General features: G+C 39.4%; 14 protein-coding genes, 1 long non-coding RNA gene and 1 other non-coding gene across 20 annotated transcripts; 4 read left to right on the forward strand and 12 right to left on the reverse strand.

The window, feature by feature from the left end:
• Positions 1–575: 575 nt before the first annotated feature.
• On the reverse strand, positions 576–7,666 carry ppp1r8b (protein phosphatase 1, regulatory subunit 8b). The gene is made up of 7 exons (XM_085423453.1): positions 7,571–7,666; positions 7,025–7,085; positions 6,576–6,729; positions 5,094–5,311; positions 3,195–3,339; positions 2,848–2,912; positions 576–2,609 (listed from the first exon to the last, which is right to left on the reverse strand). The coding sequence occupies exons 1-7, from the start codon at positions 7,621–7,623 to the stop codon at positions 2,256–2,258; spliced, it is 1,050 nt and encodes a 349-aa protein (XP_085279579.1). The 5' UTR covers positions 7,624–7,666; the 3' UTR covers positions 576–2,255.
• On the reverse strand, positions 6,798–6,928 carry LOC146659417 (small Cajal body-specific RNA 1). The gene has a single exon (XR_014913877.1).
• Positions 7,667–8,847: 1,181 nt separating the features above from the next.
• themis2 (thymocyte selection associated family member 2) lies at positions 8,848–14,881 on the forward strand. Its single transcript, XM_085423447.1, has 6 exons — positions 8,848–8,977; positions 9,319–9,459; positions 9,536–9,961; positions 10,459–11,666; positions 11,927–12,041; positions 13,613–14,881. Exons 1-6 carry the CDS (start codon positions 8,875–8,877, stop codon positions 13,720–13,722), a joined length of 2,103 nt encoding a protein of 700 aa, XP_085279573.1. The 5' UTR covers positions 8,848–8,874; the 3' UTR covers positions 13,723–14,881.
• A 143-nt stretch (positions 14,882–15,024) lies between these two features.
• rpa2 (replication protein A2) lies at positions 15,025–21,055 on the reverse strand. Its single transcript, XM_085423449.1, has 9 exons — positions 20,898–21,055; positions 20,603–20,697; positions 20,162–20,263; positions 19,700–19,813; positions 19,389–19,463; positions 18,187–18,303; positions 17,135–17,272; positions 16,725–16,819; positions 15,025–15,539 (listed from the first exon to the last, which is right to left on the reverse strand). The coding sequence occupies exons 1-9, from the start codon at positions 20,908–20,910 to the stop codon at positions 15,452–15,454; spliced, it is 837 nt and encodes a 278-aa protein (XP_085279575.1). The 5' UTR covers positions 20,911–21,055; the 3' UTR covers positions 15,025–15,451.
• Positions 21,056–21,148: 93 nt separating this feature from the next.
• On the forward strand, positions 21,149–25,447 carry smpdl3b (sphingomyelin phosphodiesterase acid like 3B). The gene is made up of 8 exons (XM_085423448.1): positions 21,149–22,246; positions 22,326–22,542; positions 22,715–22,812; positions 22,921–23,064; positions 23,191–23,360; positions 23,527–23,707; positions 23,860–23,993; positions 24,356–25,447. The coding sequence occupies exons 1-8, from the start codon at positions 22,159–22,161 to the stop codon at positions 24,716–24,718; spliced, it is 1,395 nt and encodes a 464-aa protein (XP_085279574.1). The 5' UTR covers positions 21,149–22,158; the 3' UTR covers positions 24,719–25,447.
• A 381-nt stretch (positions 25,448–25,828) lies between these two features.
• On the reverse strand, positions 25,829–30,634 carry mecr (mitochondrial trans-2-enoyl-CoA reductase). Its single transcript, XM_085423450.1, has 10 exons — positions 30,325–30,634; positions 28,028–28,125; positions 27,805–27,936; positions 27,419–27,562; positions 27,077–27,179; positions 26,838–26,940; positions 26,689–26,762; positions 26,519–26,579; positions 26,228–26,300; positions 25,829–26,147 (listed from the first exon to the last, which is right to left on the reverse strand). The coding sequence occupies exons 1-10, from the start codon at positions 30,516–30,518 to the stop codon at positions 25,984–25,986; spliced, it is 1,146 nt and encodes a 381-aa protein (XP_085279576.1). The 5' UTR covers positions 30,519–30,634; the 3' UTR covers positions 25,829–25,983.
• Positions 30,635–31,741: 1,107 nt separating this feature from the next.
• Positions 31,742–43,319, reverse strand: lin28aa (lin-28 homolog Aa). 2 transcript variants are annotated; one of them, XM_085423452.1, is made up of 4 exons: positions 43,168–43,319; positions 42,089–42,261; positions 38,107–38,291; positions 31,742–35,786 (listed from the first exon to the last, which is right to left on the reverse strand). In XM_085423452.1, exons 1-4 carry the CDS (start codon positions 43,175–43,177, stop codon positions 35,567–35,569), a joined length of 588 nt encoding a protein of 195 aa, XP_085279578.1. In that variant the 5' UTR covers positions 43,178–43,319; the 3' UTR covers positions 31,742–35,566. The 2 variants fall into 2 exon arrangements, with proteins under 2 accessions (XP_085279578.1, XP_085279577.1); XM_085423451.1 differs by lacking the exon at positions 43,168–43,319 and adding an exon at positions 42,774–42,945.
• Positions 43,320–47,275: 3,956 nt separating this feature from the next.
• On the reverse strand, positions 47,276–50,168 carry LOC146659423 (uncharacterized). Its single transcript, XR_014913797.1, has 2 exons — positions 49,567–50,168; positions 47,276–47,830 (listed from the first exon to the last, which is right to left on the reverse strand). It is a non-coding gene; the product is annotated as an uncharacterized LOC146659423 (long non-coding RNA).
• Positions 50,169–51,049: 881 nt separating this feature from the next.
• On the forward strand, positions 51,050–61,549 carry LOC146659424 (glycoprotein endo-alpha-1,2-mannosidase-like protein). Its single transcript, XM_085421873.1, has 4 exons — positions 51,050–51,575; positions 52,843–52,952; positions 59,730–59,806; positions 60,185–61,549. Exons 1-4 carry the CDS (start codon positions 51,065–51,067, stop codon positions 60,819–60,821), a joined length of 1,335 nt encoding a protein of 444 aa, XP_085277999.1. The 5' UTR covers positions 51,050–51,064; the 3' UTR covers positions 60,822–61,549.
• Positions 61,550–62,902: 1,353 nt separating this feature from the next.
• On the reverse strand, positions 62,903–69,545 carry yrdc (yrdC N(6)-threonylcarbamoyltransferase domain containing). Its single transcript, XM_085423454.1, has 6 exons — positions 69,293–69,545; positions 65,682–65,877; positions 64,907–65,021; positions 64,695–64,814; positions 63,845–63,975; positions 62,903–63,218 (listed from the first exon to the last, which is right to left on the reverse strand). The coding sequence occupies exons 1-6, from the start codon at positions 69,462–69,464 to the stop codon at positions 63,149–63,151; spliced, it is 804 nt and encodes a 267-aa protein (XP_085279580.1). The 5' UTR covers positions 69,465–69,545; the 3' UTR covers positions 62,903–63,148.
• Positions 69,546–70,788: 1,243 nt separating this feature from the next.
• Positions 70,789–86,876, reverse strand: mtf1 (metal-regulatory transcription factor 1). Its single transcript, XM_085423456.1, has 11 exons — positions 86,782–86,876; positions 85,035–85,562; positions 81,711–81,949; positions 80,219–80,350; positions 79,890–79,963; positions 76,788–76,921; positions 76,224–76,301; positions 75,922–76,024; positions 75,200–75,837; positions 74,885–74,954; positions 70,789–74,223 (listed from the first exon to the last, which is right to left on the reverse strand). The coding sequence occupies exons 2-11, from the start codon at positions 85,497–85,499 to the stop codon at positions 73,748–73,750; spliced, it is 2,409 nt and encodes an 802-aa protein (XP_085279582.1). The 5' UTR covers positions 85,500–85,562; positions 86,782–86,876; the 3' UTR covers positions 70,789–73,747.
• A 159-nt stretch (positions 86,877–87,035) lies between these two features.
• inpp5b (inositol polyphosphate-5-phosphatase B) lies at positions 87,036–107,197 on the reverse strand. Of its 2 annotated transcripts, XM_085423457.1 has the most exons (23): positions 106,801–107,197; positions 104,998–105,076; positions 104,616–104,713; positions 104,452–104,481; positions 104,229–104,339; positions 103,101–103,244; positions 99,529–99,619; positions 98,826–98,996; positions 95,662–95,763; positions 95,255–95,369; positions 94,282–94,398; positions 92,185–92,372; positions 91,966–92,077; positions 91,770–91,879; positions 90,282–90,417; positions 90,058–90,168; positions 89,684–89,849; positions 89,188–89,423; positions 88,944–89,051; positions 88,585–88,669; positions 88,021–88,148; positions 87,818–87,929; positions 87,036–87,473 (listed from the first exon to the last, which is right to left on the reverse strand). In XM_085423457.1, exons 1-23 carry the CDS (start codon positions 106,856–106,858, stop codon positions 87,364–87,366), a joined length of 2,718 nt encoding a protein of 905 aa, XP_085279583.1. In that variant the 5' UTR covers positions 106,859–107,197; the 3' UTR covers positions 87,036–87,363. The 2 variants fall into 2 exon arrangements, with proteins under 2 accessions (XP_085279583.1, XP_085279584.1); XM_085423458.1 differs by lacking the exons at positions 103,101–103,244; positions 104,229–104,339; positions 104,452–104,481; ... (1 more) ...; positions 104,998–105,076; positions 106,801–107,197 and adding an exon at positions 102,132–103,068.
• A 1,971-nt stretch (positions 107,198–109,168) lies between these two features.
• On the forward strand, positions 109,169–127,459 carry LOC146659428 (uncharacterized). Its single transcript, XM_085421874.1, has 8 exons — positions 109,169–109,406; positions 124,371–124,471; positions 124,587–124,671; positions 124,867–125,051; positions 125,124–125,214; positions 125,317–125,452; positions 125,781–126,020; positions 127,096–127,459. The coding sequence occupies exons 2-8, from the start codon at positions 124,403–124,405 to the stop codon at positions 127,151–127,153; spliced, it is 864 nt and encodes a 287-aa protein (XP_085278000.1). The 5' UTR covers positions 109,169–109,406; positions 124,371–124,402; the 3' UTR covers positions 127,154–127,459.
• LOC146659429 (uncharacterized) lies at positions 110,035–120,261 on the reverse strand. Of its 3 annotated transcripts, XM_085423460.1 has the most exons (11): positions 119,816–120,261; positions 118,652–119,102; positions 118,327–118,396; positions 114,174–116,216; positions 113,239–113,337; positions 112,909–112,937; positions 112,714–112,809; positions 112,337–112,496; positions 111,906–111,979; positions 111,462–111,557; positions 110,035–111,019 (listed from the first exon to the last, which is right to left on the reverse strand). In XM_085423460.1, the coding sequence occupies exons 3-11, from the start codon at positions 118,355–118,357 to the stop codon at positions 110,771–110,773; spliced, it is 2,877 nt and encodes a 958-aa protein (XP_085279586.1). In that variant the 5' UTR covers positions 118,358–118,396; positions 118,652–119,102; positions 119,816–120,261; the 3' UTR covers positions 110,035–110,770. The 3 variants fall into 3 exon arrangements, with proteins under 3 accessions (XP_085279586.1, XP_085279585.1, XP_085279587.1); XM_085423459.1 differs by lacking the exon at positions 118,652–119,102; XM_085423461.1 differs by lacking the exon at positions 118,652–119,102 and having other exon boundaries at positions 115,050–116,216; positions 119,816–120,259.
• Positions 113,353–114,168, reverse strand: LOC146659430 (uncharacterized; the record flags this gene model as incomplete). The annotated part of the gene is made up of 1 exon (XM_085424132.1): positions 113,353–114,168. A coding segment is annotated over one exon (648 nt), but the record flags the coding sequence as incomplete, so codon positions are not given.
• A 2,497-nt stretch (positions 127,460–129,956) lies between the features above and the next one.
• On the reverse strand, positions 129,957–141,810 carry zc3h12aa (zinc finger CCCH-type containing 12Aa). Its single transcript, XM_085423462.1, has 6 exons — positions 141,371–141,810; positions 139,976–140,409; positions 139,377–139,516; positions 136,053–136,287; positions 134,538–134,644; positions 129,957–132,937 (listed from the first exon to the last, which is right to left on the reverse strand). The coding sequence occupies exons 2-6, from the start codon at positions 140,347–140,349 to the stop codon at positions 131,895–131,897; spliced, it is 1,899 nt and encodes a 632-aa protein (XP_085279588.1). The 5' UTR covers positions 140,350–140,409; positions 141,371–141,810; the 3' UTR covers positions 129,957–131,894.
• Between the last annotated feature and the right edge of the window lie 129,388 nt (positions 141,811–271,198).

Below are 271,198 nucleotides of genomic sequence, written 5' to 3' on the forward strand. Positions count from 1 at the left end.
CACAACCATCTGATAAGTTTTTAAGCAAGCACCTATAAGACAACATTTGAAGTAAAGAAGTCTCAGAATTTGTTGAAGTCTATCTGCAACAGATAATATAATATATAAAATTGCTTTATGTCAAAAAGGTGCGAAATTAAGCAATGGCGCCCTTAAAGTGTCAAAAACACATGATGAAGCCAGAGAATTAACCTGTTCTAGCAACGAGCGGAGCACACTTATCATTCCGTACAAGTGAAAAGGTTTCTGTTTTCATTTACACCTTTTTTTAGTCTCCTGCAGCACTGTTAGACAGCATGCGTACATGCTTCTGCAAACCAGAAACCCGGTTCATCATCTCGCTTCAGGTAGGCAGAGATAGAAGTGAATATGTGTGGCGAGACAGCTGCACTTAAGTCCCGACTTCAGTTTCACTGCCTATCTCTGCTGTTAGACAGGCCAGGTGCTGGAGCAATTTCACAACAAGAGTCGTTAAAGCGTGTGCAGAAGTGTCACAAAGACACGCTATAATCCCCTTCTGCAATGTGCAGGTTCATACACAACTGGGTGAAAGTATCAAGAAGGGCCAGAAAGGCTCATGAGTCAAAAGTACTCTTTTATTTACAGTCATATTACAAAATCCACACACCCACAAGGACAAAAAGTCACCAGTACAGGTTGTATAAAAATGAAATGACGTCCTCTTTCTTTTATCTCAGATTGCCAACCTTTCGCTGATTTAAGATCCTAATAACTGATCACTTGAATTTCCTGTGAAAACTCCCAAAATGCATTGCATCTTCTGTCGCTGCCTCATGCAGAAATAACCTCAAGCCGACTTGACTTGACTTTTTGGCCGATGTCAGACCAGGCACCACATCAAAAAGAAACAACAATGTTATGTGGCAGCCTTGTGGTCAGAATGCATGTTGCACTGAGACCACAGCATTTAATCTGCGATTCCAGCTAGGAACCTTTGCTACAAATCACTTACCCTCTCCTCTCAATTACTACTACGGCTGTTCTGTCCACATTTGAAAGAGAAAAATCCAAACCACTATACTATATAAGATATAACACAATTTAATGGTGGACTTAATCATGGCCACAGTCTTTAACCAGCTACAGCCAGCTGATTACCTGTTTGACACAGAGAACTTTTAACCGTTTGTTCAAAACAGTAATACGTTGTATAAACTGCACTGTACTGTTTCATGTGAGAGATGCTAACATGCTACGTGACATTTAGAATAGTTTAAATCCTAATTCTCTTTTTACTAACCTTTTATTTTGCCTTTCAAGTTGGTATTTGTTCTTGTGCTAGTGTCTACTCAGCTGTATTCTGTTAGTGCTTAGCAAAAGTTCACTTAAATGCCGAGCAGAACAAAAGTGTGAGAGTACACCTGTGGTGGAAAAGTGGGCAACAAACCATTTAAAAGTAATATACTTGAAAAAGCCAAAGAACAAATATGTTCGGAATACTGTTTGGACAGGGCAAATAGCTTATCAGCGACATGTGAACGTTTAGAAGCTTGAAGCTCCACTTTCATGTGATGCCACATATATAACGATGATTTCTGTAACTGTGTAGCCAGTGTCACTGAAAATGCACAAGCCACCACCTAGTGGGTTGTTGGAAAAAACGCAGGACACTTTGGTTCATATGATGCTGGTCTAATATATGGAATGAAAAGCTTGCAGTCAATAATACACTTGTATTATATGTTTTCATGATAAAAATCAGCCCTGTGTTTTGACAGAAATTCAGTTCATAGCTGCAATCTCTGGCCCCCCTGACTCATCACAGTAAAATCTGATAGAAAAGTACGTTTTGCTTTCCTTTAATAGTATTTTCAACATTCTAAAGAAGTGAAAAAAATATTGAAATTGTAGAAAAAATACAACCTTACATCAAATTCGTCAAAAACATAACTCGATGACCCACCATATCTTCGTAAAGAATCACTCAGATAACCATACCTGCCACTTTGAGCCTCAGATGTGAAGTCCTGTAAATGTATTTTAAATTTCGTTGCAATCAATAAGCTTCTACTTATCAGCTACCAGTTTAACAGATGCAGACACATCTTGTGACAGACCAAAACAGAACTTGTGTGATGACTTCTTGTAATGACAACGAGTACACGACAAATTAAAAGAAAAAAACAAAATAGAAAACAACAAAAAAAATGGAAGTGAATGGCTCCATCTCGTCCAGGTCACAGTCCCTGATGTTTCTGCTGGTAACCTGAGAGTCAGCAGCTTTGAGAAACTGGTTAGATGAGTAGTGAAGGGGTGGGTTTCTTGCCTGGCCAAGTTTCTTTGGCATACTTCTTTTTTCGTGGCTCGTTGTGGGTCTCCGGTAGGTAAGGAGCTGTAACAGGTGTGGGGTTGAGAGTGACAGGTGGCTGTGGAGCCTCAGGGGCCAGGTCTACCTCTGGTGCTGGGTTAGGGAAAGGGAGAGGAAGCCCTCCCTGCATGGCAACACCTCCTGGAGCTCCTATCGGCTGGTTCTCATGACTGGTGGGAGGCAAGTCCCCATAGAGACCACCACCAAAGCCGTAGCCGTGCATGCGTTTTGAAGTCAAGTCATCAAAACCCAAAGTGTTCTGGCCCTCTAATCTCCGTTTCTACAGCAGGGATAGCAGAGCATCAGCTTCACAGTTCATACACTTAATACATGTTTACCTTTCCAAGTCATACAGCTAGACCACTGCAAATGGTAGTGTTACACTGGGCATACTGGGGCCACCCAGTGAGCTACACAGGACAACTTTTTATTTTTGCAAAAAATGCACATTTATCACCTTAAAAATTACATTTCTTTAACCATCCTGTCAGCTAAATGTATCTGACATCAAAACTCACCTTTATAGGGATGACAGCAGTCTGCACCATATTTCTGAAGCGCCCAACAGAGGGGTCTATATCCTCTGTAAAGATTTAAAGAACAGTTGGTATACATTAGCGCTGGGGGCATTTCTTCTCATTAGAATTCACAATCAACATATTTGATCAGTGACATATCAGCCATAAGCCACCTCACTGCAAACCCACATTAATTAATGCGTTTCTAGCCTGGAATGAAAAGTATCCAAATTTAGTTTATTTGGCTTAATCTTAACTAATCTAATCATCAAAGCTCATTTTCTTCTCATGTACATGCTGTAAATAAAATAACAATCCACTAGTTTTTGGGTAACTAACTTGAGTACCTGGATTAATGATGGAATCTTCTTCACTGAAGGTAACTCTGGAATTTTTTCGTTTCCTCTTGGGCCTCTGGATTTCCAGGTTGCCTTCCTCAATGGTGAGGAGGGAGATGCGCTTGTTGTGAGCTGTGTTGAACTCTGTCAGGTTCTGGCAGGTTAAAAACATTACATATGAGCAAAATAGCTGCATGAATGTCAAAATATCCCAACATAACAACACGATATACCGGAACAAACTTGATAGAAAAAAACAGTATTATAAATAGGGATGGGTATCGTTTAGGTTTTATCCGATACCGGTGCCAAATCGGTACTTTTGAAACGGTGCCGGTGCTCAAACGGTGCTCAAACCGGTGCTTAAAGAATGGAGAACACAAAATTGGTCCAAAAACCTCTCATGTTCAGCTGTTTTTTGTAAAAATATAACAATGTTAGCCTTTTCTGCAGCTATGGGGCATATATGGTATCACTCTTGGCTGGAAGCAGTGCTTAAACAATGGAAAAAACACAAACTTTGTCCTAAACCTCTCATGTTTAACTGTTTTCCACTTTTTCTTTGGTCATTTTAGCCTTTTTAGCCAGGGTGAAGGGAGTATCTGCCATCAAACAAGAAGACAGCAGCATGTAGCTATGATGATGTTTGCTAGTTCACCTTACATGCATTAATGTAATAACGTGGTTAGCCTACTCACGCAGAGAAGAACGGCTGCTGCTGCATCATCATCCGTCATCATTTCTGCTACACTGGCAGGGCTAGGGGCCAGGACTCTCCTCTTCGTGTTTTTGGGGGATGTTGCATAACAGGCAACCCACCCGCAGTAGATGTGCTCGGTGTGAGGTCTCGCAGCAAGCTATCAAATACGGCGCATTTCTGGGCTTTTAAAAAAAACGCTATGCGTCGCCAGGTGTTTCATCGGATTTGAGGTGTTACCTCCTTTGACAGTATCACAGTATCAGCTTAAAGCACTTGTTGCAGGCTGCTGAGTTTGCATATTTTGCTATGAAGTACAGCCAGACTTTTAACCGCTTCGCCTTGGGCATTTTTAATCTGTAGCTCTGCTTTAACAGAACGTACGTACGTACCTGGCCCCGCCTACTATCCTCGGAAACGTAAAATGATTGGCTAGAATCTAAAGTGTATCACAGCTCAGGGAAAAAAAGCACCGAAATAAAGCACCGAAATGTGCGCTGCTTTTCGGTCTGGTTACTACCGTTTATGTCAGAACCGGTGCCATCATGGCACCGGACACCGGTACCCATCCCTAATTATAAAGTGTCATATCGTGATAATTTTGTGAGGCCACATCGAAAAGGCTCGGATGAGCTTTCCAAAGTTCTACAAGTTGTGCCTCCATCCCTTGTGTCCAGATCACACGCTGCACTGCCGCGCTACTCCGTCTTTTTCACCGACATTTATGCGTTTGCGCATGCGCAGTGTGAGCGGCTGCGGTGACACCCTCACGACGGTCGTGAGGATTTCAAACCTGTTTGAAATCCTCCCGACCAAGCGATTGATGATCGGGAGCTGGTCGGGAGGTGTTAATCACTTCTCGTTCCCCACGTATACTACACGATGCACGATGAAGGCCAAACTCGGGCCGATCACCAAAACGGTCGCACGACTCAACAATCGGCTCAAAATGGGCCAAAAATCGCACAGTGTAAGCCCAGCTTAACTTATAAAAATAACACGTGGAGTTTTCTAGTCAGAAGACGTATCGCAGTATCATGTGCATTATGAGTGAAGGGGTTACAAATTGAAGAGCTTAGCCTATTTAAACAGACCTAATTTAGTGTTTTTTAGTGCACCAAAATACATACTGTGGACCTGAGAGGTATTCACATCAGCCATGATATTCCTTTCCCGTGCAGTTCATGTTTCAGAATATAAACTAACTGTACCTCCAGTTCTGTCTCTTCTTCTGGAAGCCCAAGCAGTCCTTTCAGCTCCTCATCATCTCCTGTCTTGCTGTCCCCTGTGCCAGCACTGCCTTGGGTTTGAGGTTTCTCTCTGATGGTGTAAGTCCGTGTTGAGGCCCCAAAAGATATTGTAGAGTCTATGGGAACCTGCTGAGGCTTGTGGGCCTCCAGCCGAATGTGTCCAAGGAAAGTACCGTGTGCTAAATGATGACATCAAGCACAGTTTTAGGACTGATGTGTGTAGCTAAGCCTGATGTAATAATGAAACAACAATAATTCAAGGTAGTCAAACAATACATTTTGTCAATATTTGGTAACTTTTCTGACTTGCCTGACCCAGCAATATTAAATACTAATATAACAATGACCTCTGCATTAACAGAGGCCATGTTTAAGCACATAATGTCTGGTGTGATCAAACTGCAATTTTTCTTTATATCCAGTTATTCTCATAAATGTGATTTTTAGTCCATTCTTAATTTTATCATCTATAACATCATTTTCATTAATACGTTTTTGCTAATATTTTTAAAAAGGTCCAATGCGTGCCACTTTCTTGCCAAAACTCAGTTGCCAGCTGGCATATCATGTTTCTATTTATTTTTTGCAGCTGGTTATAACAAACGAGAAAGAGAGAATGCATAACTGCTACACAAGACAACTACTTCTTTTGAGTGCTCCCCTTAGCAGCCACCACCCACTCTTTCCCTTTCACTGCCATAGCCAACTGATATGTCATCTGCTCCATCCTTAGTCTCCAGCCTTACCTACATCTCACTCGCTCCTAGTGTGCTGTATTCCTAGCCAACCAGTAATCCTGTCTAATTCCTTCATCTCCCTGACTACTGAATATTTGAATACTTTCTTGTACTGTGTTATTCCATGACAAAGTCTCCTTGTTTGCTCTGTCCAGACGATGCACCAAACAGCTTTGCCTGAGCACTTCAGCTGTATTTTCCCAGTCATCTGGTAAATTTCCCCTAAGACCCAGAGCCTGTCTCCTCAACTCCTCCCTAAATTCCACGCCAGCATTCTTCCTCCATAAACTTCCACCATGGAATCTTTGGCTCTGCCATCACTCTGCTCTTCTGCTAGATTTCCAAAGTCATCCTACAGACGACCATCCAGTGCAGCTTAGCTACCACCTCACCACCACCTTGCAGTCTCCTGTCTGTTTATATAGTCCGAATTACACATTTATTACAAAAACAGGACCTTAAATAAACAATAAGGTTTCCAATTACAATCTGACCCTGATGCTTAGCATCATTGCTTTAAAAACTAGCTGATTATCAAAACAATTAGAATATTGTTGTGGATTATTTTTGTCTATCCAACAAATTATTCGAGCGATTATGAGCACTACTGGCTGCACGTAATAGATTAATTTTATTCCTTTTTAGCCCTTAGCTTTTTCAGACAGTAACGTAGAGTGTACAAGTATGACTGAAGATCATGTCTTACTGCTGTTGAGGTCTATGAGGAAGACCCTTTTCAGGTGTTTGTGATAGACTAGTGCAGCGTGAACACGAGAGCACGACTGATGGTCAATGGTGAAGTCGCACCAGTCGGGGTTCCTCCCAAATAGGTAGTACTTCTTTTCATCTATGATCAGTTTCTAGAAGGAGAGACACGAGTTAGTGACTTGGCTTTGAAAACAAGCCAGTGAAGAAGGCTGAATAACATTTCTGTGCCTCTGAGCCATAACTCCACAGTGTTGCTTCCACTGAAAAGCTTAAAACTCAGGGCTGATTCTACTGTCGCACCGTTTGAAGCCCTGCAGCCAAAGCAGACTGTCAGGCTCGTATCTGGTGCATTCAATTAACCCTACTACCAGCATTATTCTTGCAGTTCACAAGTATGCAATACTATAAATTGTTGGTCTAGTGTAACATCTCCAAACTTCCAGTTACCTCTATCAGTTTGTCCCCCTTCATCACGTCCAGGTGGAGCCCAGGGGGCGGTTTGCCTGCCCTAAGAGAAAACATTTTTAAACATTAAAACTGTCTAAGTTAATGTTATACGTGGACAGTGGATCATTATTCTAAATAAATGGCTACACTCCATTGTCTCCCCTTGCTGCAGTTAAGGATTTGTTCATAGAAACGACTCACTCACCTCTGCACTCATAGAAACGTGTTCAAGATTGATACTTTTACATACAGAAAAACTTATTAAATTATATCCTGCGTATACATGTGATTTATTTCTTCTTTTCATGATCAGAATTAAAACTGCACATAAACGATGGGTCTTAATAAGAAAAAAAGAGGCAACGCCATTTGTAGATACACACCAGCGTTAGCCTGCTCAGATGCTAACATTAGCCACTGTGAAAACCAGCTATTCTCCTCTGTAGAAAGTTACATTGATAATTAAGTGAATGCTAATCTGCTCATTTGCACCTGATATCACATAACAAGCTAACGGCTACAACTTTAGCACGTGCATTTTCTCACCATGATGGACAATCAAAAGGAGGGGGACTGTCTTTGCTTATTTTAGTCGCCATCTTGCCTCAGCTTCTCAAAGCAGAGCTGCATGCTGGGTAAACGTCACTTCGGATTACTGGGAAATGTAGTCCTGTAGTACTGCCAAACATTGAATAGAATATTAGACTACGTTTTCTCATTTACTCCGACTTTTACTTAAAATAAGTGGTAATACAAAATAATACATGAATTTTCTAAGAATGTTTAAACCCATGAGGGGGGGGATTAAACTAAGACCAACTTTGAGTTACCACAAGAACCAGCAGGGGTCCCTATCCCCCAAATTTCTAAGTTAACACTGTTAAAAGGTCAAATCAGATAAAATAACTGATATTTGTTTCGTGAGCAGCTGGTGGTTTGAATGAAGCTAGGACTGTGGGTCTATCTATTTGGGGCAACGGTACTAATAGCTGGTGTGGGCGGACTCTGTGTCAAGCACTGATCTTTAGAGCTTTTTGTGGTTCTTGGAAACTGTGAGTTGAGTCAAACGCTAAAAACCACTGCCTGCCTTCCTTGATATGTCAAGGTGGGAGGATATCTAGCCTCTCCTTGCTGCAGATAGAAGTGTCATAGGCTTAGAAAAGCACTAAGAGCAGGAAGTGCTGAGAGAGAAAGATGACACATGGCTAAAACGAATATCACAAAGAGCCTGAAATATTAGTGAAGAAAAGCTATCAGTGTGTCCTCGCATCTGTGCTCTGAGAGTTGCTCTTTTGCATTTTTAAAGGTTATCATAGTGCATGTATTTATTTAAACCTTGCGCAATGTGTACACACTGATTTTGGCCACACCGTTAAGTAGAGCAGCTTGACTATCAAACAAGAAAAAAGAAATATAACACGTTCACACTGCAAAATTGCAATTGCGATTTGCTCCTTTTAAAGTCTGTCATCCTCTCCCCCTTTCTCTCCCTCTCTCTCTTTCACTCTTACACACACACACCCACACACACCCAAAAAATTAAGACATATAAAAAGCTCAAAGTTAGAGTGTGGATGTTTTCTTTTATTCTTCATAGCAGGCTTTATGCTGTAATCCCCCAAAATTTAATAAAACATTCTTTTGGATACTTATTCACCATCTTCACAGCAATGAGGCTTTGCCAGATTGCTTTGTCCCCGTATGTGAATGCACAAGTTGTGCAAAGAGATCCTGTAACTTCCTCATTCACTTTTGTGGTTTTTAACTGAGAAAGCACCCCCGTTTTGTGCTGCGCTTGTCATTTGCTGCCTGCCTTCATTTTTGGTTGCACACACTCAGAGGCAGCAGTGATGGCAGGCGCCACTGCTTTGCCACTTCAGGAATTCATCGCGTCATTGGACGATACCTGTCTGCCAAAACTTTTGCAAGTTTGCTCTGGAGTATATTTCCAAGGTAGTTTTTTATTATTATTATTATTACTTTTCCTCAGTGAGATGGCGTATACAGAAGGACAGCACTTACGAGATTATAGATTACTTCATTGCTGTGCGCTTCTCTGTGTTGTGTCTGTCTTTCATAAATTCAAAGTTACAATCTAGTGTACATTCCTTTTACATTTTGTACATTTTTAACCCTAAATTAGACGTTATTATATATAAAAAGAACAGTGAGCATTTGTTGTATTGCTCATGGCTCGCAACTGGAAACAATTCCCATTAGAGTGTATGCGTTCATGTGCTAGTTAAGAAATCATAATCATTTTTGTTCCTTCAGTTTCTTGTTTTCCATTCCAGGTTCTATATATGAAATTTCTGGGAGTGAAGTGTGCTTTTCCACTGGGGATCTAATAAAGGTCACTAAAATTGAGCTCCTATCAGTTTCCTGTCAAGACGTAGCAAACAATGAAACATTTGAGCTGCCTATCAGCCACACAGGTTGGTCTAGAGAAATTCTTGTAAGAATGGTTAAATCTATTTTGTAGAACTACAATGACTTTTCTTTTCTTCTCAGGCTTGTTCAGGGTCGTGCCAGAGGAGATGCCATACAGTACGGTAGAGGAGATGGTCAGCATGAGGCCGGTAGGCCTCGACTCCTCTCTTCCCTTCACTTTCTCCAGCCACTCCAAGATGACCATTGGCAATTTAGCACTGGGAGCTGGGACAGCTTTGACTGTGCTCTCTGTTGAGAAGCACAAGGATCAAGAGGATCAAGTCCGCTGCCTTATTCGAGGACAACAAGAAGCCTCAGCTGAAGTGTGCATCCCTGTTTCTTTCCGAGGGGAGTTCTATGAGTGTGAGAGTGAGGAGCGCTTTACCCTGCGGGAGATCATGTCCTCGTCGTCCCTGCGTAGCCGAAGGTTTCGCTTTGTCAATGCTACCAAGTGTGATCGGCCTCTTATGCTCAGTCCAGTATACCATGTCCAGGCCGTCATGAACTGTAAGAATAACCTACTTTTTAACTATTTAACTACTATTTAACATAATGTTGATCTGGATTTGTTATTTGTGTGTGAACCCCACCGTGTGTTATGTTAATGCAAAGTTTGTGAACTTCCACTTTAACTTCCACCTTAATTGTGAAATACTTGGTTCATGACATTTTATTGTTCCTCTAAATCTGTGCACATTTATGCACTACATAAACAACATTTGTGCATATTAAAATTTTACACTTGAAGCCAATGACATATAGTACATACCATGCTATAAAACAGTTAAAGTTAATGCCACCTTGAAAAACATCAGCATATCATTAAAAGCAATTAATCTATATGATGCACTGTTATGATTGCTTATGATTATATGATTGCTTATATTTGTAACCTCAATAATTTAAATTCAGAACAAAAAAAAGCATAGTTCACCTGTACTGCACTCATACCAAAGTTAAATATACCTAATATGCATGACTGCCTTCCTCTCTTTTGTCTACAGTGAGGAAGAATGTGGTGAAGTTTCCATCCAGCTTAGAAGTGGATGTGGTCGATGTCACCGAGCTGTGTAAAGATGTGCATTTTATTGTACCCCTTTCTCTGAGTGAAGTCCACTCTGAGCCGAATAAATCATTCCCTGGAGTGGTGGAGATCATCGAAGACCCAGAGACGCGCTCCCTGTTCAAGTGCAGCTGGCTACCGGAGCTTCGCAAGAATGAGCACCTGATTTTTCACAAAAAAGGAACCTCGCCCATGATTTTATTATCCACTTTGAAAAGCAGGAAAACACCGCAGTACTTCCTGGTGTCTCAGCAATATGGTGGACGTTTCCGGAGACGGCCAAGAGAGTTTAATTCAGTATACGAGCTGTACGTTGCTTCAATCCACGCACCAGGTCTGAAGGTCAGCGTAACAAGGAACTGTGAGGAAGTGGAAGAGGAGGGACTCCCTGCCCTCAGTGTGGGGGAACAGCTTGAGGTTGTGCGCTGCGATAGGATGGTTTTACCCTGTGAAGGCAAAGCAGGACAGAAGCAGTCGGTAGAGGCTCTTTTGTGTTATCGCCTTCAAGAGTCGGACGATGATGATGATGATGATGATGAGGATGAGGATCAGGTGAAAAGGGAGGATGAAAAGGAAGAGATTATTATGCCTCTTTACATGGAGGGTCACTTTGTGGAAGTACTCAGTGACAACAGGAAGTACAAACTCAGTGACTTGGGGAAGGAGTTTAGCTTGCCTCTGGATGTTAAAGTGGTGGGCCGTGATACAGAACTCGAGAAGGATCCCCTCTATGGGTTCTCATGTCTCAGAATAGAGGCAGCTATGTTGGAACCCACCATTCAGGCAAGCTTTGTACACAAGCCAGAGTACTGTTTCGAGATCCCAACGCAGTGGCTCTCAATGTCTGTCTATTTTACTACAGACCCCCTCCCATGGCCCAAAGATCAACCCCCCACGTGTCAAGTGGAAAGAGTTACCGAAGTTGCAGACACATTCTTTTATGAGTTTCGCAAACGTGGTAACTCAGATGCGGAGCCGCCACCTCGACCACCAAAGCGAAACATGTCATTTTCGGCACCTCCCAAAAAAACAAAGAAATCAAAGAAGGCAAACAAATCCAAACATCAAGGAGACAAAAGCGTCCCAACCAAACAGTTCAGCGACTTGACTTTGAATAACAAAAAGAGGCCCCCCGCCCCACCACCTCCCGTGAGTGACTCTTTTCATGCTTGTATAACATTTTCGAAAGCTATTATTATAAAGGCTAAAGCTCAGCTTAGGTTGTCTAGATTTTCTTGTCACGTCAGGTTTCTCTTGAAACCCCACTACGGTGAAACTAATATACAGATTCTCATAATGTGACTTTCAGGAAATGAACTAAGCAAAAATAACAAATTGGTGCTTCCACTTTTTTCCTGTGGTAAATACGCCATGCATGTAATAAAACAGAAGTTTCCTCTTTTGTGCAGGCTAATGAAGATGAGCCCCCACCACTTGTGCCCCGAAAGTTCTCAGCGGCTGACCAAACCATAGGCAAGGCTCTGCCAAACACTTATGTACAAATGAAGGAGTCTGCTAAAACAGGTGGGGCTCTGTCTGATATAATGTTTTAAGAGAGCCACCGATTTGTCTCTTGCAAAACTTATAGTGCAGCTGCTGGACTAGTAAAGCATTCTCTATGTTTATATTAAAGCAGTGTTTGCAGGACAACCTCTAAATTTGAGACATTTTCACCATGGGAAAGAGTTTATATACTGTAGGGTTTATATAAAGACCCCAAAAAGTTGAGAATACTGGCAGACTTTGGCTTCCCTCTACATCTCTAAGACAAATGTGAGCGTGACTGTTCACAGAGCCACAGAGAATTCACAAAGTCATCAAGACCACTAAAAGCACATAGAGTAACATTTTTTCTGCCATAACGCACAGAACTAAACTTAAAGTAAATGAATATGAAGAAGGGTTCAAAATCAGCTTCACCTGCACTATATACACAAAAGTACTGGTCAATACATTTTTCATATTTGAATTCAAAGGGTTTTAGTCCCATTTCAGCAGCTGTATAAAATCAAGCATCTTGCCATGCAGTCTGCCTTTGCAAACATCTGATAAAGGATGGTTTGTTCTAAAGAGCTCGTGTCAATAGATAGATAGTCCACCATCCGCTGTAACATATAGCTGAAAAGTGGAAGCGTCTTAGAACCACAACAGCTCAGCCATGAAGTAGCAGACCGTGTAAAGTTACAGAGCGGGGTTGCCAAGTGCCGAGGTGCACAGTGCGTAAAAGTTGCCAAACATCTGTAACGTCAGTAACTGCAGCGTTCCAAACCTCCTTTGGCATTAACATCAGCACAAAAACTGTGTGCGTGGAGCTTCAAGGCATGGGTTTTCATGGCTGAGCAGCTCCTGTAGCTGTAATGTGCAGGTGACCCAGTACTTGTATCCACGTAGTCTACAAATACACAAAACCAAACAGTGAACATGAACTGAATAGTAATGAAAAACATATCAATGTCTTATTGTCTCAGTAATGTGTAATTTATATGTAAAAAACACATACGTAAGTATATTCAATTAAAAGTATGTGCATATGCATATGTAAATATACAAATTACCTAATGTATTAATAATGCATTAGATGCATTAAATGCAAATAATAAGAATTTAGCCGTGTTTATCACACCATGTTTATCGTCCATTAACCATAGACGCAAACTTACACAATAACCACAGACCGTAAACAGCATGTGCAGATTGAGAAAGTCTATGGTTTTGGGAGACTTCATCATTTCTAATATATTCATGCTTTTATTTACTTACTATTACTCTTCGTCACTTAACAAAATCCACAATGACGCCTTAATTCCAAGTGTGTTCCTGTATAAGATTCAACCCATCACCCAATAGTATCTCAGGAGACATTCTTCCTATAGAAGCGAAATGTGTTTAGTCATTTCGATTGGCTGCATCAGGAAGTGAAGTGAAAACCTGTGATAGGTGGTGTATGTGATGGGTGGTGCATAAATGTTTGGTGGTGCATAAATCGCATGTTTTCTGAAAGGAAGACATTCGGCGGCACATTTGATAAATGACAGTTAGGATGAATATAAGAATATTGTGAAATATAGTATTACTAACAATAATCTTTCCACCAGGGAGTGTGCCTGACGATGAAAATGGGGACAGTGACCATGACTATGAAACTGTGGATGACACTTTGGCTGTTATGATGAAGAAAGCACAAGAAAATGTTATGTACTACTAAAGGAAATATCTTCTACATCTTCTGCAACAGAGAAAAATCCTGCTCGAGCAGTGAGAACTGAACTGTTCCCTATCCTACAAGTGCTGTGCAGGGTTGGTTGACATGACATCATTCAGCTTAGCCCAGAATAAATACAAACTTGGTGGTGTTTTCACATCTGTTTTCTCACGTGGTCAGCAAAATTTCTTTTTACCTCATAACTTTATACCCAGAACTATACTTCACTGTTTTCAGTAATCGTGTATTCAAACTTTGAACACATACCACTCTTGTAGTTCAAACACTTTTTATTGTACACAAACTTGTTTAGAAATTGTTGATTTAACCATGTAGTAATTGAGGCTATGTCTTTCAGCTTTGTGTACAGGTCCGTATTTATATTGTGAGGTACTAAGTAGCTAGTTACTGTATATAATGCCTTCTTTTGCATAGTTACAGCAACAAACTATAGGATAATATGCAGTCGAACATAACACCATAAATTACAGCCTTTAAAATTACCAGTGTTAAATCAATAACTTCTCTCAAAAATGCATATTAATAAGCTTCAAACTGGCTTCAATGGATTGTATTCTGTTGCACAAGTATACAACATATGTGTATGTCAAACTCCTACTGCATAGATGCAAACTCTAAAGAGAAATAGCTCACCCCACTCATTGATGGAAGGCATTTGTCTAAACCGCAACATTGTAACGCTGCAGCACCGGTAGCAGAAGCCGTCCCTCTAACCACATCAAACTATTTATCTGTGAACAGAAATGTATTTGCCTTTTTTTTTTTTTTTTTTGCAAATTAACTCCAAGGAGGAGTAGAAACATTTTCACTGAAAATGAAAGTATGTTTTGCATCTTTGTTAACCGATGGACAATCCATTTTGTGCCATTTTTCTTTGAAAGATTATTTCCACTGCATGTAAATGTGTGGTTGATTTCAATTTTCTATTAGACATTATCATAAAGTATGATTTCTATATGAAACTGGACCTATGTGGTTTATTCCAACTTTGTAAAACTTTAAATAAGATCTTATATTATCTATAAGAATGTGTGTGAAACTCTAAGATAAGTGTTAAAGTCAGCTTGTGGTTTTACAGCTAGATGTGTGAAAGCAAATGTGAATTACGCATGTTAGTTTTTCTAAAATGCAAAAAAACAAAATCTCCACCCTGATAGACACAGAATAATATATAGATATATATACACACGTGTGTGTATACTAATGTATCATATATTTACACACACGCCTATACCAGAAAAAGGGGCTTATACAACTTGATAAACTGAACCAACAGAACAAAAATACATTTTGAATAATCAATTTATTTTGGCAAAACTAAATTACATAGACAAAAAAAAAGTTGGATTACTTATGTTCCAAATCTTTAAAAAGAAAGAAAGAAAGATGTTTTACAGAAGAAGAAAGATACATAAACAGAAAGAAAGTAGTAACTGCCAACAATAATCTGAGTGACAGAAACTTTTTCGGGCGAAATGGCTGAAGCAACATCAGGAATACAGGATGTGTAAACCTTGAGTTTCACCATTTGTAAACCACGTGTTCTTCAACAAACATAGACCACAGTGCCGACAGACTTGCAGCATTTCGCACAGCTCTGTGGCATTATAGACTCAGGGAGGTTGTTACTTATGTGATAGCTTTCGGTAATAAATGATGTACCAATTATTTCAAATACGTAACCCCACTGATGGTAACAAGATGAATTAGTCTAGTCATCACTGTCAGTTGATTTGTAGTGATCTTCGTCGATGGTGGAAAAGATATGACCTTCGTTGCTAAGGAACTCCACAGCTTGTCTGTTAAAGCAAAAGGAAACAGCATTTTAGAAGTGCTAAAAATCAAATTAAAAAAAATCCGAAGGGTTACCATAATAATTTCATGGTATTATTATTAATAATAATACCATGAAATAAAATATTTGTGAACTGAGTACCAAGTAGACAAATCATTTCCTGTACACTAAAGGAAAATCTCTTTAAAAAAATACAATAAAAGCATAAAATCTAATATAAAATTATATATTAGATTTTTTTCTTTTATTGTATCTTTTTCACTCTGGTACAGTTTCAGAAAACAAAGCAAAACTACCAAATTAGCATGCAGTGGGTGTTTCACTCGGGTCATTCTAAAGTCTTGGACATACACTTCCTGTAGTTTGCATAACGTATGTACTGCTAACACCAAAAGGGTGTAACTGCATTTTTCTATTATTATTATTATTTTTTAAACTGAGGTTGTACTGTCCCTGCTCAAATTTTGCATAGTGGGATGCACCAAAAGAAAGTAACTGAGAGCAAAGTTTTTATAAACTGACCCAAACAAAGTCCTTCAAGACCACATTGTCTTGAAGGACAAAGACAATGTGGTCTTGATCCGTAATAAGATAAGAAGGAAACTTTGTTATCTTGACATTCACCATCCCTTAATAAAGCTACCGTACTTTTATCAAGAAGTCAAACTAAAGCATTCAGCTTGTCCTTTAAAGCTGAATGCTTTAATGCTCTAATGTTTTAGAGCATTAAAGCAGCTTGCTAGAACACATCTAAAGTTAACTCTCCATCACAAATAATGTGTTAACTCTTGACTTGTAAAAAACAACAACAAAAAAGAACACTTTAGCCACTACAGGCCTTCTCTCTTGGTTTCAGTTTGTTTAACAGCACTGTACCTCCAGTGACTGTGTTGTTCAGACCAAGTCCATTTTGCAGATAAAGGGTTGAGAGTTTAAATTGTGGGAATTCATTCTTTGCTATTTGGAAAAAATGTATGTTGTAATTTTGTGTGAGCTTCTCTCTCTTTGAAACCATCCTTTTTATGACGGTACAAACCCAACGTAAAAAGTAAAATAATAATTTGAACGTCATTTAAGTGGATGCAGCTTAGTTTGCCTCTTGGTCTGTTTCAGTGTATGTAAGGGCTTTTCTACTTTTCCAACAGTCAAAAAGTAACATTTTATATTGTTTTATCACTTTAAAACTTACTTGATCACAGCAATACTCATGCTGCCGAGTCTCTTCTTTAGTTCTTGAATGCTAATACCCTGCGGTTCTGGACAGCTTCTTATCAAACACAGCACCTTGAGAGAGAAAAGTCGACAGGGTAAGCAAGCTGACACACACTGCTAAAAGAAGCTATGTTCCAGTCTACTGACTTCTTTTTCTGAAAATGTTTTTTATAAAACAACAAATCTTTGATGCAGTTCACACAAAGAAGTCGAAGACAGGATGTAAGAGTCAACGATCACTGTTTGGGTTTACATAAATAAACGGGTGTAATAGCTGTTCTTTTCAGCATTCAGATACAGTGCCCCTTCATTTCTCACCACAGCTTATCTATGATAGTTAAGAACTGTGAATTTCTTGTTACCGCTGTCTGATTTATTTAGGCTCACCTGATTCTGGTTTGCACTTAACCCATTGTTGGTCATGTCGTTGGCACCTGCATAGCCTCCTGCATTCCCATCCATGCCTCCCATGGTGGGTCGTGACATGGGCATGGCACTACTGCTCATTCCTCCTCCGGCAGCCGACTGAAAGAGAATGAAATTGCACGTTTTCAACATTATACATAGATTTGATAAAGGATACAGAACAACCTTCAGAGACAGATATGTAAAAGTATGACACTGAAAATGTGATTACGACCGCCTGATACACATTCATCAAAAAAAAAAAAAAACAAACCATGCATCTCAAACGGAAAGGTACCCCTGGCTATTATTAGCCAATCCATTTATAACAGGCTGTTGGTCAATTTCATAAATAAATATAGAGCACTTAAAACAAGTGAGTGTTAAGCCTATTTGGTGGCAGTAACAGTCTGAGTTTGACCTCACGGGTTCCGGCAGTCTACAGAGTATTAGAGGGATTGATGAGCGTTAAAGCCATGTATACTGAAGCAGACTATGCCCTTTATGGAACATAGGATACAAAAAGTAAATTTGCAGCGCTGCAGAAGCAATAGTTATCTAGAAAGCTTAATTTTTATTATGTCATTACTCAGTTTCACTTCTAATGTGTTTCTATATTGACTGCAAATCATTTTTTAAGCCATTTAAAACAAAACAATCATTCTGTACGACCTCTAATGTGTTTAAAATCATCTCTCAAAGCTTTTAGAATTATGGTTTTAATACATAAAACAAAAAGAAAAAAAATAGCCAGGCTGTAGAAGTCAGATAAGGTGTTGACTGGGCTTGGATATTTATACCCATTCACTGAAATCATGTGTGTCTGTGACCATTTATCTGTAGGAGCTCACTCTCACACTTAGCACAAACACAACTAAAAGATGTGACAACGCTGTACTGTTTCTTAGGAATCTGGCAAACAAACTAAGCAATCTTTAACAGAAGTGGTATTCATAGAACCGATCTCAACTTCCCTTTTTCACTTGTTTAGCCACCATTAAAGGCTGTGAAGGTATAAGCACAAGATTTCTCACCATAGTTTGAGGCTTGCTGAGTGCCATGTGTGCTTGGACAACCTCTAACATATGAGAGGTGATTTCATTCATATCCTCCAGGGGCCTGACGCTGAATGCCACAACAGACCTGTGGTTCTAAGAAAGGAAGGCACAAAAAAATAGACACGCCATCATGAATTCAGAGAGGAATTAAAGCGAGCAACATCCACTTCAAGTATTTCAAGTGATGAAACAAATCTATGTTGGTAAAGGTGTAAAAGCCTTCTTAAGTGGAGCTCAAGTGTAATTTAGACACATGTTAGACACATGTCTCACACACACACACACACACACACACAAAGGTTAATAAATGTTTAAATGTGAACAAGATTAAATATGACATTGTCAGAAATGTTTGTGCATTGAGAAATCATACAGCCGCTTGAAAATTTTACAGTCATGTTGCCTTTCAATGAAATCATGATGCAAGTCATAAGTTCCTACTTGATTCTGGGTACTGTGCAAATGTTGTTAGCATTTACTTTAAATGAACCATTTCCAATTGATTCACAGTCTGTTTGTGTGTGTGTGTGTGTGTGTGTGTGTGTGTGTGTGTGTGTGTGTGTGTGTGTGCGCGCGCGCGCGGTTATCCGCACGCAAATATATTCTTTTTTTTTTTAATTTAATTTTACAATAAACCTCACTGATAAATAACTAACTCAGCAATATCAGCTGCTGGCGAGTCTCATCCAGTTGTTGGAACTCCAGCTGGCTGTTAGGTCTCGTTCTGCTCTTTAGGTCTCACTGGAGCAGCACATGAGCCATTACTCCACCAGCTGCAGTTAACAATGGGGCAGGAATCAGTCTGGCTGCGGGAAGCAGCTGATTGACTTTGAAGAACGCCACAACACCAACCACCAAGTAAGCTAGTAGAGCAGGGCCTCAAGTGCCGGTGTCCTGCAGGTTTTAGATATGACCCTGGGTCAACACACCTGAATCAAATGATTAGTTCATTACCAGGCCTCTGGAGAACTTCAAGACATGTTGAGGAGGCAATTTAACCATTTAAATCAGCTGTGTTGGATCAAGGACACATCTAAAACCTGCAGGATGTGTCCTCTCTGGAGGACATATCCTGGGGCCTGGAGTTGGACACCCCTGTAGTAGACGGTGGATGGGGTTTGATAGCAACCACACTTTTAAACTAATAAGCGGTCATAGGTGGCAGATATTAAACTCACCTGAAAAGAGCGCAGATTTCCAGATACTTTGACATATGTTCCTGGGGGAAGGACAGTGCTGTCCACACTTTGGTCCTGTATAAATAAAAAGCACATACTTGATCCTTTTCATCCAATTCCAGTTAATTTTCCTTAGGATTTGTGTTACTACTGCCCTTTCCTCTTGGCCTTCTACTTAAAGAAATGTAATGCTAAACAGATATTATAGTATAGTAGCTTTCTCACTATGTAATGGAGTTTATATACACATAATTACCTCATGTTTCAATACAGACTGAGCTTGCAGCAGAGCTGTGATGGTGGATACTTACCTCTGTGTCTACCCATTGCTTCACATCCATGGGAGCGCCTGTCATGTCATCAACCTTGTACTGGATGTTGGTCATGGATTTATCTGTGCTTCTGATGACCCCCACAATGGTGACCTATGACACAGAACACAATTATTATGAAATCTGGAAATATTAGAATAGTTATTACGTCCATGTTGCAAAATGTTGTAACATAAAATGATTTAAAATTCTGCATTTGGTCTGACTGTTAGATAGATGTTTATTTATTTAAAAGGATTTTTTAAAAAGTACAATCAACATAGATGGATATCCAACATAATTTCTGTAAACAAAAGTAACTTGTATTTAAAAGGGAGTGTAAAGTTGCTGTTGTTCAACTGCAGAAGTAAAAAAAAAACCTGTATTACAGAGTACCAAACTAATGCTATTAAGAGATGAAAAAGTAACTGGTTAGTGAACTAACTGAATGGTTTGGCTCACCTGGGCAACATCCACATCTCCTACTCTGAATGACTCATCGGCTTGGGAAGCAGACATTAGCTGAGACACTGCGCAGGGGATTATTTGGTTGGCACGTGTTCTCTGCAAAGACCCAAACACAAATGGGTTGACCTGTCAATTTGTGCTTCCATCACTATACAGAAGTCAACATGTGTACAAAGAGGGGATATCTCACTTGGCAAATGAAGGTATAAGATAAGACTTTATTGATCCCACAACGGGGAAATATTTGCGTCACCTCAGCTCAGGTACAGATATCAGAAGGAAATACAAATAAGTACAATCAATGAAAAAAAGTAAGATAATAAAAGTAATAAAAGTATGGTGTTGCTGGTTTTCAGCACAATTTTTACAGATTTATGTCTGTGTCAAGTCTTTAGTGAATTATTCCGACTTTTAAGTGTAGATATAAGTACAGACCCCCTTTTTCTCTCCCCCCTGGGATAAAGCAGGTGATGCAAATCCTCCTGGAGACTGAGTGTAGCCCCCAGCCATACTGGACTCACTGTACCCTCCTGAAAATGTATAAAGAGGTAAACAACTGTGTCACCGAAATCGTTTATTAAACATGATCTTCATTTGACCCACCTTCACTCACATTCAGCACACAATAACAAAGACGTCTGTAGTCAAGCTAACGTGGACCGAAACAACACAGCGACACCGAGTCCATATGGCTGCTTTATAAACACAACGGTGTCGAAATACAACTCACCCTGATTCCACATGCTTCCGCTGTTTGTTTAACTTATTAAAGTAAGGCGTAAAATGTTACGTGCAGTAATGTATGTAGCCAAACGTATTTCTCTGGTCCTCTTCCTCGTTTAATCCCGCGCGCAACCTTCAATGTACAGCGCAGGCGCACAGTGGAACTCCCGCGAAATCTATGATGACGCAGATCTTCTACGTCAGGTAATTCAGCCCTAATTTTTGCTTGTCAGGCTATCGTTCCCCTTCCAGCGCCAAGACTGACCAATGCAAAAGCACAAACTCTGGTCCCAAACCACTGTTTAACATGTACTAACATTATTATTATCATTATTATTATTATTATTATTTGCTATATTACTTAATGAAGCTGTCCATGGCCTGGGAGTTACGTCTGCCTGAAAGAGAAACATCAGGGAATGATTTTGAAAGAGTCCTAAGGTTGCTTTCATGAACTTCCCGAAGCACTACGTGCTCACGCGCGGTTTTGCGGCTTTGCAATTGCCATAATAAATCATTTCCAAAGAACATTTGCAAACCCATAGCTGTGTTTATCAAAAACAGACAGATATTGCAAAATTTCCAACGATAATTAAAAACGCCCCTTTACCGTGAAAAGAAATAAGCGAAACAAATAATAACAAAACCAAAACAAAGCAAAACATTTTTTATTTGCATCATCAGCTTGAGAAACAGATTCTCCACAGTTATAACAGCGTCGATTTGGGGAAACACGAGTATCACGCGAGGGCACCATGAATAAAATCCTTTTGTATTTAGTAAAATATTACAGTGTAACAGCGAAAACATTCGCACGTAGATGTGTTTTAATATACTGTGTCTATATACTCCTGCTATGAATGTATGTATATTTATTGGATTCTTAAACAGCGCATGCCCAAATAAGGTAACTGTAAAAGGTGGTCTACTAAATTTAAATTTAGTCCACATAAAAATAGTCTAGGCGTAGTCTACAAGCAGGAATTCGACTCTCAAATAGCTTCACAGATATATGGATATATATAGAGAGCTTTTTTCAGCCGAAGCTTTTTATTGTCTTTAGATTTATTTTGATACTTATTTTTATTTATTTAATTGTATGCAGGCTAAAATGTAGTCTTGCATCATTACTGATAGCGAAGTATCCCCTGCACATAGGGATCCAAACACCTTTAAGCCTCAGATGCGTCATGACCAGTCATCTTATCATGATTTCGCCTTTATAGACTTACGGCATACCTTTTAAACCAGGTCTTGATTTTTGTCGGATGTTTCTTCCTCTCAAAGGCTTCGACATGTCGGCAGTAAGGCTGCTTCTGTCTTGCTTTCTTTTTAAAGAGGCTTTTGCGCTCTCGGGTAAGCATCAGATAAATCAAGTGTATATCTTAATCTCGGGATAACTTACTGGATGCCATTACGCATCGTTCTTACACAGGGAACTTTTGGCACATCACGGATCTCCACTGGGACCCAACGTACAAACTGAGCAACAACAATCCTGCACTGGTGTGCGCATCCAGTGGCAAACGACCTGCAGCCAATGCTGGTAAATTTGGAGACTATGTTTGTGACTCGCCATGGCACCTGATCAACTCTTCTGTTTATGCAATGAAGAGTATTCTACCAAACCCGGACTTCATCGTATGGACTGGGTATGTTACTTTTTTTTAAATGAATATTGCAGGACAGTGCTAGTCTTAAGACTATATCTGGGGAAATAAATGCTTGTTTGCCTTTACAGTCATGATATTTTCAGATTAGTATTTGGTATTGACATGTTTGACTGCAATTAATCCTGAAACAATCTGCTGTGTTACTTCTCAGTGATGACACTCCACATGTTGATAATAAAGATCTGGGAGAAGACGCAGTGCTCAACATTATCAACAACCTCACTGACATCATAAATCGAGTGTTTCCAAGTAATTACAAAATCAGGCGGAAACATGCAAGGTCAACACATATGATAGTGTTTTAGCGTTGGCTGCTTCTAATAAATAATGTCTTTTATACATTATTGTCTTGTTTAGACACTAAAGTGTACTCAGCCCTGGGGAACCATGATTACCACCCGAAGAGTCAGCTTCCTGCAGCCCCAAGCTCTATGTATGACCGAATAGCAGAAATGTGGCAAGGCTGGTTGGATCCAAAGTCAAAAGAAACATTTAAAAAAGGTGAAGAAGGCTTTCTCTAATAGTTACAAATATATGTGCAATTACTTTCCAAAGAATGAATACATCAGCTTATGATGCACAGGAAAAATTTAAACACACATTATCTGGGATGTTCCTCTTGCACAGGTGGATACTACACAGAAAAGCTCATGAATCAGACTGGTTTCAGGATGCTGGTCCTTAACACCAATCTCTACTATGATCAGAACAAGCTGACCACGAACATGGATGACCCAGCGGACCAGTTTAGTTGGTCAGATCAGATTCTTACAGAGGCAACCAACAACAAAGAGAAGGCAAAGCATCTCATCTTGTTCATGGATGTTTGGATGTTAGGGACTAGAGCTCAGTAAAAGATGGAGTTTGTAATGAATACAATCCCTGTATAAGCAATTGCCCCTCCAAAAAAGAGATTTGGTCCTGATTGGATTTTAGTTAACTCTGTATTGTTTGGTTTATCAGGTTTACATCATTGGCCACGTTCCTCCAGGTTTCTTCGAGAAGAAAAGAAGTAAACCATGGTTTACACCAAAGTTCAACCGGCGATATTTGGATTTAATTGAGAAGCATCATTCTGTCATTAAAGGCCAGTTCTTTGGCCATCATCACACTGATAGCTTCCGTATGTTCTACAACACAGAGGGTAAGCCACACTGCAGTAATAGTACTCATTTCACCTTGTATTAGTATTACCTGTTTATCACTTAGCCGGAATGCGTCTCCGATATCCAGCATTAACATTAACACACACTAATACTGTTGTTATCAGAGCTGATATCTTGTCCATTTCTACAGGTTCTCCCATTAGTACCATGTTCCTCAGCCCTGGTGTCACACCGTGGGAAACAACACTTCCTGGAGTTAAGGATGGAGCGAACAATCCTGGGATTCGTGTCTTTGAATATGACACAGAAACACTGCTAGTCAAGGCAAGTTTTGGCCTTTACAATTTTCATTAGACATTTATGTTCCTCTAGGGGTGTAGTGGTCAACACATTTGCTTGGCAAGTGAACAGTTGCTAGTTCATTATCAGCCAGATACAAAAATCCCCTTGTATTGTAGCTCCAGAAAGACCATCCGGTGTAAAACGCTGCCAAATCAAACATGTGAAACGCTCCTTGTGGCAACGGGGCAGTCAAAAGTAGCAATCAAGAGCCTAAAAATAGGCTCTTATGCAACTTATATGAATATATATTTGTATTTTAAAAGATTGTAAAACCTTCAGAAATATCTTGTAATGCTTCTATTGTTCGCTTTCTGTGTTTAAACCACATGCTTTCTTTCATGCAGGATGTGGTGACCTATTACCTGAACCTTACTCATGCTAATGTAGCCACAGGACGCTGGGAGAAAGAGTATCGCCTCACAGAGAGTTTCAGAGTACCAGATGCCTCTCCAGCCTCCATGCACGAGGTTCTAAAGCGTGTAGCTGATGACCCCCGCTACCTGCAGAAGTACTATGATTTCAACTCTGTGAACTATGACCTGAGGGATTGTGACAGCGACTGTCGTGTTGACCACGTGTGCGCAGCACGAGAGGTAGACTTTGACAGGTATGAACACTGCCTCGTTAAGGAGGGGGCAGTTTTCATCTATGGTGGCCTCCTGCCACTCATCTCCGTGGCTTTAAGTCTGGTGGTGGCCCATGAGTAATTAATTCAATACTATTTTGAACTATAACTAACTCTGAACTCAGTATGGGCTTATTGTTTCCCTAAACCAACATATAAGCTTTCTCCCTCAGAATTTATAAATATGCAATAATCTTTTGTTTCAAAAGTATAAAAATCATGTCCACACGTGTATCACTGACCCATTCAGCAATGCAAACTCCCCCTCTGACTTTCTGACTGGCTGTATGACGTTCCACCTTAAAAACTGCACACTTTTAGCAGAGGAATCTGAGAATAGCTTTCTGGTGTCAACATTTGTAATGAATTTCATTCTTTAAATTATAATTCAAGAGAGACATCAAGAAGCAGGAAGTATTTGTTTTAAATGTCACTATTTAACATGTAGCGCTATAATAATGCATTTTCATACTTTCAGTTATATTACAGCTATAAATGAAATGAGTCATGCTCCAGTGTGTAATTAAACTATGGAAAAATGCAACCTTTGTCTTCAGTAATCTTTGGTGTGCCCCTTGACCTTGATTTATGGGTACTGGCTGAATACTTTGTTTCAAAACTACACAGTATTCTTGTGCCTCTAAAGGTCAGCTACCATAGTTTTATTTGTGTAAACTCTACTGTATCTTGTTGTCAATCCAAAACTCAATCTTATGAATTTCATGTACATTAGCTAAAAAAATCGATTATATCAGGATTTTATATATAATAAATGTCATAACATTACTTCTATTGTCCATGCAACTTCAAAGCAAAGCAATCAGTTTTGGAAATATTATAAGATAAAGTTGTATTATCTGTGTTCTGTGATAACGCCTGGCATTTCATATCTTCCCATATGGAAAAGATATATATAAATCTTATAAAGTTTTTATCTGTCTTGTATGAAACTTGTATGAAAAGCATACAAGAGTGAAAACACATATAAGATCCCTTGAAAAATTATATAATGAAACTTGTATGTTTTGTATACCTACTAAAAAAAATATATGAAAGTAATGAGAAAGTGGCCACTTTCATGAGTAAATCATATATGTTTTTACTATTTCTTTTCCATATGGGTTGTTATAATGACTTAATAATCTTTTGATAGCTGCCTGTAAACGCTGTAAAGTGTCACTACAGAACATGACAGACGCTGGACTTTGAGCCTCATGTGAATACACTTTTATTGAGAATGTGGATTTGTTTGACATATCAGCAAGAATGTCACAGTTCTCTGGTTTCACCCAAATATGCATGCAGTGTTCTCAAGCATCCGGTGGTTAGTTGACACACTCAGCTAGTTCACATGACCAAAATCTGTTTAGTTGATATGAAAGGCTGCATAGCAGTATCCAGAGCTGCGTGATACTGCTGCAGACCCACCTCAGTGCAGGCGGGAGCTGTCAGCTTTCCCTGCTTGATGAGGGAGCACAGTTCATCCAGCATGGCTCTAAATGCCCTTCCATCTAGGAAAAACAATATCCCAGGGAAATGTTTATCTTTTTTAGATTAATTTCAAACAATCTGAAACTCCATGCCTACTTACCATGAGAGTGATCTCTCTTCCACTGTGTTACCCAAAACCCTCGAACCTTCACATCTTTGAAAATAAGAGCACTCTAGAAAGAGCAGCAACAACAGCAAAAAAATACATCAACATACAATATTTCACATTTGTGAAAGGGAACTTTAAAATTACTGTTCATGATTTTGGGAACCTCTTAGCTGCATCTAAGAGGTTGAAAAGTGTCAGTACCACCCTCACACTTATGATGCATGCACCTCTTCTGTCTAGTGTGAAACTGTGTAAAAACGGCAAATGCAGTTTTCCTCTTACCACAGGAACAGTGACTGGCTGTTTGGACATTCCCCCATATGTCACCATTGACCCTCCGATTCTGAAATAAATGGAAGAAATCTGGCAAATACAAAGAGTTGGGGTTTTCCCTGCTCTCTACAGTGCAACTACATTGTATAATACTAATAGAGATTATTAAGTATGCTCACTGTAGATGACGGAGAAGTTCTGTTGCACTCTTGCCTCCAACTCCATTTAATGCTAGTTTGGGCTTCGGACAAGTCTATAAAATATATTCATAAATTAGATACGTTCGTTCACCAGCAGGGACAAACTACAAGATCATATCTCTACAGACCTTAAAGAGTTCTTTAATCTCATGCTTCCTCAAGGCCTCTTCTTTGATTACATGACTAGCTCCAATAGCCTTCAGCTTATCACTGAGCTCTGTGAACTCTGGCCTGAAAGTGAAGGCACATTGAAGAATTTTATTACAAAGATGGAAAATCCCCATGGGGTTCAAGAAATTTGCTCTAGTCTTCAAAAAAGAAAATCGATATTTTAAAAAAAGCATTAATATGAAAGAATTAAGTTCACCTGTCTCTTATAACATTAATAGTGTTTATTCCCCTTGCAGCAGCAATCTGTATGACAGCCTGTCCAACTCCGCTGTTGGCAGCGTTCTGGATCACAGAATCACCTAAAAGGACATCAGAAATGATTGGACAAATGGTTACATGCTGGCCACAAATACGTAGAATGGAATAATGCACCCTCTAATCTTATTTATTTTTTACTTCTAAAATTGGTTCGTCTGTCTTGCTGTAAAAGCAAAAATAATTTAAGCTGTGGGAATATAGTACCTCTACACCGCTATGAATAATCCAAGATTTGAAATTTGGTGAGAAGGAAATAATCCACTGTGAGTGGATTAGTTACCTGGCTTGAGGTCTTCAAAGTCGGAGAGCATCCTGAAAGCGGTGCAGGGATTCACCCCGAGTGTGGCAGCAGACACCAGGGGAATGTCATTTGGTACAGAGATAACATCTTCCTCAGGTAGCACTGCCTGTGTCCTCCATGTGCCTGATCACAGGAAGGAAACAGTCTACAAAGCACTATAAAATATTTTTTTATTTTCCAATTCACACACCATGCAAGGTGCTGTCCCAGCACTTAGAGCTCCGTGTTTACCAGAGATAGATTTTAGCATGCAGTGGGGGCCAGAGATTGTGATTAGTTAAAGGCTCAGAGGCGGAGGTCCACCTTCAGCTGGGAGCTAAAGTGGCACTCTGAAGATTTCATTTTGAGAACTGTGGAGTCCTTACCTAAACCAGCATCTTTTGGGATCACCCAGTCTCCTGTCTTGAGGGACTTCACCTGGCTGCCCACCTCTACGACCTGGGCCACACCTTCATTGCCACCAACAGCTGGGAGATCCGGCAGGATAGCATAAGTACCTGAAAAAAACCCCATCAGATTATGACCTGATCATGATGCCACACATTAAACTGCCCTGATGAATGACTGTTACTACCTGCTTACAAGTACCTTGAATCATGTTTATGTCTGATGGGTTGATTGGGGCAGCCAGCACTTTAACCAAGACATCCTTTGCACCTAAGGAAGGAAGCTCTACACCCTCCAACCTGCCAAAAATACATTTTGCACAATCAGTCACTATTCATGTAAGCTTGCATGACATGTTGTCTTATGTTAGGTGGCAGGCTTTATAAATACAGATAGACTAAAAGCCCTACATGCTTGGGAGGAAATGTACGTGCTTGCATCAATATAGAAACAAACACACCATGAAAAAGAAATAAACATTAAGCACGATCGTGGCTCAAGAGTTGGGAGTTCGCCTTGTAATCGGAAGGTTGCCGGTTCGAGCCCCGGCTTGGACAGTCTCGGTTGTTGTGTCCTTGGGCAAGACACTTCACCCGTTGCCTACTGGTGCTGGTCAGAGGGCCCGGTGGCGCCAGTGTCCGGCAGCCTCGCCTCTGTCAGTGCGCCCCAGGGTGGCTGTGGCTACAATGTAGCTTGCCATCACCAGTGTGTGAATGTGTGTGTGAATGGGTGGATGACTGGATATGTAAAGCGCTTTGGGGTCCTTAGGGACTAGTAAAGCGCTATATAAATACAGGCCATTTACACTAGGGGTGGGTTTTTATAATCGATTCATCGATTAAAATCGATTCTGGCTTGGATGACGTAAAATCGATTCATTAAAATCCTGAATCGATTTTTTAATATAAATTTATTTTGCCCAAAATGCCAGAATCTCTGGTGACATCTCACAAAATTTCAAGAACCACCAAACAGTTAAGACAGTAAATGAGAGCAGGTACACGGATTCTGCACATAGACTTAAACACACAGCGGGACCCGCGGATCAGAATCAGTTAGATGTCGCCTTTCTCACGGTCGGGGCTGAAAGCCGACAGCTCGCTGATTCTGATCTGTCGGCGGGTCCGCGCTTTGTGTTCACGCCCTTTATGCGCCGATTCTAAAGCTGTTAGTTTGATCTCTCTCCAAACAATACTGACCGAACCAGCAGCAAAAGAAGATCCAAACGCTTCACATAAAATCGTCATGAATTCACTCAGACTTTTACTGTTTTGCTTCCACCGCGATGCACAGCTCTCTCTCTCTCTCTCTCTCCCTCTCTCTCTCTCTGTACTTCAAGAACAGTTTCCCTTTCTTCATTATTCGCTTGCTTGTTACGCACAAGTCTACTGTTGTTTACAGCGCTGTCGCACACTGTTTTTTTCCCTTTTACATTCTTCCGAAAAGAAAACCTCATTTCTGCTGTTCAATACTGAACAAATTTAAACTTTTTAAAATTATTCAAAATGCAAAACGCTTAACGTGTCTCTAATAAAACTGCTGTAACGTCAGAGGTAATGTTCATATGTTGATTAATGGTTTTCTTTCGTTTTTGATGTACTGCAGAATATTTTTATAAATCCCAGGCCAGGAAAACCTTCATGTTTTTCTGTTTTATCTTCAGCTACTTTGACACAAAGGCATCTGCTGTGACGCTCACACCTTTGATAAAGTCTTGCGTGTGTCAGCTTCCTTTTTATTGATACAAAAATATGTAAATGTACTGATCTGAATTATAATATTTCTGACTGTCAAAATTTCCCAGATTTAAATCGAATCGAATTAAATCGAATCGTGGATCGAATCGATTCGGGACCTTGTGAATCGGAATTGAATCGATTCTAGAAATCAGTGACGATACCCAGCCCTAATTTACACCACACAGAGCCACTTATAGACCATATAAAATAGACAGCTGGATCATAAAGCTTGGAGATAGGAGTGAGCAGGCACTGCACAGGAAGATAGACTTCTTAAAGACTGTGAGACCCAAGGGCCCTACATTTTTCTGCCAAGTCAAAAGTGTTAGAAAGACAGGGAAGACAGATGATTACAAATCCTCAGGAGAAGAAAAGGGGAAATTAGGCTCTAGATATTCTAGAAGTGAAATCAGGAATGCATTGCTATCGAGCCACGTTTAACATCTTTACGTAGAGACATAAATGTTTTCCTCCTGTTTTTGTCACTCCATACCGGTGAGCGGCGGTAACGCAGCGACTCGTTGTTTGCTTCCCGCCACAAATTTCAAAAAAGAAGAAGAGGAGTCGAGGGCTCACAAAGGTGAGACTGAGGTTTACAATAATAGGTTGTATATCTTTTATAAGACAAAACACCTGAGCTTTACACCGGAACTGTGGGAGCATGTCCTGAGCGAGGCTAGTCACATTTTAACCGTAACCGTTTCACTCCCACAGTCACAGAAACATACGCACACTTATTGTTTAGCCAGATATTCTTACTGAACGACTCGGGAAGGGTCTCCGTGGGTTCTGTACACAAGTGCCTTGCATGTTTGTGCGGAGAGTCCGGCTGAATGGCTGAAGTGGGAAACGCTAGCGTCTCTGTGCCTGAAACACTGTGAAACAGCCGCAGCGACGCTTCGTCTGCAAACTCTCTGGCTTCTTAGACAGACTGCGTGGAGTGGCACCCACATTTCTACTCGGGACAAAGCTGTAAAGTATTAAAACAACCCGACTATTTAATAATATTTGTAGTTTAAAGCCAGACTTGAGCTGGCACTCTTCATACTACGGCCATATTGGACTGTAGTCGTCAGGTTGTGTCATTGAAAATGTAAACACAGAGCTGCCCCCTGCTGGATGAGAGATGAACTCCGCGTTTCTACACACCGTCAGAAGGTCCTTTTTTGGATGAAATAAATATGAGGAACTGGTTGGTTTTTTTTTCAGTATTTCGCTTCAGGGAAGGGAAATGTCGAAAATAGATTATTGGAACGGATTACTCAGTTTTCTCTTTTTTATTTTCCTTTACTGAGTCATACTTAAGAACATCACGAGACATGGGTGGGTTACGACAATACTGCGATGTAACATGCTCAAGTTCCACAGAATTTCTTAGCCTACTTAAATATATTTACTGGGCTCTCTATTAGGTACACTTTGCTTGTACTGAGTTTGACTCTCTTTTCCCTTAGGAACATCCACCCATCTTCTGATTGCTGCTTCAGGCAAGATAATGCACAATGTGATAAAGCTCAAATCATCTCAGACTGCTTTCCTCCACTTGGCCTCCACACTCACAAGGTTTCAGTTCCATAAAGCACTTTTGGGATGTGGTTGAATGGAAAGGTTGAGTCATGGATGTGCAATATCTCTGTGGTGCTATGATGTCATTGTGATGTCAGTAAAATATCTGAGGAATGTTTTCACCACCTTGTTGAATCAGTGCCACAAAGAATTAAGGTAGTTCTGAAGTTCTTGTATTCCAAGGTGCAATTAACGAATGCTCAAGGTTGCTTCAGGATTCAGCATTGCATCTTCTAGTATGTGCTTTTTTACCCCACTACCAATGGGAATCTGTGGACCATTTACCAATCAGAATATTGTGGATTCCTCCAGTGCTGAAGCATCTTCATCAGGCAAGTGTGTGTGAATCTGAGCAAACACCTAGGCATAGATAAAACTGAATACATGTGAGAATAAGACTTGTAGTAGAAAGCACTTTAAGCACTCTACTGAGTAGAAAGGTGATATTTAAGTACCAGCTAATTTAATTCTGTCAATGGAAAACTCTTTCATGTATTGGAAAACCTTTAGACTGTGCTTCTGGTACTTTTTCTAAGTTTTGTTAATACTTTAGTGAGTGTGATAAGTCTTGTGACTGGGTGATTGGAGTAAGAAGGCATTAAAAAAATCATGAATATTAACATATTTATTAGGAAACGGAGCAGATCTTTACATATAATGTATAAAACATAATCACAGTAATACTTTGAAAATCCTACATGCTGCTCATCGTTGACAGACTTGCCATTAAATTGCCTGAGATCAAGTTAAGTGTAGTTCTATGGAAACAAACACTGATACATTCATCACTTTCTAAAAGTAGCTGTAGCCATTACCTGATAAAATACAGCACCACAAATTAAATGGCTGACGGTCACAAGTAAGATGTACCATTAAAAGCACAAGTTAACACTACTGTATTACAGGATGCCTTGATGAGCTTCAAAAGTTACTCTGAGCACACAGTCTCATGGGTGGGTCCTTGGATTTTAAAGCCTATCTAACCCAACACCTGACAATAAAATCACAACAGCACACCACTGAGGGGCCAAAGAGGTTTGTTACAATCAGAAGTCTGAAATGACCTTCCTTAGTTTCCAAGTGATATTTTGAAAACAAATACTTTCAGTTACCCTTATTGGTCAGTGTTGAAATTCCCGTAAACCAGTTAGAGTGTGAGTGATTACAGTGCGACACTTTGATGACATACTGGCGCTGCAGTTGTGGTAAATTCAAAAATCAAAGTGTGCAGAAAAATAAACTCTCAGCACGCCACCTTTTCCATCCTTTTAAAAAAATGTTTATCAAAACAATTTAGCAACCGTCAAACTTTGAAGACTAACAGCAGAGTATGAAGCAATCCGTGACACACATTCTTTTTGTCATGAGCATTGATAGTCTGAAACACCAAAGATCGATGTGTTGAGATGAGACAACACCGGATTATACACTACTAACCCCAGCCCCTTTACAATATTCTACTATATACCCATCTACAACGATTATAGAGGAAAAAAAATACAATAATAGTGGAACATTTTCTTCATATCGTATATCATTGGCAAGTTATTTGAAAGAGGAAAAAAATATAAAGAACATCATCACACTGGGTGCATGGACATATGAAAGAGTCAAAAAGCAACAATCATTTCACATCATCATCATGTAGTCATTGTTTTCATAATCAAAACTGTATTATAGTAAAAAACTGAAACTGTTGCACCAAGACATTCACTTTGGCTTCCTCGTCACACACCTCACATCATGCGAATGAGCATTTAATCCCTGCTTTTTCTTGAACACCCCATGACTCCTTCCAATCAATCTGAAGCATTCCCTGAGATTTCAGATTGGTAATTCCTGAGATGAGCCTAAAGAGCGGAGGTATCTTTTTTTCCCAACCAGCAACCAACTGAACTGTGTGTAGTTTGTGAAAATTCAAAATATATATAAAATAGGAAACATATATTCAAAAGTGATTAAACTGAATAGAACAAATATTAATGCATTTTACGATTAGTGCAGAGTAATATTGCATTGGTTTTGGCATTAACAACAATGGGCTTCTCCTCTGAAAAGGTTAATTGTGCACCAAAGAAAAAAACAAAACCCTCACAAGAAAATCATACAAAAAAAAACCCCTCACATTTAACATCGGTTCCTATATTGTGTACCTGTACAGTATGCACTGTATATTGTTTGTTTTTGGTTGCAATATTTCTGTAGCATTGCATCCATATTAAATTACATTACAATGAATTATCAAGCACATATGTACAAAGTATTATGAGTACCTTGATGTTAAAAATGTATTACCCCAATGTATTCTCAAGTCATATGTAGCTTTTAATGATATTTGCCAATTTTCTGCTGTCTACTAGAACATTCAGTGCTGCGAGGCTTCAATCGGAGCGGAAGGAGAAGCTGCAGCACTTTTGGATGAAAATAAATAAGTATGATAGTTTTAAAAAAGTTTTAGAATAATTTTACATATATATTAATTGGGTGTAAAAGACTCAGTCAGCTTCTCCTGTAAAACGGGAGTAAAATGCTGATTAGCTAGCTAGACCTACATGCTCCTCCGTGCAGGCTTGGTGTTCCTGAACTACTACCCTACTAAGGGTTATAGGGAGGTAATGTCTTAAATAACTACCTACTAGTGGATATAAACAAAAACACCAGGCTTCCCACTGTCTGATTCTGCCTCAGTTTTACTCAAGCAAGAGGAGAGCTAGCCAGACCCTTTACTAACTTAAGTCCAGATCAAATATCTTACCAGAAGTGACATAGATGTAACGGGGTTTGTGTCGCATTGGTTTAAATTCTTTCAAATCCAAATTGAGGTGATTATAAAACAGCGCTCTTATACACAGCAGCCACTGCAGTTAGAAGATACTTCACATGGAAAGTTGACAATGGTTCAAACTCCCATGAAAACAACTTAAAATGAAGAGAAACCTTTTTTTTTTTTTGCTGCCCCCTTTGGGTCAATATTTTGATTGCTATGTTTTATCCCAAGGTAGTGCAACACATGACAGCTGGTATGGTGTAGTATGTGTGCCCAAAGAAAACTTCCTGTCAGAAAATGGGCAGGGTTTGTAAAATAGTCCCCCAACCTCTTTCTTCCTGTTAATTACCGAAACCCTATACCAGTTTTTCAGAAAGACACACTAGGCTATGGTTGGCACACTAGACCGAGCTCTCAGCCTCAAGCATATATGGTAAACAGACTACAGAGATCTGTTAACTTCACTTCTCTAACGCTCTACCGAGTTTGCTTTCACTTTCATAAGCTGTTTTAATGTGTTACAGCCCTGACATAATCGCCAACCTCAACTCAAGATAACCCCACAAACTCCCCCCATTCTGAGACTATATGAAAGGCTGAGAGCCTGGCTTGGATGTGGTCTGATGTATGCTCACCAGAGACTGATTTCACAAAGTGTTTGGTAAACCTATCCATCGACGTGTGAAGTGACAAGTCAATCCGCTAGAGGTCAGTAAAGTCAGGGAACTGTTGAGTTACTCTTTAAGGAAGTATGGCGGTGTGGTGTAAATACTGTAGTGCAAAGAGGATTTGACTTAACCCCAGTTCAAATCACAATCTCTGAAGCTGTATTCTGAGAATAGTTGGTTTGTCATCGGCTTTTAGGATGATAGATTTACTAGCAGACCAAACATGGACCAGTGAGGTAAACCATGTACTTTTAGATAGCCAGCCAAATACTGGATGAACAAAAAATGAAATGAAAAAACAAAAAACAAATTTAAAAAAACAAACCTGACCAAAAGCTGGAAAGCACCTCTGGTCTAACATTCATTTGGCCCCAGGAAAACTGGATGGTCAATTGCAATATTGGCAGCTGCCAATTCATTGCTAACATACCCTTAACCCCCCCCCCCCCCCCCCCCCCCCCCCAATGTTATTTCACAAACCCCTCCCCCATCCCCGTATGATATGCAAACTCTAACATTCATTACAGATGTACTAACTGTTACATCTACGCCCTGTCGGATAGTGAGGTGTAACAGTCGGGAAGGAAACAAAATGGTAAGGCAGCAAAAGTGTAGCTATACTAAACACACTGAGTATTACTCAAAGAAGAAGAGGTATAATGCCCACAGCAGAGGCACATTATTATATAACAGAAATCTACGTAAACTCCTGAAGATCATCCATTACATAGCATTGCTCACTACAATCTCCAATCCCCAATACCAGTGATTCATACATTAAGCAAGCGTCCTGAGTGCAATAGTACAGCAGTATTCCTGAGTGTTACACCAAATAAAAACCAAATAAAAAAAAAAGACTTCAGCAACATTCTTCATGAGTATTTTTAACCTGAGGTAGTTCCAAAAGCAGCTTCAACAGGTGGAAGGGGATTGAGTCTCCCTCCACTCCATCAAAGCAGTTTGATTGGCCTCTGTGCTTCCCCAGAGTCGGATCCTGTGTTTAATCAGAGGTCTCGGTAGGTGGTGCCTGCTGGCTGTGCTCCTCCTCGTCTCCTTTGGAGGAGAACAGTTTTCCCTGAGAACCCGGTGAAGACTGTTGTGCTTTGATTGGGCAGCTGGCAACCATGTGGTCAATGCTTTGGCAGAAGTGGCACTTCTTTGGCTGGGGAGGTAACTTACACTCTTTGGCATGGTGGTCTAAGCCTCCACAGTTGTAGCATCTGAAAGAATAGAAAGACGTCTATTGAACCTGCAGTGGTCTCAAGAAAACAAGCAGGAAACACAAGTATATCTCTGTATTTGGATATGATATAGCTTCCATATCCAGAAGAGATGAAGCAACCTATTATGTGGTATTATTGTATTATTGTATCACAATGTTGTGATACAATAATACTCTGCTTGTGATTAAACATCTGAAAACAACATTTTAAGGTCAGATAATGTTCCAGCTTGATATCAAACTCTATACCAACCAAAAAGTAGTAACTAATGTGACAACTAAGAGACATTTTTGCATGTTGAGGTTTTCAAGCTGCAGCAAGTTACAACGTAAAGCCCTCAACTTAAAGCTTTTAAGTTACCACTAGATGGCAACATGTCACCTAAAATGAATGAGTTTGCATTTGGTCATACTTTAAGTCTTTAGGGAAACAGTAGAAGGAAATGTTTTTAAAAGTTTTCTATTTGACCAAAAATACCATTAAATTTCAGTAGCGTCTGTTTTGATTAGGAGGGTTTTTAGAAGACATAAATTGGGTGGCAAACCTGGTATTTTTATGCGGACCTTGTTACCATGGATCTTTAAGTTTTGTGAACCGCTTGAGATGCTTTTGTATCAAAGGTAGGACCATAAGGTGCCCACTGTCCACCGTTTGTAATCTATAGCATGGCCACGCGTACAGGGGCAGAAGACAGATGGGTTGTGGGCGTGGGGCGGTCAGTATGTGGCTCTGTGGACCCTCTGCTACCTTTGTAGCACCAGATAAGGTTGGATAAGGGCGGCTGCCAAAGGGTCAGTGTGGCTTTGTAGCTGTGGTCGTTGGGGGTGGTGTCAAGGTCTATACCATCACATCACAGAAGCTCCCTACATCAGCATCCATCAGAAGGCAAGTGGAAGGAAGGGGAAGTGGTCCCTTTGTCTAAAAAAGCTGCAGTAATGACCTCTGAACTCTGACCCCCAACCCCTCCCCAATCCCATCCCAGCCCCCCAGCTCTCTTGCTTTTACTCATACACCGTTGCCATGACAACAGTGACCCTTCACCCCCTTGGCAGGGCTCTTACATCTGTTATCAATTAAATGGACAGGAGGGCTTTTTCCCCTTGTTTCAGTCATATAAATATATAGATGTATATGTACAAATACCCTCAAAAAGGTGCCGTGTTTTACCCCGGTGAAGCGAAAATTGATATAATTATCTCCATATAGGTAATAAATATGATCAATTATTCACACGCATACATCCATGAAACCCAATCCAGTGTTGCATAATGAAATACACTGAAGGGGAATGATATCTTTGGATCAGCACAGTCTAGGGAGAGGTATTGAACACAGCAGCCCTCCCAGGACTCTTTGAGGCAGTAATGATCTGTTTTCACACTCACTACTCTCTGGCTGTAATCACAACTGACAGAGGGGGTAAAGTTGATACACCTCTAACCCTGCATTAAATGAATATTCAAAGACTATCCCGAGTATCAAGGCCCCCTTAGTTCTTTTTTCTTCTGCTGGGAGGGGTATTGTTGCCTTTGCCTTTTGATCTTCATGAGAATTTTTTTCCCCTTCTGAACAGAAGCTGATGTTTTCTCCGTTTATAACATATTAATCATTAGTACTGACATATTAAATTTATCACTTTTTAAATTTCTTTTAGAAACGCCTTTAAAAAAAATCGACATATTTTATTTTGATAACATCAAACTAGCACCTTGATTTTTAAAACAGGATTTTAAAGTTATTTTGAAGTCAACGCTTTTATCAAATGAGGTTGGTAGAGGAGGTTTTGGAGGAGATGGAGAGTGGGTCGGTTTGAATTCACCAGGGGCCAGCAGATTTAAACAGTTATTGATCCAGGTCACACGTCAAGCCTGCTGATGTGACCCTTACTAGGGCTAGATGTGGGGGTTGGGGTCAAGGGAGAGGAAGCAAAATAGGGAGAAACTACAACATCATTGTGTATCTACTTCAAACTCAACAAAAAAAGTGCAGGATTTTTTTTTTTTAATTATTTAATTTATTTTTTGCTGTTGTTAAAGAAGTAAAAAGTAAAACTGAAATATTTTATTCCTGTGTTACTGTGTAAAGTTTATGAGTGTTGAAGTTTTACTGCTAATTTTAATTAGCTTTAGAGCTATTTTTATTGGGTTAGTGATGTTTTTTCTGCTGTTATTAGTACAGTTTGCATATAGTGTACCATAGAAGTATTTCACAAATTTTATTTTTTAATCTGACACCAAGATGCTTCAAATAATTGAACATGGAACTGAAAGAAATTAAAGATATTTCTCTTGTCGTGTCCCAGTTCATCCATGCGTACCTGTCCCCCTTTGAACGCCGCTTTTGGACCTTCTTGCCTTTGGGTCTCCGCTCACTGCCCACGCAGTGGATGCCACCTGGTCCGGTCACTCTCTGTGACTCCAGACCTTTGGATGACTTTTTGAAGGTAAACTCGACCGCCTCGCCCTCCTTCAGGCTGCGGAAGCCTTCCATGTGCAACTTACTCTGAAAAGGGAACATAGGGAGATTTTCCATCGTGAGCGTAACTGTTTCATGAATTTGAGTTTTCTGGCCATTCAAGTGTATAAAGCATTTGCAACATGGGAGAGTGCTGATTGATAAACGATGTGTTTCTCCATCACATGTAGATATCTTGTATGATATATAGAGTGATAATTGGATGTTTTACAACTCCTAATATCACACCAAATCACCTCCACGTTGAGCCTGTGGAGACTTTGACCCTTGAGATCAACCCCCACTCATTCCTCACGGTGTGATATCATCAGAGGCCAACTGCGCTTATCAGGCATTTAGTATTTTAAGGTGATTGCCAGGCCTCACCTGATGATGAGCAAACAAGCACCAAAGCTTGCTGTTCCCACTCTACTCAGCAGTATGCACACACCGATTTGCAATTCAAAGCACTGTTTCCCTAACGCTGCATTGTCTATTTGGTGTTGTCTGAGTAGTAAACCTGGTGGGGATAACCTTCAACCCATCCCCCCCTTTAAAAGAAATTCCAAACTGCTGCCCCCACCCTGATCCCTCTTCCCACCCACATCACAAAGCTCTTCTAACACACTGACCACCACCACTAACCCTAAACTGCAGGATGCAGGGGTTGGTGTTCGAGTTGGGGGTGGGGTGAAGCTTCTCTGTGAGGTTGGGGGTCAGGGTGACATTCCATGAATAGTTGCTTGGCAGAAAGAGGTGGAAGATAAAAGTTTCGGGAATGCAAAAATGATTGATAGCTCTCTTTCATATCGGTACTTGGATATAATGATGATTTTGATCTTACGAGTTCTTGGCTTAATCAGTCATTTTATCCACTGTATTTTAACTGATACTGCCTTCACCTGAAGTGACCTTTGAATAGGATCATCTTCTAGATACTAGTGTCCTTATAGAAACATTTTGGACTCCCAAAGAAAGGAAAGAGATGAAGGAAAGGGGAAGGTGTGGTGCAGTTTTGAGGATAAATCCCATAGACTGGCTAACACAACATGGGAAACCCCTCTCTAAAATTCCCGTAGTGCGACTATATGATTAAATAGTCACTCATACCGCAGACTGCTGGCAAAGGAAAACCAATCCATTAATTATGGGGTTGTTTTGATAGGCATTAATCCCATTTTCTTTTATTTATTTTTTTTTGGAGTGAGTTATCATCCATCTATTACGTGCGACCATCGGCCTGCATTCTTTCTTTGCCCAAACCACAGGGAATCATATTCCACGACAGGTTATAATTTAAAAGGAGACAAGTAGTTAATCTCCAAAACGCAGATTTATATTAAACAACAATTAGGACACACCAGTGGTTAAAACTGAGGTTTAAATCGTTACAAACACAGGCGGGGGTCCAAGTGAGCCAACTAGCAACACCCCCATCAGTGAGAAACAAAACAAACAAAAGTGATGTGTTCTAATCCTCCAACACTGAGTCACAGCTGAGCATCTGCTGCAACGTCCTGAGCAGCGAGGAAACATGATTGGTGAGCCATGACAATTGAGTGGCATTGCGTGGACGTCCATAGAGCCCCAGTCCCATCAGGCCTCTCTGTGCTGCTTACTGTTAACCATTTCCTCTTCAACGTGTGACCTTCCTTACCCCAGTAACGGACCCTCAACACACCAGGTTAGTCTCACATGCAGGTACAGAATCAGGATGGGGCCATTTAAAAGTGAAGGACCTGTAAACAGAAGATGACTGGAAGCCAACTGAGTCAGAGAAAGACATCAGAGCAGTGAGGGACTATAAAGGGACTACCGCTGAGACAAACAGGGGCTCGGTCACGGCCACAGGGTGCTTCATTCGAATGCATGGCCCCATTGTTCACCTGCACAAAGGCCAGAGGACCCTGGGAGTTAATTTTCCTTGACACACGGCCACTAATTTTAGGACTGAGGCCTTTTCTTTTGCAATAACCCCTGTACATTAATCACTGATGTGTCCAGGTTTTCTAAAAGACAGTAAGAGAAATAACTGGCTAAAATGACACCAGTGATATTATAGTAATGCAAATGGAAGCTCAAACTAAAAGACAAACATGTGGCCATTTGTAAAAAGCATTCAGTTCAATAACTCTGAACAGTGATTTTAATGTTTTTAAGTAGCATATGACCGTTTGTATGAATCTATACTGATGGCACCTGCGCTGGTTCTAATTTCATTTGAGTCCCTGCGACTGCTGGAGCACTAATCTACATTTCTGCCAACTGAACTGATGTTTTTGGTTTGCAATATGAGTAATCAAATACCAGCTTCCTGTGTATAGTCAAAAAACATATCAGAGCTGTTCCACAGAACAATTAAATGTTTCTATATGCATCATCATCAGTAGGCAACAGGAAGACAGAAACGAGCAAGACCTGCTTGAGAGGACATGCAAACTTATTATAATGAAATGTGGATGGCAGACCTGTGTTATAGCTGTGTATATTATGTAGGTGCATTTATTTATTATGCATTATTTAATCTTAGCATAAGTCTAAATGATGCAAAAAGCAGATCAAAACTAAGTGTTACAATGTAGGAACACATCTTCCCATGATGCTTTGAGAACAATTTTGAGAAATTTACCAGGGTGTTCGTTAAATTGGTGTGTTACACTGACTTACAGATCTAGTGTACCTCTGCCACACACACAGAGGGGGTTGAGCAGACGGCAAAGAGCCTTTAATCACTTTATGGTGAGAACTTTGAGGTGAATGGGCAGCTAGTGAGAATGCCTCTCATTCACATGCGAAACCTTTATCTTATCAGATAGAAATGGAGAAGCTCACTGAGATGAAAAAGGAGGAGAAGGGACCTCCCCACACCCACACACAAACAAAAACTCAAACACTTAACTTTAAGGTGAATAAAAGTGTTGGAATGAGCCTTCAAGCTCTACTTTAAAACTAAAAGTAGGAACAGCAGCACCAGGTGGGGGGGAAAAGTGTGTGAGGTGACTGTGTTGTATTTAGCCACCTCAAGTTTGACTGTTTAAAATGTGTTTAATCTGAAAAGCAGTGATCAGGATCAGTAACCCTTTTTAGATACCACCCCAATAGGTTGCTCAAATGATGTGTTAAAGAATTCTGTTCGCAGGTGGAAAATAAATGGTTAAAAAAATCTAAACAAACACCCACACACAAAAACAATGCACACTGATTGTTCACGTCTCCAGATGGAGATCAATTAAACGTTTCCTCCTCCTTAATGGCTCAGTTTTCATGCAGCTCAGGAGGCTTATGGATGTAAGCCTGTTAAAAGTGCGCTGGCTTCAATGAACAACAAAAACCGCACATTCATCTCTCCATCACATTGTGTCAGCGTCCTGAAAACCACGAGGGAGGCCCGCTGCTCCCCTCTGGCTGCAACACGTGTTCCCCTAAAGGAGAAACACCCACCGCGCAGCAAAAGCATCAATTTAACAGTTAGACGTTTCCGGCGTTGTAGCAATTTTTTATCTTTAAATGTCTTTCAGTGCCCTCCCTGTTGAAGGACTGGATTTCTGATTAACCTCGCTTTCTTTAAGTTTTTGTTTGTTGTAATGTTTTAACTTGTGCCCACAATCCTTTGCTGCTGGGACTAGGTCTAAAAGCACAGAAAGTGAAGACTGGAAGAAGATAAGATTGATCTCTGATCTCCTGGTGTGGAGAGATTTTACTTGCTTAGATGGAAAACATATTTTTACCTTTACATTTTAGATATCTTTATTGGGATGCAAAGGAGCTGGTCCACACACCGCCACCACCAGTGCTGCGTTTCACATAATAAACAAACACCACGTCGGAGCAAAAGCAGATCATACCTGATGGACGAACACATCCACCGGCTCGTCCAGCGGCTCTCCCTCCCGGCTGGTCATGGACAGGAACCCGAAACCCATGCGGACGTTGAACCATTTACACACACCGACCCCGTGGAAAGACTCTGAATTCTCCTCGGGACTCGGTCCTTCATCCTCCTCGGTTTTACACACTCCTACGATGAAACAATTTAGCAATTACTACAGAAAAGCTTTAAACCTGCGAAGGTGACGATGCTTAAAAACGCAAAAGGTTTTTTTTGAAATTGAAAGGTTTTAAAAAACGGAAATACAAAATTTCCTTTAGGCTAGGCTACCCAATCAATAATCAATACGAATCAATACAATGAACAAGATTAGGCTGTATTTCTCGCAAAATTTGAAATAAATTATAGCCAACTTTTTAAGGGGAATAAACATGCGACTTTTTTCAGCGAATGCACAACGAACTGGTGCATTAGCGCAAAAAGGAAACAAAAATATTCTCCCTTCCCGTAAGATGCACAAAATTTTAAAGACAATGCAAAGCACTGATAGACACACGGACTGCACATTTTAACGTTCAAGTGTGTGAACAATGCGTTAAAACGTTCGGCTGCAATCGAGCACACAGTCCACAGGTACAACGACTCAATTAACTTGCAAAAACTAGTAAATGTAACTCAAAATGTAGCTCAAGTTACCCAACCTCGGAGCTGCTTCTTAGAAACGGAACCCATGTCTTCAGTTCTGCCTTGAGTCAAAATCAGCACCCAAGCTACAGTATCCAGTGTACAAGCCCTCAAACTGGGTAATCCTCGCAGATTGCCACTTTCATGCAAAATGCTGTGAAACGCAGAAGCTGCGCAGCGAGAGGGAAAGCGTGAGAGGGAGGTAAACAAAAGGGGGCTGGCAACCTATCCCCCTTAAACAATGAGGGGTGGGGGGTCACCGGGAGAAATTTCTTTTTCTGTGAAGACCCCGACCCCCCCCCCGTTCGCTAAACAAAAAAAAAACATCTTAGACAATACATCGAATTCCTGCCCCACCAGAAAGCGCTCTAACCGTTCCCAGAGATAACTCCCTAAAACCTGCCAGCATACCTTCTGCCATGTTCGGGAGCTATGGTTTAATCTCAGTGTCCACTGCTGCCGTTTCTCCCCTTTCTTTGGACGCCTTTTAGCGCTCCTGCAGTGGCCAGCTCTGTTGGTCAATACAAATGACCATTTCCCACCCAACAAAACCCCCAAACACTCGGTCACGTCCACGTGATTCACAATTACAGTCCCCAGGGATACACCGCATATTGCGTGATGGACGAGCCCAAACATGGGAAGTGGCCAATCACTATAATACGCATAATATTCTTATACCACCTTTGTTGTTGTGATTGACCACTACTTCTGTAACCAGTGTAACATCCTTATATTGCAACCTAAGCATCTGTTCTAGTAGTGAGTTTACACTTACTGTAAATTTATCTGTAATGTATTTTATAGGCAGGGTGAGGCATTTATCTGCCTAAAATGCAACTTTTATTTAAATAAAACCGGATACTAGAACAAACATTTTCGTGTAAGACTTGAAGCTTTTAAGCATTTCATTTAAATATAAATAGTGAGGTGAAGCTGCATGTAATAGATGAAAAGGCCAGAAGTAAATGGTGTATAACACTCTACTTGAAGCAATTAGTTTGAGATGTTCTTTTAAAAAAATAATAATAATGGATTTGAATATCTACATTTTATATCTATGTCATATTACTTCTCACGTGTGTTGGTTTCCTTATAATCAGAGATTCCTGTAACTGCTCTCCTAGGAGGGTTTAATGGTAATCCAGATGAAATTGTGAGTGGGGGACGGTTTTTTTCCACATGCAGCAGAGGAGGAAGAGCTCAAAGGAGTCAAACAAGCAAGATGAAGGCGTGAAGAAGAAAACGGGAGAGAGAGAGAACAACAACAACTCGGATTTAACAAAAGCATGCAAAGCAGTTTATGCAAAAAAGAAAGAAAAAAAGAAGGCGACCTCACGAAAATAAAACGAAATCATGGCTCAATAGTGATCGATCACATCACGTTAAGTGTGTTGTTGAATTGCGTCCTTGTGAAATGAGTGATGCTTTAAAGACAGGAGGGGGGATAAGCAAATTTATCTCAGCCTAAATTAAAAAAACAAAATAAAAAAAAAAGATTGAAAAGGTGCTATTAACGTATTACTGGTGATGTTTATGTGTTGTTACATTTATAAAGGTTTTGGAAATGACAGATAAGATTGCAGAAAAGGGAAAAAATACGCAAAGTTCGTTTACATGTATTATACTGTTGTCTATAAAACACGGACACATGGATGTATTTGAAATTGTAATTCGTTTGCTTTATGCTACACCAACAAATATAAAAGATAGGGTTTTGCATTTGCTAATTTATTTGTGTGTTTGCTAAATAAAAACGATTTATTACTGTCACTGATTTGGCCTAAATTGGTAATACTAAATAATATTGAATATACCCGTTTTCTGTTGTATTTTACTTACTTATTTGTTGAAATGGAAATATGTGATTGATGACTGAGAGGAGGCTGTGGCTCCCAGTTTATCACAATTACCACAACGACCTCTTGTGGACCCACAAAACGCGTGTTTGTGGCCCCAGGATAATATATTTTAATTTAATATGGAAGCTGCACTTCATGCTCAAAGAAAGAAAGAGAAGAAAATGATTAATCAGTGGTTACGTTTATTTTCTTTATTTTCTTTTTTTCTTTTTTTTTTTAAAATCAACAGTATTTTAGTATTTATTTTAGTTTTTACTTTTAGTTTTGTAATTTCGTTTGAAAAATGTGTTTTTAGTGGTATAAGTCGAAGGCACGAGTTGTATGTTTTTGCATAATTTACTAACTAGTTCACTAACTGACTACATTTATCTTTACAGAGGTTTGGCTAATGATCACAGAGGCCGTGAATATTTTTATTGCCACTTCATGTTGGAGTTCTTGTGCAAAGAAAACAATCTAATAAAGTGTCAGGACGTCAGAACTTCCAATAGTGGGGTGAGAGAGCCGTAAGTGCTACCTAATAGCATGACCGAAAGACACTGCTTTTGGACAATATAGCTGAATGCCAAAAGCCTAACAGAGCGCAAAGATACCTTGTTCTGACGACAGGAGGCGCTTTATTATATTTGCGACAAGGTTTATTTACAATCCCCCCCCCCCCCAAAAAAAGAAGCTCTACACAACAACAACAACAGCTAATACTGTTATACTACTTACATTATTAATTTAAAAAATGGAAAACAAGCCACATTTATGTAATGAGTTCCCTATCCGTCTTTTACAAGCACATCAAAACATACTTTTTTGCTATTTCTCGTCTGCCAAAAACGGATTTCCGGTATTTGCCAGAAAATGACTGCGGGAATTCAAACTGTTATTAACAACGTGTTAGTCTATAATTTGTCCAAAAAAAAGAAAGTCCAACATACCTCTCGTGAATGATAGCAAGTCTTTTTGAGGTAGGAAGAACATTCCTATCACAAGGTAAAAGCCATGAATCTTTTTGACTGTTTTATCCTTTATTTATCCTGTAAAAAGAAAATAAAGAAAGAGTGAAAGACTAATCTCACTGGAATTACAGATGTCTTTTTCTTGAGAGATCAGTCCTTCATAAATCCTATTTACGACAGTCTATTTGTCAATATAAATAAAGGTATTTACGGTGGCTGGGAAGTGCAAATCGCAACAAATTAAAAAACCGCAACAAATAAAAAACAAACCACAACAAAATACAAAAAGCCCACAACAAATTACAAAAAGCCCACAACAAAATACAAAAAGCCCACAACAAATTACAAAAAGCCCACAACAAATTACAAAAAGCCCACAACAAAATACAAAAAGCCCCCAACAAATTACAAAAAGCCCACAACAAAATACAAAAAGCCCACAACAAAATACAAAAAGCCCACAACAAATTACAAAAAGCCCACAACAAATTACAAAAAGCCCACAACAAAATACAAAAAGCCCACAACAAATTACAAAAAGCCCACAACAAATTACAAAAAGCCCACAACAAAATACAAAAAGCCCACAACAAAATACAAAAAGCCCACAACAAATTACAAAAAGCCCACAACAAATTACAAAAAGCCCACAACAAAATACAAAAAGCCCACAACAAATTACAAAAAGCCCACAACAAAATACAAAAAGCCCACAACAAATTAAAAATCCTTGACGGAAAGGGATTGTCTGAAATACCGGAAGTGACACAAGCGTGATGTCACGAGAGGGGGCGTGGTCAGGGTTTTTGGTTGAGGCGCCACATTTCTGGGCCGAACAAAGCGCTAGCGAAAGAGCGAAAGTACACGGATAACACCAGCTATGGTTCGTACTTGCTGTGCGGTCGGTTGTAAAGTTAGATCGCACGACCGGCAAGGGAATAAGGTTGAAAATGGTTTATCTTTTCATTCTTTCCCCACCTGGAAGCAACATGAGGCAGCTCATGTATCGGATGTTACCAAACGAAGGCGTCTAGCCTGGATAGCAGCTGTGAGACGAGCTGATATCCAGTTCTCTTCCATCTCCAAATATCTGTTGGTGCTCCAGACATTTTCATTCCGGTAAGTTCTAAATATGTTCATATCTTTATAGCCTATTAGTTTTATTTTCGATGCACTCTGAGGTCATAGAAAATTAGAAAAAAACATCCTACTGAGTGATTTTGCAGAACTACCTTCTATTTATAGAGTTACTAATTATTTGGCATTATTGCAGCAAACCAGCCTATGAAATGGATGAAACATCGTGACTGAGTTCCAGCGCTACACAAGGGACCTGCTTCAAACATACCACCATGCCAATCAGATTTCTTCCATGTGAGGGTGAAGAGGTGACCCTTCTGGATAAGATGGTGAAGGTTTGCTGCCGTTTTGGTGAACAGTGTGGTAGTAAAACCAGGGGAAAATGAAACTTGCTCCTGTTAAATATTCTTTAGTCTTGTGCTGTATAAATAGCGGTAATTTTTCAGAACATAAATTGAAGTAATTGATAGTAAATAAAGTAACGTTAGTAGTGGGTGATATCGTGTAAATGCTGTCATGATTTTGTGTAAACATTTTGTCCTTTATAAACTATGACATGGATTCTACATTGTAACTGATGTGATGTTCTGTAAGGTGGCTTTAATAAAATAAAAAAAAGAGCAAAACTTAGTTTGTTTCTTTATTCAACTTTTGAACAGTGGTACTCAGTCAGTACATATTCAGTAAATGCAAATTATTTACACGGCAGTGCACTTCAGGCATAAATCTAGACCCTTATATAAAACATTATGGGTCATTCCCACAACCCACAGCTTTACTGTGTTCCAGCAAAGATTCCAATAGCAGTGACAACTCCTCCACAGTAGCAGGTGGGATTTTTCTTTTTTGAGGACGGCTCCTTTTACCTGTCACTACAGATGGTCTGTTTATGTTTTGATTGAGAGCAGTTTTTGGTCAGCTGAAGAGGAGAAGTCCATCTTATGGCCAACCTCTGGCTGTATCTTGGTCATATTACCCAGAAAACCCCAGTATGCAGGTTCATCTGTAACAGTCCTTGTGCCACAGATCTGCACTGTTGCTTCTACATTAAACAGAAGAGCAGCGCCATGGATGCAGGTCTCCAGGACTCCGGCCATACAGGTGCAGTGGGCGGCTTCAACCTTCCCTGTGATGCTCACAATGACCCAATGCTGGTTCATTCAGTCTTTGAGAGTGCAGTACCTGAAACATACAAAGTTAATTTAAAGACAAGGACTCTAATGAGCCAAGGCCGACATAAATTTGTTTTATCTACTTTCAAATCCATTTTATCATAAATGTAACAAAGTATTTAGAAAGTTAGCACATACATGTAATTTTCCATTTTTTTATGTATCCATCTATAGAACGCTGCATGTTATATTCCAAATCTGCCTGTTCTCTTTCAGAAACCTGCCTTCAGAAAATGAACCTAAAGTATGTAATGCAAGGATGTCATCACTTTCAAGATGGAGAAAGCATAAAGTTTGACTTTAGGTGACAATTATGGACACGTAATATGATAAGGAGATTCTGCAGGTCATTAATCAATGTATTATAGTAAAAAATTTATTTTTTGTGACACAGGACACAAACATGGAAGCAAGATATATAATTAGGATTATTTATAATAAATATGAATAAATAATTGCAATTTCTTTAACCATTGAGAATAACTAAATCCTTCAGGACAATGTCACATCAATGCACTGAACTCACTATGGCTACGTTCACACTGCAGGTCTTAATGCTCAATTCCGATTTTTTTTTTATTTTATTTAAATCTGATTTTGTGTCTGCTTGTTCACACTACAAATAAAATGTGACAGCAAACGCAGTCCTTTGTGAACCCTCAAAGTGGCCCGCATGCGCAAAAGAAGACGTCACACACAACGCGCTCTGTTTAGACCAAACAGCATTGTTTGACTGATGGCCCTTAATATAAAGACTTGTTTCAGACTTTACGTTGTCCAATTTTGCTTTAAGTTATTTTGTTATTTACATATGGCCTAATAATGATCCTTATTGTTGTTTTAGAGAGGAGCGGTGCTTCAAAGGATAGTTGCAGATTTATGTCAGAATCTGCAGATTATACAGTACAAATAAAATGTTCACGTTATCTTCCCAACAGTTTCACTAACATCTGCACGGGATGCACACGAAGCGCTCATGTGTTCTCAATGTCTTCTCCAGCGCTGATAATTGGCATATGTTTTGTGTCAGTGAAATAAAAGACGGATTTAATGCGTCATGACCATTCAAACAGCAGTTGCTTCCTAAAACATCAGATATGTATCGGATTAAGTACCACATACGAAAGTGACCCAGATCGGATTTGAAAATATCGGATTTGTGCTGTTTTTACACCGTCATACCATGATTGGATATGGGTCGCATACGGTCAAAAAAGTCGGATTTGATGCGTTTTCGCGTGCAGTGTGAACGTAGCCAGAGCCTCCACGTGTTCTCACTCTAATTTGCACCTCATGAATGAATTTATGATTGCACTAATTTGAATGTTCGGGAGGAAATCAAACGCATTTTACTCACAGTGCCCTACAAACGTCACTGCTGTTTAGTTTTCTGTCTTCATTTATGTTGGAAGTGATAGCAGAGTTGTACGTTTGAATTTGTTTCCAAAATCCCTCATTTAGATGGAAGCTAGCGAGCTAACTTCCTGCTAATTTCTAACTCTGTTAAATGTCATATATTCCGTTTCGTTTTCATGGATGCCTGGATGTTAAACTCAATTGTTACACATGGTAGAGCAGAACGCTGATAATTTTATTACAGATGAAAGACTTTAGACAGTTTTTCAACTCTCAGTAATGCCACAGTGATCCTGTGATTTATGGACCTGCAGCAGCGTTTGAGCCCATGCTAGTGACGTCAGACTTAAAGACCGGATAAAGAGTGATATGAACATATCTATAACTTACGGGAATGAAAATGTCTGGAGCACCAACAGATATTTGGAGATGGAAGAGAACTGGATATCAGCTCGTCTCACAGCTGCTATCCAGACTAGACGCATTCGTTTGGTAACATCCGATACATGAGCTGCCTCATGTTGCTTCCAGGTGGGGAAAGAATGAAAAGATAAACCATTTTCAACCTTATTCCCTTGCCGGCCGTGCGATCTAACTTTACAACCGACCGCACAGCAAGTACGAACCATAGCTGGTGTTATCCGTGTACTTTCGCTCTTTCGCTAGCGCTTTGTTCGGCCCAGAAATGTGGCGCCTCAACCAAAAACCCTGACCACGCCCCCTCTCATGACATCACGCTTGTGTCACTTCCGGTATTTCAGACAATCCCTTTCCGTCAAGGATTTTTAATTTGTTGTGGGCTTTTTGTAATTTGTTGTGGGCTTTTTGTAATTTGTTGTGGGCTTTTTGTATTTTGTTGTGGGCTTTTTGTAATTTGTTGTGGGCTTTTTGTAATTTGTTGTGGGCTTTTTGTAATTTGTTGTGGTTTGTTTTTTATTTGTTGCGGTTTTTTAATTTGTTGCGATTTGCACTTCCCAGCCACCGTAGGTATTCGATATAACAACAACAACAAACAAACATAAGAAATCACTTTTTAGCACAACACAAAGTGTTCTATAAAATGACCGCTAGATGTCAGTATAAGTCTCAGTACAAAGTGCCGACTAAAATAAATAAAAATCTAATAGCCTACCTTAGGTTTAACTGTGAAAACAACTTTATGAGAAAATAGTAGTTAATGTCACCTTTAAGAGATGAGTCATAGTCTTGTGGCCTCAGACCTGTTGATAAGAACAGTAGGCTATATAACGGGTATAACCATGTTGCTTTTTAGTCTTTTCTTTTTGAGTAAACTTTAGAAACGGTGAACGAGAAGGGTCCCGCCTCTTTGGCATCCATAAGGAAACACCAGCCAACCAAGCACGGAGGCTTTAAAGCCTCTCCGGGCATGACCAACAGAGAGCATCACCCCTGCGTTTAGACACCGTTTTTTGTCGGAAGTCAGGTGGATGGAGCAGCTGATGGGCGGGGGCGGTCCACGGGAGCGGTGAAGCGTCTTAGTGAGTGACAGCGTGGAAAAGAAATATGAGAGGAGAGTCTTAAGTTAGGAATAACTGGCCTGTGGCATTTAAAACAAAAAAATTGTAGCTCGGGCTTATCTTAGAGGTATAGATCCGCGTTGCAGTGATAAAAAAAAAAAAATCCGCAGCTCATCGAAATGCGGAACAGAAGAAAGTTAAAAATTCCTTAATCAACTACGTAGGGTAGTCCTCCCTGGTTTGAGTGCAATCATGTAGACTCGTCTTTTAGCCGATGCGACGAGAAACACTTCGGAGAGTAGTTCGTAGTTTGTGGTGAACTCCATCTGGCCGCAGAAGCAGGACGCAGGTTTAATTTGCGCTCTTGGTTCCGTCCGTGCCGTATGCAGCTCCTGCCACTCTAGCCAACCATGGCACGACTGAGGAGGAAAGCGTGCATAGCTCTGTTTCTTTTCACGCTGTTCATCTTTGGGACCATGATGGGACTGAGGACCCTGAAGCCCAGTGACGGTTTCTCGGACTTGGCTCCGGGCTTGGAGCTCCTGCCGATGATCGGAGGAAAGATGGACCGGCGCTCAGTGTCCCGTGATGGGACCGCTTCCCCGGGTCAAGCCCGTCCGCCTGGCAGCAACGCCAAAGCCGTGTTGTCTAACACCGGCCCCGAGGGGACCATATTTTATGATGTTCATATTTTCTACTATATGTGGTACGGCAACCAACATATGGACGGTAAATACATTCACTGGGATCACATCCTAGTCCCGCACTGGGACCCTAAGATCGCATCCAGCTACCCGAGAGGGAAACACATGCCGCCCGAGGATATCGGCTCCAGTTTCTACCCCGAACTCAATTCGTACAGCTCGCGGGATCCGGATGTGTTGGAGTCCCACATGGAGCAGATCGGAGCATCCGCAGCAGGTACTGTAAAAAATGCAAACCGGCACCCTGAAATTCTTAGAGAGACGCACAAAAAAGAGCTGAGTGTTGTTATTTGTGCACAGCAGCTTTACAGAAATGTGGCTTCTGTAAGCACAAAGCTGCCTCCCTTTAGCTGAAGGGGCTCGACACATTTTTCAGCACCACACATATACTGGACAGCTCCCCACATGCTTGGTTCCCATATATCTGCTGCTGCGCTTTCATCCTTCATTGAGGTGTACATCAGAAGCAAACTAATGTTTTTAAAGATGTTTAGCTATCTATATTAAAACTGAACCTTATACTACTTTAGTATTAAAGCATCACCAAGCCCCAAAGTATCTCTGCAAGTACCTTTGTCTCTTTTAAATGTCATGAACTGATAATAGTTGTGTTGCAGTCTCATCAAAGACTTGTATGGCTCCCTTAAATTCAGTACAAGTTTGTTCCCTGGTGTCAAGTAACAGCGCAGTGTGTCAGCCATCAGCAGCCAACACATGATAGGCCCTGATGTGTCTGTCCTGCGGTGCAGTAGGTTACTGTACACCGGCTTGAGTGATGAGAAGGTCATCTAACCCTGAAACCTGGGAATCATGGGAGGTCCAGCTCAAAGTTGCTTAATTAAAACCTTCCATTTAATGAGAGACCTCATACTCAACTGTAAATAGATCTGCTTGACTTGGTGACTGATTTCCTGCCACTGAAATGAATAGCAGTAGCCGTCTTCTTGATACACAAAGACATGTTTGGCTATTGTAATCTAATAGTCTCCACAGCTCCACAGCAAGTGGACATGAGTTTAATAAATTAGTTGTGAGTGCATATACAGTGTGCCAGTTCCTACCTCTTGCCAGGCACTGCTGTGGCTGATAGAAAACCATTTTTCAGCCAGCGTGAGTTTATGAATTTATGAGCTGTCACACACTCAAACTGTTGCCACTAAAACAAGGCATAATAAATAGTCCTAAAATGACAAGTACATATTCATTTAAAAAATTGACTGTCCTCCATAGATCAGCAGATGTACTGTATTGCTGTGAACCGCAAAGAGACACTAAAGGATGATCGCAGAGAAAGCAACATTACTCCAAGACAACAATAACTGCACATAAACACAGTTAGCTTGAAATCGATGCATCATTTCAGCAATCCATACAATAATATTGTTAGAGCTTCATATACATTTTGTTTGTATGTTCCCATCAGAAGGTGATGGTGCTCTGAGGTGTTAATTCGTATCTTTGATCAAGTGCTTATCTCCCTCCAGGTGTTCTGGTCCTGTCCTGGTATCCTCCTGGAGTAGCTGATGACAATGGGGAACCTGCTGAGGATTTGGTACCAGCTGTACTGGATGCAGCATATAGACACAACCTCAAGGTAAGCAGTGTCAGCACATTTTACGTGTGTGTGTGTGTGTGTGTGTGTGCATGTGTGCGTGTGTGTGTGTGCGTGTGTGTGTGAGAGAGAGATGTTTCTTAGATGAATCATCTATTTTAAACATTAACTTTTTTTCTCTTTCCTCTTCATTGACCTTCATTGAAACTCTAAAAGACAGACCAATAAAAAGGAAATCAGATAGCACACTATATAACAATACTGCCAAAGTATAACTAAAGTAAGCTCAGATCATATAGAAATACAACAGAGTTTACAGTAGCTTTGAACTCTGTTAGAGAAATTAGATTTTGTGAAATTCATTTTAACTTTAGGACTATAACTTCCTGGAAAACAAACCAGTGACTTTGTCATTTCTGTCACTCAGCAGCTATTCTGCATGTCCTTTAAGAAATACAGGAGATGCATCTCTAGAGATTTGTGTTTAGATAAAGACTATAACAAAAAGAATATATATATATGGCTATACTGCCTCTCAAAAGGAAAGCATAGTGTCAATTTAGTACTACTACACAACAGTAGCTACTGCCCAACACGCATGGATACTGTGCTGATGGATTAATGTACAGCAAATCACCACGATATAGAATCTAGGCCAGATGGAAGCAGCTAGGCTTCTCCTAATTCCTAACAGCTGTAACAGTGTCCAAAGTATCTTAAGAATTCCTCATATCTGTCATTTACACTTAGAAATAGTTGAGCTGATGGTTGCAAAGTGTATATGGCAGAATATGTCCATAATTACACAACACTTTATCACATTTGTATTAGTTCTGAATGCGCTACACTTGAATTATTTGCATAAGAGGACCAAACTCAGATCCCTGAAGTACTCCACTGAGAACAATGAGCCATATTGAATTGTGTCTGTGGAGTTTCACTCTGCAGTATGGATTAAACACCCAAAATTATCTACATGACATTAAGTGCTACGTAGACAGTCATTAATATGTGCAGGCTTGCTTACAGTCTTTCATAGTGGCTCATTGTGTTGGCTTTTGTGGGTTCAAAAGAGAAGTCTTTACAATTGATGATTTCTATGAGCAAAACAGACCTAAAGTAACTCAGCGATTGTTTATTTTGCTATTTTTATTTTGAACTGTTGCAAGAGCCAAAGTTGAGGCTCAAATGTGAAAAAAATTGGAATTTCTGTCCACTACCCTTTCTAAAACCTCAGTGACACGGGACCAAAAGAAGGATTACTGGTCTTTCACGGAGGCATATGAAGAGCTTAACACTGCATAGGATAGTAATCTCGAACCAGTGTTATATGTGGAATTTGTGGGTGCTAAGGCCTTCTCAACTTGCTGTGCTGCATCCTGTAAAGCTGCTCACTGCTACTCAGGATTTGACTCGGAATACTTGCGGCTGCAGTGACTTCGTCTCTAGCATTAAAGCATAAAATGTGTCAAAGAGCTGCTGCTGTTGCCGCTGGATTAGTTGTTGAATGAACTCTTGAACACATTAGTGGGGTGGAGAGCCGTGGGAGGCGGTGCAGAATGTGGGTAAAACCACATGACCAATTGCCAATTAGGTTGGAAAATGACAGCGGACATAGCTGAGTCTGTGTTGGTGCCCCTGCTGCACTGTATTGAAGGCTTATTAAAGCCAGTGTTTGCTTGTAATCAGATATGATTCGTGTCAGATGCTTACCAAATACGAATGGAGGGATTGGGCGAAGAAAGACAATGAAGGGGAACAAGAGTGAGGTGCTAGCAGTACGGGATTTTCAGCAGCACTGTGGATCGGAACAAGGAACTAGAAATAAATTAAGAAAGTTCTCAGGTCTGTATGCTCTAATTTGAAGAATAAAAATGACTTAAGGGCCAAGATCTGAGGACTTTTCCCATGTTAAAGCAGGTGCCATTAATAATACACCACTGCATTTGTACATCTAATTCATTAATTTAATCATCTTAATAATTACCGAACATTTTCTAATATCAGCTTCTAAATATGACATTTTGTTGCTCTTTTTTAATATATGTAATTTATAATCGAATATTTTTATAATTGAAAAATTTTATAGTTTAAAAATGACAAATATGTACACACGTAATAATATTTCCGTGAGCCTCTTGAAGTATATTTACCTTTTAATGCACAAGACCAAAAATCATTATTCACAAGTTGTATTTACAATTTGCAAAAGTTATCACCGAGGTTAATTACAAATCAGTATTGCAACACAAGTCATTATCATGCTGGTGTTTGTATTCTGTTGTGCAGATAACATAATTTGATTTCAGCAGAGATGCGGCCACAAACTGGCCTCATTCTCACTATAAACAACTCCGATGAGAGGCAGAAGAGTTGTCGGGCTAGCCTGTCAGATTTAATATCATACTGGGGAGTTTTTTCTGTTTGGTTGAAGGCAACGAAATAATGCATCTCTACAAGGGCAAGACAAGAATGCAGGGATTAGACATGCATGGCTGAGTTGATGAGGTTTTACACATAATGCTGTCAGTAGAGAAGCTAATAGACAGAATTTAATGCCACGCTTTATTGTCATCATCCACCCAGCAAGCATGGCATTTTCATAAAAGCACGTGAGGAAAAACAGATTGTGACACGTTTTCTTCAAACTGCATATTGGAGTATCTTACTGAAATAAGAACGAGCTGCTTATCCTTGTGTTTAATGAAAACGCGCAGAAGGTCACAATCAGAGCAGTCTCCAGAAAGCGCTGGAATGAAATTATTCAGAGTTGAGTGGAGTCTTTCCAAGCATCCTCTTCCAATTCTCTTTGTTTTTCTTGAACTGTTATGTCTGCACAGAGCTACATTTATCTTTGGATTGCATCCTCTTGCATAATGTTTAGCAAAATGCTGACAAGGTAAAGAACTTTGGCTCTGATCATTTGGAACTCTGATGAAAAACAACCTTAAAACATTTCTGTGCTCTTTTCCACTGAAAGGCCGGACAAAAGGTGGGAGGGAAGCCCAAGTGAGGAGGATCGATGGTCCCACAGAGGGCAGTGGCAGCAGCCAAAAATGTATCAGATCAGGATACAAGAAGCTCACATAAAGTGGCTGCTTGCTTATCTGAGAAATGCATGAGCGAATTAGCAGTTTTGTTTTGAGTCCTCACCACCTTGGATAGTCTACTGTATGATATCAGAAAAATACATTCATAAAAAAAGACAAAGAAAATATCACAAAGGGAGGAACCTCCAGGAGTAATGAGCTATCAGTATTTATGATACGTACCTTGGTTTCCAGCTTTGTCCTTTCTTGACCTGAGCTGTCTTGCATGTTGCAGCAGCAATCCTCCAAACTGAGGAGGAGTCTGGCACTCGTAACTGATGAATATGAAATTAACTTTCCAAGATTTTCATGGACAGACTAACCCATTAGGGGACACTTACTCATAACCTTTAAGTATTCAATAGCAAAGAATAAACAAAAAAGAAAATGTAAAATCAGAGAAGCTGGAACCATTTTTGCCTGAAAAATAATATGACACATACATTTTAAAATTAAGAAATTATTGGAAAAAACATGCTTTTTTTAATCAAAGAAGTGTTTGCATTCAGACATTTAAACATGCAGTAAAATTATCAATAAAAATAAAAAAACAAGGAAAATGCTACAAATGACCAGTGACATGATCTGTCTCCATGACAGCAGGATGTAATGCTGAGCTGACAACGCATTTATATGAACCCAAAGCGATAGATGGAGGTTTAGATAAGAGGAATACAGTGAATTGCATACAGCTTTTGACCTAATTGAACATGTACAAGTTAGACTGAAGGTGAATGGAAACTGGAGACGAGCAAGCTCACTAAAAACAAATCCAGCTTCCATCCTGGTAGCGATCCCACGCCACATTGCTAAAAACACACTGACCCCTCTTCGGGTAATGCTGCAAAAGAAAGCAATGTACTTTTTATTATATAAGTTGAATAGCATCTCAGTAACACCCACACATGGCTCATGTTGGAGAGCACATCACATGAGCCTCCACAGCAGTGCTGCTGCTTGACCTCAGCTCGAAGTGGAGCTGAAATAGTCCCTTTGCCCAGGGCAGGGTGGGGGCGGCTTGGTGGGGACAGGGTAGGGGGGTTATTGGAAACTGGAGGTAGGAGAAAAAGAGCAGAGGGGATATGTGCATCATGGGTCCCATGACTCAGTTTGAGCCTGTGAACAATCTGCACCCTGAGGGGGTGCAAAAGTTCTATCTCCTAAGTAGGCCATGAAGCTACACAGGGGAATATGGCCCATGGGTGCCCTATGATGGCATCAGCCACACTTCCTTATTTCCCGATGCACTCAGTAGCTACATTTTTTCGTACATGAAACCTGTACAACCTCGGTGTATATCCACCGACTTCATTCACTGTAGAATGAAAGTGATATTAAATTGATCTAACTGTCAGAAAAGGTCTGAATCTATATTTTTGTGTTGGTGCATATCCTTCCCTTTGCGCTTTCTGCATGACATGCCACTAAATTCACTCTGCTCAGCACAAATCACACCGGGGCTGTTCCAGACTGCACTGTCAATGTTTATGAGGTATTAAAATGTGTTGACTATGTCTCATTTACTTCTAAATTACCAAAAATGTAATCAGCCAGCGCGTTGGGGAAAATGAGTTTTCTAGTAGCCTGCACTCTGATGTAGTATCTATTTTCCTCTGTTATAATCATGTTATAATCATGCAGCTTCACGAGCTGTAATATCTCATAGATTTTTTTGTGGCTTTATCTTACTGTACTATCTTATTGTCTCCGTCATTTTCTCTCACTGTTACTGCCAGAGAGTTAGCTTCATAAATATTGATTTTAGAATATGATTTACTCATATGCCCAAGACCTTCCTTCCTCAATCTCTTTTCAAATTACTCTTTTGCAAAACAAAGTGCCTCTTACACTGTTAAAATTGACATTTTTTTGTACATAAAAGCACTTAGTATCATTATTAGTAGCAGAAGTGATCCAGTTATTTGGATCCATCCCGACCGTCCAGAACACATCTCCATTAATTCGTTAATACTCTACACTTAACTCCATAACGACAATATGGATCTTACAGAAAAACTACAAAATACATCTATTTCCAATAACAAGTAGGTGAAATGCCATTCTATATTTTAGTGGAGCTTTGCAAGCATTGGATTTTTAACAAAGATAAGACTTGGATCATGTAAAGTGGGCTAAGGCATCTTTGTTTAGCTTACTCAATGGCAGCCTACATCCCTTTAGATGCTTCCATCATCTCAAAAAGGACATTTTCCTTTCACATTGTTCCTCTCAAGTGTCCAGTGCTGGAAAAGTGGTGTTTCTCTTTGATCATGCATTATTCAAAGTCACTGAATTCTCCAGGTGCACCTTAAAATATTCAACTTAAGCACTTTTTGTGTACATGTCACTTCATATCCCTTGTTCCTCTGCTGCGTTTGTTCATGAACTGTAAACGGCCAATTCTAACAGACGCATTAACTGTGAGTGTTACAATAGTCTCCAGAGGCAGACCACTCAGGCTGAAAAACAATTATAGTGTAGCACATTTTGTCGTGAACACGGAGCAGTGAGGAAACATGGTGCTTTGATGTCCGTGTAAGTGGGTAACATTTGTGTTGGTGAGCCTTCGTAGTGTTATAGCCTTATTAAAGGGTTTTTAGAAAACTGCAGTGAGTCTGTAATAAGGTACAAGGGTAAAGGCACCAGACTCCTGATGCCACGCATTGCTTTGGGGCTGCACAAGGTCAAAATGGTGCATGACTAACATGTTTTGCTGAATTATAACCGTGAGACTCATTTTCCTGAAAAGGGGCTCAGAGGTCTGATGAGCTGTGATACCATCTGACTACAAAAACAGGGGTTGGTAATTGCGGTGTGACCAACATTGTTGCATCCGTGCCCAATCAAATTGTGATCTCTTTGTTTTTAATATGGTTACTTCAAAGATAGGGACCAGGTCTGAGACCGCTCAGTCACCATCTTCAAACCCATGTTGGTGCATCAAAACAGTGATAAAACGGGGATAAAACAGCAACAATCTCATTGAGATAATAATGTGATTAATGATGATAAAGCTCAAATCTTTTGTCTGCTGCAAATATGTTGCTATCCACACTTGACCTGTAGTGGTGTACTGGAACCAGACATGGAATCCATGCATTAAATGCAACACTGTCAGCCACAGACTGGGTCAGACTGAAATGTGGAAAATGTATTGCTTATACAGTTATAAGCAAACTGGCACCGCTAGTTCTTTTCAATAACAACAAGCATTTTACCAAGATCATCAGATTATCATACCCTGATGAAGATAAGAGAATGAATGGATTCATGGATGGATGGATGGAAAAATAAGAAGCAAGTAACACAATAATACAGTGTAAGTTCAGGTTTTATGCATGTTTCTCTCTGAAAACACTTAATGGTTCGTCTCTCCAACTACTTTGAACTAGATAGCAAAAAAAAAAAAAAAAATCAATCCAATCATTCGCCAACCACCTTTCCCTGGTTGCATGGAGGTTGTGGTCCTATTTTTCCTCTTGTGTGACTGAGGCCTTATTGAATTATTTTTGTCTTAGAAACATGTCAGACTTTGATTGATTACAAGCCAGGAGAAGTTACTGTCACTCTTGTCAACTTTCTATGAGGAATCTCCCCCTGGGAACGCCTGACTTTTAGTCAATACTTCTCGAGGTCATCTGTAAATGCTGACCTTGAATGATACATAAATTAATAATGTAGTTATATAATGAATGAAAATGAACATGCATATTGCTTTATCATCTCCCAGGTTGCATTCCACATCCAACCATACAGAGGACGAAACGATCAGAGTGTGCATGACAACATCAAGTACATCATTGACAGGTGGGTGCATGTCTGGCTGTGCTTCATCGCTGAGCTTCATCGCTGAGTCAACTCAAATAGAAAGCCATTAAGATTGCATGCATAGCAAGAAAAACAGCAGTTACGACACTGAAATACTTTTAGGGTGCATTTCAGCTTATATAAAGCCAGTTTCATGACTTATGGATGAGTTCTTCAAGCAAAAGCCATTTTAACTTTTAACTTTAACATGTGGGGTTGCTCTGAAAAAGAGGACCTTTCAGAGATTTACTCAGAAGTCCCAAACCTTGAAAAGATATTCAGTTTAAGTAAGAAATGGTATACAATATTTTATTCTTTGTCTCAGTGGTAGGGTTTATTGTTGTGTTGTTAAATGTTCTGTATTATATTCTTTTTAAGGTATGGCGACCACGGAGCGTTCTACAAGTTCACTACCAGCACAGGGAAGAGTCTTCCTCTGTTTTACATTTATGACTCCTACCTAACTCCACCCGAGTCCTGGTCTGAGTTTTTGACACCGACTGGCTCCCACAGCGTGCGTGGGTCAGCTTACGACTCCGTCTTTATAGCCCTGATTGTGGAGGAGCGTCATAAGCACGACATCCTGGCAGGCGGCTTCGATGGCATGTACACTTACTTTGCCTCCAACGGCTTCTCCTTTGGCTCTTCTCACCAGAACTGGAAAGCCATCAAAGCTTTCTGCGATGGGAACAACCTCCTTTTTATCCCCAGCGTGGGGCCTGGTTACATTGACACCAGCATTCGGCCATGGAACAACCACAACACACGCAACAGGGTGAACGGACGTTACTACGAGACAGCCCTGCAGGCGGCACTCAACGTGCGCCCAGAGATTGTCACCATAACATCTTTTAATGAATGGCACGAGGGGACGCAGATAGAAAGGGCTGTGCCTAAAAAAACTGTGACACGGGTTTACTTGGACTATCAGCCACATGGGCCTGATCACTACCTGGAGCTGACCCGCCGCTGGGCCGAGCAGTTCAATAAAGAAAAGGAGCAGTGGCTCATGTGAGCTTTCATCAAACTGACTTGAAACGGCACGCTGTAGTGGAAGTGTGTGCACACATGAAAGAGGAGGCAAGAGAGCGATTGATTGATATAGTTTTGAGTGCAGAAGGACATGCTGTTACCTTTTTTAAACATGCTGGATGCGAGAGGTCCTATAGATGTGTGTGCAAATTCAAAGATAGGATACAAAGCGTATCAAAAACCCAGACTTGTAAAATGCTCTGTGGGTCTGTCTCTAATCTCTAATCTCCCCCACACAATTGGTACGTTGAAATGTCTGCCCGATAATTTATTGTATTTCTAAATACAGTAAGCCACCATCTCATGCCCCTTTATATGGTGAAATAATAGAACTGAAGACACTGTAGTTTTCATTTATCCATAACATACAATTTGACCCTTTACCCAGGTTCAGAGAGCTTTTTAAAATGGGGATGATGTGGTGTTTTACAACTTGTCACTGTCACACAACATCATAATTTGTAAAGGTAAATTTGGAACATTATAGCATGTTAGCTCAACTTGTAAAAACACAGAACATGACAGTTTCTCACAGCAGATCCCCTGCATCCATTTCACTCTATCTCTAACATCTTCCTCTGTCACGCCAACCATCTGCACGTCCTCCTGCCTGAAAGCATCAATCTTCAGCATCCTTCGTCCAGCACATCCACCATCGCCTCTCTAACCTTGCCTCCAAACTGAGAGTCACCCTGATATCCTCATTTCCAATCCTGTCCATTCTGCCAGTAAAATCTTAACATCTTTTACTCCACCTCCAGCGTGACAACTTGCCCTTTCGTTATTGCCGCTGTCTCTAAACCATATATCACAACAGGTCTCACTACCATCTCATAAACTCTTTTACTCTTGCCATCCTTCACCAACAAACTAACTTACCAAGAATACTCATTTCTGATCTACCCAAATAAAATTGGGTAATTTCAACCGCTCCTTTATTTCCTGAGGCCTCTGACACAGATTTTACTCTAGGTACTATTGACACAACCCTCCCATTCATCAGCACAAGCTTGTGAGTCCCCGAGGCTGGGATTGTGTCTCCTCTTTGTCTCAAGCTGGGGATCTTTCCCATATAACGTGTCAAGTACTACACCACAGACCCGATATCTACTCAAATACAATTGGAGATTGAGTAATTCCTATATGAAAAGACTTCACTGTAAGCATATGGGACATATGCTTTTTTTTCTCCACTGAAGCAAGAAGTCAGGACATGAAAGTCTATGGCTCAAAGTGATTGAACGCATTAATGAATATAAACCTGCCCACTGACTGGGGCACCCTGGGGCACACTCTGTATAGACTTGATTAAGATTCTGATAGCTTTTAAAATGAAAGGTTTCGCAGAGACAGGCGTTTTTGAGAATAAAAGTGCGTTCTCTGAATGATCCGAAGTTGATTTCCCTGTCCAGGTTGCCAGTAAGTGGTTTCTGCTCCTTTTTAAACACTTAACATTGCTCTATTGATTTCACCCTCCATTAAGAAGCTGTTTTGAGTGAAAATCCAGACACCAGTGGATAAAGACAGAAATAAATCTCAGATAGCTTCTTGTGCATGGAGAAAACTGTGAGACTGGGAAAAAAATATGTAATTTTATTGTGGATTTGCCAATGTTGTACCATCTGTTAATCAAGGTCCAATCAGACACTGAAGATTTAATCATGTACTCCAATTATTAACATTCAAATGAGAGGAATTCTACAAATTATATCCATGTGCCAACCGAAACAACCCAAATGTGCCAGTATTAGTAGTCTACACTGTAAAACAGGATTTACTGCAAGTGTTGATGCTAACAATTGAAGTGCAATCTTCACGCTGCCAGAAAAAAAATGATTAAAAAACAAACCAACAAACAAACAAACAAACAAACAAACAGAAAACAGTTTACAGCCCCCTTAAATAAAGTTGATTTATTATATCACACAGATTCAATCAGACCATTAAAATGTGTTCACTACAGTTCTGATCGTGTTGCGAAAAGGCTGGCTCAAACCATTCTTTCTCCCATGACCACATTACTTAAAGTACTATACAGCTGACCTATTTCTGTATAAATGATAGTTTAAAGCTTAAACTCCCAAATAATGTAATGACAGAAACATATACAAAATATGCTAATCTAAGACATAAGGAAAGATACCCAAGACTTTGAAGCTGCCACTGGAACAAAATCGTCCATCAGCAGTTTCAGTCCTCCTGAGATACAGTCTTCCCCGGCAAAGGCTGATTCATGGATTCATCTTCTCCCAAGTAGCCCCGGGTCAGAGCTGGTTGTGCGTGATTTTTGGAGTGTGGAGAGCTCAAAGGTCATTCTTCCCCAGAGAGCTCTGACAGTCCATATTTGCGCTCGAGCACATCAACCGTAGAAGAAAGGGCACTGAAATCAAAATTGAAGTCATTTCTTGTTTAATGTACCAAGTCTACTTCAGAGGAAACATGGGTGGTTTGGGGGCAGAGGGGGTGTAAGGGTCAGAGTGAGAAAGAAGAGTGTTAACACGATGCGACAGACTGACTCCAAATATGGTTTTTTAATGAAACTAAGACTTGTTCTTGCAAAATGCCTCCTTATTTTTTGTGGTGGGTATTTCAATATTTAAGTTTTGTTTTAGGAGATTCATACTATAGCTGGTGCTGTAACACTGGGAGAGGCTGGAAACACCTGGGTATTTCAAAGCAACAGTGAGTCAGTGCGGATGCATTCCCCTTCTTCAAGTCATGGAATAAACTGGTGCTATATGAATAACTTCCAGTTCTAATTCAGGTGACTTGAGCAACGTATGACTGCTTACTTTGGATATTTTAATACATCAGACTCAGTCAGTTTACTTTTGCTCAGTTCTGGTTTGAAAATGTTTTTTTTCCAGTCAATTTTTTTGTCAGTTGTAAAATGTGCCTGAAGTTCTCTGAAGGAGTTTAAATGATATGCTTAAACATTCAGTTACATCAGATAGTTTTATCTCACTTGGAGAGAAACTATTGGAAAAAGCATCTGGATGAACTTACCACCCTGGTCTGATGATGCTGTATTTGCCGAGTACTGACAGGTCGACTACTGTTGATCCGAGGCGGCTCTGGTCTCCTATCGGTCCACCATCAACAACCACAGCTAGTTTGGGCCAGAGCTCCTGGAACTCCTTAAGAGGATAAACCCAGCAATATTCAGAGCTACATACACTCACTGACCGCTATGTTAAGTGCGCCTGTTCAACTGCTCAAAAATACAAATAATTAATCAGCCAATCACATGGCACCAAGTCAATGATTTACACATGTAAAGACAACCTGCTGAAGTTCAAACAGAGTATCATAATGGGGAAGAAAGATGAATGAAGTGAAGTGATTTTTTCATCACAGTGAATTCACTTCACTCAAATGGAGCCCACAGTTACCAGATTTCAATGCAATAGAGCACCTTAATAATGTGGTGGAAAAAGAGATTGGGATCGTGGATGTGCAGGTGGCAAATCTGGGGCAACTGTGTCTGTCTGGTAGGTGTACTTGAAATTTAACCTCCTAGGACCTGGCGCCCACATACGCTGACATCACATTTAAGAAATATGTAAAATACAAAATTTTGCTCTACAAGGGCCTGATATCCGCTTACGAGGACATTATACTGCCACTGCTCTGTCGAAATTTAAAGCGAATGTCCTCATATGTGGATCTCATTTTTCTCAGAAACAAAAACAAACAAAAACAAAACATAATTCTTTGTTTTTACACTCATCAGATCCTAATCAGCTCAAATAGCAAAGAGACATTAAAAATGCATGCCATGAAAGAGTTCGGGTCTTAGGAGGTTAACGTACTTGAAACTGAAAGAAACAAAAACATCATTTACTTTAGTACTTACATGTACTTCCACTGTGCTGGTATGTGAGCTGATGTTGGCACTTGTGAGTGCCAGTGGTTCCCCACACATCTGACAAAGTTGCCTCATAAAGGGATGATCTGGGATACGTACACCTACAAGCTGAGGAAGACATGGATGTGTAAACAACAATTCACACTTATGATCAAACAATTTATTGTCAGCACTATTCAATGAAAAAGAAGCAAACTCACTGAGGTAAAGGGGTTCAGGTCTGTGTTCAGTTCTTCAGACCTTTCAAACACCAGGGTGACAGGACCAGGGAGCAGGTCACCTAACAGCTCTTTTTTCACCTTCACCTTGCAGTACCTGCACATGACATCACATTACCATACTTGTGTGTAATCTAGCTCCCAAAACTATAAGGAAAACAACATAAATGACCATTAATGACTGCATCACTGCAAAAAAAAGCAGCTGTGTTTTATTTGATTCTCTGCTCTGATCCTGTTTTGTCTTTTGCAATGAAGTTTTGAACTCATGATGTCACGACACCAATTTGCATTGTGGAAAAATTGCTTTGGGCCATTTCATCATGTTCTGAATTTTAATGAAGCAAATGACTGATAGCCAAAATAACTATCTGATAATAAAATAATTGTTTTTCAGGCCAGAATAGTTTTTGGGAATATCCACTATTCTCTGATTTAATTTGTTTCACTTTAAATCCCACAAAGCTTTAACAAATCTCAAAGAAATGCGACATGCCTGCACAGTGATAGAAAATACAGTCACAGAATAAAGTTGCGAATAATAATTACCGAGGTGTCCTTTGACAGCAGGTGTGCCTGTCACTCAAAATGTAAAATGTGTTATTTGAGTGGAGATGGTATCTGTGCCTCATGCATGTGTGACTCTTCAGGAAATGAGTAATATGTTTGTGCAAAATAGATGGCTTAGAGGAGGACTGCACTTAGAATGAATTACACAACATGTGCCCTGATCAAAGTGAAATAAAAGCACACTTACTTATAGATATCCTGAATTTCCCCTACACAGATGGCCAGCGGCTTCTGTCCGTTTCGTCCTTTAGTGTCATACGTTTTTCTGACGGCGTCGGAGTTTTGGGCCAGACATGCCAGGCCGTAGATGGTATCTGTGGGCACCGCAACAATGTGACCCTCTTTCAGGGCCTTTACTGTGCAACTCAGGATTTCAGCACCATCTGCAGTTCAAAAACAAGGGGTGTTAATGAGACGTCATCCACAGAAGGACACAACAGTATGAATGGATGGTATGAGGAGGTTAGGGCATCTAAATTAAATGTTTACTCTAAACATGTTCCCCCAGCTTTATTACTTTCATTTTCCTTTATGTATAAGGTGCAAATTTAGGCTCATCAGCTATCGTGAATGCAATGTAAATACATTAGGGGGAGCGATAAAACAGGAAGAAATATGTATAGTGTAATATGTTTGTTGACTACCAAAAAAGTACACGCCTGAAGTAGCTAAAAAAAAAAAAAAACCAAAACCAAAAGTACACAACTGAAGTGTGAATAGATAAGCAACCTAATGAAATCCTACTCACACAATTGAACAGGTGATGTAACACCTTTCCAGATGCAATCTCACCTTCTAATCACACTATATACTATAATGCTAAAATATTTGTTGCTTGCCTTCACACACACATCCCATTCTCAGTCCAGAGGATTTAATATGTCAGCCCAGCCTTTGCAGCCATAGAAGCCTCAGCTCAGCTGGGAATTGTGTTTATGGGAATTTTAACCATCCAGAAGTGCATGCATGAGGTCAAACACTGATGTTGGACTCACAGTCTCTGCTCTAATTCAACCCAAAGGTGTCTGTCGGGTTGATGTCAGGACTCTGTGCAGGCCAGTCAAGTTCTTGCACACCAAACTCGCTCATCCATGTCTTTATGGACCTTGCTTTGTGCACTGGTGTGCAGTCCTGTTGGAACAGTAAGGGGCCATCCTAGAGCTGGGCGATATGAGATTTTTTCATATCACGATATGTTCTTTTCATTTCAGGCGATAACGATATCTATCACGATATAAGCCAAATAACTATATTTGTAAGATTTAAATGTGCTGTTGCTCACAAGTAAAATGTGAAATAATCAGCAGCTTGTTTTTATTTAAATATTTATTTCCCATAATAAGTTCAACAGGGTAGATGTACTTAAGGAACATGAGACTTTTTCAGATAAATAAAGGCAAATATTGCAAACTACACAAAAGGCAGCCGCTAAAGCGTTTAAGTTTCAAAATAGAACAAACGAAACAGACTAAATTGTCAATTCCACTTAGAAACAAAATATTAATTCTAAAAATAAATCTTAGTTTGTTTTACAGAAGAACAGACAAAACTGACTAACTTTTGTCAATATCAAATAAACTGAGAACTAAAAGGAAATTCTCAATCTCTCCTTGTTGTATAGCTTAGCTTTTCAAACAGTTTTAACAGTTACTTTAGTCTGACAAAAGCCGAATGACGAATTAGCGCTTCCAGTCAGAGACTGAGGCTACGTCCACACGTACACGGGTATTTTTGAAAACGGAGATTTTCCGTTTTCGTTTTAAAAAATAATCCCGTCCACACATAAAGGCAGAAATGAAGGAAAACGCTGCTATGAACATGCCAAAGCAGCAGGTGGCGCTAGATTCCTAACCGTGCAGAAATGTTGGCCAATCAGAAGTCTAGAAGCCTCGGTGGGAAAAAGTAAACAAAGCTGGGGCATAGAAGCAGAACCGAGTCGTATGTGTGGAGGGACAGTAACTGTGTGTATATGTAAGCATTTAAACACTGCAGAGAGTAGAATTAACAGTAACAGTATTGTAGAAATTCATTTCACCGAAACAATAACGTGGCGCACAGTGTGACGCATGCACCAGTTTATTGTATTTCCAGACTTGCTTTCGGCACATTTACAGTGCACGCTACTCTGTTTTTGTCAGACTTGAAATAGCCGAAATACCTTCACACTACGGAACTTCTATGGCTCTTCCGTTCGACAATCTCTCCGGCATTGGAACCATCATCTGTTTTCTCTTCGGTCACGCTCGGTTGATTTTTCTAGTCGGCACACTCATTTCCTCCATTACGCGCTGGCTCCATTACCCGCTGGCTGTTTCCCAAACAAACACACGTGCGGCTTGGCACTTGTGCTGTACATAACAAGTCACGCGACGTGACGCTGCGGCTGTGATTGGTTCGGCTCTGCGCTGCTTAATTTGGATTGGCTGACCTTTTTTTTTTTTTTTTTTTTTTTTTAAAGAGGACAAGAGCGGCGAGGTCTATCGCGATAGCTTAATTTCTCTATCGAGTAAAAGTTATATCGCGATACATATCGTTATCGTTCTATCGCCCAGCTCTAGGCCATCCCCAAACTATTCCCACAAAGTCAGGAGCATGAAATTGTCCAAATTGTTTTGGTGTGCTGAAGCATTAGGAGTTCCAACCAGACTCATAATTCCCCTCTTCATCAAACGCTACACTTGGCACATTGCACACAAGTTCTGTTCTCCTGGCAACTGATTGCCAGATGTAGAAATGTGATTCATTACTCCCGAGAACACGTCTCCACTGCTCTAGGGTCAAGTAGCAGCGTGCTTTACACCAGTGTATTGCTTTGCATTGCACTTGGTGATGTAAGCCACTCAGTCATGGAAACCTATTCCATGAAGCTCTCTATGAACTGCTTTTGAGCTAATCTGAATGCCATGTGAAGTTTTGGAGGTGCATAGAAACTGACTCTGCAGAAAGTTGGCAAGCTCGGCACACTATACATCTCAGCATCCGCCGAGTCTGCACTGTGATCACACTTCATCAGCCATGAAGTGATAAAATCACACTTCATGGCTGAGTGGGTATAATACCACTCACAGCTGACTGTGGAATATTTAGTAGCAAGGTAATGTGACAACTTGTCTTATTGCACAGGTGGCTTCCTACTCACTCACTGAGCTGCTCAGAGACCCATTCTTTCTCAAATTTTTGTAGAAGCAGTTTCAAAACATTAAGAACACCTGTCAGCATACTCATCGTCTTAGTACATTTCATTCTACACCTGTTTAAATGTTAAACTTGTTAAAGCAGTGATTGTCAAAAGGATCTGCTTAAGTTCAACCCAAGTATCCGAAGAGGCAAAATACGTAATTTAACTCCATTTGGATAGGGCCAGATGAGGACCTGAGGTTTTCACACAGTACAGAGGCATGAACGTTATGGTAGTTTGGGGCTTTTAATAATTTCTTTAACTTTTGTTTTCCTTTTTCTACAGTGGAATACAGCATACATAATGACTACAACAACAAGAATTAGGTGTACAACTTTGAATTTCTGCTACTAATTTCTAGTTTGGGCAAACAGCTACAAAGTAAGCAGTTCATCCTAACTGGCAGTGCTCACTCTACTGTGACTTAACTGGAGCTTAGTTTTGGATGTTAGAATCACATCGGGTTAGCTGTGAGTCACACATAACAGGAAAACCAAGAATCTGATGCAACATGGTGCAGTGTTTACGTTGCTTAGCGCCAATCAGAGCCGGTTGTTTACAAACACACTCTGCTTCACTAAGCGAGACCTACGTCCACTTTGAATGTTAGACACATGTACCTGTCTCGTCCCGATGGACCGTCGGTCCGTTGGAGGTCGGCGGTAACAGACGCAACACTTTTGTCTTGAGCTCTTTAAACATCTCTGCACTGATCCGACGAGCTGCGACTGAACCGTGAACTCCTTTAGATGTATTTACTAATACAGCAGCAATACTACATACCAGCTTCATAAAATCAAGCGTTCATCCGGAGGACTACCCTGTCTCACACGAGCAACGTGTTGTGGTGGGACCAGATGATAGAATTTTTCCGGGTTACGCCCCCAATCTATGACGACAACAATTAAAGAGCCAGCGGCACGGAAAAATGCAGACTAATACCAATGACCGCCATAAAAACGAGTATAATTTCACACTTGACATATACTTATAGCATTTCTAAAGAGATATCTCTCTCTCTATCTTTCTAAACCGAATGCCAACTGCATTCTTTAGCTCATTTTTTTTTACCTTTTGCAAATAAATAAAAATTATGAGCCTGGTTATATCAAAAATAAAAATTTTAAATAAAATGCATCACGTTTACGGAAAAAGAGGAAAAACAGCAGTGAATAAAAATGTTTTAATACGAGACACTTTCATTGGGAAAAAACAAACCTGTCTTTTTTTTTTTTTTTTGCTATTTATAGGGGAAAAAAAACAACAAAAACCCCAAACAGATTATTAACTTCAAGTGAATTTCTCAGAACTTTGAGTAGTTAAGTCAAAAATGGGAAACTATACCCCGAAATATACCCTTTCACTTATTGGTGCCTTTTTTGTCCTCCCCCAGTGGTAGAAACATATGTCCAGAGTGGCCTGGGCAGTTCTTTCCCTCGTCATTCACTAATTAGTAAAATATAAATCACCTGAGCACACCTGCTTAAAAACACCGAATGCCCTTCCTCTATGAAACACGCTGAGCTTGCAAGACAAATGTGTATTTGATCATGGCCTCGGAAACTGGTAAGGTCGCCTGCTGCCCTCCAGCTTTCATGTTATCAGCGGGTTTGTCCAGGTATGTTTTGAACACTTGCAGGTTGCGCAGAGGATTTGCCGTCTGGGTGCGTTGATGAGGCAGGCTCCGAGACTAGACAGGTGAGTCACAGCATGACATTTTAGCCTGATGGTGCTAGGCATTTTAACCAACACGTCCTCCGCAGGCTCTACAGGACATCGAGGACAGACTGTTGGACCTGTCTGAAAAAATAGCCCTGTGCAAAAAGATCAAGAATGACTTGAAGGACTTGCGTCATGCCCTAAAAGTGAGTTTTCTTCTGGTCTTTGAATTCTACTACAAATGGTTATTGGTTTGTTTGTTTTTTTTGGGTTTTTTTTTTAAATGATACTGGTTAAATGTTACAGAGGAAATCCCCCCAGGATGTGTCCGCACCACTCCAGAAATGAAGAGAAGAGGAAGACCCCTCCCACCTGCTGATTGCTATCTAACTAAATGAATGAATTCTATTAAAGTAACACAAAATGCTTCACCAAGCAAACATTTCAGTGACAAGGATAAGGTTTTATTAGTATTATATTGCTCTCAATTCAGAAAGTTACTCATATTTATATGAAACGCATAAGCAAACAGTTTCACATTATACATTCTTTAAAAAATACAAATTCTTAACATTTCCTCACTCTTTGGGTGTCAAGACATTCCTTTGGAAGCATGTCGTTTTCCTCTTTCTCCCTGCCCCAGCTCTTCCTGGAAAATATAGCCTGTTTGGTGGAAAATGTTGATGGCAGAAATTCCAAAGAATCTACACTTGTGAACAATCTGCTTCCAAACAAATGTCGCCACAATTGATTTGCTGACACTACAGACTGATGTAAATATTAGCCACGTGAACTTGGCCGACAAAGGCAAAATTTCTCTGTTTAATGAAAGAAACCAATAATTCACATGTTAAACTGAAGCGTGCGAAATGATGAAACTGGATGGAATTCTAAACATATTTAAGCTTAAAATGGAAAATATCTGATTAAAATAACAAAACTGCCAAATACTTAAACATGCAAATCCAGCTGATATTAAACCAATTACAGAGGCCATAGGGTGGCTGTGAAACAGTACTTCATGGATTCACTACAGTCCAGATTCACACCATTCAATGCAAAATATACAGGAGCACTGTAGCTCAAAGCTATATTGCAGCAAATATTACTTAATGGGAGGCATAAGTAACCATTTAATCTTTGAGTCGGTAACTGAACTTGTAAATACCACACTTAAAATTGCATAGTTGGGTTCACCAATGATCTGTATGAAAATGTATAATGGTGAATAGGTACGACTCCCGGTGGTATTTTTTTTTTCTTTGTGGGAATTATTTTAATATCCACTGGAGTCAATGTCAGATTTGGATGCTCCAGACATCTAATTAATATTGTATTATGGGAGGAAATTTGCCTTGTGGCTCCTATAAATTTCCTAAATCACACCAGAGGAGCCAGATTAAAACTTTACTTTTTTTTTTATTTTTATTTTTTTAAAGATTGATTCTGCAAATTGGAAATTAAAAGCAGAATCATAATGTCTGCATCTGTTATATAGCTGAGTTTAATTTCTTTTTTTAAGTCAATGCTGAAATATTATAGTATTATATTGGTAAAGCCCATTCGACTTTCCCAATATCACAACTGGAAAATCTCCATGCTTTTGCCTTGGTGTGATCTGCTGCTGGAATGGCTGCCTGAGAGTCGGTGAATGTGAAAACAGAGTGTCAACAAGCCGATTACTAAAGCAGAGGCTATCAAGGCAAGGAGGCTTACAGAACAATTAATGTTGTAAGGCCAAGAAGCTCTACTGTCATTTACAGGGCATAATGCCTTTACTCTATCATCATTGCATTGTGTCCCATGCGAAACAATACTGTTAAATTATACTCTGAGCCAGAGGCTATGCATTACATATATTTTCTTACAATGTGGACTATACAGAAACCCAGCGGCTTGTATAACTATTCAACTAAAACACAGCAAAAACATCTTCTGCATAAACGTGACGGGGAGAAGAATGAACAGAGTATACATTAGGTTCAAACTCAGAGTTAGCAATTCAAAAGTCTATACAAAAATACAAATTCTAGAATAATCTACAAGTTTTTCAAAGATGTTTACACTAAAATGTACCATATTTACATTGTCACCAGGACACCATCTTTTAAATGCTACTTTACAGCAGGTTTATACAAAAACTCTGTAGTGGTGCCGCAAATCAGCCTAACCGATATGCAGAACCAACTTTACAAGTTAGTGTGCAATAAACAGGGAAGAGTGCAGCAAAAACGTAGGGCTACTGCGAGTGTGGGCCGTCCGGCAAGGAAAATGCATGTCTGAGAAAATTGTGGGAACCAGGAACAGTTATGACTTGATGCATCCCTGAGAGGGTCACAACCCTAAAGAAGATGGGATGTTGACAGTAGTTCCTTATAGTTTAGTTGTGGGCAAGTTTTTGCAAACAAGCAGATCCTAGAGGATATTTTGCTTGACTGTGCAGTCTACTACACGTGCCTCGTTTTTACAATACTTACGTTCTTATGAAGGTAAAACAATTCAGTAACAAAAAAGCAGCTCAACTTAAAAAAAACATGTGATTGGAATAAATTAATAGATTATTTCTGCTATCTCAAAGATGATAGTATCATTATATTGAAAGAATCAGGCATTTAAATAAATTAACATATACAATTTTAAGTTAGTTTAAGTTATAGGCAACTTATTGACGTTATGTCGCTTAAAGAGACAGGCAGATCTGATCACAGGTTCTCAAAAAAAGTAAAAAAGAATCATCACATTATCTGGACCGCACTAGTCTTCATAGAAAACAAACAAAATACTGAGGAAATCACTTCATATTACAAGACAGCCACGTGGGAAGCTGTGTGACCAAGCTCTTTAAATTTTTGCTGGGAGCAATGCTTGATTAAAATTGTAGCAAAATCCTCTCATATACAGTGCATTATGGTTATTTGCATACCAGCCTAAAGAATTTGTTAGGACCTGTAGTACAGTACGAGGATACAGTACAAGGACAGACGAGTTTTGTTTTCCTGCTAAGGTGTGTGACCTTCAAGCCAGGACAATGAAACTCTAAATTATCAGTGCTTGGACAACACTTGGTCATTTCAATCAATTCAGAGTGAGGATTATTATAAAGAGTTTATCTTTTCAACAAAGGATCTACTGCCTTTTCCCTGCATTAATTAGCGTTTAAGTTGCTAAAACTCAACTACTGCAATGAGACTCAACAGAAAAGTTACACATACTTTGTATATATACCATACCTGTCCCAGTGCCATACAAAGCAGAATGCACTGCAGGTACTGGGGGGGTTTCAATGCACACGCTATATAGGGTGAAAGAAGAGGCATAACTTCGGAGAGTGACTCGAGGTGTGGGTGGAATCGACGCTTGTGGGCGAGTGGGTGCAACAGACAAACATGTGGTGCCAGACTCCAAAGGCAGCTCTTTTAAGGATTGCCATCAGTAGCCATGCTGAAGTCATCTGCGACCAGCAGCAGAGCCTCAATGTTGGCGGCTGTCTCAGGGCTCTGCAGGGACAGGAAGTCTGAGACGTCCATACTGGCTAACCCGTCAGATGAGGGTGGGTTGGCGGCAGTGCCGCTCACTATTGTGGAGAAAGTCTGAGCTGTGGAGGAGGAAGAAGAAGAAGAGGGGGCCTCCAGTGTCACCTCACCCACCTTGGAGGAAGACTTGGGGGGGCAGCATGAGGAAGATGAAGTTGCTGAATGGTGCTGAGGCTCTGATAGTGGCGGGGGAGGGGGCTCTGGTGGCTGCTGCTGTGATGGGGCTGAAACGATGGAGGAGGCACTCTTTGCACTCTTGTCTTTAGCAGAGTCCCTGCAGGCACACTGACACTGGCAGGATTCCTCCTGTTTGATGATGATGACTGGCAGGCTGAGGCCGATCTGCTGGACTGAGTTACCTACAACAGAAACATTACGTTTGATTAGGCCAATGCAAAGAAATTAGTCAAAACCACAGTGGTGTCTGCAAAAGTAGGCTGTCTGATTGTACCCTGTCAATATTTACAGATGGAAACATTACAATAGATTAGGTGACCACATGTTCCTATCAGCAACATGAACTGTAAACGTTGATGAAAACACCATCATCTGGTAGACCTGGCAGTGTTTCTTTTAAGGACCATAAGAGCTGTAAATTCACCAGCAATCACTAACAAATCAAAAATCTTTGACTTCAACTTGCTAATTAGAGCCCCCCCCCCCCCCCCATTTTCTGTTTTGTCAATTTATATTAATATATTTGGGGAATTCTTAATAAAAAAAAAAAAAGAGTTCAGGGAATCTTACTTTTTTCCTCCCCATTTCATAAATGTTACATTTAATTAGGTGGAAAAAAGATTTAGCAAAAATGAAAGATGGTTACTATCAAGCCTCAGCCTGAGATTGCCATTTCCTTCCTCAAACTTCGCGTTTGTATTACCAAATACTTTTCCTAGTAACTATTGCATACTATTTAACTAATCATCATTAACCCAAGTATTTTAGTGGCAAAACAAATGTATGATTTCCTTAGTCTTTGGCCAATGTCAACAGCACAAGATTGGTTTCACGGTGGCTTACCAGCATTACCTCCCACTGGTATGGCTGTAGTGAAGAAAACCTTTTCCACTTTTGGAGCTCCTTGATGTGGCTGTGAATAAACAAAAACACCAAAGTTCAAAAGGGTTAACAATAAATATCAGTATCCTCAAGATGATTACACAATGTTCTTTTTTTGGGTTTTTTTTTTTTTTTTAGACTGTATCAAAAAGGGATGGACTGTGTATGAATTAAAAGCCATACTTTCCCTAATGTTTCATAGTTTGTTTGTGCTACCTTGTTTTCTTGTGAACAAGATGAAGAGGAGAACAGATTATGTGTGGGATCATTACTCACTGCTTGCTCTGGGTTCTGCTGGCTGTTGGTGGCACTGCTAAGGATCCATTGGAGATTCTGGTCAGACATGACCAAGCTGGGCTGCAGCAGGTTCTGTGTGGGTGCTATGGTGATAGTGGCAGGGGTGGTTGCCAGACCAGGGCCAGAGTTTGGACCAGGATTATTGGCCAAAGGCACAGGTTGAGCCACAGGTGCTGGAGCATCTGTTGTGGTAGCTGCAACAACAGCAGGACCTGGTGCTGTGGCAGTCAGTGCAGGGGCAGGAGCAGGCGTAGCAATGGGTGGTGGTAGTGGAGTGGTCTGGGTAGTACTATCTTGCTGTAGAAATGTTGGTGGCAGTGCCACATATTGCTGGGGGGTGACGTGGTTTTGTGGCTGGACAGAAGCCTGTGGCACGTCTGAGATCTGCTGCATGAAAGCAGGAGGCTGTGTTGTGCTAACATTTGCAGTGATGGAGGCAGGGGTGGAGGTCTGGGAGGAAGAGCTCTGATTGAGCTGGGAAGAAGCCTCCATGACTGCAGCGTTTTGTGAACAAGAAGATGAGGAGGTAGGATTGACAGAGAAAGAGATGAGAGAGGAGGCTTCTGTCACTCCCGGTTGGGTGGGAGTGTCCAAGCCGAAGGGCTCAGCAAGGTTCTCTGGTCAAGGGGGAAAAAAAACTTCTCAGAACAAGAACTTTAAGAAAACCCAAACAGGTCGATTTTTAAATGAAATATTCTTACCGCTGGGATGAGCATCATCTTGGCTGATGCTATTTTCAGGACTCTGGAACATAAGCTCAAAGATTTTCACAGGGGTGGCATTGTTGAGGTCCAAATTTTGAGCCTGGAATAAAATTTAAATGAACAAAAGCCTTTAAAAAAGTGCACTCAGTGCACTTTTAACCTTGACATTTTAATACAGTGAATATAAAAACTGAAGACTGAAAATATCTTTTAACTGACATCTCACTGATCATCCTGACAGCTCCTCTACTGTGTCAATACAGTCTGTTTGACAAAGGTGAAATAAAGTTCAAACTCACATTATGGATGTTCTCTCGTAGTTCTGAGTCTGTAGAGATGAGGCTCAAGTCACTGAGGCACAGCGAGTGATTTGCATCCTGCAATTAAGAGATCGAAAGGTCCCTGATTAAAGTAGCCACCCCAAGTGCTGAGTCGTGGAAATGAAAGCTACTGTAAAAAATAGGTAAAAATCTAGGCTTTACCATACAAGGTAGTCCATTACATAATGACATAATTAACAACTATTCCTTTAAAGAAAGAACAATGTAATCTATTTGGTCTATAAACATTTGCCATTAAAAACACAGGCCACTGCACAAGTGGAAAAGTTAAATACTTTACTTTTATGGTGACATGCTCTGTAGAAAGTCAATGTACCATGTAGTAATACCTGTGATATGAGATGTTATAACACAACTGTTTATTATGTGAAAAGCAACAAAAGAGCACTTTACTTCAGAACACAGCATACAGTAAATGGCACGAGGAGCACAGTGTTATGTAGCCCTGAGGCTGTCCATGGAGAACACGATGACTGTGCCAAGTGTGCCCACACTCTGACAAGACGCTGTGCTGTGACTCACTTCAGAGAGTGGATGGGTGAGAGAGACGCTGAAGGACTGTCCTTTGTCGTGGCCCCGAATGTGACTCTTCAAGCTGTACTGGCTGCTAAAAGTCTTCTCACAGCCATCACTAGGACAGTTGAATGGCTTCTCCCCTACAGAATGAGCAGAGACAAAGGCAGAAAATACAGACTGAGACTGATTCGTTTATTTATTATTCTTTACTATTTATATCTTTCCTGGCAGGAAAAAGTAACCTAATTCAAAGTTGCAGCTTTATTAATAAAATGATGACTTTTCAGTGACAAAAAAATGCAGCCGTATGGGTTTTAAAAAGTCAGCTTTACTCTTGTCACAATAATATAAAATTTTCAAGGGACCAGCATTAGGGCTGGGCCATATTATACCGTTCACGGTAATACCGGTATAATGTTAGGCAACGATAGGAAAATGAAATATCGCGATAGAATGGGAGTAAAACGCGCATGCGCAGTGCCTTTGTTTTCATACGCACATGGCCGATTGTTGAGTGAAACAGATGATCCAGAATTGGTTTGTAAAAATGGTGCAACTTCCGTGATGTGGAACTGGTTTGGTGTTTGTCCGTCAGATACACAACAAAGCACATTTTTTTGCAGAACATGCAAGCGGCCGTTGTTATTGTCGTATTTGTCGGACTAAGATGCTCTTAAATCTGGGAGTAATCTGGGTCCTAAACTCCGTATGCTTCAGGTCAAACAACACTGCAGCATCACTTAGAGTTAAAAACTGTCTAAATTCTTTCATCTTTAATAAAACGATCAGCATTGCTGCTTTACCAGGTGTAACTATGAAGTTTAACTTCCAGGCATCCATGAAAACAAAAGTTATTACATTTAACGGAGTTAGAAGTTAGCAGGAAGCTAGCGGAAGTTAGCTCGCTAGTTTCGCTAGTTACCTAAGCATGATATTGCATGTTCTGACTGAGAGATTTCTGAAAAAAATCAAACGTACACCTCTGCTATCACTTGCAACATAAATGAAGACAGGAAACTAAACAGCAGTGACGTTTGTAGGGTTACTGAAGTTGGGCTAGCTGGTATATAATGATGTGCTACGTGATCGCTAGCGACACAGCTATGTTAGCATAACATAAACAGTGAAGCTGGAGGACGAACACTAACACTTTTCCACTTATAAAAGTTAACGTGAAGGTTCTTCATGGTTAGAGACAAATGCAATCGCATGGCAGGATGCTGTAAACGGACCAAACTTCAGTCAGGAGAACAACTGAGATAATCCATCCACAATACGAGGTTAGTCATTAATATACTGCAACAACATGGGAATAGAGCAGCTGCCAGAGAATTCAACATTAAGGAATCAATGGTACAGAAATGGAGGAAGCAAGAAGAATGAGTTTAATAAAGTTTGATTTATCTGACTGCTTTGTTTCGCTTAATGTGCCTTATAATCCCGTGCACCTTATGGTCCGAAAAATGCGTACTGCACACTGCAGTTTAATGTTGCAAAGCACCTCTTTTTAACTTCAGTGGATATTATACATGGTTATGCTCAGGACATGTCAGCCCATTTCTAGTGGAAATGCCTTTTGGTTAAACTTTCAGCAAGGAATTTGCATTTGTACTGTTACATTTTTATAAAGCTTTAATGTACATAAAAACCAGCTTCTTGTTTAAGTGAATATAAATGGAAGGTTGTCTTTTTGCGCTAGTAATGTTGTGGAGTTGTATTTTGTCTCGCATCAATTATATCGTCGGTTATATCGTTATCGCAAATTTTCAAATATATATCGTGATAAATATTTTTGGCCATATCGCCCTGCTCTAACCAGCATGGCTGTTTCCTGCTCCTACTCTAGCGTTGCAGACTTACACACGCTATAGCTATGTACTGTCACCAGGGGGCAGTGTTAGAAATATGTGAAACAACTCTTAATATGAGCTAGTCTTCTTTGTGTTCGCAGAATTCTTGGTTCTTAAGCTAAGTCGCTGCAGAGACAACAGAAGTCAAAACATACAAAACTGTTTGTAGTAAAGCAAAACCAAACGTTAAAAATAATGAAAACTGTCCTGTTTTCAACCTTGAGGCAACTGTGGCTCAGGAGGTAGTAGGGGGCGTCTTTCAAGGGGAAGGTTAGTGGTTTGCTCCCTAGCTTCATTCTAAAGTGTCCTTGGGTAAGATATGGTGTGTGTGATGATTAGAAAAGGTTTAGGTTAGGTATAGAATAAAGCTCTTGTATGTGACTGGGTGAAGGAAGCTTATAGTTAAAAGTGCTTTGAGTGGTCAGTTAAGCAGAATTGATGGGCCAGCAGGGCGAGCACCTTCGTAGTCGGGGTGGCCCGTCTCTCTGCAGAGAGCTCTATTTTTAGATGGACGCAGTGTACAAAGTCTGTGATAAAAATCTGTGGGCTATTCTTGCTTGTGCTGCTGTTGGTGCATCAGCCAGGCATGAAGTTATAACATACGAATAGCTGAAGTGAAACCAAGTACAGAAGAAATGTCTGTGCTTTTCATGGTGTATTTTTGATCTTCGATATTTTTTTTTTTTTGTGGTTCTCTTGTTTCCAGTAAAGTCCCCTTTTCAGCCAATTAGCAAACAGTAGAAGTACTTCCTCTCCACACCCTTTACAAAGTGTTACATTGGTACTTAAATAGCACTTTATGGGGCTACTGATTGGGTAATGGTAAATTACCCAATCAGTATTCTACCTATGCAGTGTCATCACTGTTAAGCTACATGCTTTTGTTTTTTCCTCAGTCTGAATATGCAAAATCCAGCCAAATGGACACAGTACAATGAATCCTGTAGCTGGATTTTAATATCCTGATACAGCTTGTTCTTGTACATGTAATTGTTTCTTTTTCAACAACACAAAGCATAAGCCAGTTCAAGTCATTCCTTGTTCAGCTGAACATGATCTACTATATTGATATATAAGGGGAAAAAACCCCACCAAATACATGGGAAGCTAGTATTTGTCTGTGTGTTTGACAGCTGGCATGTAGGAAAGGTGTTCACCTGCCCTAAACAAGCATGCAATCATTAGAGCAAAGAGCTAAATAAATACATCTTTGTTGAAGCTTCCCTAGATAATTGAGGTGAACCAGAACACTGTATACCTGTGTGAGTCCGTACATGTGTTTTTAGGTGATGACTTGCAGCAAAGGCTTTTCCGCAACCATCATGATCACACCTGAAAGCAAAAACATAAAAAAACAAAAAAACAGTGTGAGATCAAATGTAAACAAAGTGAAAAACATTCAAGGCTGGATTTCATCATCCTTCTAGATTAAAGTCATGACCCATTGCCCCCCTGTGTCGTTATATGAAGAAAAATGGATAGTTGACATGGATAAGTAAAATTTAAATACCCTTAAAGTTTTGTACAGCAGTTCCTTCACCTTAACTGGGAGAAAATTAAACCTGCTGTGAAAAAGGAAATGCTCACCGGAATGGCTTCTCCCCAGTGTGTGTGCGAATGTGCTTCCTCAGGTCACTGAGGGTGGTAAAGTACTTTGTGCATCCCTCTGATTCACAGTTGAAAGTCTTGCCTGTGTGAAGTCTCTGGTGTGCTTTTAGCCTGCAGAGAAAATAGTGTTTCATTAAACCACAATGGGAAAATATGAGCGGGACAAAGTAAACGCAGTGGCATTCAGCAGCATGTGCTATCATTTCATTTAAAAAAATCTTTCAAAAAAAAAGAAAGAGATGAGTCAGACGGGAAATGGGGCTATTAATAGAATTTTAAACTCAATCACGATTTTTGGCTTCTCACATTTAAATGAACATGGTCTAGTGATACTAAAAATGCATGCTCTGCAAACTGAATGGAAAGCAAAAGCAAACCAAGCCCTTCCTAAAAAAAACAGCACCTGACCACGTGCCTGCATCAGTCAATCACAGCTGTGCCCTGGACAACACAGCGTGCAGTGCTGGACTGATCTGGACGAGTAACACCACATCAAAAGACCAGATATACAGCAAAAATCAAAAAATGTCTGGCACAGGAGAACATGAAGAGCTTGTCCCTTAAAGTGAATCATCATCAGTTGTTTGGAAATACTTTGGATTCAGTGCAAGAGATTTTATCCAAGAACAAATCATATACGAAAATTAAGTGTCTAATAAACACATATTTTTGGGTAAACGTTGGAGGGAAAGAGAGAGAATACTTTGAGTGTTTTTGGCATCCATCGTGCTGATACAATAAATGGAACGAAAGATTTTTTTGTTCGAGGAGATGCACTAAGATCAGGTAAATGGTGAATAAACGCTTACTTGTCTGCAAACATGTCTTAATAACCAAGAATGTAGCACAACGTAAAAAGGAAAGCAGTGCTCTGTTAATTCTATTTTCTGTTAAGTTTTGGTGCATTTTTTTTAAATCATACTTCTTATCTTTTCCAAGAAACGCATGGCGTTTCAGTGAATGAGGAAGACCAGTTTTATTTTGCTGCAAAGATTGATTATGCGAAGCAAACCATGACGAACCACTAATGTGATCTACAATGTAAAGTTAGATCAGGAATCTCAACAGCTCTAAGCCCTGTGTAGCTTACGATGATGGCACAGCAGCATCAAGCCACAGACACATGACATTGCTACTGAAACAGTGTAAACTGGATACTTGGATGCCCTTTGATTTGTACATCTGATATATCTTGTGGTCAAACAAGAGACCTGACGGAATGACTGAAATATGTTCCTCTTTTAATCAAGTCCCGAGTCGCTTGAGTCATTTTTTGGTGTCAAAACATCTACTGCATCACGCTTTGTGTACTGCCCCCAACACTTAGGTCTAATTATCTTAACCTACTTTTGATCAAGTCTAACAAAACTGAAATGGAACCTACAGTGATGATAAAGGTGACTTCATATAAACTTCAAGTTTCCACAGCAATGTAAAGACAGCGACATGAAAGACAACAAAAAAGGCTCACCTGTACAACGTGTTGAACGCCTTTTCACAGCCCTGTACGTCACACTCGAATGGCTTCTCCTTGGTGTGAACACGGACGTGGATCTTAAGGCTGTAAGAGGTGAGAAAGGCCTTTCCACAGCCTTGCTGATTACACACAAATGTGTACTCGCCCCGATGCGTTTTCTGGTGTGTCCGCAAGTTTCCTGCTGTGCTGTACGTCCTTGTGCAGCCTTCGAACATGCACTGGTACCGCTTTACCTGAAAGTGAGAGAATAAACATGGTAAGTGGAATTAAAACATAGTGAAATAATGCTGGTGCTAAGAAAAGGATTGCATCAAATCTCTTTAAAAAAATCTGTTAATCTGCGTTTTAACTTTATTTAACAACACCATTTCAACAAGACAGGGAGAAATTAGTAAATCCAGCTCAGAAATAATAATAACCTGCCCTGCCATTGAATGAGGTGACAGTCTGACTCAGGGTGGCCTTTTGGATAGGATTTGAACTTAATGACTCAACCTCCCATCAGTACACAAAGCGGGTGAGCATTAAGGACATCAGTGATGACTAACCCTCAATTCTCTTTCACAGCACCGATGTCCATTGCAGTGGGGCAGTCTCCTGCTCTGCTCTCACACAAATATCCTGGGGGCACTGTGAATAAAAGCAGCCCAGTCTCTATTCTATAGTGTATTGAACACAAAACCAGGAGGAGAAAACTTGTGGCTGGCCTCCTCAACAAGAGACTCTCCTTCCTCTGCTGCTATTACCTCATTTACTAAATTAAATCCTCTTAGTATTCTTGTAAAAACGAATTGTAGCCCAATTTAGATCAAAGCAAGGCAAGTGAGAATATTAGATGCATCAGAGAAAACTCAGCATGAACCTTGCAGTGTTTGCAGAACTCCACGACACCCAGTATCACAACTGTGATACAGTGAAAGTTACACACAGCTGACTTAGCTTTCGGACCTTCTGACAAGCGCTAATCTGAGCAATGGTAGTCTGAAACCATTCAGTCTGGTTATTAGTGTGTGGCAGGGATCATTTGTTAAGCAAATATCTACGCAAACCCACAGCAGAACCCTGCTAAAGCTGGCAGCTCAGATCTGCATTTATCTCCCACACCATTGTGATTCTACCACACTGTGAATATGATCATTGCGAGGGAGCACTTTATGCTCCAGCTTCCCACACGCATAGTGGAAGAGACCACTCCATTACAAATTGGTTTATGAAAGAGGAGTGCTTAGCGTGGCCAACAAATATTGGACAAACCATCCACACCCCAGTGCACGCGTTCCGCGGGGATTCATATTTCATATTTGCTTTGTTTAACATATTACAAAGACCTGCATGCACATGACTATTTATGATTCCAGGCCTGCAGAAGAGTGTGGCACCACTTTATATTGTACTGTTGTGCAATATAAATTTAAATTCATTTCTCAGAAGTGGCTTGAAGTCATACATATACAGACACACACAATAAAAGATCCCGGTATGCTTCTATACTGCTGCAAGAAATATATAGTTGTCTTTTAATTCAGAGGGTTGCTCAAAATCTTTTTCTTTAGATATTTGTTATTATTGCAGTTGGTAAAGGGGTTAAAAACTGAGCGGACACTGCTAACAAATAAAATCAAACCTTGACTTAACTTCACCTTTCAAACCAAAACTGGCTACAAAAGCAGCAAAGTTTCTGCCAATAATATTCAGAAATAATAAGGCATTTGCTCCAGCACCACACCCATCTAATGATAACAAAATCTAAATTTACTAGTATATTAATCTTCAATACATAATATGATTTTAAAATATGAAAATACCATGATCAAGACAATATAGTCATAATGCTTTACTCTGAAAAGTTTGCAGTCAATTTTAAGTGTAATTCTATTGTTCTATAAAACTTTTAAACCCAAAAAAGTCTTGGTGCTGTGTAAAATGAACAAAAACTTTTGTGTAACTTCTATAGAACACAATAAACTTACTAAATGTTTAAGCAGACATTTTACCATTTCATAAAAACATTAGGATGGGGGCAACAAAACCGCTTTCAACACTTTGCAGTGAATCAGATGAACTGTTAAAAAAAGGCCAATACCATGATTGGATATAAGAAGAGGATCGTAGAGAGGCAGTGTTAGAAGTAAGCTGCCTCTCTTTTACGGAAGGGGCTCACCAATTTACAAAAGAATCTACATTTACAACTTGTGGAACAATTTCAGAATATTGTTCCTCAAAAGATTCTGAGAATCTGCAGAAATCTCTGTGTGCAAGGGATAAGGCCAAAAATCATTGGATGGGCTCACTTTTAGAAATCTGTGTCTGTGAACACAGTTAACTGTTCAGGTCGTGTTGCATCCTCATTTTTCCTGCAACCTCTAAAGAGGAAAGGGACCAACGTGCTTGTTATCAGCACTCGGTTCAAAAGCCTGCATCTCTGATTGTGTGGGTCATACATTAGAGCCTATGAAATTAACAGCTTGCACATCTGCAAAGACAATGCTGAAAGGTCTATACAGGCTTTAGAGCAACATATGCTTTACCCAGATGATGTCTTTTTTGTGAAAGTCCTTAAATATTTCAGTAAGACAATGCTACTGCATCTGTTGCATGGCTTTGAAGTGGAAGAGTCCTAGTGGTGAACTGACCTGCCCGGAGTCCAGACCTTTCATCAATTAAAAATATACAGCTGTTGTGAGCTACAATCCTGTATCAGACAAGAATCTGGCAACATTTCTCTCACAAATGTCCCACAACTGTGCTCCTCAGATGTTTATAGACTACTGTTAAAAGAAAGGATCATAATAGTGGTAAAGATGGCTCTGTAGGCTATATATCATCTAAATCAACTGATTAAACACAGGAAAGAGAACCATGTTTTTCCCCAATGTGCCTCCCTACCTTTTATGTTAGGTACCTACTGGTTAACAAGTGCAAACTTCCTATCAGATGGTTTTACTATGCTGCTCATCTCTGCTAATTAAGATAGGTTACTGCTGAAGGCAACAGAATGGCAACTTCTGCATAGTTGCTGAGAAGATCCTTTAAAAGAACTTGAAGCACAGTGACATATTTTCAACTGCACACCATTTTTCACCAGGACAAACTAGATTTAAAAAAAATGATCACTATATTATTAGAGGATAAAATCATAAAATCTTTAAACCATCTGCTCTTCTGCAATTTGTTGTAATAACTGAAACAGCTTAGACAAGCAATCACTGCAATCTGTCATACATGTGCACTACCTTAGAGCCAATCAGAGGAGCCTCTGATGACCAAACAAGCATATGTCTTGTAACAGCTGGACAAGATGCACTTATTTTTGCTCACCTCTCTCTGCTTGGTCTCTGGGCACTCAGAGTGCAAGGTGAGCGTAGCCCCCTCGATGTTGCGTGGCATTGGGGTGGACCCTGGATTTATTGTGAACTGGATCTGGTCAGGAGAAATTGTGTGGTGCACATAACCCTGCGACATCCCATCTGGGTCTGTCATAAAGGCCAGCGATCCCTCCTCCTCATCTCCATCACCTTCTCCCTCTGTTAGGAAGGTGACTCCATCTTCATCCCCTCCACAGTGACCCTCCTCTTCTCCCTCCTCATCCAGTCGTATTGGGTCCCGCTCAATGAGGACCGTGGTGCGGTCATAGACCCGACCAGAGGATGACGAAGGTTCAGCAATTAGGTCACCGTCTTTGCCAAAGTGGATCTTGTCATCTTCTTCGTCATCCCGCTCCAGCTGATCCACCTCCACCTCAAAGTACATAGGCACCTCCGTATGAGGGCCATTCTCACTCATGGTCTCTGATGCCTCTCCTTCCTTGGCAAGAAGGACTGCACTCTCACACGTTAATGTTTCACCCTGAAAAAGAAAGAAGCTACTTCACTTACGCTCTTAGGTTGTATAGCTCAGCTGAATTATTACAAATTGTAATTGGAAAAAAGCAAACACTGTTGAGCAGAAACTCATAGTTTCTCATAGCTGAGCCCAATATAAAGACTGAATATATTTATCAGCGTTTAGTGATTCAGCAGCAGATCTGACTAGGGCTGCCCAGTTAAACTATATCAGCTGTCACTATGTAGCCCCACGCTGACAGACAGGAACATTTGGCAACAAATAACTAGACAGAGCCACAGCTATGTGTGCTTTTGGCAGAATAAGGTTTTTTTTGACTACATTAAATGCCCGTTTTAAACATGTTCACCCCCTAATGTAGCGGACCTGCGGGTGTCAGTCAAAAGCAGCGAATTTTTTTCTTCAACACGTCAGACTGAAATCACCGCAAGTAGTTACTTAGTAAGAGACATAAACACTGTTCACAGAAACTAAAGCTACACATCGCGATCTGGAACTTTCTTACTCCAGTGACAGATGTCATGAGATAGCTGGTGCTTAGCCCTAGCTACTCGGTGACTTCTAATCAATCAAAATTCATCAGGTTACCTCTAAAGGAAAACGTTAAATGCTGCGTATGAAAGCTGTCATTTCAAACCGACGGTGACAGTTAACTTTTACATGGCTGCGCACACAATGCCGCGCAGTTTCCAAACATAAGCGTGACCTTATAGGCACTCAGTGGCTGCAAGGTTAACCTTTAGCTGACTGAACAATATCGTTCTCACAACTTAATGTCACAGTACTGAGGTTGTTAGCTTTACGATGCTAGCATTCTGGTGGATATCTGATCTCATATCATGATTACATCGTCTCCAGCCTGATACGTCGCTGGTTAGCTGCTGTAAATTAATCTTAGGCTGCTTATTTTGCATCTGCCGTTACATATCTTTAGAGTGTTTTTCTCTTCAGCTCGTAAGCCACAGAAAGCTAAATGGGAACTAGTTAGCCAGAGGCTAGGCTAGGTAAGTCAGCTGCCACTTATTTCTCTACACATTCATAGCTTCGCTGGATAGCAACACTTTAGCTCATCGCTAAGCTAAGGGGCTAACGATAAACGTTTATTGTGGAGATTACTTATCGTTCCTGCAAAGATGGTCAGTTTCATTTTACCCGGTGATAAAGTGGCAAACTGAGGTTTAAGTGGATCGACTAGAAGGAAATGACATTAAAATAAATTTACCTCTGAATTTTAATCCTTATTCCGATGCTTTGGATGTTGACCACTTTCTTCCTATCCCCTCCCTAGAAAGCCATACGTCACAGGCTCGCAGCCATTCGTGATGAATTATGGGAAATAATGTATAACTAACGCTAAATAACAATGTTAAAAAATTCCATAAGATGATTGTAGGGAAGGGGTTTCGCTTTTATATTTAGTGTTGATTTATTTTAGCAAATAATACAATTTTCATTAGAAAAAAATTACTACCAACACACAACGTGTTTGCAGACATTTTATATATAAAAACAATACACTTTTTAGATCAGAGACATGAAAATACAAATTGTTCTTTTTAAATAAAATATACATACATTAAAATTTGTTAGGCTTCTACATATGCTCAATGATATACAATAAATTCTGCATCAACTGATCACAAACTTGGTTTTGAAATAAAGTGATTAGAAATAAGAAACATCACTGACAGTAATAACTCTACATAGTTATACAAAGAGGATATCAAATCATTACAGTTATTTCAAATACTGGACGTTTACAGTTTTTAGTGTTCAGCTTCAGCAAGGGGGACAAGCCCTCCATCTAGGAGGAGCTTTGGGTCAGGAAGTGCTGAAAGAACTCCTGAGTCTTCCTCTTCTCAGCAAGATCCTGCTTTGCAGGTGACTTCAGAAGCAAGGAGGCAAAAATGGTGGCTACACATAAAGAAAATATATTGTTCATATTACACAGTATAGAAAAATCATTCATAAAAACATAGTGTCTGTAATAATTTTGACATTTCAAGGAATGTAACACAGCAAATGACAAAATGTTTTAAATAGATACATTTCTTTTAACTGAAGTTCATTTTCCTGCTATACTTTAGTTCACAATCAACCTTTATTTGGTGGAACAGATTAGCACAAAGGACATCTTTACACAAGTCCCCAGCTTTACACTGAGCAATAAAAAAGTCACAAAGTAAAATGTTGCCTAAAGCACAAAGTAGTAATAACACATTTATAAATCAAAGGAACTGCTTGCTTCATGTTCTTACCCAGGATGCTGACATCTAATCGATTGATAGCTGAATTCTTCAAAAGCTCACGGAGAAAGGCAGCTAAATAGTTGAACACGTTTTTATGGCACTGAGGTAGCATGGAAATAACCTAGACAAAAAATACAATACTTTTAACTTTTACAATTTAATGTAGGATTAGTAGAAATGGGTGACTAACTCTGTTCTTTTTTTTTCCTTACTTGCTCACACTGGCTGGCACTGGTGCAGCATTCAAGGCAGCGTTGGTAAAATGAGTAGGGAACCACAGGCTCTGGGAGGGCATCTAGGAACAGAAGCAAGGCCTCTGCTACTGAGTGATTACTACCCGCTGCAGGTCAAGAGTAGCAGGGTCAAGGTAGCAAATTTTAAGAAAAAAAAATTACATATCACATAAAAGTACAACATAAATTATACTTAACCCCCCCCTCCCAAAACAAACAGTATTACATTCTAAGCAACATTCAAAACAACACGTTTGCAATTACATGGATTAAACAGCAATACAGAGTATTCGAAAAATCAAGCTTATTACTTTCTGTAATAAGCTATGGTCATCTAAGGTCCCAACTTTCAGAGCCAATTTATTTGCATTTAAATCCTGAATGTTGATTATTACAGGGCTGCTAAAACCCATCCAATATAGATTTAATGCTCTTAAGATAAAATAAAACATATGTACTGACTGTGCTCTGTGACTTCTTCAAATATTCTACAAGGACAAACAATATTTTTCTGCTAATTTTATTATAGTTTTGAAAGGATACGGAGGGACTCTGGCATCCCCGTGTCAAGGCAATCCCTTATTTCAGCAAATTCAATCCGGAGTCCAGGTTGCTGAAATATGTCTTCCTGCAAATAGAGGACAATACATTCAGACTCGTTCTCTCATTATACACCACAGATTCCCTTCAGCTAAAGAAATTATTTGAAGCGCAGTGGCTAATGCAGCAGAATAAATTCATTGCAAGGATCTTCATTCAGTCTATTTATCCTTAATCACAAAAAGCTGGCAGGAAGCCAAGTGTAGTGCAATTCACATGAAGTGGACACTATAAAACAAAGTAGGAGCATAGTATTGTTTGATTTTATTGCAACACTGTTACATCACCATCAATTTTCTGACCTGTTTGACTGCATTGCGGAATAAGTGATCCACCATCATCCAAAGTTCTTTAGGAATGTCAAGAGGCTTTTCAGTGTTTGCTGCGTTCTCCTTTATAGGCAACTCTGCCTGATATTGGGAAGGAAAAAACAGAATGAAAGGCAGTTTAGTTACAGCTTAATTAGTCTCCAATCCTCAAAACTACTATAATGAAGCCCCTGAGGCAACAATGAATACAATAGAGGTATTTCAAGTGAGCACTAACCAGTTGAAGGAGGGTCTCTTGTGGAATGTCTTGAATGGGCTCCCTCAGCTGACATAGTGCATGGATAGAAGTGCCATAACAGCTTGGCAGGTAGTTTCCTGTCACAGAGATAAAATAGTCCTTGCCCCGCTCTAGATGGAGCACCAGGATGTCTTCAATCTCCTGCTTGCCAGAGTTAAGCTCAGGTGCTGTTGTGCGATTTACGAAAACCTCAAGGTCAATATCCACAGAACCACCTAGATATTTAGAGAGAAGCGCAAATTAAAGAGAAGGCTGCTCCAGTCAGTTGTTATGTTATACTGTGGTCATAACAAGCAATTATGACGTAGTACTCTTTGAGGATTTCAAAGACACTATAATAAGCATAATCTGTCAGTTCAAAGGAGTCTGCCACTTAAATCCAAGTCAGTCTCTTTCTATATGACCAGGCTAATGGATTAATGTTTTATTAAAATTAAATTTGTTGGTTTTTACACAACGATGACGTGTTACTCACCCTGAGCAATAAAGCCTTTGGGGGGGTTGGCTGTGAGCCAGGGCTTGCTGTATGTGAACTCATTCGGCTTTGGAATAAACTCAAACTGACATGGGACCTGCCCGTCATTCAAGAGGCTCAACGTCTCTGCCTGGTGCTGCATGAACTTCACGTCCTTGAAGTGGAACTGAGAAAAAAAAAAACAGAAAAAAAGGGGGGGGGGGGGGGGGGGGGAAGCAGATTTATGAGCAAAGATAAAAAAAAAAGTTTTTTCCTTCAGATCATGTGAAGCTATTGTATCCTTTGAATGTCTGCATAATGCACTCTTTCATTATTTTTTTTATTATTATGTATTTTATTTTAATGCCAGGGAGAATCGTAAGGTGAAGCTTTACCTCTCGCTTGGACAAGGTTACAGATGGAATGCATTCATTCTCCATTTTGTCAATATCACGAACAATTTCTTCAAAGGTCTTCTTATAATCCTCACTATTTATCCTCTTGATCTGCAGGATGAAGAAAAACAGGATTAAGTAAAAGCAAAGAAATAATGTGTACTTAAAAAAAGCCACAGAATAAATAAATAAATAAAAAAAAGCTCTTCAGCTAAATCATTTACCTCAATGATGAGCAGGGAGCTGACAGGTTTGTGGTCACTGGTCTTCAGAGTCATGTGACTCTGGTAATGCCGTTGCTTTATGTTCTTTCCTTTCCACAGGATACGATCGCACCACGCAGGGACACGACATTTTTCACTAAGTTCAAAATAAATGGCAAACATTAGTTCCCAAGTGTCTATTTTATTACAAAGCAATAAAACAATGAAGGCAGGAATTATCTCTGACTCCATTTATCCATTATCAGAATTAATGACACAATCCCTGCAGGGAGATTCTCTTGTGAGGTGTTGCAAGAGTACTGAATATTACACAACAAAGCTCACAGTTCAGGGCCACATCGGATGGCTAAACCAATTTATAAAGGACACTGATGCAAATGAGATGTAGTTTTTTTCCTTACATTGCTCAAGTCAATTCTTAGGCAATGTAGCTCTTGTACACACACTCGCTGGCCACTTTATTAGGTATACATATTCAACTGCTTGTTAATGAAAATATCCATTCAGCCAATTATGTGACAGCAGCTCAATACATTTAGGCATTTACAAGCTTATAACAAGCATCAGAGTATGGGAGAAAAAAGGTCAGAACAGCATGGTCACTGGTGCCAGAAGGTTTATTTGGAATATTCCAGAATTGGGAGCATAGTTTAAACCTCACAACCTACCTGAGTATAATTACTAACACTGTCCATCCCTTTATGACCACAGTCTACCTATCCTCCTATGGCTGCTTCCAGCAGAATAGTGTGTGTAACAAGGAATAACAGCATGTCACTGCATTCAAATGGCCTCTACAGTCACCAGATCTCAATCCAATAAAGCACCCTTGCGATGTGGTGGAACTAATTTGCATCACTGATTTGCAGCCTACAAATCTGCAGCAGTTATGTGAAGCTATCATGTCAATGCATAAAAATCTGTGAGGAATTTTTCCATCACCTTGTTGAAACAATTAATGGATGACACTACTAATGTGTACCTAATAAAGTAGCTGTGAGTGTATTCAACAAACATTTTATCAAAAAACAAAATGGAAAAAAACTTTAAACACAGCAGAGCTTTCTAAACAGTCTTAACGGTCAAAAATCACTCTGCATTGTCTTTGCAATGCTGCAGTCATCAACCTCAAGCCTGACATTTCTATTATAATGCTACTATGGTATTCTCTTGAGGCTATCCTTCAGTAAATACTATAGACAAAAACCAGAGTTAAGCAGCTCTGATTAGAGGGATAATTGTTTGCAGAGCAGGAAGCTCCAACCATTTAACAATTGATGAGACAGAAATGTCTCAACAGAGAAGGAAAAGAAATGTGGGCTGATCTGAATCACTGGTGTGTCACAAAAAATGTGATGATAACACAAGCAGCTATAGTGTTCGAACTACAATGATAGTATGTCTGCTACTTCTTTCTGTTATCAGTTTACCTTTTGCTACGAACACTGACATGGAATGACTTACAATGCCTCCATGTGAGAAGATTACCTTGTATCCCAACTGTCAGAGCCAGTGTCATATTTGTAGGTGGGCTGGAAATCAATCTCCCCCTCCTCAAATCCCACAAACACAGCCTCCTCGTCGATCTGCCTCTTGAGCTGATGACCACACGCAATAGGTAAATATCACTGCTCACAAACACGTTTGAATACAAAACACATCAGGAAACCATAATTAATATTACCTGATCGAAACTGTGCAGAGTTTCAAAGTCCTTCTTGCTGATGAGACCCTTCACGTTGTCAACGTCAAGCTCACTAATTCTGTAGTTGAGGTCCCCGATCCATAAAATAACACTAATTCAGAAACAGAACACAAATTCTAATGAAATAGTCATAAATACGAGAAACTTGTATTTATTTATTTGATTCACAATGTAAATTTTAAAATGACAGCTACTTACTCGTGCTTCATGATAGTGAGTGGCGCCTGGGTGAGGTCAGGTTGGCGAAACTGAAGACGACTGCAAATATCCTTATAGTCCTGATTACGTCTCTCATATTCCTCAACATGAGCAGCAAGGTGGGAATTGACCACGCAGATATCAGAGTTGTGGAAGCGAAAACGGATTGCCACAGCTCCCTTGTTTCCCTGTGAATCAGTAATTGATTAGAATGGACAGAAAACACTGAAATGCCTCCGCAAACACTAAAATAAAATAACTAAATGTTTTTATTTACTATGATTTTACTCATCTGCTAAACAATAAGTCAATATTATGCAAACAATTTCATGCTTGGCATGTTTTGGATATTTCTTGCTGCAATTCATAAACTAGTGTCCCATTACTGCAGGAAAGGATGGAGTGACCTTACATAGCTCTACCCCCCTCCCACTGGTCCCTAGCCAGCCATCTGCTCTACTCTGCAGGGACTGCTAAGTAAGCACGGTTGCATGAGTTAAGAATAACCTTTCCTGCACCAGTGTATGAGAAATAAAGTTGAAGCTACTGTAGGAAGAGCTTCATGGATGAATAAGCACTGAAGTGAATAGTTCACAGGAAGTAGAGATGCCTTTTCATCATCACAGGAGATTGTTTGTGCTTAAAAACTGCCTCATGCATTGCCATCTTGGTAAATGGCAATACATGAGGCAGTTATAAAAAAATAAAAATAAAAATTGTATGGCAGTTGACAGACATCATAGCATAAGCCCAATTTTTGTTTTCTTTCATCATTTCAATTTTCATGTAAATGCTAATACTCAACACTTCCTGTTTATATGTATATGAGGAAAATCATTTCAATGTGGAACTAAAACAATGCTATTGACATAATCTAAAACAGAAAGGCAGAATGTGTACAAGGACCCACACCCAAGCACTGCAGAATATTTGCCAATTTATGCAGTAAAACCAGCCTGTACTAGTTCCTACATCATTTCTAGCTGAATATAAATGCTAATATAATTGTGGAATATGTCAACTGATCTGGGTGGGGGAAATCCCTCAATAATATTAGGGTAAAATTAATTTTTCCTGCTGCTTGCATACCTTGGCTGATAAGCCTACATGGTCACCTGACAGTAAGCTCAACCCAACAAAATATAGGATTTTTTGGGATCCTTAAAGAATGTTTTCCCTGTGCCAGGTCCTTAGCCCACAAAATGTTGAGAACCCCTGACCTAAAGCTCCTGACTCTGTATGGTTTATTTCTAAGAAATTATTTCCAATTCCATCCAATCATTTCTCAGATTCAGGGTCATGGTGGGGCTGGAGCCTATTACTGCTACCATGAGGTAAGAGGTGGGGTACACCCTGGACAGGTCCATTATAAACAGGGGTGCACATAAGTGGTCAGTGGCCAGATAATAAGTTGCAACTTGCATTTGCGTACATAAGATTTTCTGGAGGAGGACATTTGTTTAGAACTCTTAAAGATGTCGAAGAAGCAAGCTCCTTTCAGCAATTACTTTGGTGTTCCTCCACCTCCAAAGAAATGTCAGAAGGAGTCCGAACCTCAAAAGAAGCGCGTATTCTCGGAAAAGTGGTTGCAGGAGGTGAGCTGGCTTCAAACAAATGATGAACACACAGAGATGTGGTGCAGAATATGCCCTGAAAATGCCACTCTAGCGGACAAAAACAGTGCCTTTTATATGTACGCAAACGCGCGTTGCAACTTCTTATCTGGTGTGCGTCTTTTATTTTGACAGCGAATGCGCACCTACGGACCACTTATGTGCACCCCTGATTATAAACCCATAGGCAATATGGAATCATCAATTAACCTAACCCTGACTAAATGCATTGCTTTTGACTGTGTGAGTACCCTGGAGAGAACCCACACATGCATGGGGAGCACATGCATACACCACACAGAAAGGTCTTGGCCAGATGCTGGATTTGAACAAAGCAACTTCTTACTCTGAGGCAACAGTGTTAACCGTCACGCAACCAAATCCCGTGGTCAGACACCACAGACATCAACTTAATGACTTTGCACAATACCAGAAACCTATATGATGACTTGTGCACAAAGAGAGTTTGAAATACTGTCCTTACCATCCTCCCCATGATGCCAGTGCCTACAGTCTCAGCCTCCACGTCTGAGATGAATTCTGCATGCTCCTTCTTCACAAAGAAGATCAACATAATGCCCACCAGGCGCGCCAACTTCACCTGCAGAAACAGACCAACAGTATACAAATGATTTCTTGCGGTTAAATGAAAACAGTTTTGATGTTGCACTGGAACTCAAGAGATTGTGTAGCCACAAGACATGATCAGAGATGCTTTAGTGCAGTTTCTGTTGCTTATATCAGCACTTTGTCAGCGTCAACTACTAGGAACAGTAAAACGGAAGCGGAGAATCACATCTCAGAATAAGACACAGTTGTGTATGAGGAGCGCTAAGTACTTCATAATAGCTTTAACTTATGTAAGAGTTAAAGTGTCAGAAACAGAGCAGCCAAGTGTGCTTTAGTCAGAGAACTCGCAGTGGATGCAGAAAAAAAAAATCCAACAAACTGACAGGATGGTGACCTGGCATATATCATGTGGCGTTTAAGGCGATTTGAATAAAAAAAACAAAAAAACAACAACCAGAGCTATAAAAAGAGGAAGCTAATGTGCTGGTCGGTACTCTAAGAATGAGGAAGAACACAAAAGTGAAGACAAAAGACAAGAAAAAGAGGCAGATCAAAAAAGTAACCTAACTGACTAAGCTTATGAAAGCAACAGGGATATAATAACTCCTATTAGAAATAAACTGAGTAATAATCGATGTAATAAGATTGTATGATAATTATTATTACCACAGAAAGGTGGTGCTAGAAGTTCTTGAAACTGTAACGCATGCATTGTATCAGTTTCAGGAAACTATTTTAAAGTGTGACTGTTGCCCATGTAGAAGAAAACCAAACATGCCCTCTAAAATGAAGATCAGTGGTGTGAATCGTGACATTCGCAAGTCTTCTCAAATATCAACTAATAACAATGAACTGCAAGATGTGAGGGAGAAAAAAAAAATCCTTACTAAGGCATACTTGGCATCTGGATGCAATGCCTCAGACACAGCTTTTGTCCACTCCTGTTCCTTGGGGGTGTCATTGAAGAAGAAAGCCTCTTTACTGAGGTCAAGCTCCTGAAAACTGCAAAAAAAAGGGCAAATGGTGAAACTTTAAGGGTTTGATTTCCACTTCATCCACAAGTGCTATGGTACTGACTAAACTTTTTGGCTCCTTAACACCAAAGCGGTAAACTGAAACAGGCCGGATTAGTGGATACACAGTGCAAAAATCAGTGGGCAGGCGTCTTCAGCACTTAAAACTGGCTCAACGGCTGCATGCATCTGTCAGAGGTTTGAGGAGTAAATGTCTGTCTTTGTAATAGGATTAAGCGGAGCAGTGCACAGCTATTGTTCAGCAGGAGAATATGACTTACCCCACGCAGTACATGTCAGGGGGCTCGGAAGTGCAACTCAGCCAAGGACGGAGGCTTTCCTTTGGTGTCTGTCCGTTCACATTGTATGTGCCAAGAAAAAAGCTGAAACAAAAGAATGATGAAAAGTGAGCACAAAACAAAGGAATAAAATTATAGCTTTGACGGGCTCCTCCTTTGCCCCTCCCCCCCTCAGTGGTTAAATGGTGAAACAATAATGTCAGTCTATATCAAGCTTATGCCCTGCTGCTTTATTGTAGCAGTGACTCATTTCTAGATATTTTAATTCTTTTTTTTGTATGTTTAAGAGCACAACTGCACTTTTGCAGAAGTAACATTTATTAAAATGAATAGGAGAAAAAAAACCTGAAACGAAAGCAATTGCTTTCAAAGGTAAACCAACAAATACTGGAAGAGTCCTACATGTAATCCTCCACCAATCCTTAACCTTTTTGTCACTGATCAGGATTTCTCTCAAACTCCTTTGTCAAGTTTTCTAGGTTGCTTTTGACTTCTTTAGTTTCTGTCTGGACACACAGTATCCTGGGTGGGCAGGTGTCATGAGCTTGGATAACCAATGGTCAGCAACTTTCTGAATGACGGCAAACAGGCAGAAAGTAGTGTCAAGTTTCTACTTGTATCAGACATTAGAGGTTGTGAAATAATCAACACTGTTAAAATAGTGTGTTACAACAATTTGTAACACAACATATACAGATGACTAGTGGGTGCAGCTGTGGAGCTGCGATGCCATATTAGCCAGTTAACTAGATAAGTGCGGCTAAATAATAGTATGTTTCTGTTTGACCGCATCATTGATGCAAGAAGACTGCAATCATGTGGACAAAGAAATTGTCAAAAAAAACAAAAAAACAACAACAACAACAACAAACAACTTTCTTTGTTTGTTTTCATCACAACATGTACAGATATCTCCAATTAAGCTCCTTTTCCATTAGGACCTACTCGGCGCAACTTGCCAAGACTAGACTCGAATCAACTGGTTTTCCATTACAATGGAGTCCAACCTAATGTGCTCGGCTGTTGTTACAACAACGCGTCCGAGCGTCCCTTGATGTAATTGGTATGTGACACAAACGGCAAGAATATACCTGCTGCTCAGTCTGTGGCTTTTCCTCAGACTCGGGAACCAACGTGTTGTTTTTGTAGCAATTTCTTTCTTTTTCTTCTTCTTTAAATGGCGGTTTGAATGTTTGTGAACGAGATGCTCTCATAACTCATCAAATGATGACACTGATCAGCTAATCAGTGGCAAGCAGTCTGACGAAGTCCCATTTTAGTACCTGCTCGGATTGCTTGGAGCCCTGGCCGAGCAGGTCCCATTTTAGTACTTGGTACTATGACCTAATGGAAAACCCTGAAAAACGTCGCGAGTCAATCAGAGTAAGTACTAATGTAGTCATGGAAAAGGGGACTTAGTGTCATGGTTTTGCTTTATTTTATAGCTACAGGCTGGTAACTGCAGATTTATCAGTCGGTCTTCGTCAAAGGTGTTAGCAGATAGTAACACCATCTTAAAAAAAGAACACAAACTAATCAATGACCTAGTTTTTAATCTTAAAAAAACAACTGTAAATACTTTATAAAGAATATGCACATAAACAAAACCATTAACATAAATAGAGCTGCACCACTTTCTGACTCTTGGCCATCACTTGCTAAGCTATCAGCCAATGTGGAGGGCAGAGCTGTAGGGAAAAACGAAATTGAAAACAAAGAAAATGTACTGAAATCAAAACACAGTGTTGAAACAGAAAGAATAAAAAAAAAATGCAAAAGAGAAATCCTCATTTCCTGTATTTAAATAATCAATATTATTGCATAAAATGTACAAAGACAAACACATAAATGTCTTGTGATCACTGAGCAGCCTCACTGCAATTTAAACGGAATACTGAAGGCAACATGCCGTGAGAAATCGTGAGAGGGTCGAGCCCTTGCCATTTACATCCCCACTGAGGTTTATTCTACAGGTCCAGCTCAAAAAAAGGCAACTTCCTTCCATTCAATGTGCCGCGTCTCTGACCTTCAGGCGGCTGCTGTTTTCCAAATGCTCTTTCACAGGAGCAGCATGGGGCTTTTTATTTTGTGCTGACTGCCACTGAACCTTAAAACACTTTCTGCTTTCACAGCCCGAGCCTCAGCTAACCAGAGAAAAGCTGAAACTATATTTACACAAAGGGAGCTTGGGACTGCTGCTTTTCTAAAGCTTTTATTCATAATATTCATATCAGCATGGATTTTTCCCCCCAGCGTGTCCCAACTATACAGTATAAAACGAGACAAAAGCAGACAAATGCATGTGTGCAAGCACGATACTAAATGTCGGCCGTTTTTGACTAAAGGCACAACACTAGCTTACTTCTTGTTAATCATATACGGCTTTTTAAATATGTCCAACATTACATATTTAGCATACCCTTTTACATGTATGTATGGGAAACAAATATTTCCCTTTTGGATCTAACTCACTCATGTTTATCATATTCAAGATTCCTTCCATTATGGTTACAGCTATTTTCAGAGTGTTCAGAACGTCTGAGACAGTGCGGCTTAATTTAGCACGCAGCAAGACAAACCCACAGATGTTGACTCATGCTTTTTACATAACACTTCTATCATCCAAACTGTGTTAACAGTTACACTGCGGGCACAGAGTCTTCATGCATAAACCATCTTTTCCACAGATTTTACAACCTGTTTTCGATTTTCAAACTGAACACCAGAGTACATCGAAATACAACTAGTTTAAAAATATCTGCACTCACCTAAGTTGGAAACTTGGGAGTGGTTTTTTTCCCCCAACTTTTAAAGCTTACAGTGTAGATCTTAAAAACAAATTACTATAATGTACACGTTGTCCGGCTTAAAGTGACTTTTTTTTTACTGCTTTAGACCAAGAAGAACAAACAGGAAAAGATCACATCACTTCTCTTTAGATTAGACTTCCCCACCCAGAATACCAAGGCCTTACCACCATCATCAAGGAAGCATTTTTTGCTACCTTTTTTTTTTTAAATATTGATGATGCTTATGCAATATTCAGGAGTTTTAAGATCACCAACATCTATGTGCCTCTATCAATGAGCCAAACACACTTTTAATCAGGGCCACACTGGCACAAAAAACAATAAACAGCAACATACCTGTGATTTTCCAAGAAAGTGTACAGTTCCTCTTTTTTCATCAGCTCACACTTGATAAGGTTGTCGCGCAGGCCAAACTGCGGCATGGCTAGTATGTGAGCTTTGTTTGATGGGGTGTGGCTGGAGGATCGCACCAGGTCATCCCGGTCCTCTCGAGTGGAGATGCCCAGGCTGCACACCAGAGAAGAAATAACGTGCGTGATTTGAGATGGAAAAACTGAGTCACAGAGGGTTGTTTTCTTTCTTTCTTTCTTTTTTTTTTTTTTTTTTGCAGTGGAGGGTGGTGGTGGGGGGGAATGTTTTAACAATTAGGGAGATGCTAGAAATGCTCATCTCCAGCTGTGTATTAACAGTCAGCATAGTCTTTAGCCTAAATGCATTAAGCCATACTTACTGGAGAGCTACAGTCTTAATGTACAGCAGTTCAACACAACAAAGACAACAATCTCTATTTCCAGGTGGTCAATATGGGATGAGCTAAGTTGAGAGGAGAAAATGTAATATGCCCATATCATACAGTTTTCCAGGAACATCCTGAAACTTAACTCCAGCACAGGGAATAGACATTAACTCAAAGCAAAGCAGGACCGAAAACAGACACCGTCTTTGTCTTTGTATTAAAATATAACTGTATTAGTGTGGGTATAATGCAAGACTTCCCCACCCTTGAAAAATTATGAAAAGATTCTCAAGGCCTCCTCACCTATCTTGGTTGGCAGACGCTCTGGACTTCTGTGTGCCACCGTTGGAACCTTTCTCTTTTTCTGAAGTTACTTTTTTGTCTGATGATTTCTCTGTTTAGGAAAAGATAAAACAGAATGGTTAATTACATGATTGCAGGACAGCTATGCAATCATAACTGCCTGCACAGTGAACCACAAACAAAGTACTATTTTCATTTAGCCGGTTAAGATATTTTATTAATATATTAATAAACTCATATTTCAGCCTTTAAACAACCAAAATGTAAGAATAAAATTAAGCTAAATGTGAATAAATATAAGTCATAAAAATGCCAAGTCAGAGCTTAGTTGTTGGGGGCAATCGACTGAGGCCTCCTCCTGCAGATGGATACGGTTTCTGCATTCCAAGTAGCTGGATTTAATGGCTGAGTGCGAAGTATTAGACAGCATGCCCCTGTCTCCTGAAGCTTGGCAGGCAAGACAGCTGGCTCCAGTGAAAGGGAAAGCCAGGTTCTCTGAGCAGGAAATTAAATTCTACAAAGTTATAATAAGCTACATTAGACAGTACAAAGCAATGACCCAAAAGAGTAGATACAATCTACATAAAAAAAACAACAACACAACAGTGAATTTCTTTTCTCAAAATTTGTTTTAAAATGACAAACTTAAAACCAACTGGTCTCTTACTGTTTTTACAATATGTGTGTAACTCTTTTCTATGTGCAGCATTTGAGACATGAAAAAAAAGAAAAAGGAAATCATATTTATGTAAAACACAAGGTTAAAGAAGTAAGACAACAAAGCAGACAAGGCATAAACCAGTGAAACACAAACAATAATAAGATAGTAATTTTAATAAAGTAAAGCAAAAACACGTGCTAATAAAACTGGTTTTATAGATTATTTTCTTTTTTATTAGACATGTCTTTTGGCAGAACAGCTGCAGCATCAAAGTCTGCTGTTACTTTCACCTCAGCAGGCAGTTGATGTCACTTTTTCTGCATCGTTGTTTTAGGAAATGTCACTCTAATTACCAATAAGACAGGCTGTGACATGTGCACCAAACCCCAAGAAAAGGTCAACATAAAAAAAAGGTGCTAAGAGTTCAAGCCATTTTAAGCCCTATTTAAAAATCCTGACACTAACACTCTGACATTTTAATTAAAAAACAGCAACTCTGTTGTTTCAGTCAGCAAGAAAATCCCTTTGACTGACAGAACTTCCAGCAAACTGTGAAATTGCTCTTGAAAACACTACAAAAGATGCTCTTATTGCACACACAACCCACACGCAGCTGTCAAACAGCACTTACCCAGTGTCACACAAAATGCATCAATAAATAAAAGTCAGTGGATGTGTATGTCCATTCTACTTCACTTTTGAATACCTGCTGCCGTGCAGACAACTTTTGAAACAAATCTCGTGGCATTAAATGCACACATGCTACTGACTGGAGATCTTATCATATTTCTGCATTCTCAAATCAGCAAGGAAATGACTGCAAAACCTTGTGGTGTTATACTGTTGCATGCACGTTATTAAAGACATACAAGTTTTTCTCTCTCTCGCTTAAAGTACAGCTGCTTATCTGTTAGATGAAAAAAAAAAAAAACAATTTACAGTTAAAAACAGTACAACCAGTATGAGGCTATGCGTTTAAAACATTATATGGTACATCCTGCACAGGCTTTAGTATCTTTATCCATACAGCGGAAATCCAGCTGTATGACCTCTTGCTCACTCCATTTGTCACAGGATGCCTCTATAAGTGTGCAGCTACACGTAGCATAAGTGGCAAACTCTTCTATGAGGGCTCTCTTCCGTATTAACGCAGGAATATCTCTACAAAATACAACCGGCCAAAGTTCATCATTACACTGCTTCACAAGCAGAAACACGTCAGATTGCTCATATGAATTATTTTTTTCTTTTAATACTTAACTGTAAATTTACATCTGCTTAATAAACGGTTGGAGCGTCATATATTTTAATTGGATGACATGCAGACTTTTCTTTTTGAAGGCGAAGCAGACAGTAAACGGAGACCTATAATAACAGAGAGAGCCGGTGGGAACAAAGTTTACAGGCAACTGATTGAAGCTAACAAGCTAAATCGGCTAAGAGGATAAGTCGGGAGTGAATGGGTGAACGTGGAAATACCCTGACAACAAGTGCAAATGGCTCAAAATTCAAGACAAAAAAAAAAAAAGAGCCTCTCGGTGAACGACACAACAATGTGTCACTAAAACGTGTTGTTGCAACATTTTTCCTAACAGGTGTTCCACTTCTTTTAAAACCACACAATGACGATGATATCGCGGTGCTGAAGTCTGTGCTAGTGCTAGCTGCTGTTCTCTTTAACCGAGCGCCTATGATTCTATGATTCACGGCGAAAAAACAATGTATCGAACACATTGCTACATGGATGTGAAATTACCCAGTTTCATCGATAAGCACTTAAGCTAATGAGGCTAAAGTTAGCATTTCTTGACAGAAGAACTAGAACTGCACGCTAGCATTAACTAGGAAGCAAGCTTATCCCGGCCGGATGGCAGGGACCCCAGCGTTTCTTTCACCTCCTCAAAATCAACAAATTAAACCAGGAATAGTTTTTTTTCCATACCAAAGTCTCTCATCTCCATAGACATCTCCATTTATTGCTCCCACGCATTCTGTGCAGAAGACCAATGTCCACTCAGTCTCAATCCAAACGCTATAGTAGTGGGAGGAGTTTACACTCCCACCGCTGCAGAGATAAGACACCGAAACAAACCTAATCGACTATGCAGATTGAAATCGGAAGACTCAACAACATTGCATCAGATTAGGAAAATTAAACATATAACGAGAGATACATATTTAAAAATGATTTTTGTTTATTTGTTATGGAGGTAAGTGTGTTTGTGTGGCACTTGACTGACAAAAGATGTTGCACGCAGAGTTTTACACGGTATCACATGCTGTGTGATTTGTATAAGGTCATTCCATGTTTTGCATACTTGTCAGCAGTAGCATGCCAGTAAAACAGAATGCACAAGCATAATGATTGATTAAAATCTGCTTAAAATCACACAGCATGAGGAACGTACACAAGTTGGGAAGCTTTTCTGTTTAAAAGCAATGCACAAAAACACTCAGATATCTCACATGGCTTCTCAATTTGTTATGTTTTTTCTTTCATTGTTAATAGCAGTTAACAATAACTGCACTACATTTTCTGTTAGGCCTGTTGGCCCTGTGAGCTCTCGCTCTCTAGTTTACTGTGGTGCATTGAATGAAAAAAGGACAAATTAAAAATACAGGTTATTCCTGTGGTTTTCATGCTTTGTCACGTCAAGATGTCCTTTCGACTCCTTTCAACTCACGTTCAGATGGAGTCAGTTGAATTCAGAGGAAGTGGCATTTGCAAAATTGGATGTAATTTATGGTGCAATACTGACACGCAAAAACTGCACACACGAAGAGACAAAATGGAGAACACGTCCCAACATCCACTGCACAGATGCTGGTGGACCAATTCTAGTGCAGTTCATTTTATTGCATAGGGAGACGTTGGCAGACGGCACATACAAATTAAAATAAGGTGAAAAACCTGTTTTTCCATGCTGGTTGAGTTTAGTGAGAGTTGTGCCGATGGGTGCGAGGGCTTGTTTGACAACTTCCTGTCCTCTAGTGTCTTTTTGGTACTTGGTAATCCAGTCAAACTTGGGTATCTGTGTGGGAGTCCTGCAAACATCTGTGAAAAAAAGCAGGGAGGAAAAGAATGATAAAAGAACTGTAAACGATTCTTGCCTTAATGAGAAATTCGACAAGAGCCTGGTGTGCACTTTAAGGCAACACGAAAAGTGTTAAGAATGAGAAAAGTTGCATTTTGCAACTTTATTTTAAAGCTACCACCTAAAATTCCTTGTCTTGTTTTCAAAGTAAATTACCCTGTAAGTCAACCTCCATGGTTAAATTCACCTCTATGGGCTCACCGTGAGAATTTTTCTTTTTAACAACAGCCGGCATGCCATTTGTTCTTACCATCACTGGTGTCCCACAGCAAATTAAAAGCCTTTGGGGCTCTACTGGGAATACCGCAAAAAACCCACATCAGTCTTTGCTTGTGTTCATTTGGGACTTCCACCATGAAAACGGCGAACTGGTGGGAAAAGCGGCACATCCATAACAAAGCACACCATCTTTGACCTTTAACGGCCTGATACTTTCAGATGAACAGAAAGCAGGCTGTAAAATTGTGGTGCAAATTAACTAATAAAAAGGAAGTAACTTATCCTGTTAACTGTTGTCATGTCTAATTTTCATGTCCCATTGCTAAAAGCTATGTGCACAAAGATTAAGTAAGAACAGCGTATACTGTCCAAACTCCACCCTTCCCTCTCTGCCTGCTAGCAATTCTCGCACAGGGAAGTGTCACCACCAAAACAGCAATAACCAGGAGTCTTTTTCCAAATAGATATATTATGTGGTTTTCCAGAATAATATAACCTCTAGGTTATTAACTCAATATGTATTGTTTCACATAGGTTACTACAGCAAAATATTTGTGCTTTTTCACACTCTTCTTCACTTAAGATTCAAATGACCTGTCTTAAACAAATAAGATGCTGGTGCTACTGCGAATTAATACTTGATTCCAGTGAACCGACAGCTTTCAAAGGTTATTCTTGTTTCTTGCTGGATGTCATGTAAACACATCATATAGGGGCTAACCTACCACTCCACGCCTTGTTGACTTCGCTGAGGAAGAGACGCGAGTTGGAGCCAAAAGGAAGTTTGAGGTCTAATTCTTCATCTTTGTAGCTTATTCTAACTCTGGTATCAGCGCCTAAAATCAGAAGAAGAATGCAGGGGGCGAAAACAAGATGTTCATTATCGTGTGGTGCACCAGTTATGCAGCTTATTTCTAATTGGGCTGTAATGGAAACTAGCACACTCACCCACAACCACAAGTTCCTCTGGTGAGGAAACTAAAAAGATTGTAGTATGAGAAATATGTTTCAGAGAAATTACCGTCACATTATTTTTGATTAGGTACACTGTTGAAATAGCATAAGGGAATATTTATTTGAGATGAGCTAAAAAATATTTAAACACTATTCACCTGTGACAACTGCAAAGTCGACAGAGATGGGTATTATGGCCTCCAGCAATACATCGTCAGCAGTAATTGCCATTCTTCGATGGGTATAAATGAAGATTCTGTAAAAACATTACATTGTAATTTTAAGATTTGTTTAATGAAGTCTGTATTTCAGTTAGTTCTCTGCCTAACTAGAGCTAACACATGCACACTAAAAAATATCCCATGACTGTGGTACCTTTGTCAGGCAGGTTAGTGTAACTCTGTAGTGTACAGTGTTAAGCAGTGGGTGGTACTGCTGCCACCCACTCTTCTTAGAAAACACTTTTTAGACTGAATTCAAACAAACTGCAAAGAACTCATGTCAGAGATATTTTTTCCCCACCAAGCCACTAAAACTTACGCATGCTCGTTTGCAGACTCCACGAGCCCCAGCAGTCTGCTCTCTGTAGTGTCATCAAAGAGGACATCACATTGGACAGCATGATTACGTTTTAGTTAAGGAGAAAGATGTTGTTTACACTTGATGTTTAATATCATATTTATCTGCCAGAAAAAAAAAAACCTTTCAGCAAAGTCTACTACAGTGGGAACGTGAAACTGGATTTCTATTCCTTACAAGTAACTATTGCACTTTTTACAGTATTTCTTAATTTCACAGAGTAATATCAAAAGTATAAACCAGTACATCTATATGTCAGCATATAAATAAGGCTAATAAACATATTTATAGAGCAAATTTCCTCTCCCCGTTTACATGCAACAATTCACGTTCTTCTCCTCCTCCTTCTCCTTTAGGGGTTGCCACAGCAGATCATCTGCCTCCATATCATCTTATTCCTAGCATCCTGTTTTGTCACACCAACCCTCTGCATGTCCTCCTTCACAACATCCATGAATCTTGTGGTCTTCACCTGGAGGGAGCCTCGCAGCGCCATCTTCAAGACCCTTTCCCCTTTTGCTCCAAACCAGTCAAACTGAGCTGTGCCTCTGATATACTCATTTCTAATCCTGTCCTGGTCGTTCGCAACAAAAATCTTTCCAGCTCTCAGCTCTGTCTCCTGACTTTTTTTTAAATTTTTTTATCAGTGCCACTGTCTCAAAACCATATGTCACTTTGGATGGTTTATCCTATGTATTTAAACTACCTCACTCCCTCACACCTTGCATCTTAGACCTGGCCCTCTCTCATTCTCACAAATGTATTTGGTCTCACTTCTACTAACTTTTATTCCTCTTTTCCCAAAAGCATACCTCCACCTGCTCCTTACTCTTACTGCAGATCACAACGTCTGCAGTAACTGTTAACTTGTCTATTTCCACTGCAAACAAGAAGGGGCTGAGAGCCGATCCATGATGCAATCTTACCCCCGCTTTGAACCCATCTGTTACTCCTACCGCACACCTCACCTCTGTCTTGCTGTCCTCATACATGTCCTGTATCACCCTCACATACTTCTCTGCCACTTCTGACTTCCTCATACAGCACCAAAGTTTCTCTCTTAGTACCGTATCATATGATTTTTCTAGACCCACAAAGACTCAGCACAACTCCTCCTGATCGTCTCTGTACTTCTCTATCAGCACTCTTAAAGCAAAAATCGTGTCTGCGGGGCACTTCCTTGGCATGAAGCCATACTGCTGCTAGCTCAAATCCTCTTCTTAACTTGGCTTCAGTATCTCTACCCAAACTCCTTATGGTATTATGCAACACTTCATGTTATTACCATATTATTAAAAGAGGAATGACAGTAACAGTAACTACTCTCTGCACCTTGTTTTGAAAACATATTTTTATGCACATCTTACTTTAATAAGACAATGACAGTGAAGTTATAGGATCACCAGCACTGACAACAAAGACAAAGCACACAGCTGCCACCTTGTGGACAACGTGTCTCACTACAGTATTGAGTACATGTTACCTATTTGAAGGAACTGCTGACTAGACTAGTTTTTAATCTAAAAACAAAAGCACCAATAAACTCCATGTGCACTCAACTGCAATGCCCGGATAGAAGCCTAAGTAAAGCTACTCTTTAGTCAGAAAGATGACAGCCAAGTGGCACAACCCAACAGGCCCCATTTCGAGCTCAGCAGACAGAAAAGCTGTTGCGCCAGTCAAACGCGGTTTTTTGGAAGCATGTAATCTATAGTTTGATTCGCTGGTCAACCAAGAACCAATGCGTGTGAGTCGGGAAGGATACCATGATGCAGTTTTCTTCCCTTTCTAAAGTTTCTTGAATTGCGACGGACTGATCCATAGTGTTGACATTCAAGCTTGCTGGGCGACAACTTTGGCACCACGCACTCCAAACGAAAACCCACTCCGTGGAAACTCGAGCAGCTCAGTTATTTCTCTCTGAAGTGGAAGCGCAGCGCAATGAAAGGGAGCGCAGAAGCTCCGCGGAATCCCACATCATTCCTTTTCGACCCAGAAGTTTTCTTCTTTTTCCACCTTCCTTCGCTGCTGGCCCAGCCCGACCCAGTCTGCCACGCACTGATTTAGGATCGCGTTGTACACCCAGTGTGACGTCACTCTGTTTGGTTTGCAAAGGCCCGAAGCCGCCAGCTCAAGGACGGTTATGTCTTGCAACACCTCGCACTCCTCAGAAGTTGCATCAAAGCTTTTTGAGGAAGTGTTGATGACACCCCGGTCAATCAAGCGGAAGTGGTCGATTGCGTATTTTTTTTCTTCAAAAAATATTGTATTGCATTTACATCTTACGTTGTCAAAATGGACTACTGTATTACTGTCATTAATATTATTTGATTTCTATTGATCTTGGAGAGTTAAAATTGAAAAACTGTTCAGGATGTGTGTAACGCTGATTTTTTTTAATTATTTTTTTAAAAGCTGCTATCACAATACATGATAATATACTGTGATAACTGTACTGTATGTGCTTTTGCACAGTTGGCACAGGACATACACCTTTGTGCAAAGTACAGTGCTCTGTGTGCAAAATACATAGAGCGCATAATGTGTAATCACCTCTCATTTATGTATACTTTGCTAGGACAAAGGGAAAAGGGTTCAGTGATTTCTTGAATCATCATACTGTACTGCAAATAAAGCAAAAACTCAGAGTTTGTACAGTTCTAATGGGCTCTAAAGTCATTAATTGGTATTACTACCTTTATTCTTCAACACAGCCTGAACTCTCTTGTGCAGGTTTTCTTGTTATTTCTTTAAGCAGTCTTCAGGAATAGTTCCCAGGCTCATTGAAGGACATTCAAAGCTCTTCTTTGGATGTTGGCTTCATTTTGTTCTGTTCTCTCTCAATATGATCCCACACTGCTTCAGTAATCTAGAGGATGTAAATCCATGACTGATAGTGTTCCATCGTGTGTGTTTTTATCCCTGTTTTTAATGCACTGGCATTGTGATATTGACAAATGAAGCTGTTGCCAATGAGGCAGTTTCCAGATATTGCTGCATGCATGTTAAATCACCATGCACCTACTGAAGCTTCAGTGAACAGTAGATGGATCAAGTCAAGGTCCAGATGTCTTTGGTCCTGTGCCAGGTCTTTGCTGGATTTTCCCTTCTTTTTCAAGGAAACCATTTTCAGATACTGTTCATCTGTGGCAGACAGTTGTTTTTTATAGGCCTGCCACTTCTGCTTTTATCCTCTGCTCTTCCAGTTTCCTGATTTATTTATTTTTAGTACAGAGTGTACATTAAGAGATATAGAAAGTTTTAGCTAACAGTCCATTGGGAAATGTAAAAGTTTTTTTTTAAGAAGATAACTTTTCTTGACAGGCTGCTGCAGACACAATACTGGTTCATCCATTGCTTTTGTTGACTTTTTTAAAATTCTTGAATGATTCATATGTCACAGTTAAGTGGCTTAACAAACAAACAAACCAACAAACCAAAACATTCCTCTGAAAGCAGGTATAAATACTGGACTGAAAATGAGGGAAATAGCAGCTAATGTCCAAACAAAATCCCCAGAACACCTCCCAAAAGACCTTCAGAAACCCTGGACAACTGTTGCTCAAGACCAGATTGTATTTACAATAAAACATAGAAAACATATCAACAGTTTGACCTGATAAAAATGTGTAATTTTAAGGGAAACATAAGGTCATTTTGAATTTTATGGTAACAACACATCTAATTGCAGTGTGCAGTTTAGTATAGTCTTGTTGAAATATAAAAGAACAAGAACTTGCCTGAAGAGGTCATCTGGGTAGGAGGATATGTTTCTCTTAGACCTGTATATACCTATAAGACCAATCCAACTGTCAGAATCAGGGGCGGAGCATGGGAGTGGCTTACTGGGCTTAAGCCCGGGTTGTTTTGTCAGAAGCCCGGGGTCTTTTGGAGTGTAATTTTTTCATAGCTAGATGCCTGGCTGACAACTGTATAAAACAAAAAGTACACACAATATTCGAAGCACATAGTGCACACTGTGGGAATTTACGACTGTGCGTGAATCCCCCCTGATATTGGTATGATCCGAGAATTGCGGGTTTTTAAACTCACTGCTGATCACAAACACAGTGGTCTCTGTGCTCTTTAGGCTGGATCATCTTACACGTTTTCCAAAAAGAATTTCAAAATTCATCTGAACACAGAACAATTTTCTGCTTTTCCTCAGTCAATGAGCTTCTGTCCAAAGGTGATGCCAGCATTTCTGGATCATGTTCACATATGGCTTCTTTTTTGCATGATAGAGCTTTAACCTGTATTTGTGTACGATATGGTGAAATATGTTCACAAACAATGTTTTCTAGAAGTCTTCTTTAACCTGTGCAAAACAGCCATTGAATAGTGATCTTCAGCCTTGGGCTTCACGCACAGTAAGTTCTTTGAATTCTTAGGATTTTTTGATGACATTATGTACTGTAGATAATGAGATGTTGAAATTTTAAGTAGAGAAACATTCAATTGTGAAATTATTCCACAATTTGTAGACAGTTTTTTGCAGTTTAGTGGAACTCTTCTTGTCTTTACTTCTGGAAAGCTCTGCCTCTCAAAGAGGCTCTTTTTATACCCAGGCATCTTACTGACCTGTTGCAGTTAGCTGTAAAAGGTTCCTCAAGCTGCTTCTTTTTAGGACCACTTACCTTTTCAGCCTTTTGTTGCCTCTGTCCCAAATGTTTTGGGACGTGTTGCTGCCATAAAATTCAAATTACTAATTCACTGAACAGCTTATAACTTAGACATGTAAAACATGGCTTCCCATCTAGCAACAGTCAGTATTTTTTGCAATGTAAAGCTTATTCTAAAAAGTAACAGGTACTGTAACTGGAGCTATGGATAAAAAAAACACAAAACAAGGGAATTTATGTGATTACTTTATGAACTTAGGTTGAGGGAATGTAGACTTTGCTAAACCGCGATCCACTAAGTACACTCCGAAAGCTGTAGCTGGGGAAAAACTTATCAGACATATTACATAAGATTTATTTTATTTTATTTTAAGGCATTTTTGATAGTGTACAGTGCACAAAACTAGAATTCACATATTCTAATTTCATTTAGCATTGATGCAACATGAATGTACCACAAAATATACTTTGTAAATCATATAGTAAATACCTCAAAATCACAAAATGTAGCTAAGTGCACTGACTTGCATGTGTCATTAATGTTACATCTACAGGAATTATTCAACAAACCTTCAAAAGACAACTCCCTGTTACAGCACAACATTTGTGTTTTATAAAGTGCATGTAGTTGTATCTGCATTACTACAACAAAAGCTTGAAGAAGAGATTTAATCTTATATCAATAATGGCAATAGATAAGGACATTTCCGAACGTACAACAAGGTACTTAGCGGTTTAAAATAACTTAAAAGTTTATTTTACTTTATCAATCTGTTGCTTATAAAGATCACTTGTATGATCAACTGATATGTTGCTTCTGGCTTGTTTTTCTGGATTCCTGAAAATAGTATTTCATAGAGAAATACTGTTCAAAGCCATTTCAGTGGTCTGGAACCAGACATAAACGGGACTGGAAAGTTTAAACAAGAAGCACAATCAACATTGCAATTAATGTTTTCCATATTTCCATACCTATACAATTACATAATATGAATATAAAAATATTCATATTAATATCTTTTCTACATTTTCTTTGTAACTTTGGAGAAACTAGGAGTTACACAAAGCGCTACTTACCCAATAACGCACACAGCAATTGAGCAAGCATGTTCTCAAAGCAGAAAAGCGATAGCAACAATACAAAGTAAGGAAGCTATCAGTTCTGTGTGAAGATATGGACCTCTTGTGGCAAAAGAGGGAACATTTAGTGTGCCATTCAACCATAGGCAAGAGGTCATTGTGGCATTGCAGCACTCCAGATTACATGGAGGTTTGGTTGAAGCCTTGCAAGCAGTGTAGCCAGTGCAGTTGGTGCAACCCGCTGTCCATTTTGTGGCAGTATCTGTAGACTCATTTTTCAGCTGCAAAGACAATGAGTGAGAAAGATCGGTGTAGGGCCTATGAATGGTAAAAACTGTAAATATGAGGCTAATGAAGTTTGTTTATTTATGCTCATAAAATGTATCGTAGAGGTACTTCTTATGTTTGTTTTTCAGATTCTTTTGTATAAATAATTTATTCCTTAACCGATTCAAATAAAAAGCTATTTTGAGTTCATATTGGTACATTTTATGCCCCCTGGTTCCTTTTTCTTGTATATTCTCCAAATTTTGATAAATTCAGAAAGTAAATTCATAGATTTATAACAAAGTTTGTGCTGAAGCAAGGATAGCATGAAGACGGTGTCAGCTTTAAAAGCACTAAACAAACAGAAATACGAGTGTGTAGAAGCTCAGAAAAAACAACTGCAATGAGGCTGGAAAAATTAATGAATGTTATATTTATGCTATTGAATGTTCTTACCTGACAATGTGGTTCTGAGGAGGAACACATTTGTAGCATGGTGAAACTTGTATAGCAGTTTGCGCTGGTGCATGTACCAGCACGGCACTTTTTTCCCTGACAAAAACAACAGCGCAAGAAACATAAAACTTATTTCAAACCAAGTCTCATTTACACTGCTGGACAAAGTGGTTTTTCAGTCCACACTCCATTAACTTGTTAAATTGTTGACAGGCAGTTTATTAACCAGTCAAAGATAATCATTATTAGAAAAAAAGGTAATACTTTTGTTAAACATAGTGATTCTGTTGGAAGCAAGGAACAGAGGAAGTTTGTAGCTGACATTTAAGAAAAGGGGACTGTGGTGTTAAAGGCCAAATTAGTTTTGTTTAGTGATACACAGCCTTCTTCCCGCATGCACATTTGCTTGCCAAAAGATTCATTCATGCAGCCAGCAGTTCTTACATTGTTTGCTGTTGTTTGACTGGTAGTAGTTGTAGTAGGGGCCTGCGTGGTTGTTGGTTTTGTGGTTTGAGTTCCTAAAAGTAGATAAAGGAGAAGAACAAAACAATATACAGTGATGTTTTTTTTTAAGATTTAAAAATTGATCATTTGCAAAGACAACAGGAGCATGGTAATTCAAGGAGTTTGGAGAGAAAAGCATCTGGACTTCTTTAAGTTGCTTGAAGACTTGCTAGCGTCACCCTTGGCCAGCCTTGGTCCACTTTAAGAAACGTCTTAAAGCAACTTAAAGAAGTCCAGATGCTTTTCTCTCCAAGCTCCTTTGACTACGATGACCTGGATGACTGAGAACCTTCACAGACATATGAGCATGGTAAAACATAAAATATTTATGAGTGCTCAAATGAAGTGATTTAAAAGAAAGGTGTAGTTACCATTGGTTGTTATGCTCATCATGGATGCAAAAGTGTAATTGAGACAGCCAGTGAAATTACAGCAGTTCACAGCACAGTTGGTCTGGGAGGCATTCTTGCAGCTGTCAGCACAAGAGTTGCTGCAGCTGGCAGTATACCACATGTCTGTTTGCCTTAACAACTGAGATATAACAGAAAGATTAGAGAGACGCATCTAATTTCTTTAATTTCTATACTATGTTAATTTATTTAGAAAAAATAAATGTATTTTCCCTTTAATAGTCAGTTATAGATACCATGCAATCTTTTGACTGCTCAATTCCTTAAAAAGAGGGATTTGTAATTGCTATGGCTCAAATAGTTTCTTAGTTTTTAGTGCCATTAGCTGACTGCCCTACCTGACAACAATTATCGACAGCACACGGAGTGGTGTTCTGACTGATGTACATCGAATAGCAGTCAGAGTAGTTACAGTTGAATGAGGGGCAGTATATCTGTATTTGAGAGAATTAAGAGGCATGTGATGAAGAGGCTTGAAGGAATGAAAAACACTCATAGATAAGTGAACAGAAGAAGGAGAATATTTGACTTGCCTTAGTGGTTCCATTCTCAGTCATGTCACCTGTGATAGAGAGACAGATGTCATGACTGGAGTTTTTTAAAGCAACACAACATTGATTGTAAAAGATCTATTTAATTTTGATGCAAGAACAAATTAAAATGTGAATGAATGAAAAAAAGAAAAAATGAATGAATAAAAAATACCCCTCCCCAAAGAAACAAAGAAACAAAGAAACAAAGAAACAAAGAAACAAAGAAACAAACAAACAAACAAACAAACAAACAAACAGCAAAACACACACATACTAAATGAATGAATGAATGAACAAATAAGTAAGGAAATAAATACATAAAAAACTGACTGGTGTTCATCTTTGTGGTTAAAGAACTGGTGCCAAAAGTCAAGGAGGAAGATGAAGTGGTAGTTGCCGTGGTGGGTTTGGTCGTGGTCGTAGAATCAACTGGAGACAAGGAATTGATTGATTGGTTGATTATTAATTTATTTTGATCATGTAAACAATATACAAGTACATTTAGCAAAGACTTGAAGAGACAAAATGTTATACAAAACAAAGCTAATACATTTCAATATTGCTTCAACTTTACTGATTCAGTTTGTTGTTGAATTAGTAGAATTGGCTGAATTAAAAGAGTGGATAGAAGTTAAAGATACAGCATTGCCAAAGGCTTTTGTATTGGTACCAGTGCTTGGTGACCCTCCTGAGTTGGGAGGATTGAGTAGTGATAGATACTGAGTTTCCAGAGGTGTGTATATTTGTCAGGGATTGCGTGTCAGTAAATGCTATACCTGTGTAAGTGGGTAAGGTTGTGTGGAATTGCATTGTGGTGGGTAAATCAACTATAGAAGCAGGTGTAGTTGTGGGGGACTGGCTGGTGGTCAATGCTGTGCCTGTGCCTGTGGATGTGGGGGACTCACTGGTGGTTGATGCTGTGCCTGTGGATGTAGATGTGGGGGACTCACTGGTGGTTGATGCTGTGCCTGTTAATGCGGATGTGGGGGACTCACTGGTGGTTGATGCTGTACCTGTGGATGTAGATGTGGGGGACTCACTGGTGGTTGATGCTGTGCCTGTTAATGCGGATGTGGGGGACTCACTGGTGGTTGATGCTGTGCCTGTTAATGCGGATGTGGGGGACTCACTGGTGGTTGATGCTGTACCTGTGGATGTAGATGTGGGGGACTCACTGGTGGTTGATGCTGTGCCTGTTAATGCGGATGTGGGGGACTCACTGGTGGTTGATGCTGTACCTGTGGATGTAGATGTGGGGGACTCACTGGTGGTTGATGCTGTGCCTGTGGATGTAGATGTGGGGGACTCACTGGCTGTTGATGCTGTGGCTGTGGATGTGGGGGACTGGCTGGTGGCCAAATCTATTCCTGTTAGTGTGGATGCAGGGGACTCACTGGCGGTTGATGCTGTGCCTGTTAATGTGGATGTGGGGGACTCACTGGTGGTTAATGCTGTGCCTGTGGATGTGGATGTGGGGGACTCACTGGTGGTTGATGCTGTGCCTGTGGATGTGGATGTGGGGGACTCACTGGTGGTTGATGCTGTGCCTGTGGATGTAGGGGACTGGCTGGTGGTTGATGCTGTGCCTGTGGATGTGGGGGCCTCACTGGTGGTTGATGCTGTGCCTGTTAATGCGGATGTGGGGGACTCACTGGTGGTTGATGCTGTGCCTGTGGATGTAGATGTGGGGGACTCACTGGTGGTTGATGCTGTGCCTGTGGATGTAGATGTGGGGGACTCACTGGTGGTTGATGCTGTGCCTGTGGATGTAGATGTGGGGGACTCACTGGTGGTTGATGCTGTGCCTGTTAATGCGGATGTGGGGGACTCACTGGTGGTTGATGCTGTGCCTGTGGATGTAGATGTGGGGGACTCACTGGTGGTTGATGCTGTGCCTGTTAATGCGGATGTGGGGGACTCACTGGTGGTTGATGCTGTACCTGTGGATGTAGATGTGGGGGACTCACTGGTGGTTGATGCTGTGCCTGTGGATGTAGATGTGGGGGACTCACTGGCTGTTGATGCTGTGGCTGTGGATGTGGGGGACTGGCTGGTGGCCAAATCTATTCCTGTTAGTGTGGATGCAGGGGACTCACTGGTGGTTGATGCTGTGCCTGTTAATGTGGATGTGGGGGACTCACTGGTGGTTGATGCTGTGCCTGTGGACGTGGGGGACTCACTGGTGGTTGATGCTGTGCCTGTGGACGTGGGGGACTCACTGGTGGTTGATGCTGTGCCTGTGGATGTGGATGTGGGGGACTCACTGGTGGTTGATGCTGTGCCTGTGGATGTAGGGGACTGGCTGGTGGTTGATGCTGTGCCTGTGGATGTGGGGGACTCACTGGTGGTTGATGCTGTGCCTGTGGATGTAGATGTGGGGGACTCACTGGTGGTTGATGCTGTGCCTGTTAATGCGGATGTGGGGGACTCACTGGTGGTTGATGCTGTACCTGTGGATGTAGATGTGGGGGACTCACTGGTGGTTGATGCTGTGCCTGTGGATGTAGATGTGGGGGACTCACTGGCTGTTGATGCTGTGGCTGTGGATGTGGGGGACTGGCTGGTGGCCAAATCTATTCCTGTTAGTGTGGATGCAGGGGACTCACTGGTGGTTGATGCTGTGCCTGTTAATGTGGATGTGGGGGACTCACTGGTGGTTGATGCTGTGCCCGTGGACGTGGGGGACTCACTGGTGGTTGATGCTGTGCCTGTGGACGTGGGGGACTCACTGGTGGTTGATGCTGTGCCTGTGGATGTGGATGTGGGGGACTCACTGGTGGTTGATGCTGTGCCTGTGGATGTAGGGGACTGGCTGGTGGTTGATGCTGTGCCTGTGGATGTGGGGGACTCACTGGTGGTTGATGCTGTGCCTGTTAATGCGGATGTGGGGGACTCACTGGTGGTTGATGCTGTGCCTGTGGATGTAGATGTGGGGGACTCGCTGGCTGTTGATGCTGTGCCTGTGGATGTGGGGGACTCGCTGGCTGTTGATGCTGTGGCTGTGGATGTGGGGGACTCGCTGGTGGTTGATGCTGTGCCTGTGGATGTAGGGGACTCGCTGGTGGTTGATGCTGTGCCTGTGGATGTGGGGGACTCACCGGTGGTTGATGTTGTGCCTGCCGATGTGGACTGGCTAGTGGCTGAGGAAGAATGGGTAGTGAGCACTGTAATACCTTCATTGGTGGTAGAAGAGGGCTGGCTGGTACTGGGTGCTGTTGAGCTTTGTGGGGTGGTAGTGGCTGCTCCTGATACTCCTGATACTAACATGGATAGCAGAAATAGTCCTAAAGGGAGGACTCGCAGAATACCTGTAAAGTTGGGCATTTTGGAGGAAACATAATAAGACAGGATTGGGTGGATTTTTTTTAACAACATTGCATAATGTGCATGGACTGCATTTTCTGGGAAACTTTTTATAAAATTCTCTAATATTATGGTGATCAGAGAATAAATCATAATGAGTGATGATATTTATCAAGGATTTCATGCAATATCTTAGCTTCTATTTGAAAGACTGGCACAAACACCAGGTAACTGGTTCTGAATATGCCTTACCCTTTTTTTATCCAGGTGCAAATCAACATAAAAACCATATATTACAGATTCACAATATGAGCAAACTATTTTGTTTTTTACTTATGCTGATAAAACTATAAATCTGTTAAAAAATACCGGGCCTAAGATGTTTATATATCTATATAGTGCCCTCGGGTTTGGCACCAATGCTATTGAAGCTTACCTTGGAACATGAGCAAAAGATATATAACTGGCTCAGACGTCGCCTGAAAAGTTCCCCATCAGGTGTTGACAAACCAGGACATACTGAACATGGACATACATGCACAAGAACTGGCATATGGAATTTATGAAATGCTACTACGCCTGCTGATCCAATGACAAAAGTCGCAGAGCATGTTTGAAGTTTGATTGAGTAGAAAGCACCTGGCAGATCAGTGCAATAACCTCAAATGAAGACAGACAGACTGGTGAAGTCATATACTCCACTGGTTCTGAATGAAAAAGAGTCACAACAAGATGTCCATAACTGAGGCTCTAGAAAGTGCCAAACAAAGGCTCACCGCCCTGGCCACTAGGCTGAAGAGATACACCACAGAAGGAGAGCTGAAGAGAATAAATGATCTGTTATAATAACTTTGTCAGTGTATTGATCCCTGGCTTCTCCAGTTTACATGTGAATCCTTGGGCAAGATACTGAACCCAGAGTTTCCCCAGTGCTCCCATGAATGCATCTTGTGAATATAAAAATTTTGATAAAAGTGCTGTATGAATGTGCATGAAATTGGGTAAATGAGAAAACTGTTTTCAGTGCTCAGATTGAGTGGAAAGTATATAAGTGCCAATCTATTTACACTCACGCCCCATTATAATAAACAGATACTTAACACTGTCCTTAACATCAGCTGTTAGGACTGTCATTCTTAATATTTAGCATAATGCATGATTGTACCTGAATTTTGCATTACAGAGATTATTTTATGATATCATTATGATGATCGGACAGCTGGACCATTTAACCAACAGCCCTATGAAGCAAAATTTAGTACAATGATGCATTATGCTCAATATTCAGAAAGATAATCCTAGTGGCTCCACAGTGTATTGATTTTCACATGTGCCTAACAAGCAAAGGTTTCCTTTGTTCAATCTTAGAACGAAGCACAAAACCTTTTCAGGTTTTGTCAGGAAGGGCGTCTCGTATAAAAAGTATGTCAAATTAAATGTGGGTTACCTACTAAGACAACCCCCTTTAAATAAAGGAGCAGTCAAAAGTAGTTTTTACTGGTAATAACATTTCTTACAAGCTGAGACACATAAACATGTGTCTCTAGCAACCACAGACTGACTGTAATCATGGAAGCTTGTATTTATCTGCAGAAAGGCATGCCACTCTGGTGCACAGGTACCATGCCAACATGCGTGTGTCATCTTTTTATTCATGAGAGAGCAGTATGACATCTTTGCTTTTGGGACATTAGCACTGGGTTCCCATAGTTTCAGTGGTTAGATGTGCATTTGTTTCTTCAAAAACATGCAAGACCTGAGCCCTAATGGATGCAAGTTCCTTCGTGAGACATGCATATTGCCTATTAAACCAGCCAAATCCCAGTAATTTTATCTGATTTTCTCTATTCTGAACATACAACAAATACTCCATGTCTTCTTTTTCCATTCCTTAGTTTTATTCCTTTCCTAACTTCAAGTCTAAGGTGCTGCAGAGGGCGCAATATGCTTGAAACATTAAAGTTGTGCAAGTTTTTTCTTAAATGATAGGCAGGATGGGTGGAAAATAAACAATCCTAAAACATATTGATTGAGTCTCCATTTCACCTGTGTAACAGAATATATATGTCACCGAGAACAGTGCTTTTAAATAGAGAATAAAATACAAACTCATACCTGTGTCTTTTATAAAAGTAGTGGAGGTCATTATGCCACTGCCTGAAAGGGAGGGAGCTCTTCGTCCAGCCTGTAATTATATAATACCCATCAAATTCCCAGTAAACTCATTATCAGCATGAAAGAACATCTTGCATTGTCCTTCCTTTTTTTAATATCCACTGAGTTGTACTCAAAATTGAAGATTAATCTCACCAAGATAAATAAACTAAACAATAACTGCATTTCTGTATTGACAAGGTCTGTATCGGTGGGCACAGTTCACACTGTTTACCCACGGTAATAGGTCTCTGAATTACAGCCATGCTCATTCATTGTAACACACCTGGGCACTTTGTTTGATCTGTGACAGCGTCGATGGTCATCAATGGTCTTCTCTTTTCACAAATCTCCAATTGTTCTGGTGAAACTGATCTCATAATTGTTTGGTTGAGTTACAATATAAGAAATTTAAAAGTAATGTGATATGTGACATTTAAACCTGTTGTGCTTTTTTTTTTTTTGCACAGTTTCTCAAGGAATTAGTTTCAGCATTTTCTGGTACTTTTTTTTTTTTAAACCAGCACTGCATGGTAATCCCCCCTATGAGGTAAAGTTTAGTTTTGTGTAGTGACACATAATTGTTTTTTAAGTGTCTTGCAGTGCAGTGAACACAATTAAAATGTGTTTGTTCCATGCTCAGTGCCCCTGGGAGAGCCACTAAGCAGCATGGCTTGTTTTTTCCTCTTCTTCCTTGGATCCCAGGGTGGCCTCCTGTGGGCTCTCCACCCTGGAAACTGACCGACAACAGTGGCCATTTTAACTTCCATGTCAAAATGCAGTTTAATTAGGAAAACTGGCAGGAATTTCTTGGTTTGGTGCAAGCTGTTTACTCTTAATGATGCCAATATACCTATTGTAGTGTCCTCCTTACACAAACTTCCTGTTTACATCATCTTATTGGTAAACTGCTGCTGCAAGACTCAGTCGATGTACTAGTTAGTGTTTGGCAAAAGCAGTCATGAATGATGTAATGTTTTGGGAATATTAGGAGGTTTCAGGGAAGGAATTAGTTGTATTAGCAACTGCCTATTCTATAAAGAGCAATGGAGAATAGGCAACACATGCTACAAACAGAACACCTGAGTATAAATTTTTAAATGATTTTGTAATCAAAATCCTCAAAGTGGTTCATTTTATAGACATCATAACACTAAATGTTTTTGAGACTGAAACTGAATATTACATTTTAAATATTAAGGGATATAAAACCTTTATTCAAATATTAGAAAAAACATTAGAAAAACATATTCACCATATTTGCACATGTAATATGTGAAATAATATTTTGTAACTGAAAAACGTACAATAGAAAACGAAGAAAACATCAGCCTGTTGTATAATTATCCAGCTTCAATGGAGCCGCCTGCTTGCTATGCGTAAATATAGCTTAAGGAATTTAAGTAAAACTAACAAAGTCCATCATTCAAAATCGGTAAAATCCACTCACCTGTGGTGCACTGGGCATGGTTTGTCTCAGCTGTGGTTGAAGTGAATGAGCTTTCTCCCACTGCAGAGTTCTCTCTTGCTCTCTGTCACCTCCCCTGTTTGCTTCCTGCTGATAGCACTGCTGATAGCAACGCAATAAGAACAAATTCTCAGCTGGACACTTATTCAAGTGTGAGAGGAGGAGACTAAAGGCTTGCACTTGCTGGATGCCCCACAATTAATGTTGTAATAAAAGACGATATTACTTTACAGTACTCACACAGTTTTGATTACTCTGAGTTCAAATAAAAGTGTACATACCGAAACTTACAATTAACTGAAATAACTGAGTGGATTAAGCCTGTACTTGTCTATGAGAGCACAGGTGAGATTTCAGTGTCCTGTGTGTTGATTGTATAGGGGGCCTCTTGGTTTCGGTTCAACACAATGTGAAATTAGACCCCCTTCTCTCTCCCAGCCATACGCCCCCTCTGCACGCTACAATTCGCTCTTTGTGGCTCAAAGAACATAAAATTCTTGGGCATGACACCAAAGAGTCTTGCACAATTTAGGTGACAGAAGTCCTTCCTTTTTTCACTGCAGCTCCAATAATAATAACGACATTTTTTCGGCTATGTATGGATAATTGTATGAAAATAACCCTCAAAACGGGAGTTTTCTGGATTTCTAAATTAGGTGGAAAATCTGACTCTGAACTTTATTTGTACTTTCATTTAACGTTAGAGATTTCTCATTAGGCAGTGTTTGAGCTATTTTACTGTTAATTATATAAACATATTTAGAGATAATAGTGATTAAAAGACATAAAATGGTATAGAATATCTTATTTTAAAAACATAACAGAACAAGAGAATGTTTTTTCTTATTACACATCTTTGAAGTAATTTATTGGCCAAACCTATCAGGAATCACTCGCAGCACAACCTAAAGGTTAAAAGTTTGGACAGTGATCTCCTCATCTCCAGCAGAGATGTCCCACTGACACCTAAAATACCATTAAATTTAAGATTTAAGTCCTAAAAGCAGGTAATGAGAACTTATTATCATAATTAATTATGCGCCTAATTCATTAATTGCATTGGGGTGTAAGTGGACACCCTCATTTTGAGTGAGATGATGTGAACTAAAGACATTTATTGGTGCTAAACATTCTGGAAAAGGCTACGAAACCATCTTCTTTTGCCCATTTTGAAAATTGTAACCTCAGGTTTTTGGTGGTGTGGGAACAACTCAGTAGACTGATCTTTAAAAAGCTCAGACCAGCCCCATTGGATGATTAAGAACAATTATTCCACGTTTAAAATCACTTAAATCACCTTTCTTCCTGATTCCGATGATGTTTTAACTTTGGTAGGTCTTCTTTATCATGTCTGCATGCTGAAATAAATTGAATTAATGCCATATAAGACTATTTTCTAAGAATGAATGTTTAAAGTAGAATAAATAAAATGCGTATTTTGGATGTCAAACTCCTAAAAAAGTGTTGTGAGGAATCTGTAGCAAGCAGTTAATTATTAATCTGAACAGTTACATTACAGTCATTTCATTTAAATGCTTACATACTTTTTCCCCACTACAGACATATAGTATAGTATACATATAGTATATATAGACATGTTTTACTTACCCCAATTAAATGAATTATACTTTGTTATTTAATTATTAACTTTATCCAGTTTTGGGATTAGTGTGATAATCTCACAATGTTTGAGTGATATTTTAGTTTGAAAAAATTATTTAGGAATTCAAGACCGAGTGTATCTGACTATTAACAATCCATGATATAATTTTGCATTTTCCTTGGAAAATAATAAGTGTTTAAGTATCTTACATGTCCAGAAAATACAGGGTTGGTTAAAAATTCCATAAACTGGATGCAAAACTATGTAAAGGTATATAATTTACATAATATAATTGATAATAACATCGACTGCAGATGACTGGGACTTTGCAAACACAGTCAAATGAGGAGCTATGATGGACTTAGATAATTATAATGTCATCGGCAATTTGCAAAACAGGTTATAAACCATTACTTGAGTGTGTTTTTTATTTTGTCTGTGACTATAAGTGTCTATATGTATGCATAAGAAATAAAACCCAAGATGTGAGATAATTGTTTTACTCTCTGAATTCTGCAGTAAATTGTCACAGCTTGTCATACTAAGTGTCACGTATCATGCAGCGCTATCATGTGCATGTGTATGTGTTAGTGCTGTGATAAACTGATGACCATGCTGTAAGGTGCTTTTGGGATAGCCTCTGGCACCCACCAAAACCATTAACCACATAAATGGTTGCATATAAGCAACATGTGTTTGCCAGTCCTTTCTAATAACTATTTGAATTGGACGGCCACATATTTTGCTAGTTTTATGCTGCAGCCTTTATTAATTTTTGTGAAAGAAAAAATAATCTGAAGGCTGGTTTGGGTAAAATGGGAAATCCTTTAAGGTTCATACTGTTAATAATATGAGCCTAAAATACAATTTACTTTTGTAGTTTCTTGGCCGCATTACTGTGGATTCTGTTCTGTCTTCATAAATTTGCTGAATATTTACCTCTATGTTGGTATGAACCTACAGATACTTGTAAAGGAACAAAAACCTTGTGCGTCACATAGGATGTATTTTTCAAACATCAGAGCTTATCAAGTCCAAATCTGACACCCAAAAGATCTGAACACAGAATCAATCTTCCCTGGGAATTTTCTCTTTTTTTCTCTACCTCTTGCAAAATGCCGCCTCAAGTTTCAGGGCAAACTAATTAGTCTGATACACAGCTGGTGAGTCACTGTAGATGTTGCTAGGAGAATAACTAAGCACTTGCGTTGCCACTCCCTAGCAGTTTTCATGTCTCTGTGCACAGTCTGATCATTTATAATAGATGTGACTAAAAATATTATGTTTTATAGAAACTTTAAAAAAAAAGAAAAGAGGAACACTTTGAAAACACATCAGATCTCCAGCATACCAGAGATCCAGCATATCCAATATGCTGGATCTCTGGTATGGCCTGGGTAATGTGTTTGAAATGAAAGAATGACACATTGTTTGATGGAAATTAAATTAACAGCCTACACATGGTTGAATTCAAAGAAACCCCCAAAATATAATAGAAAAAGTAATGTGGCAGGCAAGTCCATTTTGCTGAAATTTGATTACAGCAACTCAAAATGGTACTCAATAGTTTGTATGGTCCCCACATACTTGTGTGTGTGTTTGCCTGACAACACTGGGGCATGGTCCTAACAAGACAACAGATGGTGTCCTGGGAATGCCCTCCCAGGTCTGGACCAGGACTGCACTGAGCTCCTAAACAATGTGAAGTGCAACCTGGTGGTCGGATAGATGCACCGAACTATAGATGGACCTTGCACCAGTGTATGGTCTAACAATAGATCCATTAATATCGTCCCAATACCTAATGTCAGACAGGGCGTTGTTGACCAGCCTGTCTGTGCCTCCCTCCATGGATATGCCAGCCCAGAACATTACTGATCCACCAAAAACACATCATGCTGAACCATGTTACAGAAGGTCGGGTGCTCAGGCTACATTCATTAAGTCTGTTTCTGATTGTTTGGTCAGAGACATTAACAGGAGGTCATTTTGTAGGGCTCTCGTAGTGCTCATCTTGTTCATCCTTGCACCTGATGGGTTAACGTTCTTCTACAGCCTTGTTTCTCCTAGTTTCTCCTACGTTACTGCCTGTCTCCTGGAATCTCCTGCATGTTCTTGAGACTGTGCTGGGAGACATAGAAAACCTTCTGGCAATCGCACGTATCGATGTGCCATCCTGGAGCATTTGGACTACCTGTGCCACCTCTGTAGGGTCCAGGTATCACCTCATGCTACCAGCAGTGACACTGATCTTGGCCAAATGCAGAGTGAAAACACAGTAAGAAAGGAGATTTTTGTATCAATATTAAGGATGACCTCTCCAGTTTGACAACAGACAGACTAAACAGATGGGTGATGATACTGAATCCTTCTTCCTCCAACAGATGTAACAGTTGCACTAAATGTAGAGGCTTATTCACATTGTTTATCAGACTCAGTAAACCATATGTAGCAGCTTGGATACAACCAGATAGTGTAACTGCACGACTAAGAAGATTAGACTAGATTTACCTCCCGGGCGGTCGTCAGCAGCGCTCACACAGAGCTGGCACATAGCAACAGGTCAGTGAGCCCTGTGTGGCACATTAGCCTTCACAATAGACTGGGACAGAGGCCCTTTTAGCAGAGATGGAAGCTACCATTTCCCTATGACTTCTAGCCTTCAGTTAAGCTTCTGCAAAAGGTCAGTGTCCTGCTCGAAGTCATAAGCTTTCAACCACATTTTAATTTCAATGTGGTTTTTGAGTGTGTTTATGTGTTACGAGGGCATAGCCTGGTAGCATTGACCTACAGATGGTACAACCCATTTTTTTCTTAGAAAACCTACAACTAGCCTTGAGTTTTCTGTAACCAAATCCACTCTTTTGTAAAGATATAATCTTTCAGCTGTAGTACTTACTGTACTAAAGAAAAACAATTCCTTTGTCTGCTCAGGATAGCACAATGTGAGAGGACGGTGCTTTAACATGACAGTCCTATGGGCTGTGTTTACGTGGGCAGTCAAAGGGATACTCTGCACCTGCAGGTTCCTTTGGGTGAGTGTATGCTCATTATATTCACATCTGGGTAATCTGCTTACATCACAGTTTAATGAAGGCTCTTGTAAGTGGTGATTATAAAAAATTTAATCAGTGTTGATCTGCATTGCAGATATGTCCATACAATGCTATCAGATTCTTACCAAGGGAAAACCCCATTACAGAGGGCAAAAGCCATGAGTTGAAACAAGTTGTGGGTAAGAAACTCATAAAATCAAAGAGTGATCACCAGCACATTTAAAATATCTTAAAAATATTTAGTCAACTGTTAAACACTCAATTTCACAGTTTATTTTCTTAAAGCCTCTCTTCCTCCTTATGTAATCCTACTTCACATCCCCTTTGCTAATGTGCAGATTTAGATGATTACCTTATTTGATGTTATTTGTCAGGTGCCGAAAATAACAGGATTGCCGCCATACCAGGTAGCCCTGACCGTACATTTGCCCTCCAGAAGAGACTGACCAAAACTGAAAAAGAGGTGCTATCACTGAAGACCAGGATTGCTTGTGAGAGAGCATCATGGGAAAGGAGGTTTACAGAGCTGAAGAGAAAACAGGAAGAGCTGCATAATCAGGTGTGTTTGTGTGTGAAGTTGTGTGTGGGTGGCTGAGGTTCTGTAATTATACCTTTGCCTCCTTTCCCTCAGCTGGAGTCTGGAGTGTTGGTGAAAGTGGGCAGTTACAGTGACCAGGGAGAGTCAGGAGTGGACAATGGAGAAGCATTTGAAGAGTATTCAGGTAAATGGCAGTAACACAATTATGGCAATAACAGAACAAATTTTCATATGCGCATCCTTTTGTATTTAGCCATGATATCAGCTGCTAATGTGTCACGTGCAGGCGGCCTCCATCAGCGCAGAAGGTCTGACATGTCATCAAGAAGTGATAGTTATGAATGCAGTTTGTCAGGCAGCCAGTTATCTTCATCCTCAGCACAGAGTTCAAGACCTTCCTCCTCCTCAACTTCAGCCTCGAGGTATTGCTTTCAAAGAAACGGTTTGGCAGAGAGTTGGATAAAAAAATATTCTTATATCTATGCTCAGAAGTTTAACTGCAAACAGTGGAAACAGCAGGGACCATTTCAGAGTCATGTGAGGTCCTGTGTCCTATTGAAAATGTATTATGTAAAAAATCGTTGCGGCAACAGTTATAATCTTCCCTCTTAAGAAATGCACAGGGTGTATATTCAAAATATAGTTCCAAAAGCAAATTTATTCATTACATGGAATATATTTTAGGATCATAATTCCTGATTTATCGATGTGTGTAATTTTCTTTCACTAAGAGAAGTTTTCTTTCTGCAGTGTGAGATCATGGAGGAAATCTCAAGGGCCACATCGAGTTTTTGTTCCTCACTCCCCGATGGACTTACAGCTAGGCCATCGGGTCAGGATCATGCTGCCATCTGGGAGGATCAGCACAGGAATAGTTCGTTTCCTCGGTCACCTGCAGGGGGAGGTAGATCTCCACCTTGGAGTTGAGCTGCAAACTCCTGATTCAGGGCTATGTGATGGGAGCCACCTGGGACACAGCTACTTTGAATGGTAACCAATGTCATTTTCCTACCAGCCGTACTCAAGCAACATGTATATGTTTTTGCTCTAAGGTTGTGCACCTTGACATTTAGTAATGTACTGCGATTTGGATGTGTGCACTAAGTAATGCTTTTTACAATAATCTCAGTATCTATTTAAATTCAAATGCTTCTAAACCTTTACATTTGTTTTGAAGTGTATTTACCTTAAGCACCATTCTTTCACACAATTACACAATGTATTAATACATTAACTTTGATGGATTTGATATTCCATAATTCAATATTTCACCATCTCAAGGGTTTACATTAAATGATATGAAAGCAGAAGAAAATCTCTGAATACATAACATGTTGAACCTTGAAGCAACACCAAGAGACTACATATGCATCTTTCAAGTGCCACAGCTTACCTGAGAAATGTGGCTGACCATGTCACTGACCACGCTGTACCCATCGTCTGATGGTTGCTTCCAGCTCAGATCATCTCAAACTGGTTTACCGAACCTGAAGATGAGTTCACTATAGTCAAATGTTCTCCACAGTCACCAGATCTCAATCTAATAGACCATGTTTTGGATGTGGTGAAATGGAAAACTTGCATCATGGATGTGCAGCTGACACATATGCAGCAACTATCTGTGAATATGGACCAAAATGTCTGAAGAATATTTCTTACAGCTTATTAACTTCATATCATGAAGAAGTAAGGCATTCCCGAAGGCAAAAGAAGGTCCAACATAAAACTGCAAGGTGTGCCTAATGAAGTGGCTGTTGGGTATTTTTTTAGGACTGTGCTGCACTGTGCTGCACATGCAGCTGTCAGGTCATCTTAGCTGTCTTTAAAGGCATGAGGTGCAACCTTGTAATGTGAACTCACTTTCCTACAATGACAAACTTGACTGACTGCATTTGGAAATGTTACTTAAATGTAGTATTTTTTTTACGAGACTGCAAAAGAACAAAACAACAATAACAAACACACGACCTCCGCGACATCTAAAATATTAAAATTATAAATATAAGTGTGATTTTCTAACGTATAGTCTGTTTGAATAGTAACTTAATCTCCTTTTTTCCCCCAGCAAACCTGGATACGGGGCTTTTGTACCTTTCCACAAACTACTAATGGCATGGGAGTAACAAAAATACATACATCTTACCAAGCTCGCCATCGACTAGAGCAGCGGTCCCCAACCCCTGGGCCACGGTCCGTGAGTCGTTTGGTACCGGGCCGCGAGAGTTGAGGCTCGGGTGTGAAATGTATGGTTTTCAGGGTTTTTATCGGTTTTTAGCGTTATTTTGTTATCGTTTTTATCGTTAATTCTGTTTTCCTGGGTCTTTTCATGTGTGTTATGAATAAATCTTCTTTTTTTCGGTACCGGTACTACGGTAGTTTTATTTTGTTGTATTTATCCGCGACACTTTAAAGGCCGGTCCGTGAAAATATTGTCGGGCATAAACCGGTCCGTGGCGCAAAAAAAGGTTGGGGACCGTTGGACTAGAGGACCAGGTGAATACAGAACAGCATCATCAATCTGACACTGCAGCATAATGGTACATTTACACATGCATCTTGCTTGTGAATCGATATCAATTTCCTATTCACAATAAAAACATCAGTTCAACAAACAGTGCTGTATGAAGGTTAATGTGTTACCAAGTAACTGATGATTGTTTGATGAACTAGTTTAAGTCTGCTAAAAAGTACTCGTTTCTCTAATGCTAAGAGAAATGCTGAATATCAAGTGCACGGTCAAGTTTGTCTAAAAGCCTTCAGGTATGAGATTATTACTTGAAGCATGACAAAGGAAGAGGCCATCATATTACACGCCTGTGAAACACAACCTGTACTCAAGCTTTTATGTTCCTTGTCTTAACTGACAAAGTGACTCCATGTCGCAGAGAAATTGTCAAAAAAAAAAAATCTTGATAAGCGAACAGCTATGTTTAAACAAAGGCTTTGAAGCCCAAGGTTGTTTGAGTATGCTAACCGAATTCCCTGTTTACACATCATGGTAAATGGCCTGTATTTGTATAGCGCTTTACTTAGTCCCTATGGACCCCAAAGCGCTTTACACTACATTTAGTGATCCATATGTTCACACACTGGTGATGGCAAGCTACATTGTAGTCACAGCTGCCCTGGGGTGCACTGAAAGAGGCGAGGCTGCCGGACACTGGCACCACCGGGCCCTCTGACCACCACCAGTAGGCAACGGGTGAAGTGTCTTGCCCAAGGACACGGGGACCGAGACTGTCGGAGCCGGGGCTCGAACCGACAACCTTCCGATTACAAGACTGCCAACTCTTGAGCCTCGAATGCCCCCACATCATGTAAAACATGGGACACATGTGTGCGAACATTGCACAAGTTATAGAAGTAAAGTTATATAAAGTAAATATTTACATTCATTCAACCGTAACACCCCACTCTAGCTGGTAATGGTAACTGTGTTTCTTGATTAAACAAATATTATTGTTGCACCTCCTGGATAGTTGGCATAGTTTAGATTTTTGAATTATCAAAAAAAAGAAAAGAATCAAAAGCCAAGAAACAGAAGTGGTCCATCGAGTCTCAAAACAACATTAGATAACAAAGAATTGACATGTTGGGTAATATCTGCAACTCTGTGAACTTTAAAAATAACAAGGACATTTCTCAGGGATATAGTCATAGAGTTAGGGTGTGAGAAAGGTTGGTGTATTTGCACAAAACGGTTACATATGGAGGTTTTGGAAGGCTAGCAGCTCTGTGAGGCTACATGTGAGCTACTGACCCTGCACACAATGATTATAATACCAATAACCACAGCGATTAGCATGTTAACAGTTATAATTTTCAATGTGCATTAGCATAATGATGATTCCCTTTATTTTAACATAAATCTAGTGTTCATGCTGCTTTAAAACAGCAGCATTTTGTTTAATTAATTAGTTCACAATTACCTTATTAGCGTGTAAAACTAGTTAAGGTGAGCGCTACATTGGAGAAACCAATAAGCTCCATATAGACTTTGAAGTTAAGCTAAACGATCTGTCCCTGCAACCTGGACAATATAGAGACAAATGGAAAAGTTGACTCTTAATATAAAAACAACTCTCACCTTGTACCACCATCAGTACGGATATGAGGCCTTTTCCCAGTGAGACAAATTACATCTGCAGGGACTGGTGATGCATGAAGTGCAAGATCTTAGTTATCTACTTTCTTTCCTATTATTATACACAAGTGTGATTGCATTTAACATTTGTTTTTAAATATAAGTTAGTTTTAAATCATGTCTGCATCGTTCAAGTGGCAAAAAAGGTATTTAGCATGCTCTCTCTCTCTCACACACACACACACACACACACACACACACACACACACACACACACACACACACACACACACACACACACACACACTTACCTTTCCCTCAGTCACTGGGGGGAAAAAAACAGTTTCTCGTCCAGGCTTGCAACACGAGCTGCGCTGTTTCTTGTGAAACTGAGTAGGACAGTTTGGCAGCAATTCTATCTGTGAGGCAATCAGGATCACTGTTGTTTGGTCTCTGATTAACATCAGAGGGATATTTACAAGTGAATTAAATAAACCCGAAGAACTAGTTTGGGATTAATCCACTAACCCCATACCAGCTGTTTATTTTCTTTTGCAAATCCATTTCGTGAACGCCGTTGAGCTGTAGCGTATCCTGTCTTTCATTGGGTGTAAAGTGGTAGCTGTGGACAGCAAAGACAGCCAATCACACTTACATTCACACCAATAGCCAATTTAGAATCACCAATTAAACCAACATGCATGTCTTTGGACTGTGGGAGGAAGCCAGAGAGAGCCCACACAGGTATGGGGAAACATGAAACTGGATTTAAACCACTGGCTGGCTCTCCACGCAACAGTGCTAATCCCCGTCCATTTGTGTTGTAATAGACTTCACACATATTATTATTACAATAGACTTTAATAGGTAGTGACAATGCATTTCCTAAATATTCTTACAATGAGTTCTAACACTAAACATTTGAAGTTAATGATCCAATATAAGAATAGAGAATACAAATCATTTATGAGAACTAAATTCCATAACTGTCATTTTTATACGTTATACTGTAGTCTCTCCTACACACACTAATCGGGACAGTTATTCAGAGAATGATTCATGAAGCTGATTCAGGTTTACAGAACAAATGATGATGACACATCAGCAAGTTCCTTTTGCTTGGGTCAAAGCCTTTTTTTAAGTTCAGTTTCAATTTCCTAGCAAGATCAGCATTTACACTGTATGGCAAAAACATGCAATGTTAGCTTATCTTTGTGGACTACATGACTTTTATATTTACTTATGAAGCTCACAGAGCAAGGACACCAAAGGTATTTCAGAAGTGGGGAACTAAAAGCAACAGAGTCGCTCTTTGGAGAGGCGTATGCCGTAAATCAAACTACTGACTTTACACATGCCCTCTGTGACGTAACCTACTACAGGTTTTCTCATGCCAGATCTTATCAGGACAGAAACAAAATGCTGACAGGTAAGAACACTTCAAAATTATTGATATATCAGATGAAATACTCTTGAAAGTTTAAAGTTTGAGCTGGTTAATAAAGGAGAAACAAAATTCCCGACCAATAAAAACAATTTAAAAATGCAGCAGGACATCATCAGTTGCCTTTTCTAATGCAAAAACTCAAAAGTCACAATAGAAAAAATTCAGATAACGAATTCAACAATTAACTTTATTTTGGAAACCTCAGACAGAGGTGTAAAGTGGATGACTCAATGCCTCTTTAGATCAAAGACTACCTTAAGCCTGCACATTTAAGATGTAATTTCCGAAATGCTGAAGGTTGGATAGATGCAAACATTTATTAAACATACGAGCAATGACAGAGACAGCATGCAGGAGTTCTATTTAGCTGTCTTTTTGTGGTGTTGTCTTTACAGTGAAGTAGATGAGCAGGATGTAGCTCTGAGGGTAACATGTTACCCTTACATGTAAAAGCTCTCTGGCCTGAGATGGAGAGGAGACATAAAGCCAATCTCACAGGGTAAATGCACTCCTAGTACTGGTTACATCAGGAAGGTCAAACATGCAGATCTATCTACTGTGGTGATAAGAAAGCAGCTGAAAATACCTTCTGTGTAACTTGTGTGACAAGTTACCATTGCATGAGCGTTTGGTGTCCTCATTTTCTCCGTCCTCACTTGTCATGTTTGTTTAAAAAACAAAAACAAAAACAAGATAGCAACAGCAAAAATGCTCTCAAAAAGGGGACTTCCCAAACCAGTTGGTTATGTCATGGTGGCTGTATCCATAGTTCATAAAGGTTTTTATAGCTCACCTACATAATTAGCGTTTCATTTTTCTTTTATTGTGGTATCTCAGCTACTTTGCTTTCAATAATATTTGGAAGCCTGGGTACTTTTCTGGACTGACTGCCAGTGTTTTTTAGTATACTGCAACTGTCCCTTGAAAGGATAATACTTGTCTGCAGGCTGTTTCTGAAAAACTAAGATTAAAAGTAGCACATAGTACAGCAACAGGTTATTTCATGAGAACTTAAAACTAATTAACTTTGAAGCAATATGCATAAACAAATATGCATAAATGTAACCGTTTTCCATCTAGAGGCACTTTTTATCCAAAACATGGATGACAAAGACATATGACTCCAGTGTCATAAAAAAAAAATATAACCTATAACAGATTAACTAAATCATTCATAAATAAAACGTTTCATTTTTACAGTATAATAGCACATTGCACAGAATTAGTTTTTAAATGACTCAGCTATAGGCACTATGCGACCTTCTGAAAAGGTGATAAGGATGCTATATTGAGGTCAAGGCAAGTAGTAATGACAGGTCTGAAAGAAGAATAATCAGAAAAGATCTCTTTGGGCTTTCAGCTTCAGTATCTCTGCAGCTAGTTTCTCAGCATTCATCAGATTTGGAAACATTTCCATGACAGTATCCACCAGATGTGGGTTGAAGATAGTTTTGAGCTTGTTGCGGAGTTCTAACCTTTGTGAGTCAAATGCAGCAGAAGATGGTTGTTGTCCCCTTGAATAGTACTGATGACTGTTGCTAGAGCAGCAAGAATTGTGGTAGTGTGAAGAACGAGTTGAAGAAGGGAAGCTATTTGGTCTGCTGGCTTGTGGTAACCCCTGAAAGGGATCTGACCAGTAATGTTGCTGAACATGGGTGCCTCCACTGTACTGGAAATGGCTGGGGAGGCTGCGCTGGTGGGAAGCAGTGGGTGTGAGGGCATTTGGGTGATAGGCGCTGTATTGGGGTTGTGCCTGAGAGTCCATGTTTCCATGAAATTGCTGGTGAACTGTCGAGGGCATTGCATGAGAACAGCACTTGCAAGGCTGATTGATGTTATTTTTCTCTAAATGTACGGGAGAATTTGTGGCTCCAGGAGGAGCACTCTGATACTGCAGCCTGAGCATCTTTGAGTTGTGGAGGGAATGCGAAATATCAGAGTACTGACTCTCAAATGAGCCAAGGCCTGAATCCAGGTACTCTTGAGACATGTTGGCATAGTAATGATTTGGCATCAAGTGCAACCCAGGCCACTCTTTCTGACACTGGGTTCCTGTTACAGAACACGGCATGTGATTTGGATTGTGTCTAGGATCCTCCCAGTACAGCAGCTTGTTTTCACTAACGTGATAAGGTGGTGAGGAAGTCTGCTGATCTCTTTTGAGCTCTTTGTTGGAGTCTCGAGGATGAAAATAGGCATTTTGAGCAAGTGCGGGATCAGACTGAAGCTGTCTGGGTGACAAACTGGCATTTCTCTCTTCTTTTACAGTAGAAATCTGGGCTTTCTCTCTCAGTTCATCAGCTAAAGACAGATAGGGTTGGTTTACCCGCTCAGGATGGTAGAACTTACACTTTATGCCATACGTGCACTTTTTTTCTGTGATGGAGAAAAATAAGACACATAAGCAAAAATAGGGCTGCTCGATTATGGCAAAAATGATAATCACGATTATTTTCACTGAAATTGAGATCTCGATTATTTGACGATATTTATTTAACCCTTTAAGACCTACCATAGAACCAAGTCCGCCAGAGCTTATATTATTTTTTTATATGCTGTAGTGCCATTTTTGGGAGCATTTCAAGTTGCTATACATCAATACAACTGTTATAGCCCATATTTTAATAATATGTATGCATTAAGTCCATAGTAATTACATTAATTGCAAAAAAGTGCAATAAACTACAAAAAAATTGAAAATCGTTTTTGTTTTTTTTACATATATATTTCTACTTGGGGAAATTTAAGAGGCTTATCCCTCAAAACTTTAAATACAAAAAAGTTGCAAAAAAATAGTTTACAACAACAGGAAATTTATTTTGAGTTTCTTCATAGTTTTATTTTGGAGATACAGCAATTTTTATATACTGCAGGAAAAACAAAAAACAATCCTATGATGCAAATTTGCAAAGAAAACAGCATGTGCATCAAAATAAACTATTTCCAGCAGTGCAATTCGAGTTCTAAGCATCCCAGAAACTATTCAGAAAAGTCAAACATGACTTATAAAAGCACCAGTATAGGCTTTTAAGGCCTACAAGTAAAAAACTACATTTTCCACGAAAATGACGTCACTTCCGGTTTCGGACAGGAAATGGCGAACATGCGACAGTTCGTGCTGACGTCTGTTTCACTGTGGGAAGTGTTACGAACAGCTGATCGGATCGGCAAAGAGTGTTTCTGGAATATTATGTTTTTGTTCCTGCAAGCGCTTTTTATGCAATTTTTGCAAAGCTATATGTGGAAGGAAACCGGGACCGAGGACAAGCTGATGGCATAAGATGTAAGTACAACTCCTCCGGTTTCATATGCAAAACAAATTATTGCGCTAGCTTACACGTTCAGGTTCTACAGGGATTTAAAGGGTTAACAATAACAATGTATTGAATAATGACTTTAAAAAATAATATAAAATAGTGTGCAAATACTGATAACAGTGCAAATGTTTGCAATATAAAAAATAAATGAAAAATGTAAACATCTATGTTTAGTGAACTTTGTAGTGTTGCTCTGTGGTGCAGCTATGACACCATAGCAAAGTTTACACACTATGTCTACTTGATCCACGTCTCACTCCACGAACCCATAATGTTTCCACACCACTGAAGTTTTTTTTTTTTTTTTACCTCTCTTTTCAACCAACGGCAGTCACTGTCCTCTCCAAATAACTTCTGCTTAGCTTTCCGAGCTTCCTTCGGGTCCTCTTAATTGTTGTGATGCGTGTTCGAAATGCAGAGAGGTGCGCTCGATTTGCCACACGGAGCAGCGCGAGAGTAAAGCACGAGGGAGGGGCTAATAATCGGCTCAGTCGTTTTTAATGATCGTTGAAAGCCCAGATCGTAATCGTGATTAAAATTCGATTAATTGAGCAGCCCTAAGCAAAAAGATTTTTTGTTGATGAGATCTAATGTGGACAGCACATTCTCTGCTGCAGAAGAGGGTAACACTTCCTGATCGATATGCTAATCGTACCTACCGTATGGACAGAGTTGTCTCATTTGCTCCGTAGGACGAGGCTTTTTCCGAAGGAAATTGTCAAGGCTGGGGCCGTGGCGACCCAAAGGGTCATCTGGGGGCATGAACCTGTAGAAAAATACAAAAATTGTAGAGTTCTTCATCCACTTGTAGGGGAGACCGGGGATAGTTGTAACATTTTTGACATTTCTGTCTGTAAATTGGAGTTCTTTTAAGGTAGTGGATTCAAAATGTAATGCAAAGTATTTACATGTCTCTGCTATTAAATAGTGCAGCTATTTTCTCTGCAGCACAATTACCCATTGCATGGTATGGTCTCAAACACAAAGAGTGAAATGTTACAATTAACCCCATAGTCTGGGTTAGTTGTAACATATCCCTGGGTGAAATGTAACACAATGAAATAAGGGTACTAACAAAATATTAACATGTAATCTTTGTTTATTCAACACATGAATGCACTTAGAGCCATTTATGTAGCTGTGTGTGTGTGTGACAGAATGCAGAAATCTAACTTTTGAACATATTCCAACCCCCCAAAAAGACAAATTCTGGAATTTTCTGCAACTGAATATTTCATTAATTTTGGTTGGTCTTCCTTGAGTTTGGCCTCATTGGCTCAGTGGGCATTATAACCTACAACTCTTGCACCAATTTTGAACATAACAATGAAGCTGAAAAAATGTAGTTGTTCACCAGCATCGCAATTGAATTACTTTTTATCATGGCTTACCTTGGTGTGGTTTGCAAAGTGCTTCAGAAAGATGAGGAAATCTGTTTCTTGCACCCATCCTGACTTATTTCCACTACCAGTACTTCCTACTGGTCCATCTCTGACACAGTGGTCTGCATAATGTATGTGTGGGAACACAAACAGTGGAGGAATTGTGTTGCCAATGGCATTAACCACATATACAAATGTGACCAGTGAATCTCTCTCTGCTGATGTCGTTGCCCCAACTTGTTTAATATAAGTTAAAGTAATAGTGTGGTAAGTTTTAACATCTGCATTATTGTTACAACTAACCCAGACTGTTGCTGTTACAACTGACCCAGACTCCTATAGCCATGAACTAGCTAACATTACAGCCAACGGCTAAAACATTAGCACTAAAGACCTACACAGAATATATCCCCATAGACATACAAATAACATAATTTAAGTTTGATGAGTTTAACTGCAAAGCAGATAATGCTATTAGAAATTGAAATAAAGTAGAAAAACTTACTTTTTGGCATACAAATTACTTTTTTTCATGTTAAATTGTCAGTGTTTGACAAAATGTGCTGATTTTTCACATGTGATAGCAGAACTGAATTGGGCGTGCACAGGATGAGTCACATCATTTGAAACTTAGCCCTGATTGGAGAAATTGGAAGTGTTACAACTGACCCACGTTACAACTATCCCCGGTCTCCCCACAACTCTGCTGTAAGCTGCAAATTCTTTTTCTGGAAAATTCACCACGAAGGAAAATGTGGTATTTCACAGGCACATACAGAAGAACAGGCTTACTTGTCATTCACAAAGGAGTACATGAGCAGCCTCTCTTCAATGCATTTCTTCCACTCAGGTCTTTCTGCTTGGAGGTCTCGGTAGGTGTCATTGGATACGATTATTCCATCGGACTCATACGCCAATTTGATAATAAAGCGGTCATCATAGCAAACCACTCGCTTGCCCCCAACACGGCGTGATGGAGTAAAGACAACGATTTTCCTTTTTTCAAGCTCCAGCAGAATGTGTTGATCTGAAAGTGCAACCAGTAATCAGTTACAGATCCAGAGTTGACAATTTACGCTGTATTAAATGATTTCGTGTATTCAACTGTACTGTGACACATTAAAAAGATGTGGATTTATTGAAAGATGCATGCCAAACCACAAGGTGAAAACAAAGTTTGTACAATTTTAACAAGGTTGAAAGTTAATATTTGCCTTTATTCTTTGAAAGAGCTTCAACTCTCTCAGGCAAGCTTTCTTGTCATTTCTTTATGTAGTCTTCAGGAATAGTTCTCCAGGCTTTTTAAAAGCTGCCAACATCCAGTAAGCTCTTTATTGGATGTTGGCAGCCTTTTGTTCCCTTCTCTGTGAAGAGCATCCCACACTCCTTCCATAATGCTGATTTCAGTGCCTTGAGACAATTGTTGTTGTAATTTGGCACTATATAAATAAAACTAAAATTGAATTGAATTTCTAGGCCTAGGGAGGTCATTCTATTTTTTTCTTTTCTATCCAGGTATTTCTTTGCAAACTTGATAATGTGTTATGAATCACTGTCGTGCTGAAACATGAAGCTGCTGCCAATCAGACACCTCTGGGATGCTATTGCATGGTTGATCAAGATTCTGACAGCACTTTTCTATGTTCATACTTCCACAAAGCACTGGATGAAATGCAGGCCAAAGCCATGACAGAGCCTGCACCATGTTTTACAGATGGCTGCAGACATGTACTGTTGTACCTTTCTCCTGATCTCTTCTGAACAGAACCAAAAATTCTAACAAGATTCATCACTCCATAAGACCTGTTGCCACTGATTTTCAGTCCAGGTATTGTGTATTTTGGCATACCTCAGCCTTTTCTCCCCGTTTCATTTCCTTACGAATGGTTTTTGACAGCCACCATTTCATTGAAACCATTTCTGACGAGGCTTCAGTGAACAGTAGATGCATCTCTCTGGGCCTGTGTCAGATCTGGATTTTTTCCTATTTCTTAAAGACACGACTTTCAGATATACTTTGCGTGCTTTAGCAGAAAATTTCTAGAGTAAAACTTTGAAAAACCTTCATAAACCTTGGAGAATGATTGCTCAAGACCACAAATTTTTTGGAATTAGAACATAAGGAAATGAGGGGTAGCTTAAGATTACTCTAGATCATGCTATGTGCAAGCTGAGTGAATAAATGCACGACAAAGACACACGCGCACACACACACACACACACACACACACACACACACGCACACACACACACACACACACACACGCACACACACATTGATAGTGCTTCAAAACAAGTTAAGGGTAAGTGAAATGAACCTTGAACTCTGTGTGATGAACAAAAGATAGAAAACCTTATGTGATAGAAAAGCACTTTTCTAACTTCTGTCAAAACTTAACAACTTACTGTAAATAGATACCAGTAGTTAACTACAACATCAAGTACGGTAGGTGTGGAAAAAAAAACAACACACAAAAAAAAAAAAAAAACAAAAACAAAAAAAATCCCCATCTCTACTTCCCGATGGGACTTTCCCACGAGTAACTACATGGTGATTTTTACTTCCTTGTTCAAAGATTGAAAAAAAGAACCTTTGGATTGCTCCACCCAGGCTGCACAGCTATTAATTCTTGAGAGCAACAAGGGGCTTATGCTCCAGGATGTGCCATCCTTTTTATTTAGTTGTTGTGCTGCAGGTGGTAATATTTACACAAAGATACACTGACATTATATTCATCTGGGCTTTATAAATACACGGACATAAGTGAATCAGTTGGGATAAATTTAGAACTCTATTATACACGACTGTCTGTGATTACAATATTGTAACCACCCAAAAACAGTCAGAGTGACTCATTTAAGTGTATTTCCACTTTTTCTTGCCATGGCCTGGTATGGAAATATTTTATGCTGGCCAACTAAATAATACCCTGTTTCACAACCTTAACTTTTTTTGCATAGATGTATTAGTTTTTCTGTAATATCTCCTGGCTCATGTGGGAATTATTCATGAATACAGAATTATGTGATAGAATTTCTAAGTTTTTCATTTCTTGCTTAAAAAAAAATCACCTCTAAAACTCACTGTATAATACAGTATTTGTTTCTGTATTAACAAAGAAAAAAGCGTGAGTGGGGGAAGAAAAAAAATATCATCTTAGCACGACTTGTACGCAAAAACTAGAATAAATGGCAACCTCTCTGTTACAATAGTTGTGTGGGCTTATTTCATTTGTTTCAGTTCCTTATCAGTAAGAATTTGTTACCTTCTGAGTAAAACAATCAGGCTACCATTTAAGAACATCTTTAGTGATTTATATCCATTTTAGCTACTTTTTGTTCTAAATCTATGGGTAAACATTCTGATTACAGTGTGGTTACGGCAGGATATGCCCTGCAGATATTATCTCATTGTATAGAAACTGAAACTTTAAGAGGCTAACATAGTCGGCACTTTAACAGAAGTGATCAGCTTATGTTGTAACCATTGCATGTGCCACACACTGAGCCCGGAGGGGAATTTTTTGTATCTTTTGTCTTATCTGACAGTTCAGAAGGTGTGGTTCTCAGTCTCCTGGATTCACTGGTCTTGCCTGCTGCCAGGAGACTAAAATATAAACTTTTAGTCTTCTCTAACATTAAACTAACCAATAATGAGAAAATTAGCAGATGGTAGAACCAGACTGACTGCTAAAAGCAGTCAACGAATTTTCAATTCTAAGAATTTCTTTCATTGACAGCTTACAATGGACGCCTTTTTACACATACAAAACCTGTTCTTTATTGGCCTGGACTCAAAGAGAACACAAGCACATCAAAATATTTTGTCAGCAATGCACACATCACATTTGTTTTTTCCCCTCCAGCAATTAGTGAGTCTTAAGGGTCTAATTCCATCTTTATGGTCGTGCTAACATCCAGCATGAAAATAATATCAGATTCATTTCTGTTTGAATCAAACCTTATTTGTCATTCACACCCCGTGTGAAAACTGCTTTTTGTGTCACCAGTATTAACCTCATTTAACTTCGCCTCACAGGGATGTTAGGCTGAAATTTGTCCCGTCTACTTGATGAGAAACATCTGTCTGCTTTGCTTTATTTCTGCCATCCTCACCTGTCAGGGGAGCATCAGCTCTGGGCAGCTCTTTGCGCCAGCTGGGAACGAACACAGTAATGCTAGTATGACCTCTGTCAAGGAAGAAGTTCACCGCCAGCTGAATCCCTTGGCATGAGAATACTTCCTTGTTGCCATGACTGTGAAAAAAAAAAGAAGCATAAGCGATAACATGGGTTCAGTTAATCTGACCGAAAATAATCTAATCTAATTCATAGTCAAAAGGAGGCTTAACAAATTACACTGATCTGAGTAAACACCACGTCTTCAAATGCTGCTTAAAAGGAATCTTCCCTCTGGCTATTACCCAGTCCTAAAGTCACATATTGCACATAATTTCTGGTAAAAGGTGGGGATTCTGAGTAGAGGATCTAGAATTTGCATAATGTCTCAGCGGTCCATGCTAAAACATGCACGGGCAGTGCAGTCAACACCTCCTTTAAAAAGTCAAGTCACACGACATAGTAGGAAAATAGAGAGTTAAATAAGACTTTGAAAAATAACTGTCCTTATTCAGAAAGTGTTCATAGCAGCTGTGACATTCATGGATTATGATTTAATCTGATAATCTACAGAGCAGGAAGTATCATCAGGATTACCTCATGGCAACATTGCTGCCGTCAATAACAACAGGCCTCAATTCTTCGTCCGGTTTGTTTTGGTCCCACAGCTGCGTTGTGTTTTTGCATGACCCAAGACCCCAACTGGGAGGCTGCAGGGAGTCGTTTTGGCGTGTGCTCCTCTCGTCACTGTCAGAGCTGGAAATGCAAGGTACACTGCTGGTTCTGTTCCTAACGAGCTCTCCTAGCACCGCATTAGTGTCTGTGCTTAAGCCCTGTTTCCTCAAAGCAGCCATGACCTCTGATGGGGTGTAACCCAACTTCCTGAAGAAGTCCACTCTGAGCTGGAACTCCTCACTGTCTGCTTCCAGAGAGTCTGAAACTGAGCTCAGGCTGGGAAGAGCCTCGTCCATCCTGAAGCATCTGAGCCTCTTTTTTTCAGGAGCATAGAAGGTGAATTACATCAACTTGGCCTGGGTTAAAAAAAATATGATATTCCATTAGTTACTAAAGGAGTTGTAGCTCATATAGTCTGAAATTTTACAAAGAGTAAAATAAAACATGATAATACACATTTCAGTGGCCATTACATACCTCAATATTCTGTAATTTGTTTTATGTATGCTTCAACAAAATTCAGCCTTACATATTTGAAGTTTGTAAAAACTCTGGTGTCCCAACAAGATTTTTAGCCCTGAACTGACACCTCAAAACCAATTCCACCAACTTCGCCTTGTGAGATTAAGTAATCGTTAAAGATTTATACAGGCTACTAAAGTAGTGGAGTATGGTGATTAATGGATTAAACATTTAGACAAGTTCAACTGAATTAATCTTCTTCAACCTGTCATTTCTTAAGGATAACGCCAATATTTTGGCACACCCTGCTGCTTTAATTGAAAATGCGCTTCCTTCCTCTCTTCTCGTAGTCTTTTGAACTATAGTGTAAAAAAAGAAACAAAGAAACAAGACATATCTGACGCCCAATGGACAGTCTCCAGCTGCATATAGCAAATTACGGTGACAGCTTCCAGATTAAGCACTTTAAGCAAGTAATATTACTTTTATTTTTAATATCTTCTTGATAGACGTGTCAAGTTAGTTCTTACAGGCTGTAAGAGGCCTGTTGCAACATATCCTACTGTAAAGTTAGATCGCTTACTCATTTTCTTTTTACGCAAGTCAGCAGATCAGAAAGTAGTCCTGCCCTGCTCTGTGTAACGTAGGCTACTCTTCGATAGCCCATGTTACACACAAATAAACAAACAAGGCAGAAAAGTGTACCTCTACCTGTACTGTATACGCCGACTTTACCTGGCACAGGTAAGAGCTCAGTTAGCCGTGCTACTAACGGGACATTTCCCCCGCTAAGCCCGATCGACAGATCACATTACAGTCAACAAATCTCACGGCAGAGGCGAGCCGTCGTCTTACCTGCTCGGTTTCCTTCTGTTCTATTTAACAGCAGAGGCCACTTAAAGTTCGAGTTAATGTTTGGAAGCACTCTTAACTTTGACGCTGTTCCTACTTCATACAGTAGCACCGCCCTCTTGGAAATGATTTCTTCTCCTCTTCCTCCAGGCGCATGCATGCACAGCCATGAAAACATTTGAATATAAGAGAGATACGATAAGGTGTGCCTGTTTCCGCTGGCTGTCACTCACTCACTGTAGTATTCAAGTTTTTTTTTCTTTTTTCCATTTGTCAGCAGCAAGAAGAAAGAAAGTCTGAAATATCACAAAGAGTATCAAATAGCTCACGTTTCTAGTTGCTGTGTCCCCTTTAGGCAATGCGCAATAAGCCCGACCTCACAGCACTCTTACTGTATATCGTCTAAAAATAGAGCTTATTTGTTTTTCCAGTCAGTCTAGAGCCAAAATCGGAAAATGACACCAAACCAAAGTCAGTACGATTATATGTTATGAAACTGTGATTACAGGTAAAACTGATCTATGAAATATTTTGTCTCCACATTTTAGTTAATTTCCTTTTTTTCTGAGTATTTTACGTTTATATGGTTATTCACTTTATTCAATATATGCGTGTGTATTTTTAATAGTTTAATATTGTACAGAAGCAATGTCTCGCCATAGTTTTTTTTTTTTAAATTACAAAACAGAAATATATTGTCATGATCCATATATACGTTTTTTAATGGTTGTAGGCAATGGGATGATTGTTGATAGGACAAATTAAATAAATAGGACACGGCGCCCCCTCGTGGTCCCGGAATAGTATTGGGAGTCAAGATTAAATACTCTATATTGTCATTATGCAAGCATGACGAAATTACAGTTGAACATGTGGAAAAAAAGCAATCGACCCTAAACGTAATGTGCTCAAATCACTGATTTTTTTTCTTCACACTAGAGGATTTTCCAGAATGAATGTTCAGTTTAAGGTCATGCCAGAGCATCTCAGTCAGATATAACCCCTAAATTTGACTAGATCACTCCAAAACCTACATTTTGTTTTTTGAGCTATTTAGAGGTGGACTCTGTGTGTTTTGGCTCATTATCCTTCAAAACCCAAACCCAGGACATTTTCCTTCAGCAGTTTCTAGTAGGCAGAGTTCATGGTTCCATCAATTACAGCAAGTCATTCAGGTCCTGAAGCAGAAAAGCAGCCTACCACTACTACTATATTTGACTATTGCCATGATGCTCTGTTCATGAAATGCTGTGTTAGTTACCAGACGTAACAGGACTCAAGCCTTCCAAAAATGCAACTTTTTTTTTGTTGCCTATCCCATTTGGTTCTTTAGCCATCAGAATTATTGTCTGAAGGCCACGAAAGATGCCCAACGGATTTACTTTACCAAGTGGATCATCATGGCCTTGCCATATTGGTCCATTTGATTGACCTTTATTATTGTTATGTATTTATTTTATTTTATTTTCAATTGTTACAGATCGGACAGACATGACTGGGGGATAGGAAAGGGAGATAGAAAGAAAGAAAGAAAAACAGAGGGGAAGAGGGACAGTAAGAAAAGGCACTTAAAAAATCACCTGGATCACCCGTTGAGAGAAGAAAAAACAGAAGCGAAAAGAAGCAAAAAAGAGAGCAACATAATAAACACAACACAATCGCAATAATCTAGCTAACAGTAAATAACAGTAGATACTAAATATTGAATGTTATTGCGCAGCACGCAAGATCGATAGCGCACAATGTCCTTTGCAGCCAAGAAAGGTGTAGTTTGTGTCTGTGAACACCCGTGTGTACACCTGTGAGCATGAGCACGCTTGTATTCAAAAGGTTTCTCCATGTAACAATCTGCTAGAGGATGTGGGGAGCCATAGCCCCGTTCCCCAGGGCACAGGCATGGAGGAGATCCAGGCCCCAGACATCCAGAGGCCCCAGAGTGTGAGAGCCCAAGAAGGACCATCGGAGGGGCAACTGGGCCACCCTCCTGGGAGGAGCTGAGGAGAGCCCCAGACGACGGGTCACCCAGCAGCCACGGAGCAGAAGCCAGAGGGGGCTGCAGTGATGTGCCCGCGGACATACTCTAACTCCCAGGTCCAGGCACCACCTGGACCTGAGGAGAAACCAAACCCAGGAGATGCCACCCTTTTCCCTGGGCTGAAGACAAGCAGACTGCCCCCGGCCTCGCAGTAGCAGGGACGCCCCGCATCCCAGACCCCAATTGGAAGGCCATGATGAGACAAAAGTTCAACCTTTGTCTCATCAATCTACAAAATATTTTCCCAAAAGTCATGGGGATCATCAAGATGTTTTGGAGGGGTTTTTTTTGGCAAATGTGAAACTATTTTTTGCTCAGTCTCCTTCTCAGTGTGGCCTGAAGTTTATTAGATGTTGTTCTGGCTCTGTGAGCTCCTGGATGAGTCTTAAATTACTCTTGGAGTAATTTTGGTATACTGGTAACTCCTGGGAAGTGACCAGCATACGCACGTGGAGCTTCACTACTGTCCCAAGTTTTCTCCATTTGTGGATAACGACTCTCATCATGGTTTTATGGGGTCCAAAGCCTTTGTATGGCTTTGTAACCCTTTCCAGACTGATAAATGTCACTGACTTTATTCCTCTGTTCTTTCTGAGTTTCTTTATATGATGTCATGACTTGTTGCATGCAGACATCTTTTAGTTTAATTCACTGTGTCAGACAGATTCTGTTTAAGCGATTTCTTGATTCAGCAGGTCTAGCAGTGTGGTCAATGAAACTGAAACAAAATCAGGAAGGGGGCAAATACTTATTCACAGAACTCTTTATATGCACGCACACATATCTACATACATATGCTTATTCATATATGCACACATATGTCTATGAATACTTCTGTGTTTTTGACATATGTAAACGTGTAGACTTGAACAGTAGAATGTTACACTTTACATTAGTTATTTACAGGTTATTAAATGCACTATTAAAAAGCAAATTAATAAAATACTAGATTGTATAAATTATATAATTTGAATAGTGTAAACATGCAGAATTGAACACAAGAAGATAATAAAAAGTATCCTGAAAAAGCTTGTCCCTAACTGAGCTATGAAACTTTTAGCATCTAGTTGTGTACACGCAAATGATAAATATGAATAACACAAGCAATGAAATAAAAATATAACGTGTTTATGAAAGGAAGGGAAAGCAACTAACAGTCAAATAATTCTACTCGGTCTTTGGGCAGTGCAGCAAAAACAAATCTACAACTTTTTGTTTTACACAGTAATTTGGCCACTAGATGTCACCGTTGCTTCACAGTTTCCGCTGTGCAGGCTCTGCTCTCAAAGGAGAGGTTATGGAAAACGTTGGTCTGCAGGTGGTAGAGGTTTCAGTGGACTGATGGTTAAGTTGTGCAGTTTGTGTGTGTGTGTGTGTGCCTGTTTGTAAACTAGCTTTTGTGTAGAGGTTTAATGGCATGGTCGAGTTGGGATCATACCACGTGGAGCTTGTTAATGGCATACACAGAGTTGAGTTCCAGAGAGTGGAGAAAGTAATCAGGGCCAGTTGCCAGACGGCAGCCTCTTCTGAGGGACCACACCACTGGTCCCAGGTGTCTGTAAGGCCTGATATTACTGCAGGGCAATGAGCTGCAACCAGCAACTATAAGTTTGGGGATACACACGTACAGAAACATACACACACACACACACACACACACACACACACACACACACACACACACACACACACACACACACACACACACACACACACACACACACACACACACACAGAGATAATTACGCTGACTTTAATTCTTTTTCACACAGACACACCATAACCTTATTTACAGGTACATCTACTTTAACACTGGGCATCTGCTTTTTGTCACCAACAGTCCCCACGATGTGACTGAGTACACACACATGCTTATTCAGAGATATAGCAAAAGCACATAAATTTACACTTTCTTACAAGAGGATTATCTCTGATTTTATTTGTGGGAGAGATTCCAGAGGCATAAGCAAGAAACATCTGTTGTATGACACTTGGCAAGAAGCAAAGTTATACAGTGTTTTACTGACTCCAAGCTGTAAAAGCAACATTACGGGTACAGTAGTTCCTCGTTGAGTGCATTGTTTTGTAATTTATGGCTAGGCTACAATGAAAGACATTGTTGGCATTCAGAAAACTATTGTTCAGTAAATGCAAATCTTGAACCTTGCTGAGAATCCAAGTGCTCAAGAATGGATGAGCTTAGTGCTCGGTTGTTGTGAACATCAAACGCTTATTTCCTTAACATCTTGGGGGAGGCATTGCCCTGCTCAAAGGCATATCTTTTTCCTCCAGGCAGGTGTAGTTTGGCAAGGCTTGTTAAACCTGAGACAGTTGATCAAATATTCAGCCAGGCTCATTGTGCTGCTGAGAGCTTTTGGATGTGGTTGGGATAGTGCCGTGCTGATAAAACCAGCTTTGTAGTGCCTCAGTGCCGGCCTCCCTTTGCTATTCCTTTCACTGGCTGCCCGGGTCAGCCGTCTGTCAGAAAAATTAATTTTTGTATGATTTCTTTAAAAAGATCCAAAGTAAAGAAAAGGCAGCCTTTAACTGAACTAATCCATCTTATGCCAATGGTGTCAGAGTGATTCACGATTTCCAATTTAGCCATGGTTTGAATCTAAAGTAAATCAGGCAGGAAGGTTCTACCCTTTGTGCAGCCGGACGACAAACCCTCAGTGACAAGAGCTTTCAAATGAACATATCCCCCACATTCATCTTGTTCATTTATTACCTCAGACACACTACGACTTGTCCTACATAGAACATCAAGCAAAGACCTCCTGGCATTGTGTGTGAGTGCAGAGGAGGCAACGCATTACCACTGGATCAGTAGCAACACTATTGATAGAAAATTGGACAAAAGATCAGCAGAATGGAGAGGGTGCACGTTTTAAGCCTGTGTTTAATTAGATTTACTTTGATAAGTGACAACTGAATTCCCAGAGAAAGATGTGAGCAGAAAACCGTAATGTATCAGCTACCTGAGCATGCTGCGCAGGCACACCTGTTCATGTAGATGTGCACTGGAAGCACATGTATCTATCTAAATATCATGCACTCTAATTTGTTTTGTTTTCTCTTAATTAGGGTCATTTGTCAACCTTTAGGCCAGCAGTTATTAAAGTGTATTTAGGGCCTCTTTAATTAAAAAAAATATTAACCTTCCTGTGTTGTATTTAATACAAAATTGGAGAATGTTAAAAGATAGCTTAATGAGAGATGTTTAAATCATAATTTTTGTTTTAATGATGCAATTAATCTGTGAAATATGGGTCACCGAACTCAGCAGTACATCTTAGCTCTGTTAAGAGTTTCAGTATTTTTGTTTTACTACGTGCGACTTGACAGTTTGGTTTTATTGTCACAACTTATTTCCTCTGAAAACCAGTTTGTCCAGTCCTAACTGGTTTTACTTCTCTGAGATACTGCTTCGTCAAAATTTGTTGCATACCAAAGTCGAAGACCAAGATCTTGGATTCCAGATAGTCTTTAAAACTTTTAAACGTCATGAGGGCAACACTGAAAACAAAAAATTCCAGACAAACATGCATTCATTGCAATCTCTAAAACATTCATGCCTTGAGATCTTTCACCAAAAGAGAGCTAGAAGGAGAATACTGGACTTATGTTTACTCTGTTGGCAGAACACATACTCTAAATTATAACCATAATTTCTAAATATTGTGTAAAATGGCAGTATAAACAAATACAACAACTAGCAGATCTCATAAACCCACGTTTAATCGTGAAAATTATTGCCTCGTTTTGAATTTGGAGGTAGCACTGTTTCTCAAAAAAGTTTGGACAGGCACAACAAAAGGATGGAAAAGTAAGTGGTACTAAAAAAACAGCTGGAGGAACATTTTGCACCTAATGTGGTTAATTGGCGGCAGGTCACTATCATGACTGACTATAAAAAGAGAATGTTACAGAGGAAGAGTTTCAGCAATCTGCAAAAAAGCTGTTCACAAATTGTGGAATAATTTCAAAATTTTAAAAAAGGAAAAACCTCATTATCTACAGTGCATAACATCATCACAAAAATAACACCAGAGAATCTAGAAATACATCTATGTGCAAGGGACAAGGCAGAAAATCAAAATTGGCCCTCAATTTGGTTCAGTTCACTTCAGTTCAATTTTATTTATATAACACCAATTTACAGCAACAGTCCCTACAGACCCGACAATATGGCTCAGAGCAAGCACTTGGTAACAGTGGGAAGGAAAAACTCCCTGTGAACAAAGGAAACCTCTGGCAAAAACCCGACTCAGGGAGGGGCGGCCATCTACCTTGACTTCTGGGGGGGGGGGGGGGGGGGAAGAGAAGAGAGCACAGAAAAATATGATGATATACATATTATGCAAGAGATTAATAATCACTAATGATTAAATGCAGTAGTGATGTTCTGATGATCAAAAGGAAAGTTTTAAGATCTCTGTGTAAATTAATAAATAAATCTGGGTAAATTCCCAGATGATTAAACATGAAATCATTTTGCTTTACCTGAAATGAGTAAAGAAAATCAACAAGATAATTCATAATGTTATTGGGGGGGAGGGGTTATATTGGTTGAGTCTGATTATTGAGGGGGTCATAACCCCCCCCCCCCCCCGGAAATTACGCCCCTGCTTTGTACACATTTCCCCAATTTATTTAGAATTTGGGGCAATAAAACAAGGAGATTTTTGTGCTTTTGGTGTCTCATGAAAATGTATAATAATTCATGAGTGAGCCTTTAACTGTCCAACAACCATGCAAATACTCTGTACTTGAAATAAATGTTGTCCAGCCAGCCATAGATCATTTAAAGATCACTGTGTGTAGGTGTGCTGGATCCCAGTGCAGCTCAAGCCCTTGCAGGTGTAACCTCGGCATGGAGCCTCATCCAAGAGCTCCAACAATGTTCTGATTAATTGTTCCTGTCAGCCCGGGTCATTTAGCCCTACCGGTTATTCTGCATATTACTCATATCCACACTAAAAAAAGGCACACACTGGCAGGAACGCATGTGCTTGCACAGGTAAACAGAGGTGGATACAGTACATATGGTTACACACAGACCCACAGACACCAGCACACAGAAAGACACACAAACAAAAACCACTTCCAATTCCTGGCCTCATGTGTTATAGCAATTCAGGCTCAGGCAGTCAGGCAACGCTCCAAGGTATTCATTACTATTGATGTCAGAATTCACAACAAGAAGTGATGGCTGAACCTCCTGCAGTCTGTACTGTTTAAAGCCGAACTCCTCTCCCCCAGCTGTTGCTCTCTGTCTTCAGTTAGGAAGGGAGACTGTGGTGATTAATGCACTCACTGCCAGGATCTCGGGAAAAGAACCTCGAGTTTCAGCTGAAGCGCTTTGCTCATATTGTGGTGATTCAGTCATACAAAATCTTCACTGTGGAGCAATCCTAAAAAAAAAATAACTGCATCAAAATTGAAAATGGTAACGGTCCTGCATTCTGCCACGTCTCTGCTGCTGTGCTGCTCAAGATGAATTAGGCTGATGCCTGTTTACTCAGAGGATTGTCTCGAATGTACTGCTGTTTCTTCAGTCTCGGCTTTGCTTTTTTTCAAACTTGAACAAGTGTTTATCAATCAAGCAGGTTATGGCCAGAAGGAGCTAAGCATAAAACAGTCACAGTGCATGATTGTGTTTGCGTATGATGGTAGTAGAAGGAAAATAAATAGCCTAATAGTGTTTGTTGGGATTTTATTAGGGAGTTATTCCTTTGTGCTGCATAAAAGAGGTAACACAGTTTCATGGTGTGACAGCTACTCTCAGTTCTTGCATTCACTGCTTGATTACTTTGATGTCTGTTCACCTCGGGGCTCCTGTTCTTGCTGACGTTGCTCAGAACTGTGGTATAAGCTGTATACTGATAACACAAACTTGATTTGGCTTGGTGGAGGGGCTGAACGCTGGAGATAGTGCTCGTCTCAGTGTGCACAGCTCTTCAGTGATTCCATCACTATATTCAGTGCTTGACTCATAACAACCTGCGGGATTTGTTGATAGAGGCTTTTGTAGCTTTACGACAGAAGCAAATTAATAAATAATAATTAAAGGACTCCAGCTGCAGGGATGGCAAACGACTCATTAAAAAAAATAAAATAAAGATTACAGTCAAATAAGCAGAAGATTGGGTTTCTTAACACTAGTCAAATGGGTCATGTTTTAGAAACACTGCTGTCCAGCAGAGCAGAGCCACAAAAAATACACACTACTGCGCCAAGAGCCTGTCATTTATATGTAAATTCAGAGGAAGTCCTCTTAAAACATGTAAGTGGAATCAATACAAACCCAAATAATATATAATTCATTTTTAATTAGCAATGCCATTGTAAAATGAATAACTTGTAATACAGGTCTGCTCTGCTTATACACACAAATTCAGTTTAATCAGGAGAAAAAAAACAAACAGTAGCACAAACAGGCTCTAATGGTAGTATAACAATAATATCAATGTTTCTGACCCTTGAAATCACCAAATGTTAAGCAATTTCAGTATTTACTGGAGATTTGGTCAGTGTTTGACTTGATTTCGAGGTATTTTATTAAGAACAGAAATGAGAGAAAATGTTTGAGTCAGTCGAGTTGTTCATTGCTAAAATACATAGAATTCATAGGCTTATTAGATTTTTACAGATTAATTAAAATTGTGTGTGATGACTTTAGTACACCAATTCTAGTTTCTTGTTGTTTGTTTTTCATCTGTCTATGCTGTAAACCATATTGCAAGACCGCCCTGGCTTTAAATGTTTCAAATGAAAGCTGGAATTACATTTGCAATGAACATATTACTTTTCCAACCCATTCAACAGTCTCCTATTCTAAATGTGATTCAACATTTTATTATTGCAAGAGAAACACTGAAGAGGAAAATCTGCTCTTAATAGCAAATGGCTAAAGTATCCTTAAGAGGTGTGAGAAAAAGAAATAACAGTCATCAGATTAAACTGGGAGTGATTCTTTTCCTCCTCTTTATTTTCTTTTTTTGGTCATTATATACCCACAGGATCATACCAGGGTGTTGACAGCTCTTGTGCTCTACTCCGTACGTGTGGGCATTAGTTTGCTGTCAGTACTGGTACCATGGGGTGACTGTTGTCATTAGCTGTTAGATTTCTGATTCGCACCCAGTGGGAGTGGGCTCTCAGGAGCCAAGCTGCCAATTGGCTGGGATAACGTACAGTAGGCCTGGTGCCCCTGCTTTGTCTTCTCTAATTGAACTGAATATGGATTTCTCCTTTTTACACCAAAATATTATTTTACCCTTTAACTGAAATTTAAATCTAAAACTTCAGACTCAGAAAAGGCAAACACAAATCTGCATAAATCTGTCAGATCTCCACAATTTAAACTAACTATTAAAATAGCTTGTCATTCATTCTTTTTATTATTATTAAAGTTTCACTAATAAGTTAACTGAATGTCTCACTGGTGCAGCGTTTAGAACTGTTGCCTCACAGCCAGAAGATTCTGGGTTTGAATCTGCTGGCTGTCTGGGGCCTTGTGAAGTTTGCATGTTCTCACTGTGCCTCCACAGGTTCTCTCTGTGCTCTCCAGCATCCTTCCACCCTCCATGGAGATGGCTACTGTGTTAACTGGCAAATTTAAATAGGCTTCGGTGTGGATCTAAGAGTGTATGATTTTCTGTGTCAGCCCCTGGCAACCTGTCCAGGTGTCTACCCATCCTTTCACCATGTGACAGCTGGGATAAGCTCCAGGAGCTGGCAATAAAACAAATGGATGGAATCAGTTAATTATGCTCGCTTTTTTAGGTGTAAAAAGGAAAAAAACAAGCCAAAATTTTATTTTGCATCTCATGCACATAGATGGGCACGGTAATTAGTAGTAGTAGTGTCATGGCCCTCTTCACCACACCTTCCCTTTCTGTCTGTGTGGGTGGCAGCTGTTTTCTGCAGGTACTGGAGAGAAGGGTTGCCTTGGCCATAGACGTCAGCATCGATAACACCTGGGCCCATTGAGCCAGTGCTCTACAAAAGCCCACCATAAGACACCATTCTGGATTTTGGTTGATGTTTGGTTTGTTTTCCTTACACTACACAAAACTCAATTTCCCAACTCTTCACTCCTGAGCGCTGAGACCACTGACTTCACCTGCCATTGTTATTCTACAATTATTTCCTGATACTTCTTTATTTTAAATAAATATCTTAATTGCCATTTGTGTGTGCAGCTCCCATGTTATCATGGCTGTGTGCCTTGGCTTATGACAGCAGTTGTTTTAATAAAATAAATTAAACAAAGGATCCAATGACAACACACAACATGAACATTATTATCTTATTTAGATTGAAAAAAAGACAAAACATCATAACTTACTTTTTCATCCTCTTTGGTGAACCACCGTGGCTTGTCACGGTGCTGCACAAATAAAGTAGTATTCTTGTTATTTGATTCCCAGATGCATATGTTTTTATGGCTGCAAAGCTATTTTAGTGCTAAGCATATGAAGACAGACCTGGATGGATGGGAACCATAATCGAGCTTTAAGTGTTGGATTGCTCATACAGAATTTGGAGAATATGGAAGTTGTCCTGTTAAATGAGGACGCATTATCCCACTTGTAATGATTAATGAAGTCCTTCGGATATGACAACTGACTTCGTAATGGCTCCATTAGGAGTGCCCCCTGAAGCCTAAGACAGTACCTTACCCGCTCTGTGGACAACTATCATGCTTTTTTACTATGTGTGCTTTGGGGGCCATACTGTGTGCTTTTGATGAGCTCTAAATCACTTACATCTTCCACTGAGGAAAAGGCTTAAACTGCTAAGAGAGAACCATACTTCATTGTTTTTTTTTTACTTGGTTATTCTCCAGCAGTTTATAGAGCTTTTAACCTCACACCAGTCTTTGTTTTCCTCTCCTCAGTGATGTGTAAAAATGTAATTCTTCCTTATCATGACCCAAATATGCAGTCATTCATCCAGCGGCTGCCAGTTTTTATTTACTCGGCTTCAGTCTGCTTGTCAGCCTCATGCGATGAATACCTAAAATGGAATTTTGAGTGGTTAAACACAGGTAGTAATTCACTGTTTTTTCCTGAATAAAAACGATTACCACACAATACCATGCGCATTATGATGTTTTTAGCTCAGGGGTTTAATAGGGTGATCATTTCTTGTCATTTCATTGCCAAGAACTTTAATGGAATTTCTGGATAATTGCAAAAATGCTAATGGAAATCAAAGCCTTTGGAATGTAAAATTGCTGAAAACAAATACTATGAAGGCGGATGAATCACCAGTAGTGATAGCACTGCTAATATCAATAATGAGAATACAAAGGGAATTGTGTGATAATGCGTTTATGCACACAAAAAATGTATTACCCAGAAGATAAATGGTAAATTACATAAACATCAAGATTTTAATAGGAAAATATGAAAAAAAAAAATCCCCTGATATGATGAAATGATGCTCAGCAAAGCAGCATCAACAATACACAACTGTGCAAGGGGTCCAGATTCACCAAACATTGCCCGTTTCAGTCTCCTGTATAGAGGACTATGAGGGGAAAATAGGGACTGTTTCAATTACAGTATACATGGAAAGGCCATTCCTGCAGCGGGGTTGATATGTCATTCTAACAATGTCCAATTAAAAAGAAAAAATGCTTCCATTATTCTTCTATTAGAATACCCGTGCCCGAAACGGCACTGAAAGACATGCACCTCCTGGTTAAAGGTGAGAGTCCATCAGGCGTGAAATGAGTACAGCACACATAAAATAATTCATATTTCCCCATGGCTGCCATAATTTAGTTTTGCAATTATACTGGGTGTGTATATGTGTGTGTGTTTGTGTTTTAATGCCAGTGAAACATGCAAAATAATATGTTTATGCTGGATCCTATTTTTTATGTGATTTATGATGTGCAGTGTTGGTGAAAAGACCTGCAGGAACAGTAAATACAGTAGACATGATAAAGGGAATAGTCTCTTTGCAACATTCAGCTATTTTATAGAACTTTATCAGGCAATTAATGAATTTTACAAAACATTAATAATTGATTTCATAAAACAACAACAACAACAAGATAAAAAAAGTGCCAACACACTATCTTCATCTCCTTCCAGCTTCTTAAGGATACCAGATGTTTCGTCTCTTTCTGTTTGGTACATTTATTATCTGAATATATTTGAATAGTGTAAAAGGTTAACATATGTGTTAAGTTGAAATGTGTGGCTGGTAAATCTGGATTACACTAATAGTTAAAAAATTAAGAGATAAAAAGACTTATGGGGATGTTAGTTCAGTTTATGTCTTCATACAAGGAAATAAAGGGAACACCCCAGTTATATTTTGGTCTTTGTTATATCGTTCAGTGTTAAATCAGTATTTTCTAATTACACTTTACATCTTCCATGGCATTACTTAAAAAATACCACTAGGTGGCGCATAGCGGCCAGGAGGAGCGTAAACCCCCCTGGGAGGCAAATCTGCAGAATAAATCCTGCAGTTGAAACGTTGTGTGTGTGTGTGTGTGTGTATACACATTTAATTTGTAAAAATGTGTATACACACACACACACACACACACACACACACACACACACACACACACACACACACACACACGTAGGAAAATATTTAGTATACACATCCAGAAATGCATACACTATTATATATTGTACATATATTTATTAGTTTCAGGTTGGCCATTCTTGTATTTTGCTCGTTTGTGTTGTTGTGTTTGCACATCTCTGTTGCTTGTGGGGCTCGCACACAAGAATTTCACTCGCATGTGCTGTGCCAGTGTGCCTGCACATGTGATGTGACAATAAAAGTGATTTGATTTGATTTGATTTGATAAACAAGTTCATGATCTGTGCCTCTTTATTTCAATACACAGGTGGGTTACTAGTCCTCAAAATGACTAATAGGTAACACAGTAGAAGCAATAAGACTGTTGTGAACTCGTGAATGAAAGTATACCGTTATAAGTTAAGTACTGTTTAAGTATTGTGTTTTGAATGAGATCGTGATGTGAACGTGATCGTGCTAGGCTAATGGACTGGCTAGCGGGGGAAGTGAGCCTCAAGTACCGTAGCGATGCTAAGGCACGTTCTCAGTTGTGTGTTCTCTATATGTCTTGTTGAAGTAAGACAGGATGCAAAGGCTGTAATTAATGCTTGCATAGCTGCTCATGTGCTGTATACGAATGGTTATTTGCTATTTACGGGCTGTGAGTTACAGTACATTGTATTTCTTGATGCAGTGATATGTATGTGTAACCGGAACAAAGGCTGAGGCAACCTGGTCACTGCGAGCCAATGTTATCTATATTTATGATGGTTAATGTATACTCGGCAAGGTTATTCCTGTACTTTTGACAATGCGCTGACAGCTGTTATGCCACACGTTACAAAGAATTGCTGGGTCTTATGAGAGGCGATTAATGATTTGTTCCCCTGTTGATGAGCAGAATAAATCCTGCAGTTGAAACGTAAACAAGTTCATGATCTGTGCCTCTTTATTTCAATACACAGCTGCAGGATCTAGGATCGCACCCCTCCCAGGCACCTGTCACACCAGGGGGGCAACAATAGCTTTGTTTGAGCAAGGCATTTGATCAAGCTGCTGCAAGATAGGAAACTTTTATTTTTAAATAGTGGTTTTTAATAGCCTTTCTAATTTGTATGAAAAATCTAAATATTGAATGCAAAACAAACAAAAAAGACATAGTGGCCCCTGCAAATGTGCTATGTGAACACCGTACAACTTTCCAAGTAAATATTAATAGTTAAGTGTGATGTCCTTGTTGGTTAATAGTCAAATGCACACTTTCACTTGAAATGGAAAGAAAAGGGCATCTAGTTTACATGAAAAATGAACTTTGCTTAAGTGTCTGCTGTGTAACTGGCCTGGCATGAAAGGAATACTTATCCAAAGAGAAATGGCCTGCAAGGTCTCTACCGTGACCCAGTTCAAACTTTGCGGGAGGCAAGAAAGCTCTTCATAGCCTCTCTTCTTCTCTCACACAGTGAAAATGATGGAATACATTAACGCCAGTGGAGGACTATGACCTGACATGTAAATCAGTGGCAATGAAAATGTGCCTGACAAATCTAAAAGAGATGGTTAAAGCATTCTGTAGGTTCCCCAGTGACAAGACTGGGCGAATAGCTCAAGTGCTTAACAGTACAGTAAAATACACAGCCTGATTGAATCCATGAACTCCCACTCCACCAGCTACCTCTTCCAGTTACTACAGTGGACCTAATTATCCCATGTAAGCAGCAGCCTGCGGATAAGCCAGTCTAAATACTCAAAACTGTCTGTTAAACCTCACGATTTAAAATGGCGTGGCCGTGCTTATCAGCATTTTTTTTTCCTGCTTCAAGCTTCCAATCCCTTTTCTGGAGAGCATAATTGTTTTGATATGCTCATCACGTACAGAATGAAATGTTGATTCCACCTTAATTATGTTCCCCAGGGGTCATTGCTGTGACTTCTGCAAAGTAAATAAGGCAGTGCTGCATTCACACAGACAAGCCTCGCAGTGTTAGTTACCCTTCTAGCTATTTTAAGTCGAGTCCAAATGAATGCCTCGTTCGCTATAATTAAACAAGCCACCTTGACACATTTCAACAATTACCTTTTAATCACTTGGATCTCTCTAAATGAAAATCTCACGGATGACGTTTATGGGTTTGTCTGTGTGGCTGGGGCAAAGGGTCAGCCTCATCAAATGAAATTTGAAGTAAATCATGTGAGGTAATTGAAAGTATGAAGGAGGGTCCAGTCACATCCAGAGACCAAGTAGGCTGTATTAGCAGAATGTGATTAGCTGCAGGGAAGTCAGGTGTAACTGGCCACAATTTCCCTGTGTAACTTTTGTCAGTGATACTTTCCCTAATTGGTCTTTTGAGGACGATTTCTTAAAAACACAAGATGATTCCAACGAAGGATCTCGTCATCTCTTTTTGTTTCTCTTCTCCACTTGAATATCCTTTAAAAAAATCCACATTGTCACGACGCCTCTAGTGATCTAGTCATATTTGCATATATCTTATTCGTTCTTTCCTCTCCTAAACAAATTAAACTTGAAGTCGAACTCAGGACATTTTTCTGCACTGAAACCCAATTACACTCCACTTACTGTAGACAGCCTGGCACACTGCACTCCACATTCAAAGGAAATCTCGGCTGTCTTTGTCATAACTTAAGAGCTTTCGCTTAAGACGATTCACTTCTCTCAGTTTTGACTTCCAAAAGTAATTAAAAAAAAGATACATACATAATAACATTCTCAAATATTTACGTGACTAAAATCAGAGTAATTGCATTAAATTTATTTAGGGAAAGACCATGTTCTGGACACAGGCCATGCAGTTACTAAGTGAATGTGGAGGAACATTGGCTTTCTTAGTGCGTAAACTAAAATCATAGCCAGCAGTTCTTAAAAATAGTGTGGTTTGTTGTTTATGCGTGCTTTTTCAACCTGGATGTAAGATTTAAAAAAAAAAAAAGTTTAATTGTGCTCTGGCGTACACAGTTCCTATAATTACTAAAGTACTGAAACATGCTGTGAACACAAGTTAGCTTGTTAGCATACAGGGAGTGCAGAATTATTAGGCAAATGAGTATTTTGTCCACATCATCCTCTTCATGCATGTTGTCTTACTCCAAGCTGTATAGGCTCGAAAGCCTACTACCAATTAAGCATATTAGGTCATGTGCATCTCTGTAATGAGAAGGGGTGTGGTCTAATGACATCAACACCCTATATCAGGTGTGCATAATTATTAGGCAACGTCCTTTCCTTTGGCAAAATGGGTCAAAAGACGGACTTGACAGGCTCAGAAAAGTCAAAAATAGTGAGATATCTTGCAGAGGGATGCAGCAGTCTCAAAATTGCAAAGCTTCTGAAGCATGATCATCGAACAATCAAGCGTTTCATTCAAAATAGTCAACAGGGTCGCAAGAAGCGTGTGGAAAAACCAAGGTGCAAAATAACTGCCCATGAACTGAGAAAAGTCAAGCGTGCAGCTGCCAAGATGCCACTTGCCACCAGTTTGGCCATATTTCAGAGCTGCAACATCACTGGAGTGCCCAAAAGCACAAGGTGTGCAATACTCAGAGACATGGCCAAGGTAAGAAAGGCTGAAAGACGACCACCACTGAACAAGACACACAAGCTGAAACGTCAAGACTGGGCCAAGAAATATCTCACGACTGATTTTTCTAAGGTTTTATGGACTGATGAAATGAGAGTGAGTCTTGATGGGCCAGATGGATGGGCCCGTGGCTGGATTGGTAAAGGGCAGAGAGCTCCAGTCCGACTCAGACACCAGCAAGGTGGAGGTGGAGTACTGGTTTGGGCTGGTATCATCAAAGATGAGCTTGTGGGGCCTTTTCGGGTTGAGGATGGAGTCAAGCTCAACTCCCAGTCCTACTGCCAGTTCCTGGAAGACACCTTCTTCAAGCAGTGGTACAGGAAGAAGTCTGCATCCTTCAAGAAAAACATGATTTTCATGCAGGACAATGCTCCATCACACGCGTCCAAGTACTCCACAGCGTGGCTGGCAAGAAAGGGTATAAAAGAAAAAAAAACTAATGACATGGCCACCTTGTTCACCTGATCTGAACCCCATTGAGAACCTGTGGTCCATCATCAAATGTGAGATTTACAAGGCGGGAAAACAGTACACCTCTCTGAACAGTGTCTGGGAGGCTGTGGTTGCTGCTGCATGCAATGTTGATGGTGAACAGATCAAAACACTGACAGAATCCATGGATGGCAGGCTTTTGAGTGTCCTTGCAAAGAAAGGTGGCTATATTGGTCGCTGATTTGTTTTTGAATGTCAGAAATGTATATTTGTGAATGTGGAGATGTTATATTGGTTTCACTGGTAAAAATAAATAATTGAAATGGGTATATATTTGTTTTTTGTTAAGTTGCCTAATAATTATGCACAGTAATAGTCACCTGCACACACAGATATCCCCCTAAAATAGCTAAAACTAAAAACAAACTAAAAACTACTTCCAAGAACATTCAGCTTTGATATTAATGAGTTTTTTGGGTTCATTGAGAACATGGTTGTTGTTCAATAATAAAATTATTCCTCAAAAATACAATTTGCCTAATAATTCTGCACTCCCTGTACACTGGATTAGTTACACATCAAGCAACTGCAGAGCAAGACTAGCATTTATTTTGAAAAATAATGTCTCACTACATCCTGAGATTGAAGACTCTTTACTGTCATTATGCAAGCACAATGAAATTAAGGTAATATTTATATAATATACTTATAAATATAAATACAAATGGAATAAATAAACACAATTTACTGACATGTATCTAAAAGTAAAATGTTTATACACACATACAAAGGGTTGTCATATATATTTATCTTGTGATAACTCAGAGCTGGCAGTCTTTGTCTGTGTGTTACGTGTTGCAGGTGCCCCATAGGTGTGCTCACGTCTGGTCTGGGCCCGGGGTTCCCCAATATAAAGGTGCACTCAGTAAAAATCAATACTGAGCTCCATGCAAACATGCCAGCACTAATGATTTACTGACTTACATGCCTCATGGCATTTACTCTAATACGTTTATTTAGTGTCATTAATTTCAAATAAAAGCTTTTGTTCTTTTTCTTGACTAATGCTGTCGCCTCCTGTTATTTGTCATGGCTTTTCAGCTTGTCATGACACACTGCTCAGGTTTAAACACAAATTTTAATCAAGTCTCTAGAATAGATGCAATGAATATTAACATGTGTATTTTCAGGTGCTATGAAAGCATGAGGAGGAGGCTTTGTTTAAACCTCAAATAAAAGACCAACATGTACATTTGTATTTGCAGCATTTTTGCATTTAAGAAGAATAATAGTCTTTTAATTTAATATTTAAGTCATAATTTAAGCACTGATGCAACATGATACACATGATTTCATCTCATTTGGTCACATCTCATTTTTTTTTAAGATATTTTGACTTTTCTGGTTACTTTTTCTGATCTAATTGAATCAGATGGATGGAGAAGCACTTGGGAGAGCAGAGAACCCGACATCTTTTCTTCCTTAATATGAAAATAACATCGCAAACACAATTTTGAGGACCTTTTAGTCTTGCCATTTATTAAAATGATCATTTTAGACACCCTGTTATGTAAGTAGCTAATAATGTTGCCCACATGATGTGTAATAATAGCAACAACAATAATAATCCAATATTTTGCTATACTGTATATGTCAGGGTCTTCATACAAACAGACATCTTTTTGCTTTTTCAAATGTATTATGCAAAGAGGAATTATTACTAGAAGTGGGAAGTGCTAAAAATGCGATGTATTGTTAAAAATATCTAAGACATTTAACTGAAAAACACAGTATTAAATTGCATTCTGTGTGCTATTTAGATGTCAAAAAAATAAACAGGACCTTTCGCTGCTTTCACATGCACGCTGTTTTTGTCTTATTGTTTATTTTAGACTGAGAACTAAATACTTGCTATAAGATTTTGGTCATTTTAATGACTTACGATTAGGGCCAGCTGCAGAGTTGCTTTTAAAGAAAGAGGAAACACTATGAAGCAAGGAAACTAAACCCACCTGCTGACTGGTGCTACTTCCCAAGTGGAGAGAGAGAGCAGGGGGCAAATATGGCCCCAAGACAGAGGGTCTGTCACAGTGTAGCCAATGCCAGCCTGATTTCACGGTCGAGGTCCCCCAGAGAAGAGAAAGATGTGCCATTACTGCCTGTAAGCATATTTTCCACCAATAGGGGTCACTCTGTGTTTAGCAAAAACGGCCGACAGCTGATGGGAAAATAGTAACAAGAGGGAGAAAAGGGTAATCGGGATGCAGCGTGAATGAAGGTGAATGTGGAGGGAAAATTACATTGGTGAAAGTGGGTGGTCAAGGGGGAAATGACACAGGAGATGAGTGTGGACATTTGAGGGGAGACCAGATTGATCCAAGCAAATTAACCAAACAACAGTCAGATGGACAGGTACACAGAAAGACAAACGACAGATGGACAGACAGACAGCCGGGGCGAGTGAAAGCATGATGGAAATGAAAAAAAAAAGTGATTGAAAAAAGGAAGTGATGCAGGGTCTCCGCTGGGATGGATACCATTTGGAAAAAAAAACCATCCCCTAGTTCTGCTTCTCGAAAACTGGTCAGTGAACAGACTGAAAAGTTCTCAAAATCAGACCCTCAGTGACAGCTATGGTGATATGATCCTCAGGGAGTGAAAAGGATGGATTAGTCCATTTTTATTGCTTGGCGAATGCACCCAACAGCCCTGCCTTCTCATCAATCATTCACAGTATACTCCTATTCCCCAGTAAGCTGCCCCCTCGTCCTCCTTTTTCTCCTTCCAAATTCTCTCTTTCCACATTCTTCTTTCGTTCTGTCTGTTCTCCATTGTCAGTCCTCTGAGCCTCGGAGCACAAGTTGAGATACATTAAAGATGAATGGGCAGGGATCTTCCCATAGGATCCCATCTTAAGTTTTTGTGGATCGAAGTCTGTTCTATTCTCCTTTCACTCCCCTATATTGGTAATCCTTAATGTGAAGTGAGAGTTGAAGAGTGTTTTCAAGGTAACCCTCCTCCCCGACAATTAGCAAGAGCTTAACAGGCATCCAGCCAAAAGATTGTACTCACAATTTAACAGTCAGGGAAACTCCTCATTAGAGAGTTGCACTTTCAGGAAACTGTTAACAAATAATAATAGTAATAATACATACACCCCAGCTATCCTAGAATAGAATAAATGGAGTCTAAGCTTTAGAGGATAGAAACCTTCAGCCCTCTAGAGACCGACCAAAGCTTTCTACTGGGGTTAGGTTAGTGCAAGGTTAGCTGCAGAGCTGTGGCCTTGTTATAAGGGGGAAAAAAATACACAAAACAAAACACTACAGTCTTTTGTGCCTAAGATTTAAAAATCTGAAGCTCAAATATTTTAGATTTTTAGAAATGATTCATGCTCACTTGGCCAGAAATAATCCTTCACTTGATGTGGGTTAATATCCACAACATTTGCAAAGCTTAGCTTAATTTAGCCTTGCCAAACCTTTGTGTACTCAGGTGACTACCTATTCAAACTGGATTTTGTTCAGTGTTAATTAGAGTTAAGCTTTTTAATAAAAACCATCCATCCAGTTTTTTCCGCTTATCCAATTCTGGGTCGCGGGGGGCTGGAGCCATAAGACAAGTGGCAGGGCTGACAAACAGGCCACTCACATTTATGAGCAATTTAGAATAGCCTCGTGAGAGGAGGTCAGCAAAGGGAGAACATGCAAACTCTGGTAAGATTTTGGATTCAAAAAGAGGAACTGCTGATCACCATACTGCCCATGACATAGTGTCACTGTTAACAGTTCATAAAAATGGATTAATTGAACAGTCTAATAGGTTACCACCCTTGGCTGCTTAAAGGGAGGCACACTCGTGGACCAACACCATCTCGTGGTGCTGCAACAAGTTATTATGCCATGGTGTAAAATAAATGCCCTTTTTTCAGATGCTACCTGATTTATACATCAGAGGGATGAGAGCTCTGTTTTAGAAAATCAAAAGATCTACTTTTGATTTTTTAATTGAAAGTTAGATTAGTGCGGTTTAATATTTTGAAAGTTTGTCAGCAAGCAAACTGTTGTTCTTTGACAAAATGGCACAAACCTCACCCTCTGATGGGAACAGGCTGAAGGTAGCATAAAAGTCAAATGACTTTCAGTTTAGGGACTGCACTTCAACTCTCACAAAACTTTGGTATCATTGCTCTTTCCTTCAGATTCCTTCACCTGCTGTTTACGTTCACTTAGTAGGGTAAAGGAAAAGATACTAGTTTGAGTTAAATATAGTGTTTTAGAAGATGTTCCATGTCTCCAAACACAGATTCTAAGACAAACGTGAAAAACACCAACAAAAAAACACCAACTCCAGATTCACCACTATTTGACAAATTGCAATGAAAACAAGCTACGTGGACACCTTTGTGCATCTTTAAAAAGATTATTAATATTTCTTCTCCACTCAGAGATCAAAGTAATTTCCCTCATTTATTTGAGGAGAAAATGAATTTTCGTGCTGCGCCTTGTCTAATATTTGAGTGTCTGCAGTGCATCCTGGGTGATTAACACTCGATTGTGCTTGTCCAGATTTGAATGCTCCAGTAAGGTGTTGCCTTAGGTATTTGGATTTCTGTCAACCAAAGGAAATGACAAAATGAAACGCTATGCTATGAAAATCGTAAGCTGCTGTCAGAAGCACTGTCTCAGTCCATTTCTTTGAATGCGAAGAGGCTCAATGTGCCTCTTTAAAACTTTTACTGTACCTCCTCCACACAGAGATTTTCCCTAATGTCTCAGAATTTCTTGAAATTATGCATCCTGAAAATTATTTTAAGAAAATCTGCTCTCCGCTTTGGGAACTCCTCAAAATCAAACGCCTCACACTCACAGAAGTGTCTTTTTGTCTGTGACGTAAAGCATCTTCAAAAGAAGTGTCTTTATGTGTGTTTAAGTGTTAGAGTGGATTGGCTAGAGCCTCCTTGTTCACAGTTAAGCTACAGGAGCTCTCCATGTCAATATTAGTGTTTACATTCACACTGAAATGGGACTCAGTTTGTTACTCCTGAGGATAGAAGCCTAATCTGCCCTTATGTTGCTCTTTTAATATCCTTAACATTTATTTTTCAAGTCAGATTTCTTTTATTGATTTACTTTTTAAAAAAAATGTATTCAGACAATTAAATTGAACTCAGCGTGTCAGTAACCCACCTTTAACTAAAGCGCTTTCCACTGGAATTATAAAAGACCCCCTAGACAGCAGCAAGTACTGTATAAGTAGCTGTTTCCCCATACTGTTTGTCTACTAGTTAGTCAAGGGTTAAAAAAGATGTTGAGGATCGTTGTTTGAACTTCATATCCAGCACAGACGAATGATATGTGTGTTTTGCTAATCTGAGTTTTGATAGAGTCGCCTTTGGAGATAAAAAGAGATAGAGCACATGCCACATCAAAGCATCAAAGCAGACTGAGATGCAGATGGACTTTGTGTCCCTTCATTACACATGCACTAAACCTCTTGGCTGTGATTTCACTTGCTACTGGTGAAGGGATTCGTGGCTACTTAACCAGCTGTAGTCCGGGCCGGTTGGGAGAAATGGTCAAACGCGTTTATTTCTCTCAATTGCTATTACTGTCTGTACCTTCATCACTAAACGGTCCTTACAGAACCTCATTTCCTGTATCAGATAAATCGTCGGCCTTTTGTTCCCCATCTGTCTGTCTCTCTGTCTTCATTTCTCCTCCAACTTGTCTCTCGCTTGCTCCTATTCTGTCTTTTACACACACACACACACACACACACACACACACACACACACACACACACACACACACACACACACACACACACACACACACACACACACGTGTAGAGTTGGGATCTGGGTGCCATGACAACAGGGCACGTCAAAATCCAATTAAATGGGACTTCCTCCCACTTCACCAGACCGACAAATAACTTCCTCCTACCCTCTTTTCCCCTTTGCATGGAAATAACTTTAGAATGTTTAAGTTATTCACATCTGCAGTCTTGTAAAGTTGATAAGATTATTACGTCAAATCAGACTGGTGGAGGAAATCAGTGGGTGAGGGGGTCAATTTTCTTCAAAATGAGTAAGTGCTAACCTGCAGCACATATGCTATTTCTCTACAGATGGTTCCAAACTGCACAATAAGAAAATTCATGCATGTAGTCATGCAATAAATTTGCAACTTAATGCATTCCAACGTGTCTAAAAAACCCTCCCATTGTGCTATAATGTTTAAACAGGCTTTATGCTCTCAGAGTGAAGCAACCCATTGAATCATTGCTTACCCTTCTCCTGACAAGTGCCATATTGAATGATACATGTTCAATGGGGTGATCCAAATGCAAAAAAACAGAAACATGATATACAACAAATGTAAAAAGGCACACTAACATGATGTGGCAAAGCTAACTTCCTTAAGATCTCGGCTTGTATAGCTTTTCAATGAAGCACACATCTGTAGATGGCCATCTGCTGCTAGGTTTTCACAGTGTGTTAAACGGAGTGGGCATCATCAATCACTGCCACCCCCACATAGGCACTGCCAAGCCCCCAGAGAGAGATGCAAGAGCTGGGCAAGACAGAGAACCAGGCTCCCTGCCTCCAGAGAGAAACAGCTTAGATATTACGCCTCCGAGAGGCTGGCCTGGTAATGTCCCTCAAGGGCTGCCTTCATGCTGCGCTCAGTGGCTGCCGGGGGACAGGCTGCTGCTGCAAGACAAAACGCATGAGCCTGAGCATCACATTAACGCTGTGGCAAGCTTTGGGAGGCCTGCCACTGCAGATTGAAAGGCCAGCTCCTCCACCACAATTAAAAAGAAAATGATTAACAATTAGCCTGCTAGACAGAAATAAACAAGCGGTTTGCTGAGACAACTTTTCCACTGCTGTAGACCCATTTGCGTAATGGGGGTGCATGTATATTTTGTGCAAGATAGTGAAGTGCACTCCATGTGCTGATGAGTGTTCATAGCCCACGGGGCTTAGCAGGGTTTGTGCCTCCTACACCATGCTGCCCAAACCCACGCACTCCACTCGTCTGAGCAGAGAGAGGAAAGAGAGCGAGGTCGCCTGTTTAGGTTGTAGCGTACTGTTGGCCTCAGCACCACTCGTGTTGCTCTGTTGTCGACAAAAATGTTTTTTTTTCCAAATAAAAAAATGGCTGGTTTCATCCTTGTTCTTTGGGGGGCATTATTCAAATCTTTATATTTCTCTGTCTTGTTTAAGCTTATTGTGAAACGGCCCTCGTGACACTTGTCGAATGCTGACTCAGAGTGACTTTTATAAATTGCAAAATAAATCAAAAGACACAAGAGAAAACACACTTGATAAAAATCCTCTGACAATTGAATGATAAATTTGCTGGCCTGTACCCGAATGTGCTCTGGATTGCCTGGAGGTTATTGCTGTGTACTTTATCCACCATTGGTCATTCATCACCTGGGCGCAGTCTCAGCCCCTCACTGACATATGCAGAGAGAGAGAGAGAGAAAGCAGATGCAGGCAGGTATCTTTGTGGTGTGAGGACAAGCTAATCTAACGAGTCACAGATGATTGGTGCAGTTTTGGTGGAAGTATCACAACCCTTCATGACACTTTTATTGATTGAGAATCTGTTATATAGGTGACTGAGTGAACGAGGGAGAGATTTCAGTGAACAACTTTTACAGGTGCTATTTCTGCGACATAAAGTAGTTCCAATGAAAAGTGTTCGCAGTAAAGTTTGGGGATTCTCCTTAGTTTCTGGAACAACATGCTGATTTTTATAATTTTTTTTAATGTGATGGGAGCATTAAAAAGAAACTCTTTATCAAAACTGACAGAAATACTAGATATGCATCTCTCAAAACCTTTCGTGCATAAACTGAAGTTGTGAGTGGGAAAAATATATGTGAAGCTCATAGTTTGGTTAAATCATAATCATATGAAACGTCTGGGACTGCAATCATTATGATATAGGTCAACACATCGCAGACACAGAATGACTGAGGGCTATAAAGCTGAAGAAAACATGTGAAGACAGCAGCACAATCCGAGGTTGCTATATTTACCAAAATGATGCTCTCATTCCACATCTAAGATTTTCTTGCTTCACTCTGTTTATTCACATAGGCTTGAAAAACAGAGTGCAAAGCCATGCAGCTACAATATGGGGGCAAAAATCAAACCTATAACAACATCTTAATATTACAGTGACCACCATGAGCAATCAAACAAACCGCAGATCTGTAATCAGCTCCGTAACTGTTGTAGTTGCAGTTTTCACCTCATCGTGCAACCACCTGCTGAAACTGACAGCATTAAAGGCAGGAACTCTGTGTTACGGACAACATCTTCCTTGTTTTCTTCTGAATACATCAAGAATTTCTCTCCATCAGTTACTCTGGTGCAGCAACAGTGCGATGCTTGACACCCTTTTTTGCCTGGAAAAATTCCCAAACAGTGTGAAAGTCTCCCACATTTAAAGTATGCATATTCATAAACCATAATCATGGCTGAGGCTCTGTAAAACATCATTACATATTCATCCACTGGGACTTTTCCCACATATACAACTTAAAGTACTTGTAAACTCTAAAAGTTCAGCAGCATACAGAATTAACAGGGATTACAGGAAGTCAATATGCAGAAACAAGGATTTCTGTTCTGGTTAGGGGTCACTGCATCTTCAAACCACCGTATTTAAAGATTAATGGCTAATTACAATTAAAACACTCCAAGTAAATTCATCTAAATGTATGTGAGACACAAGCATGCTCAGATTTAACATGTAAATCCTGCAGTAGCTCATTGCACCTTATTACTACAAGCTTAGCAAGTGCTGCTGTTGTTTGCTTGGCTGAGGATGCCTGGAAATGAAGTGTGAAACAAATGCTGCCCAGTGTAATGTAGATAGTCTGAGTTAAGCATTAAAAAAAAAAGGGAAAAGCAAAAGAGGGACCAAAGCTACAATCAACACATGGCTAATACGTAGTAGAGAACAAATAAAGTGACAGACCTGCAGCTGTCATTTAGAAACAGTGGACATGTTGCCAAACGTCTTACTTCAGCACACAGGGAACGTGTTTTCCTTTGAACTGCTGCCGTTTATTTCTCATCCTTCTGTCAGGAGAAAGCTGCAGCATGTCGGCAGTGCACTCACCGCCTTTGTCTTGTAAATTCAACTTCTGACATCCGCAACACTGTGGAGGGTTGTCGTTCGACAGAAATAGACTTTTGTTTTTGTTTTTTGGTCTCTTTTTTTTCTCCCTTTCCTCACAACAAAGCACCTCTGTATCAAAACCGCAATGGGTGTACCTTGAAGTAGGAGCCATATATAGAAATCATGTAAATCAGGCATGAATTAACACTGAGGTTGCGGAACATTTCAAACACCTTCAGAAAAATGATGATGCTGGCAATGACAGAGGAAAGGATTTTTCTTTCCTTTTTTTTTATATAAAGGAGTCAAGCAATCCAAAAATGTCCTTTGTACTAATGGAGCACAGGAACATTTGGTAGTACCTCAGATAAATTAATGAAAACAAATGCTCTTTTTTTCATTAAGAGCAGCGCAATTAATACCCCAGTGGTTTCGATATTGCTTTTCAGCTGAAAGTCTTCAGACTAAACTTGTACGTATTTTGAAGCAAAAATAAAAAGTTTTTTTCGAGATCAATACATAATAGCCTGAGATTTAAAAATACTGTGCCGGTACACTGCACAGTCTGATGTGGGATCAATGCAGAAATGCATCTGGTTCACAGCAGGAGAGATGGAGAGTGGATCAATAATAAGCAAATTTCCAGGAATTGCAAGAGGTATCGACTATTTAATTAGCCATTTTTCTCAAAAGGTGCATCAAAGACTCATGATAAAGAAACGCTAATGGGCCTTTGTGAGAAGACTACAATGTGCAGATGAATTGCAGGACAAAGACAGAAGCCATGAATGGATTATGAAAGTCAGCTGTCATCTGCAGCCTTATTCAAGCCTCGAGATAAGGAATGAGCCCGTTTAATGCACATGTTGTAAATGTGTTCATTTTGTATTCTCGAACATGGTACAATAAATAATTTATTCTTATTTTTTTTCCTGTCTTACAGATTCCTTAAAAAGAAACTAACAATGAACAGATCCCACCAACAAGTGTCTGTTTATGTTGTTTGTCAGTAACAAACGTACAACGTAAAGCTCCAGCTGGTCCGCAGGTTCAAACCAACTCCCTTTTTTGGCTGCTAGGAAGAGTCCCAACCGCTACAACACAGTGATGCTCCTAATCAATGTAAATATTAACTTTAAAGATGTGATTCTTTCCTTCAGAGTAGCTTCTGGTACTGATAAGGTCACATTTAAATTAAATGCTAAATGATAGCTAGTAAACACTGATATCACAAACTGGCATTTAGGAGTTTAAAATCACAAAATATGCTTCACAATAAACCTTTTCTTTAGTAAATACAGGCATTTTGGCACTTTCTCGCCTGCTTTCTCTTTTAAAGATAGCGCCTATGTCAGTGTCTTGCTCCTCCGAGCAAGGGGACTAATCTTTCAGAGGGGTTTAATAGAGAATAAAGACAAATACACAGTAAAGAGAAAGCAGAAACAGCTGGCCTGTGGATTCAAACATGAGGTGAATCATGAAAAATACACAGCGAGAAGTCCGAGAAGAAAAATCTGATAGATGCCTCGGTGAGGCAGAGAGAAGTAAAAATGCTTACACACTGAGGCTGAGTGACGCTTATGGGCATTCGAGTTTTTCTTGTGATGACTCCTCTCATGATTTATGTAGGTATGGACATCTCCTCTGACCTTGAGAGCTGCTTCACTTTGTGCTGATGTTCGGGTTAACAGGGGATTGTGGGAATTGGAGGTCCCTTGGAGGCTTTTTTTCCATGACCTCACACAGATTTTTGCTGTGTGCTGGTATCATGATCAATATCCACCTGAGTTCATGTGGGTTTTTCAGAGATATAAGGTACTGATGATGGATTGAGGTTTTGATATTGCTTTGAACCCACCATCCCTGGAAAATTTATTTTTGATATTTTGCCAGTGTGCAGAACATTGAGTTTATAAAATCAACTTTGCTTTTAAAATATAAATGTGAAATGAACAGTTTCTAGAAACTGCTGTGATTTTGGGATGATTCCATTAAAATTTAAACCCACTTTTCTCCATTAGCACATGATGAGACTGAAAATTCACAAGTAATAACATTTTATTTGGGTAAATTTTTCATTTCTACGTATCAATTAGTAATTCATTCTGAATAGATGGACATTTTTCATTTCGCCTCACCTCCAACATCTCTCTTCTGTCATTTGAAAGATTAATGATGATCAACTGAGGCTGACTTTCATAAATTCACATCGGCACCCTGAGGCGGATGTTCGAATCTACTAAACCAGTGTATTCCTCCAAAGATTTTAAATATTCAGATGAGTCCCTGAGGCTTTGACACAATAAAAGCTTATTTATAGGGGCATGGCAAACACACCTTGCATCTTAATGCACTGACAGAGGAATAAGATGAATAGCGTGGTTACATCTGTATCATGTTCACGCTATATCAATCTGTCACTGTGCCGCGGCTGGTTATTCAATATTGTCCTTGGCCTCAAACTTCACGAAGTGAGATTTATGCTGTCATACTTGAGCTTGCAAGCTCCAAATCACAGGCTCAAAATAGTGTGGAGGCATTTGATTTTGCTGATTTGGAAATGATCTCTTCACTGATGGAAACTGAATCCAGGCGTCTTTTTGTTTTACAATTTTGTTAGGAAGAGCTTGATGTACAAACTAACACAAATTATAATAACCACACCATAATATGGAAATGCTGTACAATCCCTTTGTTGACTGTTATTACTTCTATGCAGTGCGCTAAAGCTGAAATAAATAACCCGGTTAACTTAAATTTAAACAAATTTTTCTTTACGGGAACAAGAAAAATCACGTCCTTATTGATCAAATGTTAAATACATGAATTTGGGGATAAATTATGTGTGACTGGTGTTAAAATGAATGTGCTTTTTTGTCCCACATTTGTCATTTTGATTAAGAATAATCATTTGGGGCCCCCATTCAGCTCAGTGGGATGAGCAGGCGACCATATGCCGCATGGCTGAGAGCGGCCCGGGTTCTAATCCGAGCCGGCTAACCCCATGTCTTCCCCCCTCTCTCTCTCTCCCTCTGCTTCCTGTCACACTTCACTGTACCCTTTGACATAAAGCCCTGAAAAAGGCCAAAAAATAATATATATAAATATATAAAGAATAATCATTTGCATTATATTTTAAGCTATAATTTGGTCCATCTGTGTGCAGGTAATCCCTGCGCACAGATACATTGCATTTCCCACACCAACTGCTGACTTTCCGATCTTCGTTACATGGGTCTGAAAGCGTGTTATCTCTGTTTAGGCCCTTTCTGTTTTTTCCTGTTGGGGGCAACCTTCCAGTCGACTTCTCAGATGTCGTGTGTCAAGCTCTTTTGAGAGCTCAGTGAGAAAGACCCTTCATGCATTGATGATGCCATTCTTGAGTTCAGGGTGCTGAGCTGTGAAAAAGGTTTAGGCATTCAGGGTGGCAATGTCAAATTATGCCACAATACCATGGGCTACCTTTATGTTTTACACTTGCAGGTGGCGGTGCCAACCATCTGGTCCTTAGTATCTACACCTCCTTTGGTCTTGTTGTAGAATGTGATTAATTGTGTTTTTTCCCCTTTCTTTCTATTTCCATCCAACATTTTGTTGTGATACATCATGCTCAGGAGTACAGCAGCCATTGGTTTCTTGCTGGCATAGCTGACTGTGGTAAGGCTGCCATTATTTGAATCCATAACACATTGAATGCAAACTCTGTGCAGTAAACCTCACATGACTCGTCGCTTTCATCAGAAGAAGGATGTCTACGTTGTCCTATTGAACAACTGCACAACTGCTGGGCAATATTTTCCCCCAGGTTCTTCTGAACATTTCCCCCCCATTTATCTCCCTGTGAAAATAATCCCAGATATTGCATAGAGGATGCATGCATCACAAACCCAGAAGATGTTTAGGCCATACTTGACCGTCTTGTGCTGTAGAAATTTGAACCTACCCCTGTTTGTAGGTTCAAGCTGTTTGTCTACAGTGAAACAATCACTGGGGATTAATTGCTGCCTGAATGCTGAATAAATACTGCCTGATAGTTCTTGCTGTTTGAAATAATCTATGTGGTAAATAAATTGGCCCACTTGTGGAAGCTTGGGGTAGTAATTCAAAAACTACAATTTAGTAAAATGTATAAAAGGTAAGTTAAAATTGAATGTTTTTTGAGGAATAGCCAGAAGATCAAATGGGAACAACTTTACATATTGCTAGAAAACAACCGAAATGACACACTTATGCATATTAAACTAAAATGTTAAGTTTTAAATGTGTAGCATAAATAAATTCTGCTTTTTTTTTTTTTTTTTTAGTAAATACCATAATCCTGTGAAGCTTTTCTTTTTGTGCATATCTTGGTAACGATAAAACTTTGTAACTGCACACTTGCACACGGGCATGGTTATCTGTTGCATCCATCAATCCATCCATCCGTCTCTGCTTATCGTTTTCTTTTTTTTTCTTTTTTCTTTTTCTTTTTTTTTTTGCCTGTCCCGTTTGGCTCTTTTGCCATCAGAATTATTGTCTAAAGGCAAAGAAAGATGCCCAACGGATTTACTTTACCAAATTGACCATCCCAGCCTTGCCGTAATGGTCCATTTGATTCACCTTTTATTGTTTATTTTATTTTCACTTACTGAATACGGGACAGACTTGACTGGGGGAAAGAAGGGGAGAAAGAAAGAGGGAAAGAGAAACAGCTGAGAAGAGGGACGGGGGAGAAGGGCAAAAGACAAAACCCAACAGAATGAGCAGGAAAAAAAAAAAGAAATAAAAAATGCATATATCAATCACCTGGGTCACCTGCTGAGAAAGAAAAAAGAAAACAAGCAGAAGAGAACAAGAGTAATAGAATAAACAACATCACAATGATATATGGGAATATGACAGTAAATACTAAATATTAAACATTATTGTGCAGCACATAAGATCAACAGAACACAGTGTGCTTTGAGGTAGGAGCCAAAAAGGGTGTAGTTTGTGGGTGTGATCACCCGTGTGTACACCTGTGAGCATGGACGCGCTTGTTTTTTTTTTTTTAAAGGTTCCTTCATGTAATGATCTGCTAGAGGGTGTGGGGGGGCCACAGCCCCGTCCTCCAGGGCATGAAGCAGGTATGGAGGAGATCAAAACTCCAGACATCCAGAGGCCCCCAGAACACAAGAGACCAAGGAAGACCAACAGAGGAGCAGCCACGCCACTGTCCCAGAAAGAGCTGAGGAGAGTCCCAGATGAGGGCTCACTCAGCAGCCACGGAGCAGAAGCCAGGGGGAGTCGCAGTGACGCGCCCGTGAGCTCCGCCGGCAGCCAGCTGTGCCTGAGTGACCGAGCCCCAGGGGGTAGCCTCCTCTGCACCCTGGTGACATACCCCTACTCCAAGGCCCTGCATGTGTGGGTGGTTGTGGTGGAGCGGGAAGACGGAGGCAGCAGGAGATGGGGAGGGAAGGAAGGGAGGGGCAAGTGACCCCTCCCTGGGGCCAGCTCCCCTGCTGACCCCAGTAGGCACCCCCATACTCCGTGACCCGCCAGGGAAAGGGGGCCCAGGCCCATCCAGACCGGGGCCCAGTGCAGCAGCGCCTCCCGGCCCCACAGAGCCCGGGACAGTCCACCCAACCCCACCACAGAGAAAACTGCACCCACCCCACCATCCACTCATCTTCCAGACTACATAAGACAATAGACGCCCAGGCTGAGATCTTCCTCCACCTCTCCTGTATCTCCCCCTCCTGCAGAGAGAGTTCCTGAAGAGCGGAAAACTCCTGCAAGATGTGACAATCTCCCCCACCAGTTGAAGAACCCCCCAGGTGGCTCGACGCACCGGCGGCAGCCTGCGCCAGGGCTGGGCCCCCATGCACCTACCCGCCACAACCCCGGCAACACACCAACCAGGACCCAAGCCCCCGAGGCCCGGCCAGGGCCCCAGCCCAGAGACGGAGCGCCCCCAGAACCTCACGCCCATCCCGGACCCACCCAGGGGCAGCCAGGCTACCAGGTCAGTAACCCACGTCCATCAGCACAGACCCTCCCCTAGCCCCGCTGCACGCAGGAAACAGTCACCTGAGAGCCAACAGAGCCCCTAACCGGACATGACCGCTACCCCGGATTGAGCCCCCCAAGGAATATGCCTCCGGGGAACCCCCCGACGCCCTAAGCCTGTCCCTACCCCCACACCAATCACAACAGTGAAGGCGGGACCAAACTATGACCCCCCACCCCCACTAGGTGATGGAGCTGATCAAAGGAGCCCAGAGCAATTGATCTGATGTGGTGGCAGAGGCTGTATCAAGACTAATGTAATCTAATAGATAATTTCTATATTGGTTAGAATTAAGATTATTTTTATTTTTCCAGTTCATGAGGACAGTTTTCTTGGTTATGCATAGGGCAGTGAAAACCATATGGGCTATATTCTTTTCTGAAGTGACATTATCTAAGCTGCCCAACAAACACACTAAGGGGGAAGTTGGAATGTTACATTTCAGACACTTCGATAAGTCTTCACATATCTCGCGCCAAAACTTCTGAACTGGTGGACAGAACCAAAGAGCGTGGATATAATTGTCCGGTGAATTGGTTTGGCAGTGTGAGCAGTTGTTGGTAGACGTAAAGCCCATCTTGAACATCTGATGACCTGTATAGTGCACTCTATGTAATATTTTGTATTGAATTAATTGAAGACTGGGATTTCTAATTAGATGAAAGGTTTTTAAGCAAATCTGAGACCAGAAGTTTAGGTCTAAGTTAACTGATAAATCCGCTTCCCATTTTGCAATAGGAAGTGATATTGATTCATCTGTTTTAGAAAGCATTCTGTATATTTTGGATAGTAATTTGGGGGTTTTAAGAGTAAGAAATTGAACCACACTTGGTGGTGTTTGTAGTTCAACTTGACCCGGTTTAAATTTCTTTTTTACTATGGATTTAATTTGTTGATATTCTAAAAATCTTTTCTTGTTGATCCCATATTGTGTAACTAGTCCGTCAAATGAAATAAATTCTGTTCCTTCTAGTATATGTTCTAAATATTTGATTCCTTTACCACTCCAATCTGAAAAGTTTATCATATTATTGTTTTGTAATATGTCAGGGTTGTTCCAGATAGGTGTACGTTTGCATGGGATTAATGAAGACGCCGTCAATTTTAGAAACTCCCACCATGCTGTCAGAGAAGAGCTGATGTTGATGCTTTTAAAGCATTCATGTCGTTGGATGTTTGAGCTGATAAATGGTAGGTCTGAGATCTCTAGATTATTGCAAAGTGCTTGTTCTACATCTAGCCATGGTTTGTCTAAGAGGGTATGTTTTAGCCATCCTGAGATAAACTGAAGCCTGTTGGCTAAGAAGTAGTGCTGAAAGTTAGGTAGTTCTAATCCTCCTCTATCCTTGGTCTTTTGTAGTGTTTTTAAGCTTATACGTGGGGGTTTATTTTTCCAAAGGAATTTGGACATACATGAATCTAGAGATCTGAACCAATCTTGTGGCGGTTTAGTTGGGATCATTGAGAATAAATAATTTATTTTTGGTAAGACCATCATTTTTATAGCGGCAACCCTTCCCATGAGTGATATGGGTAGACATTTCCACCTAGCCAGATCATCTTCTACCTTCTTTAAAAGTGGGATATGGTTTAATTTAGTTAGATCTGCAAGCTTGGGAGAAACATTAATACCTAAATATTTTATATTTCCCGATTTCAGTGGTGTAGAAGAGGAATTATGGAGGGAGCAATTAATCGGTAGGACTGTAGATTTTGACCAGTTAATTGAGTAATCTGCTTATCGTTTTCATGGTGGCGGGGGGTGCAGGAGCCTATCCTAGCTGTCATAGGGCGAGAGGTGGGGTACACCCTGGACAGTGTTGGGAAGGTTACTTTTAAAATGTATTCCCCCTCTAGCTTCTGCTCGGTGGCTACTGGGTGACGCCTCATCTGGGGATCCTCAGCCCTTCCCATGAGGGTGGCACGGATGCCCCTCCGGTGGTCCTCCTTGGGCTCTCGCACTCTGGGGCCTCTGGATGTCTGGGGCCTGGATCTCCTCCATGCCTGCTTCATGCCCTGGGGGACAGGGCTATGGCTCTCTACATCCTCTTGCAGACCATTACATGTGGAAACCATTTGAATACAAGCGCGCTGATCCACACAGGTGTTCACTGTTCGTAGACTTAAATTACACCTTTCTTGGCTGCTACTTCAAAGCACATTGTGCGCTGTCTGTCCTGCGTGCTGCACAACAACATTGAATATTTAGTATTTACTGCTGTTTACACTTAGCTAGATTAATGCGATGGTGTTGTGTTTAGTATGTTGCTTTGGTTTTTTTTGCTTGTTTTCTATTCTTTCTCTCTCAACAGGTGATCCAGGAGATTTTATTATTATTATTTTTTTCCCCTTTCTCACTGCCCCTCTCCCCTTCTGTTTTTCTTTTCCTTCCTCTTTCTTTCTCCTTTTCCTATCCCTCACTCATGTGTGTCCCGTCTGTAACAACTGAAAATAAAATAAAAATAAATAATAAAAACAAAGGTCGATCAAATGGACCAATACGGCAATGCCACGATGATCCATTTGGCAAAATAAATCCATTGGGTATCCTTGTTGGTCTTCAGACAACAATTCTGACGGCTAAAGAACCAAATGGGACAGGCCAAAAAAAAAAAAAAAGTATTCCATTACAGAATACAGAATACATGCCCCAAAATGTATTCTGTAATGTATTCCGTTACGTTACTCAATGAGAGTAACGTATTCTGAATACTTTGGATTACTTAATATATTATCATGCTTTTTACAACTACGTGAATGTACTATTGCTGTGTGATTTATTACTATTACTGAATGTCCGCTGCTCCGAACTGTAGTAAAGGGACCTCTGACTAATACATCGGGTTCCGTGTCGGGCTTGTAGCCGAAAAATAGCTTTACTTTGTTGTGTGGGTCAACTTTGCTTGCGAGAGACAGAGAGAGGCGTTGAAAGGCTGCTCCAACGGAACTTATTGTTTCGGAGGAAAACACGAACACAGTGTACAGTCGAGTCTTAATAACGTACTTACAACTGGGCTCGTCAGGCACTCTTCTTGGCTGCAGTGGTTATTATTATATTTACATGCTTCCAGCTCCCGTTTATGCTCGGTGACAGCTTGTACTTTTCCACTTCCTTTTTCTCCCTCCTCTTGCTCACAGACACATAACGTGTATGGCAGTCCATTCTCCCTGCAACACGGACTACACTGCCCATGATGCTACATTCTTTAGAGCTATGCCTGTAGCATTCTGCCTATTAGCTTAGCACAACAACAACAACAACAACAACAAAAAGGTGCTCTCTCACCCAGGAAACACACAGTTGCAGAGAGAGAGAGAGCGTAGTCCCCTGTAACCATGGCAACCATAACGCTGCCGCCTGGAACAACAGCACGTAGCTGTCAAACAAAACCCAAACAATCCTGACCCGCCACAATATGAAACAGGAAAATATCGCAGTTTAATCCATTTATTTCAACAAAGTAACTGTATTCTAAATACCACCTTTTCAAATGGTAACTGTAACGGAATACAGTTACTCATATTTTGTATTTTAAATACGTAACGGCGGTACATGTATTCCGTTACTCCCCAACACTGACCCTGGACAGGTCGCCTGTCTGTCACAAGGCTAACATACAGAGACAGACAACCATTCGTGCTCACATTCACTCCCACATTCACACCTATGGGCAATTTGGATTAATCAATTAACCTATCCCCACAAACTGCATGATGTTTTTAAATTGTTTCACCTTTCATGGCACCTTTTCAGGTGCTCAGAAGGTCTTATCATTTCTGATTTTATTTAAAACGTGCCAGCATTATACTCCAAGTTACATTTCCACTGTGTGTTTATTGAAAAGTGTTTTAATTGGCAGTACTGTTTGCACCAATCCAGTTCACCTGAAATTAGCACCAGGACTGGTTTTCACTCATGCTTGAAGTCATATTAGATTTATTTTTAAAATGACATTTATTCATTCATACATTCCAGGTTGCATTGCAGTGCAGTGGTAAGCATTGTTGCCTCAAACCAAAATTTACTTGGAAATTAGGACCTCTTTGTTTTTCTCTGCGTGTGTTGACTTACTTCCAATGTATTAACTTAGCACCTGATTCTCAGTGGTGATGGATGTGAATGTAAACCATGGCAGTCTATTCAGGGTGCCACTGAGAGCTGGAATAGGGTCTAGTCCATAGTGACCCTCTGCAGGATAACGCTAAGCTGGATTGTGTTTTATTAAATCAGAAGTGTCATTATTGCTGGAATTGTGGAAGATAATCCACAGCGACAAGGAGATAGAAAGTTAAAAATGAAAGGAATGGCAATCAGTTATGTGACTCACTTATTATGAACATAGCTAAATAGCATAAGCGTGCTCACACTCAAATGCTAGTTAAAGTCAATTCAATTCAGTAATATTTATATAGCACCAAAGCACAACAGTCACCTCAAGGTGCTTTATATTGTAAGACAACAATCCTACAATAATAAGCATGACAACAAAACCAGATGTTATAAATGCAATGCAGAAAGTCTGTTACTGCAAGAAGCACTTCAGTAACACAACACAACCCATTAAGCATTAGTAAAGTGTTAGTAAATAAAGCATTGCTTGTACATATAAGTATGTAATTTATAAATACAAATACAATTGTTGTTCTTTATAAATCATTTATAATGCCTACATATTCACACATTTAATGACAGTGTGTTTTTATGTTTTATAAACAGTATAATTGCTAATAAAGTAGGAGCTGTTATTGGTTTAAAGCATGTTTATTTAGTAAGTGTTCAGCAAATTATTTCGAAGTATATTTATAGAAATGACAGCTCAGATATTTTATATTGATTATATTTATATTGAATAATGGTCTTGATTAGATGCAGTAACATCCCTGTTTCATACAGGCTGGATTTTTGAGATTCCGTGGAAACGCCCTTTGATTGGGGATTGTCCTTGATGGGGGAGATACACCCCTGATTGCTTCCTTAGGAGCTGCTCTGAGTTTTCATTGTGCCGGAAGAGGAGAGCATACACTACATTCATTTCACCCCGTGTGAGCGCTCAGCACTGGACAACTTGGCTTCTTTGTTTAATTCAGGAGCACGTTAGAAATAAACCTGACTTGATGCTGATTTTTCTGAAGAAAAGCGACTGATTTCAAAACAGAGGGAAGTTGATTTAAGAAATTTCAAACTCTTGAACATCATAGAGACATTTTTCTTGCATTGTTGGTTTAAAAACCAAAGTCCTTATCAAACCCACCAGAGCAATCACACAGGCGTTTGGTGATTAGCAGTCACTATCACTGAAACACAACATATTGACATTTTAATGCTAATATTAATATTTAATGTTAATTATACATTGAGTACATTTATAGTTAACTTATTTATAGTTTTTAAAACTTTTTTTTTCACAATTTTCATTGTAAAATGTAATAACGATTAAATACAACATGCTTTTTGAAACAGACAATTGCTCTGGTAGACTTCAAATGTATTTTTTAGTCTTTTAGTGGGGGGACAGGGGCATAGCTTCAGACTAATACAAATAACTGCTAAGAGTTTATTCTGAAAAATGCATCTAGAAGTTGAAGTTACAGAAGTGTGACTGCTCAGCTTAGGTTTGAAATTTGCTATTTTTCAAAAACAGCCTTTTCTTTGCTGAACAAAACTGCTGACTATGATCAATACTCTTTGTCACACTCAGCAGAGGCAACATAAATACACAAATAAATTCAAAGATAAAGAGCAGGACAACGTGGAGCCTATACCACCATTAGTGGTTAGTACAAACATAATTAGTACTAGAAATATAATTACAGCATGATAGGCCCAGACTGTAGCCAATACATTTATCTAGTACTGCAGAAATCCCATCTCATCACACAAAGCTAACAATCAAAACCAGCGCCTGGATCTCTTTTTGTGAATTCTTCACAACATATCAATTGTAAGTGCAGCTGTATCTGACTATAAATGCCTGTGCTAATGGAGCTCAGTCTGGGCAAGAACATTAAATAATTTGTGTCATCTGTCTAAGATGGTCATCAGCTGATCTTACTATGTGCCAATTGCATACTCATTCCTAAGATAAAGCATCCTGTACTGCACCATCTGTTAGTGCTGATACTAAATGGTACTCGCTAATAAAGCTTCCAATTCAGTTCAATCCTCTAGCCATCAACAACCATAGGCTGAATATAAAATATTGGTGTAGCCACTGTGACATCATCCATTGTTGTGTGCGCTCGCATTTTGAAACACTCAGTTAGATGACTGGCTGTTGTAGTCTTTTATTTATTTATATTTCAGAGAAGATGTGACTGACTAAAAACCTGATTTTGCTACCAGCTACATTGTAGTACATCCTAGTTTATCATCTCATTCATTCTAAGCAGGACCCTAGTTTACAAAACGAACATCCTTCCATATTAAAGAAGATTTGAATCCATAAACGAATTAAGAAAATATCTGCAGAGGTAATAAAACAAGGGAGATGTTTAGTTGTTTCATAAAACTTACATACATTTTGGGTTTTTCTGCAATAAAAGGAGTCACCCCCTCCTTTTGGCCATTAAATAAGGCCCAGACAGTCATTTTTTGAAAGTTATTCAATAAGAAAAAAAAGAATATGGCACTCATATACTTTAAATTAATCACATTTTATATATGTGCCTAGACACTGACCACATATGTAGGCACCAAAGGCGTACTCACAGGTGTTCACATGCCGAAGAGGCGAACTTCACCTTCAGACTTAAGACATTAAGGATCATTCCTATATTTTCTAATCTGAAAAGGGTTCCCCTTTACCTAAGAAGTGAAGACGAGAAGGAAAGAGACAATACAAGTAGCCTTGTGATAAAATGAGAGTAAATATTGGTATAGCAGCCTTTCCCAGATAGAGGGAGTTGCAGACAGACAAGGATTAGCGATGCCAAGGACGCCTGCTTTATACTTGACAGGTAATATAATCTAACAATTTGACACATGGAGTCTGGAAAAAAAAGGTGAGGTTTTTTTTTACTTCTTTGTCCTATAGTGTCCTGTAGAGTTATAGACTTGACATACACTTGCAATCTATTGACATCTAGCGGTGAGATTTTCTACACTGTACCTTCACAAAAGGCTTCACCCGTGGAAGCCACATCCATCTCTTGCATGTGTCTATGTCATCAAACACCTTTTGACTTGCAGAATGCCAAATATACGGTAACTTTGCAAACAGCAGCCACTGTCAAATGTTTTTCAGTGAACTAAACTAAAAACAACTAAGTTTGGAGTGTGGCCACCCACTTGTGCTACGAGCATCAGTCAGCAGATCCTATCAGATGACATCAAGTGGTGAAAGCTCCCTAGTTAATGAGGTCTCAGAGGGTTCGTAAGCTCCAGACTGCTCATCTCTACTTCTCTCTTCCACACATATTGTCTTACTACCCACACATTTTTTTCTGTGTATACTACTGATGACTGGAGGCGTCAAAGTTCATGGAGTGGGTCATGTTGTGGGTCAAAGGTAGCTGCAAGATGAACAGGCATCTTGGGAAAGCTTATTGTTCATGCATTGCTCATTTTAAAATGATGTTTGCAGCAGAGAACAGCAGAACACCAGTACCTGCTGTCTTTTGCTGATTGAGTCATGACTGAACTGCTCATCATCCCATTTACTCCTGTTTGTAAAGTGCGTTAGCAGTGAAACTCCTGACTTTACAGACTGCCATTTACATGTACTGATATTTTCATCACATCAAGCAAATCCCTCTCTGTTTTAATTCAGCAAATCTGACACAAGCTTTAGCTAATGTGATCATTGGGGAACCATTCTGGCAATATAGCCCATGGGTTCTGTCATTTCCCAGTCAGAGGTAAACACAAAGACAAAGTGTGGTAATATATTGTGGATATAATTACAGCATGTGCATTATAAAGTCGGTAACCCCAATTCCCAGATTAGTTATTGAAATAAAATGAAAAGCCCTCTAATTGACTGGGCTCCTGGTGATTAAAGGAGACAAATTACTGCCCAACCCTGCACAGCAACAGAAAATGAATGGGAATCTTCAGTGCTCTGTGGATTCCCCTTGGTACGGCCAAGGCCATCCCACGTTAACTTCAAATGTGTGGTAGTCATTTTTGTATTTGTCAAGCAAATGCGCATTTTAAATTTACTGAGGCGTAATGTGACATAATCAAGTCATAATTTATCAATTAGAATAATTACGAAGCAGATCCAATTTAATTAAAGTGTTAAAGGCTCAGAGGAAGCCAGCCACACATAAAGCTGTGTGTGTGTCTTTCTTCCTGGTTGTGGCCTCTGATGCTCGGCTGCATTTACTATCGTTCTGATTCTTTCTCCATCTAATTGATTTAGGTTTTAAGGATGAAGGAAGGGAGAGCATAGTTTTTAATCACTTCCTCCATAAAAACAAAAAAAAAAATCTTTGTGGGAAAAAAGGAAATTGTAACGCCTTGTGGCATTTTAACTTAGAGTTTGGCTGTGCGTCAGTGGACACTAATGAATTGGCACTGTCAGCAGTGTGAACTCTAGACCCAACAGTGGGGATGTGCTTAGTGCTTGTGGTGAAGCATGTCAGCGGGGTAGGCAGAGTGAGCTTGTAAGACAGAAATGAGAGAATAAGATGGAGGAGGGAACGCACTGAGAGACAGGAAAAAAGGTCTCATCAGCCATGTCTGAAAAGATCAACTGGCTTTACTTTTGGTTTAAAGTTACAGGATCTCAGTCCAGTAGTTTTAGTTTTACATTAGGCATTTAAAACATTCCCTCTCACTGTCAGTTGTGAGGCAGGATTTATTTTATAGGTTTTTGCTTTAACTCATCATGATAAAGTAAATGCTGATTTTGTTGGATAGGTCAGGGAGGTTCCAAAAAAGCCTATTTTTCTTTATATGCCACTGGGTCATCTCCCAGGAAAAGTAGAGATTGATTCTGCCACTAGAATCAGGCAGCTATAGCTTTTACCTTATAGGTTATGTGGTCGAAAGTGGAAAATCTGGAGGCAACTATTCCTGCAAAAAGAAAAAAGAAAAGAAAACCCTGTCACAAAGAAAAGCAGAGAAGGCCAAGATAGACAGTGATAAAAAAAAGAGGTTACAACAACAACAACTAAAGGTTATCTCAAACAAGCAATCACGTGACAACTCCAGGACTGGAGGTGGTTCAAAAGGAAAATTCACTTGGCATTATTTCTACTAGATGAGTAAATAACAAAACAAATTCACTTTTCCCTGTTACAAATGGATGTTTTCAGACGAAAAGAGATCTAGTCTTTTGAGACAGCAGTGGGGCTGTAAATCAACCAGAACCTCACCCCCTTCCTTCCTCCCGTCATCTCCTCCTCACTTTTCAATCTACCACTCCCCCTACTTCACCGCTTCCTCCCCGTGTTCCTTTTGCCTCATACTTGAGGACAAACAGCTCTCCAAAGTAACTTGACGCCTCCCTCAATGACAAACGGTCATTTAAAAAGGCCAACCTGTCAGGCACAGCAGAAGGAATTGCAGAGACGGATGAAGGAAAAATGTACTCAAGGTAAAGGGGACAAACGATAAGGGTGAGTTGAGCGGGAAGGGATGAAGATGAAGGGGGAGGAGATGAAGACTCTTTGGAGGAAACAGATTGATAGTTCTCGACTCCCTGTCGTGGTGTGAAGTCTCTCTGTATTTTCCGTCAGTTTGTTCTATGCAGACTCACTGACTACCTATCAGGGAGTCTGCATGTGTCCACTTTAAGCAGTGGATAAGATGAGCACAGTGGTCTTCTCTGAATCTGATGCTTCTTAAATATCCCTGTAAATAATCATTTCAATGTTAATGTAAGCTCATATAAAATCATAAAACTCAATAACCATTCATGCAATCGGATGTAGGGTAAAAATACAAAATGATAATACTAAGGTACAGTCGGGCAAAGCAATGTAAAACTGTGTTTTCAGTAACTGAGAAAGCAGTACACAACCTTTCATTATAGAAAGCACAATCTGAAGTCTTTTGTTAATGTTTGAGTTGAACAGTTTATTAAATATATTCGTTTCATTTTTTTAGCTGCTGGAATAATTTCTTTGAAATTCTTGTCCATGTTAATATGATTGCTTCAGCTTTACATTTGTGCTGCAAACCTCACTTTTATATAATCCAGTTTCTACAGGATGCTCTCTTCTAATGAAGCACACTAGACTAACTGTTAGAGACAAACTTTGTCTTGTGGTGTCTTGTGGTGCTGGAAATAGTGATTGGAAGGTGTGTAAATGATGACCATAAAGGGATGCACAGGTCAATAGCAATATTCAAGCCATGATTGACTGGGATTAGGAGGCACGCACAGTGCCAAGAAATCAGTCCCAGCACCATTACACCACTATTAGCTTGGACTGTTGACACAAGGCAAATAGTTTGAAAATGCTCAAACTAACGCGCCTGGCACCGACAACAGGACAGAGTCCCATGCCACATGTCTCATATAAACATTAACTGAAGGTCCTGATGTGAAGGTCTGTATGCACCACATTGCTGGGGATTGTTGGTCTCTATTTATTTCAGTTTGAATATTGAGTTTTATTTCTTGCATGATTAGTTCCCTCATTGTTTCCTTATCTGTGCCATTAAACTTCAGTGTTTCCTTGTCTCTGTCTTTGTTTTACTTTTCTGATTTTTTCCTGATTGATCTCACCTGTCTGTCCTATTAGTCTGCACTTAGTCTGCTCCAGCTTCCTCCACTGCATGCATATGTAGTGGTGTCTTTCCAGTGTCGTCTGATGTGTTTTCTGTATGTTCTTCTGTTGTTGATCTTTGTGGATTTCAGACTTTGGTTTTCTTTGGCCTTTGTTAATTTGTGGACTTGGATTGCTGAAATTAAAGCCTACTGTTTGTTGGATTATTTGTGTCTCCTGCATCCAGCAGTTTGGGTCCTCTGCACTTCAACAAAGCCACCACACTCTGACACAGTAACATACCCTTGTATTTTATTGATTCAACTCTGTGACTCAACACTCGTCAGTGATGACACAAAAAGATAGTATGTCTACAATACATTCTTCTCTATTGAGTTACCCAATTAATGCGTAGAGGTAGTCGTCAATGACAAGCATTTTGGATGCAGCAATTTCATTCCCCTGCCGTTTTGTATAATCTGTCACCAAAGGAATGTTTAAAGACATTTTAATCCTGTGAGTGGTCTTCTGGCTTTGATCTGATGATTTTATTAATAAAAGTTATCAGTTTGAATTCTAACAAATCAAAACATTATGCTAACTGGATATGAAATCTCTCCCTTATTTGCTCATTCAGCACTCTGTCATATCTTACTATGAACATCATTTTGTATTGCCACAGCTTTAGTTATTACATATAAAATGTACACTATCTGGGGGATTGTTCACAAAAAACTGTGTATTTGCCACAACACTACTTTTTCCTTTGCACAATGTTTGGATCTATAACAAAACCATAACACTGTATACATATATACATACATCACAAATGATGCATACGTGTCTGGATTGTCAGCCTAATCTCATAACAACGAGTGAAACAATCACGCTTCCATCGATGTGAACTATTTACGGGGTTTTTTTTGTGTTAATGTGTATAGATTTTAAAGCAATATGTATAAAGTGAATTTTGCTTCATAATATTTCGAACAGGTGTCATCCTGGCTGAGTTGTCACCATGCCAACCATGAAAACGAAAGCTTAATTGCTGTGTTTTAACCAAAACCTATGATCTTTTTCCAACTCAGTAGTTTTTATTTCCCAATCTTGCCTCAGTTATTGTTACTCAGCCAAGCAGCAGATTTTTTATTAATAACATAAATGACAAAAATTATGTATGCACATCTGTACACTTGGAACCCTGGTATGAGTGTCAAAACGCCTTGCTTCCTCCAAATGTGGACCTTTTCCCCCCTAAAAGTGGAAAATATTGAATTCGTTTACATGGACAAGAATCAGTACATATGAGAGTGGACTGATGAAAAGTCATGTTCAGGGACAAGAAAAAAATGTTGAAAATATTGGAAAATTCTTTTTGAGAAACAATAAAAAATATAAATGAATGCCCAGAAACAAGTATCAATAGATTAAAGGTCCGACCGTTGCAGGCACTGCATCTGAAATGTGTCTAAATGTTAATTATAAAATAAAGAGTCAGTTAGCCTATACAGGGAGAAGTGAGTGAGGAAATACGGACGTAATTCAAGATGCATCCTGCCCACTTTTCTTTTTATTGTTCTAATGAATTGAACTGAAATGTTTTCTTTCCTGAGCAGACGTGGTCAACAGCGACAGCAGGAAAACACATCAGGCCAGCCACAAGTAGACAACAGTACTGCTCAGTATATACTATGTAATAACTGTTCTAAGAATGTTTTTTTTAATTATTATCATTTTTTACCCACTTTACATGAAATCCATGTAGTTCATGATTTCCTCCCAAAATAAATAAAAGGACACACACAGAGACAGGCATCAATTTTGTCATTTCCGACTGTGAGCGCTGTGCAGACAAAAGAAAAAAAAAAATAGCCTTTAAGAATTAGTATGAAGTATAGATCTGGGACACAGCTAAGGTGTGAAGATTGTTCTGTTTGGAGAATTGCAGCCAATTATAGCTTCTGAGCATTTTGCTCTTTACAGATACTTGAAGTTCTCAGAGTTGTGTTGCTTGAAATAAAATAAATATAAGCTGATGGATGCATCTATGCAATCAGTTATTTCATGTTGTTGTTGTTCTGTGCTTTTCCAAAGAGCTGCTGAGACTTTGTTTCTACCAGCAGCTCAATTCCTCCCCTGGCAAAACTCAACCGCAAAAGAAAAAAAAGAAACAAAAATGAACTTTCCATCCTTAAATACTCTTTTTTTATTAACTTCAAATTGAGACTATTTCTCTCCTTGAAAACTTTTTAATAACTGCAAATTTCTATCTCAGCTTTGAATCTGATATTACAGTCAGCTGTAGTGGAGGGAGGAGACCTTCGCACTGCACCCAAGTCACACAATGCATGTGGGGCTTTGCCATATGAATTCAATTTTCATTACACCCCCACCACCACACCCCACACCCCCGTAATAAATGCGGTGTGAATCCAGGGAGGCCATGGCAGCAAAAAATAAATCTGATACATGAATAAACGATGTCCCGAGGGAAGGCAGGCTCCTCCTTTGTGAGGAAGATTGACTCCTCCAAGATGGGACACATCAGCCACAAGGAACGGAAACAGAAATAGAAACTGCAGACAGAAAGGCACTTTCTCGCAGACTTTCTGTTCAGCCCCGCAACCAATCTCGAAGCTGTATATAATAATAATACATATTCTATGCAGTGTGACTGCAAGCCATCAAATTCTCCCACAGGTCAGCAGTTTTATAATTTCCACAGTGGGAGAATGTAATTAAACTTTGACACAGAAACTTGGTCGCTACTCTAAAGTTGTCAGTTTATTCTGCTCTTCGGTCGAGCCAATTCGTTTTTATGATGCACTTGCATGATGATGCTGGTGTTTACATGTCTGACTGACAGATTTCTAGAAAGGGGATGGTATGCTACTAAATTATAGTTTCATTCCACTTCTATTGCATCACTTTGTGACTACAGTACTAGTTGCTGTGGAAGTATGTTTGCGCACTTCAGCAGGCTTAGGAAACATAGAATCCTCTCTTTTTTTGCCTCTGTGTGTTTTTCCTATTGACAAGACGGCAATATGTTTGTTTGCTTTGACAGCTGGGATGTTGTTCTACCACAGTCACAGGTGGAGGTATGACTTATATTTATGTGCTGCCAAAGTTATCGAGACATTACCTTTTTTTGTCACATTGACTGGACAGCAAAGTGTGTCTACCAACTATGCGTGCTGCTTTAAAAATGCTGTCTTGTCACATCCACAAAGACAGGTTTAATACACCTTGTCACTTGATATCAAATGTAACCTACTTGTAACATTTAAGAGGAGGGACTGTCACTGAAATGCCAAACTCTTATTGCTGTAAATTAAATTATAAAGCAAAAGTTGAAGGCCATGGTTGTTACTAAAACGCACACCGACATATGGTCCCTATGTGCCAGTAGTGGAACCTTAATAGCAATCCCGGAGCATTTGAGTAGTATCTCATTAATTCACAAATCTCTGAGGGAACAAACGCTCAATTTACAAATTGGTCTACACTACTGTGGTGAATCTCACTGAGAGCTATTAGCTCGACCACTGAATTCAACCTTCTGCAACCCCCAATCTGGCGTCACAGCAGATGGGTGGAGGTCTGTGATCTGTTGAGGCAATTTTGTGCATGGCTGCCATGGCCTGTCCTGGTGTGACATATCCTGCTGGTAGTCGGGCTGTACCCTGACCTTCACACTGGGCTGGCATACAGCTGTCTGGCTGGGAAATACAAACACACACTCGCATACACACAACATGCAGTCAATCCCTGGGGTAGAACAAAAAGTTTAGATTTAGCTGGGAGAGAGGTTTGGGTGTTTTGTACTGGCCAGCTACACCAGACAACTAGCTGGCAAGCAAAAGGGCAGTGTCCTCTGTCGAGCAAAATGTCAAATGTGGCTCCAAAATTGATGCTTAGTTGGTCGTAGATTATGTTTGAACAGATGACTGAGATTGGGAAAGGATTGCATCTATGTGAAGTGATTATGACAAGAGAAAACGTGAAAGTAGAGAGGTAAAATGTAGAGGGGGACTACGAACACACATACTCACAAGTCCTGTACAAACATATGGTCAAATACACAATGCTCAACCCATGCACTTCCTATTTGCCGGGTTAGGAGAACATGTAACATAAACCCAAAGAGACACTTCCTCCGAGGGGAGAGATCTCCTCTCATTACGAGCAGGATTGACACTGGCCCTGGCCTGTCCAGAGGGAGGTCTAAGCCAATAAGAGAGTAATTGAAAGAGGCGCTTGACTTCCCGTCTGTAACAGCTTACAGACCAGGCCTGATGTGCCTCTAGGAGCATGGTGTTTAGACAACAGATGGGCAAAGACAAACAACATGAAGGCTGGCTCAGAATTGCAGGGTAAAAAAAAAAAACTCTTCAAAGAGCGAAGGCCTTTTTCACCTCCTTTTAGATGATCACATTTATCTTCAGGTATAAGCCTGTGTGATGCCTTATCTCTCAAACCGAAGCTGGTAGATTAACATCTTGTCAAATTTGCCTCATATAATGCACTTATAAAAAATGAGTGAGCTCCATAAAGCTTAACGAACCAGAAAAAAGAAATGCACCAACAGTATTGTGTTTCATTCCTTTGCATTATCCCCTGAGCAGCTGTTGTCCTAAGTGTCAACTGCTGATCCAGAATGTGGAGAGTTAGATGCTGTGCCATATCATCTTGTCTCACCGAGGTGTGTGTTGAGTCCCGGCGGCTAGACTTGTTACGGAGATGACAGCATGTTATGTTTCACTACACAGCCCTCGCACTGACAGTCTGAAAGCCTGGAGCTAAACAAACAGGTATCTCAAGATCGCTCTCTCTCTCTCTCGCTGTCTCTCTCTCTCTCACACGCACATATGCACACCCACAATTACACATGTGTATTCAGTACATACAAGCAAGTACAACAAATACACACGCCTCACAAGCACTAAAACATGGGGCAAACACATACACATATACATATACTCAGCAAACACATTTTGATGTTGTACAAAACATCTGCATCACTGCGGCACTTTTGCTGTGGAAGTGCACAGATGATGCAATTCCTCCCTTTTTTGCACCATAGGTAGGCGATAATCTCACTTCTAAATATTATGTCAGCGGTCATGTGGTCATGTATAACGTTCAGCGATCATTTAGAGTGAATCAAATCTTGTAGCAGCGAAAATCACTTTCTAAATACAGACCTTGGTTGGAATAGATGAGGGTTATGCGTCATTTACTGTACTATATGCACCTGTAGGCATCAATAATTCAAGCACACACTTGAACCCCAGGTGTAACAACAAGGCAGGCCTTGAAACATTCCTGAAGAAACTGCAACGCAACATTCGACATGATCAAGAGACTGTGCTGGCAGAGTGAACACAACAGAATGTTATTCTAAGACTTGGAGAGTTTTATCCAGTAGCAGCTCTGAGTGCAGTCCTTGGCTAATGCAGTGATGAAGTTCTTTTAAGCTTTAGTGCTCCCGAGAAGGTAGGTAGCAAGCTAAAGGTAAGACGGGGTGGATTTGTGAGGAAAAGGCTTCAGTTCAAATCCCAGGGCTGATGGTGGAAACAAAGTTTGTAACACACTTAGATTTTGAGATAAACTCCCAAGCACTAATGTATCCAGTTAGAAACAGTACAGTATAAATGAAAAGCGGGACCACTCTAAAAAAAACAGCTTATAATGAACTGACATTACCTTTAATTAGAGTTTTTCTATCAATTGAAGTAGGAACTGTTCTCGGGTTTAAATTCGACCCTTTGGGAAACAAATGGCTTGAAAGCAGAATGTCTTATTTGGAAGCTCCACTTATCATGCAAAACTCTCAAACACGATCTAATGAGAATACTCAATTTAGACGCATAATAAATCACTCAATTTAGACGCATAATAATGCAAATAACAAGACGGATTCTGATGCATACTGAATCTAAGTAGTTACTTACAAGTACAGTTACTTGCCCTGTTATCATAATCATATTGCATGTCATTGCCAATTTAATCCCATTCATTGCAAACTGATAACAAATTGATGCCACCTTTTTACCGCTAGCTTGACTCAAAGTCGCTTTGAAGATAGCAACTGACTGCTAGTGGCCGCAGGCCTGGTCCCTAGTTTTGAAAAAAACATTTCCAAGATAACAAGATGACAACTTCATTGCATACAATCACAATAGTTTTGGTTACTGGTTACTGCTTTAGTGTAACTGTAGCATTAGCTGAATAGCTGTTCAGAACCAACAAGGACACAGATGCATACAGAGATTCCTTCATTTATTAGCATGATTTACAGAACTGAAAGACCACGGGTAGGTTTTGATCAAATTTAAACTTCCACCTGAGAACAGCCTCTCCTGCTACAATCTTCTATTCTATTCTATGCTTCAGTAACTTAACTGAAGCAACTGAAGCTGTTTCCTATATCAAGGACAGCTAAGAGGCAGCTGAGGAGGAAACTGAGATCATTTCCTATTATTATTCCCTGACCAATTTTTTTAACAGCCAAAATTCTACCAGTGACCTTGTCAAATGCTTCCTTCTATAGCCACTAGGCAGTCACTGTGCCAAAAAATTGATGACATCTACAAGCACTCAATTTAATGTTGTAACATGATGTGCTGTGAAAAACTGTATTTTCATTTTGTCACCCCAATTCATAAATAGATCCTCATTTCTCCGTTGCATATTTCACTAGAGGACAATGGAGTCACACGAAACGTTACACAAATCTCTTCCCGGTGTCTGACATCTAATCTAATGCCGTCCTCCATCCATTTATTTTCACTCCTGCTTTACAGACTATTATGTTTTTAACATTTGAGACTCCCAGTGCCCAGGCCCTCCTTTATCTTATTGAGTGACTTCTTGGTTAGGCAGGATACTTGGTTTGCCATTTGTATGGGTGCAGGACGCTTCATAAAACTCCAATGAGTCAATTAGGTTTCCCATCCAGGTTCTTCACCAGATCAGAGCTTTTCAAGGACTTTGGCTGATTTAAACCGTGTCACAGGTGCAACAGTTTATCCAAGAATGACATTTAAAAAAGAAAAAATCAAAGAAAAAGAAAGAAAAAAATGATGGGATCATGTTGAGTAGCTATGATTTCCCCCGTCAAGAGCACCAACACATATATTGCATGTGAGTTAGGTTTCTCTGTCTTTGGATGTTTTGTTATTTCTTTTTCTGGTGCTGCATGTATCAGCGTTCAACCAAAATAGTTGACTTGAATAAAGAGTTGACTCTTTATTCCGATATTCTCATCTCTCGCTTCAGGCAAAGACAGCAATACACCAAATGCACACCCACATGCATCATTTCAACAGCATCCCTTTTTGGGGACAAGTCCGGTCCCACAAGCATTATCTAACATAATATTACACTCCATAATTCACTCCATAATCGCAAGGCTGTTAGAGGAAGGATAGACTAATGTAAAAATGCAAGAGAAGAAATTTTAATTGCCCACCATCATATCTACTTGATCACATTTACAAAACCATCTTTTTCCTTCTTTGTATCTCGGTCCCACACAGCCAGCTCGAGTCTTTAAAATAAAGACACGTTTTTATATAAAGTGATTAATGTTCGTGCTGCACTGTAGGCTGTAATTCTGGAATTATTTATTGATTTCAGACATGGGCCTTTGCCTCTGGGTGACATATGAGCCTAAGCAACATGTCCTACAATGCAATACCTGTGGTACACAGATGATGAAGTCATGCATTCAAAATCACATTAGCATGGCTTTGACCAGTTTTACATAACGTATCCCCAGATACTGTGGCTCCCACTGGGACTTGAATAACGCAGAAGGCCTTGTGCAGTATCTTCCTGTGTTCTAAATACCCCCTCTCAACTTTTTATAAATGTGCAGCATTTATCATTTGGAATTCTACCACAAAAGCCTCTGTGTATCACTGGGGGAAGGAGCGAGAAATGGCAAAGGGAGTACTGGAATAAATTATTTGCAGACAAATCTTTTATTCCAACACGGAGCACAGAAAACAAGTGTGCCAGCTCCCCCAGTAATTCAAGAGGTACTTTTCTTTTGTTCTGCCCTTTGTTTTTTGCGTGAATGTGGAAATAGAAGTTGCTAAATAAGGCCCCTCCCATTTCCCCAATTCCCCTAAAAACTTTGTCTATCTTTCTCTTTCACTTTGGCAACCTCTATTAACCAATAGATCATTACCTTTTGTTGATTTTCAGTAAGGTGCACGTGTAATTAAGTGACACACTCAGAGTCTAGACTCCGAGTTGGCAGATGCATGCCTTCCAGTGTTTATTAAGTTTGCCAATTGAATAAATTACCTGTGGTAGCCATATAATTGAGTTGACCTTTTAAAATAACAAGACGGATGGCTCTGATGTGCCACAATGGACGTCACACCTTCCTCCTCCCCGTGTGACCCTCTCTTTCATTGTTTGGACTAGATTCCTCTTGTTAAGACTTCATTACTGCCACACTATCAATATTTAATCCTTATTCTCTCCAGCTGCTTTTGGTTGCATTGTAGATGACAGTCACAGAGGAGGAAAGACTTGGTCAAAAGGAATGAGATTGAGGAAAAGGGAGAGGAAGCTCAAACGTGGTACTTGGATGGGGTATCGCAAAATGACTCACAGACCTAAATTAATAAGTATTCTCATTAGATCGTGTTTGAGAGTTTTGCATGATAAGTGGAGCTTCCAAATAAGACATTCTGCTTTCAAGCCATTTGTTTCCCAAAGGGTCGAATTTAAACCCGAGAACAGTTCCTACTTCAATTGATAGAAAAACTCTAATTAAAGGTAATGTCAGTTCATTATAAGCTGTTTTTTTTAGAGTGGTCCCGCTTTTCATTTATACTGTACTGTTTCTAACTGGATACATTAGTGCTTGGGAGTTTATCTCAAAATCTAAGTGTGTTACAAACTTTGTTTCCACCATCAGCCCTGGGATTTGAACTGAAGCCTTTTCCTCACAAATCCACCCCGTCTTACCTTTAGCTTGCTACCTACCTTCTCGGGAGCACTAAAGCTTAAAAGAACTTCATCACTGCCAGAACCCCAAGCCCTCCACAAATAGTTATGTAGTTGCTCAAGGATGGTGATTTAACTGCAAGTTGCTAAGTGACATAGGCAACATTGCTTTTATATAGGAATATAGCTTGCTGGTATTCAGCTGGGTCAAGTCCACTAATGCAAAGAGACATGTCGCAGATGATGTCTCCAGTTCTTTGGAATGTGTTGGCAATCTATCTGCATTTTTATATTCAGTCCGAGTTGGACAACAATTGTTTGGTTGCCCAGAGCTTGAGAGTTGACTAATTTTTTATTAAATTTTTCCTTGGGGCAAGGGGGTTGCCATCTTATTTCTACTCTAGTGTGACTAAGCCATAATTGTTGGGGACCCCAGGAGGTGCAGTACTGAGTGTAATGTTAATTAGGTTAAAAGCTGTCATCTTTCATGTTTCCTCAACATCCACTACAAACAAGGAAATGACAACAAGAACTGAAATCTCATAGGAAACCTCTCTAAAGCTTTACCTATTGTGGGTTCAGTGAGCTGGGGGCCTGATCCTGTCTAAATTTTTGTTTGTGTATTTGTCCATCAGCTCATTCTAAAGTCAAACTGAGGTGCTATAAAGGTGACAGATGACAATGCCCCTGGTCATTTCACTTTGATCTACCATATTATGTTAAATCTCACTGCAACAGCTTAACATCCTAGATGCACTGATTTGTATTATAAAAGGACTGAATTGTACAAAACTGAATGAGATATACAGAAGATTGTCTCGGGCATAATGCAAACTTTGCTCATCTAACTTTGATTTTACCCCCTATTCCTTTAGACTTTATATCTGTTATCCCCACTTTAAATATTCATGACTTTGATCCTTTGTCGCATTTCTCACTCTGTCTGTGTCCCTTGGGATTTATGAATGACTGCATGGCTTTTGTCACTGAACTTTCGGCTCTAGTGTGATAATTTTCCTGTCTTTCACGCTGCGACTAAAGTAGAGCATAATGTAGACTTGGGCACCTGTAAAAGCTCCCACTAGTGAACAGCAACTTGCTTAATATATAGGAGCACCAATGACACGCTGACATGGAGCAACACATCATTTTAACAACAGGAGGTTGCACTCAGAACAGCATAAAGTAAAGTATCTGAATGTATTTCCCAATGTTTATCTATTCATGATAAATGGTATCAAGTACATTGTTTAATCTTTAATTACGTGTGTAAGACTTTGAGTAATGACCATCCACTTATTCAAACCTGTAATTTTCTTTTTCCTTACTACGGGAACCCTTCCCTAAGTGGTATCATCACAGGCAATCATGTCTCTCCAGTGACACGGCTTTCCAAGCTAAGTACTTTAAAATAATTAATTAGGCTGTATGTTCAGCTCAATGGCCTGTTTTGTTTCCCCCACTTTCTTTAAGTGGTAGCCTGTACTATAGAGGATATTTCATTTAACATCATAACTCTTTAACAAGTCTTTCTTGAATTCTTAGATACATTTGACATTATTCACCTAAAATTGTTTAGATTTCTCTAAATTTATTTTTCTCTAAAAGAATCCACGTTATCCTCCAGAGAGCTTGTTTGAATAGCTACGCAGAGAAAACATGCATTATTCATGATCAACTCCTCCGAATAGCAAGAAATATGACCCTCAATACTATCTAATAAATAATGCAAATTTCCTTACACTGTATCTTTACCATAAATAAAGGCTGCATTTAACTATATAGTGACCTATGAAACAGTTTTGGCGTTTGAATAGGAAGGTTAAAAGTTAACAATAAGGGTTAAGGTATTTTTCCCAACAAAGATTGTGGTTGATAGCTCAGCTTTCTGGATAAAAGGTGTCTCAAAAAGTTAATTTTAAGCATCTCTGGTGTACATTTTTTCCCCTATAAAGATTTCTTTACAACTGCTGAACAGGCAGAAACAACAAATGTCCAGCTCCCTGCTTTGCTCATTATCTTGACTGGTTGCAGTGCAAGTTCTGACTACATCTAACCCAGTTTAAAAGAAAAAAAAAAAACCTAAATGAATAGTTGTCTCCAATTCTAGCATATTGTGTTTTCACAATATAGAATTTAGCAGTTTTACAGCACAGGAGGAACACCACTATCACCCTAATTTACCCCATTTATTATGTTATTCACAGTTCCACCAATTTAAATCGTTAAAGGTGCCATAAGGTGGCTGGAGGGTGGATGACAAAAAGAAAACTTCTCATAAAAGAAGAGCTGGTGTCTGCGTTTATAGCCTATGCAATGCAGTTTTAGTGATAATATTGCCATGTCTTTTATCTCCGTGTTCTTAGCGTCATAGTTTATGCTTGCACATTTACAGAAGAGACAATGTCACATTAATGTCAACACAATATATATATATTGCAGTTCTTTTTCACACAAATGTCTCTTCTCGCTAATTCACTAAAAAAATATTTGCAGTTAACAAATAAAAGAATAAATAGGCATATGTAAATAGTGATTATTATCATAATGGATAATCTAAGAAGCCAGTTTTCCTTATTCTGCTGAAGAAGCCCAGTATCTCAAGGTATATGCAGATCATCATTCGCCAGCACCGTTTACAACAATTGTAGATTACACCAGCAGTTTTACATCCCGCCTCTAATTGAGCACTTGTGTGTGTCAGAATTCAATCATCCCCTCTATTCTTCTCTCACTCGTTCTGTTTAAGGACTTTCAACCAGATAATTGCAGCCTCATCCATCACACTTTGCTTTTGGGTGTTCCTATTGTCATCCCATCAGTTAATTGCTGCAACCAATTTTTATAAAGGTTAGCATGTCATTTGGGCACTGTGCAAACAATACCCACCCTTCATTGGGGAGCATGAATATGACATTTTGTTCTCATTTTATGATGTGTGTTTACCTTGTAATAATTTTGACTATGAGCAATTATTGGCTCTGGTTGTTGTTCTGGGAACGCTTGGCTGTTGACTCTGTAGCTACGGACAGCTTGTTGTAGCTCATTTCCATGAATCACTACTGTGAAACAACAGCGATAAAATGCAGAGTCTTGGTTTCAGTAAGCCCTGCTTTCTTTGCCACATTTTTTGCAGAGTCTGATGCAACACAGAATCACTTATGTGCTCTACAGTTCTTGAATCCAGCAGCTTTTCTTTTCTTCTTCTTCTTTTTGTTTTTTACTGAGGGCTTCCATTTCACAGGTGGGCTCCCCTACAGCGGAGGCTCTGTTTGTTTTATATGAACTCACTGCTGACCCTGCTGACCACAAATCACACTGAAAGGGGAGTGAGAGAGTAGAATAAACCACCATGAAGGGAGGGGAAAGTACCTTTTAAGATCCGTCAAAGCCTTTGCTAATAGGGGTTATCCATCCAGGGCTTTCAAAATGTCACATTCTAGCCTCATTCATTTGCATAACCTCTAAAGCATCCAAGACAGCATGCAGCGCATTGATTCAGCCAGTGACTTCTTTCCTTGTTGACACAAACGTTTAAGCGAGTGTGACTGTGGCACTCCTTAATCCACTAAACTGTGTGGCAAGTAAGTACTCTGTCGCAGTTTTACAACCCCATCATGTTTTATTCGTACACACTCACGTTCTCTAATCTGCTGACTACTCTTGGGTAAATATCATTATTTGATCTTTGACAAATTATGAATGTTTCTAGTGAACTGAACTGTGAACAGCTCTGTGTAACGTGGAGATCCTATAACTCAGCAACTTTAAAGTCCATGAACGGATGGTTTCCAAAAAACAGCATTTCAATAAAATATAAAAAGGTTACTAAAAAAACGAGAACATCAGATGTATTATTTCCCTATTTTTTTTTAATATTTACATTTGTGTTCAGGAACTGAACCAGTGATGCCCATACTGTGTCATCAAAAGGTGGCTATGACTCAAGAATTTATGCTGCTGATTCTTTTACGTGTCAAAATGGTGAATTCTGTGTATTTAAATTTATTTTGTATTTTACTGTTGGAAACTCTGTAAAAATACTGAAAATGATCAGAGAACAACAACAGAAAATCTCATGAACATCTCTTATGAAACTAAAATTTGCGACAGTTTATTTGTTATTTAATTTATAATGATTGTTAATAATAATTGTTATTAATCTATTATTTATTTGTTAGTCTAAACTAGTTACATTCTATAATCTACCGGCAACATTTGTCATTTCATTGGTAAAACATAAACTAGAATACCTAGAATTTAGTATGTAGTAGATAAATACTGCCTGCTATAGATACTGTTACTGTTGTCACTTTTGATCTTTCACAGTGGGCAAGTTTATATCACTTTTAAGTCAGACAGGCAGAAAGAAAATAATCTGAAGATATGGCAGCCACTCCATATGAAAACACAACAGGTAGCCCTCACTGCCCAAAGGAGCAAGTCCAAAGAGAATTTCATTAGGATGGTTTTTTTTTTCATTGTTCCAGGTCTTTTAGTGCCATCAAGACATTATTTCTGGCAGAGACACATATCAGAATATGGATTGCCGACACGTTTTGCTACAACTCTGAAAGGCAAAGCACTATTTGTTCCAAATCATCACTTCATATTATCATATTAAAACCCTTCACTCTTGAGTGCCTCAGAGCATCAATAGCAATCATTTTGATATATTCTCAGCTGTCGGCAAACCCCAGCATTGAAGTTACTCTGGTTCTTTTGCTTTGTTGGCGAGTCAGTCACCAACAGTATGAGAGTTTCAGGATACTTTCTGTTTTAAAATGTGTGTTTTTCACATTGAATATCAAACACAATGGAGGGTACGGTAAAATAATGGAGCAGCTAGTGCTGTGTAGAGAAGCAAGAGAAATGATGTCAAGTGAACTGGAGTTAATTTGTACAGTCTCAGACAGAGTACCATCAAGGCATCATTTATCACCACCTCCATCTCCAAAGTTATTAATCCCTTTAGGCGTTGTTTCCACAGATAGAGATCGCAACGACACAAAAGTCTGGTCAAAGGAAATTAGAAGAGACGCAGTGGTGGAAAGTTCACTAAGTAGATCTGACCCTGTTACCAGATCTGTTCTGCACATACAGTGAATCGAACTAAGAGTACAGGGCTTTTGTGTCTGTGTCTTGGGTTTATTTAAAGCCCACCTAACATTGTGTTGTAGAAAAAGCAGGCATTTAGCAGTTCATACTGTAGTGCAGAGCCTTCAGTGGAAAGTGAAAAAAAATGTAATTTCTATTAATTTTCACAGATCAAAAAAATTGAATTAATGGTGGTGGATTAAAAAAAGATCCATAAGGGGCTTGAACAATAGATTAACATTTGCCAGGTGATCAGAAACATAAAATCGAGTCATATACAAAAGAAAGGCTTCATAATTATAAAGGGTTATGCGAACCTTACAGTGTCTATGTTATGGGCAGACCTTACTTTTGCAAGGCTAAGTAAAATAAGTCCAAATCACTTGGTAATGAAACTGAATAGCCACATCCGCATTAAGTCACTGTGGGAAAGCCCAAGCTCAAGCTAAAGATTTAGCTAATGCACCTGCATCCTGCAGTAGATGTATTTAGCATGACTGAGGAGGACGCTAGCCAGGGCTAAATGGCTAACAGAGACTGAAGTTTGGAGCTTTGGAAAGTAAACCTCGTTGGTACTAAGAATAGGCCACTCTTCACCTTGTGCAATTAGCTTTCAAGTACCGGTATAACCAAAATTAGAAATAATTTGAAAATATGTTAAGGAGATTCTTCAGTTACAATTGGTGGCTGTTCTGGTGTGTAGAGAGTTCATTGCTTCACTTGCACCTTTAGAAGAGGCAATCTTGCTTTATACACTACTGAACTTATGTGTCTGCCTTTCTTTAAGAATGCATTCATTGTTGTAAATATACATAGCAGTTCATCACGTTGTTTGTCCTTAAATTTGTTGTGTAAACTGAAAAAAGGTAGCTCAGTGTGCAGGTTTATTAATTATATAGTATTGCCTCCTGCAGCGCTGTTCTAAATATAAATTTAACAGGTTTCCCATTGTGCATTTTGAGTTTTCTAAACTTTTTTGTTGGCAGAGCACATTAGTGCAAGTGCAGCTGTGCATGTAAATAATAGCACGAATGTATGCCTCTTTGTGAAAGTTTTCTATGAAAAGGTAAACCAAATGCCTTGCTCTAAAAGATGGCTGTCTGTCCCTATGCTCTGGCACTAACCCTGGAACCTTAGAAGACATTAAATCCATTAATTCAACCCACATTTATTTTTCTGTTGTGGTTTAACTTTGTAGGCATAAAAATAGTGCACTTATTCTGTTATTATTCCAACCTCATATTGTCAAAGTTTTATTTTTGTCAACTACAATCCTGCTGTCACTTTACATCACCTCAGTTTAGCAAATGGCAGTGCATTTGACAGCAACCCAACCACACAATGCATTCAGAACTTGTTCTGATTCCAAAACAATAAACCATTAGCATGCATGATTGTTCAGTTCAGTTCAGTTCAGTTCATTTTTATTTCAAACATTTCAAATATGTGCCTTCACAATCATTACAAAATATCATTCCATTATTTGTTTGAAAAGGAGTAGGCTGAAGTATTTACTTATTTGTCCCTACCCCCTCAAGTTTTACCTCTCATTCATTTAATTTTTTTTTTGTCTTAAATTAAACAAACAACATATGAAACATATAAACATATGAAGTAAAACAAAACATAACATACATAAATCAAAAACAAGAAATTAGCAAGCCCCACCACAGTATAGTTTCTTTCATATGAAAAATACAGAATGTGTATATTTGCAGATACACAAGTTATGGAAAAACAACAAACCAAAACAAAACAAAAAAACAAAAAAACAACCAAAAAAGAACCGCAACACCATTACCAGCAACATTACCATCCTGGGTTAACCCCGTTTTCTTCATTCTTATACTTATTTAAAATTAGGTTTTTATATTTTACTTTAAACTGTTTTATGTTTTGACTGTCTTTTATTTCTTCTGTTAGACTGTTCCATAATTTAACTCCTGAAATTGAGATTGACATAGTTCTTAAAGTTGTTCTAGCACTTTGTATTTTTAAATTCCATCTCCCTCTTAAGTTATACCCACCTTCTCTTTCTATGAACAATTTACAGATTTCTTTGGGAAGCAATTTATTTCTGACTTTATACATTATCTGCGCTGTTTTAAGCTTCACCAAGTCTTGGAATTTAATAGCTTGCATTTTGACAAAGAGTGCATTTGTATGGTCCCTGTACCCTACATTATTTATTAATCTAATGGCCCTTTTCTGTATTATAGTTATTGTTTGTGTGTTACTTTTGTATGTGTTTCCCCAGACCTCTACACAGTAGCTCATATATGGCAGTAGTAAAGCACAGTATAAAATGTGCAGTGCTTTCTGATCCAACATATGCTTTGCTTTTCCCAGGACGGCAATGCCCCGTGCCAATTTCCCCCGAACATAAGTAATGTGTGGCTTCCAACAGAGCTTGTGGTCAATGATCACCCCAAGAAATTTTATTTCATTTACTCTTTCTAAATATACATTGTCAACACATATTTCTACTTCGATGTTTTTCTTTTGGTTTCCAAACAACATAAATTTGGTTTTATCGAGATTCAATGATAATTTATTTATATCAAACCACTTCTTTAATATCGTTAATTCCTGTGTGATCATTTCCAAAACCTGTGGCAACTCCACACCTGAACACAGTATATTTGTGTCATCTGCAAATATTACAAACTTTAAAATCTCCGATACTCTGCAGATATCATTTAAGTACATAATAAACATTTTTGGACCCAGTACTGAACCTTGAGGTACTCCACAAGCTATATCCATCAAATTAGATTTATATTCATTTATTTGTACATATTGTTGCCTATTCCCTACATAGCTTTTTAACCATTCCAAAACCACTCCCCTAAACCCGTACTTTTCCAGTTTTTTTAATAGAATTTCATGATTAACAGTATCAAACGCCTTCTTTAGATCTAAGAAAACTCCGAGCGCATACCTCTTATTATCCATACATTCCGTTATCTATTGTGATGTATTATACTGAAAATAAAATGGCACCGTACTTCATATGCTCGGGGCATTGAATCGATTGAGAGTTGCAACATCAGCTGGAGAGAGAGTGTGTGTGTGTGTGTGCGCGTGAGAGTGAGAGAGAGAAAGAGAAGGGAATGATTCATTGGGAGAAGGGCTAAGGGGAGGTTTAGGACTGATGATGAAAATCGATAAAGAATAATAAATGAGAAACAACGGGGCAGATTATAGAGGTTATTAGGATGTGGAAAAAGGCTAGCTTCATCCTTTAAGCTCACACGGGAGTATGGGAGAAGGGGAAAAAAACCCCATGGAAAACACCTTAAAGTGATCATGCTGGATTGCGCTGTGCTGTAGAATGTTCTGAATTTTATTGTACAGTCGAGGGTGGCTGTAGCCTCAAGGTTGGCGAAGCAAGACTGTAAGCAGAAGGTCACAGAATTGAACTTCTCTGGGAGCAGGAAGGGAGCGAATAATCTCCTGCCCCAACTACTAATTAGGTGCCCTTGAGCAAGGTCTTCAACCCCCAACTGCTCTTGTGTGTCTGCTCAGGGGTGCACCATACAGAGCATCTCCCAGGTGTAAGTCTATGATGTCTGAAAAGCAGGGCTTGGTCTTTCCTCGGCAAAAACAGTTCAAGAAAATAACAACAGCGGTGGCAGCAGCATCACAACACTGTCTGAAAAACAATGATTTCTTGTGTGAGCTGGCAGAATTGAGAGTTTGCTGAATACACACAGTTCTGGTTAGGAGAAATGCAATCACAGCCACAAACAATGCTAGGAAATTAAAAAGCACACCTCCCCTGCCTTTGCCCGTCGTTATCTTTAAGAACACATACAGAGGCTGTCTGCAGATTAATTAAAACCTATATAGCGTATTGATGAGAATATGCCTTCGACAAATAAACAGACAGCTGGTCCCTTTCAAGAAAAAATACTTACGCCTTGACAAAAACAAACTCTGAGGTATTTAACAGACAGGTGAGAATAGAGATAGCTAAGAAAGAGCGAAAGTTAATCATCGTGCAAAAGCATTAAGAGAAGGTGTGGATGAGGACACAGCAGTGTTTAGTGAATTCAAATCTTTTTCTATTGACGGCTCTGTCTGCTAAACAAAAACAGTACTGTTCTTTTTATAATTCTGATATTAGAAGTTCTGTCAGTTCAATTAATCAATCAGTTACTTTCTACGAAACAAAAAATCCTACTGGCCGAGGATGTCTGATAGAACCCAGTCTTTGCACACTCTGACCAACGGTTACTGTGGTTCTTCTGTTTAATTTGACTAATTCAGTTATCCTTTTATCATTACGAATTTACATAGAAACGACTTAATAGCCTAAGGGCGGTAACTCGCATTCAAAAGGTGTGTTAAAAATTCAACTCACCCCACTAAAATTATATCAAAGTGGCAACAGATGTTTCCACAGGATCTGATCAGTAATAAGCAGGCAGATTTGTAACTAGCAGAGATGATATCAACTGAATGCCTTTTGAATGCTTTCAAGTACCAGAAACCTTTGGTTTCTATAAAGTTAAACCGCAGCATTAGCCAAGATGCTCCAAGAAATCAAAGGTTGGGTGTATAAATCATCAAAGAGCAGCAATTTGATCCATTTTTAATATAAAAGTATTGATTACTGCGAAGTTGGGTCTCAATCTTCAAAGATTTCATAAAGCCTACATATAGTAAACTAAGTAATCCTGTGTGCAAAATTAAAGAAGCCTGAATCAATACAGAAGACTGGAAATGATGCTCACTCATTCAAGAGCCGGGGAAGACTCATATAATTTAACAGCGCTCATTTAATTTAGCACAGTTACAGCAGCTGTATCGCGGGAGACTGTGTGGCTGGCCAATCACCAGTATTGCATATTACTCAGTTCATCTACTTTGTTTTTATTGTCGAGGATTGTATAACCTGGACACGACGCCTTGCATTTCAAGATATCGAAGGCATCGTGGTTTGTGGCTTCACTGTAAAAAAGGATGACCAGTTGCTTTGCTTTGATGAAATTGCACAGCTGGTTGCGGTGTATGAAGTGGTCGGAGGAGTGTGTGTGTGTGTGTGTGTGTGTGTGTGCGTGCGTGCGTGCGTGCGTGTGTGGAGGGGGGGTGGGGGCGGGGGCTAGTTTTGGGGGTGAGCTTGCAAGGCAGGAGCAGGGAACTCCGAGCTGAGAGCACACCTCAGAGAGCTCCATCTGTTCTCTTCGTCAAGTCCTGATGGGCAGGGATCCCAGTGCCAGGGCCCTGCTGGCTGCCTCTCTTATTGAAAATGCACAGACGCACACACACACATGCACACACAAATATGTTAACATTGCAAGTATGGGAGTGCACTCAAACGCACAAATGCCATATAAAAAGCCAACAAACATGAACATTGGTGCACAGCACACACACACTCACACGCGCACACACATAAACTGTCTACAGCTGTAATTGAAAATTGCACTCGGGTCATGGCTTGTCGGAGAATGTAAGAACTCATTTTTCTCTTGCTACATCCTCTCCTTGTCCTTGACCCCGTGACCTCCACACCAGCAGCGCTGCAGTGACTCTGTACTGGCAGAAATCCTCAGCTTTTCAACATACAAGGGTACAACCATCTGTTTTTGATGCAGCTTTACTGGGGTGTTCAGTACTAATTCTCCAACACAAGCAGGGTTATTACTGAAAAATGACATTTGAAACTCTGTTTGTCGCTCCTTACAGTGGGAACCGAGTTTCATTCTCATCTTTAGTGGCTAAGAGGATTTGTCTGAGTGATGCGCCTGTGCTGTGAGTTTTAAATCATTGTTGACAACAGAGCTTCTCTCTGGATTAGATCTCCAGTTTCATTATGATAGCCCTGATAGCATCTCCTGAAGAATAGATAGAAGGTGTTATTATTTTACTCTAAAAAGTTTCCCTCCTCAACAGAATAAAATTAATTCAAAGTTAAAAGAGGCTTGTGTTGCCTCAATGTAGGACAGAGCCACATTTGAAGATAAGTGATAAAACAGTCCCTTTGAACTTGCTTGTCAGTCACTAAAACTTCTCTCTAGATATGATCTCTTGCATTTCAAAAGCACATTCTGCGTGGATGGATACCTTTGTGTATAGCTACATGTATAAAATGGATACTGGGTGGCTAGACAAGTCATTTTGGCATGTTGTAAACAATCCAAGAGCCTTTTTTCCAAAAGAGCCCAAAACACAGTTTGCATTTTCATTACATTTCAAACATCTCATTAGTTTTGGGTTCATGTTACAAGTATGGAAACTTAACTTGGCATATAGTGCCTCCTTTGTGTTTTTATCATTAGAGAACAGGGCGACCGTCTCCTAATATTGATACTGATATTGATAATGTACTGTTTATTATACACCTCTAATACTTCAGCTATACCTTTCCCATCTTCTGAAATTCTTTCTTTCTTATCCTCTGAGAAAATAGATAAAAAGTGATGCTATTTTTTCTCTGTTGACCTCATTATGGATTTACTAACTCTATCAACCTCCCAGCTCATTTCTCTTTTTTCAGCTGGGACAATTTTTTTACACTCGAAATAAACCACACTATGACAGAACTGTATCTAGACTGAAATTATCACTTTTCACCGAACCAAGATTTTACACCTTTAATTTTGATAGGTAGCAATTTTGAGTGTGAAAGCACCCTGTGAGCTTAGTGCAGCATCCTCACCCGTTTGTGCTGAATGAAACAAACAAGAAAACCTTCAACTTTTTCTGTAATGCAAAAAAAAAAAAAAAAAGATTAATCACTGGTAATACTACACATAATGACAGAGACGGGCTCGACGCATGAATGGCTCCTTAGTGCAGTGGATTACACAACTGCTAAAGAAGTAAAAGCTCACTGGTTTAACACTGGGGAAAACACACATCCCTTCAGGCTTGCATCAGGAAAGGCATCTGGTGTAAAAATCTGCCAAATCAAATATGTCGAGCTACCCGCTGTGGTGACCCCTGTTGTATGAGGCAGCAACTGAAAGTAGCTTTTAGAGGGCAGCATGGTGGTGCAGTGGTTAGCACTGTTGCCTCTCAGCAAGAAAGTTTGGAGTTTAAATCCACCATCCGGCTGGGAGATGCTCTCGTTATGCTTGTGTGGGTTCTCTCCAGTTGCTCCAACATCCTCCCCCGTGAATGGGGTCAGGTCAATTAGTGGTGTAAACGGTTGTCTCTCTCATCGTGTTAGTCCTGCGATAGACTGGTGACCTGTTCTTTTGCCCTATGACTTCTGGGATTGTCTCCAACCCCCATTGTGCCCCTAAACTGGATAAGTGGAAGAAGATGGATAGATGACAGAGATAGATATAACATAGAAGCAGGTGAGGAAAATCACCCTAGAAATACCTAAATAATAATGTAAGCCAGAGAACCTGGGCTGTAGCTCCTTATTTGGATGCCGATATCGATAATGTACAGTTTATATACCACTGCCGTATTTGAGGTATTGGTTTCCCATCTTTTAAAAATTTCTCTTTCATCCTCTAAGAAAATAGATCAGAATATACACTATTTCTATCCCTGGACTTCATTAATAACTCATTAACTTTATCAGTCTTATCAGCTACTGCAGCTCATTTCTCTGGTTGACATGACAATTAAGTTCTAACAATTATAATTATTTCTTAGATATAAAAATGTCGAGCACTGACTCATTTCTGCTAGGTAGTTGTGAATATTTGCATTTAGCAAACTGAATCTCTGATGGCATCACTTTGGGAATATCATACTATTTGAAGTGACCGATTAATATAAGATTCTTGTCTTTGAACTGTGGGAGGAAACTAGAGCCTCTGGGAAAAGAAACGCAAAACAAAGACACTCCAAAGGCTCCAGGAGATAATAACAAACTCACAACCTTCAAAAAATGTTAGCGCAAGCCAGTGATGTCTCACTCAAGAGAAAAATTCACAAAAACAGTAAAATCAATAATGAAAATAACTGTTGTAACTGCACTTGTAAGAATGGATATGATTATTAGAAAAACTGCCAAACACTTTTTTTTTACCCACTTTTCATGTGGTAAAAAAATATTTTGTCTTAAAAATAAATATATAAGCTCATGTGCATTTAAATTAAAATATGTCATATAAATAGTATTTGATACTAGTGCACATTTGCAGTACAGCTAAACTTTGCATTGTATTATCTTCATTTTTTGCATAAACTATGGATACAAGTGTATTTGTTTTTTAAATGATGAAGAAAAAGATGGTGGGAGAACTGAGAACGAAACCCACCTATGGTACAGCAAGGTATCCTCTAATAGGCACATGCTGTATATAACTGGCTACTGAGTGAGAGGTGTGTGCAACTGTCTGAGGAAATCAGCGGCTGTAAAGAATTAATAAAGGCAGTGATCCACCCTTTTAACCATTTTGTAATTCACAGATTCAAATCTCATTTGTGGGCTGTAATAGTAGGGATATCCTTTCATAACACGAGTGTGACAGGGAACTGCCTGCCTCAGTTGGACCAACTCATGCTTGATAGTGCATTATCATTAGTGGGGAGCTGCAGATTAATATTTCATTAGGACTGTGGCTTTGCAAGGGCTTCCAGGCATACCAAGTGATATGTTATTCCCTGCTTCACACCGATTACTCTCTCACAGCCTCGGCCGGGATACAAGAGCCCTTATTATGATGGACAGAGCAGTGGAGCAAGGTGTTCAGAAAAAAAAGAGATATCCCTATTTAACGGTGAGTAAGCATGGCTGGCCAAAGCGGTGTATCATCACTTTTCGGGGCATGGCCATAACAAACCATTATCGGGCTGCTGCGGGTGGTGGGGAGGAGCACCAATTTTAACAGGGCCACTTGTCATGGACAGTGAATGAATTCCCTTTGGATTCTAATCTCTCAAAAACAACTTAGAAAAAAAGTAGAAGACAGAATATCGTTATAAAATCACAAAAGTAAAAGAAGAATCAAAAGTTGACTAAGTTGTAAGTGTTGCACTGACAACTTTATCAAGAATTAAACCTTTCATTATATCAGTGTTATGGGCAAAACAGATTTGAGAACAATGTTTCTGTAAACTGAGAAGCCTTTTTTTTAACTTAAAGTTTGTTTTGCAGATGTTTAAATGGGGCCTGGCGAAATTTAAAGACTTTAAAATTTAGTGTATTTGTATTATAAGCTCATGAGGCACTTCTTTGGTACAACTGTTCAGTTGCTTGTTATTACAACTGTCTCTTCAGCCAATCATGTGGCAATATGACAGATGGCAATAAAGCTAAAGTTTAAACTTTAGCATTAAAATAAAGAAGAAAGGTGGTTCATGTTTTCAAAGTGTTAATACTATGTATAAAGAAACAGGCAGTAGATTTATTCAACTTAAGATAATCCATAGGTGGCATCGAACACCGCAACAATTGTATAAATGGAACCTGGCCTCTACGGACGAATGTTGGAGATGTGATGGTCAAAATGCTTCGATTTTACATATCTTATGGAGCTGTTCGGCACTTCGAGATTGGTGGGAAAATATAATGGAGGTAATTTTCAGTGTTTTAAAAAGGAGATTTGGTATCTCACCAAAACTGTCCATACTTGGTATAACCACAGAACTTTCTGATGGAGATTTTTCTAGTTATACAAAAAGATGGATTATTCTGGCTCTTACTACGGCCAAACGGGTCCTGCTAAGACATTGACGGAAAAAGAACCCCCCTCCCTATGAAGAGTGGCTAAAGACAATGGCTAAGTTGGCGTCTTATGAAAAAGTGACTTATGGTTTATTAGATAAATTGCATCAATATGACTGTATTTGGTCCCCCTTTACAAGCTGGCTTTCTGTAACTTGAAGAACAGAAGAGTAATGATAGAGTGGTGGTGTGGGGATTGGTGTGCGAAGAAAGAATAGGATAACTTTCCTTTGGTTTTTTTTTTTTTGTTTGTTTGTTTTTGTTTGTTGTGTTTTGTTTTGTTGTTGTTTGTTTTTGTTTGTTTGTTTTTTAAAACTATTTATTTATGTAGTTATTCTTAAGTTCTGTTATTGAAGTTTAAAATGAAATAAATAAAAATTGTTGATGACAAAAAAAATAAAGAAGAAAGGTGGTTCGTGTGCCTTTGGTTGTTGGTGCCAGGTAGCCTGAATATTTTACAAACTGCTGATCTACTAGAGTTTTCCTGCGTAACCAATTCTTGGATTTGCAAAGAACGGTCAGAAAGAGAGAAAATATCCAGTGAGCCGGAGTTCTCTTGTTGATGCCAGAGGTCAGAGGGAAAAGGCCAGACTGCTGATAGAGGGCATGAGTAATTCATTACAACCAAGGTATGCAGAAGAGCATCTCTGAGTGCACAACACATCAAATTTTAAAGTAGATGTTCCTTCCAACCGTACAGTCCGCACAGGCTCACCGGAACTGGACAGCAGAAGACTGGAAAATTTTTGCCTTGTCTAATGAGTCTCAATTTCTGCTGTAACACATAGATGGTATTTGTTGAAAGCAACATGAAGGCGTGGATTCACCCTGCCTTGCATCAAAATTTAGGCTGGTGCTGTGGTGGTGTAATGACGTGGGGGAAATTTTCTTGGCACATTTCGGGCCCCTAAGTACCAATTCAGCATTGGTTAAATGCCACATCGTTTAAAAGGTGAGTGTTTTTCTTGTGGAGCATTTGTGCAGAGACAAGTAGCCTAATGAATATTTTAAACCCTAGGTCGTTAACACTGATGTATTTCGGCGATTCTCCTACACCAGTGTAGGAGACTGCCAGACTGGCAGTCAGTTTGACGCTACAGATAACGTGAAGCCGGTAAAAAGTAATTTGTGTTGTGTCACCTGCATGAGTTCATGTGAAAGTTAATCTTATGCTTTATCACTATAGAAAAAATACCAGATCCATATTTACAAATGAACCAAAAATAAAATTATGAAAGCCTGTCGCAATATGTTTGCAGTTTTTCAGCAGAAGTTGGACAGGTGCACGTATAGGATGCAGGCTTTTTTTTTTTGGGGGGGGGGGGGGGGGGGGGGGGGGGGGGGGAGTTGTGGTTGCCTGTACTATATGTTGGACAGAATCACATTTCATAAAAAAAAGAAAAAAAAACTGTTTGATAAAACTTATGCAAATCCTCCCCTCTGCAAAGTGCCTGTATTATTTTTGACATTCTCTTGAAACTGGGAGGCTTCAAAGACAGCATGTTTAAACCTCAAACTGTTTGAAATATCAAAGCGGTAGTATGGCAACTTTCTAAATGTCACCGTGGGGGATCTTCCACTCTTTTGATGCTCATTTCATGAGGAACAGTAATGACAGGTCTGAAGGTGTTTCAGCAACCCTATCAATGCTGAGGCACTGCTCTTATGTCATTCCTCCCTCTGTTTGAATACCCACTTTGAGGATATGAACATGAATCACTATTTCATTCCTTAGACCTGCACATTTTTCATCTTTTGAATGATGTAAATTCTTAGCTTACAGAGTAATTGCAGTTGTCATTTTTCCTGGATTTCCAAGGCTCCTATCAGAGGTGTCTATTACTGTGTGAAGCATTATTCATAAAAGCAAGGAGACTTGAATCATTCCTAAAGGAAATACTGGCTTATAGCTTAATTTATTAGCTGGATATTAGTGTTAAAAAATGGCACAAGAAGTCAGGTTCTGTCAGCGTCTGAATAGCCACCAGTACTGGTGAATGTTCCACACCCGTGAGCTATGAATAAGTTGATGGGTTTAATGTCAGGCTCTTTATGTAAAAATACAAGCTCTATTATTGGCTCGATTGACCCAACAGGGTGTACAGACATAATTAAATCCATCCTTGAGTAAGTCTTCCACTTTCTAATTTTGAACTTGGACAACATGATTGTTTCTCTGTTTGATGGTTATCCCGGTCACTGAACACTTTCGGTCTGTTTGTATGCTGGCCCAGTCTCATTTATCAGCATCTCTTCCATTAGTTTTTATTCTATACAGTACTGATCCAATCCACTTCACACAGTATCTGGTATTAATTAAGTTGATCGAGCCACCCTCTTCTTTCCTGCCATTAGTTTGGAATGAGGAGGGCTGTAGATAAAAATATGGAGCTGACTGTTAGGCACACAGTGTGCATAACGATTTAATGACTAGATAATCAGCCCATCAGTGGTGCTAATGAACAGTTGTTATGTTAACTTTTATCATCTCTTGCTTCCTATGCCAAAAGAAGTAAAACTTCAGAAAATTAAAAGAAAGCTGAAATCACGGTGCCCTCATCTACCAAGACAGCACTATATCACTTGCACGTGTAGGCAATACAACAGAACTTTGGTGATCCATGTCTAAATTAGTCAAAGAATCATGGGAACTGTTACAGTTTAAGAGAGACGCTTATTTAGTAATTTTAGCAAATTTCACTGAAAAGTGAAAAAATCTTTGCATATGTATGAGAGGGTGTGCATGTGTATGTGTTCTTGTGCATTTTTCTTAATAACCATTCACTGATTAGCTTCAAACTTGGCAGGTGTATTGTAGGAGTTCATGAATGAATGGGTGAGTAAGAGAATCAGATAGGTACCCCACCCGCATGTGCTATGTTCAGACCAAATGGGAAGCAAATGTTCCACGCGGAGTGACTGCATACAAAGAATAAGCAAAGCCATGAATCCATGCCACATGAAAATATTTTAACGTCACTCATCAGCTCAGTTTATCCCGTTGACGGTGGATTTGAACTCCGCTCTTTATAGGAATTATCTGCTTTCATATTTTTAACTTCATAGTATCAGCTAACGAATGATTCATAGATCGGTGTTACGAGGCTTAAGAAACAAATTCCTCTGAAAATACTCTGGTTCCTTGGAAGAAAAATCCAAAGAAATTAGGCATGGCTTAAGAGTTTTGCACAGTATTATTCTTTGGAAGGAAGTTGGCTGTTTGGAGGAGAATATTTAGTGTTTGTAGCTCTGCATAAGCACTGACTCAGAAGGAACAGTGTCTCTTTCTCTGTCCCAAGTGCTGCGCATAAAGAAAATGCAAACAGCTTGTCTGGCTCTGTGCAAAGGCAAAAATAAATATATAAATAAATGCTGCTTCGACCACTTCAAAGCTCCATAAGTTCCTGTTCCAAAATCGATAAAATAAAATAAAATAAAATAAAATATAAATCAATCAATCTACAGAGGGCTGTGCTTTTGTCATTAGGGTCTCACGACTTTGGAATAACATGCCAGAGGAGACAAGGCTTGCCGTGTGCCTTGTGACACGTGTCTCACTCTGTCCTACTATAATCATTTACTGTTTTGCAATTAATGTTTTCTTTCTTTCTTTTTTGTGTCGACTTTTTACATGATGTTTTCCTTGTCTTCTCTCTATTCTGTTATTGTTCTGGGACTAATATCTGACTATGAATTTAGCATTCTCTTTTCTGTCTGTAAACTTTGTTTTTAAGAGGTGTTATGTTAATAAATTTTATTATTTTAACAAGCTGCTTTGAGGAAATTTTGTTTCCCATGTAGTCAGCGAGCAGTTGCATCCTCTCTCATTTCCATCGTGTCAAATGATGCTTTTTGTTAAAGCCTCCAGATTACACAAAACGCTTGTCATATGTGTCTTAAGACATCTCTCACTCTTGACTCTTCAGCTCAAGCTTGCAAAGGATCCTTTTCATATAAGTGTGACCTTAGTGTCGCATTTATATCCACCGGGTAAGGGTAATTCTTTCATGTGCATAGTTAATCCTGTGGAGGGGCATATTATAATCCACACCACAATCTTTACTTGAGCCTAACCAAGCAATTTCAATTGCCTAAAAGTAGTTGTCAGTGCCTACATCTAACTGAAGTATAACAAATGAAAAGGATGGAGATCAGGAAGCGCAAAACCAGGTGAATCAATGATTAGAAGAGAGGCTGTGAACCAAACTTCTCACTCCTGCCTTCATATGTAGGCTTTGTCTATATCCTATTGTACTGACCTTATCTCGCACATCTGTTGTGTAGAGAAATTAGCACTGTGCTGATTAATATTAGTATTCGTTAATTCAAGTGTCTTAGGGGAAAGCTTTGAGAGTGGTTAAATGCCACTGCATCCTCAGTCCTCAGGGATACAATGCCAGCAATGTCTGTGACCATCAGATTAGATATTTGTGTAAGAAGGAGTAGTTCACATGTGATGCTGTCTACAGTGCACCTGAGAACAAGGAAATGCGCTTGAGCTATCTCTCTGCATTTGGTACCACTGGCCTTTTGTTTATTATTGTTAAAAGAAGGACAGCTCCTGGTTCCATATCTGGTGAAAGGACAGCTCTGTAAGAGCGTACGCTCAGAATAAACTAATCAGTAAATAAATATATAAATAAATTCACCTCTACCTTGAGGCTCCTTCATTGTGATATTACAAGATATTCTACATCTTGTAAGAGGACAGCTGTGTAAAATTCATAAAATACACCAAGAACTGGTTTCTGATGTTCCATTTAGCTCTTCCTGTGTAATTCATCTCCCATCACACTGTTTTTCTGCTTTCCAGCTCCCCTCGATTACTGATATTTCAGATTTCATCTGTAAGTCAAAACCTTCTACTTGTCAGCTAGACCCCATTCCTACAGTTTTGGTTAAGGCATGTGTTGTGGAAGTTTTCCATTTAAATAAAGCCTGCAGACGAGCGGTGAGCGGTAGCTAACATTCTTTAATCCAAACACACAAAGAAACAGACAACCAAGCTTGCGAAGAGCCTACATGACCGCGGGGCAGGGTCAGCAGAGTCTCACTGAGCCTAGCATGGCTCTCAGTTAAATACCTTCTCCAGGAACAAAAGGCAGTACACAGCTGTTTCACACCTTAAGGTTCACACTCCCTTGCTACCTCCCAGAGTCCTTGAAGAGACAAAAAACTCTTCCTGCGGAGTGGTCTGCCTCCCCTAACTTCCCTACTACACCCCCACCATTTGTCTTACAGTATGGGTGTGAGACATGTTAAAATCCAGTGCCACCAAGGTATCATACAATAAAATAATGTGATTAATACATAAATAAAAGAAATTCCTATGCAGCATGTCTACGGCGGCTAAGCTGTCATCCCTGATGGACAACATCTCCCACCCCATGCAGCAGACTGTGACAGCACTGAGCAGCTCCTTCAGTGGGAGACTGCGGCACCCACGGTGTGGGACGGAGAGATTTCGCAGGTCTTTCCTCCCCACTGCTGTCAGACTCCATAATAAAGACTTTAACTGATCAAGCACACACATCCATACATATGCAATAATACTAAGTGCAATAATCCTTTCTGTCATCGTTGTATTTTTACTCAGTTGTATATAGTATTTGTATTTGTATTCTATTTTTTATCTTATTGTATATTTATTTTATTTTATTCTACTGTATATAGTATTTTATTTTATTCTATTCTGTACAGTTGTGTACTGTATTTATTCTTATTGTATTCTAATTTTTGCCTCATAACTTTTGCACTGTCCACTTCCTGCTGTGACAAAACAAATTTCCCACGTGTGGGACTAATAAAGGTTATCTTATCTTATCTTATCTTATCTTATCTTATCTTATCTTATCTACCTTCTTTGCTTCCCCTCATATCTGCTATCATCTGCTCTTCACTTACCACTGGAACTGTTCCTGCTTCCCTCAAAATTGCCGCCATCACCCCAATATTGAAAAAAACTGGTCTAGATCCCAATAATTTTGAGAATTTTCGGCCTATTTCCAATCTACCATTCCTTTCAAAAATTCTTGAGAAAATAGTTGCCACACAACTCCACTCACATTTAACTAATAATAATCTGTATGAACAGTTCCAGTCTGGTTTTCGCCCCTCCCATAGCACTGAAACAGCACTTATAAAAATAACCAATGATCTTCTTATGGCAGCTGACTCCAGTTTACTTTCCATTCTTATTCTCCTTGATCTGAGTGCTGCTTTCGACACTATTTCTCACTCTATACTTCTCAGTAGGCTAGCCTCTATCGGTCTCTCCCATACTCCACTAGCCTGGTTTAAATCATACCTGTCTGATCGCACTCAGTTCATTCAACTCAAATCCTTTACTTCTCAGCCTTTCCCTCTGACCACTGGCGTGCCCCAGGTATCTGTCCTGGGCCCCCTTCTTTTCATTATCTACCTTCTACCGCTTGGACATATTTTCCGTAAATACAATATCCATTTTCACTGTTATGCCGATGACACCCAGCTTTATCTGTCCAATAAACCTGATTCTGCTCTTCCCCATCCTCCCTTACCCTCTGTTTAGCTGAACTAAATTCATGGTTCTCTTCTAATTTTCTCAAACTCAATAGTAATAAACCCGAGCTCCTCTTGGTAGGCACTAAATCAACATTATCCGGAACCAACAGTTTCTCTATTACTATCGATAACTTACCGGCCTTCATTTCTTCCTCTGTGAAAAGTTTGGGTGTCATCCTCGACAGTACTTTATCTTTCATTTCACACATTAATAACGTTACTCGGTCTGCATATTTTCAATTGCGCAACATTAATCGTCTCCGTCCTTTTCTCACCCCATATGCCACTGCCATTCTTGTCCATAGCCTTGTTACTTCCCGGATTGACTATTGTAATTCACTTCTTTTTGGTCTTACTCAAAAATCCATCCACAAGCTCCAATGCGTCCAGAACTCTGCTGCCCATATCATCTCCAGGACCCCTTCTGTCCACCACATCACTCCTGCCTTGCAGTAGCTTCATTGGCTCCCGGTCAAATATCGCATCAATTTCAAAATACTCTTGTACACATTTAAGGCTATTCATCAACTCTCTCCTCTGCTCTGCTCCATGACTCTGGAATTTCCTACCTCCTGATTTAAGAAATATCTCTTCCTTCTCACTCTTCAAGTCCAAACTCAAAACCCACTTGTACAAAATAGCTTATCCCACATAACCTCTCCACTCTGCTATTTTATTTGTTTATGTCTTATGCTTTTATGATTCTGTAAACTGCTTGCGTTTATGTTGCTTTTATTCTACTATGTACAGTGACCTTGTTACGTTTCGGTGTTGTCAGTGTTTTGTTTTTGCGTGACTGTCATGTGTTTCCTGTTTTACTTTGAAGGTCTGTTGTTATCTTAGTGTGTTCATTTTACGTTTCCTTGTCTCGTCAGGTCTAATTTGCCCCAGCTGTGTTTCCCTCCTGTGGTCCATTCCCTGATTGCTCCTTCTATGTATTTAAGCCCTGTGTGTCAGTTGGTCATGGTCGCGATCTCCCCCGTGTTGTAAATAGTTTGGTGTTTTGATGTAAATAAATAGTCTGTTGTAAATAGCTGTGAATGGGTTTGTTAATATTTTCGTTTGAGACACCTTCGTTTTGGGATTTTGGTGGAGAGCTTTAGTTTGTTTCTCGTGTGTTTTTTTTCTTATTTTTATTTTCATACGTTGCACGCCGGTTGCCTAGGCCGGGGTGTAACATATGGGGGCTCGTCCGGGATTGCCTTCGCTGGGGGGGTCCGAGGACCGCCCCAGCCTTTGTCGTCTGCTGGAGGGTCAGTGGGACCGCTCCAGCCTTCATCAGCTTCGTCCGTCTTCGCTGGAGGGTCCGTTGGAGGGACCGCTTCAGCCTTCGTCCGCCTTCGCTGGAGGGTCCGAGGCACCGCTCCAGCCTTCGTCGTCTGCTGGAGGGTCCGTGGGACCGCTCCAGCCTTCGTTTGTCTTTGCTGAAGGGTCCGTGGGACCGCTCCAGACTTCATCCGTCTTCGCTGGAGGGTCCGTGGGACCGCTCCACACTTCATCCGTCTTCGCTGGAGGGTCCGGGGCACCACTCCAGCCTTCGTCGTCTGCGGGAGGGTCCGAGGGACCGCTCCAGCCTCCACCAGCCTTCATCCGCTTTTGATCAAACATTTCACTTGGGGTTACATGTTTGATTTTTGGGTGGGGGGAAATGTTAAGTTTCGGTGTTGTCAGTGTTTTGTTTTTGCGTGACTGTCATGTGTTTCCTGTTTTACTTTGAAGGTCTGTTGTTATCTTAGTGTGTTCATTTTACGTTTCCTTGTCTCGTCAGGTCTAATTTGCCCCAGCTGTGTTTCCCTCCTGTGGTCCATTCCCTGATTGCTCCTTCTATGTATTTAAGCCCTGTGTGTCAGTTGGTCATGGTCGCGATCTCCCCCGTGTTGTAAATAGTTTGGTGTTTTGTTGTAAATAAATAGTCTGTTGTAAATAGCTGTGAATGGGTTTGTTAATATTTTCGTTTGAGACACCTTCGTTTTGGGATTTTGGTGGAGAGCTTTAGTTTGTTTCTCGTGTGGTTTTTTTTTTTTTTTTTTTTTTTCTTATTTTTATTTTCATACGTTGCACGCCGGTTGCCTAGGCCGGGGTGTAACAGACCTTGAGTGTTTTGAAAGGCACTTTCAAATAAAATGTATTATTATTATTATTATTATTATTATTATTAAAAGGAACAAACACAGAGCACACACAAGGAGAATCAAATTACTCTTATTGATACACGTTTTGTTAACACCCAATGTTTCCTATTAAAAGAAAGAGAATAATTGTGTTGTTTTTACTTTAGACGGCCTCCCATCCTTTGACTGATCTCTGTGATACTTATGATGTTGGAGATTCAGCAAAAATACTTCAATCACCAGCCCAGGATTGCTAGCTGAGTGCAGAATTGTGCTGTTGCTTTGGCTTCTCTAGCACTCAGTTTGACATTCAGCATGGTTTCCCCAATGCTCTCAACCCTTTGAGCCTTTCCCATTCTTCTCCCAGACTGCTGGCGTTTCATTCAGACCTTGTGGGTTCAGCAGGCCTGCAGGAGAAGAACTGGAAAGCATCCTTGTGCAACAATATCAATATTTTAGCTTCCAGGTAGGCACATTCAGAGTGCGGGTTCTTGAGTTCATTTTATTCATTTATACAATTCTCTTGATAGGAAGAACAACACAATACCAAGTCTTTCACTTACTTTGTGAGTTCAGATTTGTTTGGCTAACTCTGTTCTCTTACTTTTCTTATAATATTTATTTTCCATAGTTAGACAAGCTCTGTAAAGAAAATGTTCAAAATGTGTCACAAAGCTGAGCAGTACATTCCACCTTTTCACTTAACCAAGTCCCCCTACTGCCTAACTTAAGCCCAAGATTAATTGTCTTTTTCACACAGTGGTCTTATTGAAAAGGCAGGAAAGGTGACATGTGGGTTTCTCAATCGACTTTTTCCCTAAGTTAACACAAGCTCTTTTTACTTATTATCCTGAAAAAAAGTCAAATTCCCAGGGCACTTTTGTAACGCTTTCTGTGTTACTCTCTGCATGGTTGATGTTATGGCTTCAAGAGGGTTCTCTGAAGTCCCAAGCTCCTCAAAGCTGATGCAGTGCAGAGTTGGAACCATCAGGAAACAAAGGACTGAGGGAGCATAAGCTCTCATTTTCCAGAGCAAGTTAAAAGCAGCACAGCTCCTTTTAATGCTCAGAGGCCTATTTTAGATATAGGGAGCTTTTAATGTCTAATGCACACTGCTGGGCTCACTGACAATGTCGATGGTAAAAGAAGGACTTCAAAAAAGCAACAAACATGGAATATTCCACACTTTTAGAAAGAGGGATGTGCTGCCCGAGCGAAAGAACTGCAAATGATGTGATTTGAGTAAAAGTACTAAAAATAAAAATCCACATATTTTAACTGACCATTATTCATTTAAATAATGTTGAAATTAATAGTGTGTGTTCCCACTTCGCACAATTTGGTTGCTGTGCACAGAAAATACCCATCCATTTTCGAAACCCGTATATCCAGTCGAGGATTGCAGGAGGGCTGCAGCCTATCTCAGCAGGAACTGGGTATTAGAGTGTGTGTGCATGGAGGAGAAGCATTGTAAAATGCTTTGTTCTGCTGTGAGGCTTAAAGAGCTATATAAGAGATATGGAAAACATGTTCAGAGATTTTAAAGCCGTATGGAGATTTTGTTTTCTGTTTTTGGGATATAGACAGTGAGATAATGAAGAAAATACAGGAAATGCTGCAACAGACACTACAATACTCAAACTTAAAACAGTGGGTTAACAGTTCAGCCAACTAAGCATCTCATGGAAATGTTTGAGTGCTGAAATGATAAAAATAATTAAGAAGTGCGTAAATAGAAGTTATTGTTGCTTAACCCCTGGTTAGAGCAGTTCTAATCAAGAATATTACATCCATCCAGTTTTCCATTATGATTATAAAATATTTCTTACATTAAATTTTTGCCTTTCTTTTTTTCTTTGTCATCAGACTGTATTGTTCAGTGAATGGGTTCTAATAATCATAAAAGAGAAAAAAATCAATGTTTTTTAGCCATAAAGAGAAAAAAGCCCCGCATTAGCAGACATCAAGGTTTTTCCTTTTTAGTACAGCTTATCCTTAAAATACCCTCTGGTGGGACCGGATAAATGTCCATGGGGCGAGTGGATAAAATTTCCAGGAAACAACCTACAATGAGTAACATTTCTAAGTGCCTTCCATTTCCCTGCAAAGGTTCAAAGGGTACAAAATCCAGAGGGTGACATTCAAATGAGTCTTATCTTCATCATTTTAACCCTCATATAGCCTGAAAGGCTATATGCCATGTTCCAGCTAGAGCAAAAGTATGGGGTAATTATGTGCTTATTTATGTTTTTGGTACATCAGACCTGCTCTCTGTTCCTTCTTGGATCAATTATATTTTAGGGCGATTAGGCAGATCACAAGGCAGATAACAGCATTGTAATTTCATGTAATTTGCATTCTTCATCAGGCTAATTCTGAGAAATTTGAAACATGTCGGTAAACGTCACTGCGAGAGCTTGTTGATAATAAATTGTCAGCTCAATCAATTGCTATTGCTTGTACACTATAGCTTCATAGTGCTGAGAGAGCCTTGCGATAACAATCAGCAGTACTGATCTGTAATGACAGGGCAGGGGTGTGGGAGTATGGCAGAGCAGATATGTTGAATGAGTAAAAAGAAAAGGGAAACGGCGTAAGGGGAATCCATCTGGCCAGGAGAGGGCTCTGGATGTCAGGAATCTAACAGGGGTCCTTAAATGTCAGGCATTAGAATTATTCAGATTAGTTAGGTCTGCCAAGATCTTCATCATTTCTCCTGTTTTTGCCCTCTTTTCTTTCTGTTCATCTTTTTTCTTCATCCTCCCCTTCTTCCATCCTCACCCTTCTCTCTATCCTGCCCACCAAGACACCAAGCATTAACACCCTGGTCTAGTCTCTGACTGGTGTTGAATATTTCAATATAGCTCTGCTTATCTGGCAGCCCCTATGACCTGCCTGGATGAGCGAGGGAGAAGCAGAGGTTCGCATGGTGAGCTGTGGAATAGATACTATACACAGTCATATATAAGTGAAGAACTTGCCTCGAGGTGAGCAAGCACATGAATACCAGATATCCCCCCATTCTCATTTGTGTGAACGTATCCTGAATGCCATAACAGATACTAAATTCAAGCCTTCATTTAGGATTTTATTTTTCTCTGGATTCTCTTTAACTTCAGGAATTTTTGTGAGTAAAATTGAAATGTTTTAATTTTTTTGGTTCTTGTGAATACCATTATAGCCGTCACAAATCAGTCTAAAGTATTGCAAAATCTGTGGCCACCATCTATGGCTTGGGGTCATTTGGCCTCGTGAGTGAATAACACTAAGCAAATACCTGTTGAGTATTTTATACACATGTTCAGTTTTCTATATCAGGAACAAAATATGAATATTTTAATTTGTGAAGGCATAACAAGTATATTTTCTGTAGTTTTAAATTCCTGGTTTATTTAATTCCTGTTTACTAAAAAGCTCTAGGGCACTCACATACCAGGATAGCTTCTGAGTTTCTTAATTTAAGATATGTTAAATCTCCACCAGCTCTTCTTCAGTCCGCACTGAGGTGCAAATCTTGTCAAACTATTTCACTTTACTTACTGAGAATTTTGCAGATAGATGGGACATTTCATACATCTCCCTTGCAACATCCAGCCATTGCTCCGGTGGTAGAGGCACAGCTGTTCACTAATCTGAGCCAATGAGGCTCTCCCATGTGTTGAAGTGTCCTTGAGCAAGACACTGAAGATGGAGTTGCTTCCAGTGGTCACCACCTTGTATAGCAGCTTTTGTCACCATTGGCCTTTCAGTGTCTTTGTGAGTGAGAGATGTAAAATGCTTCGTTGAACCACTGAGGTTGAAAGGCGCTATATAACTGCAGACCATTAACCATCTTAGGACATCGCCTTGTCTGCCCTTGAGTGGTGACTGACATGTTTCAAGAATGCACAATGAGATGAGACGAGGAATATGCTGACCACGTAATCATAAACACAGTCTCCGATTCCTCATGGTTCGTGCATTTGACTGGGTGGTTAGTGAGTTTGTTTGCTTCTGTCAGAAACAAAGAATGCAATCTGTCAGTCTAGGTGGTTGGGTCTGACCTCTGGGGGTTTGGCCAGTGGACTACAAGAAATAGGAAGAAGGGTCTGGACCTCAGATCAAGATTGGAAGGTGAACATTAGGAGGGCACTGCTAGGGGAGAGATTTGACTTCAACCATTGGTGAGGAGTTAAAGGATCATGGGATAGCAGCATGGAGGGAACAGGGAGGGTAGAGGACACCATGCTACCTCTAATTGGTTTCTCTTTCTGGAACAACCATCACTCCCTTTCTCTTGAAGAGCTGCTGTGCTCAGAGAGCCACAACTGAGAGCCCAGCAAAGCCTATTGGATTTAAAGGGAATCTGTATCTTAAAGGGATGCTGGGCTGCAGAGCAGAGGGGGGCACCACAATCAATAATTCATAAGGCCTTTCCTTATTAGGGCTTCTCCTGACTGGGCTGGTGGTTCTTATGCCCAGCTCTGTGTCGGATGAGAAGCCTTTTGGAAGGCAAAGCTGCACAGGAACTGGCAGCTCTATGTTGGTGCTATAGCTGCCTACTCTGTCATTCCCACCGTGCACTCTCAGCCCATTCAGTCAGTGTTGATCCCTTTGTTACTCATGATTTCTCAAACCCTTCAAATATGAATCCAGGCCTCTTAGCATAACAATGAGAATACATTGAATGCACTTGAATTGTAAAGAGGCGTTTGCATAGCCAGATCAGACGGTTTTAAAAGATGTCTTTATAATGTAAACACGAATGTGGAAGAGAATTTGTTGTTTCATAAAGCCGACGAGTTGTCCGTTGACCAAAGCACCTGACAATAGCAAAAATAAATCCATGAAACTTGTAAAATGACATTATTCCATTCATAAGAAGAAGATTGATTGATTGATTATACATCACTCAAATCCAACATTACATTCAACATTTATATGTACTTTAGAAATCTTGACATATTTTTTCAGTTGAGGAGATTCATGAAGAAAGCTGTAATTTAAGTTGTAAATCATTAAAGTATCTTTGCTGCATGACTGAAACAACAACTGTTCCCTTTTTAAATGTGACTTCAAACTTCAGCTGTTGTTTGAAGAGTTCCTTTTACAGTTTTTCTCGATTGCTAAAACACATTTCTTGAAACTATGCCTCATATTCTCACAACAGTAAACACAAATCCATAACATCTCACTCAATTTCCCAAACATCCTATTTCCAGGTCAAAATGAAGCTCCACACCCAAAACTATTCACTCTTGCTGAAAAACCAAACTTTGCCCTCAGACATCAAACACAAGCCCTCAAAAACACACACACTACAACAGAGTTTTGCACACTGGTACAATTAATTCAAAACAATAGTTCCAAAACAATTAGGTTGCTTATGGTTCTCCCCTTCAAAAACCTTTTCACATGATAAACACAAAAGACGCAACCAATGTATGTACAGTGGCACATTTTTATTCATGTACTATACAGTACAACACACACCAAAAAACATTATTCCACCTCAGCATCTTGTCTTTGGTCTGGGTCAGGCCAGAGAATCTCATCCACATCACAGGCTATATTGGCCCTAGCCAGGCAGCGGGGGTAAAATCCTCTTGCATGCCTGATCCACCCCTGGCATGCATCTACTGATATGTCTAGGCAGGCTTCTTCCATGGCCTGAAGGAGGTGAACACGGACATAAGGTTCTCGGTCATACACTTTCCACCGCCATGCCGAAAATAACTCCTCTATCGGGTTTAGAAAGGGAGAGTATGCAGGCAGAAAGATATTAGAAAACCTTGGGTTATTGGTAAACCAGTCACGAACCAGAGCAGCGCGATGGAAGCTGACGTTATCCCACACAACAACGTAGTGAGGCTGCTCTGGCTGTGCTGGTTCCCTGTAGTCCAGCTGGAACATATGTTGTCTTAAACCATCAAGAAAAGCAAGGAGAAGCATAGTGTTATAGGGTCCTAGTACGGCATGGCGGTGGAGTACCCCTCGTTGGCTGATGGCTGTGCACATAGTGACATTCCCCCCACGCTGACCAGGGACATTTACAATAGCCCGATGGCCAATTATGTTCCTCCCCCTTTTCCTTCTTTTGGTCAGGTTAAAACCTGCCTCATCCACAAAGATTATTTCATGGGGAACAGGCCGTCCTTCAATCTCAAAGATTCTCTGCAAAACACATAACACAGTAGAGTCAATCGGTACCCTGAACCACAGTTCAAGAGTGCTGAAATGGCAGCATAAACTGCCATGCTGTGATGGTACACAATACTTTATACAATATCCAAACTCATACCTGAACATATTCCACACGTTGGTTTTTCACTCTGTCAGAGTTTCGTTCGAAAGGGACTCGGTATGCCTGTTTCATCCGGAATTGATTCTTTCGGAGGATGCGGTCAATTGTGGAGAGGCTGATGGCATTTATGCCTCGAAAAAGATGATCATCCTCAATCACTCTCCTTTGAATCTCTTGCAGGCGGATTACATTATTTGCAATTACCATGTTTACAAGTTCCCTCTCTTGCCCCTCCGACAAAAGCCTTAACCTGCCTCCACCAGGTGGTCGTCTCTGTGTCCTACAAAAATAGAAGCACTCATTACTGTAACTGTCACACATTCGAAGGTTCTGATTGGTGTGTGATAAATTTTGACTCCTAGTGTTTCCACCTGGTTAATTGTGTGCTAATTGAGCTCAAGCTATGCTGACTTAAGTTAACATTATTGAATGCTAGTGCTTTCTAAATGACTACATGGTGTAAGCACTGAAAAATGTAGGGATTTGTGTGTAGAGTTTTGCAGTAACAGTTCACCAAATTTGACTCATGTGTCAAAGCAGGGAATAGTGTTTATAGTTCAGGGAAATGGGTGAGCTTTTTGAAAAATAGCGTTACGGTTTTGAAATTTTAGTTTAAAAGCCTGGTTATAGTGTTTAAGCAATCGAGAAAAACTGTAATAGTATTCTGTGGCATTGTGGAAATATCATGTTAAATTGTCGCAAAAACGTGCAGCCATACTGAACATGAACTTTGCAAAAACATTTCAACATGAAAAACTAGTTTGTCCACCAGTAAACTATATAAGAACCCAGAGACAACCCCCCGCGCTGCTCTATGTTCCTGCCCCAACACATATTTAACGTGACTGATAACAGCAGAGTCAATGGGAGCAAGTGGCCAGGCCTCCTGTCTTGGACTATCTCATTAGGCTGCAGCTGCAGCACTTTAAGTAGATGAATTACTCATCTGCCATGTGGTGAGATCTAATCACAAACACTCAGCTCCACTGGATGCCTTTCCATCATTAACTCCCCAGGTTTTTCCCCACACCTTTTTTTGCTCATCCTCCCTTTCCCATGAACTTACCTAAATTTATTACCCTTAGCCGCACTTAGAGCGCTAACTTGCCGTTACTAAACCCCTAACCTGGTAGGGTTTGAATTCCTTTTTGTTTATTCCTTGCCATTTGTGCATTATTGTATCACCTTGCAGTGATGAATGTGATTCTGAATATATTACGGTTTAAGTCTACAAGGGACGTGGGAGAGGTGATATTCCCTGGCTCTGTGAATTTCACATGTTCACTTAATGCCACTAAAAGTGACTGCTGTGCAGGTAGGAGCCATGATGCGAAACAGATAAACAATGATTACGCTCACCATGATAAATGAAAAGGCATCTCGCCAATGTGAGGAGTTTTACTCACCATAGATCACAATTTGTAAGTGCTGCTTGCTCAGGATGCCAGAGCGGAGTGGAAAGCAGCTCTTATTAATTCAGTCAATAAGACTTTATGCAGTCAAATGCTACATTATAAAACTGGCTGCAAGCAATCAGTTTCAGAATACATATGAGAATTTTTCAGTGAGTTCTACCTTAAAGATGGTAAGACAGGTAAGAGGTGGCCAGGAAGCAACAACATCTTGCTGCTACTGGATGTGTGAATATTGACATTGTGTCTTTCCAGAAACTAAAAGCAAATTATTTTGCTGACCAGTCTTCTTTCCATGTCATTACCTGTTCCACCGCAAATAACTCTGTTGGTACCCAAGTGTAGTTCTTTCAGATTGTTTTCAAATACAGATTTACTTATAGTAAACTTTCATTTTTTCATTTTTTAAAACTTCATTTTATTCTAATTAATGTAACTAAAGAGAAGGAAATATTTAATACCAATAGTGTCTCTGCTTAAAAAAAGTGACAGTACCTAATGTTCTAAATATTAGAACCTTTAGTTAGTCCATTGCAAAAAGTAACAACAACAACAATAATCATCATCATCATCACTATGAAGAGGGAATGGGAGTGGATAATGAAATATATAGGCAATATATATATCATACAAAGCCAGGATCACAAAGTATTATTAAGCAGTAGCCAAAAAAAAAAAAAGAAAGAAAGAAAAGGACTAGTTAAATGCATGGTTTGGAAAAAAATACAAGAACTTAATGTGGTACATTTCATGGTAGTACCCAATAGCAGATCAAAAAACTGTTTCATAGTCATCCAAATTCCTCTTTTTAATGTCCAGAAATACAGAATACGGCGCTGATTGGCTATTCATTCACAAAGTACAAATGGTCACATAACACTGTGGTTTTTATCCAAACAAAGGATCTGAATTCATCACTGACACAGCTGTTTGTTAAAACCTATTCACCGCTAACCCACACTGTACTGCAATGAGTGTCTTTCCATAATAACTTTGGGTTATATCACGTTATTTGATGACACACACAACCAAAATGTAGACACAGATGCACATAACCAACAATATGCCCTATGAATAAATAAATTAGCAAACAATATCTTGCAGCTCTTGCTGCTGCTGTTGCTTTGAATAGTTTGCACTAAGTTTGAGTAAATTATTATATTTCTCTGTTGAGCTGAAAACTATCCAGAGATGGAAGTTGGAATTACTGCGCTATATAGACGTGTAGATCAGTTGAGGTGACAGTGTTCATGTCTGTGTTTCTCTAAGTGTTTTATGACAAAGGAACAGACATTTATCTGTTGGGTTCATTTTGTTGACAGTGAGATTAAAAGATCAATACCTGTCTCATATTTTTCTCATATAAAACTGTAGAGGCAGCATGGCCAAAGTCAACAAACGACACCAATTAGCAAGCTCACTGGCTGGATTCACTACTAGTTTTATCTTTTATTGTGGTAAGTCCCAACACTTAGCAAGAAATACCCCCAGTACTGTCAAGCAACACTCTGGTTTTAGTCTGGATAGAGGGGACCTTTACATTTGGCTGGCTGTTTTTCCCTTTTTCCCTGTTTGTGTCTTTTTCATAAATTAACCTAAGCCAAGGTAACTCCTTGCTAATTATTTAATGTAAATAGATAAGAGCAGTAATGGATTTCTTACATGACTTCTGGACATAAAAAAATGATCAGATTGCTCAAAACTCAGAAAATACTTCTTCAAAAAACCCAGAAAATTAAAAGCCACCCCAGGACAAATAAAAATGAAACAAAGTGTTTTATGTCAGTAACAAAACTACTTGTCAGTGCCACATCCACGTAAGTACCTCATTTTAGCAATTTAGTAGGAGGATATAGATGTCACCGAGTGTGAATCTGGCTTATCTGCTGCTTGTCAGTGAAATGACAATCCAGCTGAGAATCCAACTGAAATTAGAATTTAATTGATTCTCTTTTTCATGCACCTTAAAGATCCACATGGAAGGATGGCGTAAGTTTTGAGGCCGGTTTTGATCAGAGAGAAATCCCCCATCAGTACAGTACTGTTTATTTTGCTCGGCCATGAACAGTCTTTCCCCCAAGAAAAGGAAAGAGGCTGTGGATCCTCTTTGATGTAACTGACAACTCAGATTTGGTAATGAGGTAGAATTTGCCCTTATGGGAACACCACCTGTTTGAATTCACCCATGGCGGGAGGCTGTTGTACCTCTAAATGCCACTATCTGAATTCAAAATATTTAATTGAGTAATTATTAATATTTCACACGGCAGAGGGAGAATCTGACTAAAAGTGCTTCCTTTCTTTAGTTCTGTGACAATGTGAAGTTTTAATTTCTGCGCTTTAAGCTGACATCTTAAAACGATAGATCAAGAACAAATATGTACTTCAAATGGACTCTTTGTACTTTAGCTTTTGCTTCTGGGATTTTTTTGTTTGTTTCTGACAACTACAGTATCATTAGTTGTTTTATTTTAATAACTGTTGGATTGGGGGGGAAATGCTGCATGAAAGGCTTCTTTGTACATTGTGAAGATATTCCAAAATAATCTCAAACAACACAGGAACCATTAGACATTGTTTGCCATGGAAATTAATCAGCTTTTGTTTATCGAAAGAACATCTTAATGTTGTATTCTCTTTGAAATAATGAACTGAAGCAAGATGAAAACAAGTTAATTTCTTCATCCATTCCCCATTTTGCATTGCCCTATTACCCTTGAGTATTAGCAAGTTTTTTGTTCTTGTATTTCCAGAAAACAACAAAACTGCTTTTATTGTCTATAATTATGCTTTTTTGTTGGTTTATATACTCTTGTCTGTGGAATTGTTTACCTATTGTAGAATATGAGTATTCAGTCAACTTAAATGTGTAGCTTACAGCTGGGAAGGGCAGCATGTGTCTGGCATCACTTTAAAAAAAAGCCCCACTTTAACCTTTTAATAGAATGTAATTCAAATACTCTGAGAGAGATGGACTCCTGCACTCCCTCTGGTCTTCAGCCTTAAATTCAACCTTTGATGGAGGACAATGGCCAATCATAAATCCTTTATTACCAGATTAAGTGAGTAATCTAAAGTTATCTTAAGTCCAGATAAAAGTCAGACGTTGTAAATGTGTGACTTTCACCTTGGAGGAGCAGAGTTTGAATTTTGTGTGAAGCCAAAATTCCAAAATTCAGCACTGGTACATTTCTGGCCATGTATACATGCATAAGCCCATGGTACTAATGTCTCAATTAGATGGGGATAACACAGGGTGACTTGAAACAGTGGTCTCCAACCCCCGGGCAAAGGACCAGTACCCATTCGTGAGTCGGTTGGTATCGGGCCGCGAGAGTTGAGGCTCGGTTGTGAAATTTATGGTTTTCAGGGTTTTAATGTGTTTTATGTGTGTTTGTTTGTTTTTTATCATTTTTATCTTTTCCCTGGGTCTTTTCCTGTGTCTGTCCCATGTGTTTCCCGTGTAAAAAAATTATTTTTTTTTTGGTACCCGTACTGGTTTTATTTTGTTGTATTTATCCGTGATAACGAAAATGCCGGTCCGTGAAAATATTGTTGGACATAAACCGGTCCATGGCACAAAAAAGGTTGGGGGCCGCTGAACTAAAACTTGAAGCTTTCAAACACGTGTCCAGATCAATAAAAACTCTACTTCAACCTAAACAATGATCTTTTACACACCCTATATAAGTTATCTTATGCCCCACCTTATCCAAATTTTGAGTGAAAGCAAAAAAAAAAAAGACAATCACAATATAAGTGCATTTGTGTCACCTCCTCCTCATGCAGATGTGAAGTGGAAACAGAAAAACTACATTCATGATCATTTGTTGAGTCATTTGACTCTATAATAATCTTTTATAAGCAACTCTGATATATCTGTCGAGTGACCAGTTTCTTCTGAAACTTGATAGTTATTTTTATACTATTCCTGTTGTTATTTGTACATAACCACAGGAGTACCACAATGTTAACACTTTTTGTTCATGTAAAAGAAAGTTTGCTAAAAATAGAGCAGACAGGAAGCCTCACATATAAGTTTAGATGCATTTTCTTTTTAGCTTTTAACAGTTTTAACACAAATGTTTATGCATCAGAGCCAATGTAAAGTACAGACAGGCCATATTCCTAAATACATTTTTTAGACATTCCTTTATTCCTGTTGTATCTGAAGTTAAAAGCATGGCTTGTGTGCAAAGGGAGTTAAATCTGCATTTTGATTTGGGCTTTTGCCAAATGAACTGCCATTACATGACTGATGTGAGATATTGCCATTGACAGCTATCCACCAAAATGGAACAATGTCCCTTTCTAAAAAGCTGCTTGGCAACATCAGTTAAATTGTACGTGCAGTTATATGCCTGTCCATTCACCTTTCATTAACCTTCGATCATTGCTTTATGACAGTAGCTTGTAGCGGGCGGGCTTCGCATAAAAAACCCAAAGTGACATCTCGGCAGCACAAAGGTGTTCTGGTTAAATGAAGGCTGACTGCTCATATACACTTAGCGTGTTGTCAGAAAGAGGTTTGTTTTGTTTCTTTTTTCATGTCAGTGCCTTTGGTTTCCTGCATGCTTCATCTCTGCACTGTCACCTGGTTGTTTGGGGGTGGGGGCGTAGCTGATATAAATAGCTGCACTTTCTGTAGCTGTGTGTATTGTTAGTCAGTGTTGCTGTCAGAGCCTGTTTACACCACAAACAGCCTCCTCCTAAGGTCTGCGGTCCTCATACTGTCACATGTGATTGGCCGTCTACTGCTCGATGGCCCATTCTGCCAACATACTGCAGAAGGAAGGAGGAGTTGTGGAGCCCCAGAAGGACCGACAGTAACTGTCATCTGTGGGCCTAACTGTAGGCTTAGTGAATAAGCGAAGGTAAAGATTGATAGATGACATGAACAGAATGTTGTATGGGAGATGGGAGCTGCTGACAGAATATGCTTCACATTGGAGAGGTCCTGAGAGGCTAGCTTGACTTCAACCACATATGACTAAGTGCCCTGAAGGCAGGTAGAGAAAAAGGCCCTGTCATAATCTATTACTGTATCTCAGCTCTTGAGGCAACATTACAGCTACACAGAAAAAAATGCATCTGTGCCTTCTCTATCAGGCTAAGAAGAGAGAGTAGGAAGTATCTGTGTTAGATGGACTAAAATACGAGTTGTACATCTTGTTAAATCTCATGCAAGACACGTTTGCTCGTATCCCCTGAGTAATGTGTGTCGCTCTGTGCTGCCTAAGACATGTTTATCATGAAAATCAATATGAAACCACTTGGAATGAGAGGTGTCAGAGTAGCACTCTGAAACATTTAATAAACCCACGATGCCCAGCTGCTAATAGTGGGGGGAAAACGCTTAGTGAGTGAATTTTAAGTCATTAACCAAAACGCTTTTATGATGCACATCTGTTATAGGAAAGCATTTTGTCAGTGCTATCCAGTTTGCTTTTTAAATATGCACCCCAAAATACTGAGAGCTGCGTCGGCTGCACTCAGCTGAGCTTTAGCACAACACAACACCGCTCACAGCAGTTAAGTATTCATATTGCTGCAAGGTGCATGTGTAATCCTGTTCAGCGACGGCATTAGTCACATTTTAATCTTTCTTATATGAATGAGGACGAAAGTGTGTGTTTTTCCTAATCTCCCTTGTTGGCTTCTACTATGACTCCATTTATTGAAAAAAAAAAGTTACAATGGCAATAAAGGTATTTTGGTGCAACATGGTTACACATTGAACAATTTGACTTAGTCTCTGTGTGATTTGTTGTGGAACAAATAATTTGACGAATTTAATACAGGCACTATTGACTCCTAAATGTGTGAACAGATAAATGAAGATAAAATTACTAGATGGATACATGTGTCAGACAGCTCTTGGCCTGTTCATTTAAAAATTTGAATTTTTATTCAAATGGTGGGACAAAGAGAATTTTTAAACTTTAATCTGCCTCCTGTCAAGCAAAATAAAGAGCTAGCATCAGCTAGAAATAGCATTTGTGCTGCACAGATTGTCATGAAAAAAATATAGTCAAGTTAAAAAATAAAATGTTATCACATATATATTCAAAGATTCAGTCTTATAAATATTGCGAAAGTCATTTTGATCTAATCAATGTTGACAGTTACCAAAGTCCAAAAGCTGTGAATATATACGTGTACGGACAAACTCTCTTAGATTTTTCCTGGCAGAAGTGAATCTCACCTCCCTGTTCTTGAGTTTAACCAGTGGTTTGCACTTTGTTGAAAACCCTCTGTACTTACATTCATGATGTGGCTTCATTATAGACAATAACATGACTACTTCCTTGAGAGTATTCTCAGTTTGTTTAGATTTAGTGGTGAAGATGCTGTTTTTCCTAACAATGGAAATAATTCTGTGATCACCCACTTTGGTTGTCTTCTGTGACCTATTATGTATTTTGGTGATGCTGAGTTCTTTCACTCTTGTTGAGACTGTACCAGGTGTTCTGTTTCTCAGATTTCTCTGATTTTCAGCCTAATGTACTCTATTGACAAGCAAGCAAGCAAGCAAGCAAGCAAGCAAGCAATTTATTTATATAGCGCTTTCAGATCAGCCACGAGCTGAACACAAAGTGCTGTACACTTGACATGCCAAACATGATACATTGAGCATGTTAAAAAAAATGAGAAAAATAGTAATAATAATATAAGATAAGTAATATATATATAAACACATTTAAAACAATAAAATCAGCACATTAGATTAAAACAATAAAATCAGGGTCAGACTGTGTCATAAGCCAAAGAGTAAAAATGAGTTTTAAGACGTGTTTTAAAAGTGCCAGTGCCAGTGAAAAGTCTCTTTAGTACAAAGGCAAGTGGAACACTTGTATTCCACTTCAAATGTTTTATAAAGTTAATTTGTCATGAAATTATGATGGGAAAGACTTCACCTGGTTATGACACTGTTTGTAAATCAATCTGAAAATGGGGACTATGTATAAAGAATTCTGTAATTACAAAAAAGTCAGTGCAGCACTTTTTGAGTAAATTTGTAAAACTGCTTCAATTAAAGCTGAAAGCTTTCACTTCAGTCATATATTAGTTAATTTAAAATCCACTGAGTTGGTGTGCAGTGTGTGTGTCATTGTCCAAAAACTTTAAAAATTTGATAATAATGAAAGAAGCAAAAAGAAAGGAAAGAAAATTTGCTCTTCTAATGAAACTCTTACAGAATCTAAAAGTTACTTTAAATTCAAAATAATCTCTTTAAAACTGTTTAAACTGAAGACAAGAAAATTAATTTCCTTTGGGAAATATTGGGCTTAAAATGTAGACCTTGAATATTAAAGAAAACTTAGAGGGATTTGTACAGGCATGAAAAAGGACCAAAAGAATAAAACAATCCTTCCCCTTCCAAAAAATCAAATATGTTTCGTTTGATTTTACTTGGTAAATATATTAGACAGGCACCAGTCTCATTCAGCCTTGAGTGTGAAATACACACATGGATCAATAAGCTTATCCGACAGACACATTTTTATGAAACTGAATTACAGCTGAGGAGCATTAAAGCACAACTAAAACTTTTTAACAGAGTTTAAAGTGATCAGCGTTTCTGTGATGATGATTATTACACCTTTCTGTATTTCTTTATCCAGATGGGCGAATTTCACTGATCCACAGAGTGGTCATTCAAGTGTCACTCCATGAATAGGAGGCTGATCAAGCAGAGGCTGTTGTCATAGCAACTGCCAAGGGAACACAGGTAAGGGCACAGATGATTGCCTGAACTAAAGAGTGCTTGATGAGAGGTAGCGGCCACTGCACAATCATGGCTCAGTGAGTCCATGTGACAGAGGGAAAAAAAGGTGGTGGTGGTGGGGGGTGGGTGGAGGCACCAATTCCCAAAAGTCTAGAAATCGCTGCTGATTTGTCTGATTGACCAGCCAGATCTGCCCATCTTCACACCTTGTGACAGTTGTGACAAATTTCACAGGATTCTGACACTGTAGGTTTAGTGTGCAGTTCAGGGTGGTTAGTGGAGTTATTGCTTACTTCTGGTAAAAAGATAACTATATAAACACTATAAATACTCCACAACACTATGGTGGTACTCAGTTTAAGGCCATTACATTTTCTTCCTTTCCATTACCTATATTACGTTGTTATTTGTTTTTCTACTCTTGACATTGTACAAGGTGTTCTTTGAGACTTTGTGTGAATCATGAGGATGCCTCATGTAAGATTATGGCTCTAATAGTCCTACAGATGCCCCATTATTGATTCTCACATAGAGCAAATAGTCAGCTTAATGTACCAAGCCAGTGGAGCAAAACTGACATCATCCAGCCGTAACCTCCTTTCCCAGCATGGCACATGGAGATAAATGTTCTTCTAAACAAAGCAGTTTATTGTTGAGCCTTACTCCAAGCTGATGTGTTAATTTTTTGGTAATAAAAAGTATATTATTTGAAATTGATTTTGCACTGCAAATAAAGAAACTTTACGTGTGAACACCAAAATCTGTGAATGTCCACATGCCAAACTACCATGGTATGGTGCTTGTAGCTTTTTGTGCAGGGCTCTGTATGAAGTGTTCTGACCATGCTGTGGTGTCAGGTGTTATCTGGGTGAAAACTGTACAATAGGCACTCAAAGTCACAAGCAGCCTTGTGAGAAAGAAAAGATGTCAGTTGCTGAAATAAAGCGCGACATCTGTGTTTGTCACAAAGGGTGTGAAAGATCTGGAGTGTACACGTAAATTAGGCATTAACGCTTAAATGTCATCTGCTCCACAGTCGAGGTTTCCATGTTAATTCTGTTTTAATCCATAAATATTTTTGTCTATTAACTGTGTCTGTACATTTCTGAGTGCCTTTATTTTCATAAATGTAGTTTGCTGAAAAACATACTTCCAGAAACTATAAATGTGTGTAAGGACTGTCTTGTAAACATGAATTGACAATCCATACAGTAAATTCCCTTTCAGCAGTGGATCAGTATCAGTATTCATAAGTCTCTTATTCTGTTCTTCACATTGGGAAATAAACATTGCCCTAATGTCCACCTATTTCTGCTAACCAAGTAAATCAGATAATCTAATTATAGTTTCCCATACTGGGAAGTCTTTCCAATAAACTATTGGCAATGCTATCATCCAATTAGTATTTGCATTTAATTACAGATTTTGCATTGCAAATGCCCCAACCTTTCATTTATATGTAAGCAAATAGGACACACTGAATATATTTCATCACCACTTCGATAACGTTTTATAAAGATTAACATTCTATTTTAAGAATCAACAACTACATGCCAAATGCACACAATAAAACACACACATCCCGAATTGCCATGCATATTCATGCCATCCCGCTGGGCATTCATTATTAGGCCTGCTAGAATATATTGTATGTATTTATGCACAGGATATGTACATGCACATTTGTATTTGTATGTGGAAGCGTTATGTGTTTTTGCATGTGCACAGTGCAAATGACGATTTCCAGGGAATCAGTTACATCTAAAAAATGCTCGGGGTCAAAATGCTCTTAAACTTTTTTTAATTTTTTGGATAAAACTTGCCCTTTTTACTGCTTTCAAGTAATATCATTTATAAATAAATAAATAATGACACATTATCTGATTGTTGATGAACCTCTGTTTACTTTCTCATCTCTCATTCTTTTAGGTTTTGGAAATTTGGGTCTCTTTTTTTTACACCCCATTTAATAATAATGCCTTACTTTCCTCTGATAAGGAATATGTCCATCTCATCTCTCACACTATACTCAGTACATAACAAACACCAACACTGATTGTTTTAGGCAGCATCAAAATGCCTGTTTCAGCAACCTCGTCGCTTATATCAGCAGAAAATTTGAATTGGACATTTTAAGCATGGGGTAGTATAGTCAAATCCTATATCTGTTGTTGACACGTCTTCTCAAAATGTTTTTGCACAATTGATCCTTCTCACTTTACCTTCATTCACTTTAATCTGGACAAAAATACAACACAAGGTTTCTTATTTTGTGCTGAGTATCTTTTATTACTTTAGGTATGCTGACAGCCGCCTGTATCTTGTTATACTCTGCCTGGACATTTTGATAGCTGGATAATAACAACAAATGCTATATTAAAATATATAAATATAATAACATAAATATTAATAGCACAATAATAAAAAATGAGAAATTAAAAAACCTGAAGCTATGAAATTAGTGCTGTCAGGATTAATCTCGTTAAAATGACATTATGAGTATGGCGTTAATGTCATTTTATTGAGATTAATCCTGACAGCACTAATTTTTAGGTACTGGGCAAGCACTGCCTGTCTTGCTTGCCTTTTTCTGTCGTGCACTTTATGAAGCACTGTCTACGCACGTGTAGAATTAAAACAGCTAGCTTCTTTTCAGCTTTGCTGTCTGTTACAGCCTATGGCCATAAGAAGTCTGTGTGAGCTGCTATGTTTCTGTCTCTTTACTCCTACGGTGAAGTTGGCCCCCCCACCTTCTTCAAATCCAACAAAAGTGGTATCAAACGTTTGTGGTTCGTTTGTGCTGGTTTGTGCTGCAAAAATTTTCGTTTGTGCTGCTATCATTTTAAAGATATTAATAAAAATTTCTAGAGGTCATCAGAGGTCAACCAGCCCCCCCACATCAATTAAATCAAACAAAATGGGTGTCAATCAACTGTGCTACGTTTGTGCTGGTTTGTGCTGCTAAAATGTTCTTTTGTGTTGCTTCTGTTTTAAAGATATTAATGAAAATGTAAAGGTCAAAAGGTCAACCAGCCCGACCACATTACCCGAATCAAACAAAATTGATGTCAAACGTTTGTGCTACGTTTGTGCTGGTTTGTGCTGCAAAAATGTTCTTTTGTGCCGCTATCATCCATCCATCCATCCATCTTCATCCGCTTTATCTGGGGCCGGGTCGCGGGGGCAGCAGCCTAAGCAGAGAAGTACAGACCTCCCTCTCTCCAGCCACCTCCTCCAGCTTATCCGGGGGAACACCAAGGTGTTCCCAGGTCAGCCGAGAGATGTAATCTCTCCAGCGTGTCCTGGGTCTGCCTTGGGGCCTCCTCCCGGTGGGACATGCCCAGAACACCAACCCCAGAAGGCTACTCTGAGCCCCTCCCGGATGGCCGAACTACTCACCCTATCTCTAAGGGAGAGGCCAGCCACCCTTCAGAGGAAGCTCATTTCCGCCGCTTGTATCCGCGATCTCGTTCTTTCGGTCACTACCCACAGCTCGTGGCCATAGGTGAGGGTAGGGACGTAGATCGACCGGTAAATTGAGAGCTTCACTTTTACACTCAGCTCCCTCTTCACCATGACGGACCGGTGCACCGTCTGCATCACTGCAGCCGTCGCACCAATCCGTCTGTCGATCTCCGGCTCCCTTTTGCCATCACTCACGAACAAGACCCCGAGGTACTTGAACTCCTCCACTTGGGGCAGGAACTCATCCACAACCCGGAGTGGGCACTCCACCCTTTTCCGGCTGAGAACCATGGCCTCAGATTTGGAGGTGCTGATCCTCATTCCCGCTGCTCCACACTCGGCTGCGAACCGTTCCAGAACCACACCATCCGCGAAAAGCAGAGATGAGATTCTGAGGCCACCGAAGTGAAAGCCCTCCACCACTTGGCTGCACCTAGAAATCCTGTCCATAAAAATTATGAACAGAATCGGTGACAAAGGGCAGCCCTGGCGGAGCCCATCACCCACCGGGAACGAGTCCGACTTATTGCCGGCAATGCGAACCAAGCTCTTGCAACGGTTGTATAGGGATCGAATGGCTGCTATCATTTTGTGCTTAATCATCCAGGTAAGTAAATCCCAAAAGTTTGATTCTGTTCATCTGGACATTTTCAGTGGGAGAAACGTTTCGTCACTGATCCCAGTGACTTCTTCAGTCTCAGCTGACTGCAGGTTTTCCCAACCTTATAAACACATGCAAGTGAAGTTGGCCCCCCTACCTTCTTCAAATCAAACAAAATTGATGTCAAACATTTGTGCTGGTTTGTGCTGCAAAATATTTTGTTTGTGCAGGTTTCCCCAATCTTATAAACAGTACATGTACAGTAAGAGAGAGATGTTACATCTGTCTTCACTTGCATCCCAGTCACGAAGCATTGGAGGTAGTTCGTGAGAGATTACAGGATCACCCCAACCTCAGCAACAGGACCGCTCTCAGCACTGATTAGTTGTGTTTGCTTTTGGAACTGTGTCTTAATTCCAACTATTTTGCATAAGGGTCAGTACTACAGGCAGAAACGTAGGTGTGCCATGGGTTCCCCCAGGCCCCTGGTCGTAAGCAGGTACATGTGTGGCCAGAAGGGTCCTCAGAGGCACTGCAAGACTGCTTTTCCACTACAGGCTGCCACACATGACAATGCCACAGACTTTCAGGAATATACTGAAACTGCTATTGCCTACATCCCAAAATGCATTGATGATGTCACAGAGACTATCACCGTCCAGGCCAATCAGAAACCATGGCTCACAGGTGAGGTTTAAATGCTCCTAAGGTTTAGAAATGCAAGCCTTCAGAGCCGGGAATTAGGTGAGCCTAAGAACAGCAAGGGCAAACCTGTCACGTGACGTGAATGTGGAGAAGACCAACAGCGACTCTACTTCCTCTGCAAACTGAGAAGCACAAGAGATCAAACCCCCATTAGGAGCACCTTCTACAGAGGCACAGTTGAGAGTATCCTCACCAGCTGCATCACTGTGTGGTATGACTCCTGCACTGGGTTCTACAGGAAAAAATGACAACGGGTAGTGAGAGCAGCCGAGAGCATTGTGGGGACCTCTCTTGCCTCCCTCCCCAGGAGATCTACTGCACCTGCCTCATCTGGAAGGTCCTCTCCATTACAGGTGACTCCACTCATCCCTTCAGCAGCTTCTTCAGTTTGCTGCCATCAGGAAGGATACTGAAGAGCCTCCGGGCCAGAATACGCAGACTGAGAGACAGCTTCGTCCATCGGCTGTCGGGATGCTGACCATCTCTGAATCGAGAAGGGGGGCCCAAGGGTACATCTTTAGCCATCTTACAATGCTGTGATTGTAGCCATTCCACAACTCTCTGTGAATGGTACTCATGGCCATTGATCAGTAGGCTTTGATTAGTTGTCATTGATCAATGGTCATAAGAATTTGCATACTAACAATCATGGAACTAACCCCCCAGCACATTGTTCATTCAGTGGTGCTAGTTTCCTTCACTATGCAAATGTACTGCAGGGGAAACCTGCAGTCAGCTGAGACTGAAGAAGTCACTGGGATCAGTGACGAAACGTTTCCCCCACTGAAAATGTCCAGATGAACAGAATCAAACTTTTGGGATTTACTTACCTGGATGATTAAGCACACATCAAGACGTTATTTTATTAATATTTTTAAAATGATAGCAGCACGCACGAAAATTTTTGCAGCACAAACCAGCACAAACGCTTGATACCACTTTTGTTGGATTTGAAGAAGGTTCGGGGGGGGCAACTTCACTCACATCAGACGTGGACCTGGCCCTGGTTTCCAACTTTTTGCGTTACTTTGTATCTGTGTAAGCGTGCTCTGTGAGAGCCGCCACTGGTGTGTATAAACTCAGTGCTCATGCGTGCACAGGCTGAAGCTGAATTGTTTTCTCCTGTTTCTGGGCTAGGAAGCGAGGGATAGTTATTGTCATTTGTTTTTTTTGTTTCTTTCCTAGGTTTTAGTTAGTTTTCTCTGGCGGGACTTAGTTGGTTTTGTTTATTATTTTGGCCTAGGTTCACCCTGGAGCTATGCTTCCTGACATTAAATAAAATCCCTTTTTATTACTCATAACTGGTTTCGGCTGTTTGGTTTGGGAACCAGGGCGGGTACTTGTTTCTCTCTCCTCCAACCTTGTGTGCGTCTCTACATGCCTAGACTAGGGGTATAACAGCTGTCTTATACGCTACGATATACAAGCATCTCTTGGTCCTGGGTTATAGATTTACACTATAACCTATTCATACTGTCAAACTGTGAGTTGCTTCTTACCTCTCTGTAAGCCAAAGCATCAGCAGCGATGGTCCTAATCCACTTGAGACAAAATAAAGATTCAACATTGTAATCATTATATTATAATCACATACAGTTCACTCTGACCAGTTATTTTACACTGCCGGTTTGCGTTGTAAGATGCTAGGTTGTGAATATTTTCAACATCATTTTAAAAAAGCTGTGTTTGGAGACATTAATGTTTGCTCAGTGCGCTGAGTGTTCAAGCGATAAGATATTTTAAAGATAACTTTTACACAAAGTATAAATTTTCTATAAAATGTAAATATATAAGGTTATAATAAAGCCCATCACTCATTTGCATCATATCATTCTCCTTTTTCCTTTCATGGTGTGTAGATTAGTTGTAATGTGTGAGAGAAACAAGAAAACAGAGAACCAAAAGCTTTTCTGTTTACATGCGTGAGAGTAGTATTACATGTCAGAGTATTTGTTATTATCTGTAGGTCCAGTTTAATGAAAGTGGTAGTAATCATGTAGCTATGCCAGAAGCTAATGCTTTCCTGATTGACCTTCTTCTCTCCAGGCAGACCCGGAGGTGTCAGACTTCATCCGCTGCCGTCCTGCCGGAGGGGATATCACCGAGTTTGATAAATGATGAATTCCTGAAGGATCGCCTCCAGTCAGTCAGTAGACGGAAAATAGCTCACAGCTCACATGACGGATGTTACCCTACCCACACACTCTATTTGACCCTAGGAAAGATGGACAGCCTGCCTTGTTATTTTTTCTCTATCTTTTTTTAACAACAGGGTTTACTGTCAGTTCTAACAATTACCACATCTACCCACCAATTGGGTACATTTTCAGGGGACAGATTTAATTCCTTTAACATATGCGTGAATTGATTGTTAGCTTCAGAATCATTAATTAAGGCACGGGACATTTCCTGGCAAGCTGCACATTGATGGAGAGCAGATCATTAGTGGCCCTTTGGGTACTTTTAATATACTCTTCCGACAGTGGGCAATTCAGTAGTGACTTGAGTAGGAGGACTGAACTCGCAAATCAACCTGGTTGACCTGTAATTTGTTGGTGGCTGGATAGCAGCGGCACTAAAAATAAGACAATATTCACTGGTGTTTACCAACTATTGCTTTTACATTAGCTCTGGACTTACAGGAAGAGGAGTATTAGGGCTTATATGTTTAGTAGAATTATATATTTTTTAACAGTCTTACAATTTAAAATTACAGTAGGAACTATACTAAGCAGAAGGCGCATGTTTATTTTATTGTGCTGAACCGTTAAGGCTGGCAAGTAGCACTAAGGGCCACAGTTCAATAACAATGATCAGCAATCCAAAAATCAATTATGTACTTATTTCCCACTTGTAACTACAGACAGTTTGATAGATCTCCTAACTTCAGGGTATTGTGTGTAATTAAAAGGAGTGAAACAGTCGTATAGTGGCTTTGCATTTTAAATAACCTTGACTCCTGTGCAATAAAAGAAATAAAAAACAGCAGAACTGATCTTAACTGATCAACTTTAGCACAGGAATCAAAAGCTTAGTAAGATATCACATGAACCTGAGTGTACAAACCATGCCATAAAAGGCTAGTGACCTTTTCACTATAAACTGTGAATGATGGAGAAAATAACATGTTATAAGAGTGCTATTTTTAGAAGAAAAAAAAAAGTGGCAATAAATCAATAGGTTGCCAATTCTTGGACCATTATCAAACATTTGGTGGTGGCAGCTCCCTTGTGGCCCCAAACCTGAAGAACAGAAAGACCTAAGGTCACAAATCAAATGACACTCTTGATTGCATCTTCAACCAACATTGATTTCCTAGGTTTGTGGATGACCACAATTCAATGTCTTGCCACTGATTAAATGCCAACGGCATGTTTGACAAAGTGCTGGAGGTTATCGCCTGACCGCCATCGGTACCACTGGGAATCCAGTGCTGATGTCTAAGTGGTTAGCTCACTGAGAGGCTTCTTATTAACCAAGCAGACTGTGAGACATGGGGTGCTTCCACCGGTTTTGATACAATTACAATCAGAGGGAAAAATTGGATTTCACACCTACAGGCTTATTTATTTATCAAGAAATATAAGGTTGAAACTAAAGTTTCTCATCCTCCTGATATAGAAAAGAAGTGGGGATCCATCAGTCAGGAATCAAGACAAAGCTTTTATGAACAAATACTCTGTACAAAGGGACAGAGGAACCAATTCTGAGCATAACCACATAAAAGCAATTTATGAAAATACCTCGGGGCAGGACTAACTTCATGAATGCTGTGATATGCCCTCAGTGACTTTTCTAGCTCAAATGATTTCTGGTTCTTGTCCATAGCTTTCAAATTTTCAAAGATGAAGCCAAATGATACCATAACTGTGCTTTTGGTCCTTTCACAGGCCTATCTGTCCTTTGAAGCCAAATTAAACACCTATTGAAAATATTATGAAATATTTGAGCTTGGCTGCAGCAGATAACATTATTTGTACCTATTAGCATCAACCTCCCATGACAAGTGCTTCTGATCCCAGAATTTGATTAAAAGTCAGCGTGTCGGCGAAGTTTAACACACCTAGACCTAACTTGTATTAATTAATATGTTGCTATTTAAAACTATTGTCTTTTGAACAAAACACATGGGTTGACCATCCTAAGAACAGAGGAGATTGCACATTTAGAATTTTACAGCAAGGCAAGTGTGCAGTATTATCTGGTAACTTGCTGAACACCCAAATAAAATGTGCAGTAAGGAGTTTTTCCCTTCAAGGAGGATGTAAACGGATGGGGTGCTCTGCTAGAGTGGATTTGGGGGAGCCAGCCGAGGCTGACTAATCAGAGGGTGCTTGGGAGAGCATTAAGACAGACGTGTGGAGGGGAAATGTGACACCTGGAAATTACACAATGTAATGGAATCAGCCAAGTGGTAAATGTAGCTTTTAAATAGGTTTTGTGTTCTCCATTAACCTGCCAGACACTGATTGGTCCTGACAGCAAGGGAAAGTGACGGTCAGCATGTTGCCCCCTCCCTCCAGTACAGCCTGAACTGCATGTGTGCATGTGCACGGACACACACACAGTCACTGCGGGACACAAAGTTCTTTGTAGTTAGTTGGGTGTCTGAAGCCAAATAAAAGTCTAGCTGGAGTTCAGTACAGGTGATTAGTGCCGTGGTTGTAGTTATACTTAAATGTGCACTTTTGTAGTTATACTTGGAGATGTGCAAGCAGGGTTAGAACAGAGTCCGTTGCATTTAATTAGGATAACTGTAGCTAAAGTTACAAACTGTATGTGAATATATAATAAAATGAATCTGCTCTAAACTTATTCTTTTGTGTTTGTTTTGTAACCAAAGTGCTTACATATTTCTGTCCTGAGGCAAAGGACCACTTATTTATCGGTATCGCTCAACTCATATTTCCTAGAGGTTTTTTTTTATTTAATCTCCTGCTGAGAGTGGAGTTTTATTATATTAGTGAAGCTATAAGCTTGATCATATTTCAGAGTTAGAACATGAAGGAATCATATGACGAACATTCTAGCATGAAGTTTTGCAAGGGTTACAATTGCAACTATAATTATTTCAGTGGCTTTCTGATGATAATAACCGGATGGGTAAATAAACAGAAGAACATATAGAAGAGTATCTTAGGACTGGCAAATTTTTATATGATAAACTTTTATATGTTTATGGCTTAGTGCTAAAAAGTCTCATCACGTCTTGAGTAAACCTTACGATATATCTCTTAAAATCTCTGTTTCTTTGCCCACAAATTCCTCCCGATTAATCAAAATTGGCACACAGGTGCATCTTAGTTTCCTGAAGGTTGTTTTAAGGTCATCATATGTCCTCACAACCATCTACCAACAATACAGTTATACATAGTTATAGTTATAACTATAACACATTATAATAGCACTGTATTATTTTCTTTTCATGACAATAATGTCTATTTATATGCACAAGCTTTGCATAATACTGCATTATATACAGTATTATGGCATCATCATGTTGGCTATCAGCAAAATAAAGGCACAGACCACACAGCACTGTAGCATGTAGCATGTACTAGTAAATATACATAAAAGTATAGATATTGTGTACATTTGTGTTATGTACTGTATATAAATTTTATTGATTGAGTAAATCCCACAGAGATGTTAGTTATGTACTGAAATCAATTTTGAATGACTGTCTCTTCCACCACAGTTTTTTTCCAAGTTTGCTATGTGAGCTATTAGGATTCACAGAGTAATATAAGCGTTGACACCAAATTATTGTAGGTGCAAAGTAAAATGCCAACAATGTCAGTGCTCCAACTGTTGACCACTTAAACTAATGCCAGCTCACACAGATTACACTTCTTACATTACCAGTAGTGAAAATGTTATTTGATCCCCAAAATACTGGGATTAAATAGCCTTTGCTGTTACTCAAAATGTGGTGTGTTTAGTACAGATATAGATTTTTTTAATGTCAAATATGAACTTTAATTTTAGTTTAACTTTAATATTATGGAGTTTACCCTAAAATTTGACTTCTCAGATGAGAGGGGAAATGTTTTCAAGAAACTTGAAGAAGTCCAGTGGCTTTCTTTCTAAGCTCATTGGATGACGATGACCTAGATGACTGAGAACCCACACAGACATGTTAACATAATCTGTACTCGAGTTTTCATGCCTATATTATGCATAGATGGGTACTGAGTGCTGTTTCCTATGCTTTTGCTCAGAGTTCTTCCATGTTCATCAACATGTGGGAGTATGAACTGGCTCAAGGGGGACCGCTCAGTTCCATGAAGCTCATGAGCCTCAGCATTCACATGAACCCTGCAGTCCTTTCAATGCAAATGAGAAAGGAAAAAGAGAGGAGAGCTTAGCTGGGTATGTTCAGTATCTGCCTCCCTACTTTTGCATTTCAAATGAATAAATGATAAAAGCCCACTTTTTAGTCAGTTGGTGACTATTCCCCCTCCCATTTTACATACAGAGCATCCTCACTCTCTCACCCCTCTACCCAGCCTTCTTCTCATTTCGAGTTTATTGTGACTTTCCTTTGACTGCATGGTTATTCTCCCTCTTATTAATGTGAAGTTGCTTCTGCATAATAACTAAAGCTCATATTAAACGGCTAATTTGTCCAGTTGTTATTCATTATTCTGACAATTAACTGCATTTATTTGAGGGCCCCTGAGGTTTACAACTAGCAATCAAAGAAAGAAAAAATGAAACATTTAAAGTGGATTCTCACTGAAGCCAACAATATGTCTGTTCAGCTGAGCCACTCTATTGTGCATCCCTTGTGAAAGGCCAGGGCCACCCTCTTTACCATTGTTTCCACCTCTGCTCTTTAGCCTTAGCAGCCTGTGGTAAATGCTATAGTTGGTGTATCAAAATAGCGGGTCATTACTGCTTCTCTTTCAGAGAGAGACTGGAGGTCCGTAATGTTAGACAAGTGGGAGGCTATGATTTTGAAATCGTGCCCTACCTCATGGGATGTGGGGGTGGGAAAGATTATGTTAAAGTCAAACACCAATTATCCTACAGTAGGCAAATCTGGATCTCCTCCAGTAAAACTGATTTTGTAGACAATCTGTATATCCTAATACACATATGTAAATTTTGGTAAATATAATGAATCATTTCTCTACATGGATGACATCAAGCAGTATGCAGAAGTGAATGAAACACTGATTAACTAATCCACACTACTAGGATATACAGCAATGAAGCTGGAATGTCATTCGGACTGGAAAAATATTGTCAGATAGTAGAGACAAGGAAGTCAGAACTGAGTGGTTTGCAGTACCAGAAGGCAACTTAAGGATAGCTATACACTACACATTGGGATCACACAGACAAATGGGAACCTTAAAGGGGCAACTAGGAGAGGTGCAACTGCCAAATACCTGCAGAGAGGTAAGGCAAGTCCCGAGGAGTCATCTGAATGGGAAGAACATGATCTGGACAATCAGTAATTACTTGGTCATCAAACATCCTGCTGAGATAATAAGCTAGCCAAAGGAGGAGATAGAAGCCCCTGACATCAAGACAAGAAAGCTCCTTAACATACATGGAGGTTTTAACCCCAAATACAGCACCCTGACTGTACGCTAAGCGGTTGGAAGGTGGCCGAGGACTAGTGAGTGTCAGAACCACTATCTGGGATGAAACAACAAAGATTCATGAGTATCAGAAAGATGACCTCAACTCATGTGGTTAATGAATACCCTAAACAGCAGAAACCCAAGAAAGAAGAGAAACAAGAAGAGGAACCACCATGGAAGGACAGGCCCCTTCACAGCATGTAGCACCGGCAGATAAAAGAAGTGATTAATATCGAAAATCCTACCAATGGCTGAGAGACAGCACAGAGGCACTAAGCATGACAACAAAGAAATAAGCTCTAAGCACAAGCTCAATAGAGGGTGGGGTCTACCACACCAGGCAAGACCATCATTACAGAGCTTCCACCACCTTTTAAGGATGACTGTAGATATTCACTGTCAAGTGTTAAAATTACACGAAAGTCCAGCATCGTTAAAACAAAATATAACGGGGGGGGGGGGCACAAGACTTTTGCACAGTACTGTACTTCATATTCTGCCTGAAGAAAAGTATAATAAACCAAAACTGTACAGCGAATAGAAGAAGCAGTGACAAACCTGACATTTATTTTTAGCTAAAAAGTTAAGCTGTGGCTGCTTGAAGGTGACACTGAAAAGAAGCTGCAACACAGTGAAATCTAGATGATACTTTATTTACAGACTATTTATCCCAAGAGACTCCCTGAAGAGTTGCAACATGACATTCATCTCCAAATCACTCTCTGTACTCTCAGCTCAAGATGGAGAAAACATTATTTTTTATGATTTTATATATTTCTAGTGAAATACAAATATAATATGTATATAATAATATGTATATTAGTGTGCAGATACCCCGCTGTGGACTGCCAGCATCAAAAGACTCAGTAAAATATTTAAAATATGAAAATAAATACATTTTGCGTAGCAAAAATGCAATTCATGAACTTTGAAAGTGCACTCTAAAACGCTCATAAAACCTAAGGAATTAAGCTTTTTTTCATTTTTGATGTCAACACCAGAATGAACGGAGCAAGAATTACAAATTACTTGTAACACACGGTGATGAAATTAAACTTTTTTTCTTTCTCCCCCCTGACAGAATACATTTTAGTTTGCCTGTTGACGGGTTTGCAAGCTGGAGAAAGAGGAACAAATTCATTCATTATTAATACAACTTTTATTTCCACACTTTCTCATCTAATTATCTTCTTTTTGATACAGCAGAAAACATTTGCATCCATATATTAATATTTCAGAATTTGCAGAATTCAGATATGTATAGTTTCACAGTTGCAGTCTTGTTAAACAGCAATGTATTTTTCTTTCCCACAAGTGTTCACAGATGTATTTGCTGACTATAAATGAGGCTGTAGTCTTGATTTAAATATACCCATTATACACGTGCAGTACTGTGCAAACACCTTGGACTGCCACTCATTTCTTTATATATTTATATTTATATTGTTTATATCTTTAACCATTTACAGATATTTTTTTAATTTCTTTGTGTGTTAAGAAACTTAACATTAACCTAAAAATCACTAAAGCATAAAAAAGACACCTAAATCATGGGATGATCCAGGATTGTGTCCACATATAACAGACAACCAAGCAGAGAAGCCTTTCTAAACTGTATTTTTAGGCACTTTGCAACTAGCAGTCTGTCACAAAAGCATACAATTTGTTGTTTTGTTGTTTTTGATTAGTTAAATCTACAAAAAAAGCAAACCATGACACAGTTTGGCATTTCTTCAGACACATTTCTGAAGAGCTATGAGCTGAAAACCTGGTATATCTTGGTATGGCATTTTGTATGTTCTAAAAAAAACTGAGGAAACTGGAGAAGTGAAGGACAAAATATGAAGTGGCAGGACTAAAAAGCTATCTACAGTCATGTCCTTAAGAAATAGAAATAAATGTAATAAAGACCTGAAACAGGATCTGAAAGATGCACCTGGTGCTTCAGTTGATCCATCGTTCTCCAAAGCCTCATCTGAAATGGCCATAATGAAAGGACGGCAATGAAGAAGGGAAACCGGGAAAAGTAGCTGCAGTATGCCAAATTACACAAGGAAAAGTTATGACAACAGGTCTTATGGAGTGATGAATGCAAACTTTAAATCTTTGGATCAAATTGTCATCACCCGGCATTGAGGAGGTCAGGGAAGAAGTACAACAGTGAGTGTGTACAGTCACGTGTAAAACACAGAAGAAAACGATTCCTAAAGATTACTTAATGAAAGTACAAGAAATCATTTCTAAGAGAGTTTGAGCTGTGTTTAAGATTTATTAGGAAACTCTGGTTTTGTGCTATATGCTGTATGCGCTACGTGCTGATGAATGTTTCAGAAAATTTCTACACATATTTAACATTTTCATAGCAAAATTTGAAGAAATTAGAGACTTGAGGCATTTTTAAGGCACAGTACTGTAATTCGCTGGTAATAAACAGTAAATTTATACTGAGTAGAATATTCTGAAGTAGAAAATACCAACAGCAGGACATCAGTCAAGGGAATCTTGCTTTGCAGTAAAATATGTTTTTCTGCATCTTTTAGCATTTTCACCAACTTGAGTTTTTAAAGTATATGGCAACAGCAATTTTTTACAAAAAAAACCCCCCAAACCCCCCAAAGGTTTCTCAAAAGCAAAACTCTGAACTAATTTTAAGAGTGCCAAATTGTAGCTGCTTGTCTTTTCTGCCCTCACAATATTATGTGAGTAGAAATTCTATTGGAGTCAACATTTACCACATTTAATCTTTAATGAGACTCCTAATTTTATCACATTTTCCTTTTCGAAGCATCAGTCAGAATTGTCCACGCTTGGTGAAAATTCTGAAGCCATGATGCGAGTCTAGTCTTATCAGAGAAGACAGATGGGATTGTCGATAGTTGACAGACATGCTGATAACGGATTTTGGTCTTATCTCCAATCACTTCATAGGGTGGAAAGCCTGACAGGCTGCATCTTCAAAGCGACAAAAGGCCAGAAACACACCATGCTCTGACAGATGGAGAGACTGCTTTTAATAACCTCAGTGCCACCATGGCCCAGCAACGATGCCAGAAGCAGGGGAGCCAGTGAGGGACACCATACTGTTGCACCTTCCTCGCTGTCACATCTGTAAGATAGGATCTGTCCTAGCATTACAAAAATTGCAATACAGTAGAAGGGCCACTTGTGGTCAAAGTGAAATTTGCTCTTTCAGTTTGCTTTGAAATGTTAATGTTTCCTTTACATGTGGTCACCTTTAAATGTAGCGCCCAGATGTCTGGTCACAAGTTTGCGTCCCTTTGAGGTTTCTTAATTTGAACACAATTAATGCAGCGTCCCTCAAGACTATGCAATGCTGCTGATTTAATATCCTTCGATGTTTTTTGCTCAGTTGTTTAACAGCAACTCTGATGGTGCCTTGAAGTTCTTGCAGATCATATCAGGTCAAAGGCATTTAAATAGAAACGCTCAGTTCATGTGACGCTTCCATAGCTGGACTGACATCTCGCAAGCTTCAGCAAAGCTGCTTTAACTGTCTCAGTGACAGTTATGCTAAGAGTCACCACTGAAAGCAGAGCGTTAATGTTAACTGATCTTGTCTTTGAACAGTGCACTGAATTCTAATGTCAACAGTCATGCTCATTTTTCATTAGCATTATGAATCACTGCCTCAGCTCATCATTCTGTTGCTGTAATGACTCACTGCTGTGTAGGTTTGTCGTAACATAACCAATAATTCCCTCAACAACTCCTCAAAGACATAAGGGTTTTGAATCGCCAGAGATAATGTTTGAAGCAAAAAGCCTCACATAATGAGACACTTGTGATCCTTTAAGCATCATATTGCAGTGAAGGGAGTAAAAGGGACAGCTCCCTAGAGAATCTTGTCTATTGACTAGCCTAGCCGCTGATAAATAATCTATAATCCAAAAGTGCAATTTGATGTAAACGATACAAGTCTCTTAATGTCTAACAGGAGCACATTTTAAAAGTGTCCAAAGAGCACAGCTACTGAAAGAGTTTATTGGTTATTTCCAGCCTACGACCTCCACAATAATTTGAGAGCTATACTAAAAGCGTAAGATGGTGAAAGCAAATATTTTAGTGTTTGTTTTGACCAAAGCATTTATAAGGGGGGTAAAAGCTATTCAAGCACTGACTGACAATGGTGACCAACCTATTCTCACTCATGAGTAAATACAGGAGCATTCACACACTGGTAATTGTTTGTTTATGTATTTATGTTTTATAAGACACATTCATTTAAAATGTGTTATATACAATATACATAAATTATTAGATTAGGTGGAGCTAAGTGGGCACCAAAGCTTAAGCTGTCCTTAGAGTTTTAAAAGCCAGACAGATGTGCAAAATGAAATAACTAAAATATAGGTGAAATTTTATTTGAGAAATTAGCTGTAGCATTTTCTTAATTTCTCTCTCGTACTAGGTTCTGCTTTCCCACTGCTGTCTGAGTATCCAGCAGTGGGGGGAATGACAGATTTGTTTTATCTGTTGTTTTGACTGAGTCACCTCTACCTAAAAACATAGCATACAACTGTAGTACAACCTACCCCCCAAAATAACAGCAGACTGTTGATGAGCAGCAGGGAACCTCAGGCTCAAACTATGCACATCTGTCAGGCAGGTTTTCAGCAAAAGTATGCTGCATTATTAATGACGTGCCGCTTGGAGGCTAAGCCTAGGGATGACATCTGTCAAAGAGTAGCACATCTCTTTCGAGGTTGGGGTACTTCAGTCCAGACTGACGTGCAGGGAGGAGCACGTGTGTGTGTGTGTGTGTGTGTGTGCATGCCCGTCTGACTGTGTGTGCTTGAGTATGTGTTAAGGGATCTTCTGAGTTGACCTTCACGTTCCTCAAGCTTTATTCATCACCCACTTTTCCGACTAATTTCTTACATTGCTTTCCCTTTTTTACTATGCAATTTTATGCTGCTTTGTCTGACAACACACTTGAGGCTATTTTAGAACTCATTAGTTTAATTGGCAATAAACTGCAATTATTTTTGCAGCTGCAAACTGTATTTCTAGGCTACCACACACACTGCTGGACTAGCAAATGAAAAGAATGCCAGTTCCAGCTTCTCAGATTTCTCCCCCTACGTCCTGCGTGGCGTGATAATAATTACTGCTCAGAGGGAAGGTAAGTTCATCTAGAAATTTCCCTTCCACCAAATGAGCTGATTTCTTCTCTGCTGTTTTAATAATAATAATACATTTGCAGGCTTGTCTGTGGCTCAATAAAAAAATAGATGAATAAATAATAAGCTCAATTGAAGGCACTTGGTCGACGTTCGTGCTCCGGGTTTTCCTCCCTTACATGAAAACTTTACTATTCCCTGCTCACATTAATTATTAATACATTTAGGAATGCAAGTATACGCTTGGAAACCTTACTAATGTGAGGGGATTTTACACACCAATGCCTTGCAGTAGTTACACTGAAAACAGGCATTTTTGTTAGAATTGTGGTGTTTGTCCACTATATCTTATCACTACATTCACTTGAAAATTCAGAGTCAAAAGGGGGAAGCTTTAGATAATACACGTAATGTAGTATGATGCATGATAATATCTAATGTAGCAGAGGTGCTGTACTTGCAATTGATTCCTATAGTAACTTAAAAAAAGAAATAACTGCACAGTACTTTTCCACGAGAAAACCTGAAAATTGTTAAAAATCCATGCAATGAAAAATGAAGGTGGAAAGAGGCAATCATGTTAGTGGGAAAGGTGGACTAACTAAAAAAATCAAAATTCATTTGAGACCAGTTAATAGACTCCTACCCAACTGTATAATGTATCACAAAAAGGTACAAGGTCTACTTCATGACTGGTATGTCAGAGGTTGTGCAATTTACCTCTGTGAATGAACGTGTACTGCAGAGGGAGGAATGTGTTCCATATATGTCTGTGTGTATTTCCCTGCATTTGTTTTTTTTATGTGTGCATGTGTGCATGTGTGAGTATATCTTTCAGGCAATGAGACCTTGGACAGGAGAGTAATTGATTCAGAGAATCTTCAAATCAATTCTTGGACAGCTGGGGCCGAGGAGATTAGAAGTGAAGCACGGGCAGCCTGGAGTGCAGTCAGACAGGCCCCAGAGCAAACAGTAATCTCAGGATTATAGACCTGGGGGAGATGTACCTGTTTTCTCTCATTTCGTTCCCTCTTGCTCTCCCAGCAGTGACAGTCTATATTCACTGCTAACCACTTTTCCCCAAAATGCTGCACTCCCTCTTCCATTTGTAGAGCTTCACAATGAAAAGGTGACTAAAAGCTTCTGCTGACATCGAGGTACAATCTTAGCGAGAGGGTATGAATGTAAGGAAATTGGTGGAGGATGTGGGCTGACTGATATATGCCGTCAGATGACTTTTGACCTTTTCATTCTCTGCATTTCTTTTAAATAAACGTCAGAGGCAGCCAAGTCAGAGGCAAGAAGAGATTATCTGGGCATGCAGCTCAAAGGAAGCACTTAACCTAATGAAGTAAATAAGGTAGAGTGTTCAAAGGTCATTTGTATAATTGTTTTGGTTGGACATATTGCAGCAGAATGATCCAGACCTTTGTCCCATGGCTGGAATGTATCTTGTTGGCCTTTCCAGCTGATTGGATTAATTCACAGGAGTAAATGTGTCAGCTTAATAGTGGAAAAAATGGGTACTTTTATACAGAAATCAAGTATAGGCAGGGGCGCAGTCACAAAAGCATCCGATGCAATGTTTTCTATCTGCCATGTTTCAGTTTATCTTCTTTTTTTAACCATGAACTGAAGCCCAAATTAAGTATGACTCAAAGACCCACTGAATGGATCTTTAAATTCACAAACTATATCTTGGTATGACTGGAAAGAACACCCAAATTCATTACATCACCTGCTGTATTTTCCACAATTTTCATAGTTTCTCAAATGAACAAGGCTGCAGCCGTTCACAATGCAAGCTTAATGCTCACTCAACAATCACTAACTTGAGGTACTCGCTTACTGAAAAGAAAACAGTCATGCTTTTTCTTGTTACTATTTAGAGAACCAACACAATAAGACATATTTAAGACTTTAGATATTAAAGTTTTGCCTCATATAGCACAACAAATGAGAACTAAATATACTATGACAATGACTCACAGTGTATTTTACCCCTGACTTTTCTAATAGGCTGTAGGATAACTGTTTACTTCCACAGCATAGCAGCAGCTCTGGAATAAAGAGATAACATATTTGCAATGAATAACAAGAGACTGCCAACAGTACAATTGAGCTGACACTACCAAACGCACAGTAACCATGACGCTGTATCTTCGCCTGGGAGAAATGAATCACACTTAGTCTGTTTATCAAACTACCTCATGTTACCCATGCATTTGGCACTGCAACACTAAAAATGACTAGTTCCACTTGTTGGACATGAAATCTCTCAGAAAGCCTTTGGAAACTTACCTCTGGGTTCTGAGTGAGCAGAAGCTGCTTGGATTGCTGGTGTTTAATGCCAAACAACGTTTGCTTGTTTCAGCTTCTCAGTTGTTTGCATACTTCTCTTTCTGTTTTATACTATTACAAAATATGCATTTTTGTTTTTGTGACTGGAGCTGTCACAGTTGAAATGATAATCCATCGTATAATCATTAGTCGCAGCCCTAAACTATGCGCATCAAACACTCTTTTCTTTGAGGAAATGATCTGACCTGCAGCTCTTATTCTCACAGTAGCTTCTCAAAAAAAAGAAAAATTGAGCATGTTTTGTTTGAAGAGATGATAAGAGGAAAAATAGCTGGTGGATGAATATCTCAGTCAGCATATTCCTGCTGGAGGGAGCTCAAATGTGGTCCTGTAATGGGATGAGACTGCTGTCAGCTGTGTGGTCACATTGATGAGAATGGTGGCTCCCTCAATTCTCCATCAAGGGCTTGACAGGCTCTTAAGGTGATTACTGGCAGATTAGCATTACAGTAATCACAAGATGATTCCTGACATGGAAGTGATTGTTTCTCCACAGTTCATGACCTCGGCAGAAGCATTCTTCCTGGCAACTGAGTGAGATGAGGCCGGGCCGATGAGAAAACCTCTGACTGTGTTCAGCGTGCAAAGGAAATTCAAGATGCATCAACGCACTGTCATATTGCATTTTGCAGCCTGTCGCTTAGTGTAGAAACTTGTGAATTACAGATCCTAGCTAATTTGCTCTTATAATCTTTATTAGCAGGGTGCATATCTTTAAAAGTAATTTCTGATTTTTCACCTAAGACATTTTACATTTCTCTGTGATGCGAATGCAAGTCTCAAAGGCAGAATGGCAGAAAAATCCTGAGATTTAGAGCAGCCTGAACACCGAGGAAAGAAGGCCCATAACTGATTACTTACTTAGATCTTTCATACTGAACTTATGCATAAACTTCATTTAAAAAAGACAAAGAGTGTGCACCCTGCTATTTACACTAGGAGGCTTTACTTAAGAACAACAGCGAAAATCTTGATGAAGTGACATCTGCTAGTACTTATTTTCAGTGAGAAACAGGCAGGCTAAGTTGCAGTGAAGCAGCCATATCCTAGTGTGCATGAATGGATTACACCACACACACACACACACACACACACACACACACACACACACACACACACACACAATATATATATATATATATACATATATATATATATATATATATATATATATATATATATATATATATATATATACATATATATATATATATATATATATATATATATATATATATATATATATATATATATATATATATATATATATATATATTAAAGTATATATATAAATATATACCTTTGAGGTAGTATCATTGAAATTTCCTTATTTATCCAAAAATTCTATTTTGGCAGTCCTGGACTACCTACAGCTTCACTGTACATATTAAAATTTACAAGGACATAAACCAGAAGGTTTGAAGGCCAGTCAGAGGCTATAGTATCTGGCAAAGAGCCAGCTAGCTGCTCTCTCTTCCACAAGGGAAAAGAAATGTTTTATGTATTTCTTTCCCAGCCCACATCACTGCAGATGCATCAGTGCAAGCTAAATCTTTATCAGTCACCTTATATGCTGATGTGACCCAATGCTTGCAAGTGAATTGACAAGTTAGTGAATGTTGCTAATGGAAAATAGTCTGGATTAAATGAAATTGTGCCTGGATTAAATAAACATTAACTTTGTTTTAGACTACTGTGGTAAAGAGACTTCATCTTATCCAGCTTTTGTTTGGTTACTCTTCTCTTCATCACCATGTAACACACTGAGCGAGCAACTGAAGACAGTAAAAAGTAATGTAAAAAGTTTGCAATGCTCACTATTGTTTGAGCTTCTGTTAACCTCCCTGGTGTGTTCCTAGACAGTTTGGGATATTTGCTTTCCTTGTGAACTTTACATTGTGGATGTTTACTAGCCAAAGCAAAGGCTTACTTTTGTTTATTTTTCCTGGCTCCTGCCTGCCTCACAGGATTTTTGTTAAATTCATCTAAACAAGGACATGCATGTGTGCCTAAATATTTTATCAAAACGACAGGGTAAACGTAACAGCATCATCACTTGCTATTTTCCTTGACAAAATAGAAATGATGAACTATACTCTAAAGACAGCCACGTAGTCTTCATTTAGCATTCACCACTGATGTGCAGGCAAGCAAGGATACAATCTTAGAGACTTGAAGGTCTTTTCCTTGGAATTTTCCAGACTTCATATGTAGAACAGGAAAGGAGAAAGGCAACATGAGCTTGTGAGTCGGCATTGGTGGTAATGCACCACTCTATGTGTGCAGTGATCCAAAACAGGGAAGGGATTAGATCAGGAAGTGAAAGTATAAGTGCTCCTTGCAAAGCTTTACAATGAAAGCCTGAGGTTTGACAGAGCTGCGCAATTTTTATACTTGTCAGAGTTTGTACCAGATGCATGACATGTAAATTGAACTGGCAACAAAACACAGCCAGTAGGCAAAGAAGGCAACTGAGGTCTGAAGTTATCCTAAAATATCTAGTAGTATTACAGAGAATAGATTTGGAATGAGAGCGCCTCTGTGGCTGCCCAAGGAGCTCTATTAATCTCCACAAAAAATGTTGGGGAGGGTTGAAATTCCAGCCTCACTTGTCTAACATTGCCAGTGGCAGTCAAAAAATCAATAAGTCCAAAATAAGACCGCTGTTCCACAAAAACCTCCATGATTACTCCCACGTCACCAATAACTTCTGCAAACACTGTCCTTAGACACCCTGCCTTTGATAATATGATATAAATTCCAAAATGGGCCACAACTGAACATGCAGTATTTTTAGAGACAAGTCCTCTCTTCAAAACATTGTTTTCATCATCAACAAGTTTCCTGTGGAATTTCTTGAAATATGCTGTAATACAAGCAGAATATAAGTATTACACATCCAGCCATTAACAGGTGACGTGTGTCTTTTTTTAGTAGGGTCTTGTGGCAGTAGGATGACTTGGTCTTGAGCTGAGCTGTTGTAGTCACACCACATTGTGCAGAACTGAGGCAGGTGTGGTTTTTATCATGCATATGTTAGCTGGCAAAACCTCTAAAGTAGAATTCTGTGGGAGGAATACCGCTGGCAGAGAGAGGTGGCAGAAGTTCAAACAATGTGGAAGAATAAAAACCTCAGCACCTTTAATGATCAACAGAAGTTACACAACTCCATCTCCTACCTGAAATATATAACTTAAATGTAGATTAGAGGTTTTCAGGGCATCATTTTGTGACAGGTTCAAATTTTTACCTCATACCCATGCCCGCTTTCTTTCAACCTACCCTTTGCAACATTTATTTTATCCATCCCAGAATGACTTTCAGCATATCAAGAGAAGACACCTTTTTCAGTTCATGTGGTTGAAAGGTCCATGGCAAGAAGTAAAAGTAATAAAGTGAGAATTTTCAGGTCACAAAAAGGTGAGTTGCACCCATTACTCAAAAACCTGCCTTTCATCGGTAATGGATTTCATCCAATTTGATTTCTGAACATAGAGGTAACGTACTTGCAGAAAGAAGCCCTTCATCTACAAAACACAGTTTGAAGCGTCAAAACCTGATGTTTACAATCTCGTTTCAGACAGCTAACATTTTTATTTGTCTTTTTTATTGTGAAACTTGGCATTACTGTACTGGAAATCGGTGTGCCATCACAGGTTGACCAATTTTCCCCAATCAAACAACAAAACTGGATGAGTTATGCATTTTCACAAAGGTTTTCCAAAGAGTAAAGATGTGTTTTCCTTCCAAAAAACATCAAATATACTTTTACAGACAAACATAACAAAGATTTGATAAATATGAAAGGGATATTCCCATTACTTGACACTTTTCCAGCTAATACAGAAAGAAATCCTCACAGAAATCAGCTTCATGTGAAAACTGAATGCTTACAATCATCAAAACATTAAAGCTTAGGAGATTTTTTATGCATTCATGGTCTCACCTAATCTCCGGTTTTTAAGACAGGGAGCACGATTAGCAAGTGTTCCAAAATACTGATTAAAGTGATCTGATACAGACATGCATTTCTGCCTGATATCTAATGATTGGCTGATCCAAAAGAAAATGGACATTATTTATTCTTTTTGCTAATGCAGTTTTAACATGCAAAGTAAAGACTGTAGATGTAGATTGGGAGGTAAGTGGATTACTGCTGTAGTTGGTACTCAGCCAGGCTTGGTGATGTTTTAAAATTACAAAATTGATGGAAAACAAAAACACCACTTAATACTTTATATATATTTTTAGTTTGATATTAGATTTCTGATTTTGGAATGCAATAATTTGAAATAAAAATAATTTGGAGGTCACTGGAGATAAATATTTCAGTGCTGGGACTTCAAAAGTTTAGCAAACCTAAAATGACTAATTATACTTTTCAAGCATTGAATAGACAAACACTGCTCTGGAGAGGGCTTAACAACTGTCAGTTAAAACAACCTGGTACAAGTCCTTTTCTTTTGTTATAGTAAGAAAACTGATATTTACACAGAAGCTGCCTCTCCTTGAGAGTCCCGCCCAATGCTTCCCTATCCAGCATTCAATGGAAAAACAATCTGGGGAGGGGGGAGGGAATTGAGAGATTGATAGGCATGCAGTTCTGATCACTCAACCAACAGAAGCTCACTTTACTGGTTCTGTGCTTTATGCACATTTGTGTTTATGAAATTGCAATTGATTGTTTCAATTACATGCACGGCTGAACCATAACGTTGTCACAATTGATGTGCTACTCGGAGTCAACCTTCATGAAAATCGCTCAAGTTGTGAGTGGTTTTTCTTAAAGTATTGTTTTTTTTAGAGTATTTTTCATCATATCCCAATGCAGGTTGATGGGATGCAGGCTCTGAATGAGACAATGGTGGTAAATAGTGAAGATGTCTCATACAGTAAGCTTTAGCCTGCTGACCCTAATCACTGAGAATAAGCTTTAGGTAGTAACCATCAGAAAAGATCATGAGAAAAATGGGTTAAAAGTAGGGCTCTTGGTAGGCTGGCGAGGCTTGTTCCACATAACACTGTAAGAATCTCAGTGATCTGAAGGGACCTTGAAGAAATAGTGAACTGCCTCCAAACTGAAGTAAAAGCTGCATACTGCAATGCAGTTAGACTCTCGCTGGAGAGACTATATTTTTATAGAAAGCTCAGTGCAGTACATAAACACTGAATCCTCAAGCTGAATCATCAATGTCATTGACTGATTAAGTAGCTTTTAAAGTCTGAGCAAATCTCACTGGTGATTACTAGTGAGCAGCACTGTTGGCTAATTCAGACAGCATGTGAAGTATCTGTTAAAAGCTCATGGAAAAGTCTCTCAAACAAATATGATGCTGTGAACTTACTTGCTTTAGGATCTGAATCTGCATTATCTTATCTGTAGAAGTTATTTTTAATGTTGGGGGGATATGAAAAATAACAATAACAACTCTCAGTGTCAGTGTGCTGACACTCCTTATTCCTTGTTCATATCATAGTTTACGTTTGTAGAGACAACTGCAGTTGTTTCAGGTGTGCAGCCAACTTCCTGTTTCAAGCGTCATCATTTTTATTTTTTTTTATTTTTTTTGCCTGACTAAAAAATCAAATGTATTTAAATTATCTAGTGAAAAGCAAAACACTCATCAGACAATAGTTGATGGTTTCGAGATTACACTTCCTCTTCATATAGACTGTTAACCTCCACACACAAAGCCCACTCATAGTTGGTAAATAGAATTCCAACTACAAATGGAAAAACGGAAAGGTTCTAGTAACAAGTATTTTCCCTTCCCACAGATTCTTCATATTCAAATGTGGATATCTGTTTATACAGATTATTACAAGCCTGGCTGGGATGCGGACCAAAAATATAGATGGATAGCTTTATTTGGCGTTGGGTGATTTAGATCAAGTGTCCTATGCATAATAACTTTAAAGTCCTTTTGGTAAGTGCTTTTCCAAATGCTGCTGTTGTCATTTTATTGCTCTCTGCAGAGTGGATGATGCCGTTTGGGTAAAGCAGTGCCATCCCTCCTGAAATTAAGGATGAATAACAGCTTGAAAAGACAAATGTTTAGTTTTGTCTCTCCCCACTGTGCTAAAATAGGTGCTGCTGGGCTTTGTGTGATTGCACTGTTAAATGCAATCACTGCACCCTGTAAAAGACCACACACAACATTATGCATAGCCAACAATAGGAAGGCAAATAGAAATACATTTTAAAATAACAATAGACTGTATTTTTTAACTCTGTCAAGTAACCCGCTGTTAATTACTACCACTGCACCTGTGTTTGATTACTGTCTACTGTAAATAATCTCTAAATTCACAGATCAGGCTTAACAAAGAAATCTTTATAAGGAGAACAGTTCATCTATCCAACCAGAGTAGGAATAGTGAATATATTGGACTGCTGGCACAGTATAAGAGGTAGTGTATACCCTGTACTGCTCACCTTATTTTCAGATTGACAGTATAATGCGCAGTTTTAAAATGAATTGGCTTTATTTTTTTGTGTATGGCATTTTACCATTTGCAAAAAATGCCCATAAACTCCCTCCACCTCCAACTCTGTAACCTCACCAAAATGTTGTGGTGGGACAATAGAGCTCTTTCACAGGAGCATTTTGACAGGAAATAGTAAGTAAACAATGGTGTTACTAATCACACTAATCAAAGCTCTGAACCTGAATAGAACAGCACTTGGCCGTGCTAAAATTGCTGAAGGTCTATTAAGTGATACAAAAAAGTAACAAATTTTATAACTAACATTGGTTTGTATACTTTTTGTTATCTGTGTGTTTGTTTGTTCATTAATTAGTTTTATTCATTTGGTCTAACAGAAGACTACAGTTTGAACAAAATGAAACATAGCCAGACTTTCTTTGTGTTAGCTTGGTGGACAAAACCTAAAACCCCACTTGTAGAAAACGAGTATCACGACAGTGTTTCTCTATTAAGCTGGCTTTCTCTTTCAGACTGTCCCCACTCACATAAAAAGAGAAGTTTCAAAAGTCATATGACTTTTTTTTCCATACGTAATGATCCCTACGAGCGCCACCTATTGCAATCAGAGGCGCTATAAGTTGATGATAATATTAGAATGGTGACTGAAAAGCTATAAAGTACATTAAAAAAACCTTTGAAGTGCAGCATTAATCTCTCACTAGACAAGAGATTAATGCATCTGAAAATCTTTATTCTTGGATTTAGTGGAAAGAGAAGTAAAATAAACACTTTAATTCAAGTTAATTATTTCATGCAAGTTAATTATTTTATGCTAAGTGTGCTCTGATTGCTGATCGCTGTTTATTTTGAAGGTGATGGTTGAGGATTAGAGCTCTGAAGCTTTATACTTTAATGTTTGTGCACATAAAGATTCAATTTTCTACCCAAAGTCTAATAAAGGAGGACATGGAAATCTTCTTCAGATCAAACTGAAATTCATTTTATTGAATGAACAGGTATTGTTGGTGTGTGTTCCTGCTGTCTAGTTGCTACAATTCGAGCAGTAATCTAGTTAGCAGCAGATTACAATTGAGTATGCCATTTATGCATTTTCTGCATTACCAAATGAACACACACACATTCCTCTGACAATGCAATTAGTTTGTGCTTTACAGAGTGGTGGCTTAACAATTTCACATATAAAATTGATTCCCCCGGTAGAGAATATATTTTGCTTGAAACATGTCATAAATGGAAGTGTCAGGTAAAATGTGTTGCTTCCAGCTGCTTTTAAACTGAAACTATGAACTTAACCTGACCACGTTATCTGTTCAGCATCAGTTACCATAGTGATTTAGCTAGACTAAAAGGGAGACACTTCTGTGAAAAAGAAACTACGAGTTTAACCTCGACACAGCTTGCTAAGCCATTCATCTCAGTTCACCAGAAAGGCCTCCTGGGTAACCTGATGTCTCACTTGCTGTTCTATTTCTTTTACATATTTGTAGTAAACTAAAAAAAATCTGGAATATTATATGCACCTCACAGGTAAAATAAAAAACTAATTGTCTCCTCATTCCTCATTTGTTCTTTCCCACAGCATATAACTCCCCTTCTTCACCCAAAGTCTTTCAATTTACTCAGGCAGCACTAAGGTGTTGATTGAAATTTCATTGACTCCACACAAATCCCTGGGCTCTAATCCTCATAATTCTGGCATATTGTATTGTTGTTAACCACTCACCGCCTGGTAAATACAAATCCTTCCACCTTTCACTTTCTAGTCCATGGATAATTGCTGTAACTTCTCCTCAGAAGCATTCCCATGGGGAGTACCAAGAAGCACATGTGAAACAAACACAGTTGCGCTTGTCACTGTGATACAGAGATTCAGTATACTGGAGATCGCCTGGCATGGAAAGAAGAGGTCTGCCATCATCGACAGAGCAGACACAGTGGCTAACTAGAAAAATTTGCATTTCCTGCAAAAATGCTGTGTGGATGCCTTAACGCTGAAGATGTCTGCTGAAAAAAGCTGAAAAGGTTGAAAAAAAAAACAAAAAACATTGCCCTGAGCAGGATTTGAACCTGGCCCTTCTGGTCTAAAGGAAGCGATTCACCTCACTGCACCAAACTCATTCACACAAAGCAGAGGTGGAGAGAGTGACAATTGTGGTGAAATTAGCAGAAGCTGCTTAGAATTGTGCTGATAAGAGGTGAAAAAGCTAAACATTTGGCAGAAAAGAGGTGAATCAGAAGAATTTCTGCTGAAAAGAGGCAAAGAAGCAAAAAGATGAGCTGAAAAGAGGTGTAGAAGCAGAAGTGCTTGCTGAAGATGGCTGTATGTGTAATGACACACTGGAGAGCAGTGACACACAAGAAAGCAGAGCGCATGCAAGCAGGGAACATGTGTAGCAACTGTCACAGGTAGGATTCAAACCTCTGCCACCGGGTCTCACTGCAGATGCCCTACCCTCTGAGCCAAATGAGTTCTGGTCACAAGCAAAGATATGATGAGAGGGACAATGTGCACTGTGGAGCAGAAGCTCAAATTAGCAGAAAAGAGGTGAAGAGGAAGAACTTTGTTGTGAAATGAGGTAATGAAACTGAAATTTGTGCTTAAAACAAGTGAAAAAGCTGAACTCTGAAATCCTGCTAAAACAGAAGAAGAGGCTGATATTTTTCAGCTACTCATTGAGCCAAACTGGTTCTCACGTAACTGAAAAAAGGTGGAAAAGCTTACAATTTTAATGAAAACAGCAGAAGAGGCTGAGATTTGTGCTGATAAGAGGTGAAAATTCTGAACCAATCAGAGGTACTGCTTCTGTCTGCTTCATCAGGCTGTGTACTTTTATGTGTTTCTGCCATAGACTGTTAACAAGAATCTGAGGTCCATATTAGAAAAGCTGGTAAAATCATAAAACTTTGCAGAATTGTAATAAATTATCAATATGAATTACCGGTCTGTGATAGTGTATAAATTTGTACTCAAAAACTAGGTGGGATAGAAGCATAATTCTTGCACTGGGTGAATCAGCGGACTTTGGTGTACTTTGACTGCGATTTACATAGCTCTTTGTATCTCCGTCGCGGAGACATGACGAGAGAAGAAATGGCTTAATTTTCGGAGTTTGAAAAATGAGAGGAGGACAGATTTCCACCCCTCAAACATGTTTTTGCAGAAACACTGTAATTTCGCTTAAATAGTATGAAATAGCAGTAATACTATGATTTGGCAGAAATACTACTTTTTAGCACAAATACTATTGTACAGAATGGTGTACGTCAGTTTAATGCTGGGTGGTGCTGCAATAGTAACTATCCTCGGTCAGAAGGAGAGGCTGACATCCAGGGATTAGATTACCACAGGTGGAGTTTATTGGCGGTCAGATGGATGGTACAGGGAGGCATGGCATACAGTAGGAGGATGTGGAGAGGTGATATGGTGTGGTTTCTATGATTAAGAAAACTGGCAACAAATTCCTCCACTACAAATCAGTCTGATACCAATTCTTACAGGGTTCACGTTTATTAAGGCACTACCCAAAAGGCGCCACAAGAGGGCACTCCAACACAAGAGATGAGCTATTTACACTGTAAACAGCCCCTACTTAGCCACTACATACTACAGTGATATTACAGTATACAAATTCACACAAATACTATGATTTGGCAGAAATACTATGACTTAGTAGTAATACTATAACATAACAGTTCAATGTTCTTGCACAAATACCATAATATGGCAGAAATACTATGTTTTAGCATAAATACTGTGATTTGGTATAAATACTACGATTTGGCACACATACTATATTCCGCAGATACACTATAACATAACAGATATTCTACGACTTAGTAGTAATACTATAACATAACAGAATTATTAATTGGGCACAAATACCACAATTTGGCAAAAATACTATGATTGGGTACAAATACTATGATTTGGCAATAATACTGCATTTTAACACAAGTACTGAGATTTGATTGAAATACTGTGATTTTGAAGAAATACTATTACTCCATACAAATACGATGCTTTGGGACAAATACTATGTTTTGGTTCCAATACTATGATGTGCAACAAATACTATGATTTGGCACAAGTACTATGATTTAGTACAAATACTATGATTTGGCAGAAATACTATGCCTTAGTAGTAATACTATAACATAAGAGATATACTATGGTTTTGCAGACATACTATGTTTTTGCACAAATACCATGATTTGGAACAAATGCTATGATTTAGCAGAAATACTAAGATTGGGTACAAATACTATGATTTGGCAATAATACTGCGTTTTCACAACAACTACTGAGATTTGATTGAAATACTATGACTCCATACAAATACGATGCTTTGGCACAAATACTATGATTTGGCAGAAATATTATGACTTAGTAGTAATACTATAACATAACAGATTTCCTAAAAAAAACTATGAAATTGCAGTAATTCTATGACTTGGCAGAGATAATACGTTTTAGCACAAATACTATAACAACGCAGAAATACTATGACTTAGTAGTAATACTATAACATAACAGTTCAATGTTCTTGCACAAATGCCACAATATGGCAGAAATACTATGTTTTAGCACAAATACTGTGATTTGGTATAAATACTACGATTTGGCACAAATACTATATTCCGCAGATACACTATAACATAACAGATATTCTACGACTTAGTAGTAATACTATAACATAACAGAATTATTAATTGGGCACAAATACCACGATTTGGCAAAAATAACATGATTCGACACAAATACGATGACATGGCAAAAATACTATGATTGGGTACAACTACTATGATTTGGCAATAATACTGCATTTTAACACAACTACTGAGATTTGATTGAAATACTATGATTTAGAAGAAATACTATTACTCCATACAAATACGATGCTTTGGCACAAATACTGTGTTTTGGTTCCAATACTATGATGTGCAACAAATACTATGATTTGGCACAAGTACTATGATTTAGTACAAATACTATGATTTGGCAGAAATACTCTGATTTGGCAGAAATACTGTGATTTGGTATAAATACTACGATTTGGCACACATACTATATTCCGCAGATACACTATAACATAACAGATATTCTACGACTTAGTAGTAATACTATAACATAACAGAATTATTAATTGGGCACAAATACCACAATTTGGCAAAAATACTATGATTGGGTACAAATACTATGATTTGGCAATAATACTGCATTTTAACACAAGTACTGAGATTTGATTGAAATACTATGATTTTGAAGAAATACTATTACTCCATACAAATACGATGCTTTGGGACAAATACTATGTTTTGGTTCCAATACTATGATGTGCAACAAATACTATGATTTGGCACAAGTACTATGATTTAGTACAAATACTATGATTTGGCAGAAATACTATGCCTTAGTAGTAATACTATAACATAAGGGATAAACTATGGTTTTGCAGACATACTATGTTTTTGCACAAATACCATGATTTGGCACAAATGCTATGATTTAGCAGAAATACTATGAATGGGTACAAATACTATGATTTTGCAATAATACTGCGTTTTAACAACAACTACTGAGATTTGATTGAAATACTATGATTTAGAAGAAATACTATGACTCCATACAATACGATGCTTTGGCACAAATACTATGATTTGGCACAAGTACTATGATTTAGTACAAATACTATGATGGGGCAGAAGTACTATGTTTCAGTACAAATACTATGATTTGGCAGGAATACTATGTTTTACCAGTAATACTATGTTTTGGTACAAATACTATAATTGAGTACAAGTACTATAAGATTATAGAAATACTATGATTTAGCAGAAATGCAATGTTTTTGCAGAAACACTGTAATTTCGCTTAAATAGTATGAAATAGGAGTAATTCTATGACTTGGCAGAGATACTACGTTTTAGCACAAATACTACAACAACGCAGAAATACTATGACTTAGTAGTAATACTATAACATAACAGTTCAATGTTCTTGCACAAATACCACAATATGGCAGAAATACTATGTTTTAGCACAAATACTGTGATTTGGTATAAATACTACGATTTGGCACACATATTATATTCCGCAGATACACTATAACATAACAGATATTCTACGACTTAGTAGTAATACTATAACATAACAGAATTATTAATTGGGCACAAATACCACGATTTGGCAAAAATAACATGATTCGGCACAAATACGATGACATGGCAAAAATACTATGATTGGGTACAAATACTATGATTTGGCAATAATACTGCATTTTAACACAACTACTGAGATTTGATTGAAATACTGTGATTTAGAAGAAATACTATTTCTCCATACAAATACGATGCTTTGGGACAAATACTATGTTTTGGTTCCAATACTATGATGTGCAACAAATACTATGATTTGGCACAAGTACTATGATTTAGTACAAATACTATGATTTGGCACAAGTACTAAGATGTAGTAGAAGTACTTTGCAGAAATACTATGATTGAGGAGTAATACCTAAACATAGGAGAAATATTGATACACAGACACACATACACAGACAGTAAAGGGAACAGGAGCTGTTGAGAGTCTGGGCTTGGTATATGTAGGTCAGTTAAATTAGCTGCACCTGCTGTAGTCAGCCCTTACACACACAGACACAGAGAGAGGTGTGAGTTTTCTTCAGTGTATTTCTGACATTCAGGATTCCCCTCGAACAAATGGCCATAATTTCCTAACCGTAGAGGCTAGAACGGTCATTCAGACATCGTTTTGTTCAGAAGAGATGGGGGAATCTTCAGGTCTTCTTAATTCAGAGATAAAATATAAATTATTAAAGATATATGACTTGTAATACACTGTAACTGTGTAGAGGCGAAGCAAAAACTGCCTTGACTTGCTCTCAAACAACCTTTGGTAACTCTAAATCTATATGGAGCATCAAAATCATTCTTTCACCGTAAGAAACAGCAGGCTTTGGTGAACAGTCATGGAAATTTTCAGGGCTCTGTGGAAATCCATCGAAAAGATATGATGAGAGAAAAAAGTGCCTCATTTCCAGAATTTGAAATCTGATGAAATCTGAGCGAGGGACAAATTTCCACCCCTCAATCAAGTCTAACTCATCTCAGAACGGTAATAGGTGAGAAAATAATTCTTGAATTGTGAGCATCAGGAGTGTCTGAAGATATACAGGGACAAGCCTTATGTCTTAACTTCGCTTCGTTAAGGAGATATGACAATTTGAAAATGCCTCTCATTACAGAAATCCAGCGGTGATTTTGAACAAACTCTCCATTGAGTTTATATGGAGAGTTTTCACACTTTGTGTTACTCTGAGGAGATTTGCAAAATATCTATGAGTCCCACAACAATGATAGGGACATTTTCTGAAAGCCAGCAAAAATACCTACGTTTCGATGTATAATTTGTGCGGCTTGAGTGGAAATTGAGCGAGTAGCAAGAAGTTGTTTGGACATGAAGAGAAAATTCAAACAGTTTCACTGTCCCCTCTGAGTTAATTGCATAGCAACCATAGCAACGCATGTATTTTCTGAAAAATCACAATTTTGCAACTGAAGACTTAAAGAGAGATAAGATGAAAACGGTAGAAGATCTGAAAAAGCTGAATCACACAGGAATAGCCCAATCATTTGAGAACGTTTTAAAGTTTGAATGGAGTTTCTAGGTGAAAGTATGAGGTAGCAGTTAAGTTTCAAAGACAAGAAAGTTTTAGCAGAATTGTGGAAGTTTCCCATTCATTTCAATGGGACAAATTAAAGGAAAAAAGTGTAATATTTTAAAAAGTATAATAGTAATAAACACCAAAAGTCATAGCCGGCATAAGCAGAAAGAGCAGAACAGTTTAGAGTTTGAACGGTGAAAATAGCACAAAAATTGTGGAAGTAGATCCACGGCGAAAAGTGTACGGAAACACCCGGAATAATAAAGAACTAGAAAAATTTGCATTTCCTGCGAAAATGCAGTGTGGATGCTTAAAGCTGAAGCTGTATGCAAAAAGTAGCTGAAAAAGCTGAAAAGTTGCAGAAATTGTAAAAACTTTGCAGAAGCAAAAGAAGTTTGCTAAAATGGAATAACTTAGCAGAACTGCAATATCTTAGAGGAAACATAATACTTGGCAGAGATACAATAGCATAGCAGAATTTAGCAGAAATATTGTAACTTACCAGAAACATGATAACTTCTCAAAAATACAAGAATTTAGGAGAAATAGTATAAGATAACAGAAAGAATATATTTAGCCAAAAATACTTAAACATTACAGAAACACTATGATTTAGAAAAATAGTACAACAGAGCAGAAATATTGTGATTTACCAGAGACACTGTGATGAACTATGAATATTGTAATTTTAAATTAAGACTATGTTTTAGCACAAATATTATAATTTGGCAGAAATACTATAATTTAGCAGAAATACTATATTAAGCACAAATCCTATAAAAAGCAGAAATGGTATGATTAAGCATAAATACTACATTTAGTAGAAATACTTTGTTTTAGCACAAATCCCATAAAAAGCAGAAATACTGTACTATGATTTAGTAGAAAAACTATAATTAATCAGAAATACTAAATTTAGCAGAAATACTATATTAAGCACAAATCCTATGAAAAGCAGAAATAATATGATTAAGCATAAATACTACATTTAGCAGAAATACTATATTAAGCACAAATCTTATAAAAAGCAGAAATACTATATTAAGCACAAATCCTATAAAAGCAGAAATAGTATATTAAGCACAAATCTTATAAAATAGCAGAAATAGTATGATTTAGCACAATAGTAATAAGTTAAACAGAAAAATTGGAAAAGAGAAATGGACAGCTGAAAAAATGCTGAACATGCTGAGGGTCCCTCAAATATACTTGTTAAATGACAAAAATCTGAAAAAAAGATTTATGACAGCCACACAATTACAAATATGTACACATGAGGAAACACACATGCACAGAGAGACACACACACAAGATCCAATTCAGTCAACCAGTCTAACTATATTCAATTTAAATCCTACAATGACATGCTGCCAAATAAGGGCAGGGTCCTCTCTCTCCCACTAAACACACACACACACACACACACACACACACACACACACACACACAGAGGGAGAGAGCTGCCGAATTTAAATCCACCAATCAGAGTGGCTGTTTACGTTTTCCCGCCAAAACAGGTGCATCTTTTTACACACGCAGCACAGAGAGGCACAGGATTATTGCAGCCTATTTCTCATAGTGAGGACTGCCCTCAAACAAATGACCATAATTTCCTAACCGTAGGGGCTAGAACGGTCATTCTTAAACCGTTTTGTTCAGAAGAGATGGGGGAATCTTCCAGTGTTAACAATTTATCATTAAAATATGAATTTTTAGAGATATATGACATGGATGACTTGTTGACTTAGAAGCCACGAATTCCCCAATATGCAAATTTGAATGCCTGAGGCCACATATATGATTGGCTGCCTGGGAAGCCGTGCAGGCCCTGATTTGTGGATTTGAATTCCTCAGCCCTCAGATATGATTGGCTGGCTTAGAAGCCATGAAGGCCCCAATATGCAAATTTGAATGCCTCAGGACACATATATGATTGGCTGGGAAACCGTGCAGGCCCTGATTTGAAAATTTGAATGTCTCAGTCCTCACAGAGGATTGGCTGCCTGGGGACCTGGCAGAAATATATAGAAATACTATGATTAAGCATAAATACTACATTTAGTAGAAATACTATGTTTTAGCACAAATACTATAAAAAGCAGAAATACTATAATTTAGCAGAAATACTATATTAAGCACAAATCCTATAAAAAGCAGAAATAGGATGATTAAGCATAAAGACTACATTTAGTAAAAATACTATGTTTGAGCAAAAATCCTATAAAAAGCAGAAATACTATATTAGGCACAAATCCCATAAATAGCAGAAATAGTATGATTAAGCATAAATACTACATTTAGTAGAAATACTATGTTTTAGCACAAATAGTATAAAAAGCAGAAATATTATAATTTAGCACAAATAGTATAAAAAGCAGAAATATTATAATTTAGCACAAATAGTATAAAAAGCAGAAATATTATAATTTAGCACAAATAGTATAAAAAGCAGAAATACAACATTTAGTAGAAATACTATGTTTTAGCACAAATAGTATAAAAAGCAGAAATATTATAATTTAGCACAAATAGTATAAAAAGCAGAAATATTATAATTTAGCACAAATAGTATAAAAAGCAGAAATATTATAATTTAGCACAAATAGTATAAAAAGCAGAAATACTACATTTAGTAGAAATACTATGTTTTAGCACAAATAGTATAAAAAGCAGAAATATTGTAATTTAGCAGAAATACTATATTAGGCACAAATCTTATAAAATAGCAGAAATAGTATTATTTAGCACAATAGTAATCAGTTAAACAGAAAAATTGGAAAAGCAAAATGGACAGCTGAAAAAATGCTGAACATGCTGAGGGTCCCTCAAATATACTTGTTAAATGAAAAAATCAGCAAAAAAATGCACAGGGAGAGAGAAGTAAGTTTCTAGGTCAGCCTGGGAGCTGCTGAATTTGAATCCACCAATCAGAGAGCCTGTGTACTTTTTCCCGCCAAAACATGTGCCTCTTTTTACACACGCAGCACAGAGAGGCACAGGATTATTGCAGCCTATTTCTCATAGTGAGGACTCCCCTCAAACAAATGACCATAATTTCCTAACCGTAGGGGCTAGAGCGGTCATTCTTACACTGTTTTGTTCAGAAGAGATGGGGGAATCTTCCAGTGTTAACAATTTATCATTAAAATGTGAATTTTTAGAGATATATGACATGGATGACTTGTTGACTTAGAAGCCACGAATTCCCCAATATGCAAATATGAATGCCTGAGACCACATATATGATTGGCTGGCTGGGAAGCTGTGCAGGCCCTGATTTGTGGATTTGAATTCCTCAGCCCTCAGATATGATTGGCTGGCTTAGAAGCCATGAAGGCCCCAATATGCAAATTTGAATGCCTCAGGACACATATATGATTGGCTGGGAAGCCGTGCAGGCCCTGATTTGAAAATTTGAATTTCTCAGTCCTCACAGAGGATTGGCTGCCTGGGGACCTGGCAGAAATATATAGAAATACTATGATTAAGCATAAATACTACATTTAGTAGAAATACTATGTTTTAGCACAAATACTATAAAAAGCAGAAATACTATAATTTAGCAGAAAGACTATAGTAAGCACAAATCCTATAAAAAGCAGAAATATAATATTAGGCACAAATCTTATAAAAAGCAGAAATACTATAATTTAGCAGAAATACTATGTTAGGCACAAATCCTATAAAAAGCAGAAATACTATAATTTAGCAGAAATACTATATTAGGCATAAATCCTATGAAAAGCAGAAATAGTATGATTTAGCAGAAATACTGTATTTAGCACAAGTACCGAAAAGTACCAGAAATACTATGATTTAGCAGAATAGTAATAACTTATTGAAACACAAATGCACAGAGGGACACACAAACACAGGCTCTAATCCAGTCAACCAGTCTAACTATATTCAATTTAAATCCTACAATGACATGCTGCCAAATAAGGGCAGGGTCCTCTCTCTCCCACTAAACACACACACACACACACACACACACACACACACACAGACACAGAGGGAGAGAGCTGCCAAATTTGATTCCACCAATCAGAGTGGCTGTTTACGTTTTCCCGCCAAAACAGGTGCATCTTTTTACACACGCAGCACAGAGAGAGACACAGGATTATTGCAGCCTATTTCTCATAGTGAGGACTCCCCACAAACAAATGACCATAATTTCCTAACCGTAGGGGCTAGAACGGTGATTCTTACACCGTTTTGTTCAGAAGAGATGGGGGAATCTTCCAGTGTTAACAATTTATCATTAAAATGTGAATTTTTAGAGATATACGACATGGATGACTTGTTGACTTAGAAGCCACGAATTCCCCCAATATGCAAATTTGAATGCCTGAGGCCACATATATGATTGGCTGGCTGGGAAGCCGTGTAGGCCCTGATTTGTGGATTTGAATTCCTCAGCCCTCAGATATGATTGGCTGGCTTAGAAGCCATGAAGGCCCCAATATGCAAATTTGAATGCCTCAGGACACATATATGATTGGCTGGGAAACCGTGCAGGCCCTGATTTGAAAATTTGAATGTCTCAGTCCTCACAGAGGATTGGCTGCCTGGGGACCTGGCAGAAATATATAGAAATAGTATGATTAAGCATAAATACTACATTTAGTAGAAATACTTTGTTTTAGCACAAATACTATAAAAAGCAGAAATACTATAATTTAGCAGAAATACTATAGTAAGCACAAATCCTATAAAAAGCACAAATACTATATAATGCAAAAATCCTATAAAAAGCAAAAATAGTATGATTAAGCATAAATACTACATTTAGTAGAAATACTATATTTTAGCACAAATCCTATAAAAAGCAGAAATACTGTATTTGGCAGAAATACTGTATTTGGCACAAATCTTATAAAATAGCAGAAATAGTATGATTTAGCACAATAGTAATAACTTAAACAGAAAAATTGGAAAAGCAAAATGGACAGCTGAAAAAATGATGAACATGCTGAGGGTCCCTCAAATATACTTGTTAAATGAAAAAAATCAGCAAAAAATTCTATAACAGCCACACAATCACAAATATGTACACATAAGGAAACACACATGCACAGAGAGACACACACACAAGATCCAATTCAGTCAACCAGTCTAAATATATTGAATTTGAATGTTAGAATGAGATCATGCCATAAAAAGGCTTTCTCTCTCTCTCTCTCTCTCTCTCTCTCTCCCTCTCTCTCTGTCACACACACACACACACACACACACACACACACACACACACACACACACACATACACACCGGGAGAGAGAAGTAAGTTTCTAGGTCAGCCTGGGAGCTGCTGAATTTGATTCCACCAATCAGAGAGCCTGTGCACTTTTTCCCTCCAAAACAGGTGCTTCTGTTTACACACGCAGCACAGAGAGAGACAGGATTATTGCAGTCTATTTCTCATAGTGAGGACTCCCCTCAAACAAATGACCATAATTTCCTAACCGTAGGGGCTAGAGCGGTCATTCTTACACCGTTTTGTTCAGAAGTGATTGGGGAATCTTCAAGTGTTGACAATTTATCATTAAAATATGAACTTTTAGAGATATATGACATGGATGACTT

Source organism: Rhamphochromis longiceps, linkage group LG11, assembly GCF_057381845.1.
Source record: "Rhamphochromis longiceps isolate RC_006_pf linkage group LG11, R_longiceps_female_GT1.1, whole genome shotgun sequence".
NCBI classification, from domain to species: Eukaryota; Metazoa; Chordata; class Actinopteri; order Cichliformes; family Cichlidae; genus Rhamphochromis; species Rhamphochromis longiceps.

Excerpts from the sequence above, each read along its gene's own strand:
- lin28aa (XM_085423451.1), bottom strand. The coding sequence starts at position 42,804 with ATGGGTTCCGTTTCTAAGAAGCAGCTCCGAG. Across the intron at positions 42,262-42,773 it reads TTCTAAGAAGCAGCTCCGAG|GAGTGTGTAAAACCGAGGAG; the intron begins GTTGGGTAACTT and ends GTTTCATCGTAG. Across the intron at positions 35,787-38,106 it reads CGGCGTTCAAAGGGGGACAG|ATGCTACAACTGTGGAGGCT; the intron begins GTACGCATGGAT and ends CTATTCTTTCAG.
- inpp5b (XM_085423457.1), bottom strand. The coding sequence starts at position 106,858 with ATGGATCAGTCCGTCGCAATTCAAGAAACTTTAGAAAGGGAAGAAAAC. Across the intron at positions 95,764-98,825 it reads ACTTTCTTGGAAAATCACAG|CTTTTTTCTTGGCACATACA; the intron begins GTATGTTGCTGT and ends CTTTTGTTTCAG. Across the intron at positions 92,373-94,281 it reads CTGGCATCATGGGGAGGATG|GGAAACAAGGGAGCTGTGGC; the intron begins GTAAGGACAGTA and ends ACTGATTCACAG.
- LOC146659429 (XM_085423459.1), bottom strand. Across the intron at positions 112,810-112,908 it reads CTGAGAATGGAACCACTAAG|ATATACTGCCCCTCATTCAA; the intron begins GCAAGTCAAATA and ends TCTCAAATACAG. Across the intron at positions 111,558-111,905 it reads GTCAAACAACAGCAAACAAT|GGAAAAAAGTGCCGTGCTGG; the intron begins GTAAGAACTGCT and ends TGTTTTTGTCAG.
- yrdc (XM_085423454.1), bottom strand. The coding sequence starts at position 69,464 with ATGAAGCTGGTATGTAGTATTGCTGCTGTATTAGTAAATACATCTAAA. Across the intron at positions 65,022-65,681 it reads GAAATTCAGGATATCTATAA|GTACTGCAAGGTGAAGGTGA; the intron begins GTAAGTGTGCTT and ends TGTCATGTGCAG. Across the intron at positions 63,976-64,694 it reads CCAGCACAGTGGAAGTACAT|GAGTTCCAGGAGCTCTGGCC; the intron begins GTAAGTACTAAA and ends TATCCTCTTAAG.
- LOC146659424 (XM_085421873.1), top strand. The coding sequence starts at position 51,065 with ATGGCACGACTGAGGAGGAAAGCGTGCATAGCTCTGTTTCTTTTCACG. Across the intron at positions 52,953-59,729 it reads CATATAGACACAACCTCAAG|GTTGCATTCCACATCCAACC; the intron begins GTAAGCAGTGTC and ends ATCATCTCCCAG. Across the intron at positions 59,807-60,184 it reads ATCAAGTACATCATTGACAG|GTATGGCGACCACGGAGCGT; the intron begins GTGGGTGCATGT and ends ATTCTTTTTAAG.
- zc3h12aa (XM_085423462.1), bottom strand. The coding sequence starts at position 140,349 with ATGGACGAGGCTCTTCCCAGCCTGAGCTCAGTTTCAGACTCTCTGGAA. Across the intron at positions 139,517-139,975 it reads GGCAGCAATGTTGCCATGAG|TCATGGCAACAAGGAAGTAT; the intron begins GTAATCCTGATG and ends TTTTTTTCACAG. Across the intron at positions 136,288-139,376 it reads AGCTGATGCTCCCCTGACAG|ATCAACACATTCTGCTGGAG; the intron begins GTGAGGATGGCA and ends TTGCACTTTCAG.
- themis2 (XM_085423447.1), top strand. The coding sequence starts at position 8,875 with ATGGCAGGCGCCACTGCTTTGCCACTTCAGGAATTCATCGCGTCATTG. Across the intron at positions 8,978-9,318 it reads CTCTGGAGTATATTTCCAAG|GTTCTATATATGAAATTTCT; the intron begins GTAGTTTTTTAT and ends TTTCCATTCCAG. Across the intron at positions 9,962-10,458 it reads TGTCCAGGCCGTCATGAACT|TGAGGAAGAATGTGGTGAAG; the intron begins GTAAGAATAACC and ends TTTTGTCTACAG.
- rpa2 (XM_085423449.1), bottom strand. Across the intron at positions 20,264-20,602 it reads AGGGGGGAGAGAAAAAGGGG|AGAACACGTGCCAACCAAAT; the intron begins GTCTGTACTTAT and ends GGGTCTTTGCAG. Across the intron at positions 17,273-18,186 it reads TCAGCAAGCCTCAAACTATG|TCGGCTGCCGGAGGAGGAAT; the intron begins GTGAGAAATCTT and ends ATTCTCTTTCAG.
- LOC146659428 (XM_085421874.1), top strand. The coding sequence starts at position 124,403 with ATGACAGTCCTATGGGCTGTGTTTACGTGGGCAGTCAAAGGGATACTC. Across the intron at positions 125,052-125,123 it reads AGGAAGAGCTGCATAATCAG|CTGGAGTCTGGAGTGTTGGT; the intron begins GTGTGTTTGTGT and ends CCTTTCCCTCAG. Across the intron at positions 125,215-125,316 it reads AGCATTTGAAGAGTATTCAG|GCGGCCTCCATCAGCGCAGA; the intron begins GTAAATGGCAGT and ends TGTCACGTGCAG.
- ppp1r8b (XM_085423453.1), bottom strand. The coding sequence starts at position 7,623 with ATGGCGACTAAAATAAGCAAAGACAGTCCCCCTCCTTTTGATTGTCCA. Across the intron at positions 6,730-7,024 it reads AGGGGGACAAACTGATAGAG|AAACTGATCATAGATGAAAA; the intron begins GTAACTGGAAGT and ends CTCTCCTTCTAG. Across the intron at positions 5,312-6,575 it reads CCTCATAGACCTCAACAGCA|CACACGGTACTTTCCTTGGA; the intron begins GTAAGACATGAT and ends GTCATCATTTAG.
- smpdl3b (XM_085423448.1), top strand. The coding sequence starts at position 22,159 with ATGTTTCTTCCTCTCAAAGGCTTCGACATGTCGGCAGTAAGGCTGCTT. Across the intron at positions 23,065-23,190 it reads AAAAGAAACATTTAAAAAAG|GTGGATACTACACAGAAAAG; the intron begins GTGAAGAAGGCT and ends CCTCTTGCACAG. Across the intron at positions 23,994-24,355 it reads CAGAAACACTGCTAGTCAAG|GATGTGGTGACCTATTACCT; the intron begins GCAAGTTTTGGC and ends TCTTTCATGCAG.
- mecr (XM_085423450.1), bottom strand. The coding sequence starts at position 30,518 with ATGTGGGTGCCACTCCACGCAGTCTGTCTAAGAAGCCAGAGAGTTTGC. Across the intron at positions 26,763-26,837 it reads AGATTAAAGAACTCTTTAAG|ACTTGTCCGAAGCCCAAACT; the intron begins GTCTGTAGAGAT and ends TATATTTTATAG. Across the intron at positions 26,301-26,518 it reads AGCCAGTCACTGTTCCTGTG|AGTGCTCTTATTTTCAAAGA; the intron begins GTAAGAGGAAAA and ends TGCTCTTTCTAG.
- mtf1 (XM_085423456.1), bottom strand. The coding sequence starts at position 85,499 with ATGAGTGAGAATGGCCCTCATACGGAGGTGCCTATGTACTTTGAGGTG. Across the intron at positions 81,950-85,034 it reads CAGAGACCAAGCAGAGAGAG|GTAAAGCGGTACCAGTGCAT; the intron begins GTGAGCAAAAAT and ends TCTCACTTTCAG. Across the intron at positions 76,922-79,889 it reads ACATGTACGGACTCACACAG|GGGAGAAGCCATTCAACTGT; the intron begins GTATACAGTGTT and ends CTCATTCTGTAG.